Here is a 288,358-nt window from a genome sequence, read left to right as displayed (position 1 = left end):
ATATCTTTGTCTTTTCATATAAACTGTCGTGGTTAATTTTGACCGTGTAGTTTACATTATAATATATCCTAATTCCTAAATATGATAGATCTTTCGAGAATTAGATATGGTGTGAAATCATATCTTAGCTTTTTGTAGGTAACACCCCCCACTCATTCTGATTTTTAAAGGTTTACCCTGTATCCTGAAGTATTTCTGAATTTGTATTATAAAGCATCAGGTAAAAATGTTCCTGGGTTCATTTAATAATAGTAACCTTTGGGGATGGAGTAGTTCATATTTGTCTTTGGCATTCCGAGAATTGTTTGTGAAAGAGAAAAAATAATAATCGTATAATAAAGCAATAAAATAACAGCATAGCACAGGATAAAAACTCCAGTGAATCAAATTCTCTAACTTCCCCAGTAGCAATTCATATGCTTTAAAAGTTCAGTGAAAAGATCTCTTTCAACAACATCAGATGCTGGCATTAGGAAGTCGTATTTCTTTGATATTCAAGTTATTAAGTTCAAAGGGCCAACTCATACTACACAGAACTGGGAAAAGCAAAAGTATGAGAATCCTTGTGAAAAGGGGGCTCTTGGATTTTTATTATGGTGACCTCTGTGGTGACTCTACACATTAGAGCAGAGATGGAAAAGGAGTTGCAAATGCCTTTCACTTCTTTCCCTCCTTAAATGTAATATCAGAACAAGCATTTAGAGGCCCCAGACACTAGCTTTTCAGCCCCCACTCCCCTTTGTCTCTCTTTTGCTGATTGGCTGCAACAATTTCAGGAAGAAACCATCAAGAGAAGGGTGAAAGAGAGCAGACAATCCTACAATAGAAATGTTTCCATAGGAAACAGTGGAAATTGTGGACCCGTTACGCAAACACTCACCTGACAATTGTAAGCAGGACCTGCGTGTATACACATCCATGTTTTGTGTCATGTACGTATAAGACGGAGTTTCATCAACACTGGGAGCTGTGCTAATTAAAAAGCAGAAATTTACTATAAAATCTTAAGTTGATCAGAATGAGGAACAATCTTTTTTGCAGTTGCTAGTGCAACTAGTGTGCACTATAGGAGATGGATAAACATAGATGACTGGGCCTCTCTGTTGAATATCAGTTACTTTAAAACTATCAACCTGCCCTTGAGTTAAGAACTTAGAGGGAAGACCTGTTGAGCCTACTGCAGTTGAATGAGATCTGCTACATAGCCACTAGTGAAAGGGTTTTCTCTCGGTTCGTGCCCTGGTTGTAGAATTCCCTTCCCTCTGAGTTTTCATTGCCAGCTCAAAATATATTTGTTTGCTCAGGCAATTGTCAATTAGGTGGCTATTGTTTGATTCTGTTTTAATTACTGTTTTATCTGTTCAGGGTGGTTTGTCTGTGCTTGCCCTGTGAATTTGGTCTTGATGAAACTATGATGTGTTTTTATGGGTTTTACTGTACCCCAACCTGGGATTTTTTGTTGATGAAGGGTAGGTTTAAAATGTTTTTACTGCCAGCTTTCCCTTGTCTTTACATTTTTATTATGTTGGACCTGTGTTTTATTTGGAGACGGTAGGCCTGTTTCTTTAGGCATATTTACGAACTATTCAACCTCTCAAACATATGGATAAAAAGACATCAGTAAGAAAAAGAGCTGACAGCATTTGTTTATGGTAGTGTTTTAATGCAGGAAAATCTACTGTCAGGCATCATACAGCAGAACCAGAAGTAAGTCCTATTGAATTCAGTGGGGCTTACTTGCAAGTAAGTAGTGTTGGAATTGCAGCCTCAATGACCTTACCGTCCTGCTTTTTATATAAGAACTTAAAAGCCCAATCAAAACATCTGGCTACATTTCTGAACAACAACAAAAGTTTCATACTTGTGGTAGATAGATTGTCAGTTATCAGGAAGTGATATCCTTGCACGTCTATCTGGTAAGATAGAATGACTTCAGAAAATACAGAATTCGCTGCAATCCCTTACATTTCAACTTTATATGTCTCATTGAGTGGGACTTGCTCCCAGATAATTAAGTATTGGATTGCTGCCTAACAGTGTAATACTATACATCCCTACTCATAGATACATGTGTTCAGTATAAAATTGTATGTTGAGGTAGTAGTGTTATTGTCTTTTGTTTTTTTGTTTTTAAACACTCTTGACTGTAAAATTCATCTTTTATTCTCTAAGCTGGAACAGTTCCTGCCTGTTCTCTGTCTTATCAAAGAAATACACCTAAAGTCTCTTGCAAGAAGCATTAAATTCACCAGTTGTAATGAATTTTGGCTGATTTTAGGCTGCTGTTTGCAAACAAATTATTTAACATGGCCTTAGCATAAAATATTTTCATAGCCTTCCTCTTGCATTTAAATATACAGTATACCAGATTTTCAGTTTGTTCAGCTTTTGCTGTGCAGGGTTGAGACTATGTTAAATTTTGTTGTGTCTGGTTCAGGCTTTGGTTGTAAAAAGGTCAAGAACCTTTTCCAGCCTCGTGGTCACGTAGGCAACCTTCCAGGGGCCGCACGCCAGTAGTGGGCAGGGCCAGAGTCAAAAGCGGTAGGCGTAGTCAATGTAAATTTTACTTTTGTATAGCAGGCTTGACTTCTACCCCCAATTGCACTCATCTTTAACCCCCATCCATGCCAACTAAAGTCCTTATCAGAGTTCCCTTTACCCCCCCCCCCAAGAAAAACGTGATGTAAGGCTGATGAAGGATGTGGTCGGAGGAAAGTCCCAACGGTGTTATGCATGATGTTCTGCATGCATATTGGGACACTTCACGGTTTCCTCTTATGGCTGCTGCCCCACAAATGTCTTCTGGAACAGCATTTTATGAAGTGCAAGGGGATAGCGCACCTCAGTGTGTACACTCATCGGCTTTTCTGGATTTTAACCAGAAAATATATTCATAGAACTTGAGAAATCTCTTTGTATTGTGTTTTTAAATGTACAACATTTTTGTACAACATTGTGCAAACACGCAATTTGATTTCAGATTTCTGTTTTAGATTTGTTATTTATGAGTTGGTATTTGTTATCTTTGCTAAAGATAACAATTGTATGTGGTTTTTATCTTCCAGAACTGAGGTTTCTCTGCCAAACTGGGATGTGGATATTAAATTGAACCACTCACATTAGGAAATAGATTGGATCCACCCTATTGGCTTTTGCACTACTTATGCTTCCTTGATGGATTGCTGTCTCTATTTCAGAACTGTGAAAGCTTCTCTGCTAGACCATCACTTTGGGGCACAGAACAGCTTGTGTTTCCATGTTTCCAATTATGAAGAGATTAAATGTAAAGTACATACACATAAATTTCTCTCTCTTTGTGGTTTTATTTATTTTACTAGGTGTTTTGTTACTCAAGCATAATGTGACTTTTCTTTTGAAACACCAGCATAATTTTATGTTTATACAGTATATAAACATAAAGTACTGGCTATTTTACATCCAAGATTAGGTCAGTCTCATTTCTCACGCCGTAAACTGCTTTATGCTTTCTTAGTGGGTATTACTCCATTTCTGGTTCTTGACACCCATTGGAGCCGCCCCCGCTCAAAATAGCTCAATCACAGGTTCTTTGCTATTTTTGAGAGTGTAATTTATAACAACTTTTTTTCTAACGTAGGAGAAATCTAGAAATGCATGCACCTCTGAAACAAAGTGTTCAGTTTGTCTTGGAAATATGTTACAGCACAGCTTAATTTGGCTATTTTGGAAGCATGAGTTTCTGTGTGAAATGAGATATTTAATTACTTTTCCTACTAGAAATAATGGAGAAGCTGGTCATATTAAGGGTGTTAAAACTGTGACAGCCCAGTTAGCATTCTCTTATGCTCTCTCCCAGTCTCAAAGGACTGAAGAGAATGGGTATGTTGCCCACTTGCCTCCTGGCATGCTGTTCAGGAGCCCCCTTGAAATGAAACAGTCCAGGTCTGGGTTGGAAATGGTGCTAACCTTATTGGATGCAGCTATCCCAAGGTTTGGCATGGCATAGGGGAGCCTACTGATTTTGGTCAGCCTGTGTACAGGGTGCCCATTATGCAGTCTGGCCACCTTTGTGTGGGCTTTTCTGGGGGTCCCTGCAGACAATGAGGATGTGTGATGGATGCAGGCTGATAATGGCACTATAATGTAGCTAGGAAGGTGAGTCACACCCTCAAATCCTGCTGGTAGTGTGGGGCTGTGGCTCTGGATGAGAAGGTGCAAGAAGACTCTTTTGGGGCCGCTACTCGATAGATGAATTTGAGGTGACTCGGTGGGACCCGCAGCTGGTGAAATGTACATTTCTTCACCTGCAGAATATTACCATTCAAGCCCTGTAAAGTCACCAACTTAACATGTGCTTGGGCATTTAAAAATTTCAGATATTTTCTAGGCATGCTGTTTAACTTTTTACCCGTGGTGTAAATTTGCTTGCTTCATTTATGTTGTACAATTTGATGGTGGGAATATAGGATCTTGGAGTAAGAAACCGGGCGTTTTTCTATAGAGAGTGCTGTCCTTTGACTTACAGGTTCACCACTCTGACCCCTCTTTCTGCCAGTATGTTCATGATTTAGTTGGCAACCATTGGCATTCTATATGAATTATCATAGTTTGTTTGTTTTTCCTGTGTTAGATGACAGACTTTTTCACTTTTTCACTGCCAGCTGTACTTGTAAAATATCAGGTGTGTCGTTTTGTGAAGAAGCCTCAAATTTTTGATGATCAAATCCAAGAGACTTCTAGACAAAACCCACCTACACATTAAGGGACGGTGCAAGTGTTTGTACTTGAAGTGCCACAGTTTATATAGGCATAAATTTTGGATTTGTCGATTGTTCATTGTCCAGTATATAGCCACATTTGTGTACGTAGTGCTGAGCATCACTGGCCAGTTGATACTTTGCTTGCATTATTTAAATGTTAGAGAACTTTTGGCTGCTGAGCACAAAAACAGTCATGTTGAACAATTCGAACTGTGCAAGTCTGGTGCATGTATTTATAGAGTAAGCAAATGGTGATTAGTATTGTGAAGGGTTCCAGAGTTCTCATTGGTGTTGAACCTGAGGTTTTGAGTTACTTATTGTAAACTGCCCTGCTCTACAGAGTTTCTGAGTCATGTAATCTCTGAAGAATGACTGACCCTGCAGAATGTTTTTGAAAATACTAGCTTAGGTTTGGTGCTGTTTAAACATGTCTGGAGGCTGGTGTGAAAATCTGGTTTCTGATGCAGGTATTTAAGCTTAGCTGCTAACAACAACATGAGCTGTCCTGTTTCTTCTTTTGTTCTGAAGGGAGATTTGTGGTTCCCCTCCATTTTAAGATCTTGCAGTGACTGATGTCATGTCTTGTTCCATTGACCTGTGGTCATCAAAGTGTACAAAGTGGAAGGAAAGGGGGTTAAGAGTGACAAAATACTGAATTTTAGGTAAACAAAAATGCATTTGAGAGAAGGTACTGACAGCTTTTTTTTTTTTATTGAACAAATGGCTCAGAGCAGAAGATAGATAGATAAACTTTATTTGCATTAGCCAATGGCCATAGCAACATAAAACAAGCAATATATGCAATTAAAAAGACAACAATAGGTAAAAAGGACAATCAGATGATCAAGTTTATTGTTCAGATACCGGCCCTTAATCTCATTACACCCTCGATAAGCCTAGCAACCTTTGCTGTTGTTTGATCATTTTGACCTGATAACAGAAAGAACAATGTGGCCGCAGATGGGCGGCCTGGGATGATCTCAATCCTCAGATCTTTATAAAGGGGACAGGACAGGAGAACATGAGCCACTGTTTCCAGATTACCATCTCCACAGGGGCAGAGTCGTTTCTCAGTTGGAATCTTTTGGTACTTGCCCTCAAGTACGGCGGAGGGCATTACATCCAATCTGGCCAGTGTGAAGGCACGTCTGTATTTTGGGATAGTTAATTTATACAAATATGGTGCCAGGGAATCAAACTTGAGAAGAGGGGAAAAAGGCATACCAAGGACAGAGTTTCTTTATAATGGCCAGATTGTTCTGTTGCTCTAAGTCCTTCAGACGCTGTCCAATTAGCCTTTTTGCTTTAATAAAGCCCATCGTGAGAAGCTGATGTGGGTGGAGTCCGCAGGAGAGGAATTTTTGGTGCACAATTTTGGACCACACACTTTTATGGGGGTCTTGTATCACTAAGGGCAGTAGACCGGGAGGATTTAGATTTAGACGGAGCCAATAATTAAGAGTAGAAGGGTTAAACTGCCACCTGTACCTGGTTTAAATGATATGAGAGCCCTTGGAGAAAATACTTGTGCAACTACCTTCCCCCAGATTAAAGTGTGACTGAAAGTGCAATATGAAATGGGGTAAAGTGAATCTATATGTATAACTTGAAAGGCTTTGCAAATACAGTGTTTATAAATTTTAAGTTTGAAAAGTACTATGACTGAAAGTGCAAAGCAAACTTTTAGGCTGGAAACATTGTGGGCTAAAGTGTAATATATGGTATTGTCCTTAATTATAGTTAGTTTGGATGGTTGCATGATCCTTGGTTCATTTAACCCTTTTAGTTATTGTATTAACTATTCCTAGTTTATTGAGATTATCCCTCACCATTGGCCATACTGGCTAGGACTCACAGGAGTTGGCATCCAGCAGCACCTGGAGGGTCACAGAGTTCTCATCTTTGCAAATGTTGAGGGTTTTTGAAGTCCAGTTGTGTAGGATTTCAGAGAATTAAATCAAGTAAGACTATTTTTAATTATTTTGCAGTTGGCATGTCGTAAAAAAATCAGATGAAAGGTAGTTAAACATCCCCAATACAGGAAGCACTACACAGCAAATGGTACATTGATGAATCAGGAGGGGTTGTCATTATCCTAGCGAAGCAAGCTTTCTTTTGTTACAACAATTTAATTTCTGACTTATTTATAGCGGGGGTTTTCCTGTGCGTAGATCCACCCTAAGAGGGAAATCTTGTTTTTTGTTTTTATTCAAGCACATCACAAATGAGGCATTCAGGAAGGAATATCACCACTGGGCACATGTGTGTTGGATAGCCTGCTTTCAGGAAGTTGTGAAAGTAGGACACCCCACTCTAGATCAGAGGTTCTCAAAGGGCATGGCACACCACACTGATGTGACAGGAGAGGATAGCAAGTGCGGTGGGGAGATTCAAGGACAATCAAAGAAACATTTAAACATTTCTGTGTAGTGTAATGTAGTAGAATATAGGAAAAGACAGTACACCACCCAGCACGTTCTGTTTCCTCTGCTCACTACTGCCTCTGTCCCCTTCAGCAGAGAGTCACCTACTACCGCCACATGTCTCTTCCTCTGGTCTCCCTTCGCGCTTCTCCTGAGCCCGCGCTTCCTGTCTTACTCCAATCGCAAGCACAGCCTTGGTCAGCTGATCCATCGACTGCGGGCGGGGCATGCGGGAAAGCTCATCCTTCACAGTTGGGGACAACCCCTCCTCAAACAACATTTGAATGGGCTCAGAGTCCAGATCCCACCCGAGCCGGTGGATCAGCATCGCAAAGCGCAACCAGTAGTCTCTAACTGATTGGCTCCTCTGCTTGCACCCCATCAATTCCCGCCGAGTCACATTTTGCTCCACTTCACTGGAATACATTGCATCCATCCCCTGAAAAAATTTCCTAAGGTCCTTCAAGGCAGCATTTTGCATCGCCATTAGGGGCCTGATCCATTCCCGGGCCCCATCCTGCAGATGCCCGACAATATAGGCCACCCTTTCCCCATCATCAGCAAAGTCATTGTGCTGCAGTTCCAAAGCATACTCTATTTCCGTTAGGAACGCGTTATAGTCCTGGGGCTTCCCCCCAAACTTGTGTACCAGTCCCGGTACCTTCCTTGCGACGGGGGTGGGTCTGACCTGTGCATCCTGAGCCCGCCTTTCGTCCAGCCGCGTCGTCAGCAGAGCCACGTGCTGTTCCAAATCTCGGTTCCTCTCCACCAGATTTTGCACTCCAGCTGCTTGCTCTGTTGCGCCGGCTTCTCCAGTTTTGCTCATTATGCTGCCTGCCTGTCGCTGAGCACAAGCAACGTCAGAGACTGACGGATTGCTGTAATGGTTATAAGGGGTTGCTTGTGCGTAAGTTGCCGCCACTCCTGGCTAGGTTGCCTGGTTAAACCTTTTCTGTCTGGACAGCCCTTCACTTCGTGGCTGTTTCAGTCGCTAGCAGAATCCATCAGTGGGCGTTTCTTGAACTTCTTCCAGCAAAGAAGTTCTTTGACGCCAAGTCTCCGCCTACTCTCCCTGCGCGGAAGTCTTCTGCGCAGGGTGGGTGTGGGCAGCAGAGGACCCGTGCTCTCTCCGCTGGTCTCCGGTGAGGAGTCCTGGAGCCCCCTCGCCGATTCCCCCATCTGCCCCCCTTTATCCCTGGTGTTACGCTGATTTCCTTCCCCAGCCGATGAGCTGCCTCTCTCCCTGCTGGGCCCTTCTCCAGCATCGCTTTGGAGCCTTGCCTCCGCCCCTAGCTCCGATGGCAGTTCCCTGACACTTTCCTTTCAGCTTGACTTCTCCAGAGTTCATTCCCTTTCTCTGATATCATCTCCATGGAAGGTAGCAAGTGGGTTATCAGCATACTTATTCAGGCTCATTAGCCTTGGATCTGAAGGGGTTAGCTCAAGAACGGGAAAAGACTCCTCCAAGTCCATCTCCTCCTGTCTCTTTCTCCTCTGGGGAGTGGCAGGAATCATTCTGTGCACTGTACCTTTCACAGCCACCTTGGTGTCTTCTGAGGTTGGCGACTGCTGTCCTAGCTCCTCTGGCCCAGAATGCTGCTGTTCTGTGTGCCCAAGAGTCTTGCCCTTGCACAGCGTAACCGTCCCACCTGCTCCCTGCAACCCCCCGCACAGCCTCAAAATCTGCTCCAGAGGGTTTGGAGAACAGTGTCCACAGGATCTCCTTCTTGGTCTGTCACTGCCATTGTCAGTTCAGACCCCACCAATATAAGTGAAGTGAGTTTTGTTTGTCCGCCCTAATGTGAATCTCCTTAAACATGCTTAGATTGAGGCACCCCCCCCCATTTCCTCTAAACAAGGAAACTTTGCTTTTTGGTTTTGGAACAAGTCAGTATATTAAACCATAGAGTCTGAAGGTAGTTACCGTAAATATCCTAGCTTGTTCTGAATGTGGCAGCCATAGTTTCCTTGTTTGAATGAAATGGGAAGCTGTTTAATTAGAGATTACTTGCTTTGATTGCTTCATTCCATGAAGGAAGAAACAAAGGGCTGCATACAAATCTCAGCATAATAAGATCAAATTTAATAATATGAATGGGACCAATATCTGATTAAAAATAATTACACAGAAAATCACTATGAAATAGGACCAATATAAGTTTGTTGGGATTTGTTCTCACCACAAGGGGGCAGCAATGCATCAAGTAGAAGGCAGACCAAATATTTTTGTAAATCTGCAGTTATCAAAGTCTTACATTCTCATTTTAAAATGACGTTGGCTAAACAGCAGCATGAATATGCATTCTGTAAACTGATGAAAACAAGCAGCACTCTTAAAATAAACAGCTTAATGCATTAATAGTCTCCGATTAGCTAAGCAATTGGTGATAATCAAGCTAATGTATTCCTTTATTTCGATCTCTTTAAAGCTATTTATTTACATCACAAACTGCTTTCCTGCCAAAGAAAATCCTATTCAAAGCAACAACCAGCATTGTAATGAGACTACAACTTAATATATCATACATGTGCTTCAATACAGTTTAATTGTGCACATAAAATGAGAGTCAGCAGCTGCCAAATGTCTGTCGGAATATATGATTTATTTATTTATTTTACTAATTTCCCCATTTGAGAACAGAAGAAGAAGTTTGGCAGCCATTTTTTGGGAAGGGCCATGCCATAATTGTAGCATTGCAGCCTAAGATACACTGTTTCAAGCAGCAACAAAACATACATAATTTAAGATAGAATCTTATGAAACCTGTGGGCTCCAAGTTTTCTTATTTCAAACAAACCATAGTTAAAATTAACCACAGTCTGTTAGAGGTGAAGCAGTATATAAATGAAGCAGTATATAAATGAAGCAGTATATAAAATTTGTTAAATAATAAAATAAGGCCTCTCTTTGGATGACGGTGTTCCTCATCAGAAATTATGTTATATGGGGAGCACTCAGGTGTTCCCACATCTTCAGACTAAAACGGTAGTCTAGCACAGTGTTTTTCAACCACTGTTCCGCGGCACACTAGTGTGCCGCGAGATGTTGCCGTGGGGAAAATTCAAAAGACATTTTTTTTAAAAAAAAATGTCAAATTTTCGCCAACTAGGCGGGCGCCGGACTGTGTCCACCCTATTTTCCATCTGTCCTGAGTGGGGATCAGATCGGATGGGATCGGATGAGAGCAGACAGGCGGTCTGCTCTCATCCGATTCCCCATAGAGAGCAGCGGGGCTCTAACATCTCCCTCTCCGCACACAGTGCGGAGACGGAGCTGTCATCCGCCGGCTCAGTGGGGATCAGCAGATCGATCCCTGCTGAGCAGAGAACGGTCCGCAACGTTTTTGTTTGCCATTAAAGAAAAAAATATTAAACATTTTCTAATGGTGGTGTGCCTTGGGATTTTTTTCATGAAACAAGTGTGCCTTTGCCCAAAAAAGGTTGAAAAACACTGGTCTAGCAAGAGCTGTATCATGGGAGAATGCTGATTGTGTGTGCATTAAAACGATTATTTTCAACAGTGGTTGGAAACCTGTGACCCCCACAGCTAGTTAGGCATACCAGGCCTCTCCATTTGGCCATGAGACTATTTGGTGGAAAACACACCTACTTGTTCAACACCTAATGTCGTACGACATCAGGCATATGGGATAAGTATAATTGTGGCTTCAAGTGCCAGATTCAAGCTATAGTTGCAAAGGGATGTTGTTGGTTTTTGCAGCCACAAGTTAAATTTGTCACTGTTTGGATTTGGTGTAGTACTGCTTCCAAATTAAAGCTGGTGCTGCAATGGAATAATTTTTGAAACGTCAAAGGAAGAATCAGGAGTGCAGCTGGCTCCTGATTTTTTTTCTTTGAAATTGCAGTCACCTAGTATCATGACCGTTAGGTGGCTGGCTCTGTTCACCTATCAAAGTGATCCACCGAGGATTGGCCATCTCCACTGGTTCACAACCCCTATTTTTCAGAATGTAAACTGGAGACTATATGCATTTAATATAAATCTGGAAAAATAAGACAAAAGCCAACCAGTCCACAGGGTAACCATTCATTCACAGTTGGAATGACATTAGAGTTGCAAGAATTATTTTTGAATCTCTTTCCATAAAACATCCCAAAGCAATTTAAGAATGACAACTTTTATCAAACCAATTTTATAAGCATGTATATGTTATTGAACCTTCAGGTTTTGTTTAATTTAATTCAGGGGTGAGGAACCTTTTTTAGGCCTAAAGGCTGCATTCCCTCTTGGCCAACCCTCTGGCAGCTGCATGCTATCACTGGGCAGAGAATCTCTCTTTTCCATGGATGAGGCAGGAAGGGGAGCAGAAAGACCAAGAAGCAGGGACAAGATCTTACCCCCTTATCCCTTTCTCTGTAGCAATTCTTCTGAACCATCCGAGACTTTTAAGATTTTCTGTCTTAAATTAAAAGCACATGTAGTATTTATACAGATGGAATTCAGGTCCTCGACTATTTTGGCACAAATACTTCACTATTTGATAGTGCACTCAGAATTGAACTTTGTCTCATGAAATAACCAATTACCATATTTTTGGCTCTATAAGACTCACTTTTTCCCTCCTAAAAAATAAGGGGAAATGTGTGTGCGTCTTATGGAGTGAATGCAGGCTGCGCGGCTATCCCAGAAGCCAGAACAGCAAGAGGGATCGCTGTTTTCGCTGCGCAGCGATCCCTCCTGCTATTCTGGCTTTTGGGATTCAGAATATTCAGAATATTTTTTTTCTTGTTTTCTTCCTCCAAAAACTAGGTGCATCTTATGGTCTGCTGCGTCTTATAGAGCGAAAAATACGGTAGTTCTAATTTGCTGTTGTGTATCATCCATATATCTTGCCACAATCTTCTGAAGGGTCAACTGGATTGCAAGGGAATCACAATATCAGTTGCATAATATGGTATATTTACTTGATTGAAGTCTTCTGTAATCCCATAGTTGGCCAAACATCCCTGTCCCATGTTACACTTTGGATGATCTGTCGGACTTTCTTGATTTATTTATGGAACCATGAGCTGCTTTTAAAATTTTCTTTCAGGAGTAATGACTCTGAAGATGAATCAGTAAAGCCATCGCTGCAAATGTAGGGCAGTAAATCAATGGTGTGGACAGTATGGACCTAATGAATGGGCAGCCCAGCAATGTTAATATTGCAGCTACTGCTTCAGAGGTAAGGAGTCAGCAACAGTCACCTCAAAAAAATGCAGGAGCATAATAAAGTAAAGGTAAAGGTACCCCTGCCCGTACGGGCCAGTCTTGACAGACTTTGGGGTTGTGCGCCCATCTCACTTAAGAGGCTAGGGGCCAGCGCTGTCCGGAGACACTTCCGGGTCACGTGGCCAGCGTGACATCGCTGCTCTGGCGAGCCAGAGCTGCACACGGAAACGCCGTTTACCTTCCCGCTAGTAAGCGGTCCCTATTTATCTACTTGCACCCGGGGGTGCTTTCGAACTGCTAGGTTGGCAGGCGCTGGGACCGAAAGACGGGAGCGCACCCCACCGCGGGGATTCGAACCGCCGACCTTTCGATCGGCAAGCCCTAGGCGCTGAGGCTTTAACCCACAGCGCCACCCACGTCCCGCAGGAGCATAATACATGTATACAACAGTGTAGTTTGAAGGAAAAATGTATTTTGATAGGCAATCAGTTCTTGTTCTTTGCTGGGGTGTTTTAGCAGGGACCATGAAACTTTTAAAACTGTTTTTTTTAAACACGGAAAGGGTGCCTCTGAAATTTGGTACAGTCTAGGTAAATGGGATGTTTTAGTGGTGCTCCCCCTTTGTGGAATGCTCTCCCCAGGAAAAAATGCTTGGCGCCATCACTGTCAGTCTTTAGTCACCAGGCTGAGGTGTTTTTATTTACCAAGGCCTCTCTTTCGGCTTTTGAGCAGGTATGCATTCAACATTTTCAATTTTGTATTTTTGTTTTCTCAGAAGAGTAGCAGCTCGGAGTCATTAAGTGACAAAGGTTCTGCTGAACTGAAGAAAAGTTTTGATGCAGTGGTATTTGATGTTCTGAAGGTTACACCCGAGGAATATGCGGTAAGTAATTAATAAGTAAATGTTTTGCTAGTTTAATAGTCTTGCAGTCCAGTCCTTTAAATGTTTCCTCAGAAGCCCCATTAAGCTTAGTAGGAGTCACTCCCAGGTAACTGTAGAAGAGTCCAGCCTTATTTAATTTTCTCTCCGCCTGTCTACACCTACCTTCTCCTCTCCTAATGTTTATTAAATACAGGGCTTTTTTTTTTTAGCTGGAACTTACCTGAACTCAGTTCCGGCACCTCATTTCTTGATAAATAGCATGATTTGCCAGATTCTGCTGGAGGACACGCCTGATAGGAATGATACCTCCTCCTAGATCAGGCATGGGCAAACTTGGCCCTCCAGATGTTTTGGGACTACAGATTTAGAAGGCAATTGGGCCTGATCCAGCCCCAGGGCCTTAGTTTGCCTACCCATGATCTAAGCCTCTGCCACTGTAGATTTTCTCTTTTACAGGAAGCAGAGATGGCTCATTGTAGGGTCGAGGAACAATGGGAGGGCACACCATTTTATGATGGCCATTTTTCTAGTATTTAATAATAAAAAGCTGGCCCAATCTTCAAACATTCATTTCAAAAGGACACAACACTTACTTTCCTTATCACCTTTTTTCAAAGGGCCAGATAACACTAATGGATATTCCTGTATTTAAAGCTATTCAGCCCGAGGTAAGTTTTTCTTATACAACCTTTTGATTTTAAATACTGTAAATCCAAGCCAGATTTCCTTATTATGTCAACCCATGCATGTATTCTGGAACTAAATATGTGTGCCAGTGTGTGTATGCATGTACAAATAATTTGTGTTTCATGTTACATAATTTTTAAATGGTACCTATTGGTGTCATTTGAAGTAATTTGGTTGACCAGTGGTTGGTAGGCAAAGGAAGAAAAGGATACATTGAAGTAAACTTTTGCTATTCAGTTATTGTTCTTATAGATTGTATGGAACTGAACCTCTACGGAGACAGGTAGATTTTTTTTTTTTTTTAGTTTTTGTAGTTTTCCTGAGTGAGTTTGAATGTTGAGGAAATATTTAATTCATGTTCCAAACATTCCGTGATAACAACGTGGAAGATTACAGATACAAGGACACTGAAGTTATTAGCCAGCCATCATTTGTGGTGACCACTAATTATTATGCTCCCCCAAGTCATCTCTGCTTGCAAGAAAGCTCGGAGCAGGGTAGGAAAGTATTGGATATTTGGCCAAACTTTTGATTATGATGGAGTGGGGAGCTTTTTTGGGCTCATGGCTGCATTATCCTGGTGGAAAACTTCTCAGCGGCCACACTCCATTAGCAGGTGGTGCTCAAACAAATGTAGGGATGGTCAGACCCACAATCACACACATTTTCATTGAGAAGAAAGGCATATATTCACTTTGTGGAACTCCACTCAAGTTCCATCTTCCATTTTCTGTGGACTGTTTTTACAGGCACATTTTCTGTCCTGACTGCAAAGTAGCACTGACATGAAGGTAGTTGTTTCTAAATGAGAAATAATTGTGGATCAGAGCAAAGTACAGTCGTCTTGCAAGAATTTCTAAACCATTTTGTTGCATTTCCTAAAATTATAAACTATTTTTTTAAAAAAACTGCATTCACTAGCATGCATGTTTTATTTTAAAATGACTTCTGCTCTCTTTCTCTAATGAAATCATGCACAAGTGGGTTAAATAAATATGTTTTTTTTGGGGTGTTCAGTTTGATAAAGCTAGTCCTGCATGAATAACTATTCTGTTTAGAGATGAAAATACAGTTCTTTCGTAAGCATCCTTTAATGATGGCCTTCAAGCTGCTGTGAAATGAGCAGTTGCTTAACATAACAAGTCCAGCCTAGGCTGTTTTGTTTTCCCTGAATATGTCCTTAACTTGCCTTACTTTAAGGATTTGCAATATTTGTGGTATACTTAATTGTGTGTACCTTTTTAAGCACACTCCAAATCAAATTAACATCATCCAAAAGGAGTTTCTTATAGGAACTAACACTGTACCTCAGTTTGGTAAATACTGCTTTCACACTAGATTACAGAAGGGTTATTGTAACAGCCTGGCAGATATAAAATACATCATAGAGGTGGTTTAAAATAATTGTTAATGTTTTATCATTGAAATTAATGAACACTGCTCCTTTAACAAAATTAGTCCTGAGCAAAATTGTTTATCTTGGAATTATTGTTGCACTCTCTAAATACTTAATCACTTCCTAATTTTAGAACGTACTTATCAAATCAGCAGTATTTGGCATCCAGAGCATTTTTACTAATAAAATCTGCTTTTGCGAAATAAACTTTACATATGTTAAGTTGTGGGTGAACATATCAGACGACACAGAGGTTCTCCAAACAGCTCTTCTTTATTCCGAGGCCAGAACAGAACTGAACTGAAGGGCTTGGTCAGCCTGCTTATATAGATCTCCAGAACAACGTAATTGTTGCAACTTTCTAAAACTATCCAATCACTGAACGTCACTTCCGATCCTTCATTTGCATACAAACTGTCCAATCACTGAACGTCACTTTCGATCCTTCATTTGCATAACTATAGTATCCCCCTGCTGGCTCAGGGTGAGAACTTCAGTACATAACAACATACATATGCATTAACATAGTCTTCCAACTAACACTGGACAATCTGTGAGGTGCTGCAATCCTGTGTTCAGTCTGGCATTGCAGACACAAAAAATGACCAGAGAATGGATAGTGTTAAAAAGCCGTTGTAGGGATATAGAGCAGGAAATGTGGAACAGCAGGTAGGACCTAGAGGGAAGCAGAGTGCACTTGCAGTAACCAGAAAAAGAGTGTATCTTGTCTGAACATCTTGGCTGGAGCTTTCACATAGAAACCCCCCATCTCCCCAAGCTGGTAGTTTCCTTGCAGGTAGTGCCAGCAATTAGATCTTGATGCAGAACTTGCAGTGGCTAGACCAGGCATAGGCAGCCTTTGGCCCTCCAGATGTTTTGGCCTACAACTCCCATGATCCCTAGCTAACAGGACCAGTGGTCAGGGATGATGGGAATTGTAGTCCAAAACATCTGGAGGGCCAGAGGTTGCCTATGCCTGGGCTAGTCCAGTGGCAAGGAGAGTGCTTCGCTTCCCTAGCAAGTATTTTTTTGATACTTAGGAGCTCCTGAGTGAGACCAAGCCTATACTCTTGAGGTGTCTTTACAGGTGAAGTCCACACCCTCTATTCTGTGGGGACATGTTGCATCTTTGACTTGTAAGCCATAATAAGGCGTTGAAGGAATTTAAGCCTGCTAAAGCTAGCATGTTGAAAATTATTAACTTGATGCTGATTTTGAATCACATTCAAAGCTTAGAAGGATTTTTAAAAATAAATGTTAGAAGTGTAAGATATGAAAGAGATTATTAACTTAATGTGCAAGCACTTCATGTCCCTGTTAATATCTTGGGATGGAATATAATTCAGTCAGCTTCACAGTAACAGTGCATGCCAATATCCAGTCTGATAGGTAGCTTTGGGTTTACAACATCAGTGAATTGAAAGACCTACATTGGCTCCCAGTATGTTTCCGAGCACAATTCAAAGTGTTGGTGCTGACCTTGAAAGCCCTAAACGGCCTCGGTCCAGTATACCTGAAGGAGCGTCTCCACCCCCATCATTCTGCCCGGATGCTGAGGTCCAGCGCCGAGGGCCTTCTGGCGGTTCCCTCATTGCGAGAAGCAAAGCTACAGGGAACCAGGCAGAGGGCCTTCTCGGTAGTGGCGCCCACCCTGTGGAACGCCCTCCCAGCAGATGTCAAAGCGATAAACCACTACCTGACATTCAGAAGACATCTTAAGGCAGCCCTGTTCAGGGAAGTTTTTAACGTGTGATATTTTACTGTATTTTTGGTTTTTATGGAAACCGCCCAGAGTGGCTGGGGAGGCCCAGCCAGATGGACGGGGTATAAATGATAAATTATTATTATTATTATTATTATTATTATTATTATTGGGTAGGTCTAGGCAAGTTTTATTTTAATTGTGATTGAAAACATGGCCCATATGACAATTTTCTTTTAAGCACTTTTTGTGCTTTGGGTTAGCTGCCCATTTGTTGAAAATCTGACAGATTAAGAAAATATTGTCATACCAGTATGAAAATACCAAGAATTAGCAGCCATATTTCAGCTTCTGTTAATGTAGCATTCATTCCCAACCATGCTAAGCATTAATAAATTCATGGGGCATCCTTTATTAAATTGATTGGATCTTTTGACTGAAGGGACTTCAGCCATATTCTGTTCACTGCTGAAAAAGCAATGTCTGGGTGTTGTTCTAAAGTAATTTGCAATTAACTTCTTGCTGGTTTTTAAAACTGAGTATGGTGCTGGAGGGAAACAGAAAAGCAGGCTTGATTTAATGCCATAGCAAGAACGACAAGCTCTCCTACAACTGTCCAGGACTTCCACAGACTCCCAGTGGCAATAATGCAGCAAGTTGACCAACCCTGGGAAAAACTAAAAGAAAAACCTTATTTGTAATTTAAATGTTTTGTTTCATAATAAACATTTTGGTGATTAGCATTAGCCTTTTTGATTATTGAAATGCTTAATTATTTAACAATATTTGACCAGTCAGTTTGACTGGTTTGATACCCTGCTGTGGATAACAAATATGGAATATGCAGTTGAGAGTAAAAGTGGGCGTGATTATTCACAGTACTGGCCACTAAGTCTTGTTGTGTGCTAGATCCATCTTCACGGTGATCTTTAGATCATTTCACAGCCTGGAAGGCAGAGAAGTAGATATTGTGATCAGTTTTCTTGGCTTTTCTTGTAGTGTGTTTTAGACACACTTTGCGTTATAGAATATTTTTTCCCCCTCCCCTTTTTTTTTTTGAAACACACATCTCTTCGGGGGGATAGATAGCAAGGAAGTATAAATGATGCCATTGTGATCAAGTGTCCTGTCTTGGTAGTCCATAGGTTGTAGCTCATTGTCTCGATTCACATATAACAGCTCCCCATACTTTGGCCACTTCTACCGAAGCTTTGGGCTTGAATACCTCCCCCTCCCACTTTTGCACGCTTGGATCCTCTCCTTAATTTACTTGTTTGAAGTGGGTTTCTAGTTATGGTCTGTAGACAGCTTGCAAAGACCACAATTGGCACAATCTACAGTAGATGCAACTGAAAAGTATTGTTTGATCAAATCAGGAAGTGAGGGAGGGTTGTGTGATTCTGAGGTTTCAGCACAAACAAAACTTCGCCGTTTTGTATGAATCAAGCTGTTGACAATACTGTTTTCCTGTTATGCATCAACTGGACATAATAGATGCAGTTATCAATTCTGGCATTTCACAGCTGGAAAAATCAGTGGGCAGTGCTGAAGGACACGGACAAATTTAAATATTCATGACCAGGTGACAGCTCAGTAGCTATTCCTGTCCCAGGTGGTCAGCTCTGCACTTAATGGTGCATTTTCCCATTAAATAGTCCATTAAAAAATTGTACGAGAAAGTGTCAAGCCAAACCTTGCTCCATGTTATTTTACCTTGCAAGCTTGAAGGGTCTTATCCTGCCGTTGTAACTTATTAAAAAGTTCAGTTGGAGCTCATAGAATTAAGAGGAAAGAACTCACATTTATATATCAGAATTGCAGTCTTATTGGCAACTGTTAGGGAAAGTGTTTTTTTGTGTTTTATTTGATGTACTGTGTTAACTGAACTGATGATAAAATAAGAAATTCCTACCTTGTTTCAAAATGTGGGTAAATAGTTACATCAGCCTTAAACTATTTCTCACTGTTAACCCAGGAACTGTCAAGCTGCGGTTGGAATAAAAAAGAAAAATACAGTTCTGCACCAAATGCAGTTGCCTTTACAAGAAGATTCAACCATGTAAGTTTTCAGTTTACATGTGGCACCTTTGCTGTGTACGTCAAATCATTCCATTTACATGAAGCTTTAAAAGACGCAACTTATTTCTTTTGTTAAATGTTGCTGTGTATTTGACTGAATAGTGTTTTGGATTTCCTCTCTGGCTGCATGTATGATAATTAGCTTTTTTAAAACTGTTTTGAAACTTTATTCTTATTAAGCTAGCTTGTTGTTTACATCCCTGAATTGACCGTGTTTGGAGAGTGTGCTGAAGGAATGGGCAGAAGATGCATTGGGATCTAGCATTTTATATTAGATCAGCAAGAATTTCTGCCTCCAACTGTTTGACAATATCAGAAACATGAAGGCCTTTTCATTTCTTTTCTCTAAACTAGACTGTTAGGATTCCTGAACAGTAGTCTCGGGTGTAGGTATGGACTTGTATATGTAGGTCACCCCACTGTATGGTTCATGGAGCACCATAGCTTTTCAGCCTGCTATGTTTTGAGCTCTCCAAAATACTGTCCTGTATCCCTGCACTCCCATTGTGAGGTTCTTTAACCCACCCATTTAAATTATCATTATTATTTTTTCATCTTCATCTCCAGTGGTAGGTTTGTTCCAAAACAGACCCTCTTCAGCTCCTGTGTCTCTACCCTTAAAATTAGTTTAGAAGCTGCTCTGCTCCCTTTTTTAATTTTCAGTGCCAACAGTCTGGTTCCAGTCTGGTTCTGTCCCTTTTCTATAAGCCCAGGTTGTTCCAAAATGTTCTGCAGTGCCAAACCCCTCCTCCCTGCTCCGCTGTCTCATCCATGCATTGAGACTACACAGCTTTGCCTGTCAAGCTGGCCTTGTCCATGGAATTGGTAGCATTTTGGAGAAAGCTGCATTGAAGGTCTTTGCTTTCAGCATCCTACCTAGCAACCTGTTTCATTTCCAAGACCTCGCAACTACATTTCCTCATGTCATTCGTGTCAGCGTGCATCATGACCACTGACCCTTCTGCTAGGCTATCTAGATGACAGGCAACACTTGCAACCTTTGCATCAGGCAAGCAATTCACCATTTGGTCTGCATGCCCATTATACACCCAGGGTGTTGATTAAATAGGAAGTGGGCAAAGGATGGTGAGTTAACTGGGGGTTACCTCCCTGGGGTAGATGAGTGGGCTTATCTTTTTAACACTTTCCCAAAGTTGGGGTTTAGTCTAGTTTTCTCATTTACCATGGCCTCTCAAGCTTCCCTATTAGGGTAGAGCTGAGAACGAAGTTCTACAAGTTTACCACCCCTAGGTTTTAGCACCTGATCTATAAGTCATTACAGGATTTAGCTACTAGCACACAGTGCCTTTATTACTCTAGGCTGATGTTTTAATTAACTAACAAAGGGCTCATTTACAGTTTCGTTTATCCCGTGCTTCACTGGCCATGCTTTGGTGGCACAGGAGTCTCTGGGATATGGCAAGTCTCAGCATCCAATTACAGCACAACACTACCTAGAATACAGTGGTGCCCCGCAAAACGAATGCCTCGCAAGACGGAAAACCCGCTAGACGAAAGGGTTTTCCGTTTTGGAGGTGCTTTGCAAAACGAATTTCCTATGGGCTTGCTTTGCAAGACGAAAATGTCTTGCGAGTTCCTGTGGGTTTTTTTTCCTTTCCCCTCCTTTTTCCCAAGCTGCTAAGTCGCTTATCAGCTGATCCGCTAAGCCGCTTAACAGCTGAGCCGCTAAGCCGCTTATCAGCTGATCCGCTAAGGCCGCTAATAGCACTAATCCGCTAAGCTGCTAATGGGCTTGCTTCGCAAGATGAAAAAACCGCAAGACGAAGAGACTAGCGGAACAGATTCTTTTCGTCTTGCGAGGCACCACTGTATAAACGCTCCATGTGCTAACTACAACTTCAGTGACAGTTTGAATGGCACATGTTTGTGCTGCGCACAGCCATACCTTCATACTAGTGTATTCTAGTGATGCTGGACTCACCAAGATGTACCATGGTGGCTACAAACACAAGACATTTTGCAGAAAATATATGGTACTTCATACAAAGTTTCCTTCTACAGCTCGAGGCAGGGCCAGGATCTTTGCTAAAATTGCTGTGGTTTCAAACCCAGTCAAGGAACTATTGGCAGCATATACTATGACGAATACATCAAAGGGGGCCTTGTGGACAGGGCCTCTTCACAAGCTATAGCCGGAGAAGCAAGGACTGTATCCCTCTGTAGCCAGTCCCATAAGGAACTGCATTCTCCGCCTTGCACGGACGGCTCAGAGGGCCACTACTTAATAAGAGTTCCCTAATAATGGCCTGCAGCCTTATTTCAGGTGGTTTGTCTTTTAAGAACAGGAGCAGGGGTTGTGAACAATGGCAGCAGTGACTGTTCTGGGATGGAAGGGACAGGAGGAAGCAACTTGAAAGAGGTGGAGAGAGGATTAGGAGCCAGAAGTGCTCCTAATTTTACTGAATTACAATAAAATATTACAATTATGTTCCTGACTTTAGCAGACAATACCGAATTAGAAAAATATCTGCCGCAGAAGGTGTGTGTGTGTGTGTGTGTGTGTGTGCATTAATTAAAGCCATTCAGAGATATTCTGTGTTACTCATTGTTAACATATCTATTGCAAGAGTGGTCTGACTTTTTTATGTCTATTAGAGCTGATACGTTAGTGCCTTTCATTCTAAGTGCAGTCTATTTTTAATATCTATTTAAAAAATGGTACAGTGGTGCCTCGCAAGACGAAATTAATTCGTTCTGCGAGTCTTTTCGTCTTGCGATGTTTTTCGTCTTGTGAAGCATGGTCCGTCGCAACTGCGCCTCTTCAAGCGGCTTTAGGAAAAAAGCGAACAAACTCGCAAGACGTTTTCGTCTCGCGAAGCAAGCCCATAGGGAAATTTGTCTTGCGAAGCGACGCAAAAACCAAAAAACCCTTTCGTCTTGCGCGTTTTTCGTTTTGCGAGGCATTCGTCTTGCGGGGCACCACTGTATGAACAACTTCTCATAGCTACATCTCACTGCAAAGACAGTCAGGGTCGGGTATTGGAATATGCACATTCCATGAGACATAGATTTTCAGACAAATAATTGACACCACTGTAGCAGCAGTTCTCACACAACATAGTTAATTCCAGACAATGGGGCTTTTCTTCACAAACTGGAGGTGAAAGGTACAATATATGTAGAAACTGCAATTTGCATCACCTACTTCCTCTACTTCAAAATCTGAGTTTAGAGGTTACTCATGCACTTTAGCACAGCTTCTACAGATGTGAAAGTAGTTAACTAATTAGCCATGGAAATACTAGAACCCTCTTGACATACTACAGTCTACTGCACAATACCCCTGCTAGTTTTAAAATTCAGAATGCTCTTACTAAAAGCCATCTGTAAGCCATTTACTACTACCATCCTTGCCAAATGTGAATACTGTTACACTTTTCGGAAGAGTGGAAGAAAATTGGAAGATGGTATTCATTGTACTGTTTATATTCAGAAATAGTCTTGAAGGAGAGTGATTCCAGTAGAAAAAAGTGAACAAAAAGTAGAAAATAAATGATTTTACGCACTAGCAATTGCTGTATATTCAAGTGGATTTCACACCTTTTTACAGAAAGAACAGGTTGCTTACTTAACAGCTATAGTTGGATTCTGTGGCCGCATAGATATTGTTTTAAAACTTTGGAGAGATGGACTAGTGTTCTGGAGTTCTGTCCACCTGGACCCTCCTGCCTTCCTGGATGGTTCTTGAGGGGCTGCACGCAGTGACTATATGAGGAAGTTTCAGAGACGAACAGATTAAACTTTTTATTACAGAATGTTTTCATGATGTACAGGCACTGAAGCAGAGTATACCTTACCTCTGAAAATCAGGTGCACACAGAGGAAGTTTTGATGGAGTGTGGGGGTAATTGGTTTGCTTTCGTTCTTGTTATTATTCTGTATTTTGTGTTTTTTATCTTGAATTTTTATGTTGCGAATTGAGATCTGTGGATGAAGGGTGGTATACAAATTTAATAAATGATAATGATAATAAGTAATACGTATTAGTGGGGACTAACATATAACAGGGCAAGCAAGTCGTTTCCAAGGGAGGGAGGCAGCAGGTCTTGCTTATAGCAGCTGTGCTAGGTGCCGTTTAATTTTTGAATACAATTTGAATTCTGTCGTATAACTACTATTTGGCATTATGGGCAGCAGCATTTATTTGGTTCCTCTCAGTTTTCATGCCATATTGCACAGTTAAGTTTTCAAATCAATGTAGGATGCATAAAACGTACAGGGGCATTATATATATATATATATAAAATCTTTGCTTTAGCGTGATAGCATGCTATGGAGGATATTGCACTGTACTTAACTAATGAGGTACCGGTAAATAGCAAGAGCTACCAAATCCCAATTTTGGTGTCAATAAAAATGGTCCATTTAGGTACAAAGTCAAAATGGCAATCGACGAGTAAAATGGCTTTGCAGCGTAAAATTGTCCAATGCAGTGAGTTAGCTCATTTGCACAGGCTACATATGTTTCCTGGACCAATGGCATATACTTAACTTGTTTGCTTATACTTAATGAGTCGGAGCATTACAGGGCTGGAGGGTGTTATTCCAGGGGAGTGATATTAGGAATCTGGAATCAGCAGAGTTAAGGGGCGGTTCCAGGGGGACCTGGTGTTCTAGATAACAAAATGTTTTCCAGGATATTCATAGATAGCCCAGCAATGTAGTGGGAGCCCCAAAGGCCCACCAAGCTTCATTTGTCACAATTGAGGTCAATTCTGTGTGGTTCCCAAACAAGTAACCTGGGTTTCATAGAACTCAACTCATATGTTGCTGGAATAGAGAATTTTTCTTAAGGGATTGTATTCCCTCAAGATTCCTAATTCCAGCTGTGGGAAATAACACAGGAAATACATAATGACACAAGGGGAAGAAAGCATGGAAACAGGCTATTTAAAGGTGGAGCAGCCTGTCTTGAAGTATCCCATGGAGGTCTAGCAGCAGGCTGAACTATTGACTGGCTGGGTGGAACAGATGGAACCATAGAACAGCTGGATTGAGGAAGGCAGAACAGTGTTGTTTCATGGTGGAAGATAATTAAATATTTGGATTCCAGGGTAGGGGATACCCGAGATGAAAGGTGATTGGACTGAAGATTAGGCTGGATGGAAGGAGTACTCCAAAATAATAGTTTTATGTGTGGTTGTCACTGCACATAAAAAAATATACAAGTTTCCTGTCACTGACTGGACAGTCCTAGGGGGGAAAGGTGATGGTCAATACCTAATCAGGGCAGAGTGTCCCAAGTGCAGACCGTATTTCTGCTTGAGTAGCAGGGAGATGCATTTTTTTTTACTAATTAGATAAGTGTGGACTGCTTAGGGTGGGCTGTGTTGCCCCCTATGATTCTGCTGACAGAAATGGAGCAGGGTTGCTCCGTATGTAAGTACCATTGCCTGACTTCTCACAACACCCTGAATCTCATTTTTTTCCAGGAATTAATGCAGAATTCTGAAATTCTTGACTCTTTATATTAAATCCAAAACCAAAATTGTAGAATACATAGAACATATCTGCTGAGAAAATATGTGTGAGCAGGAGTGTCTATTTGTTCAGGGATTCCAGTGCTCAAAAGGACTTATTCATATAGCGTAAATATCAGCCCTGCTCAGTACTGCCACTGTACTGGCCTGGACATTGAGATTGCCTCTAGAAATTCTCAAGAGTCTGTGCACACCCAGGATGACTCCCACCCACCCAGAACAATGACACATCACCAATTTATTCAGAAAGGCCCTTCAAATCACGTGAAGTGATAGGTGTGCAAGAAGGCAGCAGTTATTGCATGATTGCAAGTTCAGAGTCCCATTGTGCATGTGTGTTTGTTACATTCGTCACTGGAGTCTAGCTGCTGTTCCAAAGCCATAAGAGACATATTTCTCTCTTGTCATTTTTTCCTTTTCAACAGTACATTAAAGCACAAACGCCTCCCTTATATAAATTTTTACGCTTTGGAAAAGCTTTCCAACTTTAAATTATTCTAGTGGTAATCTTTGGGTTTTGGTTTGGAATTCCAGAGTCTCTGTGGCATCAACAGCAATGCAGAACTAAAGAGAGGTGAATTCCATGGCTGTATTATATATAAACAAATGTGAGGCTCTACAACTTCATTATGAGATAAACTAGGTAAACACTTGATTGGAGTGACAAATCCAGCTAAATTTCTCAAGAAACACATTCCTACTTTTATTGGAAACTAAACTTTACAATTCTCTAAAAGTTGCAGACTCCAGTGTCGAGACTATTTCTCACCACATGCTGTGTACCTGAAATATGTGTCCAAATAATTCGCTGTTGCTCAAATCAGCATGTGAGTTTTAGAACCTCCTAGGTTCTTGATTCCTCTTTCTCCCTTAAATTCACAGTGCCGGCAGTAAAGGCTAAAAGTCAATGGCAAATTAGATGTGATGCTCACCATATAGTTTGCCTTTGTGCCATTTTTATTATTAATACCAATACTTTGTTGCAGTGCTTTTTTTCTTAAAAAAAATGTTTAGGGGTACTCATATTGAAATACTGCCCCGCAATGAGACCAAACAGATTCACAAAATGTTTAGGGGTATGTGTTCCCCTGCCCCCCTGAAAAAAGTACTGCTTTATTGAATTGGGGGTGTTGTGTTTGTATAACTAACAATAAAAAGCAAAGTAAAACAAACAAGGGAAAGGGGGGATAATGGATCAGCATTCACAGGTTAGGATCATTTTCAGTTTACAGAGGTGTATTACCTGTACATTCAGTGTAGCCTTGTCAGCCTACTGATTTATATAATATAGCCTACTGATTAATAATACTTATTCCTTTATTTAATCTATTATATGTAGCTAGGTTATGTATGGGATGCGGGTGGCGCTGTGGGTTAAACCACGGAGCCTAGGACTTGTCGATCAGAAGGTTGGTGGTTCGAATCCCCGCGACGGGGACCTAGCAGTTCGAAAGCACAAAGTGCAAGTAGATAAATAGGTACCGCTCCAGCGGGAAGGTAAACGGTGTTTCCATGCACTACTCTGGTTCGCCAGAAGTGGCTTAGTCATGCTGGCCACATGACCCGGAAGCTGTACGCCAGCTCCCTTGGCCATTAAAGCGAGATGAGCGCCGCAACCCCAGAGTCGGTCACGACTGGACCTAATGGTCAGGGGTCCCTTACCTTTACTTTGTAGGTTATGTATGGTGAATAAAGATAGGCCATCTGTTCGTTGTAGGCAGCACAGCAAAGTGGGGTTAGCCCTTTGCTCCTGCCGCAGTCCTGAGGAGAATCGGTCACACCCAACACAGCTGCTATTTCAGAATGCAAAGAGGAGCTTTCCTCCCATTGTTGATGACGGGCATTTGGGGAGTCATTTACTGAAACTGAAATTTGTATTGGGGTTGAAATTGATATAATATCAATTTCATTGATATTGATATTTCATTGATATTGATATTTCATTGATATTGATATTTCATCAATTGATATAATATCAATTTCATGGTATGGTAGTATTAAGTTTGAATTAGTTATAGTAGTTAATATTTTTGAGTATTAGTACTATGTATACATGTTACACGTTTTATCTTCTTAGTAGGTTCACTATGCAATTCTTGTTAAATGTAGCCTGTTAATATAATTAGATTAAACAGCAAAACTTTAGAAATGCTCATAGTAATGAATGAATTTGCATGTTTCTGGTAACTAATTAGGCTGCTAACGAAAATCAATTTTCATAATGTGAAAACACATGAGAATGTCAAAATCCCCAGTCTTATAACAATACCACTTTTTATTTTCTGTTTTTATATGTATTATTACCACTTTCTTTTTTTTAGGTAAGTTTTTGGGTAGTGAGAGAGATTCTTCATGCACAGACATTAAAAATACGAGCTGAAGTTCTGAGCCACTATATTAAAACAGCTAAGGTAAGAATCTTTTGTTCTGGAGCCTTTATCAGGGTTGATGGAGACCTAGGTTTACAAGTACGCTCAGTAAATATTTGGCTCCATTAACATATGACTAAAGGAAATGTGTGGCCTTGTTAGTTATATGAACCTGGAATAGTTGAACAATATTCAGTGATGGTGATTCCTGATTATACTTTGAAACAGCAATCAAAAGGTGTTAAGTGTAATATTGCTAATTCATTTGTTTGGGGTATGGTGTGGCAAGGAGACTTTCTGGGACACGATGCAGATAAATGATTATTTTCCATCCAGTGGCCAGTATATGACTAAGTCAGGAATGCTACATCACTGCCCATGGGTGTTTGGATTGGTGACTTAACTATGGTTTATTGGCCAGTGTTTAGTCTATTTCAGACCAGGGTCACACACAAAGCTTATCTATTAGGTCGTAGTCATGAAGGTATGCTTTTCAATTACACCTTTATCATAATTATTTGGAGAGGTATAATTTTTCTCCGTTTTTCAGTTTTTTGTTCATGATGCTATTTTGTAAAATAGGCTGATAATTTAAGTTGTGGCCACCTCAATACATTACAGTACTAGACACTAAACTTCTGTTTTGTTTTGTTCTCAGAAACTCTATGAGTTGAATAATCTACATGCTCTTATGGCTGTGGTGTCTGGATTACAAAGTGCCCCCATCTTCAGGTTGACCAAAACTTGGGCGGTGAGTGAACTTGGGTGTTAACACTGAGTTAGGGTTTTGTGCAGTGGAAGTAGAATGATTAATAATAATAATAATTATAATATTTTATTTATATCCCACCCTCCTTGGCCAAAGCCAGGTTCAGAGCGACAAACATCATACAAGTAAGACAATGCATAAAAACAAGTGATCAATAAATTAAGATACATCCCACAATTAATTCAAACAAATTAAAAATAAAACTGGACAAGTGGCAATCTTCAGGTTAAAATTGAAGGCAGTTACCAACTGTTTCCACTGATAGTATAAGCACCTGTGAGCGGGCTGGGAACCTCCTTTGTGCTGGTTGTTATACAAGGAGAAAATGAGTCAGACTGAACTCAGACCAAAGGCCTGGCGGAACAGCTCCGTCTTGCAGGCCCTACGGAAAGATGTCAAATCCTGCAGGGTCCTAGTCTCTTGTGAGAGAGTGTTCCACCAGGCCGGGGCCACGGCTGAAAAGGCCCTGGCTCTGATCGATGCCAGTCTGATCTCTCTGGGGCCCGGAATCTTTAGGATGTTGTTATTTGCAGACCGTAAGGTCCTCCGTGGGGCATACCAGGAGAGGCTGTTTACAGCAGCTCCCCATTTACAGGTGTCCAGTATGTGTGCAACTGTGTATACGGGCATGGCACCGAATCTGGAAGGGACCTAGAAACGTCATAAAAATGTCACTGAAATGTCACTAAAAGAGCAGGATGGGGTGTCTGTAGCTTTTTAAGGGGGTTTCAACTATACAGACACATGTCCGGGGCCTTGGAATGTAAACCCCGCATAAATGGGGCCTGCCTATAGTTGATTTCACATAGGGTACTTGTTTCACCATAGGAGCCAACTCCTAGGGGCCGTGGGGACTTCGGCCTCCCCCACAATAAAATATTTGAGGGGGCTGGGCCTCCACAAAGTTGGTGGGCATTCCCATTAAAATGGTGTGTGTGTGTGCGCACACACGGCATCATATGGTCGATTATGTGGGGTGAGGCTTACCTGGGCCCCCACAATATTTTATTCAAGTTGGCGCCCTGGTGTTGCACATAATATAAGCTTACCTAAATCCCTTCAGTTCCCTTTGAAGTCTATCCTTATGAGTGACCGTTCATCTTCACTTATTCCTGACGGTTTGATCTGAAAGCACAGATGTTCTGCTCTCTCAGAAAGCTTAGATTATCAACGCCCTTTCTTCGTGTTTGTCTATTTTGGTTCTCTGTTAAATACAGTGGTGCCCTGCAAGACGAATGCCTCGCAAGACGAAAAACCCGCAAGACGAAAGGGTTTTCCGTTTGCGAGTTGCTTCGCAAGACGAATTTCCCTATGGGCTTGCTTCGCAAGAAGAAAGCCCATAGCGAAATCTCCAGGGACCTCTTTTAAATGCTGGCGGTGGGGAGCAAAGCCTTCCCCCCCCTCCGGCCTTCAGAAGAGGTCCAGGAAGGCCGGCGGGGGCCGAAAGGCTTTGCTTCCCACCGCCAGCATTTTAAAAGCGGTCCGGGATAGCAGGGAAGCGCTTCCCGCTATCCCGGACGGCTTTTGAAGGCAGACGGGGGGGAGCAAAGACTTTCGCCCCCCGCCGGCCTTCAGAAGAGGTCCTGGACCTCTTCTGAAGGCCGGCGGGGGGGCAAAAGTCTTTGCTCCCCCCCCCCGCCTGCCTGCCTTCCCGGGGGCTTTAAAATCGCCCCGGGACAGCGGAGAAGTCCTCCGCTGTCCTGGGGCGATTTTAAAATGCCGCCCGCCAGCATTTTAAAAAACCCCGGGACAGCGGAGAAGTCCTCTGCTGTCCCGGGGTTTTTTAAAATGCTGGGCGTGGGAAGAAAAGCCCTTGTCCCCCCCCCCCCAGCCTTCAGAAGAGGTCGGGGGACAGACTGTCCCCGGACCTGGTCTGAAGGCGGTTTCCATAGGAACGCATTGATTGATTTTCAATGCATTCCTATGGGAAACCGTGCTTCGCAAGATGAAAAACTCGCAAGACGAAAAGACTTGCGGAACGAATTAATTTCGTCTTGCGAGGCACCACTGTAGACTCCTAGAGAGTGATTCAGTGCCCCTTCTGTTAATATTCATTCAACTGTTCTGTAATTTGGCATCCTTCTGTAAACGTTCATTTATCATCCCAGGTGAGAACTATAACTGACTCAGTGGCTGTGTGTACGACATAAGAATTCTTTTTGAGGTGTGTGTGTTACTCTTTCACTCTCATGGAGTCTGTGCTTTCAGGATGGTTTGAAACGGCAATGTTATTGGGTGACGCCCAGTAGTACTGCCTACTGACAGGAGAGGGAAAGGATTTTTGACAATCTTCCATCTCCACTTTTCAGCATTGCCCATGTCAAGGGTCAGGAAACGTTTTCAGCAAGGGGCCGGTTCACTGTCCCTCAGACCTTGTGGGGGGCCAGACTATATTTTTTTTGGGGGGGGGGATGAACGAATTCCTGTGCCCCACAAATAACCCAGAGATGCATTTTAAATAAAAGCACACATTCTATTCATGTAAAAACACCAGGCAGGCCCCACAAATAACCCAGAGATGCATTTTAAATAAAAGGACACATTCTACTCATGTAAAAGCATGCTGATTCCCGGACCATCTGTGGGCCGGATTTAGAAGGCGATTGGGCCGGATCCAGACCTCGGGCCTTAGTTTGCCTACCCATGGTCCATGTCTTCCTAAATCTGCTCTGGTGTGTTCCCCCAAGCCTCTGGTGTGTTCCCCCAAGCCTCTAGTCTGCGGTTGTCAAATACTTTTTCCTTCCTTGTCCTGCTGACAGTTTCCCTTCTAATCTCAGACATTAATACCACTCTGTAAATTGAACTGCATAGTTGTTCCAAAAATTACCATAGGCCCACAAATTGTGACTGGACTTGGTGGTGTTAGCTTTTACTAGCCATCTATGAAGTTCCGCTATGATAGCTCAACAATATATCAATTTATTAATGCATCTATTTTCTGATGATTTTTTTTTTATAACTCACATTGCTTTGACTGTATTGTTAGCTGCTTAGAGCAATTCATATTGAGGCTTGATAATTAATCCTTTAATTAATTCAATTAGCTGAAGGCACAAAACATTCTTTCCCCCACCTCTGGCTACTATTTAGGCTTAAAAGAAACCCTGTATTGTCAAAGTACTAATCTTGCGTCATCAAACTACTATACTAATATACAGTATAGCACGGCTCCGAACTTTTCACAATTAAAATGCTTTCAAATTGTATATGATAAAACAGTTGTAACTTTTCAGTACAGTATTTCCTTATGCATAGTACAAAATAATTGTTAACTTGTTGGGGGGGGGGGAGCCATTGGTTTCATAATAACTATATTTTGGTTTTCCCCCTCTCCCTAAAGCTACTGAGCCGAAAGGACAAAACTACTTTTGAGAAGCTGGAATATGTAATGAGTAAAGAAGAAAATTATAAGAGACTTAGAAACTATATAAACAGCTTGAAGATGACTCCTTGCATTCCTTACTTAGGTAAGATGAACATTTTAACTTTGTTTACTGGTATCATTAGTACCTGTTTGCAGTGGAGAAGGAACCCTCTCCAGCACCTGGGGCGGGACGAACCGCCCAGTGATGCACGCGCTACGTCTGTATGGACTGCGCATGTGCTGCGACCGTATGGGCTGCTGCGTGTGCGCACTCCGTACGGTGTGCCGCACGTGCGCAGTCCGTACGGGATGCCGCACGTGCACAATCCTTACGGGTTGCCACTCGCATGGCGTCCATATGGGCTGCTGCGCAAGCGGCATCCTGTACAGACTGCGCATGTGCGGCATCCTGTACAGAGTGCGCATGCGTGGCACCCATACTGACTGCACGTGCCCTCAGCCACTCTACAGCTGGGGGGGAGGCAGGGGCCATCTTGTCACACACACACCCCAAGTGGCACCTGGGGCAGCCCGCCCCCACTTCGTACGCCCCTGCATGTATGGACCCTACACTAGGGCAACTCCTTCCTTCCTTCCTTCCTTCCTTCCTTCCTTCCTTCCTTCCTTCCTTCCACCAACCATAGGGAAAAGGGGTGGGGGGAAATGATGGGGGCAGCATTTTTAATGGCTTTTAAAGTATACTCTGTTTCAAAGAGCACAGCCAGGAGAAGAGAGAGGAAACCTCCTGAGGGGCTAAATGCAGCTGTCAAGGAAGTCATATACAGATGTGAGAGGGATGTGAATATGACGGAGGGATTTTAAAGTCTCTTCTCATCTTAAAGATTTGTGGTTGTGGCAGCATTATTGATCTAGCAGAGGGTAGTCTGTCCACATTACTATGTTACTGAATGGGGGAAATGCTGGCTTTTCCTTTTTTAAAACAACAACAACCATGCAGAATACAATTATTTATTTGGATTGGGGGTGTGCCTCATTTTGTTGGAATTGCATCCAGTTTACCTTGGCAGCCACATTTGTGGCTTCCTGTTTGTTAAGAGCATAGAACAGAGCAGGAGGGGAGTTTTTTAATGTTTAAATTCATTGACAGTTACCTCAGTGTGGCATGAGATGCTCTTACAAAGCTCCGGCATACAGGAAGTTTTTCCAGTCTTATTGATACTGGGTAAGATGCAGCGTCACACAATGGGACAAGATTTGTTCCCTTCCCTGCAGCTTTGTGTGCAGAGAAGGTCCCCAACCCCCAGATTGTGGTGGGGCTTAAGTAACTGCAGGGGAGGAAAGGGAAGAGAACTCAAATGCATGAACAGGTCGTCATTATTGGATTGCACCCATTTTTTTATCACCATATGCTTTGTTCCACATGCGTATCCTTTAGAACAGAGAAAAATACAACATTGATTTAGAACCCAACAAAAATCACTGCGTGTATTGCTTTCTCATCCTGTTTTGCTCATAAACCATAAGGCAGCACATCTGAAAATCAAGACGCTGTTATAACGAAGAAAAATAATTTCACTTCTAAAATGCTGCATTTTTATTTAGAGCTTAATGTGCATGTTTTTTCCTGGAGCATATAGTATTTGTTTATATGAAAGTCCTACATACTTTTACATCTTCTTGCTGTGCAGTCGCCCACTGAATGTTAATTTTGTAGTAATCTGGCAACTTTCATATTTCTTGCACTGGTCAATATCTAAAGAGGGGGACCGTGTTCATGTAGACAGTTACTCTGTGCATGTAGTGTGCATGTTTTCATGCTGGCTTTCTCCTTCTGGTGGCAGCCCATTATGCTTTATGGAATGCCACCTGAGATGCTACTGGAGTCTTGGCCCACCAATATTGGTTTCACTTGTTAGGCAGTCAAGGTCTTTGATAAGCACTGACCCTTCCTTGGATGGGTATCTTTTGTTCATATCCTTGCACAAACACAAAAACCACCCCTTTTTGCCTCCCCCCAAATTATCCGTGGAGAAGTAAATATACTCTTTGTAGTGCTGAACTGTTTGTGCTAGTCATATCAGAAGGCCAGGGGTTCTTATTTCTGGTAAGCAAACAAGTTATTTTATGGAACTGAGGTGAGAGTACTATGGTTGAAAAGTCCCATTAAATAAGTTATTCGGGTACGTTCCTTCTTTAATTCGAAGAAGTGAACCAAAAGTTTTGATGTTGAGTATAGCTAGGGTCTTGCGCTGTTTCATGAAAACAGTTCTTAAAAAATCATAATATACAGTCGTTTCGCATGCTTGTAGATACAGTTTTAGGAATGTGAGCAGTATCTGTCAACCACTCACATGAGCTTATTGGAATAACTTTTAGCCAAATGTTTAATAGTAACGTATTCCAAAAAGAGATTTAAGTTTTTAAAAAAGAATGAGGTTTTCAGAGTTGAACCAAGCGGAAATTACTGAGGGTATTTCACACTGTGCTCTTGACAACCCAGCTGCTGTTTTTAAAACTAGTTTCTAAAAACTCAGAATGGTATGTGGCACTGTCAAAATAATGCAAAAACAAAATCCACATTCATCTGGCTGCTTGAAATACTTTTCTGCTGCTCCTGATTGCTTGAACTAAGGTTTAATGAGGGGAGAACACCCAAGTTTTAAAAATGTAGTTCAGATACATTTTGGCCTTTTCAGTAACCTGTAACTGTTCAAGCTTCAAAAATTCAGATTAATAGGCTGTGATCTCCAGACCTCTCTCCAGTCCAGCGCCTTCTTGTCTACTCTCTGTTGTGGAGGGGAAAAGCAGCTGTTGGAAGTGTTTCCCTAACACGAAGGAATTAAATGAATAAGAACCACTTCCCAGTCATTTTGGCAACCCTAAAGTACCAAATCCAGTACTATCTAATTATTTTATGGCAGACAGAGCATTTATTAAGAGATTATAGGAAGGAAGGTCCCCACTGTAGCCTGTCCAGTTACCAGTTATAGCTTAAACAGAGTAGGATGTTTAAATAGGGTAAATGTCAGAATTTTAAGAAACCTGACAAATAAAACAGTTGCTGCTCCATGAATTTCACTGGGTGAGATCCAGTGTTACACCAAGAAACACACAATAGCTTCCCCTCCCCCCTCCTCCCTCATACTTCCCAGTCAGCTCCAGAGGTTATGCCAAGATGCTAAATCAGGGGTCAGCTAACTTGTGGGGGCCGGACCCACCGCCTCCCGAAAGCACCCCCCTCCCAAAAGGCACCACAGCCACCAATGCTGCCTCGTCTTCGGCAGCGTCAGCGTCCTCTGTCTCGGCAGGGCACAGAGCCCATGCCGCTGGCCTGGGCAGCGGAAGCAGCCTCCGTGCCACTGCCGCTTCCTCCTGCTCGGCCACCTCAGCGGGAAGGAAGGGGCAGCGCCCAGAGGTGTCCATGGCTTCTGATTGGCTGCAGGAGCTTCCTGCAGCCAATCAGAAGCTGTGCTGTGTTGCAGAAGTCGGTTTCCGTGTGGCGAGGCCTCTGCACCACGCCTGTTTAGCGTGGGGACTGACTGAGCGGGCGGCAGGGTTTACAAGTTTCGCGGGCCAGATTAACGAGCCTGGGGGCCTTAGTTTGACGGCCTCTGTGCTAAATGCATTACTCAGTTAGAAGTACTGCTGGACCACCAAGTTATTTCCAAGTAACATGTTTGGTACACACTATAGAGTTAATAACATGAGCAAATTACCCGTAGTTGGAAAGTCCCTCAGTCAGTTTAGCCTTAAATTCACTGCATGGCTTATCTTTCGGACTGAATCCCAAACTGCAACACAGGCCTGATAATAATATTAGCCTGCCTCAAAGTATCATGAATAGGTTACTCGGAACCTACGTGAAGGATATTGAACACTTAGGGGAAATGCTATATAAATACTTGTTTTATTATTATTTTATCCATATTTTGGAGTAAGGTTTAGGCATGATGCCGTCGTATCCGAAGGGCAGCAAAGTTCACATGTCCTGTAAAAACTATACTTAATGATAGTTACCATTACTGTTTTAAAATAATAATACTTTTATTGATGCAAAATGCGCCTGCAAAACCAGAGTTGCTCTCTAGTTCATTGTCTGTTTTGGGACTTGTGTGCCCACATCTCAAAATTAGATTTCCACTGGAAGTAATTCTTGAAATAAAACTTAAATAGATTTAAATCTATGAAAATGAATTGAGTTGCATGCTTCACACAGCAGCATCATCTTGTACTTCAGTTTCAAAGTTCAACTATTCTGCATCCGTGATGTTTTCTTGTAGCCTGCAAAAATGTTAGGTTTAGTTACTGCCACTAAATCCCATACACCTTGTAGTAACATAAATTTATTTTAAATGCAGAATCCTGCTTCCTTTGTGAGCAATTAGAACTTGCATAATTATCATATACAATATCACAGTAAGAAATGTTTAAAATAATACTTTGTAGGGCTTGCAAACAACTCAAAATGTAACATCAGTTTGAAGTTCAAGAGAATATTTTGGAAATGTTTTTGAGCATCTCAATCAATGGGTCTGATCATCATCTGAACGGCTTTTAGCGAGTATGATCCGCCTCTGTACTCAGCCCAAAAAATCCCATCCTGGTGCTTGCTTCTGTAGTGTCCTCCTCTGTACCATACGCCATTGAGGTTAGAATGAGCACAGGCATTGTACCACCAACCTCCTTTGTGAAAATGGGCACAGTTTCCTGTGTGAAGAAATGAAACGTTAAGTGAAATTTCACAGCAGAAATAACTTACTTTAATAGTCTTTGTATTTTGAACCAATAGCAAGCTTCAGCTTGCAAGCATATTTCTCTCCTAGCTGTGATCTTTGCAACATTCCCCCGACCTCAACCCCAGTTTAGTAGAGTGTGGCATCGCATCGCTGAGCAAGTAGCTTCTTCTCCCATTGGAAATCAGAGTCAGGGCTAATTTTAAAAATGGTCCCATGTCTTTTGGTGAAGAAATGGTTCTGTCTTCATTGGTCAACTTTGCGCTTTCCCTCCCACTCCTCTCAGTCTCTAAAGATAAGACAAGAGAAAGTGGAGATATTTTGTGTGGTTTCCTTAGCTGCAAAGTCTCTAGATCTGGTGGCACTGCCCATACCTCTCACTTTGCAACTTACAGCAGAATAGGACTTGCTGATATAGGGTCCTGTGTTAGCCAAACCTACCATGGTTTTTTGTGCCCACATAGTAATAGTAATTTATTATTTGTACCCCGCCAATCTGGCTGGGTTTCCCCAGCCACTCTGGGCAGCTTCCAACAAAGATTAAAATACATGGTGATTGAGTGGTCCTCCTTCCTAAGGTCTTGGCATTCTGAAGAAGTTGTAGACTTCTAGATGCCCCAAACCATGTCTGTGAGGTTGCTTGAAAGGGCCTTCACCATGCAAATAAAATGTAAGGGTCTTGCTAAGGAATGTAAGGGTCTCTGTTAAGGAAACTGTGCCTCTTGCATGTTGATCTTCTAGAACAAGGTCATTGTCCTAACACCTTCAAGAGACAATTGACTGTTCTGGCAGTCATTCTCAAGACCTAGGAGACGCGTTCCTACCTCAATATTCTCACTTCAGTTTCTAAGAGAATAGTACTGCTGTGTACAAGCTTCCCTAACAGAGCTCCATGATGTGTGTGCTCCTTCTTTGTGGGGCGTAAGTGAGGATCTGTATGTACTTGCTAATATGTCTAGTGTTCATAGAGCTTTTCCTACTTACAATTATTTATGAGTGTTTCAGAACTAAGAACCCTGTCACAATATTTGTGCTTTTGCCCAAAAGCATATTGAGTATGGGGATGTGTTGTACTTGCCTATTGGTCCTTACTCTAGAAGGAATTATATCTCACTCTGAAACTACTCTTGTCTTGAGAATACCTTTCTACCTTTATACCCTTTGCTTCAGAGGAAATTTCATAAAGTCACTTGCAACAGGTTTCTTTGATCCTGTAAAGGTAAAGGTAAAGGGACCCCTGACCGTTAGGTCCAGTTACGGACAACTCAGGGGTTGCGGCGCTCATCTCGCTTTACTGGCCGAGGGAGCCAGCGTTTGTCCGCAGACAGCTTCCGGGTCATGTGGCCAGCATGACTAAGCCGCTTCTGGTGAACCAGAGCAGCGCACGGAAATGCCATTTACCTTCCCGCCGGAGCGGTACCTATTTATCTACTTGCACTTTGACGTGCTTTCAAACTGCTAGGTGGGCAGCAGTAAGGAGGATAGAATCCTGTCTTAACCATTGCCATGCTTTCCTGCTCAAAGGATAAGATACGGAGAGGTTAGATTTCATTTACCCATTTTGTCCCACTGGGTTTTAGCTCTAGTTTGAGTCTTAAGGGATGCGGGTGCCGATGTGGTCCAAACCACTGAGCCACTTGGTCTTGCCGATCAGAAGGCCGGCAGTTCAAATCCCTGTGACAGGGTGAGCTCCCATTGCTCGGTCCCTGCTCCTGTCAACCTAGCAGTTCGAAAGCACACCCAAAAGTGCAAGTAGATAAATAGGTACCGCTCCAGCGGGAAGGTAAACAGCGTTTCCGTGTGCTGCTCTGGTTTCAGTGTTCCATTGCTCCAGAAGCAGCTTAGTCATACTGGCCACATGACCAGGAAAAACTGTCTGCGGACAAACGCTGGCTCCCTTGGCCTGTAAAATGAGATAAGCGCCGCAACCCCAGAATTGCCTGTGACTGGACTTAACTGTCAGGGGTCCTTTACCTTTTTTTTTTTTTTTAGTTTGAGTCTTGGGGAAATCTTTCTTCCTATCTTTACTTTATCCTCTGGTTTTTGCTACCTTAGTTCTTCTTATGCTTTTGTGACCAACGAAAGGATGGAGCTTGGCTGTTACCACTCCTTCCAAGGACAGTTGAAAAATTGACTGAAGTGAAAAAGAATAAGCTGTCGAAACCCAGTGTCTGATTTGTTTTTTTCTGATTAACAGTGTTTTGTTTGGTTTCATTGCATATTTATTGGTGTAATTTGTTTTGGATACATTGAGTATACCTTCCTTATATTCTGTGTCTTGTCACTATTCATTCTTTAGAAGTTACTATGAACCTGTACTTTGCAGTCTTCTTTAAGCCCCAAATCTTTCACTAGATTTGGATAAAGGCAAGTCCCTACATGTTGAATGCATGTAGTTTTATGTATTTCTAGCTTTGAATGCGCCCTTACATAGTATGAATGGGTAATTTCTGATGGCAGAGCAAGGCTTGCTGGCCCCATATTTATTCTGGCATGGTAAATAGTTCTCAGGATATGAAGGTGCGTTTGAACATTTGCTGTGTGAATTAATGTGGTTTTACCATTGCCAAAAGTAACGTTCCAGTTGTGCATGTTTGAGTCATCTTACATGAAGATTCTTTGTGTATGAACTTGAACATTAGATGATAGTTTTGTTTGTTTTCTAAATTTTGCTTCACTTGATCAGAATTATTTCCTCAATTCTTTCTTGTAATAAGAAACAGTAGAGTTATATGCTGTTGTATTTCCTACCTACCTGTGTACATATCTCTGTCTCGGTCCAGTGTTGTAAATTGTTTCCCATTGTGCCATATCATGGAGTCACCAGCATTCCCTTGATAAGTGCCTAGACGCAATCGATAGAATTCATTTTCTGGTTCCAGTCGGAAACTGCTGTATTCTGCATAGACTTTCTTATTACTCCAGTCTTCTAACTCAATCAGAAGTCTGTAATTGTCCTGATTGGAAAGTAAGTAAATATTTTCCAGTCCCAGCCAGTATTCTCCAGCAACATTTCCAAATCCTTTCTGTTAAAACAAAATAATTCTGATTAGATTGCCTTGTAGTTCAATTAGAAAGTTACTTATTTACAGTTAATATATCACATAACTATAAGTGGTGTCTTTAAACACTGGGAGAAATTTCCAATCAATACTGAACCCTAATCGATGGGAGAGTTCAAAGAAAGATGTGTATTGTTCATCTTCTTCCCTTTTGCTTTGTAGTATCTAGCACAATTCATCTCATGTCTTGCTGTAAGTTTCCTTGTACCACCTCCAGCATCTTTGGCTGGTAAGATGCTCACAACATACATTATGTTGTACCAAATACTATGGGGAGAGATGGCTCAACTCACAACATTCATTATATTGTACCAAATACTATGGGGAGAGGTGGCTCAACATGGACTGCCATTTTCAGAAGAGGGTGGTCTTTGTTCTGCCATTAGAGCAGACCTGCCATAGAATTCTACACACCTCCATAGATTTTGGCTATGCTTATTCACTACATCCGATTCCTGAACACCACACATGATTCTAGGCTGAGTTCATAATGGTTCCTTCCCTATGCAGGGATGAAAACAGAAGCTCCTTCTGAACCAGCCAGGGTGTCACATGGGTACAGGTTTGCCCCCCTGCATCTTCATTCTCAGACTGCTTATCTGCTTTCAGATTTTTTTTGTCATGGTAAAGATTGTTACTTATTCATATGGCTGCAATATTTATGGCTGCAGTTTGGTTAATACATTATTATTAATCAACTTAAATGGTACTCCAGTTAATCAGGAAGCAGCTTTTAAACAATTTATTGGAATCCATGTGTTTTTTTAAAACTGCAGATAGCAAATTCCATCTTAGAAGAGTCCTTTCTTACTTTTTTAGAGACTAAGGGGTGAAATACATCCTTTATCGTCTAAAAATATGTGTTTTGATTCAGTATTTCTGCTTTTTGCTAATACACAGATTTAATTTTTTAATGAACTAAGACTTGCAGCTAACTAACAGCACAAGTCTATGCATACTTATTTAGAAATAAGTTTGTTCAGTGGAACTTCTTAGTATGTCTAGGATTGCAGACTAAGAGTTTTTTAATTGGATGACCATCCTATTTGTATAACATTAAAATGCTTAATGAGGAATTAATATATCATAATCTTAAATATTGACAGGACAAAATGGAAAGGAAAGGGATGGACATAAAGTGAGATTATGGCTGCAAACCATACATGGTTATCTCAGAGTATGTCCCTCTGAACTCAGTGAGGCTTAATTATGAGTACACATGTAGAGGATTGCACTAAAAGTAGTCTCTTTGCTCCTTCCTGCTCACTTTTCTATTGCACTGTGCTAAGTCATGTGTCAGGGAACTGCCATCAGTGCCGGAGGGAGAGAGCAAAAGCCAGAGGGATTCCAGAGAGCGTCCAGGGATCGGGAGAAGCAGCCCATCTTCTGGGGAAGAGAATCAGCGTAGCACCAGTGGAGAAGGGGGGCAGGTGGGGGAAGTGGCGAGGCGGTCCCATGACTCCTTGCCTGGGACCAGCGGGGAGAGTAGGGGTCCTCCGTTGCCCACGCCCTCCCTGCGCAGAAGGCTTTCGCGCAGAGAGGGTAAGCGGAGAGTAGGCGTCAAAGAGCTTCTTTGCTGGAAGAAGCTTAAGAAACGCCCACTCACGGATTTTGCCAGCGACTGAGTCAGCCACGGGTGAGTGGCGGTCCGGACAGATAAGGTTTACTTTGGCAGCCCAGCCAGGTGTTTGCACCCAGCCAGGGAGATAGTTGCCTGCTTGTGCACGTGCAACCCCTTAGAAACCATTACACCATGGTTTGGCTTAGCCTGGTGTCCAAACCTGTAGTTCAGCTCTCCTGGGCAAGCCATGAACTGTAAATCATAGGACAAAGCTTAGTTAAAGCATGTAGTTTGTCTGCAGAGAGCTCAGCTACAAGGCTCCCTGGGTTTGGATGACATGCTAAGCTAAACCAAGACTTTTCTCAGCGCAACAGCAAAACTACCAAGGCAGAGCAAAGTGGGAGCCCAAATGCTTGTTCGTTTGCACTAAGCCATGGTGTGGCTTAACATTGCACATAGAGGGGGCCATTGTTAACAGCTTTGACATAAGAATTCTGAAGCAGGTACAGAGATGCCTCCAATGCACACATGCTTTAAATAATTCTGAGGAAGGAACATATAATTTCTGTTTTACAGTGCACCATAACTTGTTGGCTGCCTGAGTCTTTTTAAAAAAAGATTACCTTGTAATTGTCCCAGTTTGTGAAGAAGTTCACAGAACCATCTGTTCTTTTTTGTATAACCGTCCAGCCCCCAGGATCAAGGCTGTTCTCACACCATAATTGCACAGGTCCATGGCTGTTTTCAGGCTTGATCATATAAATCCCGCTGCTGGAGTAGCCAGCTTGTTTTGCTTCTTGACAATCTTTGAATGGACCTTTTGAAAACAATTTGAGAGTTTAAAAATACGTCAGAGTTCTGTAATGGTGCTTACTTACATGGATAGTAAAATATTTCATTCAAGCTATTAAGCTGACATGCATAAAAATGATCCAGCATAAGATACTGTTATGCTTTCACTTTGACAAGAGTAACTACGACTTATTTTTCTTAATGCTCATTTGCCTAAAACTAACAGTTGCAGGACCAAACTTGCAAACTGTTCTAAATCATTACAGATTTTCCTAATCAGAAGGTATCATTTATTTCACATGCCTAGGGTAGAGAGGTAGAGAAGTGCATACTAAAAGTTGCTGTAGCATAGTGGCTTGCAGGTGTGGAAAATCATTGTTTAAACACATGGAAGCTAACTTGTACTGAGATAAGTCACACTAGTCCATCAAGTTCAGTGGTGTCTACTTTGACCAGTAATTGTTTCCATGTTCTAGAATAGCGGTCTTTCTCAGTCCTGGCACTTCATTCCTTTTTCAGCTTGTGTTGCCAGGTGTTGAACCTGCAATTTTTGCATGCAAATTCTTGAACTATTTCAGTCTGGCTTCAGGCCCAGAGGTGATCACTTTGGTTGATGACCTTTAATTGGAGGGAGACGGGGGAGTGCAACCCTATTGAGTTTCTTAGATTTCTTGGTGACTTTTGATACCATTGCCCATGGCGTACTGCTGAAGTGGGGTGGGAGTTGGAGGCACAGTGATGCAATGATTCTGCTGCTTCCTGCCAGTCAAGCTGCAGAGAATGATATTGAGAAGCTCCTGCTTAATCCCTTGGCAGTTGTGCTGTGGGACTCTGCAAGGTTCAGTTCTGCCCCCAATGATAATTATGAAGCTGTTGGAGGTGCTCGTTGTGGTGGGGCTTGGTGTAACCAATATAAATGACACCCATCTCTGTCTCTACATCCTATATATGTCAGATGATGATGTACTGGACTGGATGATCCAAGGATCTTCATTGGCTACCTGTATATTACTAGGCCCAAAGTATGGTTTGACTTGTAAAGTTGGAATGACCCAGGACCAAGGTACCTCTCATTGTTCCTTTCCCTTTACTGAGTGGCCCGGGCCTGTGTTTAGAAGGAAAGTCTATTTAATGCCCCACTGTTGAACAAGACTCACTGTGCAATGACATAGGGCAGGACCTTCTCTATCGTTAATGAGCTTCTGATGTTTGATGAATGCATACCTCTTCTTTTAGGCCTATGAGTGATTTGAGTTGTTTGATTTCAATCTGGTGTTAGGGTCACCAGATTTACTGCTCTTTATTTGTAATAATTTTACATTGGATTTTATCCTATGTGTATTTTGGTATGTTCTATTATAGTTTTATTGGAAACCACCCTGGGAGTTAATAAAGAAAAATAAAGCATGTGCTCCTGCCACTGAGCTATAGACAAGCTTCCCCTTCCCCTTCCCCAATGTTTCCCAGCTTAGGTAGAACATTTTCCATCTTTCAAAGTCGAGGGAAGAGAATGTCTCAAACGAATGCACAAGAAGATTGTTTCACTAGTAGTTTCAGCCTCAAATTTCCCTTCTCCTGCTGCACATGCCTTTCCACTGGGAAATATGAGAGGGGAGAAAGCTAAGCAATGTCTAAAATATTTTCGTGTTGCCTCCTGCCTGTTAAGCTCCCAGTTCATTTGAAGGAAGTTTCCAGATCTTATGAATATAATTCTGTATATTATTTCAGTTATAGACTATTATATTAACAGATTCAAGCAATGAAAACAAAGAAACAAGGAAGTGAGACTTAACTTATTTTCAGTTCTTAGGACTTATTAGCCCATGTCAGATTATTTTGTAGCCAGTTTTTCGTGTTTCAGAATAACTTCATAAAACAATGAGGTGAACAGCTTTGCACAAATGTCTTCCACCTCATTGTAAATTTTCTATATGGGTAAAACTCTGAGGGTATTGAAATTCATCTCTTGTTGAAGGATTTTTTTATTGATCAATTTATGGAGAAGTAAATTATAAATAGTTTTGCAAAAGCTATTCATAGCTTGTAAAGATATCCTTCTAGTCTTAAATAAATGCCTTTGCCAAATTCATTGTGACATATATCATTTACGGTGGTCACACTGGTCTCGTTCCTGTGTTTTCCTCATTCCATTTTTCTGTTTCCAGATAGAAGTAAAGATCTATCTTAAGCTTTAACTCTTTAGGAATTTTGTCTCAGGATGGTGAGGTTCCAGGAAAAGTTTTTGACCCTATATTAGCCCTAATGCTGAACCCCACCAGCAGTGCTGTATGTCAGCTGAAATAGGCTCTTCTTGCCAGCTTAGGCCTCAAAGGTTGCCCTTCTGAGGGAAATACTGAGTGCTAACAAGTTTTTGCTAATGGGCAAATAGATATATACATGCACCACTGGCACACTTTTCTAACAATATTCATTATTAACTGAAATGCCATATTTTTCCGTGTATAAGACTAGGTTCCCCCCCTTAAAAATAATGTCAAAAATTAGGGGGCATATTATACATGGGGGCCATCTCCCCCCATTTCCTTAAATGTGAGTCCCCCAAAATAGGGGGCATCTTATACATGGGGGCATCTTATAAACGGGAAAATATGGTATATATAGTAAGTGTTTGGTATTCCTGCACTGAGTCCCATTTCTTCCCTCTCTCTTCATTTTAGGAGACCTAAAATTGTATTGTTTATTAGATTTCCTTTCCCAACAATGCCAGAGAAATAGGTAGTTGTGTTACTTTGGTTATAGTTCTGCCCACATCAACCTGCAAGTAAGCGATGTAGAATTTAGTGGGCGTTGTTTACAGGACACTGTGCACAGATTCGTTTTTGAGATCTGCCTTTTGGTACCCAGTTTCGTTTATTCACACTTATGCAGCAGCCAGATTCGAAGATGTTTGCCATGTTAAAATGTGAAAGGGCAAGTGTCCTCCAGCACTCTGGGGGCACATGGCAAAAGTGTTACTTTGTTGCTGTATGATTAGGCAACCTTATACCTTGATTAATAATTAGCTCTGTTCCCAATGTGTTACATATTATGCAAATAATTAAGTACTATTTACATCTAGTATTTCATTTGCACTGTATCCCTTTTTGTATCAGCAGCTGTTCATTCAATATTTCATTCAGTATGTGGTTTTTCTTTGAATGCTGGTCAAAATGGCCAGCTGTGACAGAAGACAAAGCTAGGCATTTCTCTGTGGAAGAATATAATATGCAAGAAGAAATGATTTCACAGATAGAAGAATGGGAGATTTTAAAATGTAGAGTTTTGAACCCTGGCTGTTGCAGAAATGAAATTTCTTCCAGATGTATCATAAATCATATCATTCATGGATACTTTCTACAGCTCTTGTAATCCCCAGGTTATTTTTCACAGTTTGCTAGTAAATTATCATCAAGAATGTGCTGAATGAAGCAGATTGTTAGCTAAATATTCTCTTCTTCTACCCTTTCCAGAAATAAATAGTGTGTGTGTGTGTATCTATCAGTATCAAGAGGTGTCATATTATATATATATATATATATATATATATATATATATATATATATATATATGCAGGTTTTGGTGTCCTCGGGTGTCTTCCCGTGTAAAAGTTGGGGTGTCTAGGCGACGTTTCGACGAGGTCTCACTCGTCATCTTCAGGCTGGTGCTTTCGGCTTCTTGTTACTGGAACAGAGCAGGATCTCAGTGTTTGAGTTCCTATAAATACTGTTGAGGGGTGTGGTGTATAGCCTCCAATGTTCTGGGCAGAGAGGAAGTTCCCAGGCTAGTGTGCCTTTTCTTCTTTTGTTCCTTAATTACTTGAGGGATATCTTGAGTGATTTCTTGAGTGATATCCTGAGTACCACTTAGGTGGGTCATTAGGTGTGGATTAGTTGCTAAAGTCTTTGTGTCTTGACCTCTTGAACTTTGTGAAGAGTTTTTCTGAGAAGATGGCTGTACTGCACTTAGTTGTGCTCTGGCTTGGCTTCGTGTATAGGGGCGAGCTGTGGTTTTGTGGCCTGTGTCAGCCAGATCTGTGTAGGGATTGCAGGGGGGTGCAGCATCCGGAGGTGCCACCATGGTTTGGCTACTGGATGGTGTCTGTAATTTATCTGTGGAGAGGGTCTGGGTTTGGGTCTGGTGTGGTTGATTGGTTGATTGGCTACTTACATGCACAATCACACCACCACCCTGCACAAATAAACTCCGTAGCCAAGACTCTCATCTCCAGAACCAAACGCCTGGCTGACAAAGACCACTTGACAACTGAGTTACAGAATCTCTCAAATGTGTTAATTGCCAATGGATACCAGCAAAACAGGGTTACGAAGCTAATCCAAAAAGAAACACCCCCCAAAAACCAAGACACAGAAGAAAACAATGGCATGGCCCTCCTTCCTTATATCAAGGGCACTACAGATAAAATTAGCAAAATCCTCCATAAACACAATATCAAAACAGCCTTTTGCACCAACCAAAAAATAGCCAATATCCTCAGAAACCCCAAGGATAAAATCCAGTTGGAAAACCAAGGGGTCTATGAAATACCCTGCAAAGTCTGCCCAGCCACGTACATTGGACAAACAAACAGACGAATAAATGCACGTATCGCAGAACACAAGAATGCCGTCAAAAAAGAAGAAAAAACTTCCTCTCTTTTCCAACACATGAAAGAAACAGGACACGAAATTAATTTTGCAGATTCCAAATTGCTCTTTAACATGGAACATCACCACAAGAGAATAATCATGGAAGCCATCGAGATAGAGAAACACCCTCACAACATGAACAAGCGTGACGACACATCCCGCTTGCCAGACATCTGGAAATTAGCCCTCCCCACAAAAACTGACACCAGATCCAGAGGCACACAGAACGCCATCACCAATCAACCACACCAGACCCAAACCCAGACCCTCTCCACAGATAAATTACAGACACCATCCAGTAGCCAAACCATGGTGGCACCTCCGGATGCTGCACCCCCCTGCAATCCCTACACAGATCTGGCTGACACAGGCCACAAAACCACAGCTCGCCCCTATACACGAAGCCAAGCCAGAGCACAACTAAGTGCAGTACAGCCATCTTCTCAGAAAAACTCTTCACAAAGTTCAAGAGGTCAAGACACAAAGACTTTAGCAACTAATCCACACCTAATGACCCACCTAAGTGGTACTCAGGATATCACTCAAGAAATCACTCAAGATATCCCTCAAGTAATTAAGGAACAAAAGAAGAAAAGGCACACTAGCCTGGGAACTTCCTCTCTGCCCAGAACATTGGAGGCTATACACCACACCCCTCAACAGTATTTATAGGAACTCAAACACTGAGATCCTGCTCTGTTCCAGTAACAAGAAGCCGAAAGCACCAGCCTGAAGATGACGAGTGAGACCTCGTCGAAACGTCGCCTAGACACCCCAACTTTTACACGGGAAGACACCCGAGGACACCAAAACCTGCATTCCTGTACCCGTGAAAATCTACGAAAGCATATATATATATATATATATATATATGCAGGTTTTGGTGTCCTCGGGTGTCTTCCCGTGTAAAAGTTGGGGTGTCTAGGCGACGTTTCGACGAGGTCTCACTCGTCATCTTCAGGCTGGTGCTTTCGGCTTCTTGTTACTGGAACAGAGCAGGATCTCAGTGTTTGAGTTCCTATAAATACTGTCGAGGGGGTGTGGTGTATAGCCTCCAATGTTCTGGGCAGAGAGGAAGTTCCCAGGCTAGTGTGCCTTTTCTTCTTTTGTTCCTTAATTACTTGAGGGATATCTTGAGTGATTTCTTGAGTGATATCCTGAGTACCACTTAGGTGGGTCATTAGGTGTGGATTAGTTGCTAAAGTCTTTGTGTCTTGACCTCTTGAACTTTGTGAAGAGTTTTTCTGAGAAGATGGCTGTACTGCACTTAGTTGTGCTCTGGCTTGGCTTCGTGTATAGGGGCGAGCTGTGGTTTTGTGGCCTGTGTCAGCCAGATCTGTGTAGGGATTGCAGTTGTATCTCTCTTCACACAAGTGCCCATTAATGAAGCCTTGACAGCCATTCAAAACAAATACAATCCCCCCGAATACATCTTGGACCTGACCAACCACTGCCTAAACAACACGTGCTTCATCCACAATGGTCAAAGATACAAACAGATAGAAGGAGCACCTATGGGATCACCCCTCTCACCGGTCATCGCAAACCTGTACATGGAACACTTTGAAACCAATGCTTTAGACAAGTCAGAACACAAACCCAAACTTTGGCTCAGATATGTTGACGACACCTTTGTAATTTGGCCACACGGGAAGGAAAAACTGGATAGCTTCCTCACACATCTCAACAGCCTACACCCCAAAATACAATTCACTATGGAAATAGAAGCCAACAACCAACTTCCCTTCCTTGACGTCCTAATCTACAAAAAACCTGATGGCTCCCTAGGACACACTATCTACCGGAAAAAAACACACACCAACCGCTACTTACATGCACAATCACACCACCACCCTGCACAAATAAACTCCGTAGCCAAGACTCTCATCTCCAGAACCAAACGCCTGGCTGACAAAGACCACTTGACAACTGAGTTACAGAATCTCTCAAATGTGTTAATTGCCAATGGATACCAGCAAAACAGGGTTACGAAGCTAATCCAAAAAGAAACACCCCCCAAAAACCAAGACACAGAAGAAAACAATGGCATGGCCCTCCTTCCTTATATCAAGGGCACTACAGATAAAATTAGCAAAATCCTCCATAAACACAATATCAAAACAGCCTTTTGCACCAACCAAAAATTAGCCAATATCCTCAGAAACCCCAAGGATAAAATCCAGTTGGAAAACCAAGGGGTCTATGAAATACCCTGCAAAGTCTGCCCAGCCACGTACATTGGACAAACAAACAGACGAATAAATGCACGTATCGCAGAACACAAGAATGCCGTCAAAAAAGAAGAAAAAACTTCCTCTCTTTTCCAACACATGAAAGAAACAGGACACGAAATTAATTTTGCAGATTCCAAATTGCTCTTTAACATGGAACATCACCACAAGAGAATAATCATGGAAGCCATCGAGATAGAGAAACACCCTCACAACATGAACAAGCGTGACGACACATCCCGCTTGCCAGACATCTGGAAATTAGCCCTCCCCACAAAAACTGACACCAGATCCAGAGGCACACAGAACGCCATCACCAATCAACCACACCAGACCCAAACCCAGACCCTCTCCACAGATAAATTACAGACACCATCCAGTAGCCAAACCATGGTGGCACCTCCGGATGCTGCACCCCCCTGCAATCCCTACACAGATCTGGCTGACACAGGCCACAAAACCACAGCTCGCCCCTATACACGAAGCCAAGCCAGAGCACAACTAAGTGCAGTACAGCCATCTTCTCAGAAAAACTCTTCACAAAGTTCAAGAGGTCAAGACACAAAGACTTTAGCAACTAATCCACACCTAATGACCCACCTAAGTGGTACTCAGGATATCACTCAAGAAATCACTCAAGATATCCCTCAAGTAATTAAGGAACAAAAGAAGAAAAGGCACACTAGCCTGGGAACTTCCTCTCTGCCCAGAACATTGGAGGCTATACACCACACCCCCTCAACAGTATTTATAGGAACTCAAACACTGAGATCCTGCTCTGTTCCAGTAACAAGAAGCCGAAAGCACCAGCCTGAAGATGACGAGTGAGACCTCGTCGAAACGTCGCCTAGACACCCCAACTTTTACACTGGAAGACACCCGAGGACACCAAAACCTGCATTCCTGTACCCGTGAAAATCTACGAAAGCATATATATATATATATATATATATATATATATATATATATATATATATATATATATATATATATTGAACCATAATCTTCCAATACCCTTTAAATTATAGCAGCTAGATAGTTACCTTTCGAGAACAGTAATATTGATCTCTGTTTCAAATTCTCTCTTAACTTTGTTGTCCATATAATCTATATCAGTTGCAGAAATGTCAGGCCTCTACAAATGGATGATAGTTTTAGTCCTGTAGTTTACAATTGTCTGAATAATTTGTCAGCATTGAAATAAATTTAGCCTTTTGTTTTTAGAAAAAAATAACTTGAAAGCTTGATTACATAGCACACCCTCAACAATATTTTGTAGATTTTACCAGGGTAGAAACTTGCAGCCATTGCCTGTATACAAAAACATGTTATACAAACAAAGCTTTTGCTGTGAGTAAATGGTCTCAGGCACTGGACTGAGACCTACATTGCGTACAGTGTGCTGCTGGAATGTAACTGCTTAAAGCTGCTAGAAGATATGAAGTAGGTAAAGGGGACGAGAAAATGGCCCATGCTACTTTCTTTAACAAAGAGCATGACAAAACTGCAGTCTCTTAGGTCAGAACACTCTTCATACAGTTCCATAAGTTGGTCGGCACCCTTTTGAAAAGGTTTCATTTGGCCATTCCTAGCTGAAAGAAGCAGGCTTGTGGGACAAAGGCTTTTGGGTGAAAACTGGCCATCTGAGTATAAGAGCATTCTGCAATGATTTTTGTCTTTCGTTTGTGTTTTCTTCACAGTCACCAACCAGAAGTCTTCAGATTGTCTGAGAAGCCCCCACCCCAAAGGTTCATAGATAATAGTTCTAGAAATAGCAGTAAATGTCTTACCTTCATTGATTAAAGTTAACGGTGGGATCCTGAAAGGGCTTTTTGTAGGAGAAGTAGCCGGATCAGGGGGCGGCCTTACATCTCTGTCTCTAGGGTAGCCTGGATCTCTTTGAATTTCATTACTTCCCAGGAGCCCAGGAGTGTATTGTTGACTGTTAGGAATGTGGTGAGGCACCACTTGAACTAGAGGAGGAGAGCCGTGTGTGTCCTGGCGAGAGAATATCCGCAGGCATTGCTCTTCCAGCAGTGAGATGACGACTGACTGATTGTTTACAAGATCGGTTAGTGTTGCATATTTCACTTCCAGTTCTCTGTACCTTGTAGTCATCTTCAGCATTTCAGTTGTGACATTGAGGATTTTGTTTTCCAGCTGGGAAAGCTCAAGTGAATTGTCCCGTTTGCGGATTATCTCATGCAGAAGTTGCATGTACAGCTGAGTTACCCTGGAATTCATGTTGCGGCTCTCTTTTCTCAACAGTTTTACTTCATTCACTATATTCCCATCTACATCCACCACTAGCTGCAAGAGATCAATCTCTCTCTTTTGTTTGGATAATACATCCTTCAGATTCTCAATGTCCATTCTGGTAATTTCATCTTTTTTGTTCTCTGCTCCTGGCCCTTTGGTGTTGACACAAATTGGTCCGGTTATTTTTTGTTCAGGGACAATAAATGTATAGCCACACTTTTTCCCTTCCTCTCCCCCTTCTGCAGAACGTGGGTTTCGTCTGAGAGTGTTTTTGAGTTTCAGCTGTTTTGTGCAGTGTCCATTTGGTAGTAACAGAAGTAACAGCAAACTCAAAGTCCATGAGAATGCCTTCATTTTCAAGTAAGCTAAATGGAAAAAACAAAATTAATCAATTATTGTTAAGGTCCTTTTATTAAAAATACTGTCAAATCCATCAGTCACCAAGGATAGAGAACTAAGATTTCTGTAGGGTGTTATCCCCTCCAAACTGGGTCATACTGTATTCCCAGTAAAAGAAAATAAGGGGGGAAGGAAATCATGTTATATATTTGCACCACAAATAGATCAGTCAACTAAAATATGAGCTATTGGGCAGTAGTAATGCTATAAAACGTGACTTGGAACGGCTTTAAAATGCAGGAGAAATCTAATAGATTGACAACTATTTAGAGATAATACTAGCAATAGGCTTCTAGGATTCTATGAAGGTGAATCTGAAGGTGACCTTGCAGTAACTCCTTCCTGGATTCACCAGCCTCTCCCTCAGTCTAATGGTTGCTATATGGTGGTTCTGTAGATTTTCCCCATTATTCAAAGCACTAAGACCATTTGCATCACTATTTGGCAGTGTTGCATTGGAGCTGCTTCAGCATCAAATAATCTAGTACTTCAGGGCCAAACAGGCAAGTAGCATGATCTTGAGGCACTTCTGTGGGATAGACGAAGACAATTGCTTCCAACCATTTTGCTTCATATTTGAAGCATGTGAAGTAGTTCTGGCTAACATAGGTATGTGTAGATGGGCAGGAAAGTATAATAAATTGTTTGTGGGTTAATCACTTTGGGGGACCTGTTTGCAAGCCCAGCATGACTAGCCACTTCCAAGCAGGGAAGCGGAGATCTCCCAGGATGAGAGGCTTGGAAGAAGAGACAAATGCTGCCAGGTGAGAGATGGGAGGGTTCAGTCTTCTCTGTACGGGATAAAAGTTAGGATATATCTATGAGAGAGGACTCTGTATTCTGATAGCTCTTTTTCTCTTCTACTATTTCTTGTTTAGATTAGGTTTTTTATTGTAATGGCAAAAGTGTGTGTGTGTGTGTGTGTGTGTGTGTGTGTGTGTGTGTAAAAGAACAGTTGGCCATAGAACCATAGCTATAATGCTATCAAATTCAGTTTTCAGTCTTCCCCCAAATGGTGAGATTGGCAAGGGGAAAGGTGAAAGGCAAAGGCAAGAGGGCCAAAATGTAGAATAACTGGGAGTTAGAGCCACAATAGTAGCTCAGCAAGAATGTATACCATGGATCAAGAATGTACCACTTTGCCAAGAGGATGATTGCATGATTAACAAGCAGAGTCAAAAGAAGGTATTAAAGACCAGTTTCCTTTAAAAATGAAAGTCTTGTTGAAATGAGAAGAACAAAACTGAACACAAACTTTGGCAAATAAATATAGGTGGACCATAATGGATACTAAAAAATGAATTTGAGAAGCACATTGCCAACAACAGATCCCTGTTCTGGAACTAATTATCACAGGAAGAGAGCCTGAGGAACTGAGACAGATAGTGCTGACAAGAGACAAAGTTCTAGGCCTTATTACACCTTTTAAAAATGACAAATTCACTGGGTCCAGATGACATCCACCTGAGAGTCCTTAAGCAACTTAAATGTAGAATTGCTGGTCTTCCAGTAAAAATATATAAATAGTACCTCAGACCAGCCTCCATAGCTGAGGTTTGCAAAGTGGCCAATGTAACACCAGTTTTTAAAAAGGGATCCATGGAGTTTCCTGGTAATTACAGGCTGGTTAACTTAACATCTATTCTGGGAAAAGTGGAAAGTACTGTTAAAGATAGAATGACCAAGCATATAATAGAATAAGAAGTCTTGCTAAAGCAGAACCAGCATAGCTTCTGCAAGCAATTCTTAGAGTTCTTTGAGTGTTTCAACAAACATATCTAGTTTGCTTCCAGCTGAGGCTGGCTTCAGTACTTAATGGGTTTATGAGATACTACTACCATAAGTATTTGTTAAGATGTTCCCTTCTGGGTACTTGGAAGAAAATTTCTAGACTTTTCGAAGACTAAGGTTCTGGATCAAGCAAAAACCAGTTTTGGCTACAACCTATCGCTTACAGTAGCAGCTATTGGACAGATCCATTTGCCCATGGGTGTACATTATGCATACAATATTCAGACATGAAAGTACTTTGATGTATGCATCAAATAAGAACCCATGGGGACAGTGCTTAATGTTTTTCATGGCTTTAGGCATTGGTGACTTCAAGGAAGCTATTGCTTATGAACCCCTAAACATTCCATCGTAAGAGAACTCCCTCATTTTCCCCACATAATATCTCTGAAATTTTCCTTATGTTTATTTCCCTTCTCTGTTCTCAGATAAGTGGAACCTGCAGCAAAATGTTGAAGTGCTCCTGTTCAGAATGCTCAGTTCCATTTCCCCTTCCTGACAGATTTTTTCTCCCTTCCAACAGTCAGTCAGTATTCTGTGGCCAATAAAAGATGATCAGTCCTCATTGGAAAGTTGGTTGGAGGGGGGAGTCCTGTGGGATTTCCCCCTCATTATTTTTTTATTCTTTTATAAACCTTGGGGGTTGCCCCATGCCTCCATATGTATGACTGGCACCATTTTGGTTCAACTAGCACTCAAAGAATTAAGATTGCTCTTAGTGATTATATAATGGACACAGCGCTGCTGTGTGACTTGCTTCCTCAAGTGCCTTGTCAGTGTGAGGAAATCCATTCTGTAACCCTGTTTTCTACCGTGTGCTTAATTTATTAGTGTATAATGTATGTTATCATTGTGTGTCCTCCAAAGGTTCTCTGCTCCAATATAGAAAAAAAAACCTGCTGCATCACCCAGCCTCTGCTTAAAAACCTCTACCACCACCTACCAAGGCAACTGAGCCTTTATGTCCTGAAGTTAACCTACCGAATGTGAATTGTTCAGTAACACATTGTATTATTATGGAAACAAAGCAGGCCAGTGTATTTATATTTCTTACTTTCTAACTTTTCTAGATGAGTTCAGATGGGTATTGTGAGCAACACTTTACTTAAAGCAACATAGCTACTTCTTTAAAGGCAATTGAGGAAACTTGCTTTTTCTCACTGAACTTTCTATACATTAGTAACAAGTAAAGTTTTGTTTTTAAAGCAAAGCCAGCCTAGCTGAATTGACATAGTGGAACAAAGGCATCTGCTCAAGATTGATTAATTTTCACAGTACTGTATTGTTGAAACTGTACCTTTCATAAATGGGTTGCAAGGGAATGTTATTTTAGCATATTTTGACATGTGTACAAAAAAGTCATTTGTTACTTGAATGGTGGTTTTCATATTTGCATACAAAAATCTTAGGTGTGGACCCTAAGTTGCAATGTATGTCTCTTATTCAGTCTGCTATACACAGAACCATTTCAATTTCTCATATCTTTGTGCACCACTGAATCTGGCAAACATTTTGAATATGCTGAACATCCCAATCCTTGCCAGAATATTGTAGTCCAAAATAAACTGTAAATTGCAGACATTTAAGTACAGAATCCTAATCTCAGTAGTGCCATGTTAAATTGTGTTAATCACATGTGTGTTGACATCAAAGTTTGGTTAAGAGTGTTGATTTTTAAGTCTTCTTGGGCAGAAATGGTTCATCTCACTTTCAAAGTACTGGAACTAAATTGATCCTAAAATTCATAGGCTGCAATCCATGGACACATGCATTTTGTTCTTGCATTCCTTTTCCAGCAACTGCTGTTCTTAATCCTACACTATCAGGTGGAGTTTAGGAAAGCTGTTCATAGCTATGTGCAGTTTCATGTTCAAGAGGAAATGTTTGGGAAGACCAGTCTATGTCCTACATTGATTATTTGTTTTGTTGTTTTGTGTTGGTTATGCGAAAGTACATTCTGCTGAAATGAACTGGGCTTCTTTCCACATGATGGCAGCTATCCAACAAATGAGTTACCGCAAGTACAAACATAGGTTTCCCATTGTCAGCTATGAAATAGCCAGTACTTGGATTTCTTTATCTTTCAAAGATTACATTGAGGAAAGTCCCTGAATCACAGCCAGTGTCAAAGTTGAAATGAGCATCTACTGCAACTAAATAGCAGTAGCTTCAAGGAAAATAATGTTGAAAGCTCATTTTTACTAACAGCAAAAATGTGTGCTCTTGTATTGGCATATTCCAGACTTAATCGGCATATTTTAAAGAATATATTCTTTTAAATCACCTTTAAAACCACTATTAAAGTACTTAAAAGTTATGGAGTTTAAATAACACAGGAACCCACATTTTAAAGTATGGCTAATAAAAAACTCCTGAAATGACTTCATAGTAATTCTTGGAGTCATTAGTAGTTGCTTAAGGCTCCGAAATTGCTTTTCATACACGAAATGTGGAAATAAACTGTTGTCCATTTATTACCATCAGTGCTGACTGTGTGAATATTGGTGACCCTAGACCCAGAGACAACCTTGTTCCCAAGCTAGATGTCCTAATGAATTTAGGAAGTATGCTGCTTTTGTCTGAATAAACATTTGATACTAATTTGAGCTACTGTCTACTACATGTATTAGTTTTATGTACTATGATTCTAAAATGCAATCATTTTAAGAGCTAGTTATTGAAGCCAGGCTGTTACTTTCATCTGCAAATTGTGTTATTAATCTACTCCACTGTAACATGGAACATCACTGTTACTGTGAATCCAGGGTTCATAGTCAGCTGTTGCTCTTTGTGATGTTCCATGTAGATTACAGCTTTTGGGTAATCTTCAGCTATACACTTTCAAAACTAATACTTGTAGCTGGATCACTAACAACTTACGCTGGGTTTACTTTTTCACATTCAGGGCTGGTCATGCAATTTTTTAGTTTTTCAAGCAGTAAATTCCTTCAGGTTAACACTGTCATAAGACAGTAAAAGCTATTCCATGAATAAGAAAGTGTTAAATGGCAATGGAAAATCCAAGTTTTAATGAGAGCCCCTGATCAAAATGTCCATTTGGGTGTACAGCAGGAATAGTGATTTATCAATAGGAAAAGTGCAAGTTAAGGCTTTAATTGTAGATTCTCCTAGCAATATATTTGGGGAGAAGCCTGTGACACCATTTCAGGGGTACTTCTTGATTAGTTTCATTTTCTTTTAGGAGGACTGTCAATGTTTTAGTAAGGAATGCTAAGAAAATCCTTTTTGTTGTGCTGATCAAGTAGTACAATTGTTTTTCATGATCACCATCAGCCAACTTTTCTGAATGTTGGTGAGTGAGGGATTTCCTTCCCTCTTGTAGAAACATGAAACAATGCAGTCAAGAACATTACACCTTATACTTGTAATGGAGCACCCTAAAAATTTATTGGATTCAATAAAAGAAAAAACTAAACCGTGTGCATTAGCATGTATGAATTTTGGCAGCACAGAAAATGTAGCAGCAGACCCATCCATATGTAATCTACAATCTGAAATAACTACAGAAAAGTTGTGTGCCGTTTGACAACAAAGAAAATGTATAGACACCGACCTTGTAATGGCTTTTTCTTCTGAAGGAGCATAAAAATCCACAGACCCCTTTTGCGTAGATTCTCCTCCTGGTGCCAGAACAATTGTCTGGCAATCTGCGTCGTTCTAGGGAGAACGGCTGCTTTCTCTTGCCATATATTACATCCGAATACGTATCACCCCATTTGGTTTAATAAGAGAACCACATATCAAAATCATTTTCTTCTGCTCCAGGAAAGATGGAGATGTTTTGAAGCTGCTTTGCCTTGCCTTTGCATGCTGAAATGCCCTAGCCAGCAACAGTAGACCTTGCTTCCATATACTGCACACTTGGGTGTGTTTCTTAAACAAACGCATGCCTAGACTTAAAGCAGTCAGCCCATATATGATGTCACTGGAGAACAGGAGGCGGGGGAAGACTCCGAAGGATTTCCTACCCACAACCTTTGGAAAAAGGAGAAAACTGGCAGGGGGGGAGGAGGGGGAGAGGGAGGGGGGGAACCAGAGTATGAACAAGGAGAGATTGTCTGCTGGTTTAAGGGAGGGCAGCAGATGGAGAAACAATAAGAAAAGTTTGGGCAATTGCAAAATATTTCACTGTGCAGACTAAAGATGCTTGTCGAGTTGTTGCAGTAGTAAGCTTAGTTATGACTGGAGATTGTCAGGCTGGTAAACTCACTTTTGTGTTCCCAGAAATGAAAGAAACAGGCTGAGTGAATTTAACAGTAAAATGAAGCAGTTACAGTCCTGAAGAATGCAGACCAGAATGTCACCTTCAGTTCTTTAAGTTTATTTAATAAGAAACAGTTCTTCACTACAGTGGTAATCAATAAAAGAGAAGATAATGTTAATTCTTTTTGCGAATGTTGCATACATGGAGGAATGTTAGAAGGGAGAGGGTTGGACTTTTCATTAGTATATAAGAAAGAGTCACATGCCAGTTAACAGTTTTACAGTATTTTGAGAGGAAAATAAAACACTTAATTTTTATAGCAATTATCTTAGTGTTTTATTCTAAATATCTATGTAGGCAAGGTAAACAATTGCATGAACTTCATGCTAGAAACCTGCAAATCTTACTTGTAATTTAATTTTACCATTGAACTTACCTACATTGGCTGCCATCATTCTGCCAAATCTTTAAACTCAACAACCAGACAGAGATAATGAACAAATTCAAGGCACCCCACCATGTCTCAAAGGTGCCCCCCTTCTGCATCGTTTTCTGTTTAACTACAGTACCTGAATACTTCAAAAGCTTAAAGTTCTGCAAGTACAATTTATGAAGTTCGTGGTTATTTAGAATCAATGCAAATCAGAGCAGTTTTTAATTATCTGTAGCAAGCATTTATTTTTACAGTGTGGCACATAATAACTCTCAGAATGTAGAAGAGCAGAGCAAACCTTATTTTTAAGTACTTTAGTTCCCCAACTTAACTTAGATGTAGGCAAACTCGCCAAGTCACCATAGATGCATTTCTAAGAATAATTACTTTAATTCAGAGACAAAACAAAAAAACTTCCTTCCAGTAGCACCTTAAAGACCAACTAAGTTAGTTCTTGGTATGAGCTTTCGTGTGCATGCACACTTCTTCAGATACATATGTATCTGAAGAAGTGTGCATGCACACGAAAGCTCATACCAAGAACTAACTTAGTTGGTCTTTAAGGTGCTACTGGAAGGAAGTTTTTTTGTTTTGACTATGGCAGACCAACACGGCTACCTATCTGTAACTTTAATTCAGAGAGTAAAACTAAAGCCTGACTTCATGTTGGACTGGCAGTATACAATTGCAGCATTGTAGTCAGTCAGGCAGTGAGGACTGATGACGCTTTGTTTATCCAACCAATCTAGTTTGCAATTTTCCTAGCAGACCTTTTGATATAAGGTTAGCGCTTTGGAAGAACCTTATTGTAACATTGAAGCCTTGGAAGAATATTTCAGGGCAAAGGATCAGTTCAAGAAGATCACTTCTGGCAAGATCAAGCGGCGTTCAAATCTGTCAGTTTTGGTTCTTTCCCTTTCTCATTTTTCCAATCAGTTCTTTACATTTCTGCATCACTTTGTGATTTTTTTAAAGTATTCACAAAACCTCTCAAGCATATAGTGCACAGTTATCCTAATATGCACATTTTTGTTTGCAGTTTTGCCTAATAATACATAGTTTTATAGATATTTTTTCTAATATGCATTTTTTTGTTATTTTCACTAAAATTTGTGTTTTATTTACATTTCCCTAATATACACATCAAGGGACACAGGTGGCACTGTGGGTTAAACCACAGAGCCTAGGTCTTGCCGATCAGAAGGTTGGCTGCTCGAATCCCCGCGACGGGGTGAGCTCCCATTGCTCAGTCCCTGCTCCTGCCAACCTAGCAGTTCGAAATCACCTCAAAGTGCAAGTAGATAAATAGGTACCGCTCCAGCAGGAAGGTAAACGACGTTTCCATGCGCTGCTCTTGTTCGCCAGAAGCAGCTTAGTCATGCTGACCACATGACCTGGAAGCTGTATGCCGGCTCCATCGGCCAATAAAGTGAGATGAGTGCCACAATCCTAGAGTCGGTCACGACTGGACCTAATGGTTAAGGGTCCCCTTTACCTTTAATATACTCATCACATTGTTGTTTGTTTGAGAACTTCATTGTGAAATTCAGAGAAGTGCAAATTAGGTAGCTTTGCTTTAAAATGCAAACCGAACCACATGATCAACCATCAAACCCAGTTCTTTGCTACTTGAAAATCAGGGAAGGAGTAAGTAGAATCATAGAATCATAGAGTTGGAAGAGACCACAAGGGCCATCGAGTCCAACCCCCTGCCAAGCAGGAAACACCATCAGAGCACTCCTTACATATGGTTGTCAAGCCTCTGCTTAAAGACCTCCAAAGAAGGAGACTCCACCACGCTCCTTGGAAGCAAATTCCACTGTCAAACAGCTCTTACTGTCAGGAAGTTCTTCCTAATGTTTAGGTGGAATCTTCTTTCTTGTAGTTTGGATCCATTGCTCCGTGTCCGCTTCTCCGGAGCAGCAGAAAACAACCTTTCTCCCTCCTCTATGTGACATCCTTTTATATATTTGAACATGGCTATCATATCACCCCTTAACCTGGATGTAGCAAATACTATTGATTTAAAAATAAGGTTGAAGGGAAAATAAATGCCCGTTAACCAAATACTTTTAACCTGTTGATTTGTAAACATGCTTTTAAGTATATGAAACCTTATACCCTTGTAACAGCATTCAGTTTTCAGATATGGCAAAGCTACATGTTCCTCATATCTTCAGTGCCTTGCCACTTGTTCTCCATCTTAAAGCACAACTGAAAGGATATGCTTCTGGTTATGGATTATATCCAACACTGGACACACAGAGTTGTGTTTACGCAATGGGACTTTCCCTCTCTTTTCCTTGCACACCCTTAAAATCTGCTCTGGAGGGTCCTCCAGCACAAGCGGAGGAGAAGAGGAAAGTTCCATTGTGCAACGGAAAATTGGCTGTGCCTCTGAAACAGCAGCATTGGATACAATGCTAAACACTTTGGATTTTGTTGACCAAAACAAAAAATCTTTTTTTGTGTGTGATCTTATGTTGTCCAGGTATTTATCTCTCAGATCTGACATACATTGACTCGGCATACCCATCGACAGGGAGTATTTTGGAAAATGAGCAGAGATCAAACTTAATGAATAACATACTCAGAATAATTTCAGACTTACAGCAGTCATGTGAATATGGTAAGTTGCTTTGCATTTATACTGCAGCATTGTAATTAATCACTGAATAAGGTTCTCTGAATATAAAATCCATTGCTCTGGTTATCTCCCGCTTGGACTACTGCAATGCACTCTACGTGGGGCTACCTTTGAAGGTGACTCGGAAACTACAACTAATCCAGAATGCGGCAGCTAGACTGGTGACTGGGAGCGGCCGCCGAGACCATATAACACCGGTCTTGAAAGACCTACATTGGCTCCCAGTATGTTTCCGAGCACAATTCAAAGTGTTGGTGCTGACCTTTAAAGCCCTAAACGGCCTCGGTCCAGTATACCTGAAGGAGCGACTCCACCCCCATCATTCTGCCCGGACGCTGAGGTCCAGCGCCGAGGGTCTTCTGGCGGTTCCCTCATTGCGAGAAGCAAAGCTACAGGGAACCAGGCAGAGAGCCTTCTCGGTAGTGGCGCCCGCCCTGTGGAACGCCCTTCCAGCAGATGTCAAAGCGATAAACAACTGCCTGACATTCTTAAGGCAGCCCTGTTCAGGGAAGTTTTTAACGTGTGATATTTTACTGTATTTTTGGTTTTTATGGAAGCCGCTCAGAGTGGCTGGGGAGGCCCAGCCAGATGGGCGGGGTATAAATAATAAATTATTATTTTTATTATTATTATTAGTATTATTATTATTAATTCTAATCACCTATGTTCTGGGGTCAGCTACCCATCAAATGCAAGAGTTCCCTCCTAATGGAGCATAACACTCACAAGGCAAGTTTTACCCGACTCTGGGGACATTTGGAGTGGCAGAGCCAACACCTCTTCCAAAGCCCTACTGGCTCTGGTTAATTACAGCAGAATGTAGAGAGAGGAATAGTCTTTTTTTCCCTTTCCCGTGGCAGTTCTAGGGTGGTGCAAGAGAAGGACCCAGATCAGGACCCTCACTTGTCCAATGGATCCTTGACTGACCTCGCTCCACCTCACCCTCACAATGTCCCATTTCAAAGCCTTGCACTTGTTTACTGCTGGCGGCACAGTACCTCCAAAATACCTTGAGCCTTCTGTGGGTGGAGCAGGGGCTTCCATGGTAGTGGAGGAAAGTAGAGGCAGGTGAAAGGACACCTAGAGCACAGATCAGGCGTTAGGCATGCTTCCTTAGTTGTAGTAGTAGTTTATCAAGTATATTATTATATACTTAAGTGATGGTTGAAAATCTGTTTGTTTATGCGGACCTTTGGGACAGAATGTTTGAATTCCACCCTTCGTTTTGCTGCAGTAGACTAGACTGGCTACCCCTCTAGGAGTTAGTACCACAACAGAATAACATCCATTGTCCATTATAGTGTGTTTTTCCATACATTAGTGCGGTTAATCGACAGTTCCCTGCTTTTGTTTGCATTTGTTTTATCTTTTTGAAGGATGGCATAATGTATTTTGTTGCCCAGAAATTAATGGGGTGTGAGAAGCATGAGGTGTTAATTGCGTATTTTAAGGAAGTAATAAGATGTAGTACATCTATTGGATGGGATAAGCAATTAAAAAAAATACACGTGCGAAAGTCAGCTCTTGGTAAAGGATGCCAAAGTGCTGATTACATTTTGCTTGCTGTCTAGATATTCCTGTGTTGCCTCATGTTCAAAAATACTTGAATTCTGTTCAGTATATAGAAGAACTTCAGAAGTTTGTGGAAGATGACAATTATAAGTAAGTATAAAATCGAGTACATTAGAATATAACAATTGTTTTTGCTTTTAAAGCTAGGTAATATTTCATAAAGGTAAAGGACCCCTGACAATTAAGTCCAGTCGCAGACGACTCTGGGGTTGCGGCGCTCATCTCGCTTTACAGGCTGAGGGAGCTAGCATTTGTCCGCAGATAGTTTTTCTGGGTCATGTGGCCAACATGACCAAGCCGCTTTTGGTATTTCATAAAGAACAAGAAATGAAGGCAAGAGCAATCCCTTAGTTTCATGACCATTTGGAATTTTTGGGAGCTCCTTGAATTGTAATCTGCTTTGCATCTCCCTTGATTCTAATTTAAAGATAAGCCATAGGTAGCAACCAAAGTCTTCAAATAATTATCCATGGGAAAATGATTTGTTAGTCCTGACTAACTTACATGTTTCAATTGTTTAATAAAAGTATTTCTAACCCATTTTCCCTCTAAATAGACCCCAGGGTGGTGTATAGCATATGAATACATGAAAAAGCATTGTCTACCGGTTCCCACCTATATTGTGTTATAGGCAAAACTTTTTGTGGTTGTTTCTAAATGCAGGCTTTCATTAAAGATAGAACCCGGAACAAGTACCCCACGTTCTGCTGCATCTCGTGAAGATTTAGTAGGTAAATGTTTACCAGACAACAAAAAAGTTTAAATATTTTTTAACATTTCTTTGTTTCTAAACGTGTCTGTTAAAGGTGTAAAAACAGAGAGTCAGTATCAAAGATGTCCTGAAGAATATACACTGGCCCAGTGCTTTTAAAGTCTTGCAACTATTATACAGTGGTAGCTGGTTTCAGCTGTTCAGTGATAACTTAAACACTGGAGGTACTTCTTGTTTCTTAATAAGAATAAAACTTAAAATTGAAACTTACCTGGGATAACTCAGTTGGTAGAGCATGAGACTCTTAATCTCAAGGTTGTGGGTTTGAGCCCCATGTTGGGTAAAACATTTCTGCATTGCAGGGAGTTGGACTAGATGACCATCATGGTCCCTTCCAGCTCTATAATACTATGGTAAAAGGTAAAGGGACCCCTGACCATTAGGTCCAGTCGCGGACGACTCTGGCGTTGCGGCGCTCATCTCGCTTTACTGGCCGAGAGAGCTAGCATACATGTCATGTGGCCAGCATGACTAAGCTGCTTCTGGCGAACCAGAGCAGCACACAGAAACACCATTTACCTTCCCGCCAGAGTGGTACCTATTTATCTACTTGCACTTGACATGCTTTCGAACTGCTAGGTTGGCAGGAGCAGAGACCGAGCAACAACGAGCTCACCCCGTAACAGGGATTCGAACCGCTGACCTTCCAATCAGCAAGCCCAAGGCTCTGTGGTTTAGACCACACGCCACCCGCGTATACTATGAACTGTGATTAAAAACTACATACTAACCAAACACTAAAAACATGTTTTCAACATTTAACAAATGCCAACAAATTACTTGAACGCTGCTATATTAAAGGTGACATCAGTGGCTGCTTTACATTTGTGTGTATTTTGAGAAGGATGTTCTTGTGGACTTCCATTATTTGGTAAAAAGCAATGAGCATCCTAAGGAGCTCTTGCTGTGTTCTTTTTAAAAAACGGAGTTGAGGTAGTCAGGAGACAGATTTAGGGATAGAGAGCTGCTGTGTCTAGAGCTTAGGAGAGAATTTTTCTAGGAATTCATTTCCAACTTTTTACAAATCCCTCCATCTGAATATTCTTTCTCTAGAAGTGAGTCAGTAATAACATAAAATATCTATACCTAATAGTGTGTGCATTTTCTGTGTCTGGAGAACAAGGCATTTAGTACATTTCAGGAGACATTTTCCATATTTGGAGAATCTTCAGATTGCAGGAATATCTCCCAATATTACTATTAAGGATGTCCACAAAGCATACAGACAAATGACATTGGCCAATTACTGAAATATTTCTTACATCTCCATAGTATCAGCTGAAAGAATGTGTTAAGCATGCCAATTTTCACATGCGTTAGTTCTCTAGTTTTCACAAACCTATTTCCTTGTCTGACTTCAGTTTGAGGATGCTAGTTACCAAAGGCTTGCTATGTTCATGCCAGGGCCAAAAGTCTGTTTTGATCTTTCAACAACATTTAGTGTGTTTTTAAAATAAATAAATGAATACCAGTAGGAGCCAGTAGGAGAACACTTTAGTCTCCCAGGACATTCAGTACAGGATCTCAAAGCAGCTGTCTTATTACAAAAGAATCTCAGAAACAGACTTGAAAGAGAAGTTGCTGAATTACAACTTATCACTAAACTGAAAACCATGGAGAGACCTGATCTTAATAGAGATATTGGATTCTTGTCTCATTACATATGCTAAAGCTATTTTTGGTCATCTGTAGGACTGTAGTTTCCTGTAGGACTAATTGCAGTCGTTAACAGTCGCCCACAGGTTTACTATGCCCATTAAATCAATCACCTATCTCCTACCACCCTCCTGAGAAAAACCCCACCCCACCCTCCCACAATATATAAGGGTCTGGTGACTTCTGTTTCAGTGTATCTGAAGAAGTGTGCATGCACACGAAAGCTCATACCAAGAACAAACTTAGTTGGTCTCTAAGGTGCTACTGGACATTTTTAAAATATATTTAAATAAATACTTGTTATTTAAGAATCCATTCATGTATTTTTTAAATTATCAACTCTAGTTTGAAATTGGGGAGTCATAAGTGTGATAAGTATTTGTCGTGTTCACCTAAAATTTGCTCTCTCTTTTTTTCCAGGTCCTGAAGTGGGAGTTTCGCCGCAAAGTGTTCGAAAAAATGCTGCAGCTGAAGGAGCATTGCTACCACCGACTCCTCCATCCCCAAGGAATCTGATGCCACACGGGCATAGAAAATGTCACAGTTTAGGATACAAGTTAGCATTTGATTTGAAATTCAGCTTAGATGCTGTGTGTTGTTGACATAATCCCCATATGTTAGCCCTTTTATCCCATGATCCCCATTCTTATTACTTAAAGAATCATTTGTCTTGGTACCTTTTTGCCGTTTTGTTTTAGCATCTAGTGGCCTGCTTTGCATGTATCATTAAAGCCATGGTGTTAAATAAGCCAGGACACCATGAATGAGCAGTGTGCAGTTGAATTTTTTTCACAGGCCTGTTTTAGGTTCATTAAGGTGGAGCTAGCTTGCCACCAGCCACATATGGAAGGCTACCAGGGATTCATAAAGTCTCCCACTTTTGCAACCTGTGTGGGCCTGCAGAAGCCTGGCAGCCACAGTACATAACTAGTGGCTGTGCTTGGCCAGTTGGACCACAGTTTGTGCATGTTCTCTGTAGGAATCCTGCTGCCATTTGAAATATCCCTTTGTGCCTCCTGAGCTGATCTAATGCAAATTAGCACTTATTTATTAATCACCTCAAAAACTCATGAAGACACCATTAGAAAGTTTAAAACACAGGGAGGGTTTCTTTACATTTACTTTTGAAACTGCTCCCAAATTTTCTAGTGTTAATGGCAAAATCTACACATAGCACCATGAATTGTGAATGGTGCATGTACCAGGGAGTCAATCCTTTATTGCTAGTGTTATTGCAGGGGAAATGCAGTCATTTTAAAAAGAAGGTGTGGTAATCACTGTGTGGCTATTTTGCCACTTAAACATTCATACTTTTTGTGCCCATGTTCAAAATGCGTGAATCCTCTCTGCAATAGATCCCTGTCGTACACACTTGGTGTACTTTTTTGTTTATATGCTTGCCATGCTGTGTGTTGTAGTGCTTAGGAGCGGTAGTTTTGCAATCTGGGGAACCGGGTTCGCGTCTCCGCTCTTCCACATGCAGCTGCTGGGTGACCTTGGACCAGTCACACTTCTCTGAAGTCTCTCAGCCCCACTCACCTCACAGAGTGTTTGTTGTGGGGAGGAAGGGATAGGAGAATGTTAGCAGCTTTGAGACTCCTTTGGGTAGTGATAAAGCAGGATATCAAATCCAAACTCCTCCTCCTTCTTATCGTGGAGAAAATATAAACTTGAGTACTAGAAAATGTATTACCTTGATACGTAAAACTATGTTATGTCTTAAAGTAGTTGTGCATTTTGTTTTTATCTCCTTTGTTCTTTTTGTAGTTTTATTCATAAAACAAACACAGCAGAGTTCAAAAGCGCAACATTCCCCAATGCAGGACCAAGGCATCTGTTAGATGACAGTGTCATGGAGCCACATGCCCCATCCAGGGGACAGGCAGAGAGCTCCACTCTTTCTAGTGGAATTTCAATAGGTAAGATGTTTAAGCCTACTGAGCAGTGAAAGGTATTTCTAGGCTGGTATCCAAAAGTATTAGAGGGGTCATTTTTTATGGTCCTGGAACAGTTCCACATAAGGCTTTTTTTACCCTAAGAAAAGGATAAACTCTGAAAAAACTTCAATATAAAATGTTAATAATGTGTTTCTTACTAATAAATTTTATAATCTGGAGCCTGAGTTCATGGCTCTTTGCAAACCCCCATCAACTGACTCGCCAATATCTGGTCTAGTGACCAACTCCCTCCTGCCCAAAGATGGAAATACCCAAGTGAAAGTGCTCCTGAGAGATTTCTGAATTTTGCTTTGCTCACAAGGCAGCAGCTCTGGCCATGCATGCATCCTGTTTGGTCTTGGTCTTCTCTAGACTGCCCCTCTTATGGGTAGATGGCATGCTTGATGACCCTTGATGAATGCACCCCCAGTTTTACTTTGCAGCCAATTGTTACTTGTCCCATATGTGATGTTACATATGATGTCAGTTGTGGAGCCAATGGTCATGGCTTGGGAAAATGCATTGTGGGCCCAATTCACACCCCTGTTGGGCTTGATTTTGCATATGAGTCAGAGGTCCCCATGGTTGCTGTCACAGGATTTGCAAATTTGCATCTCTTCAGTTCTGTCCATGTAATTAATAACAGCTGGCTCTATAATAGTCATAACATTGTTGTGTGTGTCAGTTGATCTATCCTCAGCGCCAAATTCAGTACGAAGCATTGATACTGCTGCTGGCGCTGTGGTTTAAACCGCTGAGCCTCTTGGGCTTGCCCGTTGGAACTTCGGTGATTCGAATCCCCGTGATGGGGTGAGCTCCCATTGCTCTGTCCCAGCTCCTGCCAACCTAGCAATTCGAAAGCATCCCAGTGTAAGTAGATAAATAGGTACCGCTGCAGCGGGAAGGTAAACGGCGTTTCCATGCGCTCTGGCACTCGTTGCGGTCCTTCGTGCACCAGAAACGGTTTAGTCATGCTGGCTACATGACCCAGAAAACACTGGACAAACGCCGGCTCCCTCGGCCTGAAAGCAAGATGAGCGCCGCAACCCCATAGTCGCTTTTGACTGGACTTAACTGTCCAGGAGTCCCTTACCTTTTATCTCTGTACTGATAAGTTTGACAGTGTCTGTGGTGTTCCATGCTGTTCTCAGGGTTCCATTAGTATCAGGAAAGACCCTGGACATAAGGCTCCAACCAAAGAAAATAAGATCTAAATGGCTGCCTTCATCCTTCCTTGCTGAACTGAAGAAGAGTATAGAATAAGAGACTTAAAATTTTCTTGTCTCCTGAATGCCTCCCTACCCAGCCAGTACCTGCTGTTCTGCCAAGGACCTTCCCTCTTCTGGTTTTAGAGAATATGTGGCAGCTGTTTCAGAATTCTGCTCCAGGTTGCTAATGACACTAATAGCTAGTTACTATTTTTTTATGTTTTTCAAAGGAAAATACAACTGGGGGCTTATTCACACTCCCTTTCGTCCTGCTACTTCCCCCCATGAAAAGCTGCTCTTTAGCGCTCGATTGGAGCAAATAGTAATTTGGGTTTTCCCTGAGAAAGGAGCAGGGCAAGGGTAAAACCACTTGGAACTGTGCCTAGAAAACACAGGTCAAACAGAAGACGACTCGGACTCATGCTTTCTAGGCACGGAACAAACAGAAGTGTGGGCAAGCCCTTATCTGTTGCAGAAGAAGTCCCCTATGTAATATCTCTTTGAGAAAAGCACAGTTGTAACCTAAGTAGGCCTTCTTTTTATTTTAACTTTGCAATTCAGGCTCCACTACAGTGTAGCTCCTTTTGGGGTCATGAACATATCACAGAAATATTTTATGTTTAATTGCTTTGGATATAATTATTTCACCATTTTTTCTATTATCAGAAATCATACGTTGTTTGGCACTAAATAAATGTGGTACTTTGTAAACATTCACAAATAATATGTATGTTGCCTTAAACTAATTGGGGGTTAACCATCATTTATCATAACCATTTCACCCTTTGTTCACATCCTGCCTGTCATCGCATCGCATTTCTATTTCTGTTGTAACCTTGCCCAGACCAATTGACGGCCAAACCACAATCTGCGCTCATATGTACTCTACTGGTCACAATGTTTTTAGAAAAATAATCTGATTTTTTGTTCTCTCTAACTTGAAGCTTTTTAGAAGCGCCATGAGTAAGAATCTGCATGTATCACCATTTTTACCCCTTTGTAACAAAGACTTCATTTATAGTTTTTGAATGCACAAATCCCTGAGATGTATTAGAAATTGCATGAAAAATGCAGGTTCTGTCTGGGCTGAAAGATACTTACGACTTGTTTTGAGTGCAAGCTGAATGATTCAGACAGATTTAGGGGAAACACTTCAATCCACAATTGTAGTGCTATAATGATTTGCCTCTCTCATTGCTCAGAATTATATTCAGTTCCTAAACTGGCTTCATTTCCATTCCCATATGCATCATGGCTCCATTGTCTTAATCTTTAAAGCCTTCAGTGACCATTTATTTCTCTGCCTTTGTATCCCCATATGCCAATGAGCTTCACTCCTCCACCTTAGCTAAACAGGGGCCTCCTGCTCTTTTCAGTGTCCATACTTTCTCCCTTCCTGCTTTTAAGTCTAGGGTTTATGGGAGCAATTCAACCTTGTGTGGTTGCAAACATTCCATCAGTGCAAGCTTATCTGCTTGTCCCAATGGAACAATCTTCCTTTTCCTTTCTCCATGCACTGTTCTTGGGGTCCACCCAACCCCCCCCCCAAGCCAATTTGGAAGGAGGAGGGGAGAGGGAAGCCCTTTTGCATGGACCTCTACTAGTTCAACCACTGAGTTGAATCTAGCCCTGTATGTATCTTTCCTTCACCTTTTCCTTCAAATTCCTCTAGGCTTACCAATACCATCTTTTTAGGAAAGCCTTAACCCCTCAACCCTACCCATTAAACTTAGCTTTTAGCACTCTTGCCGCCACTTCATACTGTTTTCTTGTGTTGTCTCACCCGTTCATTTAACGACAAGATTGCAAATGCGTCAGCCACATCTCAGCATAGGGACTTACCCTTTCGTTACTCCACGAAGTTCAATGCACACTAATAATAGAGTGCATTTCTGTTTTGGTCTTCAGTTGCATGTTCATACATTTATTTTCTACCCTTAAAATATATCTTTTTCTTGGGTGGGCATACAAAGCTTCAGAATAAAATATACCTCCCTCTGAATTCAGAGACACCTGTCTCTTCAGTGAGTGTGTTTAGAATTGTGGCCTTTTGTTTGAAAAGAAGAACCTATATCTCTTTGGCTTTGATGGGCACATAGTAATGTTGCTTTGCTATCTAATTTTTATTTATTTATTTATTGCCACTGTGCAGAACAAACATGAGTTGTTGCATACATTTTTGGAGTAGTTTATGTGCCATAATTCACTGGGATCCAAAAAGACTTCAAAGCCCTTAGTGGGGCCCTTAGTGGGGTTCTGAGTGGTGCAAGTGCAAGATACACATTTATTAAACACACACACACATGTTTTCCTTTCTGTGCAATAGAAATTTGGCTTGGTTTAAATATCATATTAAAATTCTGTAATTGAACTTTTGTGGTATTCACCTGGCATTGGAACCATAGGGCATGTATTTTTAACATGCATGTACCAGAAAGTAAGCCATTTTAATTCTTTTTACTACTATCTCCTCCCCCCTTGTACAAGAATTAAAAGAATCCAAATTTTTCCTCTTTTTTCAAATATAATTTTATTGATTTTCAAATTTTAACAATTGTATAATACTATAACATAACAACCATTATATCATTTGCTCTGCCGAGCATCCAAATTTTTCCTCTGGGAAAGGGCAAGAAGCTTTCGCCATATCTGATGTTTGCCCCCCGCCCCCAAATTGCTGATTTTCAAATAAAATACTTGGTAGGTTTTATTTTAGTAAAGCATAATCAGAATTAATCCAGCAAGGGACACTCACTTTATTTTGCCTTTAGTGCTTCAATTTCTAACAAGATTGACAGCAGCATTTTGTAAAAATGAACTATATTAGAAGAGCAGCAGCAAGAATACACAACTGTACTTCTTTTCCCAAGTGTTATGAACCTGCATCTTCCATTTCCTCTTATAAAAGCTGCTTTATACTATTTATCTTTATCTTCTAACACACAAATCGACTCAAATAATAATTTTAATAATAATTTTAATAGCACTTTATTATGGATGATTCCGTTATGATTGGCAAATATATCATAGAATGAGAGGATTATTTAGTTTAAACTCTTATTCTGATTTTAGGTAGCAGTGATGGTTCTGAGCTGAGTGAAGAGACTTCATGGCCAGCATTCGAAAGGTAAGAGAAGCCACTATATCTCTGTTTTGTTCAAATGCTTCACAGATTACAGTTCTTCTGCATTTCCTTGTAGAAGAATATGTTCAAAATATGCATGGAATGTGTGCTCATCCCTGAGTAGTTGTTTTTTAGTCAGGGAGCTCTTTTGAGGTTCCATGCTTTTCCTACGTGAAATAGAACAGAATAGCATGTGAAGAAATCTTAACTATATCACATGACAATATATTTCAGTGGTATGGTGTCACTGGACTTTTGCTTCAAGAGAATTCTGTCTAACATCTGTGGCTGGTCAGGCTAGCTGCCACTCCCAGTTGGAAAACTGTTAACATCTATTGTGTTATGGTTCAGTGCTGGAACCCATGGGTAAAACAGCAAGGCAAGCTAGTTGAAGGCTACTGGACCACAGACAGCTCCAAGTGAGCAACTTATCCAAGACCCTTTATGTCTCTTATCTGCAGACTGCCACCTCCAAGACCTTTTATGTCTCTTATCTGCAGACTGCCACCTCCAGGTCCCCCCCCCCCTTTGAGAAAACCTTAAAAGGCCAGCCCTCTGGCATGAAAGTGGGCATTCCTTCTTTGTTCCATAGCCTTCTTTTTATGCTGCCAGATTGGTGGTGTGCAGTATGAGGTATCTGGTACTTCTGGCTCAGGGAAGGGTCTCAGCTGAGATCCTGACTCTGGTCCTAATGGCTCTGGTGGTCTGAGAGGTTCCTCTATGAGTTCTTGGCCAATACCTCAGATGAAGTGTTCTTCCTATCTTCTGCAGTCAGCTCTAAACACTCACCCAGACCCAGCTCCCCATCTGGTGCCCCTGCAGCCTCCAATTCTGTGTCTAGATCATTGCTGGATCATGCCAAAAACAACATCCAGAACTGAGGAGAGACAGCTCCCAATTCCTTCATAGCCTGAAGCCTAGAGTCGTCCCCTAGAGCGCTAGCAGCCCTGCAGTGCTTCCTGGAATGGCAAATGGGCTTTCAAGCCCAATATCACATGTTGAGTGTTGTCTGCCCCTTGGATGTACCTTGTCCTCTTCTACAAGAACCTTCTGTAACTCTTCACATTTTATTGCATAGCTTCAACATAACTTAGGCTTGGGAGTTCAGAGAGGTGGTAGTGCTATTCACAAGGAGCCAGTCAATAACTTCTGGCCCCAAAAAACTGTGGCCTGTGCAGTTTGTTGCTTAGGGGCAGACTGAGCTGTTCATAGACTGCTTTTCTCCTCTGAACCACATGACTGCATTCAGGCCACCAACCTTGATAGTTAATATTTCTGCATGGTGACTTACAGGCAACAGTTGATTTATGAGATCCCAGCTAAATATCAGGAAGAGCATTCTGTCAGTAAGAGCTATTTGACAGTGGAACAGACTCCCACAAGAGGTGGTGATGTCTCCTTCCTTGGAGGTTTTGTAAGCAGAGGTTGGATGGCCATCTTATCTATGGTCTAGTTGAGATTTGGACTAGATGATCCAACTCTATGATTCTTTGATCACAATGCTTTGTGCCCTTCACATTTCTCATATTGGAATAAACTCCCTATTTCATGAGAAACATTTTTGCCCAAGTAATACCCTACGTATCTATCTGTTGCCTGGCCATTCTTGCAGCTAAGGGACTTTCTGACCAGTTCTGAAAGTTGCCCTGAAGAATTGGCCTGTATTAAGTCCTTTATTATCAAAAGCAGCTTCTAAGTTGGAAGTGCTTCAAAGGTATCTGCAATTCTTGTCAATGTGATCTTTCCAAAATGTTATGCTCTATTTGCACAATTCTACCTTGCCTATGAAAATGATACAGTATTTATATCATGGTGTTGCAGTCCCACCAAGTGACATCTTAGACAGGAGCAATTGATAGCTCACCCTGTCGCGGGTGGCGCTGTGGTCTAAACCACAGAGCCTAGGGCTTGCTGTCGGCAGTTCGAACCTCTGCAATGGGGTGAGCTCCCGTTTTTTGGTCCCAGCTCCTGCCAACCTAGCAGTTCGAAAGCACGTCAAAGTGCAAGTAGATAAATAGGTACCACTCCAGCAGGAAGGTAAATGGCATTTCCGTGTGCTGCTCTGGTTTCGCCACAAGCAGCTTAGTCATGCCAGCTGTCTGCGGACAAACGCTGGCTCCCTCAGCCACTAAAGTGAGATGAGCGCTGCAACCCAGAGTTGTCCGTGACTGGACCTAATAGTCAGGGGTCCCTATACCTTCACCTTTACCAAGGTGAAAAGAGGTCATTTCCTCTTTTTTGACACTAACCTGTGATTGATGCTTAGTGTAACACACTTAGGCCAGGATGGCTTTTCCCCTGAAGTCACTGAGAGCCTGGCAAAACAAAAAGAGGTTCGAGGAATGGACTTCTTATATCACTGGTCATCAGCATCTCTTCTGAGAGCTAGGAGCCATTGAGAACATCTGCTTAATGAGACCTATGAGACCCATGGGAAAGTGCACATGAAACTAGTGAAACACATGAAACACTTGGAATTTTTTTTGTTGAAAAGCAGTACAAAATATTTGAAATATTTTAAAAATATTTAGATTTGAATAATTGAATTTAAAAATATTTGAAACACAGCACATAACAGTTATTATTTGTGAAATTGTAGTGTGACTAAGGCACATTGCTTTGTTTTAGTGACATTCCCTTGCACTCAACATATATTTTAAAATGTGCAAAAGTGTGAAGTTTGCCCTGTGCTCTGCCACACCCAGGGATATATAAAGCAGGTACCTTGCCAGAGGCACAAGCCCAAGGGCAAAGCCTGTAAAATACCGTATTTTTCGCCCTATAGGACGCACTTTTTTCCCTCCAAAAATGAAGGGGAAATGTGTATGTGTCCTATGGGGCGAATGCAGGCTTTCGCTGAAGCCTGGAGAGCGAGGGGGATCGGTGCGCACCGACCCCTCTCGCTCTCCAGGCTTCAGGAAGCGATCCGCAAGCCGTGGGAGCTCAGCACGCCCCAGGCTTCGGGCTTCACGCAGCTCTCCGCTAGCCGTGGGAGCAGCTCTCCCATGGCTTGCAGAGAGCTTGCCTGCACCCAGAAGCTTGGGGTCAGGGGAAGTTCGGGCTTCCCCTGCCCCAGCCCCACACCGGGGGGGGTTCTTTATTTCCCCCCCCCCAAAAAAAACTAGGTGCGCCCTATGGGTCGGTGCGCCCTATCGGGCGAAAAATACAGTACTACAGATCTTTGTTGTTGTTTAGTCATTTAGTCATGTCCGACTCTACGTGACCCCCTGGACCAGAGCACGCCAGGCACTCCTGTCTTCCACTGCCTCCCGCAGTTTGGTCAAACTCATGCTGGTAGCTTCGAGAACACTATCCAACCATCTCTTCCTCTGTCGTCCCCTTCTCCTTGTGCCCTCCATCTTTCGCAGCATCAGGGTCTTTTCCAGGGAGTCTTCTCTTCTCATGAGGTAGCCAAAGTCTTGGAGTATTGGTATTGGTATACAGATCTAGCAAGAACTAAAGAACCACACAATAGTAGCTCTTTGCTTAAAGAGTGATACTATGTGTGGTTCTTTGCTTTGTGGAAGACATTGGAAGTACAGTATATCTGTGTAAAAACTATTATTGTCGTCCCGTCCTGTCCCGTCCCATCCCCCCCCCCCAGTTTTAATTAAAATAAATAAATAATTTTTTGAATGCTTTGAGAGTAACCAACAGGCAGGCCATATCATGGTGTGGTTGTGAAAGCATATGTGCATTTTTATTTAATTTTACTAAATTTTATTTTGCTAATTAGTAATTTTTATGTTTCTTCCTTTTCCACCACAATGGACATCTGGGACAAATAACCCAGATGTTTTGATAAAGAAACTATTACAGAAAAATCCCATTATAAGCAAAGTAGATCAGACCATCATTCTGAGTTAAAAGCGTGTCCTTTTGAACATGCTTGTTGCATATTTGGATCATATTATGCTGCTGTGGGAATGTCTAAATGAAGAGGTGTTGCAGTTGTGCTAGCTAAGGTATTAAATATTACTCAGAATAGACCCATTTATTTTCAGTGTTCCAAGATTGGAAGAGTCCTTAAAGGTAGATTTATTTTTGTCAGGGGGGTAAACAATTCACACTGGCTTCTGAAACGTGTGAAACAGTGTGTGTGTGTGTGTGTGTGTGTGTGTGTGTGTGTGTGTATAGCCAAAACAGTGTTAGGAACTTTACTCACCAGTTTTCCAAATGTAATCACTTCATTTTAACTTCTGAGGATTTAGCATCCTCTCTGCACCCTCTCTCTGTGGGTTACAAAATTTCTCTCAGAATACTCTCATCTCTTCTTATTAAATAAAATCTCTCCCTAATTTGTATATTGCTCATATTTCTTTGCAAAGTGCTATTACAAAAACTGCTGGCATAATTTAGAATATTTATTTATTTTATTTCATAAAATGTATACACCACTTGATTGTAAAAAAACAAACAAACCTCAAAGTGGTTTACAAAACAGAGCTTTCAGTGTCATCAGCCCAATCCTGTGGAATACTCCACTGGTAGAGATTGAGCAGAAAACCTTTCTATTCTAGCATCCTTACATAGGCAATTAAGAATACATCTTTCCATCATTGTTAGTAGATGGTCTCCAGTTTTATTTTATTTTTATGTGTTTTTATTATCCATAGTTTTTATTGTAAACTGCTTTGATGTTTTTATGATCTAGTGGTATATAAATATTATTAATAAAATATGCTGCCTTATGCTACCATCTCTAGACTCTTGTATTAATTTACAAGACCCTTAGCAACTTGAGTCCACTTGACTCCTAATACACTTGCCCAGTCATTGAAGTATTTTGGGGAGACCCTATTAGTAGTTCCCCAATGGCTCAGATAGATGCATAGCTCATATCAATCAGGAACCAGGCATTCAGAATTGTCGGTCCAATTCTGTGGAAATCTCTCCCCCTCAGATTACCTGCTGAACTCTTCACACTTCGTGAAGACTTTTTATTTATTCATTTAAGCAGGCATTTCAAGTGAGTTTTTCTTATTTTTAAATGATTTTATGCCGTATCCCAATTGTACATCACCTGGAAACTTGAATATTAAGCGATTTATACATTACAGAAATGGATGTGGTGTTAAATCGTCAACAATTTCAGTTGTTGATAAATACTGTTTCTTAACCAAAGGTTGTAAAATAATTAGTGAATATTTAAGATAGCAAGTATTGAAGTTGTATCCAAATGAAATTTATGGATCTGGTTGTATTTTTATCATTTTAATCAGCTGTATTGCTCTTGGGAATTGTGCTTTTCTTTTTAAGCTCTGAAGTTGTTTAAAAGTAAAAGATCTTTCATTACTTGAAACGATGTAAGCGCAGCCTTGCCTTTGATACTCATTGAAAATACTGCATCTTGTGATACAAGCAATTATGTAAATAAGTATAAACGTTTAGGAAATAAACTAATAATTACACATAAAAATAACACAAATTTATCCGGAGGGCTTATCCACACTTGCCTTTTGCTTGCTCTTTGCAGGCACATGTCCATGCTTAAAAGCTCTGAGTGTGTGTGTGTGTGTGTGTGTGTGTGTGTTTGCCCCTGAGGTTTCCCTGCACAAACCCTCAGTTAGCACATACTTTCCTTGCAAGAACTAGGCAAAACGTGAGGTATTATTCTGTTATTTTTCTGCAAAAGTGTAGTAATGGCTTCTCATAATATGTTTTAAGTGTTTAGCAATGTAGAGTTCTGTTCTGCCTTTTTAAAAAGATAAGTTTGAAAGCAGCTTTTCTGATTCTCAAACCGTTCATGGGGATGCCAGGAAAAATGCCAAAATAGAGTGGGTGCTCATATTAAGAACACATGTCCAAATAAGAAGGGGTTTTTTTTCTCAATGAAGTATGCTGTTGGTCACAGAGCGAGATGTAGTAGCAATGTGGCAGAAAGGAAGCCTGTTTGCAGTGTACTGACAAATGATAATGACTGTGAATTTAAAAATGTGTAATACATACAATTTATAATGGAATTCAACAGGAACAGATTATACCATTCTCTTGGTCCGGTGACAAGAATGGCACGAAATGGCTATCGAGGCCACATGAAGGGCAGCAGGTACCAGCCCCTTGTGTTCAGGGGTCAGACTTTTTCCTCTGGTGTTGGTGACTTGGTTGATATTGAAGTGGGTGCAATCTGACACTCCTGATCTTTCTGGCTTCCTTTGGCAAATCATGTCAATGAACTTTCCCTTTAAAAATAGGACTTCCCTCTTTTGTGTCTTAATCATATCTTTATCGAATGTGGCTGGCTTGTTCTGATCTGCAAATTTCATTTCTTAAAGTATTGCACTGTTATCTGGAAAAGCCTAAATGTGCTTATTAAAGTATTATGTTGAAAGTAATTGGGGTGGCAAGAATGATGTTGGTACCTGAGCGCCTTAATATTCAAAATACTTTCTTAAAATTTTTGCATTGGTGCCCTTCCCCCGTCTGAGTCATATATTTTAATAAATTGCATGAACATCAGTTATTGGCTTAAACCCATTCTGAATGGCATTTTATGCAAAACTGCTTGGAAGCTTCCATACACGTCCAGCTGTTTTACATTCCTAATTAAACTTCATTCTCTATAACACTCTGGCCATCCAAGAAACCTAGTTCAAACAACCATAAAAATCCAGCATCACTTGGAGTTAAGATACACACTGGATGCCTTGCCAAAACTGGTGGACTCTTGACAGGTTCAGGTTGTTAGATCTGTCAAGTTTACACTTGACAAACAGATGAAGAGTGAATGGAAGAATTTTTCCAAGATGCTTCAGAAATTCTCAGACTGTCTCTAGAGAGTTGATGGCTGTGCCCACATAAGCTGCTTGGCATGCACTGAGACACACACAGTTGCATCAGTCACATTTGTCCTCTTGAAAGCTGGTCAGCTGTTCACTACAAGCCATGTAGAAACAGATTAAATTAACTGCTCTGGGTCGAGCTTTCTGCTTCCATGCTTCTTCTGTCACTGGTTTCAAACACATTGATGTGGTATTGTGCATGTATTTAGCTCTTGCTTTTTTCAGTTTCTGCAACTCGGAATCTTAACAAATCGTCTTTCTACCAGGTCTGAATAATTAAAAATCACACGTTTGAGATGAGTGGGGTTTGGGTTTTTTAAATGAAATTGAATCTGAACATGTTGCTGTTTGGGATTTATTATAGTTGTATTATGTCTATCTGTAATGTTGAAAGTTATTTTTATTTAAGATTAGTTTGCTGAACTGGAGGGCATGTTACTTGTGCTTCTGGGAGAAACATCCATTGAAGCAGCCAAAAGTCATAGCCAATGACTTTTTCCACAGTGAAATCCAATAAATGACATGGCAACATTAACGCAGATGTTAATTTCAAGTTAAATCATGCTTGGAGAACTGCTATTGGGACATTTTGTGTATTCCCGTCTTTTACTCATTCTTCTTTATAGTTCTGCAGAGTCTGAGGATTTAGCTGTTCATTTGTATCCAGGAGCTGTTACTATTCAAGGCGTTCTCAGAAGGAAGACTGTATTGAAAGAAGGCAAAAAACCGACAGTAAGACATTGAATGAATTGTTTGAAATGTTTCTCAGGTCCTTTTAGCAGTCAGTTGGTTGAAAGACAGGATAGAAATAAATCAAATAAAATTGTGGCATCGCAACTCACAGCCAAGTCAAATGATTCCTGGATCCCCCCTGTAGATGATGCCTTGCCCTTGCCACTGCTGCATTCTTGAAGTAGCGCAGGGGTAGACATCCCATAATGAGCAGTTATGAACTCATTTGCACACATCCTTTGTCTAGGCAAGGAGTTACTGAGCACCGAACAGGGTCTCTTTACTCCATTTTCTTGCTTTGGGCTGCATTCATTTAGAGGTAATCTGTCAGGGATCACATGTGGACATGGCCAAAGTCAAAACTGGGTGAGGTTATGTTATCTCTCCTTTCTTTTTTTCCTCTCTTATTCTCTTGCTCTTTCTCCCTGCCTTAAGAGGGAGGATCCCTCTTCCAAGACTCCTGAGCTGTTCACTTGCAGAGGGGAGAGAGCTTTTGATATGAGGATGAGGGATGCCCACCCCTGTTGTAGTAGCAGTAGAAGACATCTGAAGGCAGCCCTGTTTAGGGAAGCTTTTAATGTTTTCAATGTATCACAGTATTTTAATATTCTTTTGGAAGCCGCCCAGAGTGGCTGGGGAAACCCAGCCAGATGGGTGGGGTATAAATAATAAATTATTATTATTATTATTATTATTATTATTATTATTATTATTATTAGCAGTTACCACCACCCTAGGGACCCCTCATTCCATCAGGTCCGGTTGTTGCATGTTATAGGTCTTAGGAGAAGCCGCTACTATGGAGAAAAACATCTCCGCATTTCTTGAATCAGCTCTCATTACTGAAAACCAAAGCTGGCAATAATAAATATAACTGTTTTAGTCTTTTTAAATAGGGATGCAAAAGCAAAATTCTTAGAATTTCAAACATGTTACCATGGAGGCTACTGTGACAACCTTTGAAATCACCAAAACATTTATATCTATACCTGCTCTAAATTTAGATAAAGAATAGGTTTCTGTTGTGCTTAATGATTCTTGCATACCTTTACCTTTTTTTTCCCCTTCCTTTTTTTACTAACATGGTGGTGCTATCTTGTTTGATTTGGGCGGTCAGTATTTGGTTGCATCTGTGCTTCTCAAACTAAGTAACAATTTTTTAAGGAAATGCATAAGCACATTTTGCCTCCAGGCCAGTTTTCCTTGATTAGAACATTGTATGGATTGTAACGAGACAGTAAAGACAAAAAGGAAGCATGAGGGGACTTGCTGAAAAAGAGCATGGTGGCATGTGTTTCCCTCCATGAATTGTGGTGCTTCTGCCGGGCATTTGTGTGGAAACCCAGCTTTTAGAAAGGAAGTTCTCTTCTTCGTGTGTTTGCCCCACATCACAGTGCTCTCCCTATTTTCCTCATAGTTTTCTCGTTCCTAGACTGAGAAGAAATGTGGATTACCACAAAATGCGGGTTACTTACCAAGGGGTCTGTCTTGCTATGCTGATTTGCCCTCGAGGAGGCTCACTGCAGCACAGTTCGGAAGAGATCAATTTATACGAAGCATTTGTTTTTGCAACAGTTGCCAGACCCATTTCTTTAGTGATCTAGGCTTTAGTGATCTAGGCTGAAAACTTGAACGTCGTTTCAATCTATAAGATACTGTTGTATTTTGTTTTATTTCTTGGAGTGTCTTTGTTTTGAAAGTGTTGCCCTGCTCAAGACCCCTTTGAAATGGGCTGGGGCGAAAAAAATCTGAAGAAATAAAATGAAAATGAAACTGCCTTCGTCTGTTAAAGGTATTAATCTGATGACACTTTGCTTTTGCAGGTAGCATCTTGGACAAAATACTGGGCAGCACTGTCTGGAACTCAGCTTTTCTACTATGCCGCAAAGTCCTTGAAGGCGACAGAAAGAAAACATGTATGCAATGCATTGTACTACATCTCCCATTGATATATGTGATCTTCATCCAGAGGGATAGATAGAATCAAACAGATATTATAGATATTTAATGGGCAACATGCATCCTCTTAATTACCTTTTCCTGCTCTTTATTCACTGCTAAAGATGATAGTTTAGCTACCTTGCTTTTTCCAGGACAGTATTTTGCCTTTTTCCCCCCCAACAGCAGGATTAACATTTTTTCTTCTCTCCTTTCATTGGGATCACTGCAACTGCAAACGTTTTCACTGCTGCTTTCTGGTTAACCATTACTGCTGTCTGGATACTTGCTGCTCTGCCTGCTTTTCTCCATTAGTTCCCTCTCTTAGCCTCTCCATCTTGATTTTCTGCTGCCAACTCAGCTCAACAGCAGTCTTGAAAAACAATTCCAAACTCTGTAAATCTTCCTACTTAAAATGCTCTGGAAGCAGCCTTCTGAGTTCAGCTGGATCTCTCTTAGTATACAAAGCTTGCATACCATGGACAATGTATACTGTAGCTATTAAGCAATGTAAAGCAGCCATTGTGATAATCTCCAGTCTGATGAATCTGCAGTGGTACATTTCCTTGGCATTTAAATTCTTCAGGTCTCTAAAGCATGGGTACTAAAGTCACACTCATCCCAAAATGTGTACACAAACTGATTTCCTTAAATTGAGTCCTGTTCGTCTCTGGTTTCAAATGGCCAGTAGCTTTTATTTGAAGCAGAGCATTGTAAGAAAGAAGTCTTCAATTGATTTCAGACAAATTGAAAAGCCAATTCCTATTGCCAATTCTGGTAGTAGCTGTGTACATCCTTTCTGTCGTCTGCTTTTCACTCATGCAAAATCAGAATTCTACATTATGTTTGGATTGGAGAGGCAAACTTTTTAAATGTAACATGTAACACCTCTGTTCAGCTTTTAACATCTATTTTGCATTAATGATGTAAAAAGCCAGTGCTGTTTGTTCTGTGTTGCAGCATTTAATGCATATCATGTGGTTTGTTTGTTTTTCCCCTCTTTCCATTAACGTGGTCTTGTTTGTTGCTTCCTGCTTTCCTCCAGTTCAAGTCTACACCAAGTAAGACGGTATCTGTTGTGGGATGGATGGTCATGATGGCTGATGACCCAGAACATCCAGATCTCTTCCTGCTCACAGATTCTGAGAAAGGTCAGTGACTGAATATCCTTGGTAGCTTCCCGTGTGATTGTGGACACTGGGTGATCTTGGGACAATGGGATTATTGCCTTTTTGCCACTAATTATGGAAGCAAATGAACCTCAGGAGAATAAAGTGCATACAAACACTGGTCAGCAAAAGAAAATGTGTACTATAGAAATATATTATTGTCTGTTTTGGACACTTTTAGAGGGATTTTTTTTCATATTTTAAAATGTAATATCTAACGTTACAGTCCAAGATTGGATTTTAGGGTGGCTTGCAGATAGTTAAACCATTCAGGAAAAATACTATAGAAGCAGAAACAACCACATTAAATAAATTAGCTCAGAACTGTTCCCAAATATTTGTGTGACTTTTCCAGTCTGCTTTCCAGGGCCTGTTGGCATTGCTATTTTTAAAGTTAAACTTTATATGAAGTATTTCTTCAGGATAGCATTGTAGCTGAAAAGAATTTAAATTCTAATTACTAAAACGATTCATGGCTCTCTTATCTCCTCAAGGAATGTCTCGAGGAATTACCTTATTTGAAGAAAAAAAAATCTGTTCCCCTTGCTTTTGAGAAGTAGCAGGGGAAATTCTGACTGCAAATGATCTGAAAGCTAGAGTTCCTGAGCCTTCCATACTAGTGGTATCAGTGCTGAATCCTGCAACCTTTAACTTGCCTTATATACCAATGTGATTTACACATTAAAGCCTTGGACAGAACTGGGGTTGTGAGTTTGAGTTCTTCATTGTGCAGGACAAGTCAGGGCAGATGTAACAGTTACTGCTTTGCCCATCAAGCTCTCAACCCCATATTGTCATAATCCAGAATGTGCAAAGCTGGACTGGACAGGAATTAACTAATCAGCTCAAGAACTCCTGGTTTGTATGCCAGAAATTTGAGCCTCAGTGGATAGCTTTCCCCTCCTCTTTTGAGCAGAGATCTAACATTTTCAAGGGTTCTATTGCATGAAGTGAAATATTAGACATGTGATTACAGCACCCCTTCCTTGGCAGGTAGATATTTTCATTTTTGTGTTCATATCAATTTAAATAAAAATTTCTGTCCTGCCTTTCAAGTACCATACACCACTCAGGGCCGTGTTTGGTGGGATTCCTTTAAAATATGTGGTATCTTTCAGATTACGATTATACATTAATATCCATTTTTCTATTTCCCATTTCTTGCATTCTTTTATTCATTTTTAAGAGTTTAACTTGAAGTCTGTTATTCATGATAGAAAATTCTCCCTCTTTTTGTAATTTAGGGAACTCATACAAGTTTCAAGCTGGTAACAGAATGAATGCAATGCTGTGGTTTAAGCATCTGAGCGCTGCCTGCCAAAGCGACAGACAACAGGTGAGGGAATTACGGCCTGCTTTGGCAACTAGCAATGAGTGCTAAATATTAAACAATTCTGCACAAAAGTCAGTCTTCAGTCTTGCTCTGAATAACCATTGTTCAGTTCTCACAAAGGTCTCTTCTAATAGCTCCTGGCTTTACTGAAGATAGGTAGCTTCATATATCTCTAATTAGCAGCTTAAAACAATGAGTGCATGTTAAGTGCATGTAAAAATGAGTTCCTGGTCTGCATTTATTTCCCATGGGACACGTTTAAATACACGAGCAATCAAAAATGCAGCATTAGGGCAATGTGTCACATTTCCTCATGCAGTCCAAGAAATAAATGGCTCCCATTGATTGCATTAGAGGAGTTTTTTTAAAAATAAAATAAAAAATAAAGTCTGCTTTGAGTGCCTTGAGCAAGATTATGAAAACAAAGTTAAAGATTTACATGAATCGCCATTTTCCAAGGAAAATTAAGAAGTAATTCATAGGAATGGATAGGTATATAAATATATATCGTTCATAATTGTCAACTTTTTATTCAACTTTTTTCAGATTTTATGCCCTGTGAAACTCTCCCTTCTTACCCACTCTTAATGCCCTCCGTGATTTATCTTTTAAAGCTCACCATTCTATAACTATTTTGCTATTGAATCCTGATTCCGTTCTGTAGCATACAATTCTAGAAATCATGCTTTGCTTTATATATGTTTATGTTGTTTTATTCCCTCAAAATGTGCTCCACTTACATGGTTATTTAATTTTAGTTTTCTTACATTTATATGGTGCCTTTCTTCCACCATGTAACCAAAGCAGCAAACTTTTGACTCCAAGGCAGTCCCCCATCCAAGCCCTAACCATTCCCAGACCTGTTCAGTTTCAGCAAGGTACTGGCCTCATGTGCTTTCATACTATACCCTGGGACCCCCAACCCACTTGTTTCAGATTTTGAGGCTGCAGGGAGGAGGAAATGAGGAAGGGGTCCCATTGCATTTGCACAAGTCTATTCCACTTGCAGACAAACATATTTCTAGACTTAGTACGGCTGAAAAATGTAGTAGTATAGTTATTTACCATGAGCACAATATCAATATTTTTTGCTAGCAGACGTCACTCCTTGCTACATACATATCCAGCACTCAAAGGAATGAGATGTAAACCAAGGCCAAGACATCCAGAGCGGATAACTTTTACCCTTCTGCCCCTATTGTGAAATTTAAAAGTTACTATGCCATGTTAAATGCCTATCCTTTCCCAATATCTGTATAAAATACCTAAGAAGTGGCTCTGCTCAATTTAGAAACAAACTTTCAAAAAATAAACAGACCTACACAAATATTAGGCATTAGATTACATTGTGAGTGGGGAACTAGATCCAGTCAGTGGGCCAGATTCCTAAACCCCCTTCCCCCTCAGGCCAGCTTTGACTGGTAGGTGGGGCCACCCACATGAGTCATCTGCTATCATAGTGATGCTAAACGATTGACATCTGTCAAAGTTTAAAGGAGGTTGCTATAACTGCCAATCAACTGATTTACTACAATCTCCTTGAAGTCATGCATTCAGTACCAGTCAGCTGATTGGCTCTGGGTGCGTCAGAGGCTTGTTATAACTTCTGACCAGACTTCAAACTCTCTGCAGAGGGAAAAATTATTTGAATTCAAAGAAATTAGGAAGGTTGCAACTGGTTGTGCCTCAACTTTGGATCTCACTAGGAAGAGCAATCTAATAATGGATTCCTACAGTGACTTCTGTTTTGACCTTATGGAAATGTGTAGCTCTCCAGTGGTAAAGAAAACAACTTTTTGATTGCCTAGAGAACATCTGTTAGTTCTTCCTTTGTCCAGGACGGTCTATCATTGAATTTATGCTCTTATAGTACATTATAGTTTGGAATATGAAGAGGAGCATCCTTTCATTTTTCATGGTGTGGTGAATGGCTGAGTGATATTCTCAGCAAGGCTAATAAATTGCCTTCTGGATAAGATCACTATTTAACTGCAAAACAACAACACCCAGTCCAATAACATTTATTGTTGCTATCTTATCAAGAGTCATAGGTGCTCTTCAGGGATAGTCATAGATTGACTCCAACTCCAGATTGAGCAAGGGGAGAGACTGCCCCCTTATATTCTGCCTAATTCAGGCCACAAATTCTACTAGCAAGCAAGAAAACAAAATAGACATTTGTTTATGTTTTTCCTCACAATCAAGCCAACTTGTACAGTAGTGGGCAATCTCCAGCTCACAGGCCTTTGGAGATGATACCCAAAATATAAGATACTTTAAGGTTTATTTTCACATCAGGAAGTAGGCATGGAGACGGGGCTGATTCACATTTTAATGCAAACCTACCTAATTTGCTTTTCCCAAAACAATACATGGAGGTTGAAATTTGTACATCTCTGAATTTTGTGATGTGTTTTTAAATATATATATATTGGGGGAAATATAGATTGAAAGGCATCTATTAGTGAAAATAATTTACAGAAATTATATTAGAAGAAATACACACTAAAAATGCTGATGAGTTTTAATGAGAGCTTTTAAAACTAAACACCACATACTGATGTGAAAATGTGAGAAACTGAATTAAGATTTTAAAAGATGAGAAACAGAGCAAAACCAAGATTGACAGATTTCTCCATTCCTCACAGGAAGTCATTGTTTGCTTTTTGCACCAGAGCTGAGCTATAACCTAGAAATCTAATTTTCCTTACAAAACCATTGCATATGTTTTTAGGTTCCTGCCAACTTGATGACTTTTGAGTGACAAACTTCTTCAAAACATGAACGAAGATGACACTTTTGAATGCTGTCTGCCTGTCTCCCAGTTTGAGGATGGAGGTTCTGGCGGAAACATGCCCAGTTATACTTCTGTGCCAGAACAAAGATGGTAAACAGAGTTTCAAATCTCTGAAGTACTGAACAAAAATACTAAGAATTCAGGGGATGGAAGTGCAAGAGGAACTGCCATGGACCATGTTGCTGCTTAATATTTTCTGAACCGACCTGTGGAAACCACTGCCTTAAAGAATGACAGGAAACCCAACATGAAACACCAAATACTCTGTGTGTGTGTGTGTGTGTGTGTGTGTGTGTGTGTGTGTGTGTAAGAAAGAAAGAAACCTCTGGCGGTGCCGTGCTTAGGTTAAATCAGATGTAGCTCATTCGCATTTGTGTTAACTTTGTTATCTTTGAATTTAAAAGTCCACCTTTGTTTCTTTGTAAAAGGAAACCTCGTACTGCTTTAGGGTTGTGTTAATGGGCAGGTTTGCAAGGACACAGCTTGTGTGTTCTTGAAGAATGTGCAGTTACTATGCTTATATCCCTCCATATCAGTTCTTTGGGGGCTCAGATAATTGGCATCACTGTTTTATTTGTTTATGCTTAGAATGTGATAAATGTAATATATGCAAGTTTATTCTCTTTTCTCAAAGCACTGTCTTTGTGGAATCTAGTACTGTATATGGGGATTTTCTTTCCGACAAGTGGCACAACATTAAAACACCACACCCTCCTTTTTCAGAGTTCTTGGTTGTAAATTTCCTGATAGAAATAGTCTGCAGGATTTGGTAAAGCAAGCTCTGGGAAATATCATCAGGTCAGAACTGAGCCTTTATTCCTCAGTGTATTTTCAAATGGGTGACACTCTTTTATTTCCCCAACAATGCATTGTAAAGCTTTTCAACAGGCCTGTTTACCGTTTAAAGCCCCATCTTTTGTTGCATTGATAACATTTTACAAGTGACAGTCTTACTTCACATCTCTTCTTGCAGATTGAGACGCACAATGCCTGTATTTGTAGTTTGGAATTCTGAGTTACACTGAACTCTTCTCTATCAGATATAGAAATCAGATCTCCGTAGCAAAAGCTCACAAAATGCAACTCTCAGCATAACCAAGAAAAGTAAGAACTTGACATGAGAGAAAGCCTTGATTGAATAAAAATTTAAAGAGTGGATTATTTCCTGCATGAAAATTAAATTTGTAACTACACTTTTTGACCACATTTGTGGAAAATAATTGCATTTCAAAGATGCGTCTCTCTTTTCTCTTCTTTTTTTGCATGTGGTTCTTTTCTGAAATGCTTTGAAGCTTCTTCAGAACCTTCCGATGATGGTAATGAAATGAAAACAAGGCAAGTAGGAATATACCACAGCACTGCAGTCCTAGTTAATAAGAGAAAAGGTTGTATTCATTCTGCAGATTATCATGCGTTAGCTCTAAGTTTATTCACAGATGAGTAACAATCTTTTTATTTTTATCTGCTTCAGAGTAGAATTTTGCTGGCTCATACTTCCAGAGCCCAAATTTTCCAAAGAGCTTCCCCCCTAATTAGTTAGAATAGGGCAGAGAGTGGCAGACGTCTGCAAAGGAAAAGAATAATAACGACATGAAAGATGCTCTGAAGCTGCAAATATAAGTTCATATTTCTAAGTGATTGACGTTTGAATCTGCTCCTTTTTTCTTCCCATAATAACATTAACAGGTTTTGAATATTTGCCCCATGAGGAATGAATGTTCAGTTCTGACCTTGTAGTGGTGTTATGTCACTTGCTTGTTCTGTGTCACTTAGTTTACATGTCTCCCACAATAACCCATGTTGGGTGTTTCATTAAAAAAAGAGAGAGAGAGAGACATCTTCATAGCCAGCAGTATTACTGTACAGAATTTGCACAACTTTCCTTTTTAAAATTACTACATGTTTCTTTTCAGAATAAGCTTTTTTTAAAAAAAAATATGAAAAACAACTTCAACACAACACTATAAATGTATGTACTTAGTATTATGGAAGGTAATCCTGTGGAATTTTTATTTTTTTAAGAGAAAGAGAGAAAACAATTGTGTAGATACATTGCAGGCTAACCATATTTGTTCTTCATGTTTTTATGAGTAGAGAGATGCAACTGGGAACCCCTTTATATGATGCAGGTTTGCAAAACTCAGAGGGCCAATTCACATTACATTTCCCCCCCGTGGTACTTCATTAGTTTTTTGGCACACTAAATGGGTCTTTGTGAAATTTTTCAATATTCTGTCTATAGCACAGTACATCCCTCTTCAATTAGTTTTGAAGTCTTTTAAGGATATGGTTAGCTACAATCTAGACAACCTTTTGTAGTGTTCATGAGACCAATTCATCACATCAAAATCTACATTAAATGGAGATTATTGTTTTTGTGACTGCTGCACACACACAGTGGTCCCACAAACTGACTGACTCAAAACCAAACCGGGATAGGAAAGACAGTATTAAAATCTGGCAAAGAGTCCTGACTACCTTTTGCCAATGCTTTTATCCAGCTTCAAATATAATATATTTATAAGAAAGCTTTGATTGAAAATGAAACTGCTTTCTCTGGTTTATGAGAATTAGCAGAGAGAGTTGTGACAATTTCATAGGTTTCAACTTACACGATTGATACATTACATGAACTTAGATTGTCTTAATATTACGCACAACTATTGAGCCATTCCAGTTTTATGAGGTGGTCAAATTGTCAAAAATAAGCTTTTTACATCTTTTTACATATAGCCACATGTTACTACACCCCTCCCCCCGTTTACCAAAAATTTGAGGTAAAAGGAGGCTTGATTTATAATATTTCTTTTATAGTTTCTTTTGTAAATGAATAGTCTTAAATATAATATCAGTAAAAAGAACTATTTAATTACTATAGTATGATTCAAAAGGCATTGTGTTAAATCCTGTGATGTAAAATTTCACACCACAGTGCTATGAATTCCATTAAATTTATTTACTTTGAAACAAATGGCTTTTAAAACAAGGCTCCTATCCAAAAAATATTAAACCAATCTGTGTCTGAATGAGGCATTTTAATCGCTTGTTATCACAAGTAACTTTTAAAAATGTTATGCTACCTGTGTGAATTTTAACAGTAGCAGGAATTCTTTGTCAAATTTATTTGACAGTGATAAATTGAAAACACTTCAGGTTTTTCCTATGACCTCAGATACTGGTTGCTAAATATATATATATATATTTCTATGTTTTTATTATTCCACCTTAAACCAGTCAAGTAGTCTTAGTATCTTGAAATAAGTGATGTTTTGATTTTAACAAAACGATTCACACTATAGTTCACACTCTCTGAGTTATGTGCCGATTTCTGTGAGCACTTTGTAAAAATGAAATTGATTGTGCTACAGTAATTTAGTTTACAATTTGGTGAGATGTTTAATAAGATGTTTTGAAGTTTCCTACAAGGAATGTTTAATTCAAAAGAGTAAAATTCTCCTGTTAAAATCTAAAAAACCACCCTTATTAAGGTTGAAAACATACAGCAAATACAGAATACCTTCCTTCTACTGTGCCTGTTTTTCACACTGCTGTTATCAACACCTTGATTAGAGAATCTCTATAGCACTCCTTAAATGAATTTATCAAGCTTAACTTCAAATATATTAGATGTCTTCACTTTCCATGCAATAAACTTTAGGGATCAGTTCTTTCACAGGGTGTTTCACTTAGTTTTTCACTCATTCTACCATCCCGGATAATTTTGATCTTGTCCTGCTCATTTGCAATTGGGCAGCAGTATGTAAGTTGTTTAATGTCATCAGACTCCTTTCCTGGCATATTTCAGTAAAAAAAATATATTTGCAATGAAACCACAGGTGAGGACAACTTCACATGTGACTTTTTCCTTCATGGAAATTACGTCAATGTACATGGGAAAATCTGTGACTTAAGGGGAAATTGATGCAAGCACTGTACCTGCATCTTGATTCACACATTTTTTCCCTACATGGAGATTGTAAGAAAAATGACCCTGAACGTGCTTGCATAAATAGTTTGCGGGTTACACCTGAACTGCAAATGCCTGTTGCGAATGTTGCTATTAGAGACACACCACCACCAGTTATAAAGACTGGTGTAAAGAATATTGTGAAGCAAAACTCATAGTTTACTTGCTAATTTTGAAACACATTCCTATAACCCTGTGTATTAGTCAGGGATACACAAATCTGTTTCAAATGAAGCTCAGTCATGAGGTGATCTTTCCAGTTGCATCTTTTTTTCTCATTGTTTTGTACATATTTCTCTTTCATTCCTAAGTGTTATTAATCCTGATCTACTTTTCTCACTTGGTATGCTGGCCGCTATGAAAAACACTAAAACTGGTACTAAATAGCCAGTTTTCCTTTCCCTGAAAAATTACCCTTTTTAATAGTTTGCTGTTTGCAAGTTGCTCCCTTTCTTCCATTAAAAATGGCTTGTGTCTAAGGTTAAACGCTGCAATTAAAACGATAAGCAGATACAAAATGTCCCTTCAAAGCAGAATGCCATTTCCTGCCCCATCATTGCATATGATGGGCACAACATATCTGCATAAGATGTTTGCCAGTGCCTTAATTACCTGTTTGAAGACCAACTGGGCTAGCCAACCATCACTATTCCTATGCATTACCCCATTCATGCAAATTGTGTTTTGTTTTGTTTTTTGAAGTAGCCCCATGTAAGCCTCCTTGAAGCTTTGAATAGTCAGTATAACAACTCAGTTGTTCTTGCCTTCCTTTTGCTTTGAAGTTCGGTATTAGTATAGTAGTGGACCCGGTGGTTTTGATTCATTCCATTCTCAAGTTTTTTGAACAATAGTATAGAGCTGATTTGGATGACAATTCAGACCTTTGCTAGGTGGTAAGGTCCTATGGTAAGTTGGGCACTTCAAGGCAGCCAGACCCAACCCAACTCTCATCAGCACCATTGGAGTGAGTGAGCCCTTGAGTCATTTAAAAGAGCAGCTCTGGATATCACACAATATGGACTTTTAAGCCAGTCCAACCTAATTACGAACTGAGCACTCCATGAGGCTGTGTGTTTGAAATGTCTCTGTCATACTAGCAACCTAAGGTTTTAAGGTAGACCAGGTCACATCTGAACTCCCGCTACCTAAATATAAATAATCTCTAAAGCATTTCAATATTTTCATTGGGTTTTTTCAGTCACCTATTGGCACTCATAAAGAAATTGGAACATGCCCCCCCCCATTTGGTTTATTATTTGAACTCACTCATACAGAAAGCATGTTTCCTTTTTAATAAGTATATCAATGTATGGAAGTCATCAGGAAAAAATCCTATGCAAAACTTGGTAAGTAACGTAACACATTTGTTTTTAAGCTTTGATGTACTGGGGTTTTGAGAAACAAAATTAAACTTGAGTAAAATTAACTTAATAAATAAATCTGAAGGCTATGTTCATGAAACAATTGTTATTTCTTCAGATATTGAGGAAACTGCTATATTCCCCCACACCCATGTGAATCATAACCAAATATATTTTTAAGTCTAAACCTCAGATATGATAGTGCAAGCGGTTGACAGCTGCAGGTTGTGAAAAGTAAATGTTCACATCTAGAAATGGATATTGCAATATCATAAGAGACTCATTGTGAAAGGTTGTGTATAGATGAAGGAAGCTACTGTCCATCTTGGGATAGTTCTTGAATCTTGGCCTTGTTGAACAACCAAGAAGCCAAAAATATTTCTTTTGTGCAATGTAGAAATAAGGAGAAAGATGCTTTCCTTCTGGATTGTTCAGCAATGCCCAAATTCAATAACTACTACTATTCCTGGAATCCTGAATTACAAATTAATTTAATTGTTTATGCTGCTCATAACCTACCACAAGTTAATTTATGGGAGGGGGAGAAAGAAAGAGATGCAAAGTCCACATTATGCAAAACACAAGCCATTTTTAATGAATATTCTTCCCTGTTGACCTGAAGCACCATTTTGATTGAGGTTGAATGCACTATGATCTCAATGAGTGATGTGCAGTTTCGCTGTTCCTTGTCCTTTTTCCTCCCGATTTTTAATACGTGTGTGTGTGTGTGCGTGTGTGCATTTTGAACTGCGTGTTTGCATTAGCTATTTCAACATGGCTACAAGTATGGACTTAAAAATAGAATTTTCCTACTGAAATAAATAACTTAAAATTTCAACCACGTGCATTGTCGTTTTACATACTCACACGTCTATTGCAGCAAGTCTTGAGTGTGGAGCCAGCTTTCTCTAAATGGAGTGACACCTTGGATCAACTGAAATTTGGTAGTAACAAGCTGGCTTTCAGAAGAGTTGAGGCAAAATGTGAATATACTATTGCCAATAACTAAAATGAGCAAATTGGTTGGGGTGTTAAACAGCATAGCAGAAAAGCATGTAGCATCTACCGTATTTTTTGCTCTATAAGACTCACTTTTTCCCTCTTAAAAAGTAAGGGGAAATGTGTGTGCGTCTTATGGAGCGAATTCAGGCTGTGCAGCTATCCCAGAAGCCAGAACAGCAAGAGCGATTGCTGCTTTCACTGCACAGCAATCCCTCTTGCTATTCTGGCTTCTGAGATTCAGAATACTTTTTTTCTTGTTTTCCTCCTCCAAAAACTAGGTGCGTCTTGTGGTCTGGTGCGTCTTATAGAGCGAAAAATACAGTAATTAATTTTCTAAAATATTACAAGTACTAAACTCTCAAGTCTCTTCTAGCTTCCTTCATAATCTTGAAGCAAACTTTTAAAAGCATTATTTTGGAGCACTTAATGCAAGATTCCCCAAGTGTTTTGAGTTTCCGGGGCAACAAAGTTGGGAGCAGCTAAGAGCACTTTGCAACAGGGCAATCCTCTTCCCTAGGAGAAGCAGCAGTCTTTCAGGTATTTCCTCCCCAAGCAATGTTGGGCTTTCATTAATCAAAGCCTACCCTCTAAATTGTTCCCAAACAGCACCAGAATATTGTACCCTTGTTGTAATATGGTCAGTGAGTCAAATCAGTGAAAATATGAATGCCGGGTTCTAAGTGACAATTCAACGGACTTGTCACAAACTTTTCACAATGTGAATTTGTTGAAATGAGCTCTTGGAGATATCGCTGTGATTGACTATAAGCAGCGACTGGCATTTTAATCTCTCAATTCATATACCTGAGATATATGACAAGGAAAAATCTCTGGGCCCATCATCTTACCGATGGCACAAAATCCCACAGCCAGTTAAGCGTGTTAAGGACATTGAAATCAATTGTATGATTTCCAGAAAATAAAGATGTTGATCACATTTGTGGCTTCCCTGTTAAAAACAAGGAAAATCACTGCAAAGCAGTACTGGGAATGTTTTTGAGATCCCACAGTTCCCTCATCAACACCTCTTGGTCATGTTGTTCAGTTTATTTGGTCTGCTGACAATAAACGATCAAATACAGGTAGTGTTATCAAGACAAACACAGGAAGAAAATAATATATACATTATATAGGTAAAGGTAAAGGGACCCCTGACCATGAGGTCCCGTCGTGACCGACTCTGGGGTTGCAGTGCTCATCTCGCTTTACTGGCCAAGGGAGCCGGCGTACAGCTTCCGGGTCATGTGGCCAGCATGACTAAGCCGCTTCTGGAGAACCAGAGCAGCGCACGGAAACACCGTTTACCTTCCCACCGGAGCGGTACCTATTTATCTACTTGCACTTTGAGGTGCTTTCAAACTGCTAGGTTGGCAGGAGCAGGGACCGAGCAACGGGAGCTCACCCCATCACAGGGATTTGAACCGCCGACCTTCTGATTGGCAAGTCCTAGGCTCTGTGGTTTAACCCACAGCGCCACCCACGTCCCTATATATATATATGATATACATGCACACAAATTGAACCTTTTAAAATGAGCATAAAACATGGACCATTTTGACTCGGAACTCATCTTCATGACTACAATAAGTTTCTGGAAGTTCTAATATTAGGAATAGGGTGCAATTTGCCAGTGAAGCCTCTTTGGAGGAGTCCTGCTGATGATTTTAGCTAAGGAAAGGAGTGGAGAATCTTTTTGGCCCTGTGGGCCAGATCTTTATCTCCCCACCACACCCATGGCAAACTTTTGACACTTTGGCAGGCCCACTCACTTGTCGGTCATCTGACGTCATGTGTCAAGGAGCCATCAGGCAAGTGGGTCATCCACAGGACAGGAACACCATGAGGCGTGAAATGCAATTAGCTTTTATTCACAAAAAGTAACAACACAGCAGAGTTGCTCAGGCTCGACTCATTCAGCTTGAGATGTTGCTGAAACTGGCCCTGCCCTTCGCCTCTAGCCTCTCACACTGGATCTCTCCCAATCAGACAAAGGCTGTGTCAATCAGGAGGGCTCCTCCTCTGGGACTGTCTGGCCTGTTGCTCAGCAATTTGCAGGACTCTCCTAGAGTGGCGTGTGTCAGAGAAGGAGGAGAGTCAGCAGGTCTGAGACTGTCATGTTGCTGGGTAGCAACGGCAATCTCTGGCTCCTCTCTGAGTCTGTGTTCACACCTGCCTCCTTGATCCGTGCCCATCTTGGCTGATTAGGGAGTGTCCAGATGTTGTGCGGACCCCCCCTGGTTGAAATTATCAATTTGTCCCTTGACACAGGGACATTCCCAGGGGAACTGAAGGAAGCAGTAGTGTGTCCACTCTAAAAGAAAACTTCATTAGATCCCTTAGACCTATCCAATTACCGCCCAGTTTCAAATCTTCCATATCTGGGTAAGGTAATTGAGAGAGCGGTTGCTGAACAGCTTGGTAGGTTTCTGGAGGAAACCTCGGCTTTAGATCCATTTCAGTCCAGTTTCTGTCCTGGTTTCGGGACCGAGACGGCTCTGGTTGCCCTAACAGATGATCTCTGTAGACAACTGGATTGAGGCGGGTCAGGACTGCTGATCCTTTTAGATTTGTCAGCAGCCTTTGACATGGTTGATCATGATCTTCTGGACTACCGCCTCGCAGACGTGGGGATACAGGGCATAGCCTGTAACTGGCTGTGCTCTTTTATCTCTGGTCGGGGACAGAGGGTGGCACTAGGGAGGGAAATGTCATCGCGCCATTCCTTGGTGTGTGGAGTGCCGCAAATCATTTTTATACTGTTTATCTTTACCAATAAATATACAATCATATGCACCTACTGATGGCCAAAAAGTTGAAACTTTTTAAAAAATAATGATATTTTGCTATTTATTCAAAGAGAAGCAGCATTTAAGGTAAGATGAACATATTCTTGAGAACATGACAACACGTGATACTTCATGTCAATCCTTCTGTGCTGTTTCTCTGCATTACACCATTTTAGAGTACATTCATTTAGCTCTTGTTAAGAAATTAGGTGCATTAACGTCTGGCGGGCTGGGTCTAAAGCTCCTTTCTACCTTATTTCCCTGATAGTACCATATACTTCTAGACTCACTGTTGGTTTTTCTTGAGTTTTGGGTGTTCTTTCAATGAGACAGAGCAGAGTTTTCATTATTTCCAAATTATGGAACTTTTTACAATCCTGTAAAGTATTTAATACTGCTAAACAGTAATGTGGAATTAATTTGTCTGGGGGGTTCAGTCCATTTTTTTCCAGGGATTTCATTCCCTCATAAAACCATTCAGTTCAGTTCACCGCAGCAGAATTTGGTTGTCACGTTTTCTGACGAGACCTGCTTCCAAAGGATACACACGGCTTCTGTGCTTGCAGACAGTGTCTGGGGCACACCTGGGTCACCGCAGTTCAGACGGTGTTGCCATGGGAGACTGTAAGTCTTTCCTGAAACGTGTGTTTTTCGAGAATCTCAGGGGAGGTCTTTTTCACCTGTCTTAACTTCTCTGCACATAACAGCCTTGATTATTTAAATTTGGCATGCTGTTCTCCTTTGTGCAATAGATAGATTTATCGCTTGCTTATCCCAGCCTTCTGCTAAAGGAGCTCAAGAACTGTATCTGAAGGTAGGTGATTATTCTCATATTAATCTTGTGAGGACATTTCATGTTTAGTTCAAACGACTTTGTCAAAACCATTCTATGATGTGGAGATTTGAGCCCAGGTTTCCCACACCCAAGTCCAACAATTATTGCACTATACTACACTGACTTAGTTGTCTGCAATAGTAGCCAGGGGGAACTAGCCAGGCATAATAAATTTAGAATAGCCGAGCGATGGGAGTCCACGAACTGAAGTGAACCCCAGCCGAACAAAGCATCAAGGCGAGTTAAACCGCGGAGTGAATTTGACAGCAGGGTGAGGCCAGGGCGCGCTACTCTGCCCCTCCTCTCCTTGATCTAAACAAAACCTCAGCTTCTAATAACTTACGCATTTGGAAAGCCAACAAGGCGTATACGGCTTCCCCAGTGTTTTGCACTGTCTGCCATATAAACAACTGCCTGCCTGTTGGACAAAAGCTATGAGGGTGTCCTCGGTGCACTGAGCTCCTTGCTCTCTGGGAACAAGTTTGTTCCCTTGAGGCCACAATGGCTGGCCTAGAAAGGATCTCAAGGAAGGAAGGTTTCACTCTGAGGAAGAGAGAAACAATCCCTTAGAAGAGACCCCTTCCTTGGAGCATGGGCAGCTGTCCTTTCATGCCAATGGTGCTTCTCTGGAGGGCTGGGAGGAAGAGGGATCCTGGTGGTGGGTGATTCAATCATTTGTTGTTTGGTCGTTTAGTCGTGTCCGACTCTTCGTGACCCCATGGACCAGAGCACGCCAGGCACTCCTGTCTTCCACTGCCTCCCTCAGTTTGGTCAGACTCACGTTTGTAGCTTCGAGAACACTGTCCAACCATCTCATCCTCTGTTGTCCCCTTCTCCTTGTGCCCTCCATCTTTCCCAACATCAGGGTCTTTTCCAGGGAGTCTTCTCTTCTCATGAGGTGGCCAAAGTCTCGGAGCCTCAGCTTCAGGATCTGTCCTTCCAGTGAGCACTCAGGGCTGGTTTCCTTCAGAATGGAGAGGTTTGATCTTCTTGCAGTCCATGGGACTCTCAAGAGTCTCCTCCAGCACCATAATTCAAAAGCATCCATTCTTCGGCGATCAGCCTTCTTTATGGTCCAACTCTCACTTCCATACATCACTACTGGGAAAACCATAGCTTTAACTATATGGACCTTTGTCAGCAAGGTGATGTCTCTGCTTTTTAAGATGCTGTTGGTGCCATTTTTGGTTATGTAAGAATCCACTCTGAACTTCAGGAATATAATATATGCAAATTCTAATCTCCCTTTGCCACTTACTCATCCACCCCCTCATTTTGTGGCAATACTTAGATTGCAGTTCTTTGCAGAAACGTGTCCTTTTAAATTCTTTTTTCTCTCTGTACTATGCAACAATAGGCATTGGAAGAAGGGGAGCATGGGAAAGCTCAAAGAGGTTTCTCTGCTATGGGCCCCAGCAAAAAAAAAAACTTGGATGTAGGTGCTGAGGAAGGAGAGCATACGTTTGTGAATTCTTCAATAGTCCTCCATAAGTCAAATAGCTTCCAGTTTCATTACTACACTGATTCCTTCGGAAAACATCTGGAGTTTTAATGCTTTTTTCCCTATCGCTCTTAAATATTTTTGTTTTGTTTTCCTACCCACCCCTTGCTGTTTGGAAGAATTCATACAAAGTCAGTCAGCTTCGAGGGGAAGGAACCATGAGGTCTGTCAAATGAAGAAGAGGAAAATCTTGCATGTTGGAGCACAGGAGGAAATAATGTAGACGGTTACATAACATAACCAGATATTTCAGCTCTTGGGTAGGAAAAGAGCAGGGTGGGTGCAGTTTCTTCACCCATTGCATAACACCAGAAGGGGGTGCCTGGTTAGATTAATGAATAACAAATGCTTGAAACAGGCATTCTGTACACCACAGGCTATTAATGCAACAAAATAGCAGTTGAGCCCTAAATGAATGCTTAGCTGTTGGCCAATTGATGAATTAAGTCATGTTGATGTACCTTTTTTGATGCCAGCTCAAAGCTCTCTGCACAATAGGAGAGATTAATGTTTATAGCTGAAGCTTTACGCCTCGGGTTGGGGGATCAACAACATTATTTGTGAATAAATATAGACATCGCTGGGTTAGTTATGGATGTCTGGTACCCATTACATGGGAACAAAACAAGCTTGCGACTATGGTATCCAGTAAACATTTCCTAAACAATGCCGTACTTAAATCAAGTTCTTGTGCTGTTTTTCGTCCATCTACCCTGAAGTGTACAAGAACTGTCACAATAAAATAGTTTGCTGGCTACTAATTCAGAACCTGGAGAAGCCACTCCTTACATCCCTGCATGCCAGTAGATTCCCGTCAGCTTGCTGGAGTGGAAACAGACAATAGTTTTGAAGAGAGTAGATGGTTTGAGAGAGGCTTAGCTTCCATCATGTATATGCACATTTTTTGTCCCTTTTGCCAACCAGGTTTTTGAAGCAATGCAAGACCCTGAACGATCTGTAAAAAGGTAAAGTGGCCCCTGACCATTAGGTCCAGTCGTGGCCAACTCCGGGGTTGCAGTGCTCATCTCGCTTTATTGGCCGAGGGAGCCGGCGTACGGCTTCCAGGTCATGTGGCCAGCATGACTAAGCCGCTTCTGGCGAACCAGAGCAGCACACGGAAACACCGTTTACCTTCCCGCCGGAGCGGTACCTATTTATCTACTTGCACTTTGACGTGCTTTCGAACTGCTAGGTTGGCAGGAGCTGGGACCGAGCAACGGGAGCTCACCCTGTCGCGGGGATTCGAACCGCCGACCTTCTGATCAGCAAGTCCTAGGCTCTGTGGTTTAGCGCACAGCGCCACCCACGTCCTGAACGATCTGTAAGCAGGCTTAATTGTGTGAGATAAGCTTTTTCATACATGACCTTTTTTAAAGGGTACAACTAGAAAACGTAAAGTTGAGCATCTGTTTGGGAATGTGTTTACTGTACAATACTGTATTGTACTGTACAAATACACCCATCATAGAGTGGAGATTGGCTGCAGCTCCCTGCAAAGTGTGCATTCGGAACCAAATCCAGGTTTCATCTCAAATAGTTTAGAAAACGCCCCATATTCATATTCACTTCAGCTTTCAAAAACAAACTACAAAATGACTCTCGTGGCCTTTGCAGTTGAAGTGGAGATATCATGCAACACAGTTTTCCTCTTCTCTCAATCATCCTAAGGCACCCACATCTAATTTTTGATATCATAGCGATCTTGTTGATGTCTCCAGGGTTCATAACATGCTTTGTTCCAAAGGAGATGAAGAGTGGCAGAAAAACCACGAAGGCCGGAGACATAGGAGAGTCCTGAGAGGACCCTCCTGAGTGATCACAAGGTGTGCAAGCCTGCTGCTAGTGGTTCCCTTTTTTGCCTTTTGCCCAGGGATTATTGCAGGACAAAAGAAATGTGTGCCTATACCACAGGCAACAATGGCTCTGCAATACCAACATCAACAAAATCTATTATAGACTGTCTCCAGCCTTAGTCATTTCAGTTCTGGATCCTACTGGTTTCAATTAACTGCATGCACATGGTGGCTGGAACCAAATCCTGAAATGTCTTGCCTTGAATTTAGTGTGTGTCTATTTTAAAAAGTATGAATATCTTGGGAGTGGGGGCAAACCACCCACCTCCCAATTCTCCTCTGGCTTAGCAGGAATTCAGCACTGCCAGCTGATTCTTCTTTTCCATCTACAACTCTTCAGCTGTCGCTCCTTTTTAGATGGAAATAACTTTGTTTTGAATAAAATGCTGGTGTTGCTTGTGAATTTTAATCCCTCGGTCCTCAGCCCTAATAGGGAAAAGGTGGTGTTAGGAAGGCTTCATGGCAAGAGAGCCCCGAGAAAGCACTTTCAAAGCAATCCATCCATCTTTAAAGGCAGTTTAGTAACATGGTTAGGTTGACATTTATTTTTAATACTGCTTTTTGACCAAAGACACACACACACATAAACAAGCAAACGATTAGTAAAAAGTAAAGGGATCCCTGACCGTTAGGTCCAGTCGTGACCGACTCTGGGGTTGCGGCGCTCATCTCACTTTATTGGCCGAGGGAGCTGGCGGACAGCTGGCGGTCATGTGGCCAGCATGACTAAGCCGCTTCTGGCAAACCAGAGCAGCGCACGGAAACGCCATTTACCTTCCTGCCAGAGTGGTACCTATTTATCTACTTGCACTTTGACATACTTTCGAACTGCTAGATTGGCAGGAGCAGGGACCTAGCAGTTCGAAAGCACGTCAAAGTGCAAGTAGATAAATTGGTACCTCTCTGGCAGGAAGGACGATTACACAATATTAAAATAAAAATGATGTTGGCACTGTCTGAGAGTAAGCTGCTACTGCATAGCAGAAAGGACAAATCATTTCCACGCCTCTCTATAGCATCCCGCCCACCCCTGCTGCACTGAAATCATTGCAGCCTGTCCAGCTTGCAATTTCCACACAGTACAAAACATAGTAGTACTAAAGGGGATCTGTGTTACCTCATGGCCATCAGTGCGAGAAATTGCAACGAAAGCCTCCCCTCTATTTGTCAACTCCAACCTGCAACTGGAAGCCAACTTGTATCGCGGGGTGGGTGGGGTGGATTGAATGTATAGTGCAATATATTATGCTATAGGATTTTCTTTTCGGGGGGGTGTAGGGTGGTGCATGTGGGTCTCAACCCAACCCTGTGCTTTAGGATCTGAAAGACTGTAGTCTGCAGTAGAAGGAACTGCTGAACTTATCAAACCAGGTTCTTTGTTAAGTCAATGGCCCTAGCTGGACCTGCAAGTACCTTTTTTTTTTTACTTTTGTAAAGGGTTCAACATGTCACTATGGAAACAACTGGCAGGTGGTGCACTTTCAGGAGGGGATAAGCCTCCTCCCTGCTTGCCTGGCTAGATGCCACATCTTCCAAGGGGTGGGAAGACAATAGACCAGGGACCTAGTTTTTTAAAAAAAATCTGGTGTGGATCTGGAAGCTGGAAAGAGATACAGGGGCTGGACTTGGTCTCTGTGCCAAATTCAAAGCTATGAACCTTGGAGTCTCTTGCTGCTCAACAACAAGAGTGCCTGTGACAATAGCATGGGTTTTCTGTCTCGCTCTCTTCTCGGCCCTTTCTTCATACCCTTCTCTCTCAAAAAGAAGGTTGTGTTAGGCATGCACTAGAGGTTGCCCTCTAGGTGCTGTTGGACTGTGTCTTGCTCCAGCCAGCATAGCAGATGCTGAGAGGTTATATAAGCCGTAGTTCAACAACATGTATAGGACACCAAGCTGGCTTCTGCTGCTGTCGGCAATAAGATCTCCAAAGAAGCTACAGCCAGCTTGCTCCCCTTGCTTGGACCAGCATGGTATTCCATTCAGGGCTGCAATCCAGCATGAAATCACCACTCTGTCACCTTCTTTTCCAAGCACACAACTATGATTTGTTTTGTTTTGTGGCTTTCATTCCTACTTGGAATCCTCCACAAAATGGTTGGACAATGCGGTCAACTGATTCCAATGCTTCTCTCTTTTTCTATTTCAGAGAGAGGGAGCAATGGCCCCACTGGGGAGTCCCTGGCCTTCCCCTGTCTGAACAGCCCAGGGCCAGCTTCCAAGAACATTAAATTTCAGCCGCCTTTTCCACTCGGAGCTTGGTTAGTTTTGTATCAGGCCCCCGTCCTCCACCCTCCTTTTTCTTCTCTGGGTCTTTAAAGCAGGAGGCACTCCAGCCAAAATATTCGTCATGTTTCCAAACTTCCCTGCTGCTTGATTTATATACTGAGAGGGCTGAGGGAAAGATTCCAGAGCCATGTGCTGAGTGTGAACGAACTTACCTGCAGATGTGCAGCCAGCCAGGTCTGCTGGTGTGCTATGGCCAGTTCTGTCCAAGTCCAGTCATCCATGCTGGACTCTTGGTTAGAATGCTCTTGGTTAGAATGGATGTGTCACGATTTCGTGCTTGTTGAGCAGAAAACAAGAAAACCCAAGGTCCTCAGCATGCCAGACTCTGCACTAGGCAGCAAGTTACTTCTTTTGACAGGGCTCCTCACTTCCCCAAGCAGTAAGATGTTTTAGGGCAGTGCTCCTTAGGTTTGGCTTCCTTTGGAAGAGAAACATACCATGTCTTTATGTAGACACTGGCTTGCTGATGCATCTTTCTTCACTTTGCTGTCTCATCATTGTATTAGAGAGAACCACCCCCCTTCCGGCCCTGAGTAAGAAAATGTAAGATTAAAATGCTTTGTGAGACTTGATCATTCTTTTTCTGATGAATGGATGGGGGGGCAGGCCTTGGGTGTAGAAAGCTCCCTACTTTGAAGCAGAACTGAGCAGGAGTAAGTGTGAAGGCAGACTAGAAGTTTTGCCTTTACAGTGGTACCTTGGGTTAAGTACTTAATTCGTTCCAGAGATCCGTACTTAACCTGAAACTGTTCTTAACCTGAAGCGCCACTTTAGCTAATTGGACCTCCTGCTGCCGCTGTGCTGCCACCGTGCAATTTCTGTTCTCATCCTGAAGCAAAGTTCTTAACCTGAAGCACTATTTCTGGGTTAGAGGAGTCTGTAACCTGAAGCGTATGTAACCTGAAGCGTATGTAACCCGAGGTAGCACTGTATATCTTCTTCTGTCCCCTGCAGAAAGACATCTTTTCATGTCCTGATTTTCTCAGTTTCATATGATGCATTTTTTTATTAAAAAAAAGAAAGATACAGCAGCTCTTGTATTTTTATCTGTCCTTGTACACAGATCACAGTGCTTAAAGCATGGGTAGGCAAACTAAGGCTATATTTTGGAGAGAGAAAATGAATGAATTCCTATGCCCCACAAATAACCCAGAGATGCATTTTAAATAAAGGCACACATTCTATTCATGTAAAAACACCAGGCAGGCCCCACAAATAACCCAGAGATGCATTTTAAAGAAAAGGACACATTCTACTCATGTAAAAACACACTGATTCCCGGACAGTCCACGAGCTGGATTGAGAAGGCGATTGGGCCGGATCTGGCCCCTGGGCCTTCGTTTGCCTACCCATGGGTTAGAACATTTCGTTTCTGACTCATGCGACATGATTTTTTTAAAAATTCTTTTTTTCTGTTTTCTTCTTGTATAAAGAAACAGATAAAAAGTAATACCATTGTGTATCCTTCCCACTGGATAATGTATAAAATAAGAAGTTGTATGAATCCAAACTGGACATATTGTCCCATTCATACATAGAACAAAATAAACCAAATCGAGACCAAATTAGAGCAAGTGGATAAAAAAATGGATGCTACAGTGAATGAATTAAAAGAGCAGATGAAAGGGATTTCTAAAAGAATGCAGAATCAGGAGGAAGGAATGAAGAGAATGAAATTGGAAATGAGAGAGTCCCGAAAGGAGGAGGAAAAAATAAGAGAGGAGGTATCTGAGGTGAATAAGACGCAAGAGGAGTTGTGGGACGTAGTTTCGATGAATGAACTTCGACAAAGAGAAACGAATTTGAGGTTCAGGTCTGTGCCAGAGGTTCAAGGTGAGAAAATCAAAGAAAAGCTGACAACAGAGATTGCTCAATGGCTAAATTTGAAATTAGAGGATGTGGAAAAAAACAATTCAAAATGCCTTTAGGATTAAAACAAAGACAACCAGAGTGAAGAAATTCCCAGGAGACAGTTTAATTGTCTTCAAGGATAGAGAATTTAGAAATTTAATTTTGCAAAAAAATAGAGAAAAACGTTTAATTATAGATGGGAGATTCATAATCATTTTTAAAGATGTGCCATTAAGACTTCTGAAAAAAGGAGATCAATACAAAGAGATGGTACAAGTTTTGAGAAAGAATGATATAGAATTTAGATGGGAGTTTCCAGAAGGCATTGCATTTACCTATAAAGGAAAGAGGCACAGACTGACAAAACCGGATGAAGTCGACAAATTTCTTAGAAGATACAAGGGGCTGACCAGAGAAGGAACAGAAGTAGAAGCGTCAGGAGCAGAAGGTGGTGAAGGAGAAGCCACGGACCAGGAGGAAGAAGAGCAAAGAAGCAGGAAAGATAAAAGAAAAGATGGGAGAGGAAAAAGGGAAGAAGAAACAGAAGAAGAGCAAGAGGAAGAGGAGAAATAAAAAGTTAATAAAAAAATATTTAATTGATTCACATCATGGCATTGAAATTATGGACTTGGAATGTTAATGGAATGAACGATATAAAAAAAGGAATAAAGTGCAACAATATATAAAGCAAAAGAATTTGGACATAATCTGTTTACAAGAGACTCATGTGAAAAAAGTACACAGGAAAATTTTGGTCAACAAAAAATTAGGAAACGAGTTTATTTCATCAGACAAAAGTAAGAAAAGAGGGGTGGTCTTATATGTTAAAAATAAATTAGAAGCACAACAATTGTTTAAGGATGAAGAGGGTCGAATTATTGCAGTTCAAATCAATTGGCAGGGTGAAAAATTGATAATAGTTGGAATATATGCACCAAATGGAAGCAAAGCAGAATTTTTTAAGGACTTATAAGAGAAACTATTTGAATATATGGATCAAAAAGTTATAATAATGGGTGACTTCAATGGAGTGGTGTCTATGGAAATGGACAGACTAAGAAATAAAGGTAAAACAAAAGAAGGGAAACTACCAATTTTTTTTTTGATATGGTTGAGAATTGCAACTTGATAGACATCTGGAGACTGAGACACCCACTAGAGAAACAATTTACCTTTCATTCAGAAGTAACTCAATCAATGTCAAGAATTGATCAAATTTGGATATCTAATGAATTAATTTCAAGATTTACAAACATTGAGATCCAACCCAAGGTTTTATCTGACCACAACGCCATCCAAGGTATTCTGAAAGGGTATGAAGAAAAATCGTTCAGGTGGAGAATAAATGAGAATATATTCGATGACCAGAAGATTGTGGAAAGAGCACAGAAATGTTTAACTGACTATTTTGTGAACAATATAAATAAGGAAACAAAAATTAATATGGTCTGGGATGCTAGTAAAGCGGTCATGAGAGGTTTCTTTATTCAGCAAAATGCAATAAAAAACAGATTGAGAGAAAGAGGGGGGAAAGAAATCTGAAGACAAATAATGGAGAATGAAAAAAAATTGATTAACAGACCTAAGGATGAAAAAGTTAAGCAAAGTATAAAATTACTTCAGACGCAATTCACTATGATAATCAATAAAGAAGTAGAGTGGAATATAAAAAGAATGAAACAAAAGAATTTTGAATTTCCAAATAAATCCAGAAAATGGCTGGCGTGGCAACTTAAAAAAAGGAAAGAACAAAATATAATTAAAAAGATTAAAGTAGAAGACCAAGACATTGAGAACCCGAAAGGAATAAGGAAAGGATTTGTGGACTTTTATAGAGATCTATATAAAAGAAAAGAGAAATCTAAGATAAAGATGATAGAAGACTATTTAAAGAAGAAAGGGGTGCAAAAGATTCCAGTGACAAATAAAAATAAATTGAATGAACCAATTGGAATAGAAGAAGTTAAAACGGCTATAAAAGAATTAAAAAGTGAGAAGACTCCGGGACCGGATGGATTTGGTGCAAGATATTATAAATAATTCAAAAAGAAATTGTGAATAATGATGTTAAATTTTTATCAAAAAGGTATAAATTATTACTTGAGTGGCATACTAAGGATGAAGAGGTTAAAGTTGCAATGATTCAGTGGGCCAAAGACTTTGGCTATAATATTGAATTTGATGATTGGATAAGATTGTGGAAAGAAGGAATGAAATATACTGCATGTACTACAATAAAAGAAAATGTTATGAAAATGTTATATAGATGGTATGTTACACCAGTAAAACTTGGAAAGATGTATAAAGTGAGTAATAAATGTTGGAAATGTCAGGAGAAAGAAGGAACATTCTATCATATGTGGTGGGAATGTAAAAAAATGAAAGGTTTCTGGGAAATGATTTATAATGAATTGAAAAAAATGCTGAAATACACCTTTGTTAAAAAACCAGAAACTTTTCTGTTAGGAATACTAAGAAATGACGTAAAAAAGAAGGATGAGAAGTTGTTTTTATATGCAGTAACAGTGGCAAGATTTTTGGTGGCACAAAAATGGAAACAGGAAGAAATCCCAATGAAAGAAGAATGGAGAATGAGGTTGATGGAATACGCAGAATTAGACAAGCTAACGGGGAGAATTCAGAACCGGCGAGACCAGAGATTTACCGAGGACTGGAATAAATTTACAGAGTATATTAAGAATATATGTGAAGGTCAATTAACGTTTGTAGGTTTTCAAGAAGCTCTGTGATAATAATGGAAATAAATATTGTTTTATAATAATTGTTAAGATTAATTTGGTTAAAAAAACACACAAAACAATACAGATGCAAGAAATGTGAATAACTGTGAAAACATGAAAATTTCCAGATAGACTGAAGGAAGTCTGAAAGTGGAAAGATTAGAATTGGATGTATAATTCAAATGGAATGTTTTTCTTTTATTGTTAAATTTGAAAATTTTATAAATAAAAAAATTTAAAAAAAGAAGTTGTATGAATCAGACTTCCAACTGCAGCATGAACACAGATTCCTGGTACAGGCTACATACACATTAACTGCTTAAAACACGGGGAGGTAATTCTCACACACACACACACGCACACACACACGCACACACACACGCTGCGTTGCAAGACACATTTTTACTTACCTGCAACCCCCCAAACTCCTGTTAAATGAAGCCACTAGCTGTGCATGTGCAATAGATGTCCAAAATGTACACACCTCCACTTAAGAGCAAAGTGAATGTGACTTCCATTTTCAAATTGGATTGGAGCTGGTTTGTGGGAAACCACATCCAACCGGACTGTTTTCCCCAAGAAGCTACAGGATGCAGATGGTTTGTGGCTAACATTGTGTGATTGGGAGCTCACTGGAGCAATGTTTTTGGAGTCAATGGTAATGTTTATACAGCCTCAACGTGACTTAGCAGTAACTAACCAGGACTGTGATTTGGGCGTTGCGGTGAACAGTTTGGTGAAAATGTTGACCCAGTTATGTGGCAGTTGTGAAAACTGCTAATTCCGCGTTGTGGATTGATAACAAAACTACTTCTGTCACAATGCCTTCTATAGCACAACTGCGCTTGGAGTACTATGAACAATTCCAGTTGCTACACCTCAAAAAGGATATATTTGAGCTGGGGAAGTTTCCGAAAACGGCAATTGAAATGACCAAGGGGATGGAGCCACTCCGTAGGAGGAAAGATGAGTAAGCAATGGCATGACAAGAGATGGATGAAATGATTCATGCCGTAGAAAATGTGGGTAGGCAGATGTTTTTCTGCCTCATAATAGGAGAATCCAGGGCCATTCCACGAAAGAAGAACTTTGCACGTTACATAAACTCTGGCATTTGCTCCCACAAAAGAGGGTTAGACAAATTCATGGAGGATAAAGCCAACGGTGTTGGTTCCCGATGATCACAAGTGGGGAGAGTGCAGAGGCTTGTGGGCTTCTCGCAGGTATCAGCTTGGCCACTGTGAGAACAGGATGTGGGGTGAGGTGGGCCTTTGGCCAGGTCCAGGAAGGTTTTCGTGTATTCTTCCTCGACCCATTCTGTATCTTCCTCACTGCTTGGAGACAGAATGGCAATTTGGTTGTCCACTGCTTTCATTGATTCTTGAGGGTTAGCGTCAGCATTTGTCACTAATGGAAAACGCCGTCTTACAAATAAGCATTGCCACGTACCACCATGTTCAGAAATCATGGGCAGAATTCTTAGCAGCTCAGATCACATTATGCTCAAACATCACATGTTCAAAAGCCTTTTGCTGGCTCTTCCCTTTGCCTCCTCTCTTACTTTTCATCTTTGCTCCCCGGGGGCTACTTTCCCCTTTTATTCCAGCAATGACTTATGTAAGTAACCGAAAAGGAAATTAGGAACAGGCCAAAGCTGGCTCCGTTTTGTTACTGAGAGTGTGTGATCTCAGCTGAAATATTTTTGTTACTACCAAATGCTGACGTTCCCCCTTCCAGAATGGCACTTTAACCGCTCTAAGTTCAGGGGCTGTGTCATAAACCTATTCCTCCAGCACAAAATATTAATCAAAAAACAACATTGTGTAATGAGGCCTGCAAACGGTAATCAGTGAATCAGCTAAAGATTCAGTTGACATACAGGAGGCATATTGCATGCTTTTTCATTCTATTTTGGTTCTAGTCTGTTACTGAAATAAGGAACAATAATAGCATGCATATTAGAGTGCGGTAGAGTGTTCAATATTTCAAATATATTACCTTATTGGAATTCTTACATCAATCCTGCAAAGGTACCTTTTACTAGTATCATCCCCATATTGCAGATCAAGAGCTATTTGTTTCAGATAATTCCCAATTTGTAGCTTTTCTTAGCCCAGGGATGGGGAAACCTATGGCTCAGTCCTTTTCCTTATAGTGTGTTAAAGGCCTTCCTGAATCCCAAAATGGTTTTCGACCTTCAAGGGGGACAGTGGACATGATTTTCACTGCTCGACAGCTTCAAGAAAAATGCAGAGAGCAAACCCAACCCCTGTATATGGCATTTATTGACCTGACTAAAGCCTTCGACACTATAAACCGTAATGCTCTGTAGACAGTCCTTCTGAAAATCAGCTGCCCAGATAAATTTGTGAACATTCTTCGGCTCCTCCATGATAATATGACAGCAACAATCGCAGATAACAGTGGCTCCGAAAGTGAATCATTCACAGTGGGATCAGGTGTTAAACAGGGATGTGTTATCACCCCAACCCCATTTATTATTTTCATTGCCGTGATCCTACACATTGTCAAAGGGAAACTCCCCACCGGGGTAGAAATCATATATCAAACAGATGCAAAGGTCTTTAACTTGAGTAGGCTGAAAGCAAAAAGTAAGGTTACCATAACTTTCGTTACAGAGCTTCAATATACTGATGACAATGTTGTGTGTGCCCACTCACAGGAAGACCTCCAAACCATCCTAAATAGTTTCACAGAAGCTTTTGAAAAGCTTGGCCTATCACTCAACATCCAAAATACCAAAGTACTGCAACAACAAGCACAAAACAAGCCCTCTGCAGCACCATAAATCCAACTCAGTGGTGTAACACTGGAAAATGTCGATCACTTCTACCTCCTTTCCACAAGGGCAGACATTGATGCTGAAATCCAGCATCGCCTGAGCTCTGCGAGTGCAGAAACGTGCTAAGGAGAAGGCACATTTGGCAAACCCTAATCGAGATCAACTCCTGCCCAGAAACCAATGTCCCCACTGTGGAAGGACGCGTGGATCCAGAATTGGCCTCCACAGTTACTTACCGTGTTCATGGAAGACAATCTTACTTGGCTACGAGTGATTGCCAAAGAGGGAGATCATATTTACCATCTCCTCCAAGATCACTAGAGTTGGCAGGTGAGGGTTTTTTTTTCCTTCTTAATTGTGCAATTTCAGATTGTTTAAGAGTAAAAGAGAGTGACTTGATACCGTGAATTGTTGATTGTTAGCCAAAATGATTCCAAGGGAGGGTGGTGGGTTAAAGAAATACTGTCCTGGAACTTTCATATATTTTGCTTTTGTCTATAGTGGCACTTAACTCTTCAAAATCTCTGGCAGGTAATATTTCCTTGTCCTTTCCCCACACAACCTAGGTTAATGTTTGCTCCTGTTTTACAATCAATGAAGGTAGAAGTAGTGATAATTCTTAGCATCTATTTGGTGACTGAGTGTGTTCAGAGCCCTTCCCCAAAATTATCTTAATAATCCTAACTTCTCCCCATAAATGTAGGTCAGTATTATCATCTCCAAATTGCAGTAAGGGCCCTGAGGTGAGGGGCTAAGGTTGACTGAATAATGGCTTGCCTAAGACCACTTAGAAAAATTAGCTGAGATTTTATATAGCTAGCATATAAAACCATTATTTTTTAAAAAATATAACTCATGGTTCATTCAATGCCCTGGTTTGCGTGCAACACTAAGCCAAACTACGGTTTAGTCCTTTTCAGGGTCGCATTGTTGGATATTGTTCCTGTTGGTTTTACGAAAAGATTTGATGTCTTTTTCCTATTCTAACTTTGTGTTTTGTATTTCATGTTTATTTATTTATTGTACACGGCCACAACATTTTAAATGGTGGGTTGTTTACAAACAAACAAACAAGCCCCTTCCTTCTTAAGAGGGCCATATAACTCAGAATCATTTGTGCATCTCATAATTAACTTGCTCTTATGGCACGACTCGGTCTTAACTGAAAAAGTTCATCTCTAAAAAGTGCTTGAACGTGTCTTTGTTTAGCAGCCAATTTTTCTGAGTAACTGAAGCCCAGAGTCTTTTCAGGAATGTAACCCTAAGTGTATAGCTAAGTGATATCTTGGTCCACGTGATGGGTGACTCCAACCTCCGACCTTAATCTTCCAAAACAAGCATTAAAGGGCTCTTGAGACTTGTCACCAAGACTCATTTTTCTGGGCTTGTACATACATCTCAAGGGGCAAATTAATATCTAAACCAGGAATGACTATATTCTATTACTTGGGTCGGCAAACTAATGTCCGCGGGCCGGATCAGGCCCAAATGCCTTCTAGATCTGGCCTGCGGATGGTCTGGGAATCGCCGCATGGAATGCCAGCAAGTGTGTTTTTTCCCTCTGCCTCCTTCTCCCTCACACAATGTCGCTTTTCTCCTCAGGGACGGAGCAACCTTGTCCCACACCAGGCACCATTGACAGTGGGAGTCAGCTCGCCTCAGCCCACCTCACCTGTGACATTTTCCTCCTGCTCCTCCTCCCTCTCTCTTACTCCGCCTTACTTCCTTCCTTCTCCACTCCCGCTTCCTCATGTGCTTTCTTCGTTGCCTCCTGCCTCCCTCCCTCCCTCCTTCATTCCTCCCATGACATTCAGGCAGGTTATTGCGGTGGCTGCGGCCACCGCTTGTGTGTTGGCGGGCAGCTCTGTCTTCTTCTCCGCGGTGCCTCTCAGGAAGCAGTAGGTGCTGGTGCGTAAAAGCTCCAGCGACACCCCGGTTCCCCTACCTCCGTCCACGGCTTCTCCTCCAGGGCTGCTGCTTCTGTCTTCGCCGGTCAACGCAGCCTCCTACCCCTCCACGGCGCCTGGCTGGCTGGAGAAGCCCAGCTATTGGGACAACAACTGGGACAGGTAACGTGAAGCATCTTCAGGCCTCTTTGTGAGCGGGTGAAAATAGTTCATTTCCCCTCAAAAAAAATATAGTTCGGCCCCCCACAAGGTCTGAGGGACAGTGGACCGGCCCCCTGCTGAAACAGTTTGCTGACCCGTGTTCTATTACCCACTTTCAACTCACATAGAACTATGTCAATATTTTGTGGGTGGGATTCGCTCACAATACGACAAACATAGGTTGTGTAATTCAAGTGGGTTTAGTGCTTTTGGTGGGGTTTCTTTCTAATAATTTTTGTGATAAGGAAAGTGGCAGGAAAATGCACTGGAAATAGTGAAAGAACAATTGCATGACACAACGTTGTATAACCTCCCCACAAACAAAACAGAATGAATGTTCGGTGAACAGTTGATGAATTCTAACTCTCCTGCAATGTCTGTGCAAACATTCTCGTGAGCGCTCACTAAATCGGTTGTCTGGAAGCGATTTCACTCCAGCTCAAAAGTGAGAAATGGTATTTCATAACTGATTTCTAAGTATATTGTGAATTGTACTTAAAATTGAGTGGCTTCAGTTGAGGAAAAGGCAGCCTTTGAATCTAGTCACGTTCTGCTGTGAGTTATAGCAGAAGGCTGCGGTATAGCTTTGTGTGGATTCTAGGTCGCTTGTCTCCGGCAATGAACACTTCTTGTGTCTGTTCTTTCTAATTGTTTTAAATTTATACCATGGCGTGCTTGGACTCCCAGTGGTCCACTGCTGCTGCGGCTGCCGCTGCAGCTGCTACCCTTGAGAGCAACTAGGCTATCTCCTCAATCTGACTGCCCTGTACATTTTTTCCTACAGACGCTTCTGAGACTGAAATTTCAGCTCTGATTCTTCACTGAGTGAAGAGGTGGCTTTTTCTGGCATTAAAGCCAAGGCTGCATATTCTTTGTTTGAAAAAGAAAATGGTGATAAGTCATGCTCTGCTTCTGGCGTGTTTACAGGTATACTGTTTCCATACACAAAGGTTCTGTTATAATGGATGGTATTCAGCTATGTCTTACTCAGAGTAGACCCATTGAAATGAACGAGCATGGCTGAGTTGGGTCCATTCATTTCAGTGGGTCTGCTCCAAGCAAAACTGAGTTGAATACCACCCAACGGATGGCAGTTGTTGATCAAACTATTCCGCATTCCTTTGCTCTAGCCCTATGGTGGTAATAAATTTCATAAGTTAATTATGCAACTTCCTCCCTTTTGATTGTCACTGCTAGTTAACTTAACAGAGTGACCGCCAGTATATGGGAAAGAGAATAATTTTCCACTACGCAATCTCACTCTCTCATTCATAAGAACGAGCACCACAGTCTGAGGGTGAAATTGCATCTTACATTAAATACATTTAAAATTGCAAGTGTGTGTTTTATTTCTTTAGTTGGGGAGCCATTCAGTTATGGGTCACTCTAAGCCAGTGTTTCTCAAACTTAGGCCCCCAGCTGTTGTTGCATTACCAACCTCCTAGGGGGACCAGCGGTCAGGGATGATGGGTGTTGTCGTTCAACAACAGCTGGGGACCCAAGTTTGAGAATCACTGAAGTCTAACTCTAAGCCATGTTATGACGGCTCAGGACAGCAGCTGTGCTGGGGGGTTGTGTTGGTGATCCATGGGTGTTCATAACCATTGCTGCCTTTATTGGGTTTGCATTCTCAATAAGGGACCGAGGTTTTCATGTGCACAAAGGTTGTCTTTAGCATTTGCAGGAATGTCCTGTTCATAGAATCATAGAATCATAGAGTTGGAAGAGACCACAAGGGCCATCGAGTCCAACCCCCTGCCAAGCACTTAAATCACTAAATGAAAAGGGTGGTAAAAGGGAAAGGGGAAAAGATACCTCATTGTCAGCGGTGGACCTACATTTTGGGGGCCCTGTTGTGGGGGAGGAGCCTTCACAACCAGCAACGAGATCTGGGTTACAACAATGAGGTTGTTCCATAACAGATCACTTTTTAAAAAATTAACTACAGTGGTACCTCAGGTTATATACGCTTCAGGTTACACACTCTGCTAACCCAGAAATAGTGCTTCAGGTTAAGAACTTTGTTTCAGGATGAGAACAGAAATTGTGCTCTGGCGGCGCGGTGGCAGCAGGAGGCCCCATTAGCTAAAGTGGTGCTTCAGGTTAAGAACAGTTTCAGGTTAGGAACGGACCTCCGGAACAAATTAAGTACTTAACCCAAGGTACCACTGTACTACACCTCTGATTTTGATTGGATTGTATAATATTGCATGAAGCACATTTTACAAAATACTCGTTTTCTGGTTTTTTATAACAGCATATTCACGTGCGGTTGCATCATACGAGATGCATTTTTCTAGAGACAACATGCATAAAGATTTTAAACACTCTTCAACAGAACAGCCGATTTACCTCTTTTGCAACATCTGTGCTACTAACTCTTCAACTTTGGGATTGTTGAAATATATGCACACACAAAATTAACCATTTGAGTCATTTAAGCAATGTGGACCGAAGTTACTTCTGGGGTCCCTCTGGGATTAGCAGTCCTGAATCTGAAGCTCCATTAATTCCGTAATAGATGCCACCCCAGCGCATCGCTTTGAAGTGATTTGTCACCCCTTTCTTTAGAAACTGGAACAACAATGATATTTAAAGAAGCTGGCGTCTGTGTCCTTCCTCTCTCCCCAAGGTGTTGCGCTTCTGCTCAAGTCCATCTTTGACCCTGGAAGAGATCCAGTTTCCCTTTCCAGCGGGGGATTTCATTCAAAGCACTGCCAAAAAGGGGGGGGGGCTTTCAAGCTGACTTTACAAGCCAACGCATTTCCTGTGGATACTTATTCCGTCTTGGAGAAGCTGCTGCTACTTCTGTTTTGCCAATGGAACATCTAATGAGATGTCTGTTTCCACAGCGCAGTCGCTGCTATGATGTTTGGAGGACTTGGTCCACTAATTCTTGCTGAGACACAGTAATTGCTGGGCTCACCGTTTTAAAAAAAGAAAATGTTCCTATTGAAGATTTTCTCGGGTTACAAAAGTACATACATCATCTCCATTTTCAGATCATAATAGTCCTTTCACTGCAGATGGTGACAGCAGTCACAAAATCAAAAGACGCCTGCTTCTTGGGAGAAAAGCAATGGCAAACCTAGACAGGATCTTAAAAAGTAGAGACATCACCTTGCCAATAAAGGTCCGTATAGTTAAAGCTCTGGTTTTCCCAGTAGTGATGTATGGAAGTGAGAGCTGGACCATAAAGAAGGCTGATCGCCGAAGAATTGATGCTTTTGAACTATGGTGCTGGAGGAGACTCTTGAGAGTCCCATGGACTGCAAGAAGATCAAACCTCCCCATTCTGAAGGAAATCAGCCCTGAGTGCTCACTGGAAGGACAGATCCTGAAGCTGAGGCTCCAGTACTTTGGCCAACTCATGAGAAGAGAAGACTCCCTGGAAAAGACCCTGATGTTGGGAAAGATGGAGGACACAAGGAGAAGGGGATGACAGAGGACGAGATGGTAGGACAGTGTTCTCGAAGCTACCAGCATGAGTTTGACCAAACTGCGGGAGGCAGTGGAAGACAGGAGTACCTAGCGTGCTCTGGTCCATGGGGTCACGAAGAGTCGGACACGACCAAACGACTAAACAACAACAGATCAGTTATATTCAATGTGAGACGACAGCTATCTTGTCCCCCTGCCCGCCCCTGGTGTGGAGGAGGTGATGGGGCAGAAAAAGAAGGGGCGTCTGTCTCAGCAGGCAGGATGGGATCACCTGACAAAGGCGAAAACTCTTTGGACCTATGGGAGTGGCTGGGCAGCCCAGGCTCATCATGGATTGGCTGGCAGGCTGGGAGCGTCAATGGCTCCCTCTGGAGGCTTCGCCCGGAGCAAAATTCCTGGCTAAACACCCTTGGTTTGGGCGCTGGGCGCTTGCTCTAGTAGCTGCTATGCACCTCGCTTTTTCTCGGGGTGCCAGGGCCAGTAAACGGAAGCCACAGCTAATGTTAGAAGACTTTGTGTGCCCAAGGGCCCAGGCCACGGGCTTGACCATCACCACTGAAAGGGTCATGGGTCAGCAGGGCTGGGGAAGATCCCTCAGAGGTGATCCCCAGGAGCCATTGATCTAACTCCGTTTCAGGCATCTGGGAACCAGCTTCACTCTCATCTATGCCGCAGTAAAGGTGCATGGAAACTATTTCGCAAAGGCCCTGACTATCATGGACTGAAGCCCAGTCTCTGCACTTGGTAGGTTTGTCCAGAGCTCTCTGCCTTATCACATGGAAGCACCTCATAGAAGGAATATTTTCCTCCTGTTTTCTGGTGAGCTGGATTTTTTTGCCATCCCATCAAAGACAAAACCCTCAGAACTTTACTTCGATGACAAGACTCACAGGCCTTTTTGGTAATTAATAGCTGCTGGCAGAGACAAGAAACATGCCTTGCTTTCTGTTTCATTTTTTTACAAAAATGATTTAAGTTTCTCTCTTATCTCTAATGAAGACCTGAATTTTTTGTCTTCTTCGCCTTCCTTTGCTTATGCAATGAAAGGGGAAATGGGAATACTTGTTTTTTACATCAGAAAGTGTGTGTGTGTGTGTGTGTGTGCGCGCGCGCGCGCATTTAACAGTCCATTTTTCCTGGCAGTCTCTGGATTTCTATACGAATTACAGAAAGCATAACAGGGAGAGGTTGTCCCTTCTAGGTTTTTCAGATTTAACAATTTGCTTGCAAAAGAATTTAGAGCCTCTCTCAAGGCCTGTCCTTAATTTCCTTCCGAGCACATGTTCAGTTGCAGTATTCAGTCCCCCCCCCCACACCACCCCCAGTCATGGAACATTTATCAGGGGCTAATTCACATATTTGTGTTCCTTGCTTGCAAAGTGCGTGGCAAGCTGATACCACCTTATGCAAAGGAGGTGAAAGAAAACAGGGCTTGTGTGTGCTATAGATGCTTGCAAAGAGGCTGCAATGGCAGGAGTCGGCCTTGTTGCAAAGGTCACCCTGGGATGCTTGGATGTTTTCCAAGATGTTACAGCTACTCATCATGGGCAAGAAAAAGGGAAACAGGAAGCGGGGCAACTACTGATTAAAGATGCTGGGGAGATGAAATATTTCATGGATTTCATGCTCATTATTCAACTCATAGTGGTGAGGAGGAATGGAAGTTCCCCCAGAATGTCTGCTTTCTATACATTATTTACACAATGTGCCTCATGTGATTGGCTAATTCCGGGATTCACCTGTAGGCCAATCAGGTTGCGGATTCATTTCCACCTGGAGCTGGATTGGGTGGCGCCTGTGGAGCAATCAGACTGCTGCATTCTGGACCCTATTGTTCTAGGACCAATCAGACTGCTGCATTCTGAATCCTATTGTTCTAGGACCAATCAGACTCCTGCATTCTGAATCCTATGTTCTAGGACCAATCAGACTCCTGCATTCTGAATCCTAGTGTTCTAGGACCAATCAGACTGCTGCCTTTTGGATCCTATTCAACTCAGTACATAACAGGAGCCAATGCATAGTCTCCAACTGCCCCAGAAATGCTCACGAAAACTCTTAAGCCATCACAGCTTCTCACTTTGTCACACAGAGACCCAAATTCCCAAGGGGCCTTTCCTTCAGTGCAGTGATTCAACGTATTACTGGAACTTCAGATGCATGCATCCCTCCAACACATTTCTTAGATCTATGCCTCCCGGCTCCCATCCAATATGGCGTCACTTCCTGTTTTTATGAAAACAAGATCTGGGTCACTTGAATGCCCCTAATAAAGTCTTTCACCTTTTCCCCGTTCCTCAGTCGGTCAGGTGCTGAGCCTGCATCCCTGCCCTGGCCTCTGAGGAGGAGGAAACTGAAGGATGGCCACAGCCCCGGGACCTACGGAAGCTGGGGTGGTGATCCTGTGGGAGAAAGTGGCTGTGCTGGTGACAGGGCTGGGCACCTTCCAGAGCCTTCTGGAGTGGAAGAAAAAGCTGCAATTCAAAGCCCAGGCTAGCATCCCTATTTTCATCTGAGGAATGCTGGAGACTATGCCAATGCTGAAGCCACAGGGAGAGAACTGAAGAAGGAGGAGCAGGCGCCATCTCCTCCTGGCTCCTGTCAGTGTGGTGTAGTGGTTCAGAGCGGCGGACTCGTAATCTGGTGAACTGGGTTTGCTTCCCCGCTCCTCCACATGCAGCTGCTGGGTGACCTTGGGCCAGTCACACTTCTCGGAAGTCTCTCAGCCCCACTCACCTCACAGAGTGTTTGTTGTGGGGGAGGAAGGGAAAGGAGAATGTTAGCCACTTTGAGACTCCTTAGGATAGTGATAAAGCAGGATATCAAATCCAAACTCCTCCTCTTCTTCCCCTTGCAATGACATCTCCATGCAACGTGAAGGGTCATCCAGACCGAACTTCCTAATATTTTCATGTCACGTTCAAAGCCCAACGCTTTTCCAGTGAAGTTGCTTCGCGCATTTGGCTGGCAGCCCTGAAGTGGGAGGAACTGAGCACTGGACCTGCCTGAAATTTATAACATTATTATTATTATTAATTCAACTTATACACCGCCCTATACTCGGAGGTCTCAGGGCGGTTCACAACATGAGCTTCTATTTTGCCTTTGCCAAACAACAAGACTTTAAAAAGAAAGAAAAGTAATTAATGAATGTCAGTCAGTCAGTCAAGTTTATTGCTTATAGCCAAAGGCTGCTGCAATGTATACAATGCCATTCAGTAAAATATATACTAGTTTGATAGAAAAAATGAAAACATTTACATTGTCAAAACATGACCTAATCTGCACAAAACTATAGAAACTCCTTAATATACAAAATGAAACATTAGACAATAAAATTTATCAGCTAAAATCACCGCAGGGCCACTAATATATTAAAAGTAATATTAAATAGTACAATAGACAATTATGTACAAAGTTTAGTGAGAAAGATACAGCGTGGTGTAGATGGGGTCAAATAAATTCATCTCCTTTACAGTTGATAGCTATCTCGGCTATATAATTTTTTCTAATTTTCCTGGCGGCAGTTCCAAAAAGTGCTACACGCCAGGTCACATACTTACCAATGTCTGCAAGGAAATATAGAATTGTTAAATTGTGGGTGAACATATCAGACGACACAGCGGTTCTTCAGTCAGCTCTTGTTTATTCACAAGCCAGAACAGAACTGAACTGAGGGGTTCAGCCAACCTGCTTATATAGAGCTCAACTACAAAGCAACAGTAACAACTTTCTGTAACTATCCAATCACTGAACGTCACTTTCAATTCCTTATTTGCATATGCAGACCTGAGTGAAAACTATCTACAGTATCCCCCCGCTGGCCCAGGGTGAGAACTTCAGCACATAACAAGAATCATGTCAGGAGGATTCTGGCCAGGGGACCTCATAATTATAGGTAATTAATGAATGTGCCACCTGCAAGATTTAAGGGCACACAGTGCAGCATTTTAAATTAAATTTCTACATTGCTGCTTGCTCTCAGGAAGAGTCTTTCTGGGATTATATAATGGTCTACCCAACCTAGCATCTTCTCAAGAATTGCAGCTAGGATTAAGTGGCCAGTCGGAATCTGAGCCAGCCGTCTTCTCACTGATGGGCTGTAGTCTACTTCCGCCTGCCCTTAAGACAACATACATCAAAGCTTAACAAGACATCATTCATACAGTTAGCAACTGTGTGCATAACTTTTAAAAGTAAAACTGTTTCTTTTCATGCAAATGGTGGCTTCAGAGGAGCACCCCGTAGGGGTGCAACAGGAAGTGAAGGGTTAAAGGCCATTGCCTCCAGCCTCTGATTCAGGCTACGGCAAATGCTTTTTTCCTCTAAAAAGCCATTGAGTCAATTACTAAGAATTTGGCTCCAAGTCCCAGGCAGATTCCACTGTGCAAGAGGCAGGAAAGTTGATCCTCTTCCATTTGTGGCTCTTGAACTGAGTATAAACATTTCCTGGGCAATGGATGGGTTTCCATCCTTTTAACCTGAGGGGAAATGTTTTCTGTACATTGGAACTCCCACAACTGGGGGAGAAAACCGATGTGATAACATCGCTTTAATTAAGAACAGAAGCAAGGGAAGGCTTGGCGGGGTTTTCTGGCTCATCCATGCAGCAGTTTACGGCAGAACCCTTCGTGAATTCAGTATGGACAGAAAAACCTGATCAGACACCAAACTTGGTCTGGCTCCCAAAACGCACCCTGGCCCAGCCTTTCCAAGATCTCCTGATGGTCCAACTCTTGGACAGATTTCGCAGCTGCTGTTAGAGCACAGACATATTAGAACCAACACTGCAGAGATGGTGACCGTGACGAAGCCAAGAAGCTGAGTGCGCACACATGCGACAGTTGTGTGGGTGAACTGTAGACACATCTGGAGTCTTTGAAGTTTCCACAGCGGCGGCAGCAGAGAGGGAAGGAGGGAGAGAAGGAGCAGCAGCAGCAGCTTGTGTCTGGCTGTCAGAGCTGCTCCAAGCAAATAAAACTTCAAAGGGAACTCCGGCTGGGGCATTTGGCATGTCTGAATGCTCCCCCATATGGGGAAACAAAACTCTTGGAGAGGCCTAGTAAACAAAGAGGACGGGTCTCCTCCTGGACATGTTGCTTTTTTAAGCCCAGGGAATTTTTGTTTTGTTTTTCCCTTAGGAGAGCATTTAAAACTTGCAAACCACCCAGCCCTACCCTTTGTGATTCCTGATGCGGTGTAGGCCAGGAAAAGCTTTCCCACTTAACCGAGCTAAGTCTACAAACTGGCCCTGATTCAGCATTCCACTGCCTGCTCTCCTCCTGTCCTGACTAGCAATTCCGAAGCATCTCCCTTGAGGGGCGGCTTATTTCCTGTTTAGATTTTTGTTGCTAGGCAGCACGTTCAATCCCACCCCCCTCACCACCACACATTAAATTTACAGCGTTTGAACGATCCCTTCTGCTCTTTTCCTTCCAGCCTCACATCTGTAACGGGTTTTTGATCTGCCAGGATTCCCAGGTCGCTCCATCCATCCTCAGCTTTGCAGAAGGAAAAGCAACCTGAGAACTTTTGCGGTTTGCACGGTTCTTTTTGCTTTTCTTCTCCCCCAGCTCCTCCTCCCCCACCCCTACCACGACCACTTTCCATCTGTAATTCATTCTCTCTCAAAGCCACATCTGTTTGTTAGGGAAAGGGTGGTGGTGGTTAAAATGAAGTCACCCTTCTCGCTCTCCCACCGCCCAGTAAATAGAGGGGGGGGAGTACAGGTGGGAAGCAAATAACTGTTGCAGCGCCGGCTAGGCTGGACACCCCCCCAACATTGCAAAAACATGGCTTCCCCCATAGAACCCTCAGAACTGGAGCGGCAATTGCCAGCACCTTTAAGCCACAGTTCCCAGGATTCTCTGGGACAAGTCATGTGCTTCAAATGTGTGCAGCCATCCCTCCGGCCATATAAACACGAAGCCCCAGAGCTGCTCTAATGTAAGGCTTTCTTAACTTGGGGGTGGGGAGAGCAGAGCCTCTCTAGGGAGGCAAGCCCCATGGGCACTGTTAGGTACATAAAGGACCCAGAGCACAGGCTTGTAGATGACATAAATTTGCATCAGCGCATAGGCTGCCTCTGGGCAAACAAAGATGGCAGGTAGCTGAGTCCAGCTGGGCAGTGCCCTGTAAACAAAGTTTTTTAAGGTGAGGGGAGAGGCTAGAGATCTGGGCCTGGTACAGAAGACCTTGAACCACCCCAACAATGCCTCTGGCACATTCTTCTGTGATGCTTCTTAGTACGTGTCTTGAGTTTCTGACACCAAGTGTCTAATATTTACTAAATGTTAACTTATGTACTAAGCTTGGATCCTAGAACAATAGGCAAGTAGGATCCTAGACAGCATCCTAAAAAGCAGAGACATCACCTTGCCAACAAAGGTCCGTATAGTTAAAGCTATGGTTTTCCCAGTAGTGATGTATGGAAGTGAGAGCTGGACCATAAAGAACGCTGATTGCCGAAGAATGGATGCTTTTGAATTATGGTGCTGGAGGAGACTCTTGAGAGTCCCATGGACTGCAAGAAGATCAAACCTCTCCATTCTGAAGGCAATCAGCCCTGAGTGCTCACTGGAAGGACGGGTCCTGAAGCTGAGGCTCCAGTACTTTGGCCACCTCATGAGAAGAGAAGACTCCCTGGAAAGGACCCTGATGTTGGGAAAGATGGAGGGCACAAGGAGAAGGGGACAACAGAGGACGAGATGGTTGGACGGTGTTCTCGAAGCTACCAATATGAGTTTGACCAAACTGCAGGAGGCAGTGGAAGACAGGAGTGCCTGGCGTGCTCTGGTCCATGGGGTCACGAAGAGTCAGACACGACGAAACGACTAAACAACAACAACTGTTATGTACTAAGCTTGCATCCTAGAACAATAGGCAAGTAGGATCCTAGAATGCAACAACTGATTGGCTTGCAGGAAAAGACCAATCAGGTTCTAGGAGGGAAGCAGAATTAGCCAATTAGATGGGACTCATTGTGTAAATAATGTACTGTATATAAAAGCCTGAAGTTTGGGGGCAATTCAATCACTGTTTTACAAGCTGCAATAAAGAGCATGAAATCACTACAGGACTCCGAGTATATTTCATTAACAATCTCAGATGAATTCTGTGAACAGCATCATTCCGTGATGGATGTCCCCAATTGCCAGACATACTGATGTAGCACAGAGCATCACACAGGGAGCAACAAAGGAGGATATTCAAATCTCACCTCTGTTATTAACTCACCATCTGGCCTTAGGCATCGCAGAAGATGGACTATGAGGGATAGTAATATTGAACCACCTTATAGAGATGTTGTAATGATACAGTACCATATGTGAAGTGCTTTGAACTTGCTATCGTGTTTAAGTTATTGCATTTCTTGCTTTTTTGGATGTTAAGGAAAGCAGCACTCATCAGTCGCACTCTAAAGTTGACTTTCATCTGCTGTATCCAGACTGGGGACATTTCGGCTGCAAAAGATCCACGGCAAGTAAGGAGAGTTGTTGAAAAGCACTACCCTCTATTCATTTCAATGGGGCTTACGCAGAATTTCCTAATTTACAATATTTATATACCCCCTACCACCCATTCCCCCAAATAAGAGAGGTTCTTTTAATAGCTAAGTAAAACTTAAACCGTAAAATAAAAAAGCAGGACATAATACTTGGAATATGAAACAAAATAAAACCCACAGCAGGATGCAGAGCAAAACTGCCATCTGAAGAACGGTGCAAAAAAATCTAAAAAGCACCAAAAGTTGTTGTTTTAACTAAGAATTGAAAGCCTGCGGGAGCAAAAAAGGCCTTTACCTTGAACCATAACTTAGATGCCAGACGAGCAATGGAGTTTACATGGTGGGGGGGTCCAGAAGTCTCATCGTGTTTTTCTAAAACATTCTGTAAAAAGATAAAGGGACCCCTGACCATTAGGTCCAGTAGTGGCCGACTCTGGGGTTGCAGCGCTCATCTTGCTTTATTGACCGAGGGAGCAGGCGTACAGCTTCCAAGTCATGTGGCCAGCATGACTAAGCCACTTCTGGTGAATCAGAGCAGTGCACAGAAATGCCGTTTACCTTCCCGCTGGAGTGGTACCTATTTATCTACTTGCACTTTGACGTGCTTTCGAACTGCTAGGTTGGTAGGAGCTGGGACCGAGCAACCGGAGCTCACCCCGTCAAGGGGATTTGAACCGCTGACCTTCTGATCAGCAAGTCCTAGGCTCTGTGGTTTAACCCACAGCGCCACCTGCGTCCCAAAACATTCTGTACCTGCCCATTATTCTTGTTCATCCCACTAACTGGGCAAAATGGAAGGCTGCTCCACTTTTTTATATGGATTATTATAGCCTAGATACCTTAGAAGGTGTGCCTACTACCTTCCAGCTGCAAATTAATAGCTGGGGGTTGGACTAGATGACACTCGCAGTCCCAGCCTTACAATTCAATGATTCTATGATTCTAAGTGAGAATATTGCTGCAACCTGCTGAATAGAGTTGTGTTCACGTTTGGAGTAACAGAAGGTGCCTGTCTGTGTAGTTGTGGGTGATACTGTTCTTAACCACTCGTAAAAATTATTTTGGCAAGCGGCACCTTTTCCAAGGGCCGTAGGAATGCTGTGGATCCACGTAGACCTTGTCCATCGCGGATGTCATGGGCCATCGTTTACAGAGCAATTGCAACAGTGCAAAACCATGTCCTTGGGGAGAAGATGCAGCCAGTACATTCCTTAACATAATAAGATTATTAATATGCCCCTGCAGGAGTAGAGATGCCAGAGGTGGCCTGGAGATTGCGCTCTCCTTTTGAAAGAGCCCTTTCCAGTGACATCTCCCATCATCCCTGACGGTTGCTGGCCAGAGCTGACCAGAGTTGTAGTCCAAAACATTGGGGTGGGGGGGACAGGTTGGGGAAACCTGTCTCGCATGGAGGGAGACCCAGCAGCTTGTTGCACAGAAACCTTTTGTCTGTCACCCTCTCCGTTTTTTCCATTGGAGAAAACATCTCCCCCCTGGTATGTTTTGAAATTGTTCCTTCCTCGCCCCCTTTTCCTGCTGGTCTGTTACCCTGTGGAATTTGGGCTTCTGAAAACTTTGGCTTGAGAGGTGGGGGGCAGAGAGAGCACATATGCAGAGTCCCTTCTAACAGTTGGGAAAACTGTAGGCAACGTTTTGCAGCAGGGAGGGAGTCTATTCTTCAAGGAGATCACTCTATGCTCTCCAAACCGATCTCTGTATAGTATGTATACCTTCCTGCTAACCCTCATGTTACGGGTGCTCCTTTTACCACATTATTCCTGATTTACTGACACAATTTTTGCCCACCTGGTGCCCCGGGTCTAAGGAGTGTTGTAAATCCACAGTGCAAGCTGGCAGGGTGGGTGAAGCATGCCGTTTAAGCAAGTTAATGCAAATAGGGATGCGGGTGGCGCTGTGGTCTAAACCACTGAGCCTCTTGGGCTTGCCGATCAGAAGGTCAGCGGTTCGAATCCCTGCGAGCCGTTGCCTGGTCCCTGCTGCTGCCAGCATAGCAGTTTGAAAGCACACCGGTGCAAGTAGATAAATAGGTACTGCTCCAGTGGGAAGGTAAACAGCATTTCCATTGTGCTGCTCTGGTTCGCCAGAAGCAGCTTAGTCATGCTGACCACATGACCCGGAAAAACTGCGGACAAACACCAGCTCCCTTGCCTGTAAAGTGAGAAGAGCACCGCAACCCCAGAGTTGTCTGCGACTGGACTTAACTGTCAGGGGTCCTTTACCTTTTTTTTAAATGTAAAAGATAAAAAAAAGTTTGCATAAATATTTCTTCAGCAACAAGGAACAGCAGATTTTCATGCAACACCTTCAGTCCACTTGAGTACTTTTGGAGTGATTGCATGTGCAGAAAGACACAGGAAAGTGACCTCTGAGTGAGTATCTTTCCCACAGTGGATTCTAAGGGATCCGACCAAACTTGTCCTGCCTTTCACATCACCGTCCCTCCTTAAAGGATGGCGCCACCTGGTGGAAGGAGTAGCAACAGAGCTTTTCGATCTACTGCATTCTTTCATTAGGATGTGTGTTACACAGATGCAGGAAAATTCACTTTTTATTTTCTATATGTAAAACTTCCAGGGCCTGTTTCCCTCATCTCTCCTCCCCACACACCTCATTTTATGCATCTCTCGCAGATTTATGTACCTCCCAATCTAGCTCCAGTGGTGAGAAAGCATGAATGGAAGCGCACGCCATCCCTTTGAAAGCACTTCCAAGCGGAAAGGCTGAATTTTCACCCCAGTCAAAAGCACACTGGCATGCATATCTGATCTGTTTGCCTAAGCTTCCCAAGTCAGCAAGTAATCAGTATATGTAAGAGACAGACAGACAAGGGCCACAGATGCTGAGCTTTCATTTTTATTTTTTAGAGCAATTCTCCCTTGAAAGCGAGCTAAGAAGCAAAATGTGCAGGTGCCCTTCTAAGTGATTTCTGTGAGATGAGTCAAACGTTTCAGTGTTTGTTTGCTTTTACAGTGGGTGAAAATCAGCTTGCCCTTCCTTTTTTGCTCAGCAGTCAGGATGCATCTTTCCTGGGGCAGGTTCATCTTAATTCTCTCACTTCCTAGAAGTTATTTACTGGAAATACTAATACACAGACAGTGCAGGTAGATGTTAATGAGTCAATTAGTTAGGTCTGCCAGAGGAGGTCTTCTAAAGAGGAGGTCATCATCTGTAAGATATAATAATTAGGGTGTTTGTTTGTTTTTGTTTGAAAACTGTAGTAGCAATGTGTATTTTGGCACTCCCTCCCTTGTATATGAGGCAGGCAATATATTTCCTGCCTTTCTGGTGCTGACTGAAGACTTTCTCTTCCATTAAGCCCTTTAGGTGGAGATTTCTTATTCTAGTCCATGAAAAAATTGTATATGGATATGTTCTGTTGTTCTATTGCCAAAATGCTTCAGGATCTTTTATGGGAAGCAACTGATAGATTAAATAATACTTATACAGTGGTACCTCAGGTTACATACGCTTCAGGTTACAGACTCCGCTAACCCAGAAATAGTGCTTCAGGTTAAGAACTTTGCTTCAGGATAAGAACAGAAATCGGGCTCCGGCAGCGTGGCAGCAGCGGGAGGCCCCATTAGCTAAAGTGGTGCTTCAGGTTAAGAACAGTTTCAGGTTAAGAATGGACCTCCGGAATGAATTAAGTACTTAACCTGAGGTACCACTATATTGCAAATAATCACGTATGTGGCATTTCAAAATTATTCCGTCTGCATTTTAATTTTACCCTCACAATGTCATTGCGAGTTTAAAGTTTTTTGTTAGTTTCTGAGGAGAAACTTGATATCTAGGGGCCACCCTGGCTTTTGTGTAAAAAAGAAGAAAGGAAGATTTGGGTTAACCAGTGTGTGTCCGCGCGCAGCAGCCAGTCCATTTAAAAAGAAAAACACAAAAATTGCACCTTTCGGCTGCCTGAGAGGGAAGGGACAGTAGGAGAATCCAGCCCCCCCCCCATGAACAGCTGATTGGCAAGACTTCAGCTTTTTTTAATGGGCTTCCAGGTGGGACAGGATAATTCTGGGTATTCTGTTAATTTTGAGGGAGAGGGATAAAATGTTGGCCTTGTTCCCATTGCCCTCAGATCTTTTTTAAAAGTATAGGCTAGCCAAATTCAATGCTCTTTTCTTCCGGTTGTTGTTGAGAAGGGATAAAACTGATGGGAGTATGAACCCATCTCTGAATAGCGGGTTGGGTGAGGGTTGGAAGAGAAAGCCAGGCTGAGGGAGTTTGGGGGGGGCACATTTTAAAAATGTTTATAACATGCACATAAATTTGTGTTTTATTTTTGTTCCAGCTAAACTTGCCAGCTGGAGTTGCGTTCTCCCTGATTTCAGCCTTGGAGTATGATGCGTTTTTAATGATTCCCTTTTTCTGTCTTTCAGTCTCTCGGTCTCTTTCCTTCCCTTCTTTTTCTTTTCAAAACTGACTTAGCCGGCCTCCACTTGGAGGTACTGACAGATTCCAGAACTGGTGGTTGTTCCATCCATGGGAAATCAACCTGAACCTTACACACATCTGGGTTTCATGAAAACCGTCACCAGTTTTCCTGCATGTAATTACTGAATCCCCTTGTTAGGTCTGGAAGTAGTTTCTGTGGATGATTTTTTTAACCCCTTCTAACGGGGAGAAAAGAACTCATTCTCTCTCTCTCTCTCCAAAAAAGTTTGAGCTATCCAATTCTTTGGTCACTTGGCTGTTTCCCCGTCTGAATGATCAGCTGGAATATCTGATAACTGATATAGAATCATAGAATTGTAGAGCTGTGAGGGACCTCAAGGATAATCTAGTCCAACCCGCTGAAATGCAGGAATCTTTTGCCCAACGTGGGACTTGAACCATGACCTTTAGATTAAGAGTCTCACTACTGATTGAGCTATCTGAAGTGTCAGACAGGGTGTGGGGAGACCAAACCAGAAGTACCATTGTGGTCTGTGGTCATTTTGAGGACAGAATCAGGGCCGGATTTAGGTTTGATGAGGCCCTAATCTACTGAAGGTAATGGGGCCTTTTCTATGTCCAGCTGTCCTTTGTCAACAACAAATTGTCACTGTTTTTTGTGTTGAATATGTGCTGTATGGTAATTTATGGACCTAATAGGTACCTAAAGCCACTTGCACATAACAAAATATGTACACCATAGAAGCCTACACAACACAAAATACTGTTGCTGTTTGTAGGTTTTATTTTATTTGTTTTTATCTTATATTTTGGAAATGTACACCAAGGGTTTTTTTCCCTTTAATTTTTTTGGGGGCCCCAAGAGAGTGGGGCCCTAAACTATAGCTTGTTTAGCTTATACGTAAATCCAGCACTGGACAGGATGATAACATTTTTTCTATTGCAGTGCCAGTCAGGGGTAGGGGTGTGTGTGTGTGTGTGTGTGTGTGTGTGTGTGAGAGAGAGAGAGAGAGAGAGAGAGAGAGAGAGAGAGAGAGAGAGAATTACTAGAAAACACAAGGTAAATTTACATGATCTTTACCAAATCTGCTACAGAAATGGCTGAAAAGTGCTGCGAGACATTTTGCTCTTAGCTTAGATTTATTGATGCAACACAAATCCATGTTGATTGTGGGAAGAGCCCAGCTCTTCAAAGAGAGCCACCTAATAATAGATCAGGGAAAGCAGGTTGGGTGGATGAGAAACCCTTTGAATACAAGTTTTGTGTGTGTCCAGTTGATGTGCAACCGCCGACAGGTGCACTGCTTTCTGCCCTGGAAGGGGCAGGGAAGGGCGGAACAGAACTAGCTGATATGCACTCTTATGTATTGCGGTTCTCACCCTGGCCACCAGGGGTATCATGTATATACCGCATTTTTCGCACCATAGGGCGCACCGGACCATAGGGCGCACCTAGTTTTTAGAAGGGGGAATCTATAAAAAAAAATCTCCCCCAGCCCCAAAGAGCAGCGTACAGGCTGCGCACAACCTCTCCCTGCCGGAGGGGTTGTGCGCGGCTATGGAACAAGGCAAGGCAGCGAGCGGGATGGATCCCACTGGCTGCTTTGGCTTCCTCTTTAGCCCCGCGCAATCCCTCCCTGCCGGGAGAGGCTGCGTGGAGCTAAAGAAGCCATAGCCCCGTGCAGCCTCTCCCTACTGGAGGGGTTGCGCGCGGCTATGACACAAGCCTGCATGCGCTCCATAGGACGCACACACATTTCCCCTCAATTTTTGGAAGGCAAAAACTGCGTCCAATGGAGCGAAAAATACGGTAGTTTTCACTGAGGTCCACGTCAGTTAATTTAGGCGGGGAACCCTGGGTTGTTGTTGTTACAGTGTTGACAGCCGGCTGCCTATAAAAGCAGGCCAGCTGAGCCTGTTCTGTTCCATCTTACTTATAAAGAGCTACCTGGAGAAATCTCTGTGTCGTCTGCTATGTCCACCCACTATTTAATACTGTACTAACGCGCCACAGTCCTTTATTCCGGGGAATCAGGTTTTTGCCCGGAACTTTGTGGGGGACATTCCTTGGGTGCCGGCCACGGTAATGGGAGTCAAGGGGCCCTGTTCGTACCAGGTGGCACTCGAAGATGGATGCTTGTGGTGCCGGCACATAGACCAGCTAAGGCGCAGGGTTGGGGATTTGGACACTACCGCTGTGCTCCAACTGTGGCCCCAGCTCCGGAGGGGTCGCTAATCGAAGGCGAGGCTCCACTTACATGTTCCTCACAAACTGAGGGCATGGAGCCAAGCCAAGCCGTTTCGGTGGGTCTGCCTGGCTCTCCAGAGACTCGGACCACTGCCGTGCCTGACCGTCCGCCAAGTCCGCTCGCAGCGGTACCTTCGACAGCAGCGGAGCCAGGGATCTCGGGCTCAACGCCACATTTGGTCGCACCACAGTCGCAGCCAGAATCAGGCAGCCACTCTGGTATTGGCCCTCGGTGATCCAGCAGGGTTTCCAAGAGCCCAGCTTATTTAAAAGACTATGTTCACCACTATGATTGTAACTAACACCTTATCTTGGTTGGGAGGGGTGTTATGTATTGAGGTTCTCACGCTGGCCACTAGGGGTAGTGTGTATATAGTTTTCACTCAGGTCCACGTCAGTTAATTTAGGCGGGGAACCCTGGGTTGTTGTTGCTACAATGTTGACAGCCGGCTGCCTATAAAAGCAGGCCGGCTGAGCTGTTTGCTGTTCAGTTCAGTTCCAGCTTACTTATAAAGAACTACCGTATTTTTTGCTCTATAAGACTCACTTTTTCCTTCCTAAAAAATAAGGGGAAATGTGTGTGTGTCTTATGGAGCGAATGCAGGCTGCCAGCTATCCCAGAAGCCAGAACAGCAAGAGGGATTGCTGTTTTCGCTGCGCAGCGATCCCTCCTGCTATTCTGGCTTCTGGGATTCAGAATATTTTTTTTCTTGTTTTCTTCCTCCAAAAACTAGGTGCGTCTTATGGTCTGGTGCGTCTTATAGAGCAAAAAATACGGTACTTGGAGAAATCTCTGTGTCGTCTGCCATGTCCACCCGCTATTTAATATGCACAATGACCTGGAACGCAACTTCCGCACAAACGGGGAGTTGCCTGTATTAAAAAACTGCAGAAAGCACTAAGTAACTAAAAGTTGGGGTGGGGGAGAAATTTGATTCCATTCACATTTAAAGATGAACCTCCTTAGTTCCCTTTCCAAAACAATAAAAGACTAAAAAACAGTGACCCACCCTTCAAAATTTGCACTTTTTTCAGTTTTGCAATGCAGTTTTCCAGCCAAGTAACGTGTACAAAAATGATGCACTGCGATACTACAATAACATGCATATATTTGTGAATACAGCACACAAAAATGCCCTTTGATAGGAGAAATTGCATTGCAGAAATGTGTTTATTAGGCAACATGTAGACAGGCATGTGCATGGTTGGAGAAATCATTAAGATTAAGACTGGGAGTTGGAGGAAATGAGAGAAACCCGAATTGACAGATTAGCTCATCCCTAAGTAGAAGCTGCCTGAATAATTAAATGTGTCAAATTATGTTTTCCAGGAAGATTAAACTTTCACAGCTTCTGCAATCGCCGCTACTGGGAGAATAAGTTGCTCTCTTGCTGATTGTGGTATTTGAGTATTTATTATGTTTTGTATCACTTTTACAGCCCAGGCTTGTACACAGTTCCTGGTAATACTTTTCTATAAAAAGGTGGCATGATAGGGTCAGATATGGCCAGTGGCTTTAGCTGAAAAGCTGGCACAACAAGCTAGCCAGAGGGCAAATCAAACATGGAAAGTGTTTCTACATATGTTATCCTTTTCTTCCATCAACGCCCATTAGAGAGAAGTCTTGGAGAATTTTTTCAGGGGAGGTTCACTTATCCAGGGTTCCGCTTCTTACTTTTAAAGCCTGACAAATGGATTGAAGTTAATGAAATTGCAGTATTTTTGAGAATGTCAAAGAACTCCATACAGACGCTGTACATTGAATGGAAGTAAACATATTTTATACAGTAGTACCTCGGGTTAAGAACTTAATTCGTTCCCGAGGTCCGTTCTTAACCTGAAACAGTTCTTAACCTGAGGTACCACTGAAATATACTCGGAGTCGAGAGTGGATTTAATGCTCTTTATTCAGCTCATAGTGGTGAGGAGGAATGGAAGTTCCCCCAGAATGTCTGCTTTATATACATTATTTACACAATGGGCCCCACGTGATTGGCTAATTCTGGGATTCTAGTGTAGGCCAATCAGGTTGCGGATTCACTTCCACCTGGAGCTGGATTGGATGGCTCCCGTGGACCAATCAGACTGCTACATTCTGGATCCTATTCAACTCAGTACATAACAACCACTTTAGCTAATGGGGCCTCCTGCCGCTGCCGTTTGATTTCTGTTCTCATCCTGCAGCAAAGTTCTTAACCCAAGGTACTATTCCTGGATTAGCGGAGTCTGTAACCTGAAGCGTATGTAACCCGAGGTACCACTGTATCGAATAGAATTAAATATATTATTTGCGTTTTTATTATTAATTTTAAAAACAGCAGATATAGGGAGAAAAAAAAATACAGAAATAATACCAACCAAACAGGTAAGTCTTGCAACTGAAAAGCAATATCCCAAATTCCATGGACTGCCCACCCCAAGCAATCCATATATACTAAAACATCAGAGTTAAAGCACAAAGGAAGCTATCGGTGTGACATCAGTGAAGACAAATCTGAAACAGAAAATGAATGGGAGATAAAATAAAAGGAGGCAACTATCAACAGTCGTTTATGGGTGGAAAGTTATAAGCAAAGAGCAATCAGACTTGATGGAACATAAAATCCTAAAACTAAGTATTCCAAATATTTGTGTAATGTAAAGGAGGATACTGACTGTTCTTTTCATTATCAATAAAATTGATTTGTCAGATTTAAAAATGCTACGGGGAGCTCTCATTTTCTGGGCCAACTTCTCCCTGAAGGCAACATGCCACACTTTGTGGTACCAATAGGCTGAAGAGGCACCACAAAAATCTCTCTTGGGTTTGACTATAGTTAATGAGGCCATCAGCAAGAGACTAATCAGATGCTGTTCTTTAAGACAGGTGGGGAAATAATTCAATCTGCGATGTTCTCATAAGCACACCATAAAGGTGTCATAAAAGCAAAGATCACCTCTGCTGTAGACTGTGGGGCACAGTGGGGTTAGGAATCTCATAGGTGTGATTGCATAGATAAAGTGCTGGTTTGTACAGATGAGGAATCGAGTTAAAATGGTATGGGCTTGTCTAGGACGTTTTGTTAATCTGGAATTTGTACCCAGAACTCCCAAATCTCCCCAAATAATCATGGGCTTGGAATTGTAGCTCTTTGAGGGGTAAGTTACAGCTCCTGGCAGAGGCGCCATCTTGTCATAGCTGTCAACTTACAGATTTGAAAATAAGGGACCAGCGGCCTCGAAAATAAGGGATCAGCAGCCAAAATAAGGGATCAACAATTACTTTGATAAAATACATATTTTGTTGTGTACAAATGGCTTTAGATACCTATTAGGTCCATAAATTACCATATAGCATATATTCAACACACAAAAAACGGCAACAATTTGTTGTTGACAAAGGACAGCTGGACATAGAAAGGGCCCCATTACCTTCAGTAGCTTATTTAAGGGACATCATCAATAAGGGACAGCAGCAGGACATGGCGCTGGGATAAGGGACTGTCCCGCCAAATAAGGGACGCTTGACAGCTATGCGTCTTGTGCCTAAGATTGAGGGGGCAGCACATGTTTTGTGTGTGTGTAATGTCATGCGCCCTCTTGCCAGTCCTACTGTGGGGCTGGAAGACACCTCCGCCCCTAGGAGTTGGTGTGCCAGGTCCCTGGGATTGTTTCAGTTAGTGCTGCTTGAAATGGATGGTGTGTATTGTTGCAGGTATTTATGTATAGGTTGGGGGGGTTTGCCCCTCCAGCAGATATCATGCACATGCAGCCTACTACCAAAACCAGCACAATTACTTTTGTGACTTTTGCGATTTGTCCCCACAAAACACTTCATCACAGTTTCTTCCTATCTATTCAAAGGGCCTTTGCTGCATGATACCAAATGTAAGGATTCACCGATCAATGTATCTATGTACTGGCTCACTGGGAAAATGAAATATACTCAGAGTCGAGAGTGGATTTCATGTTCTTTATTCAGCTCATAGTGGTGAGGAGGAATGAAAGTCCCCTCAAAGTATCTGCTTTATATACATTATTTATACAATGGGCTGCACATGATTGGCTAATTCCGGAATTCTCCTGTAGGCCAATCAGGTTGTGGATTCACTTCCATCTGGAGCCGGATTGGGTGGCTCCTGCAGACCAATCATACTGCTGCATTGTTCTAGGACCAATCAGACTGCTCCATTCTGAATCCTATTGTTCTAGGACCAATCAGACCGCTGCATTTTGGATCCTATTCAACTCAGTACATAACAGAAAACTTCAGAAATTCATACAGACATGTGAGCTCAGCTACTCAGCAGCCCCTCTGCCTGAGTGATAATCCCTGGCATCCTGATACCTGACTGCCAGACAGGTAGCCATTCCAGAAATAACAAACCCAGATGAAGACAAAAGGGTGTGATTAATTTGGCTGGAAAACAGGGACATGTAAATATCTTTTTTGTTATACTTGATGGGTGTTTGGTGGAGGACAAGGGAAAGCATGGGGCAGGGTCCAGGATGCTTAGATTACTGCCACCAGACCTCCCCTTTCATGATGTAACCGTGATGTATTACTGATTTAGTTTGGGGGGGTGTAACATGGGGATTAACAGCTAATAGAAGTTTGGGGCTCTTTTGTTCGGGGCTTCCATCTTGTTCCACCTTGTGGCAGGTGGGAGTCCTGTCGCGACAGTCTTCAATAAAGACCAAGCCTTCTGGCTGCTGCTTTGCTCTGGTATTCCTGGCTGGTGTCCTTGTTTTTTGTCCAAGGGAGCCCTCAGATTTCTCCGTTAACAGTATACAGCCATAGAAACAGTAATTTAATCTAGTTGTTTCCAAGACGTGAGCGGCAGGGCCTTTAACCGTATTTTTTATTTGATGAACAGATCTGTTTATTCAGCCACGCGAAGGCTGGTGTCTTTTTATCTGGATACAATCAGATTTTAAACTTCAGAAGACTAAATCTAAAGATTGTAGCCTTTAAGGGTGTAGATTTGTAATTTGGCAGGGGTTTTGCTTAGTCTGCCGCCACATCACTGCTTTTGTCTAAAGCCATGTATATATCCTGTTTAGATTTGCATAGAACCTGTTGTGGCGCAATTTCACCATGTCTGGGCTTAATGAAAATATACAGAGCGGGGATCCATTTCAATAAGATGCCAACTGTTTTCAATTCCCCATTTAAGTTTTGGTGACTTGGCTAGGTGGAAGGTACCTTGGGGAACATCTCCTCCTACAAGAGTCCTTTAGATAAAGGCAAGGGAGCACATGGGCAAGAATAGGTAAAGGTAAAGGGACCCCTGACCATTAGGTCCAGTCATGGCTAACTCTGGGGTTGCGGTGCTCATCTCGCTTTATTGGCTGAGGGAGCCAGCGTACAGCTTCCGGATCATGTGGCCAGCATGACTAAGCCGCTTCTGGCGAACCAGAGCAGTGCACAGAAACGCCGTTTACCTTCCCGCCGGAGCGGTACCTATTTATCTACTTGCACTTTGACGTGCTTTCGAACTGCTAGGTTGGCAGGAGCTGGGACCGAGCAACGGGAGCTCACCGCATCGTGGGGATTCGAACCGCCGACCTGATCGGCAAGTCCTAGGCTCTGTGGTTTAACCTACAGCGCCAGCCACGTCCCTCTATGGACAGGAACAAATGACCACAAAAACCATGAAACACCAGAGTGATAGAAAATAAATGCTGACACACTGAATAATGGAGAGCTTCAAAAGCGTCAGGTGAGATGTTGCGTTAAAAGCATCACCTAATTAATGTAAATGAATATTAAGGAGAGCTCTGCAGGATCAAACCAATGCTGCCATCCCCTAAATTTCCTCTAAATTTTAGAATTCAGTCTGTTGTAAATAGCTGTTTGGTCAATAGCTAAAAGCGGGTTGGGGTGGGCGTGCTCTAGCAATTATAGTTTTCCTTAAAATGTACTTCAAATTTAGCTGAAAACTGCACTTCCAGAGAGAGACTGACCATGTTCCCTGTTGCCTGACAAGATTATGACATCACCATGGAACAATCCAATATCAGTCTTCAGTGATTCAATTGTTTTTGCTCTCCTTCTTGCTTTTAACTTCATAGCTCAGCTGTCACCTGGTAAACCCCAAAATCCTGTCAAGCCCTTAAGCTGAGCAAGCTGACGTTTTTCATATGAGAGGAAGATGGGGGCTCTGTTTCTCTGACTTTTGTTGATCATCTGGACATAACCTGAGTTTCTCTTACCTTGCTTAGTGATTGTGACAGAATTTAGGAAGATGCTTCATCTATCTCAATACGGTTTACACTGGCTGGCAGCAACACTCCCAGGTTCTGGGCAGGGGACATTCCTAGCCCTAGCTAGAGGTGCCAAGGACATTCTACGTGCAAAGCAAATGCTCCACCATGGTATCTCTCCCAAAACCCTGCCTGTCAGTGCAGAGATTATTGAAATAGATGGTCCGACTCACTATACAGTAATGCAGCTTCCTGTGCGGGTGGCGCCGTGGTCTAAACCACAGAGCCTAGGACTTGCCGATCAGAAGGTCGGTGGTTCGAATCCCCACAACGGGGTGAGCTCCTGTTGATCGGTCCCTGCTCCTGCCAACCTAGCAGCTCGAAAGCACGTCAAAGTGCAAGAAGATAAATAGGTACCGCTCTGGCAGGAAGGTAAATGGCGTTTCCGTGCACTGCTCTTATTCGCCAGAAGCAGTTTAGTCCTGCTGGCCTAACAGTCAGGGGTCCCTTTACCTTTACTGTCACTTTCTAGGCCATAGAAATATTGCTTTAACTTTGAGAGCATCTCTGGGTTATTTGTGGGGCATAGGAATTTGTTCATTTCCCCCCCAAAAATATAGTCTGCCCCCCCCCCAAGGTTCAGTCTGCCCACAGCTGAAAAAGGTTGCTGAGTCCTGGACTAGAGAGACCTTCAGATTAAGGTATTCATTCAAGAACAAAAGGCACTAATGCACACAAGGTTTGTCCTTTTTAAAGCTGGGAGCGGGCTTTTGGGTTGCAAAATTAAACTTCAGACTTGCTGCTGAGTCAGGCTGATGTTTATCTAGTTGCAGAGGTTTACTGGCCACTGTTGTAGGCATGGCGATAAGGCGAGGCTGCATGCAATTATGACAGACTTGTGTCCTGTGTGATGTCACAAGCAGGATACGCCTAAAGTCTTGGCAAACAGAGAGACAGTTAGCAGTCAGACCAGAGTTTCATGCTGTCAAGTTGAATCACGGCGACAAGTGATGAAGAAGTTTATTTTAGGTCTATACTGTATTAACTTTTAGGTAAAGGTAAAGGTACCCCTGCCCCTGTACGGGCCAGTCTTGCCAGACTCTAGGGTTGTGCGCCCATCTCACTTAAGAGGCCGGAGGCCAGCGCTGTCCAGAGACACTTCCGGGTCACGTGGCCAGCGTGACAAAGCTGCATCTGGCGAGCCAGCGCAGCACACGGAAACGCCGTTTACCTTCCCGCCAGTAAGCGGTCCCTATTTATCTACTTGCACCCGGGGGTGCTTTCGAACTGCTAGGTTGGCAGGCGCTGGGACCGAGCAGCGGGAGCGCACCCCGCCGCGGGGATTCGAACCGCAGACCTTTCGATCGGCAAGTCCTAGGCACTGAGGTTTTACCCACAGGGCCACCTGCGCCCCGTATTAACTTTTACCAGAGGACAAATGTCTTGGAATGGTTTGTAGTCATTTCTTATGCTATGTTCTGCTGTTGTGGTTTTGTAACTGGATAGCTGTAGGAGCAGAAAACGAAATGTAAAAAGCAACACTTTTTTGCAGGGTTTGAAAGGGAGCTGCTTTGCTGTACCCACTTAATTGGGATAGAATAGTCAGGTGCAAAAGAAGAGGGCTCCTTCATCTTCGATAGTTGCGTAGAAAACGAAATTTCAGCAGCAGCAGCTTTCAATCCCTCTGACGTCTTCTGCACAACTATTGAAGGTTCAGGAACCCTGCCCTCTTTTGCACCTGACTCCCCTACTCGGGAGTAAGTTCTACTGAACCCTGTTGGATTTACTAAAGAACACCGAGAGGGAGAGAGGCGCAAGATGATACATGCCTTGGCAAAGCTCTCTTCTACCTGTTCAACCTGGAATGACAACTGGAAGTCAAGAGTGACCCTACAGAGCCATCTGCAGAGGGAAACTGATACTGCAACAATAACTTAAAAATGCAAGGCCAGTGTTCTCTAGAACCCACCTCTTCCCTGGAAAAAAAGATTTTCATTCATGCGTTTAATTATTTGTTTGCTTGTTCGTTCATTTCTAGTGCTGAAGGGGAATGGCAGACTCTTCACTGCCTGTGGTAAAGGTAAAGGGACCCCTGACCATGAGGTCCAGTTGTGGCCGACTCTGGGGTTGCGGCGCTCATCTCGCTTTATTGGCCGAGGGAGCCGGCGTACAGCTTCTGGGTCATGTGGCCAGCATGACTAAGCCGCTTCTGGCGAACCAGAGCAGCGCACGGAAACGATGTTTACCTTCCCGCCGGAGCGGTACCTATTTATCTACTTGCACTTTGACGTGCTTTCGAACTGCTAGGTTGGCAGGAGCAGGGACCGAGCAACGGGAGCTCACCCCGTCGTGGGGATTCGAACCGCCGACCTTCTGATTAGCAAGTCCTAGGCTCTGTGGTTTAACCCACAGCGCCACCCGCGTCCCTTTACTGCCTGTAGTACTTACACCTTTTCTTTCTTTTTTTGGTGCCCAGACACTGGTTCTTGTTTTGAAGCAAGCTTGTTTTTCTCTTGCTCTGGAAGGTAAGACCCAAACCAATGGATTCAAGTTACAAGAAAGGAGATCCTGCCTAAACATCAGGAAGAACTGTTAACAGTGGAACAGACTCCCCCAGAAGGCAGTGGGGTCTCCTTCATTGCAGGTGGTGGTGTTTTTTTTTGCCAGAGATTGGATGGCCATCTGTCATGGATCCTGTAGTTGAGATTCCCGCATTGCAGACGGTTGGGATAGAGGACCCTCAGGGTCCCTTCCAACTCTAACAGAACCCAAACAGTCTTACTATAAACTGGACTCTGGCAAGTTTGTTGGGGGAAAGTCCGTAACTTATAGGGAGTTGTTGTCTGGGTCTTAATCTGTGCTCAGACCTACTGGCGCTTTGCATTGAATACTGCTTTCAGTTTTGGGTTTTAGTCTCGGGGCATGTGTTCTTATTAATTCTTTGCATCTACAGTGGTACCTTGGGTTACATATGCTTCAGGTTACATACGCTTCAGGTTATAGACTCCGCTAACCCAGAAATAGTGCTTCAGGTTAAGAACTTTGCTTCAGGATGAGAACAGAAATCATGCTCTGGTGGCGCGGCAGCAGTGGGAGGCCCCATTAGCTAAAGTGGTGCTTCAGGTTAAGAACAGTTTCAGGTTAAGAACGGGCCTCCAGAACGAATTAAGTACTTAACCCGAGGTACCACTGTATATGCCGCCTTTCTGCCTAGGCACCAAAGGTGCTTTATAATTTTAAAGTAGTAAGGTGAATGGAATAATATGCTCTTCAGTGCTCTTCAGAGAATGTAAAAAAAAAAAAAGGTAAAGGACCCTGGATGGTTAAGTCCAGTCAAAGGTGACTATGGGGTTGCGGCGCTCATCTTGTTTTAGGTCGAAGAAGCTGGCGTTTGTGCACAGACAGCTTTCCGGGTCATGTGGCCAGCAGGACTAAACCCTGCAACGGGACACTGTGACGGAAGCCGGAGTGCACAGAAGCGCCATTTACCTTCCCACCACAGCAGAACCTATTTATCTGGCTTGCTTTCAAACTGCTAGGTTGGCAGGAGCTGGGACAGACCAACGGGAGCTCACTCTGTTGCGGGGATTTGAACCGCTGACCTTCTGATTGTCAAGCCCAAGAGGCTCCGTGATTTAGACCACAGCGCCACCCACGTATGTATGGAGTTAATTTCATTCTAAAGTGAGCATCGTAAAGCCTCCAGGGTACACATGCAAATCAGAGGTTGGCTCATTAGGGCAAGGTATTGGTGGTTACAAAACCACAACAAGAATACCTTCATCACAACCAGCAAAAATGTCAAAAACCTGTGAGCAAGCTTTCTGAGCTGTCCAGAATTCTTCAAACTAGATGATAATGAAACAAGTGGGGTCACGGGATAAGAAAGCTGGGAATGAAGTCTGCAGCTTATTAAAATGATCAAATGCAAGAGGAGTTGTGTACAGGAATAAGTTTAGACTCTGCAAAGCGCTAAAAACCAATTTCAGGTTGCGGCATAGATTGCTGAGTCGAAGGAACAGTAATGGCTACCCCCCATTCAAAAAATCTAACAGTTACAGAGTGTGACTTCGAAGACGACCAGACCCATAATGTTTCCTCTCGCTCTATTACTATTATTAATAAAAAAATTGTTAAGATCTCCAGACCTTAACCTTAGGGATTTCTCACTGAGAAGATTGGAAAAGTTTGCCTTAAAAGCTGCCCAGGATCAGTCCTTCCCTGCAATGTGCTGTTGTAGTGGGCTGCTTCATGAGGTCTAGTAGGCTGAGGGAGCAACCCAGATAAACTTGAATACAGTTGGAGTTATGAGTTGGAGTTATGAATGTGTGTGAGTTTACGTTTATCACACAGGCCCAGCAAGACTGGTCTACTTTGCCTATGAACTGAGTGTGTGCCTTACAACACTCTCCTGGAGCCAACACACAGCAATTCTGCAGCAGGAATGTTGATGTAGAAAGGTTGTTGTTTTTTACCAAAAATTATATTAAAAGTTGGAAAATAGAAAATTGGAAAAGCACTGTGCTATACTGTCCTGTAAACAGATAGTTGTGGGATTCTCGTCTAGTCTGTTTCTGTACCCGGTTCCCAGTTAAGTTTTAAGCAATCCTGAATTTTAAGTACTGCATTAACTTTTACTCACACTTGTAATTCTTTTTATTATTTCCTCATATAAAAATGGGATGAAAATAACAGAGACAGCAGTGCAATCGTGTACATGTCTACTCAGAAGTAAGCCTCGTTGAGTTCAATGGTATTCGCCCTCAGGTAAGTGTGTATAGGATAATATCAACTGCAAATTTATATGAGTACAGTGTAGCTGAAAATAAACTTGGCTTAACTAAATTAAGTCAATTAAGGAAAGTACATGACAGTTCTTTACAACAGTCTGTTTATGATCCCTAGATTTATGGCTTTTATTTTAACAGTATCCTCCCCACCCCCTCTGTCTCCCATTGTGCAGTTAAACCTGTTTGCATATGCAATGTTAACTTTTAGCCCTTTCTCTTCCTAGTGTGTACTTTGTAGAGACACTTGTTCAGCCCCAGTTCACATTACTATTTGTTTAAGTAGGTGTGTTGTATTCTTGCATTATAGCATTTCCTGAAGTTGATTAGAACTGCCGTTGCCTCTGTTTGGAGTGATTCAGATCCACCCTGTCACTGCTCTTTTAACCTCAATGAATGGGCAGATAAAAGGTAAGCACTCCATGCAAGAACAGGAGGCACCCAACTTGAATCCTGAGCTACGTATGGGTTTAGTGAGAACTAAATGCAGCTGTTTTCAATGGGGCATATTTCCTGGGAACTTGCAGTTTTCATAGGCCAACTATGCAGCCACCCAGGGCGCAGACTTCAGAGGGGCACAGTACTGACTTTTGAGCGACACAGTTTTATACAGATTCGTTTTGTTGTTTGATAAGATATAACATTTATATTTTGAATAATGTTATCTTTTTTTGAAGTAATTAATGCATTAGAAATATTAGAACTTTTTTTGAAGTAGTTAATGCATTAAAAAAGGTAAAGGGAACCCTAACCATTAGGTCCAGTCATGACCGACTCTGGGGTTGCAGCGTTCATCTCGCTTTAGTGGCCGAGGGAGCCGGCGTTTGTCCGCAGACAGCTTCCGGGTCATGTGGCCAGCATGACTAAGCCGCTTCTGGTGAACCAGAGCAGCGCATGGAAACGCCGTTTACCTTCCCGCCAGAGTGGTACCTATTTATCTACTTGCACTTTGACGTGCTTTCAAACTGCTAGGTTGGCATAGAACTATTTTAAAATGTATATGTGAATTGTGAATCACAATTCACAAGGTTGTTGCAAACGATCTGTGTGCTGAAACGTTTCTCTTTTGTGTTTGTGAAAGATAATCAAAAGTTTGTTGCGTTACTTACTCTTGCAATCTAAAATAAATGTTTGTTGCGTTACTTTTGCAATCTAAAATAAATCCAGCAGTTTCAAGTTTGGTGCTTTTCATTTTTTTTCCTACAAGACACCTGTTTTTGAAAATTGAAGTTGGCAATTTTGGGGGGAATGGTAGTGAGGGACGTAGGTAGCCTTGATTAGGGCGCAGAATAGTCTGGCAGCGGTATTACTTATGAATACAGGCACTGCCAGAAGATGAGCTTGGGATAACTCCGTTGGTATTATTGCATGAGCCTCTTAACCTCAGGGAGCCTTGTTCTTATCCGGGCAGGAGAGAGTTAAAGAGCAAGTCGGCGACATCCCCGCCCCCTTGCCAACGCACAAGTACGTGCAGAAGGGAGGGGCGGGGGCAAAAAAAAAGGAACGTCACATAGCGCAGCTTTCTATTGGTTGAACGGAAGCGACTCGTACGCTGACTCGTCCGCGTTAAACAGGCGACGCCGCGGCTTCTTTAAGAGACCTTACGAGCGTGCGATTGGTCTTGGTCCGGGGAAAAGGCGTGGTCTCTCCCGGACGCTTCCATTGGCCGGCGCCTGCGCGCGGGGGCGGGGTTGGAGGGAGGGCGAGCTGGGCGAGACCATGTTGTGCGTGCGTACGGGGGGGGGCGCGCCTCCGAAAAAGGGTCGTTGGCGGCGCCGGCAGCAGCAGCGCCGGCCGGCCCAGTGAGCGGGAATGGCGCGCGGGCGCCCGTGGGCGGGTGAGTAGGAGAGCGGGCGGCGGGAAGGGCGCGCGCGGCGGAGGGGAGCCGGGCCCGGCGCCCTCCCCCCCCCTCTTCTTCCCCTCAGCTCCCTTCGCGCCCTCCTTCCCTAGAGGGACCCATAGACGGACCCATCCATGTGGCAGGAATGGGGGGGGCGGCGGAAAGGGCTGGAAGGTCTCAAGCGCCTCGTAGGTGGAGGGGCTCAGCTCGCCCCCGCTGCCATAATTGGGGGGGGGACCTTTGGGGGGGCGTCGGTTGGCAGGGTGTGGAACGAAAAAAGGAGGGGGGAAACATGCCCCCTGAGCATGTGCCGAGCGCATGTCTCCTCAGAGCGCGCGCAGCAACGTGGGGGGGGGCGTGAGAGAGAGTCTATGGTTTTAAAGTGTGTCAACTGGAAAGCGTTTGCTTTGAGAAAGAATTGGGCTGTGGGAGCCGGTTTTTTTTTGTTTTTCTTCTCTTTTTTTAAAAAAAGATTTTTATTAAAGTTTCAAAAATTATATCAAAACAAAACAATAATACAAACAGACCAAAAAAAACAAGTATAATTTCAATCCCTTTTTTTCTTATAACTTACTTCCCCGACTTCCTCATACCTCCCCTCTCTGTATTCCAATTTCTCATTTATTACCTCAGCAAATTCTTTCCCTTTAATTTTTGGCCTTCCTTTTCTTTTTACTTATCCATTACAGCTGGAAATCACGTAATTTCTTCTCAGAAACGGAGCAGAGAGGGCTTAAAATACGCTTGCGCGCCAGAGAGGAAGATTTGTAGTTGTAAAACTGAACAACAGAAAAGTTAAAAGAGTATCTCTCAATAAAATGTTAAAACGGTGAAAACTTAATAAACTGGAAACAGAAATTAAAGCGTCCACCTGCTCACAGAAATAATATTAATAATAATATATATTATAATAATCACTTAAGGGATAATAACATAAATGTCACTTAAGCTTCTCAGGCATGTACCTCAGCTGAGAAGGTCCTCTGGTTGCTGCCCACCTGCACCTGCTGAAGCAAATTTTAAATACATGGGCATAAGACATAGATGTGGGACGTTTTTGAATGCTCAAAAACCAGTTTTGAAAATGCTGTTCTAATTGGCAGAAGCTTTTTGGCACCGATATTTCTGGGTCAAGTGTAATGAGGTGTGATGTCTGTACATTACCGGAAGCAGCCTATTGTTAATTCCTTTTTCTAATCCCACAGAGTTCCTGCTGGTCTAGAAGGGATGGCGTATATGTGCTAGGGAGCAAGATTAAATATTTTGGCATGAACTGCTGTAAAGCTGTGAGAATGGTACGGAGAAATTTTAGAAATCTTTGCACCATTGAAACAGGAACGACTAATTTTGGGCCCACAATATATTTTCCAATAGAAACATTTCTGTCCACATATTCTCCTAATTGCAGTTCCAGTCACACATCTGGCCTCCTTCAGTCGCTGTTTTATACAGGGTTATCAAGAAGTACATGTCACGTAGAGAGTTCAGGTGTACAGAAGCACTGAAGACTGACTGAAAAGCCTATCCATTTCCACACAGCGACATCTGTTTTTATTCAATTTTTATTCTTCCCTCTTGGATTTCAGTCTCATCAGATCCAGCATTCTTCCTTTTCCCCTGGCTTTAATGGCAGAATTTCCAGTGTGCCACCCCCCAAATGATTATGAGAGCATACAGTTTTGCTGTAATTTTAAAAGCAGCCTTTTTGTACTGAAAGTTTAGTGCAGATTGTTTGAAATCAATGTGGATTTCCCCTCCTCTCTAAATTTTAGCATAGATCTCATCTATACAAGCCTTGTTCTTTTTAGCAGCTATTAATATTAGATCCTTCAGTAACTTATCTAGAAATTAGATAGGTTTAGAAATAAGAGAGCAGTGCTAGGTAACATCCCCACGCCCCCCTTTTGTATTGTACTCATTCATTCTTTTGGAAGAGTTACTTTTGTTCATGGTTGCTGAACCATGGGAGAGAGAATTTTATCTCTTCCTAAACTTAGGAGACTGGGCTATGCTATTGCAGCCATTTCACCTGTATGGGAAAATGGCATATCTTGTATTATCATCCTGGTGAGTGGTAAAAGTCTGCACAGTTTGAATCTCTTTAATGTGTATGAGATTAACTGAGAAGAACCTGCCCAAAACTGAATATGGTTTTATTTAAAAGAGGGGGGATTTTAGTTGAAAGATGCCACAGAACCAATTCATTATAAAATGCCCTTGGGAGCCCTACAAAAAAAATGTGATGCTTGTACAGTGGTATTCAACTTGAAAAGGTCTAGCAATTTTCCTTTTCCTGTTTCAAACAAGAGATCCTTGTTTCCCATTCCTGTACCTCTTAGTTGTCCATTGCATCTTATTTTGCCCTCAGACATTGGTAGTTTAAATGTAATTATCTAACCTTATCAGTTGCCTGTGGTCTGAAGTGTAAGAAATAAGCAAGGCGGTGCTCTAAGGAGTTTACAATCTGAATTTTGCCATTAGTTGCGGTGGGGAGGGAAGAGACTCTGAGGGAACGGTGAGTACAAATGTATGTAGTTTAGTTTACTATGAGTCATTAGAGGTTGAAGACTTTGAAATAGAAAACTCTACTAATTGGGTGAATTAAGCTGGCAAAAGATGGCACAATCATATTCCTGCACAGCAGTTGACTGCCAGCTCTTGTCTGCAATGTCTACAAAGATGTTTTGTAGGAAAGCCGTGTAGCCTGTTCTTAGATCGACAAACTGTGCAATGTTTCTTCTCAAGGTTCATTTTGGAATGACTAATGTCACCACCTCCCTTGGTCTTTGGACACGTTGCATATAATTCCTGAAACTGCTGTGTTTGTTCATAGATGCACAATCATTTTTTTCATCTGACTGGCTTAGTTTTCAAATTAAGTGTTAATAAGAAGTAGGAGTACCCTTCAGTCTGTATAATGACAAGTGGAAGTGTATCTTTGCTTAGTAATAACACTCAGCTGAAAATATCTGTTCAGCTTTGTTCATTTGGGCTTTCAAGCTTATGGGTGAGCTCTGGGACAGCACAGCTGCCTAGATCTTTATTCTTATTCTTATTTCAATGTAGCAGCCCTTCAGAGCTTTCTCTCCAGCTTCCTGTGAACAGTGCTTTGTGTCCAGAACTTGGTTGAAAAATAGAGACAGTCCTGATATTCACACGATTTGCTCCAATGTTGAGCAAAACATATCCTGCCTAACATTCAAATTTCAATCTGAAAATTTAGGGGGAAAACAATTCTACTGTTCTCTAGATTAAGTTGTCTTGCTTATTGTGTGGAAGAGCTCCATTAAACTATGAACAGCTTTGTGGGTTGATGGTGGGAGTGTTTTAGTACCGCAAATGTAAAATGCTGGATCAGTAGTTTAAAAGTTCTTTCTCTACAGCTCTCCTCCCAGAGAAGGAGCCTTTGGAGCCAAATAATCTTTCTTGTGTCCTCAAGTCTTTCCCTTTTGCTTTAGTGGCTAAAAGACATTCCCTTGTGTTGTTTGGGAAAGCCTTAATGTCCTAGGGATCTTTGACAGTGGGCAGGGTAGTATTTCCATAGTTCAGAAACATCCCACACCTTCTTGGTTGGGCAGAATGTCCTGGGAATCTAGGCAGATAAGATCATAGCTTGGATTGTTCAACCAAGTAAAATAGTAATATTTCACCAGTCTTCCCTAAGTAAATTGGATATCTTGTTTCCCCTCATTTAGAATGCTACATACTTTTCTATTTGCCCCATCCCAAAATGACGGGGAGATTAATTTTCCTCACACTTTCACATCACTGTTAGTAGTTTCTGAATTCTAAAAACCAACAGAAGAATTCATGTGTCATTCAGTTCTCCATGTTGCATAGCAAGTAGTGTTCTGGCAAGTTGTTACCTGAAAATCTGAAGAAGTCAACCTTTTAGTAGATGCTGGATTTAAAAACTGGCTGTTTCTGCTGATGTACACAGTGAAAAGTACTAGAAATCAGCAGCATATGTTCTGCAGGTATAGGAGATCATGCCTAAGGATGTGAAATTCAACTGTCTTTAATAACTCACAGGTGTACCAGAAGCTGCAACATTTGGTCAACTGAAGCAAAGATGGTACTTGTGCACTGCCTCTCGACTTGCTTTGTGAGAGACTTCCTGTAGCCTTTGGAAGAACACATCAGGAGGGGACTGCTTATCATCATGAAGTTGAAACAACGGGTGGTGCTTCTGGCAATCCTCCTTGTCATCTTTATTTTTGCCAAGGTTTTCCTCATAGACAACCTGGACACTTCAGCAGCTAACCGCGAGGACCAGCGTGCCTTTCACCGTATGATGGCGAGCCTGCGGGTGGAGCTGGACCCACGACTTGACCACACTCTGCAGTCTCCCTGGGAGATTGCCGCCCAGTGGGTGGTGCCACGGGAAGTGTACCCAGAGGAGACGCCAGAACTGGGGGCAGTGATGCATGCTATGGCTACAAAAAAGATCATCAAAGCAGACGTAGGCTATAAGGGAACCCAGCTGAAGGCATTGCTCATACTGGAAGGTGGGCAGAAAGTGGTCTTCAAACCCAAGAGGTAAAAAGGTCATACAGTGACTGGATGAAATATATTTAGTGTTCCCCTTGCCCCAACTCCATGACTTGCTTTGGGGTTTCCTAAATTGGGAGTACTGGTTATCATTTTCCAATGGATGGGTAAAGACAGATCAGGGAAATAGATAATAATAATAATAATAATAATAATAATAATAATAATAATAATAATTTATTTATACCCCGCCCATCTGGCTGGGCTTCCCCAGCCACTCTGGGTGGCTTCCAAAAAAAATATTAAAATACTGTAATACATCAAACATTAAAAGCTTCCCTAAACAGGGCTGCCTTCAGATGTTTTCAAAAAGTCTGGTAGTTGTTGTTCTCTTTGACATCTGGTGGGAGGGCATTCCACAGGGAGGGCGCCACTACCGAGAAGGCCCTCTGCCTGGTTCCCTGTAACTTGGCTTCTCGCAGTGAGGGAACCGCCAGAAGGCCCTTGGTGCTGGACCTTATCAAACTTTTCACCACATAGCACATGTATGCGAAAAGTGGGATTTGAGGTGACCATGCTAGTGTCACCTTTCCTTTTCCAGCCTCCTATTGTCTATGCCCAATATTGTTCCAGTGTTACAGAGCTAAGTAAGAAGAAGCTGCAAGGAAGTGCCTATCCTATTGCCTGTGAGAATCGGCTCTTATCTTCCTGGCCTGGAATGTGGACCATACAGCAAGTCCACTGTCAATCAGTAACAGCTCTAGTTAAAAGCTTCCTTGCATGTGTGGCCATGTGATCAGCTGCAAGGGAACATGTCTCAAGTAATGTGCCATCTTGATTCAGAAACTCAATCTGCTTGGATTTTGCTTCTGTAGCTTAAAGGGAAAATCTAGCATTATGACCCAAATTGTCTGCTTGCAATTTTTAGATATGCCAGAGACTATGTGGTAGAAGGAGAGCCGTATGCTGGGTATGACAGACACAACGCAGAGGTGGCAGCCTTTCACCTGGACAGGTATATAAATGTTGAATTAGAATTCACTCTTCTTGGAAATGGATAATAAACTTATAAACACCTTCTTTAAGCTCTGAACAGAAATTTTGTTTTTAATTGAAAAATTGTGAGGAAATAATGGTTTCCTGTTCTGTACCTAGTTTAGTTATATTGTCATATGAGTGCAACAGGCCGTCATGGTTTTCTTATGTAATTACATTTCTAATGTGAGGTTCAAGCTGTTTCTCTGAGTAGGGCCAAATTGCTGCAAATGAGGCATGCCTGTGGAAAGTAAACATTGCTTCCAGGTGACTCAGGCATGGAAACTGAAGGTTGAGATGACTGATGTAGGTATATTCAAGCAAGCAGGTGGTTTTTGTGTGTGTGTTCCTTTAAAGTAGACTGGTAACGTTTGTAGACTTGCTTGTAAAGCGGCACTGAAGCAGTAAAATTGCAGAGCATGTTCTGAGGGCACATGATGCAGCCAGTGGCGTGGCGTGGGGGGTGCAGGGGGGTGCCAGCCGCACCGGGCGCAACATCTGGGGGTTAGGGGGCGCAAATCCATGGGTTAGGGGGCGCAAATCCATGGGTTAGGAGGCACAAATTACTTGCCTTGCCCCGGGTGCTGACAACCCACTCTACGCCACTGGATGCAGCCATTTCTCTGAAGTGAAGCACACTCACTTATTGATCAGTGCCTGAATGGAATACCACTTGGGAACCTTAAATATGCCAGCTTGACTTCCGTTATGGATGAAGGATGGGATACAAATGTACTAAACAAACCTTTGTGGAGGAAAAGTATTTTTTTCTAAAGAAAGATCCCCCCCCCCCAGTCCTTCTCACAAATGTCAAATGAATCCAAGCATTATTTACTTGAGGACTTTATTTAAAGCAGTATTTGGGGGCAGAACACTGTACAGCCGCTTCAGGCCTGGTCCCAACAGCTAAACAGCTTAATTACTTTTTATAATGTTTTTATAATGTTGTACTGTTTTAGTGTTGTTAGCCGCCCTGAGCCCGGCTTCGGCTGGGGAGGGCGGGATATAAATAAAATTTATTATTATTATTATTAAACAATTTGTTTTGAAGCTCAAACCATTTTTACAGCCTAAGAGCAAATCCACTATTGTTCTGCTCTAACCCTGCTTTTCGTACTGAGCACCACCCGCCTGTGAAGTGTGGATGGTGACCCTGCGTGTGCAATTTTGGAAGTTTCAATGCAGCTGAGACATTATCTTGAAATTGCCAGCCACTTTCATAAAGTTTTTTAATTTGTGGAATTTTCTTCCTTAGATATTTGAGAGGCGACTGGATTGTTCCACATTGTCTCACTTAATTTTTACTTTTCTTCTCCAAACAGAATCTTAGGTTTCCGACGAGCCCCTCTAGTGGTTGGTAGGTTTGTGAATCTCCGCACAGAGATCAAACCTGTTGCCACAGAACAACTGCTAAGTACATTCTTGACATTAGGTAGGTGACAAAGTAAATTTCGTTAAGACCTTTAAAATAAAATTGGGGAAAAAAACCAGCAAGGGGCTTGTGGAATTTAATTGCTGTTGCGAAAGCAGGCCTAATGTTCTGCAAGCCCCTTAGGCTCAGTCAGATACAGTATTCCTGATTTCTTGTGTTTAGGAGATTGTGAGTGTGTAGTGGGTTTCCTTCCCCTCATATATACAAATTCTTCCCCTTCCAGTTTGCATTGATATTAATACTATGATAATGTATTAAAGTTACCTCTGGTTGTAAATTCTGGTTTGACACCAACACTATGATTACTATGAACATGGGTAGAATCTAATACTTGGTGCTAAAAAGAGAACTCCTGGTCTCCTAACCACAGGGGATTGGACCAGCTTTTTCTGGACTTAAGTCACAGATGGTTCAGTGTGAAGGATTGTCTGAGAGAATATTCTGTTGAGGAGCAGTCTTTGCTATTGCACTTCTTTCTCTGTTAATTGGGTTAGTAGTGTTCAATGGTAATGTCAACAGATAATTTAGAAGCAGCAATTCATTCTTCAAAAACCCCCTCATTTTAAAAGCAATGAAACTGCTATAACAAGTATCAGGAGGGGCGTCGCACAATTTGAGATCCCTGGCTTTGTTTATGGAAATATGTCAGAAAAATACATTAATTTACATACTTCAAAGAAAGTATCTGCTTTTTCATTCAGCTGGGCCTTTAGTTAATCATGAGTGGAAAGATGGCTTGCTGTTTGCCTGAAGACTTTTTTCAGCACATTGGGGTGAGGGAGGAGAGAGAAGTGGAGTTTTCTCTTGAGCAAATGAAATGGGTTAAATTTAAAACTTAAGAGATTTAGGTATTTCCTAGAAAGCTTCTGAAACATCTATAAACATTTTAATATTATTATATCAACTTGACAAGAGATGGGTTTTTGCTTTCTTCTAAGGAAATAATACTTGCTTCTATGGAAAGTGCTACTATTGCCGAGAAACAGAGCCAGCCTGTGCTGAAGGGGACACCATGGAGGGGTCGGTCACGCTATGGCTGCCAGACGTTTGGCCACTTCAGAAGCATCGACACCCATGGGGCAGAACGTACAGGGAAGGCAAGCTGGCCAGGTATAGAGCAAAACACTGTTTTTTTTCTTTGCCATGTCTCTTGGTCAGTCCAGGGAATGGGCAATATTTGTAGATGGAAAGGAGGGTATTGGCCAGTTTTCCTGAAAAACTGTTACAGCTGAGGCTCTCAAGAATGGTATATTTTCTATATGGATTATATTGTTATAGCCCCTAAACTTATCTGGTGGAGAAAGGATTCTGAGAGTGTTGTGCAATGGACGAAGGGTGCTGGAAGTACAGGTGTGAAGGATTTTAAGAGATGATGGGAAGAAACAATCCATTTTGTTCTCTTTGTTTTCCTTCCCAAAGAATAAGTAGAGTTTAAGTTCTTATAACTTAAATTAAGTGGGAGAGCCAGTGTGGTGTAGTGGTTAAGAGCGGTAGTCTCTAATCTGGTGAATCGGGTTCGCTTCCCCGCTCCTCCACCTGCAGCTGCTGGGTGACCTTGGGCCAGTCACACTTCTGTGAAGTCTCTCAGCCCCACTCACCTCACAGAGTGTTTGTTGTGGGGGAGGAAGGGAAAGGAGAATGTTAGCCGCTTTGAGACTCCTTAAAGGGAGTGAAAGGCGGGATATCAAATCCAAACTCTTCTTCTTCTTCTTCTTGTCTGTGTATATGTGCATAGTGTACAATCTAATGTTTTTAAACCTGTTTCATTTGCAACAGTTAGGCTCATTTCTGCATGTGAAGTGAACTGTGTTTACAAGAGCACATTTTGTTGTTCCCTACTAGGCAAAGACAAATCAGCCTTGCCATGTTTGTACATTTTCATATATAATTCTGTTCCATCCCATTTTAGCATTGATCTGTGGTAATTCTTAATTTGCATTTGAATATGTGTTTCTTAATGTATTTTCTCTCAAAATAATGCATTTCTAAACCTATTTTTTACCAAAATACAGTTTAAATATGTTGGGAAATTCAGGAAGTGTGAAAGATGGTGGTTATCCAACTTCCACTTTAGCCTGAAATATGTAAATCAGGTTAGTGTGCATCAGAATTTGCAAAGCTTGAATTTGTCAAGCATCCCTATTCCACATCCCTTTCTCAGACTCCTCTTTTGACTATGATTGGTTTTGTTCATCTTTAGTGATTACATCAGTACTTTAATTTGGATTCCTGATACTCTTGTTTCCATTAAAAATAAATAAATCCACTTCTGCCTGCCCCTCGTGCTTGGATTATGGCTGAAAACCATATCAACAGCATCTGCTGTTCACTGTAACGTTACAGATTTCAAGTTCTCCTTTGTGATGTTCTCTCACGTTAATGTTCTCTCTGTAATGTAATGTTCTCTCACTTTCCTTACTGTTTTCCTCAAATATTACTGCACCTTGCAGAAACAACCAAATATTGGTATGCACTAAGCCTTGGGCAAAATAAGGCAATTTGTCCTCTTTTTCTGAATTTGCCTTGAATTATTAAATGAGAACAGAATTGTCAGAGGTGAAGGTGGATGGAATTAAGAGCCTAGGTTAAAAGAGGAGATATAGTAAGAACCTGTGAGGAAAAGGCAAGCTGGTAATTAAAGGCAATTTTCTCACACGCCATAGTGGGAGAATATTGGCTTGAAAGCTAACTGGACATTCACCAGGTAGGCACTGAGCCAGTTTGACTAGCTTGGCAGTTATATCAGTCTGGACCCTATTTTTCAGATTATGGAAGTTTCTCTTTAATGCCTCTGACAATGCATGGTTATATTTTAAATGAACCATAAAGCTTTCTCCATGTCTGATTGCAGGTGGGAATATGATGAGAGCTACTGTGATGCTGTAAAGAAGACCTCGCCCTACGACTCAGGCCCGCGGCTCCTCGATATCATAGATACAGCCATCTTCGATTATTTGATTGGGAATGCTGATCGACACCATTATGAAAGCTTTCAGGATGATGAAGGGGCCAGTATGCTAATTCTACTTGACAATGCCAAAAGGTGGGAAATGTGTCAACATCTGTGAAATTTCTCCAAGCTAAAATGACAGCCCTAAGGTTAGGAAAGTTTTGCATAAATTACCATTGTACTATGGGCTCTCCCTAATGCAGCTTTGTCCAGCCTAGTTCCCTCCAGAGGTTTGGGGCCACATCTCTCACTTTCCCTGACCATTAGCTATGCTGGCTGAGGCTGTTGAGAGTCCAAAATGTATGGAGGGCAACAGGTTGGGCAAGGCTTTTAAGGTAGGGAACCAAAAGTGAAATTTTGTAAGCCTGCTATTGCTAATGCATCTGATTCCCTTTAAGTTTGTGGGTTAATTGAAATGTCAGGGACTGCTGAAGTCCTTAACTCTGTGGTGTGGAGTAGGGTAGAATTTTCCAGCAACTTCACTGAATTTGTATCCATTTGTTTTTCAGCTTTGGGAACCCTGCCTTGGATGAGAGAAGCATTTTAGCACCTCTTTATCAATGCTGCATGTAAGTAAAGGACAAATAAGTTATTGATCTTTTATACTGTATGCACCTTGCAATCCCCGCCCCAAACATCCTGGGAGTGCTCAAGTCTGGCAATCCAGCGCTGCCTCAGTGCATTAAGAGAATGGTTAGGATAATGAATAAAAATGCACATGCTTTGCAGACTCTTACTACAGTGTCTTGATGATCTGCAACTTTTGTTTGAGATTCAGATGCTGGTTGCACGTTAAACTTGTCACATCAAAAGAAGCTATTCCTCTGAACCCCTAGGATCAACGAGCTGCTAACGGAGAGATAAGACAGGATGGAGCAGCTCTATGATCTCCCTCCAGCTTTTTCTTCCTGTCACTGAGGGAGTCTTCAGAATTGTTTGCAGTCAGAGCCTGGCTTACATGTAGCTGCTTTTCATGTGACAAGAGTCACATGTTGTCAAGCTCTGTGGTTCCATCTGAGCCATCCACATTACATGTAACTTAAGCTTTTGATGAGAGAAGTGAAGATGTAACTGCAGGGAGGAAAGAGAGGCAAGAAGTGCAGTAATTAGTAGGCTGAGCGGGCTCCAAGCTTAGGAACTTTAAACAGGCGTGTCTGAGGTTTTTTTGCCGTGGGGGAAATCAATTTCTGAGAAGTGCTTTAGTATGCAGTATCATTATCATTATTTTATTTGTATTCTGCCTTTCCAGAGTGAAAGCTATAGACTGCTCACAACATAAAAAGATTTACATAATTAGAAGCCAAAGTAGTAGTAATAAGCAATAAATAAAACGCGCCCAAAAAGTACAACCGCAAATTGAACAATTTTCACAAAAATATTAAGGTGTAAAAATATCCTATCTTTAAAAGACATCTGAAGGGAAGTTTTTAATATTTAATGCTGTTTTGTTTTTAACACTTGATTGGAAGCCGCCCAGAGTGGCTGGGGAAACTCAGCCAGGTGGGCGGGGTATAGATAATAAATTATTATTATTATTAAATAAAGATACAGAAAAAATGTATTCACAATAGCAACAAAGCCCTCTAAACAATACCCTAACCCAAGAGTGCACACATCATTCCTAGATTGCTTTTATTTTTATTTTTATATTTTACATAGCCTCCAGTCTGAGCCGCAGCAGGAGAGGCTTGCAGTACAGTTTTAACTTACCACCTCCTTCATGCCCTACACCACTCCTTATTAAATGTCCACATTATGCAATTATGAAATTCAGAATAAAGCTTTCAAATTGAACAACTTTATATAAAATAAATATTTATGTAGATTATTTGCACAACTCATTTTCTGAGTAGGTCTTCTGTATTTATCGCATTGGTATTTTGCCTTTTCTCCAAGGAGGATTTTATCATCTTGTTCCTGTGAGGTTAGGCGGAAAAATAGTGACTGGCCCAAGATCATCCAGTAAGCTTTATGGCTGAACCCAAATTTCCCCATTCCTACCGCCCCCGCCCTCCCACTACACACTACTTTGTTCGGAGTGCTTTGTGCAAAATATGAACTATCTGTGTTACCATCTTGTGATAGGCGCGTGTGGACAGGCCCAAGTAGACTGTGTCCCTCATCCTGAAGTCTGCAATCAAAACTTAGGTTTGCCATACATTCTCTCATTTCTTTTGCAGTATTCGAGTCTCCACATGGAACAGACTGAACTACCTGAAGAATGGGGTGCTGAAGTCTGCCTTAAAAACTGCCATGTCTCACGATCCTATCTCACCAGTTCTGTCTTCCCCTCATATGGATGCCCTGGACCAGCGACTCCTGAATATCTTGGCTACAGTAAAGCAATGTACAGACCAGTTTGGACCAGACATTGTACTGGTAGAAGATAGGATGACACTTTCCCATTTGTAGCTTCAACAGGTGTTGGAGCAGATTCTCTCTATTTTTAAGAAAACAATACGAAAACAGCACAATTGGTTTTGCATGGCTGTGGGCAGGGATGGGCTGGAACTGAAATCCCAGACTTCCTGAATTGAAGGAGAAAGCAGTGGCATGATGGTTTTGCTGAAGACAAGGAACTTGCCTTCAGGTAGTCCCATATCATGTTTTGAATGTCCATTGCTGGCAGTGGATGTTACACTGAGAGCACTCCTAGATTTCTTAAATAAGAAATTGGAAGTAGGCATTAAGACAGACTGATTCCAGAGAAGAGCCACAGTCCCCTCATCTAATCCAAATATGGTTTCAAGATTATAGCCCAATTCATAGTCGTAAAGAATGGGTTGCCTGTGCTTCCTTGCTGGCTACCTAAAAAGAGAGCATGAAGACAAGATCAGTTGTTGAAGGGATCCCTTATTGCTTCTCCTGAGCCTCATGCATCTCATGCATTTTTGGCTGGGATTTTCTCAAGAGCTCCAGGAAGGATTGTGTTATTGTTAGCAGCATTAAGCAAAATCCTTTAATTCCAAAATGCTAAGAAGAGAGACTATTTTAGATTGCTAATTTAAATCTATACTCCATCCACAAGGCTGAAAGGATTCAGGACTGCACGATGCTGCAAAGACTCAACCAGCCATGAAGATCAAAGATTATTGTGCAAACCATTGTTTTGTTACCACACAAGGATTCTTGCCAGTATTCTACTGATACGGAATAAGCCTTGTGGTTTTTTTAAAGGAGCAGATACAATTGAACCAAATAATTATTCTAAAAAGTAGGAATGATTGAGATTCATTGTGTTCTCTCTGTATTGACACCCACCCCTTCATGAGACGAGACCAATGGGGTTTGTTGCTAAAGTTTGCAGTTAATTTAAAAGATGGATACCACCAGAGACTGAGCAATGGAATATTTTCTGACTGGTGTGTCACTGCTTTTGTAAGTGGTTGCAGGTTCTGTGCCAGACGGTATACTTAACAGTATCCTGTCATTTTTCATGGCTGAACTTAAAAGCATTTCCAGTAGGCCTTTTCCAAGTGGCAGAAAGCTGCTTCTTCTGAACTATCTACTGGCTTTTTGACTATTAGCCTGGAATTGTACAGTGCTTCAGGAAATTTTAGGTGACTTTTTAGCCCGATTTTTCTGGAAGTGATACCCATCCACCATAATTTGTAGAAGTTTATCCCATGTGTCAGCTTTGACATGTAGCATTCTTATGCATTATTCAGCAGACTTTATCAGAGACTTTATCAGATTAAAGTTCCTGGATTGGATGCTTTGGAAGCCATGTAAAACTAATTTAAAGGCGAGGTCTGACTTTTTCAGTTAGCCTTAGGGGGTTTTTTGGCAAAAGCTTCAACTTCCTGCTTCCAGAGTAACAAATGGCAGGGGGGTGCATTTTTTTCTTCTAAAGTATTTTAAATCTTTTGTTAGTCCGTGTCAGTAACTGTCTGAAGGCAGTTGCCTAAACTGCAACCTGGCCTAAAATGCAGTGGCAATCCCTATCTTTTGCAAGCTATCTACTTCAACAAAGAAAACATTGACAAATACAATGGTTTCTGTCAAGCTGGCTCAGCTAATCATCTTGAGTTTCTACAGGTGATGTCGATTTCTACCATGAGGGTCAAAAATCTTTTTGAAACATGGCATGAAGGTGTGATCAGGTCAGGTACTAAGGTTAAATTCCCTGGACACTTCCAACATCAGCTGTTGCAATTATGTTGTGTGCAGAAAAAAAAAAATGGAGTAGTACAATTAGTGTAGTACATCCTCTTGCAGCTTGGCTGTCTCCGTATTTATCTTTACACAAGCAGCAGCATACCAGTATGAAATTAAACAACTTTTCAAGCTGATGAAGACTCATTTCTGTGCAACCAGTAACAGAGACAGAATTAGCTTTGAAGCACCAAAATATCTGAAGGAAGTACTACAGTCCTCTATCTTTGCCTGATTTGGCAAGTGGTGTAGAAGAAACCCACACATTTGTATTTTGGAATCTGATGAACTGGAAATGTCACTTAAGAGATTAAAAAAAGAAACTAATTTATTAAGAAGTTAACTTATTTATGTAGCAGCTGGAGCAGAGTGCACACACCTCTTGGACCTGCCAGAAGGTTGCCTTTGGGAGTGGCTGCAAATGGAAACTATTGGAAGAAAAGAACTCAATATAATCTTGATTCTGTTATGTGTTTTCCCAGGTTCAGACTGCATAAATAAGTATTATGTGAATAAATTTTTTAATAAAACTCTGGGTTGGGGTTTTTTTGCTTCTCACACCATGCTAGTTTCAATGGCAACTTACCTAGCTCTTTTTAGATAGGAGTTGCCAACATAGGATAGCGTGCAGTCTTGATGTGCTCCTTCGGATGTTGCCTTTTTGTGGTGCAGGAGGTATGGCAATGTGACTCCACACACTAGTATTGATCCAATTTCTGCCAGGAGTGGCAGAGGCACTCTGTAGCTTGAATTAGAAACTGCAGTTTCTGTGGTCAGGATCTACCTTAAAGAGCTAAGAGTGTGCCATGTGTGCAACATCAGCGCCTACAGACCTAGTGAGAACTAGAAGTTTTTACTTCTGCCTATGTACCGCCAGAGCATTCCTTAGGCTTCCTGTGCTTTAGGCTTCAATTACCATCTAAACTACTGCCTCCAGAGACTCGGAACTGGTGATGGAGTTCCACTGTTATCAAGTAACGCAAGGACTCATTCTTCAGTCGCTTTCATGCTACCTTGTACTGTTGGACGGATTCATCAGTTCATGAATTATGTTCGGAGAACTGTCCAACAGTGGCCTGGCTAGAAACTAAATGAAATATGGCAACCAGAAAAAGGGGCATATCTCTTGGCAGTGACTCCCTGTGACCATGCAAATGACAGAATTTAATTCTGCAATCTTGAAAAGTCTGCCCCATGCAGACCTTGGCCTGAACTAGTTCTCCATTAGTTGATGATGAGGGTAGAAAGAGTTGCGCTTATATTGCATTTTCTGAAAATGAGTAGAATCAAATGACTGCTAATGAGGAGACATGGTAGATATAGGAAGCTGTCTCAAAAAGTAATTATTGACTTGTCAATAGGCCATATTCTGCTGCAGAGCCAATACCCGATAGTTATTTTAAAACGTTTACTGTCAGTATAGACTTCCTTGTTGGCTTTAACTGAGGTTAGTTAAATGCTTTTATTTTCTGAGCCTTTAGGGTACTTTAGGCTGTAGTCCTATATGCATTTACTTGAGAGTAAGTCCAGTTAAACTCAGTGGGACTTACTTTTGAGTAGACATGTATGGGATTGCACTGCCAATACAATTTTGTGTTTATGCGGGCTGACAGGATAAAATATATGGAGAGTCATCATTGCCTGGAGAGATTTCATACGCTTCAAATCTTATGAGCTTAGTTTATGGCTTAGCCGGTGTATGGTTCCAGGGGCTTGTAACCATATTTTGCTGAGATGGCCTCCTGCACTATGTGCACGATATTAACAAATAAAAACTCATATTTGTTGTAAGTTTTACTGTCTCTTGACAAGTGCACAATAGCCATGTGCGGATCTGCCACCACACTTTATCAACTCTCCCATGCACACAAATCGCCCCTATTTCCATGTATTAGTCTCTCCCCTATTGTGCAGCCCCCTTTGCACACATACTCCAAGCTGATCTATGTTATCGTATCTTTAAGGTAGGTAGGATCTGAAGAGCAAGTATGTTAGCGAAAATTGAAATTCAGTTGATGGATGTTGTACATATATGGGTGTTTGCTTGTTAATAAAATACCTGTTCTAAATTATTGCATTGAATCTGGGGCTTCATGTTGAAGATAACACATAATACCAGGCGTTAAATACATGATTGTAGGAAGATACTATGGAATATTTGAGGACTTTGCATCCTTCATCTCTCTCACATAAGGCAGCTGAGGAATGGAAGAGAGAAGTTTAAAAACAGCCTCCCCACCATTTTCAGTGCCTCTCCTTTCTTGCTGTGCTCCAACAATGGCAGAGATTTAGGTAGAGCAGGGATGGTGTGACACTGAGTATTTTTGAATTATAAAAACCCAGTTTTAACAAGGAGAAATAACAGAATGAGTACAACACAAAAAGCTGACACTGAAGTCTTTTTGAATGCCGTTCTCACTGTCCTGAAATATTGTTTTAAACAGCCCCTTCCCTGTGTTCCCTTGCTCACTCATGCCTCTGCCATCGTCTGAAAACATTTTCCTCTCTAAATCTGTTTTATTTAGACCTCTGCCACTCAAAACAACCACTTTTTCCTTTTCAGTTTTCCTTCCTTTGCAACTTTCCCCTCTTTCATTCCTCAGCTGCCTTGTGAGAGAAAGAAAGGACGTGGAGCCAACAAATATTTCATAAATTGTAAAGGGACCCCTGACCGTAAGGTCCAGTTGTGGCCGACTCTGGGGTTGCGGTGCTCATCTTGCTTTACTGGCCGAGGGAGCCGGCGTACAGCTTCCGGGTCATGTGGCCAGCAGGACTAAGCCGCTTCTGGCGAACGAGAGCAGCGCATGGAAACGGCGTATACCTTCCTGCCGGAGCGGTACCTATTTATCTACTTGCACATTGACGTGCTTCTGAACTGCTAGATTGGCAGGAGCAGGGACCCAGCAATGGGAGCTCACCCTGTTCTGGGGATTCGAACCGCCAACCAGTCCTTTTCTAAAACTTCTGCCATTGTTTAAAGCTGTCATTTCCCTCAGTTTCCTCCATCCCTGCTTTATTGAAACTTCTGCCATTGTTTTAATAGCACTTCCCCATCATCTCTCATTTGTTGGAAATATATCTCAGCCTTTCACTAGTTTCCAGAAGATCTAGTTTGTATTGTTATTACACAATGCAGCAATGCATTTTCCTCTCCAAATACTCATGGCTATTTTCAATACCTGGAATTTAGTTGGTATAACAGGTCTCTCTGCCTCCTACAGTTTCATAAGGCCACAGTGATACCATTTGCCTTGAATTGAAGCCTTGAATAAGTCCCAACCCATTCCCAAGGTAACTCTACAGTATATTTTTGAAATATCCTGTTGTTTCCATCAAAATCAGTCACAACCCTATTCAGCACCAGATCAATTAAGCTTTCAGTCAGCCCTTCTATATCTTACTCTGAAGTAGCGAAATTGGCATATCACCCATGATTCCATTGTGGAAGGGCCGTAAATCAGTGGTATTATGAGTTTATTTAGATTTGTCATTCACTATCTTGCCCATAGCAACTTACAACCAAACAAACAGATGATAAACCCCACATAGATGCACTGTGGTAGAGCATCTGTCTGCATGCAGAAGATCCCAGGTCCAATTCTGATAGGGCTAGGAAATCCTGGCCTGAAACCCCAAAGAGTCGCTGCCAGTTAGGGATGGGGGACTTTTTTCATCCTGAGGGCCATATTTCCTAGTAGATAACCTTCCAGGAGTTACATGCCAAGGGTGGGGTAACATGCAACTCTATAGCCCTGTCACACACAAGTCAAAGTTTTCTACACACACATCTCTTCAGCAAGGACACCTTCCATCTAGCCAAAAAATAAAGTGTGAGCCAGTGATGGTGTGGTTTGGGGAGGTGTCACCTGAGAAGAGATCAGCAGGCCAGACAGAGACTTGAGAGGTTCCCCACCACTGATAGACCAATGTTCATCAAGGGGTTTGGACCTGGGTGCTATCAATACATCAATCACATTCTATGTCTCTAACACTGAAATGAGGCGAGTCCATTTAGGCTCCACTGGTGCCTGCATGCTGCAGTGAGCTGAGGTCTGAGAGACTGAATCCCAACAAGACTTCAGCCTCGGTCCAATATACCTGAAGGAGCGTTTCCACCCCCATCATTCTGCCCAGACACTGAGGTCCAGCTCCGAGGGCCTTCTGGCGGTTCCCTCGCTGTGAGAACCAGGCAGAAGGCCTTCTCGGTAGTGGCACCCGCCCTGTGGAACGCCCTCCCACCAGATGTCAAAGAGAAAAACAAGTACCAGACTTTTAGAAGACATCTGAAAGCAGCCCTGTTTAGGGAAGCTTTTAATGTTTAATAGACTATTGTATTTTAATATTTTGTTGGAAGCCACCCAGAGTGGCTGGGGAAACTCAGCCAGATGGGCGGGGTATAAATAATAAATTATGATGGTGATGATGGTGATGTCTTTGTGGGTGGGTAGATGCTTGAGTTAGGACGTTAGGTAGAAATCCTGTTCTCAATGGAGGTCATACTCCACTTGAAAAAGCACGTTCATAGTCTCTGAAAACTCATAGCTCCATCACTCATTGAAGGCGTAAGTTGTCTCTGTGGCTAACAACACCTCTGATGAACTTCACCCATTCCTGGACAGGGATATAATCAACCTGCCAAGTAGCAGCAGAGCCACCCAAGCACACTCCTAAGAGCCAAACCAGGTGGATATTGTGGCCAATGTGATCAAAAGCAGCTGAAAGGACTGCATGAATGAGCAATATTGCCCTTCCCCTAGAATAAGTCATATTTTGAGGTGACCAATGTATTTTCTCAACCAAAATCACTCTTGAAATCAGATTTAAATGGGGCCAGAAAATCAGTGTCATCCAAGAGTTCATGCAGTTGCTTAACCACCAATTGTTGAGCACCACATTCCCCAAGAAAGAGCTACGTGTTACCAGCTGACATAGTCCTTGGGGTCAAGGAATGAATATTAATAAGAGAAACCAAGACAAAATCCAGTAAAGGTAAGTTGCAAGAAGACTTTTGAGACAACTTGTGGCAAAACATTTCCTGGACTGTCTGCTGGTAAGGGAAACATATAAATGAATCCTCAGCTATATGAAGGAATAAACCCTCCCTGCAGATAGAAAACTAGATGCAAGGGGGAAGACTCTGGACACCTTTTCCCTCCACCATGCCCATTTTTTTTGTAAGATTCACACCCCCAAATGTGGCAGTATGTGGTACAATCCAGAAAGACTTTTCTATTTGAGCAGCTCTTGTTGGGAGACTCAGTGGAATTTGGGCTAGTTGTGATTTATGTTTTGCTGGATTATGCGCAAAATCTTCAGTTCCCAGCAGCACTGATTTGGGTGCATAAACAAAAGGCTAACACATCATATCAGTCAAGAGCTAAGCATGGTCATAGCTGAAGTCAGCCAGACAAAATGATTATGTTCAAAACATAACTTGTCACCTGTGAGTATGCTTTTCTCCAAGTGCTTTCTCCACCTTCTCTCCCACACTGATCTCGCGCAGTGAAATCTTCAACATGCCCTCTGGTGTCAATGCAGCTGCTTTGAAAGCTGAGCAAACACCAAAAAAATTACATTTACATTCTGCTTGATGAAGTGTGCCATGTAGCTCCTGAGGTCTTGGGCTGGGGTCCTGCTGAGCTGGGTTTGCTGTGGGGTCTTGTTGCTGTTATTGATACTACTTTTTTGTATCTTTATTTTTAGATGTTCTTATGATTTATGTGCTAGGACGTGGGTGGCGCTGTGGGTTAAACCACTGAGACTAGGGCCTGCCGATCAGAAGGTCGATGGTTTAAATCCCCCCCGCGCGACGGGGTGAGCTCCTGTTGCTCGGTCCCTGCTCCTGCCAACCTAGCAGTTCAAAAGCACGTCAAAGTGCAAGTAGATAAACAGGTACCGCTCCGGCGGGAAGGTAAACGGCATTTCTGTGTGCTGCTCTGGTTCGCCAGAAGTGGCTTAGTCATGCTGGCCACATGACCTGGAAGCTGTACGCCGGCTCCCTCGGCCAATAAAGGGAGATGAGCGCCGCAACCCCAGAGTCGGTCACGACTGGACCTAATGGTCAGGGGTCCCTTTACTTTAATTAATCTTAAAATGTGTTTTTAAAAATATGGCATAATGAGAATACTCCCCCCCCCTCAATATTATTAGGAATAATAATGATCAAATGTATTTGGCTCTTCATCCCGGCTATCCTAGGGATAGGTTCGGTTCTACTGGCGAAGCGGAGGCGCGCCTGTGCGCGTGCGCGGGACGGGGCGGGGCCGCGGACGGGAGGCGGAGCCATCGCCGCCCCTGGAGGACCGGAGGTGGGAAGGGTGGGCGAGACGGAGCCGCTCTGCCCCTGGCCCCCTCAGCTCTGTGGTCAAGATGGCGGCGGCGGGGGTTGAGGGGGCGAGTCCGTGAGGGCCTGTCCGGAGCGCGGTGGCGAGGAGGAGGAGGAAGAGGCGGCGGCGGCGGCAGGGCAGCCCTGTGGGGAAGCGGGCCTGGGCGGGCGCGGCTGGAGGAGCGTGGCAGGCGGCGGCATGTGAGCGCGAGGCGGCGGCCGAGGGCTGTGGCGGGGGCCCGAGACGGGCGGGGGACGGGGATGGGCCAGCAGGTGGGCCGCGTCGGGGAGCCGGGCGCCTCCTCCGCGCTCCAGCAGCCGGCGGCGGCGGCGACGCAGCAGCAGCAACAGCCGCCGCCTCTTTCCCAGCCCCAGCCGAGGGGGCTCCGGGGCAGCGCAGCCAGGCCCGCCGGCCGGAGGCGAGAGGCGGCCGCCCCGCGAGGGGCCGAGAGCGGCTTCAATATCTTCACCCAGCACGGTAAGGTGGGAAGGGAACGGCGGGGGGGGGCGAGGAGGCTGCCGCAGATGCTGGGAGCGGGTGGGTGTGGCGCTGAGGCGAGGGCTGGGGCGGGGAGCGAAGCCTCCTCCTCCTTTCCGGGGGGGGGGGGAGACGACGGGCAGGCCTACCCGCCCCCGCTCAAAAAAAAAACACAACAGGAAGAATTGCTCTCTTGCATTAGACAAAGGTCTTCCTGGTCCAGCATGTTGTTCCCAGCAGTGGCCTGTTAGATGCTGCCTGGAGGGGAGGGACCGGCCAAGCAGGAAGGCGGCAGCAGCCCTTCCCTGTTGGATGCTCCCCCCCCCCCAAAGCACCTTGTCCTTGACAGGTATACTGCTCTGAACCAAGATTGTGGCTCCAGGTGAACTGTTTCAGGGCATATTGGTAGGTAACCTCTGCGCACCTAGCTCATGCTTGGCTTTAGGGTTTCTTGAGCTTGTGAGCCGTCCCTCCCATGGCTGCAAACCGACCTGGCGAAAGCTTATTCCCACAGTAAATGTATTCCTCTTCTAGGTGTTCTTTTTTGTTTTTGCTGCAGCACACAACAAGGCTGCCTCTCTGGAATACATAGCAGTTTTCGTTATTCCCCTGGAATATCTGTATATATGGTCGGCTTTCATGTTTGCTACACACTTGAGTGATTTGGTTGTTTAAGGCCATCTAAATGTTCTGGTGCTACAGATGTAGGTCAGAGGCGTGCATCCCTTTAGAACGGCCTGTGTTAGTAATGTTGCTATAGTTGCGTGATGTGTTTTAGAAATTGCAACAAAATGCTTTGCTTTATCTGTAGTTGGGCTGTTTTCCACAGCAGGCTTTAGATCCGTTTTGATTTTGTGTGTGTGTGTGCTTCCTGCCAACATCTGTTTGTCTCTTGATAGATCTTCTGGTTCACCTTCACCCTTGCTCTGTCAATTGCTGCCTTTTCTTTCCCCATCTCCTGATTGTCTTGATAAAGTTAATTTTGGTAAGGATGAACCTCATCCTAAGGTGCCTGGCACAAGTTGTGGCAACTGACATATGTGTTGCATTGCCTAGAAGGTGCCAAAGACATTACATTATTTTAGAACCTTATGGTCACTGCTTATCAGGGTTCCTTTCTACATTCTTTGGTGACATTGTGATGGCAGCTCTGCTCTTAGGGTAACAGTCTGCACTGTGATGACCTTTACCAGCAGAGATGAGGGCAGAAGAGAACTGTGTGTGTCCTCTCTTGAGGAAAAAGTCAGCATCTGTAGCTGGGAGGCTGTGGGTATGTCTGTGAGAGATGTAACGCTATTAAGAAACACATTGCATATCAAGGTGAAAAAGCAGTATTGACTACTTATATTGTTATTGTTCTTTCATTATCTCCTGACAAACTTAATGTAGCATGGTAGCAACTTTGCAGTATAATGAGTGGTATTCAACTGAGTTTTACTCAAAATAGACACATTAAAATTAATCAGCATGTCTAAATTGGGTCCATTAATAGCAATGGGTTTACTCTGAGTAAAACTTGGTTACATACCACTCATGACAAGCTGGAGTTAGTCTAAAACAGAAAGCCTCTGAACCCCTCCTCAGGATGATTTCCAATTTATCTTAATTTCAGTAATTTGTAATACTACTTGTGATTTTTACCACATTTGACTATAATTTCTTTTAAGTTCAAGCGGTCTTTGTTGTAAATAGATTGATTGAGATCCATATGTATGATGCTTCATGAACTACTTTAGCTGGATGGCAAGTACCTGACCAAGGAGAGTTGTATTTGGTTATGTTTATGGTTATGTAGGCAGAATACAGCAGGTTCCCTAGCTTATTTTAAAAGTTTCTATGTTAAAAAAATAAATAAATCCATGTGGAATTGACACGTGTGGACATCTGTGCTTTACACATTATTCTGGGATATGCCCTAAAGTTGTGTTGAGTGCTGGCCAGATCTGCTCAGCTCCTCAACCATTCTCTTCCGCATGAAATGGAGTAGACTACACCAAATGCTCTGATCGTGTGTGTACATTTCAGGGGAAAGTGAGCATTGGTGGAAAAGTCACTTTAAAAAAACTTGCCCAAGGTTCATTGAGGAACCATTTCATAATTTCTTGGGTTCTCTGGAACACACTTTGAAAACTGCTAGGAAAGGAGGATGTAGCCGGTACAGGATTTGCAGAGCCACTTCCATACGGCAAATATGCTTTGCGTCGAAGGGGAGATGCTGGTGCAACAACTGCTGTATCATATACCCACTTAATGCAGAGTGGGGGCGGGAAAATGTACCACTTGGAAAATCCCCCAAACAGTGCAAAAATAGCAGGAGCACAAACAAGGCGCACCAATTGGGGAAATGTGCCAGCAATGCCGCCTACACAAAGAGGGAGTGAATGAACTCGCAGTGATGAGGACATTTTCCGGAACACCTCCCTGTAACGCACACAATGATGCCACAGTGCCCCTGCTCCATGATCCCCAATGGAACAGACAAAAATATCCCTGCTGCTCCCAGTCCCCAGGCATATGTACCAATAGGGATTTGAATCTTAGGCTGCTCCAGCACTGTTTTTGAGCACTGAACGTAAAGAGAAGCCATGCAACACATCAGCAACATAGCTTCCTGGGCTACTAATCATGAGCCCATCATACCTTCTCACCTGCTGAGGCCAGCCAAATTCAGCTCTTCCTAGCATGTTGGGGGGGAAAGATCCCCATCCAGCATGTGGCAAAATCATAGCCTTTATTCCACACTATCTAGGGTGTAATGGATTCTGAAAAGATATGTGTAGGGTTGTTAACCAGCAGGGCATCTGTGTCTTGGGCCTTCAGACAGCAGAGTAGCAGGCACCAGTTCTTTGCTGCCTGTTGCATACCTATCTGTCTTAAAGCTTTCCAAGGTGCTGGTTCCTGTTTAGAGTCAATAAGGTTGTCATTGTCCATGGCAGAACAGGCAGGAGGCATTCTGGTCACTGCTGATCATGGGGTGGGCCTTCCTTGTGATCTATGTGGAGCTGGGTGTGGCCTGTGGAGAGTAAAGGGAAGAGATTGAAAGGGTATAAATAGACCTTGAACCCAGTGCCCGAAACTCCCATGGTTCTAGGCGCATTTTGCGACAGGGAATTTCATTAGCGCAAGCAGTTTCTGAGCTCTGGGAGCAGTACTGTGCCTATGATTTCAGATTAAAACTGCAGGGTGGAAGGAAAGAGGGACCTTTTTCTGCCTCCCTACTTCTAGCTATTGTCTGAAGACTGGAAAAGAGACTAGACCATGTGAAAAATGAACACTATATTTTAGCTGCAACTCATTCACTTGTTGGTTTTCTTTTGTTATAAAAAGCACGCCTAGACATTCTGTTGTTGCACCCATAACCTAGGTTTAAGGTGCCATTTAGCTCCTAGCCTTCATATCTCAGTTTCTAACACTGCTGAACCTGCATGCACAGGTATAAGAGAGAGAGTAGTAAGTGATGCTTGGCCAGTGGTCATGCCTTAGCCATCCCCACCCACCCACTGCCCCCCCCACATGGGGGAAGTGGAGAGTGCACTGACTTCTGAGTTGGTGGTTGCAATTGAACTCTGGCTGTTCAGAAACAACTGATATAGCTGCATACTACACACTGGGGCTATGATTCCTAAATAGTTCCTCCAACACTGGCAGTAATGCAAGGCACCAGGGCTGTGAACTTGCAAAGCAAAAGTACTCCAAAGTGTTTGACCAGCTACAGTTGGATTGGAGGGCTTGGCCTTTGCCAACAGAGATCTTACCTGCATGTGGAGATGATTGTTTCTTCTGTGTGGGATACTCTTCTCCCTATTATTTGAGGTAAAGTATTAAAACCATAAAGCAGGTGGAGGCAGACAGCCACAGCAGCTATATTTTGCATTGTCTATGTTGCCTTTCTTTTCTTACTTACTTGAATGGGGTTCTCTGTCTGTGCACCCCGACTGTCAGATTAGAGGGTGTTTGTGGCTGGAGTTCCAAGGCACTTCTCTTGGCAGAGAAGTGTTAGTAATGTAGTCAGGTTTTCACATATGTTTTGGACATGCTCCACCTGCAAAGTCATGGTTTTTGCTTGTACTCGCAATAAAATGTTGTTCACATGGATTGTTGTACACAAGCTATGTAGGGGTATAGGCTGAATACTGGGTAGGATGCTGTCCTTTAAACTTCAACCAGAGTTGTGGGTTCAATTCAGCACTAGCTAATATTGTCTTCGTGGTCAAAGAGTAAGTTCTGAAGTTTCATTTTCATTTCACATTTGTACCCTGCTTTTCCTTCCAGAAAGAAGCCCAAAGTAACTGGCAATTGCCGCAGCACAATCAGTGCAAAAATATCAAAATTACCAGTTGTATGAACACAACAAAACAGATAACTAAACTATAAAGCTGCCTAATACTGTGCCGAAGTCATATTGATAAATCAGCCAGTACCGTATTTTTCGCCCTATAGGACGCACTTTTCCCCCTCCAAAAATGAAGGGGAAATGTGTGTGCGTCCTATGGGGCGAATGCGCACCGACCCCTCTTGCTCTCCAGGCTTGCAGACCTCTCCGCAAGCAGCGGGAGCGCTCCCGCTCCTTGCGGAGAGTTGCCTGCATGCAGAAGCCTGCACACACTGAGCTCAGCGCGTCCAGGCTTCGCGGACCTCTCCGCAAGCAGCGGGAGCCAGCGCTGGGCTCCCACGGCTTGCAGAGAGCTGCCTGTTTGGGGGCTGGGGGCTGGGGGAAGCTCAGGCCTCCCCCGCCCCAGCCCCGCGCCTGGGGGGGGAAAATAATTTCCCCCCCTTTATTTCCTCCCAAAAAAACTAGGTGCGCCTTATGGGACGGTGCGTCCTATAGGGCGAAAAATACGGTAAGTTCCAAAGGAGCCTGTCAATGACCTTAGTTTGGGCCAATATCACTGCAGTACTTAACAGCAACCGCTGATGTCTTGTATATATGATGAAACAACTTGCAGAACAGAGGATGTGATGTAGTGGATGCCTTTTAAAGATTCTGAGATGGTACCTACTTCACTCTAGTCTTAAATTTAACTCATTTCAGGTTTCCAGTAGAGTAGCTGTGTTTATTGCAGCAAGATCAATAAAAAGTTTTGTGGCACCTTAAAAGATTAGCAATTTTTGTTATGGTGCAATGCTTTATCAGATGCATGAACTGGATTATAGTTCATAATAAAACGTTATTCTTCAAGGTGTGGCACACAAGGCTTATTTATTATGCATATTTATGGCCTGGCCTTCATAATTGTAGATCTCAGGGTTGGACATAATACAAATTGCATATCCCAAATTACTTAACTCAAACTAAAAATAATCAAAATCACCCATCATCAATAAAAAATAAAAGAGCAAGTAAAATAAATGTTAAAACTGTAAAGCTCCTGAGAACTCCAGGTTGTTAACACATAAAATTTAAAACTAGTTACTTGTGAGGAACAGAAGATACCTGGATGCTTCTCCTTCATGCAAGTTCATCTTGCACACTATATTTTTAGATGAACATCTACAAATGTAAAGTGTAAATTCATAAAGTATGTATTTAGAAAACATCCATGATACAGACACAAATTTAAGGGAGCTGTGCAGTTCTCTTGAGTATATAATTGAATATATATACTTAACTGCAAACCTGTTTGTGATCTGTCTGAAGGATGGAATCCATTTACGGGATTCAACTGCTGAGTCACGTCAGCGGAAGCCCTGCTTACATGACAGGATTCCCCTGCTCTCCTCCTCCCCCACCATGTCCCTGAATTTGGCCCTGGGGTGATCGGAAGGGGGGAGGAGAGGAGGGATTGTTTCATAGGACAAACTGATGCTTGCACAGAAGGAAATACTGTAATAGTGCAACGTTCAATGTATTGCTACCCTGCTATTCTGCTTGTAATGTATGCAGGAGACGGTGGCTTCCTTCCACTCTGCTCAGAAGGGTTGTCTTCAGCATGTACCGTATTTTTTGCTCTATAAGACTCACTTTTTCCCTCCTAAAATGTAAGGGGAAATGTGTGTGCGTCTTATGGAGCGAGTGCAGGCTGTGCAGCTATCCCAGAAGCCAGAACAGCAAGAGGGATTGCTGCTTTCACTGCACAGCGATCCCTCTTGCCGTTCTGGCTTCTGAGATTCAGAATTTTTTTCTCTTGTTTTCCTCCTCCCAAAACTAGGTGCATCTTATAGAGCGAAAAATACGGTATATCATCCTGGGGTTACTCTGTGGTCTCTTTATGTACTGTGATCCACTGCTTGGCTCTGCTGTAGTATTCCCAGAGTACCGTATTTTCCCATGTATAAGACGCCCCCTATTTTTTTGAACCCAAAATTAAGAAAAGGAAACCCTAAAATAGAAGTGAAAATCTGGATGATTGGCGGTGGCAAGTTGTTGATCTTTTTCGAGGCGATCGCCCTCAGAGTTTCCAGCTTGAGGTGCATGCAGTGCACCGTGGTGCAGAAGCAAAGGCAGCGACTGGGGCATCACACACTCCCCCTCGGTGGCAGCTGCTCCCTGCTCCCAAGCAGGATGCCAAGGAAGGGCCAGGGGAAGGCAGTGGCCGCTTTGCGTCGGGCCATGCCATCGAGAGCAAACTGAGCTGGGGGCAAGGTGGGAGGGGAAGAGGAGAAAAAGGAAAGAAGGGCAAGGAGAGGTAGCTGAGGCAGCTCTCAGCAGCGGTGGTGGCAGCTGCTCTTGATCCATTGGTCGAGCCAGTGGAGGCGTCAGCATGCAGCCCGGAGGAGGGACAAAGGGGGGACCGCAGCAGGAGGGACCGCCTCAGCCCGCCCAATCCAAAATCCCAGACATATGCTTAAATATTTTAAAAATTCCCCCACATGCCCATGTTCCGTGTACCAGCTGACCCCCAATTTTTTACTTATTTTTTAAAGCAAAAAACCTCATCTTATACATGGGGAAATACGGTATTTCACAGGTAGGAATGTAGAGCATTTCATCTTTTCCACTACTGTATTGGGGATGTCATGCATCTTCTTCTGTTCACCTGCTGGGTTTTTAGCTCCTATCCTTTCATCTTGGAGCTTGTTGATATTAGCTGGAGAAAGTAGCTGATAAGATTGCTTCCCAACACCTTTCCCTTAGCTTTACAGTGGTGCCCCGCAAGACGAATGCCTCGCAAGACGGAAAACTCGCTAGACGAAAGGGTTTTCCGTTTTATGAGCTGCTTCGCAAGACGAATTTCCCTATGGGCTTGCTTCGCAAGACGAAAACTTCTTGCAAGTTTGTTTCCTTTTTCTTAACACTGTTAATACAGTTGCAACTTGACTTCGAGGAGCAACTCATAGAACGCAGTGTACATAGTAGCCTTTTTTGAGGTTTTTAAAGACTCTGGTGATTTTTGAAGCTTTTCCAAAACTTCTTTTGCAGCCATTTGGTAAGTTAAGCTTTGAAAACTTTTTTTTGGGGGGTGTTGGATTTTGGGTTGGGGTGTTTGGAATTCAAGGACTTGGTGTTGGGGAGGGGTTTGCAAGAATCTGGAAGCTTGTGGTTTTTTTCTGCATTTTTATGATTTTCTGTGACCATTGGGCCACTCTGCTGTTTTTTAAAAAAATTTCTGGGTTTGAATTTTGAAATGCTCTTTACAGTATGTGTGACTTTAAAGAGCACTTAATAAACTCTTGTTGTACCAAATCTGGCTTTGTTTGGACTTTTTTTGACCATAAGAACGCATTAATTGATTTTCAATGCATTCCTATGGGATTTCGTGCTTCGCAAGACGAAAAATTCGCTAGACGAAAAAATTCGCAGAACGAATTAATTTCGTCTTGCGAGGCACCACTGTATAGGTGGGGCATAGAGCCTACAAATACACAGGCACCGAAACCTTAAATGGAAAGTGTGTTAGAGTGCCTTTATTGGGCCCAACTAAAAATCTCTATATTATGCTTTTTGTTAGTATGTCTTTCTATAGCTATTATGCATCGTTTAAGCACTTCTGTCACATAGAGCCAGGCACAATTGACTGCATGTTGGAACAAAATAGCTTGCTTCCCATTCCACCTTACCTGTCTGCAGCCGAATTCTTGTGGGCCTGCTCAGCAGCTATTAAAGCACTTTATATAAGCAGTAGCATATGGTTCTGTTTACCAAAGTGTTTTCTCCTACTTTGTACTATTTCCCTCATTGATTTGTCTTGTTGGAAACTAGTTTTACATGAAAGGTATTGGTTATGATGGCAAGAGTTTTGATGGAACTCAGTTATTTTTGCTGGAAGTTGTATAATAATTTAAAGATGCTGCTTCTAAGCAGTAGGACTAGATTTACAGCTTCACTTTAGAGAAATCCTGGCTCTTCTGGATTTGGCTGTTGAGCATGGTTCTATCTTAACTAAAGCTAATTAATGCCTCAGACGGAAACTTTGTCAGCTGGGAGAAAATCTATTATGTTGAATGCTGTTCATGCTGTGTTCTTGCATTTAAACAGTTTTAATTGTCCTGGGCACCAATCCAAACCTTGGGTACATTCAGAGAGCCAGAAAATCACTTTCAGTGGCCGGAGAATTTCTCTTCCCCCAGTTACAATCTAGGTCTGCACCCCTTCTTTCTCTCTTATTGCACCTGCAACTTCTTTTGGTTCTAGTGGCCTGATCCGCACTACCCAAAAATTCATGTTTTAGATGGCAGCACAATTAATTCATGCTCCCACCTTTTCTCTCAAAGAGGAACCACCCTTCTGAGGGATAGTTTGTCTTTTTTGCTGGAGTAGGAATGTTCTGGAATACATCACTAACAGATAGTACAGACAAGTTAAGGCCCAAGCACTCTCATTGCTTGGCAGTCCAGTAATCAATTTTCTATAATTGAAAAACAATGTGCATCCGTATTATATAAACACTGAAGTCTCTTATCTTCCCCCCACCCCGGCGACATTCAACCATAGAAGGAGAATAGCCTAGATGTCAGGTCAGAATTTATATACCTCAGTCTAGAATAGAGCAGGGTGTTCTGTTCAATCTGTAAGTTTCATATTGTCTGCTAATTGCTAATGAATTTTGCAAACCACCATTCCCTGAACCTGAAGAAGGTTCTGAGACCTGATTACTTACAGATAATGGTAACTTGCTAGGCTTGATCCCAGCATAAGACCCAGAGCTTCTCAGTTCACTACTTTGTGTATGCTCTTACGTAGACCCCAAAACCTATGGAGCACTGATACTCCAGGCTGTATTCTCAAAACTTAAACATAATTATTTCAGTTTCTTTTTAAACAGTAGTGGGGAAATAAGCATTACTGGACAGTTTAACTTGTTGACTTTTTGTGAAAACTGTGTTTATCCATCCAACTGTGTGTATCCATTTACTCAAATGTATTATTCCCAAAACAAGGTTGTGGTGCAAGCAATAGATAAACCTTTTATGTGACTTTTTGCCACTTGTTTAATAAAGATACTTTGCTGTGTGCTTAATGCAGTGGTACCTCGAGTTACAGATGCTTCAGGTTACAGACTCCGCTAACCCAGAAATAGTACCTCGGGTTAAGAACTTTGCTTCAGGATGAGAACAGAAATCGTGCGGCGGCAGCGGGAGGCCCCATTAGCTAAAGTGGTACCTCAGGTTAAGAACAGTTTCAGGTTAAGAATGGACCTCCAGAACGAATTAGGTTCTTAACCCGAGGTACCACTGTACTTGTAATCCATTTTGAATGAAATGCATGGCAATTGTAAGATACTAAATAGGATATGGCTGAGAAAAAGGAGCTCTGATGTGGTTGGCCCAGCAGAAGCTCCTTGGTAATAATGCTGGGTGTACATCAAGGTTTCCTTCCTGGACTTGAGGCTTGGTGTTTGTACAAGCTTTTCATACAGCAGGAATTGACAGTTTCATGCCTTTTGCGGGCACGGGGATTTTAGTAGTATTTGTATATGTGAAAGTTAAACAAGATAACTTGAAGGGTAGGTTTAATAAGTCTATTGTTGAGAGACACAGTTAAATCATGCCTATGGACTAAAGTAGCTAAAAACAAATAGACACATACACCAGTGTGCATATTATTACAACCTTTAATATGGGATCCTTTCATTCTTTATTTTATTTTTTCTGACATTGGTATGGAAAAATATGCTGTCAATAGGTTTTGGGGCTTCCCGCCACTTGCTAGTGCAGCATGATAAAACTTTTAACAGTAAGACATACTGATGAGATTGGCAGGGCATGCATTTGGTTATCTGATTGTGGGTGTACACACCCAGGTAGTAAAGCTCATTGACCTCAGTGGACCTTGCCTTTAACATGTGTAGAATTTTGCTTTTAGGGTAGGAAATAAAGCTGTTTTTAAGTTACTTACTTACTTATCAAACCTTTATTAGGCATTATGCGAATAAAACCATAGAAGAAAAAATAGCATATAAAGGCCTTGAATATATGTAAAAGGGCAGCAGTTGGCTACATACATATATATATATATACATATAGAGTCAATGGTTTTCTTTGTTAACCTGCTCCTTGGAGGACTGCTACCAAAAACTCGGCTACCCCCGCCGTTACCCTTTGGTCAACGTCGGATAGGTAGAGTCCCACACATTCACCTTGCTGGGGTTCCAGACCACCCAAGAGAGGGGACAGCACGCGTTGACGGAGCGTACTGTACAATGGGCAATGAAAGAGAATATGCTCTACAGTGTCCGGGACATTCATAGAACATCTGCAGAATCTCTTGTTTCTAGGAATGTTTTGATATCTTCCCCTGACAAATGCTGAGGGAAAAACATTCAAACGGGCCAGCATAAAGGCCCTACGTTGGGCTGGGATTATTAATTTAGTGACGTAATTGGCTCTGCTATCTAGGATATTTAAATCATAGAATATGGGGGGGTGTTCTTAAGTTAATTCTTGCTAGTTAGCTTTGACTGTTGAACAGTTTTCTTAGGAAGGATTGATTTTCCCATTTTTTAGCTATGCAGCCTGATCTGATGTACACGATGCATTCTTGGAAATAAGTGCTGATAAGCTCCTGCCCACCTAGCGGTTCAAAAGCACGTCAGGTGCAAGTAGATAAATAGGTACCACTGTGGCGGGAAGGTAAACAGTGTTTCCGTGCGCTGCTCTGGTTTGCCAGAAGCGGCTTAGTCATGCGGGCCACATGACCCAGAAGCTGTCTGTGGACAAACGCTGGCTCCCTTGGCCAGTAAAGCGAGATGAGCGCCGCAACCCCAGAGTCGTCTGTGACTGGACCTAATGGTCAGGGGTCCTTTACCTTTACCTTTAAGTTCAATAAAAGTCTTTATAAAGGCCTTTAATGTGTTCAAACCACTTCACATACACAGTAGGTGAATATTATTGGGAGCTGAGACTGGTGGCTAGCTTAGTCCATGGCTGATGTGATTTTTTTAAAAAATGGAACTTCTTATATTGTTACACAGCCTCTAACCAACTTCTTTTGCCTTGTAAGTATAGGCTGTAATAGGAATTGTACAGCTTATCCCGTACTCCAAAAGAGCCCTGCTAGATCAGACCAAAAGTTCCATCCAGTCCCCAGTGTTCTGTTTCTCTCAGTATCCCACCAAATGCTTCTGGAAAACACATCACAGGCTTGAAGGGCAATAGTCCTCCCATGCTATACTGGCCCCCTCTCAACATCTGTTTTTCAGTAGCATGCAACCTTTGAAAATGATAGCTATTTGGTTGCCAGCTTCTACGCTTTTTCTAGCTCTGTGGCACCCTTTTGAGATGAGATGACAAGAACAGTAAGCTTTATTTCAAATCTAGCTGCATTGTAGAGTCATATAAAGGGAATTATGATCCTGGCAGTTTTATTTTCAGCCTCTTTTCTAATAATTTCTACCTTTTTCATTGCCACCACACGCTGTCAACGTATTCAAATTCTTGATCCATCTTAGTCAGACCCTAATGTGTATTACCACATAACTACTTAACAGGAACCTTGCATGCCATTTTGTTGCTTGCAAATCTTGTTTGGATATATCATTTATTGGTGTCGTCCAATTTGGAGTTATCAGCAAACTGGACCATTTCACTGCTCATCCTGACACTGATCACTTCTTATTTTATATTTGTACAATTAAAATATTTTTAAAGGAAATAACTGTCTATATAGAGTCACCTTTCCATGGGAACACAAACTGAAACTACCAGCTCTGTGTGAATTCACAACTCCCATCTTAACACAGCTCACATAGGTAGTCTGTTTATTTGAGCAGTTTAACACAAACCAGTGAACAGTACATTATCAGGACTCTCATTTTGCCCATCACTCTGGTATGCGATCAGGCTGCAGACAAGCTATAGATGCTTTCAATCCACTCCCAGATGACAATGGTGGTCTGACAGATTCAAGGCAGCAAGAAATTTTGTGGTAAGTGTGTCTATTGATAAAGTTTGTCCAAAGAGCTTCTCTCACCCAGACTGTTAATGAGGACAGGCCTGTTCAGGCTTTGGAAAGTCTCAAAGAAAATTCCATAATATTTTTATTTGTTGTCAAATGCAAGGGTCCACAAATCTGTGCACCAGAACCTGTGGTGTGCATGATACCACTTCTCCCTTCAGATCCATGTTCACATTCTTTGTTGTGCACCTCCCGTTTTCACCTTGTTTTCCAGTTTGTTTGCTGCTGATATATACTCATATATCAGTTGCTTCCACCACCACCTCTTTCTAGCACCTCTTTGTGCTAGCCAGTGCTTCGTGTGTGAGCAGCTTCTCTCTCAACACATCTCCTACACCTTCCAGTCATACCCAATTGGAGAAGAGATATCTGCAAGATAGGCACTGATAGTTGTTGCACAGAGCATCAGCTTGTGATGGAAAGAGAGGAGGTAGTGGCTCACCTGATCAATGCACTTGTTGGGAAGAGGAGGTAGCTACAGCTGCAGCTGCGCAGGCAGAAGGGTAAAGAGGCAGGGCTGGAGATTTCCCATGAGCTCTGGAGAGAATTTCCCAAGTGTAGCATGACATGGACTGTCCTCAGCACTCTCCTGGTGAGCGGGGGGGGGGGGGAGAAAAGGGTTGCCTTTGATTTTAGCATTGTGCTTCAGAGACTCCTTTGAAATTCAATGTTGTGTCAAAGACACCCCTGTGGGCATGATCCTATCAAGGCCAGCCAATTTTTTTGCATCTCTGTGAAATGTTACTCATTACTTTTTCTAACTGAACTGTTACAGGCACAGTACAGTGGTACCTCGGGTTAAGAACCTAGCTCGTTCTGGAGGTCCGTTCTTAACCTGAAACTGTTCTTAACCTAAGGTACCACTTTAGCTAATGGGGCCTCCCACTGCCGCTGTGCTGCTGCTGCACGATTTCTGTTCTCATCCTGAAGCAAAGTTCTTAACCCGAGATACTATTTCTGGGTTGGCAGAGTCTGTAACCTGAAGCATCTGTAACCTGAAGCGTCTGTTACCCGAGGTAGCACTGTAGTTCTATAGTACTACTACTTTAGCATGGCCATGAAGAGGAGTTTGGAAGGTGATCTTCCATTTTAGATTAGCTGGAGTTTGTCATGATGTTTGAACCCAGGGGAGTGCATGACCACAAGGCTTGCTGTGGTTCCTTCTCATAAAGCTAAGCCATGATTTAGTGTTGTGTATAAACACAGCCATTGTGATGGTTATGGGGTCACCCACTTCTTTTCTGGTAATAGTAAATCTGTATGGAAGCAGATAGTTGCTGACCTCATGGTTTGACTTTTAGCTGCAGCTCATTGTTCCCACTGTTGGGCAAAGGCCCACTAGTTGAATAATTTATAGAGCTTTGAATCTTTCTGTTATACCTTATTGGAAAAAGTAAAACATAAAAACAAGACTATTGGAAATGTGCTTAATTCAGAATTTTATATTAGCAGCATAAGGCCCTATAAGGAGTCATGCATCTTTAAAAGTCATAAGGAGACTCCACCACCACTTGATGGCCCTTAGGCAACCCAACTTCAAAAGGCAGAACTGGGAGTGCATTTTGAGTACGTTCCTGATTCTTTCCTTTCTTTCTTTGCAGCCTGCCTTGAACTTAAGCTGGGCTTGAAAAGCAGATTCCTATCAACTACAAACCCTGCTTTTGACAGGGATTGGTTGCACGTAGCAGTTCCCAATTGAGGCCTTCTGCAGTGGTGGTTCCCTGTTGGTGGAATGGCCCTCCTTGTGAGGTGCCTCTGTCTCTCATTATTGACTTTCATTTGGCGGGTTAAAGATACTTGACTATGGCTACCTTGAAATTAGTAACTGAAATATGTCATTGCATTTAAATGTTCTGAAAGTTTTTTTTGATGGTTTTTAATCATTTTTCAGTGCTTCAAATACATTTTTTATTTAAATGATATGGCATCCGGTTTGCAGCAGGTGGAAAGTGGGTGGGAATTAGGACATCTGACAGGTGTAGTTTGACCTATGCGCCAGAGGTTACCCACACCTGCTTGTTAACAAATATCATATGTAGCCTGCACTACTATGCTGGGATAAGCACAGTCGAACTTGTTTATACTCCATTCCAGGAAATAATATAGCCTTGATAATAGTAAAGGTAAAGGTACCCCTGCCCGTACGGGCCAGTCGTGTCCGACTCTAGGGTTGCGCGCTCATCTCGCTCTAGAGGCCGGGAGCTGGCGCCATCCGAAGACACTTCCGGGTCACGTGGCCAGCGTGACGAAGCTGCTCTGGCGAGCCAGCACCAGCGCAGCACATGGAAACGCCGTTTACCTTCCCGCTATAAAGCGGTACCTATTTATCTACTTGCACCTGGGGGTGCTTTCGAACTGCTAGGTTGGCTGGCGCTGGGACCGAGCAACGGGAGCTCACCCCGTCGCGGGGATTCGAACCGCGGACCATGCGACCAACAAGTCCTAGGCGCTGAGGTTTTACCCAGCAATATCTGGAGGGCACCACAAATGCCAGCAACCACGTTGACTATGTATAATGTTTTCTCAAGTATATAGGGGACATTTTACTAAGTTCTTCTTCTGACCTTGACATCAGAACAGTGATTGTTCAAAACCACGCCTGTGTCCTTTGTTTATACAAATTCTCCTGTTCAGCTTCTGCATTACTGTGAAATAACTAATGGTTATTCACTTCATTTCGGTGTATGCTGTACCTACCTTTAGCCGGCCACCCAGTTATTACCTTAATGAATATAACCATACAGATCAAGTTGTAATTAGTTGTGGGTTGTTGTTTTTTGTATGGTCTGAGGGCACATGAGGCCACCAACTTGCTAAAGCTAAGCAGGCCCGAGTCTGGTCAATTCCATAGTGGGAGACCTCCAGTTCCATGATAAAAGATGGATTTTAAATGTAAACAAACAAGTAAATAAAATACACCATCATTTAAACTGAGAGTTGAAACTGGGAGTATTTAGATATGTAAGCGTTTACTTCGTGTCATAGACAGGTGAGAGATATTTCAGAAGTCAGCAAGGAGTTGCCACTAGCTTACAATGGCACTCGTCACAATAAGTGTTTATCTTTTGATCTGTAGTGTCTGGCCTTGTGGTTACACAATGGCTCAATTTATTTGCAAAGCTAATGCTATTATGGTCTCTAAAGATATTTCATTTAGAATAAATGAGAAGCCAGCTACATTACAGATCCCTTGAGGTTTGTTTCTGGCAGTACTGGTAAACCACTACACACAGCTTTGTTGCATTGGCCGTCTCTGTTGTGGAAATCTCATAGTTTCTGAAGTTTTAAGTTTATCAGAGCTTCCTCAAAATATAGTATCTCTAATTATAAATAATTATAATGGCTTTTTTTAATCAGCCCAACTGGCAAAGTTTAATCCAAACTTGTTTTTTATAAGGTGTCTTCTGATTCTAAAGATGTGGAATCAGAACCCACAGTTTTCTTTCTAAGAATAGAGTTGCTTTTATTAGATTTAATTCAATTGATTTTGGGCACTACACATTATGCTTGTTTCTTCTTTTCAGGAAGTTTTATTCTGGTAAATCTCCAGAATACTGCATGCAGATTACCTTGATTCTAAATATGTTTTAACTTCAGTGTGGTAATAATAGTTTATTGGTGTTTTACTGGTACAGCAGTGATATGGTCTACTCCGGTTTCCTTATTGGCTGTTTTGGCACATTTTAGATTGGGTTGCAATTTTTCATCTGACAGCTTTAATTTAAGCCACATCATCATATTAAAATTGTTTGCCAAGTTTGAAACAGAGGGTGGAATTTACACATCACACTGTGGTAAACATCCCATCAGCACAAGCATTGCAGCTTGTCCGACTGAACAGGCCCCCCCACTCCAACGCACTGTTCTGGGGATTTTCTCAGTCCCCCACACCAAACTAGTTCCAGGGGGAGAGGGGAACCTTGTTGTGCTAGCAGAAACTCTCCCATAGGGCTTGTGCTGACAGGACCTATAAGAAGCAGAACAAAGACTGCATATGAGAATTTGAACATTTGGGACAGGATTCACCTAATGAGCAAAGGAGCCAGGAGAAAAAGTTGCAGTCCTCTATTCACCCTTCATGACCTATCTCTGTAATTTCACAAGATGAAGCAAGCTGTTTTCTTGTGCACTGTGGACTCTTCTCCATTGTATTCCAGGCACTCCCTCCATATCAAAGTCTTCAAATAGGTGTTGTCAGTTTCTCCATTTGCTTTGGTAAACACTTTTTATCTGGTCTGTGCCAGTATAATAAAAGTTGCATTTGATATTAGTATTTGTTAAACACCATAGAACTAAGGAGACTTCCCCTATAACTCTTGCAGTTCAGAAACTTGAGGGTCTCGCTGAAACTGACTGGAATCACATTTCTGTTTTTATACTGCTGCTTGAGAAACCTGTGAACAGCAGTAACAGCAGGCAGGGTCATTCTGGCGTATGGTTGCTACTGCAGGTGGACGGACACAATTTCATGAGTCTTTGCTTGGATCGATAAGGCTAAGAGCAGAATCCAAACACCATGGAAGCAGCAAGGTTAAAAGGAGTGGTTCAGGTAGCACTTCATTTAAAGATCTAGTGCGGGCATCCCCCAGCTCGGCCCTCCAGATGTTTTGGGACTACAACTCCCATAATCCCTAGCTAGCAGGACCAGTGGTCAGGGATGTGGGAATTGTAGTCCCAAAACATCTGGAGGGCTGAGTTTGGGGGTGGCTGATCTAGTGCTTGTGCCAGTCAGGATGGAAGGGGAAGGGCAGTGATTACACCTATTTTTCCTGCACCATCTCTAGTCTGAGTCAGCGGAAAGGCCTATACAGTGGTACCTCGGGTTAAGTACTTAATTCGTTCCAGAGGTCCGTTCTTAACCTGAAACTGTTCTTAACCTGAAGCACCACTTTAACTAATGGGGCCTCCTGCTGCCGCCGCGCTGCCGGAGCACGATTTCTGTTCTCATCCTGAAGCAAAGTTCTTAACCCGAGGTACTATTTCTGGCTTCGCGTAGTCTGTAACCTGAAGCGTATGTAACCCGAGGTACCACTGTATCAACAGAAGCTAGATCAGCTTAGAATCCAGCAGTTCCTTGGCTGGCCCAGCTCCACCTCCTGTCTCCAAAACAGTGAAGGGAATTCTCTGGAGCAGTACAGAACGTGGCCTAAGACATTAGCAAAATTCAGGAACCCTTCCACACAGAAACATAAAGTGCAGGATATCTTTTGATCCACTTGTATAAAGATTTCTGTGGAGAACCAGCTAGGAAATCAGCTGGGCAGATAGTCTTCTTCCACCCATCCCTTACCTAGGGAACATTATATTTTGACTTGCAGAAAAGACATATTAATTTGCATATTTGAGAGAGCTGTAGAAGTAATGGCTACATGATTGTAAAACTACTGAAATACAATGTATTGGTAATTGCTCCCTTTTTCCACTAGGGGATGCTGCAGACTTTAAATAACATGCCAATGTGCCATTTATAGAAGCCTCTTCACATGTGCATAGGAAATTAATGATATCTGTAGTCAGGACCTCAGAGTGGTACTTGGTCTTCTATACAGGTAGGTAGATAAATAAAAATTGGGAGGCGGGGGTTAGAATTGTTTGGCTCGTGTGTCCCTATCCTGGTGTCGAGAGAGAAAACACTGGCAAAACCCCAGAGTTGTGATTTTAAAGCTGCTATGGGAATGACCTTTTAACAGTGTTCAATAGAAAATACTTTGGGCATATTTTGAAACAAAGCCCTCTTTATTATACCAGATAGTTCTGTGCTTGGTTAACTTTTTGCTTTAGGCAGATGTGTCTGTGCTATAATGCGGCCTTAGCAATTCTAGACTATCAGACAGCATGTTGTAAGCCGGTGATGGGGGGTTATTTGAGACCCCCACCAAAGTGACAGAATATAATTTCAACTACAAATCAAAACGATTGCAGGTGTTTCCTTTGCGCCATTTGCCACAGTGTTTAAAGTTTGGAGTCCCTTTCAGGTTGCATTAAATAACTTGGAGGAATATGTGGCCCCAGGAGATTTTGGGGTTCTAATTACTAAAGGAAGCTGCCTGATAACATGCAAGTTGCTGTGATGTATGTCTATCTTTTTACAGTCTTTGCCCTTGGCGTGGCTAATCTGTGGCCCTCTAGATGGTGTTGGAAGCAGTCCTAGATCAGCCTAGCCAGTGATTAGGGATTATGGGAGTTGTAGTCTAACAGCATCTGGAAGCCCATCCTTGGCCTGGCACAAGAGATATTTAAGGGAGATGTTCAGAGAGCAGAACTATGGGATACCAGTGGAAGAGATACACACAAATTCAGCAGACTTTTGAGGGGAAATCATTGGGCTCCATAGCTATTACCAGAGATGTTCTGAAATGAATCAAGCTTCAACAGGAAGAGGCAGACGCTGTGCACGGTGATGCTAATCATCTCCATGGCCAGCAACAGCCTTCTTGCCTTCTTTCTGACATCATAATATACTGCCATATTGCAAAGTTTATCTGGTATTACATTATGATGTTGGAAAGCAGATATTGCGCAGATCCATACTTGCAGTTTAAAATAACGTGGTACAAGGTTTTCAATTATAAACTAAGTGCATCTGTGGAAGCGACTATTTGCATGTTTTGAACCTGCAACCGACTGGGAAAGGAAGGGGGCTCCCTTTCTCCTTATTTAGTGGAGACACAATGAGGCCTCTCCTCTGCCTTATGCAATTTTAGTTGCCTTACGTTTACCTTCCTATTGTGAGATCTCGGGTGCATCCCTGGGAAGCGCTGCGAGGCAGGTTCTTGTCTGATTTGTATGCATTTGGAGATTAGCATGCCTAATTGTGTTCTCTGATTCTCTGAAGTCCCTGTATGGGTCACGTATCACCAGCCAAAAATACTTGGCCTGCTAAACTGTTTTATAATAAATATTTGCTTATCAGAAGAGAAACAATAATTAGAATTGGGGGAATTTCAGAAACTTTAGAAGTCTCCAGAGCACAGCTTAAGGCAGCATAATGACAGATCTCTTGAAAACCCACTTTCCCCACATTTCCAGAGCATTTCCAGTGAACTCTGTTGGAAGTGTAACTCTTGGGCACTTGGTGCTTGTGCTGCTGTGATGATGGCTTGCAAGTGTTTGTTTTCTGCTTTCTGACCCTGTATTCCTTGTTTGATTCATAAATACCTGCAGATATTGCATATAGCCAGTAGATGATGTTCGACTATGTGATTTGCTTGAAAGAAGAGAGAGGGCATACTTTAATAGGAGAGAGTTGCAGGACAGAGCGTCCCTGCTCCTAAATTAGTGGTGGTTGTGGTGAGATGCACGTGTCATTCCAGTGGGGCTGGGGATCAAGGGACCCTCACTCCTACTTTCGTTAACGTTAGATAATTTATAGCAATTTTAAAAAGCAGGCGGTCAGTTTCACAACTTGGTTCTCTATGGAATATTTGACTGCTACCAGGTGATTATGTTGTCAGTTTGACTGACCAGAAAAAGTCCCTGCTACCAGGGCAGAGAAGAAGTGATGTCTTTGGGCAAGAGAGAGATTACTGTGTATTGAGGGATAAGAACACATTCTGCTCTTGATGGCAACGGAAAGGCGATCTTCCTTACTAACTGTGTTGAATTTCTTCAAGTTGTAGGGCAGGAGCAAAGGAGGACATAAACATTTAAATTGAATTCCTTTCATTGCTTTTTTACTAGGAGAAGGATGTTTCTTAGTGTATTGACAAGCGCATCTCTTAGAGAGACTTTTCTTCCCTGGGAAACCAAGGAAGGTATGATGTCATTGACTTTAAGTGGATGTGAGCCTTTATATAGAAACCTAGTAAACCTTGCCTTTGCTCTTTATTAATGATAGGTTTTCCCCTTCTTGCTCAACTGAGCTATATAGACATCTGAAACTTAGGACTGTCAACTCAGAAAGACAGATGTAGTGGAGACAAATGTTAGTGGGGCCTCCTAGGACAAACAGCTGATGCTGTCCTGACCACTCCTTTATGGCATTCCTCCTACCACTGTAGCAACAGGAAGGAATGATGTAATAAGCAGCCATGTTCATCTCTGTGGGGGAGAAAGCCTCTTAAAATAACATTAAGTGGGCTCTTTCCTCTAACTTGGTATCCACTTCAATTGTTTCTTCCACTTGACTTGGGAAAGAAGCTGGTTGAGTGCTTAATGTTTCGCCTTACTGAGAAGTAGGCCACAATTTCAAGTCCTGGTCAGTGCTCCTTGACCTGTAGGAAGGCCAGGAAGAGCCCAAGTGTTTTTGTTTTGTTTTGTTTTGTTTTGTTTTGTTTTAAATTAATTTTTATTCAAATTTCCAATAACCAATCCATTTATAATTAAACATCCAATTTAACTTATACATTCTTTTAGACTTCCATCAGCCCATCTGACAATTTTCGTATTTATCACAACTTCTCACATTTCATACATTTATGTTGCACTTTGACAATCCCTATTTTATCTTCTCTTTTAAGCGACATTCCAGTTTATTTTTTTCACAGAGCTTCTTGAAATCCAACAAGCGTTAATTCCTGATCACACACAGTTTTCATATACTCTGTAAATTTATTCCAGTCCTCGGTGAGGAAGAGCCCAAGTGTTTAACAGATATTGAGAACCACGATGGTTAAGTTAAATCGAGACTGCTCTGAGTAACTTTCCCATTTTGCAATTTATATATTTCCCAAGCAAGCTTGCATATTAATAAGTTGCCATAACAAATAGTATATGTTGCTTTACAGCCAAGCCTTTACACAGTCTAGTTGTATACTTATTTGTGCAGAACACTTGTCTGTAAACAGACATGATTATGCTGTACAGAAAGACAAGACAGATTCCTGTCTGGCTCTCTGGTCACATGCAAGGATACTAAGCAAGGTCATTTATTTGCAGACTAAAGCTACAATCATGTGGATTCTAGCTTTATTTTACATAGTTCCTTTGTTTCTTCCTGCTGGTTCAATGTTTTGTCTTTTCATTGATTTTTGTTTGTTTGTTTGACTTGAAATTGATTCCAGTGTGTATGCAAGCAGCACTTCTAAGTTCCTGTGAACCATCACCACCATTTTGTTTTGGGAAAATCAAATAGTAGTGATGTCTGCATTGACTTGCATGGGGGAAAAGAGGCTGCGCCCCTGGAAGGTTTTGGGTGGGGAAAACCCACTCCTGCCAAGAGGGTTCTTGCCAGGGGGTTGACCAGAAAATTTGCATTTATAGAAAGCCCTTGACCATAGACATTGATATTAGGGCAGGGCGATGTATCAATATATCGTCCAAAATCAGTTTGAATTCCACATCATGGTAAAGGTTTCATAATATGAACATGGAAATATATTGCAAATTATGATGTATGCATGTAAAAAATGTAAAAAATGGTGATGTGGGAAACACCATAAAGCCAGTCATCACTTCTCTTGTGATTTCTGCCTCCCCTGTTGCTCTGTGCAATATAAAATAATAGTTGTAAAATAATATGTTAAAGGTAAGAAAAATATATCTGCTTTAGACCCCTAAATAGAAGCGGTTGCCAGGACATTACCCCATTCGCCTCTACATAGTTCCATCCATATTTCAGACATTGTGATATATTGGCATATCACAATGTTTAGCTGATAGAAAACCATGTCTGCTCAGCCCTAATCAGTTTGTTTTACTGAGTGCTTTCTTTTACATTGTTTGGAGCAGACATGTTTGTAGGGTAGCAATTCACTCTAAACTCAACTTCAGCTAATGCTATTCTAGGTTGCATCAACAGAAATATAGTGTCCCAGGGGAAGTAATAGTCCCACTCTATTCTGTCTTGGTCAGACCACACCTGGAGTAATGTGTCCAGTTCTGGGCCCCACAATTTAAGGATATTGACAGGTTGGAACATGTGCAGAAGAGGGCAACCAAGATGATCAAGGGGCTGGAAACCAAGCCTTACAAAGAACGGTTGAGGAAATTTGGTATGTTTACCCTGGAAAATAGGAGACTGAGAGGGAGATGTGATAGCCATCTTCAAGTATCTAAAGGGCTGTCACATAGAGGATGGAGGAAGCTTGTTTTCTCCTGCTCTGGGGACTTGAACCCAAACTAATGGCTTCAAATTACAAGAAAGGGTTGTGCGACTAGAACTTTCTGACTGTCAGAGCTGTTTGACAGTGATACATGCTCCCATGAGAGGTGGTGGATACTCCTTCCTTGGAGATTTTAAGCAGAGGCTGGATGGCCATCTGTTATGCATGATCTAGTTGAGATTCCTGCATTGCAGGGGGTTGGAGTAGATGGCCCTCAGGGTCTGTAATGGTTATATGGGGTTGCTCGTGCGTAAGTTGCCGCCACTCCTGGCTAGGTAGCCTGGTTAAACCTTTCCTGGCTGGACAGCCCTTCACTTCGTGGCTGTCTCAGTCACTAGCAGAATCCGTCAGTGGGCGTTTCTTGGACTTCTTCCAGCAAAGAAGTTCTTTGATGCCCAGTCTACGCCTACTTTTCCTGCGCGGAAGTCTTCTGCGCAGGGTGGGTGTGGGCAGCGGAGGACCCGTGCTCTCCCCGCTGGTCTCCAGCGAAGAGTCCTGGAGCCCCCTCCCCGATTCCCCCATCCGCCCCCCTTTACCCCTGGTGTTACGCTGATTTCCTTCCCCCGCTGATGAGTTGCCTCTCTCCCTGCTTGGCCCTTCTCCAGCATCGCTTGGGAGCCCTGCCTCCACTTCTGGCTCTGATGTCAGTTCCCTGACAGGGTCCCTCCAACTTTACAAATTATTATTTTATTTTATTCTTAAATTACTTTGTGATTTTTCATGAATGAAATAAATCAATAAATTCTAATGTTGAAGAACTGCCATGCTTCCTAGTCGTGAAAGTGGATTAGAATTATCACCATCCCTAAGCATACTCTGAAATGGGGGGAAATATATGAGATTCCAGAGTTGGAAGACTTGCCAGTTCCTAGATTGCCTCCCTTCCCCATATGACTAGCTATGAAAAATATGTTTTTCCTGAATCCTTGTGACTTCATTGTGTGCATTGCTGCCCCACCTCTGTTATGAGTCAAAGCAGTTGTGCATGAATGCCATCTTTGTTACCAGAGTAGATTGTCAGAAATGAATAAGGGGGGGGGGTGTTTCCAATATTCTTCTGTTTTGCAGTCTGTGAGGTTTTATGTTACCTTGGACACGTGGCAGCTGCTAGTATCATGCTTGTGAATAGAGTCCCTTGTCCTTAGCTGAGTAGCAACCCTGTAGCTACTACCCAAGCAGAGTGTGTCTCTGTATTTATCAATCTGAGACACAGCTAGCTTAACCTCATTGCAACTCCCCACCCCAGAAGTGTTCATTGCTGGTTGTGAACATCTGGGGAGTCTAGCTAACTAAGCTAAGGCTAAATTCTCAATGCTTTTGCTTATCATTGTCCCTACAGGTGCTTTAAAAAAGAATTATTCACATTTAGTGTTTCTTGGGCACAAAAGAAAAACAAAAAACCCAGAATCCATTCATGCTATTTTTTTTAAGCATATTAATACTTTGTTCAAACAGAAGGGGGGAAAGGTTGAGTTGAACTTGGAAACTAAAAGGTAATGGACTGGTGGGTGTTCTAAGCACAATTCTATCAGTTTTGTGATCGGTCGAGTGATCCTGCCTAGAAATGGAGACTGCCTCTATGTTTTGATATTGGGCTAAAACTGAGCAGCCCACCTGTCTAAGTGCACAACTTTGCAAGTCTCCCCTCGTCCCCTTTTAAATTCTTGGGAGCACAGGGAGATTTGCAAATGTGTATGTGGAGGTTGCCTTAAAGTGCTTCTCAAAAGGGTTAATCTTAAAAAACAGAATAATTTAAGCCCTCAGTACTTACGGAGAAGATGAAGTACATTGTACACAACAACAAAGTAAGAGTTATATGCAGAATTTAACCCTGTTCTCCCACCCATCCACACCTGTGACATCTGATGAGTGGGTGGGTGTAGTTTAGGGGAATTGACCTCTAATAATAATAATAGTACTAATAATGTATTATTTATACCCCGCCCATCTGGCTGAGTTTCCCCAGCCACTCTGGGCGGCTCCCAATCAAGTATTAAAAACAATACAGTGTTTTTAAGGCCAAAGTGAACCCCCGACAGGTCAAGATTGTCTCGCAGGCCAGAGATTCTCCACCTTTAGTTTAGCATGATGTGAATAAGCCTAGGTAAGTCCCGGGTTTGTATGTTTCTCCCCAAGTGTAGCCAGAAGGTAGAGTTTGAAAGCTTCCACTTAACCATAGTTTGTTCTGTTGTCTAAAGTGGGCTTATTTCAAACAAAACATACTTAATGCCAGTTCTAACCACAGTTTATGAGTTCAAGCAATGTAGAAACTGCATCAGAGGAGGACAGGGTTGTGTTGATCCCTAGACTCGCTTACGCTTTTGCCACAAAACCTTGGTTTTATCTTTTCTTGATAAACCTTTCTGTCTTCTGAATATTGGTATAAAGAATGGACATCATAGAATCATAGATTTGGAAGGGATCCCAAGGGTCGTCTAGTCCAGTGTTTTTCAACCTTTTTTGGGCAAAGGCACACTTGTTTCATGAAAAAAATCATGAGGCACACCACCATTAGAAAATGTTAAAAAAATTAACTCTGTGCCTATATTGACTATATATAAAGTAATTCTCTTGAATAGGAATCAAATAAACACAAAGAAAGTATTTTATAATTACTTTATTATGAAATAGTAAGTAAACAGAAATATGAAAAATTACAAAATACTTTATTTTCAAATCTTTTGAATTTTTCAATTTTTCCCACGGCACACCAGGCAACATCTTGCGGCACACTAGTGTGCCGCGGAACAGTGGTTGAAAAACACTGGTCTAGTCCAACCCCCTGCAATAACTTAGTTATTCTCAGTTTCACATAAAGGAGTGTGGTTTCCATCTGTGACTCTGGGGAGTTTTCATGTTGTGTTATGGTAGCGGAGGGTGGGGGAGCTCTTGTGCACAGCCACTAACTCTTCATGGTTCACCCTGACAGTGGCAGGTGCTTTTACAGCACACACATTTTTTCCTTCAGCTCCAAGTTACAGAAGAGGCTTTCTTCCTGCTGCTGTCAGCTGTTCAATTCTGCTATCTGAGTGTCTTCAACAGCTTACCACTGTGATTCTGCACATCGTCTATTTTGCATGGGCAAGAGTCAATGTCCAGTCTTGTCATCACTTGGCATTATTATTATTTTTTAATACAGAGATGTAATTAAGAAAAAACAAATCTGCTTGGGTGATCTGGGATGGAGGTAGCTGAACCTCAGAAATGCATCCTTTCCAGGCCTCTTGGCTAATAAAAGTAACTGACTCTTTTCCTGACACTGATATAATTAATGCACTAGCTTTTTCTTTTGAGCCTGAAGAAGAGCCAGGAAGTAGAGGAGAAAGTGAGTTTGGTGTGCAGGTGGAAAATAATTCCCTTTTGCAATGAATGATTTATTCCTTTTTTTTCTTTTTTTAAAATAATATTTATTAAAGTTTCAAAAAAGTTACAAAAATGAGAAAAGAAAAAAGAAAGAAAAGAAAGAAAAAATACAAAATACAGAAAAGTAAAAACAATTAAAAACAAGTCAATCTTTCCATGTTTTGTCTTTCATTTACTTGTTTCCCTGACCTCCTCACACCTCCCTTTTTTGTATTCTAGTTCAATTAGTTATTTCAGCAAATCCTTTCCATTTTTGCTTTTATCTTAATAATTTATCTTAATATATTCTAATTTTACATTCTCACCTGTTAACAATCCATTTTTACATACTCTTTTGTAACATTACTGCTAAAACCACATAACTTCATTCCAGCATCCTTCTAGCATTCCTTAATTTTACAGTGTTTCTGTAAATGGTCTTTAAATTTCTTCCAATCTTCTTCTACCGACTCTTCTCCCTGGTCTCGGATTCTGCCAGTCATTTCCGCCACTTCCATGTGCTCCATCACCTTCATCTGCCATTCTTCCCGGGTGGGTAGATCTTGTGTCTTCCAATACTTTGCGATAAGTATTCTTGCTGCTGTTGTGGCATACATAAAGAAAGTTCTATCCTTCTTTAGCAATGAATGATTTATTCCTTTGCCTATTCTGCTAGTTGAATGAGACACTTCTATACACCACCAGATTTAAGGGGTACTTAACCACCCACTGTTGACTGCCAAATCCCATTATCAATAAAATGAGATTCTTTGCATCCATTGTGAAAGCCAAGTGGATGGGATAGCTGGGCCAGGAGTCTGTCCTTTGCAAAGGCAAAAAAATATCACCTGGTTCCTTGCTTGGACTCATCGCCATCAGTAAATAAACTTTTTTGCAACAGAATTGATCTAGGAATATAACTTGAGGCTAAATCTTGGCTCTTCAAGGATAGTTGTCAAGCATGCTGACGTAGTTGTCCACGTGTTGGAAAAAGTGTGTGTGTGTGTTAATACGCATTGCTCAACTATGCTGTGGAAAACATTCCTTCCCATCAAGCAATCTTAACTATCATCCAAGAATGAATAAGCTTTCATTGTTACAGCCTGTCGGTTCCAGACACGTTTCAATTTGCGGTTTGTTCCCTGCCTTCTAACTGTTGGAAAGCATCACATTTCTTGAGGCTTCCAGTTGCTGAAAAGAGGAATGCTTTGCTCACTTGCGTCGCCTCCCACGCCAACAGTCCTGCTTACTCCTGTTGGCCCTTATCCTCTTTAGTAGGAGTCACGTGTAGCATGCCGTGTCCCGGGGAAAAGCATTCTGATTTGTGCTAGGCAGTTGTGTGTTGGCTTTTGGTAAGAAGCAACATGATCCTGGGGACAGTTCTTCTTCACTCAAGCAGTTTTGGCAAAGAGAATGCTGAGCCACTGTGTTCCTTTTCTGAGGAGGCTTCTAAACCAACTTTATCTGATTTGAGAGGTATGTTTGGAAGGCAGTAACTGTACTTCACCTCCGTAAGAACTGGGGACTTAAGTTGCTCTGGTTCTTAGAATTAACACTGTGTGGGGTTTGATTTTTAGAGTCCCGTATTTGGGGGTGCTAACAGGCTGCTTTTGCTTGATGTTTGTGTTAGGGTGAGAAGTAATCTCCAGCCGATTGGAGACTCATATTGGAGGATGCATAAAGAATGAGGAGAATGAAGAGCATGGGGAAAGCACAGCCTGTTCACAATAAAAAACGATGTAACTTGGCGATGCAACTGATGACGGAGTTGCATTTCCCCCCACTGTGATATGCTGTTGTAAGCACACAGCTGGTTTTTATCGCTAATCTTTTGTGGGAGTTGGATTTCTTCATTGCCTTACTGTAGCTGATGAAAGCAATGTGGGCATGCCCTCTTGCTAACATTATCATTAATGCAGGGGAGCAGCTTAGCTCCTCATATGCGGATAGCATGAACATTCCTGAAAGTAATACCTAAAAATCAGCTATAAGAATGCTGCTCTTACGAATGCATTCAAATGGTAGCTTTGAGCGCTTCTATTCCCTCAAATTCTTGATCATGACGCTGCATAGGATTAGAAATGGCTTTTTGTGAGGAGTGTTGCTTCAGACTCTGAAACAAGCAGCAGCAGGTGGCATGTTGTTGCCCCAGCTTCCTTTGGGGCTTCATACCTTGCTTTCATGTGTTCTTCTATGGCAGAGCTGAACATGACTAGGCTATAAGAGGCTTGCCGGTGCTGGTTTGCTCTAGTCCAGAGCTAGTTCTTGATACTGGGAGCTCTGAATGGAGATTGGCTCTGTGCCTCTTTTGCATCAGTGCTGATGCTTCCTTCCTTCATCCATCACATCCCTCCACTGTTTCTTGCTGCTACCACCATCAGAGGAATTGAAGTGTAGCACCTTGGGTGTAGCAGCTGTTTGCTGCGCAATCTTTCCATTAGGTTCATCTTCAACAAATGTCATGTTCAACTCGCGAATGAGCTTCCTGACCTTGGTTGTGTGTGTCTGCCTTTATGTTCTGCTCTTACTTGAGGGCGGTGGTTTTCAACCAGTGTGCCGTGACACCATGGGGTGCCTTGAATGATGGTCAGGGGTGCCACGGGCAACACTGGCCTCTGTCCCTCTTTCCTTCCCTCCCGCCTCTGATGCCCTCTCACATCTCTCCCTCCCAAGGCTTGCACAGCTGTTTGTTGCAGCAGCCCTGGCCACAAGCTGTGCAGACAAATGGTGCCTCTGGGGCTGGTCAGAGGGTGCTGGTTTCCAGGAGTTGAGACAGTCTCTGAGTAAGCAAGCAAGTAGGCGAGGGAGACCAGCTGACCAGTCTGTCAGCCCTTGCTGTTGGGAATGGACAGACAAGTCCCAGGCCCCTGTGGGGCAGTTTGAGGAAGCACCTCTCTTTGAGGTGGGCAGCTCAGAGATCAGGGGTGGCAGCAGCGGCTGCCCAAAGGACTCCCAAGGAGAGGGGAGAGGAGGCTGAGGGAACACTCCGCATGGGAGGGTGTTCAAAAAAGGGCGAGAGGCCACCAGCTCTGCAGGCAAGGGGTGACATCACTGGGCTCCTGAGCCCCACGGGGGTGCCACAGAAAGAATGTAGTTGGTCAACGAAGCCGTGGACTCAAAAAGGTTGAAAATCTCTGCTTTAGAGTGTTTTCACTTACATGGCAATTCAACATTTTTGCTGCGGTGCCTGATTTAGCCATACAGTTGTACCTTGGTTTTTGAACAGCTTAGTTCTCGAACGTTTAGGCTCCTGAATGCCACAAACCTGGAAGTGAGTGTTCCGGTTTGCGAATTATTTTTGTAAGCCAAACATGCGACTAGGCTTCACAGTTTCCAATTGGCTGCAGGAGCTTCCTACAGCCAATCAGAAGCCGCACTTTGGTTTCTGAACATTTTGGAAGTTGAACAGACTTTTGGAATGGATTCCATTTGACTTCCGAGGTATGATGTATATCAAATGGGGCTGCTTGTTTACTTATTTTTATTTTTATTATTTTAGCCCCACCAATGTACATGGGGCTTTAGCATACTGTACAGTATGACAGATCCCTACTTAAAGGATTTGCAACATTTTTATTTTGGTCAAATTGACAAAGATCAACTGTTGCTATTGGGGGTGAAATCTGTGTCTAATCTGGTTCAAAGCTGTACTTCCCTTTGAACTTGAAATTTAATTTGTTGGTTTAAGAGGTTCAGGCCTTAAAGCAAAGCTGAAGCTTGCTTTGCCCAGCAAGAAATTTGGGGAGCTTGGCATATCAGTAATGAAACAGTTCCGAGGTTGTGTTTATGGTCTCATCAACCAGTGCGTTGGCTTAGATTATTGCCTTTTAAAGTATACAGTCACGGAGAGTATTTCTTGAAATATAAATAGGTCGTCCCCCCAATTTCTTCTTGACCTGTTTGAATTAAATCCCTTTCCGTATGCTGTAAATGCTTGCTGTTGGCATCCGTTTGTCTCCAAAGACAATGGAGTGCACATCTGGGAGCAAAGCCAAGCCGTGGGAGAATCACAGCACTTTTGGGGGCTATAGAGACTGGTAACGCATAACTGTTGCATACTGTGTTGTTTTTGCTGCATTAGCAGCAGCAAAGTGAGCTCTCTGGGGTGCAAGCCTGGGCAGTATCTACGGAGGTCCTGGGCTGCCTCGCTGATGTGGTCCAAATAGAAGCAGAGCAATACATTTGGCACCAGCTAGGCTGCATGCTGTAAATGACACTTTTGTTACCGTCTTACCTGGACTTGTGGTCATGTGACCTCAGGAGACGTAATAGGTAAGATTGTGGCTACTTTGCCAATTGCCTGAAGCTCTGCTCAGTTAGCTCTTTGGTGCCAGCTTTGTTATTTGGCAAACGCAGCTTATCCAGCTGGCAAAGAAGGCAAGTGCCCCAGGCAGGGGATTTTAAGTGCTACTAAGAGCAGCAACGCAGGAGAAATGTGATCCATGGGCCCCAACTCTTATCCATTTCCCTGGGGCTTGTGCACGATAATTTTCTACCAAGTCATGCTTCTTATTAGTGAGCAGAGGAGGTGTCCTTTACATTCTTTTGCTTCAAGCACCAAAATCCCTTGCATTGCTATTGTTGCTGAGTTACACTTAAAAATATTTGTTTCCATTTGCTGATCAAGACCAAATTCGGTGTGTCATTGGATTTTAAATATGAATACTAAACAAACATATTCTTTCTTTTTCCTCAGAGGCTCTGCACCGTCCCTATGGTTGTGACACAGAACCCCAGGCACTGAATGAAGCCATCAGGTGGAGCTCCAAGGAGAACCTCTTAGGAACCACTGAGAGCGACCCCAATCTTTTTGTTGCACTTTATGATTTTGTAGCAAGTGGTGACAACACACTGAGCATCACCAAAGGTAAGCCAAACCATCTTCTGGGAAGGGGATGCATTGCAAAGATGCATGATCTTGTTCTGACTCTGGGGCAGCAGTACAGTGGTGCTCCTATGGAGACTGAGATGATGCTGTTGCTGTCCAATAAGAGAGAGGAGTCTGTAGCACTAGGAACAATATACAAGGTGGCTTCACTACACTTCTTCTGGCACACTTACAAACCACACGCAAACACGCTCCTTTCTCTCACACCTCTCCCTCTCTGTCCAAGTGTATTTCTGCCTGTCTCTCGCAGATCACACATACAGAAACAAGCCTCCCCACCCCCACCCCACAGACCGCACATACATCTGTCTCTCCCTCTCTGCACAGTGCATTCCTGTCCATTACACACACATAAAGCATACTTGAACAACCCCACACACAATTCAGAGAAGCCCCTCCATGGGCAAAGTAGGTGCCTGCTTCCAGTTCCGTGTGGCCAGCAGACATCAGAGGCAAGTGGGGAAGCTGACCTGCCTCTCCCATCCACCCTAAACATCCTTGCAAACTAACCAGAGTACAAAAGCACCAGCTCTCCCAGCTCAAGCAACTGCTCTGCACTGCTGTCTCATTTCCAGAGCAAATGCATAACTGGAAGCATAACTGGAAAGCAATGGTGCCAAACAGAACTAAGGGTGTGAGACTGCCACCTGGTTTTCCCAGTCAAGGCTCCTGTGCCTTCGATAGCTGCATGCAGAAATTCAGAATTCCATATCAGGAAAATAGCTAGGGAGAAAAACTGACACTCCCTATTTTTGTATTTATCTGTATTTGTAATTTTTAACTTCCATACTTTGTAATGTTTTATTTGATGCTTAGAATTGGGGGGGGGGGTTTGGGGGGGATATAAAGAGGTAGAGTTTTTTTATGGAAATGTAAAGTGGTATAGAAATGATGGGGGGGGGGGGGAATTACTTGAGGATTCCTGTGCCTGCAGGAACCACAGATGACCTTCGCATGTGCCAGACTGGTGATCACCAAATTTCTGCCCACAACCAGTTATATAAAGGACAAATATGTATGAGGTCTTCAGTCATGTTTAAACCACAAGGACAGATTTGTTTCTTAGTTAGGGTAAAAAAAAAATTGTCAGAAAGGATTCAGCTGCCCCGTCCCCTGAGAAGACAGGAAATTGTTAATAATCTTTTCGCTCCTCCCACAGCCGTGCTGGACAGACTCCAGTTTATTTCCTGTCTCTAGCCTGAGCAGGTGGCCTTTCTTGAGTACTTTGTTCTGTCATTCCTCATTTTTTGGCAGGGCAGATGAAATATGATCAATCTCACTTGACCCTCTTGGAATTTTCTCCTCTTGTGCTTCAGGTGAGAAGCTACGCGTACTGGGCTACAACCAGAATGGTGAATGGAGTGAAGTACGGTCCAAGAATGGTCAAGGTTGGGTTCCAAGTAACTACATCACCCCAGTGAACAGCCTGGAGAAGCATTCCTGGTATCATGGGCCAGTGTCACGCAGTGCAGCTGAGTATCTGCTGAGCAGCCTCATTAATGGCAGCTTCCTAGTTCGGGAAAGTGAGAGCAGCCCGGGGCAACTGTCCATCTCACTCAGGTACGAGGGCCGTGTTTACCACTACAGGATCAATACCACCGCGGATGGCAAGGTAAATCCTCAAGGGAAACCCATTCTTTTTATAAAAAAGGTTCTGCCTTCATTGCTGTTTGAAGTAAAGACACCTGGAAACAGCCGGTTGCCATTGCTTTAAGTGAAAGATTTGCATAGATACATTGCACTGTAATGCCAGACCTTACCCAGTAAGTGCTGTGTTGATAGGTCTCTGCTTGCCCCCTTACTCCATGCTAGGAACAGCAGGCGCCATGCATGGGTCCCGGGAATGTCTGTGTTAAGCCACAGCTCAGCGTTAGGTATGAATGAGAACGCTCATGGTTCCTCAGATCATGCCCTGGAGCATAGAAGGAGCAGGAAACCTTCAGCACATAGGCCTGAATAGGCCCACCACACGTCCCCATTGGGCCTGTGAGGCTGTTTCATCTAGTCCAACTCACCTGCCCTACACCCAACATTATAGATGATGTCGTCAAACATGGCTTGGGTGAAAGGGGCTTTATCAGCAGTGCCTGCATTCATCCATGCGCAGCACTTTCCGTACTATAGCACATCCTTTCTGCCTAGGCATTTCAAACCATGTGGGCAAAAGCTGGTCACCTGATGTCATTGTGGTGTCAGGTGATGGAGAGGAGGGGCACACCTGTCATACTTGTCCCATGGAGGGTGTGTGTGTGGAGATAAGGATCTGGCCGCTGGACAGGTCCAATGCTCCACAAGGGACGTGGGTGGCGCTCTGGTCTAAACCACTGAGCCTCTTGGGCTTGCCAATCGGCAGTTCAGCAGTTCGAATCTGCATGACGGTGGTGAGCTCCTGTTGGCCTGTCCCATCTTCTGCCAGCCTAGCAGTTCGAAAGCACACCAATGCAAGTAGATAAATAGGTACCGCTGCAGCGGGAAGGTAAACGGCGTTACCGTGTACTCTGGCACTTGTCACAGTGTCCTCTTGCACCAGAAGCAGTTTAGTCCTGCTGGCCACATGATCCAGAATGCTGTCTGTGGACAAACGCCTTACCAGTTCCCCACTCCTGCTCTGGAGGATGCTCAAGCAGTGTGTAGATGGGGGTAGCCATTATAGTTTCTGTGGACAAACTCTGGCTCCCTCGGCCTGAAAGTGAGATGAGCGCTGCAACCCCATAGTCGCCTTTGGCTGGGCTTAAACGCCCAGGGGTCCTTTACCTTTATCTTTTTACCTCCAAGTATCTTTGGACCACATCTCCCATTAGAACCAGCCAACATTGCCAATGGTCAGGAATGATGGGGTTTTTAACACAGCAATATCTGTGTTAGCCACCCCTGCTAAAAGGTAACTAAAGAATTACAGCGCAGTTGGATATTAAGCTGAATGTTGATCTGCTTGTTAACAAATGTCATATGTAGCCTGCACTACTATGCTGGGATAAGCACAGTCGAACTTGTTTATACTCCATTCCAGGAAATAATATAGCCTTGATAATAGTAAAGGTAAAGGTACCCCTGCCCGTACGGGCCAGTCGTGTCCGACTCTAGGGTTGCGTGCTCATCTCGCTCTAGAGGCCGGGAGCTGGCGCCATCCGAAGACACTTCCGGGTCACGTGGCCAGCGTGACGAAGCTGCTCTGGCGAGCCAGCACCAGCGCAGCACACGGAAATGCCGTTTACCTTCCCGCTAGAAAGCGGTACCTATTTATCTACTTGCACTTTGGCGTGCTTTCGAACTGCTAGGTGGGCAGGAGCTGGGACCGAACAACGGGAGCTCACCCTGCCGTGGGGATTCGAACCACCGACCTTATGATCAGCAAGTCCTAGGCACTGAGGTTTTGCCCACAGCGCCACCTGTGTCCCCTTGATAATAGTAGAATGACTCTAATTTATTTCTATAATGTTGTCTCAAGAAGCCATAGCGAAGCTCACTGGGTGGTGGCCTTGGGCCTAACCTACCTGACAGGGTTGTTGTGAGCATGAAATAGAGGGGAGGAGAACAATATACACCACCTTGAGCTCCTTGGGAGAAAAAGATGGCATATAAATGCAATAAATTTTTTAAAATAGATTTTTTTTAAAAAAACATAATTTTATTAATCTAGATTTCCAAGAGAGACTACAAAAGAGAACCATAAAACAAATCAAAAACATCAGAAACGAAAGCAGTTATTGTAGCAACAGTAAAAATACAAAAAGCTGTAGATATAAAATCCTGGGCAATTTTTTTTTTTAATATCTAAAACGTGGCTCTCTGGGCAACTCAGTCCGATGGCGGCGTATAAATAACAGTAATTCTTATTAAGAAAATAGATCTTAGGAAATGGAAGGTTTTTTTTTAGTCTTTCACATGTTAGTTTACTGCTTGATTTTATGAATTTTTGCATCATTCTTTCATTTGGTGTTGAAGACAGTGAAATCTGAAGCAAGTGAGAACAAAGACATCCGAGGCTGTGATTCTGAAGACTTTCCCACCGTATTACTGGAGCAATATATTTGGCAGACTCTTACATTGCATATTTGGACCAAATACTTAAAAGATGCTCTTTATGCTGCAACTTTTAAGAGTACTTTTCCAGGGTCAAATCCTCAGCGTATTGGTTTTTTTAGTAATCCAGCAAGACACAGTAGCAGACATCATTGCTTACCGAACTGCCTTTGAAGCGTGTATTTGAGAGATTTGCAGTGGAGTGATGTGACTATAACAATCTTACAGTAAAACATTTTAAAGGACATTTCTTTGATCATTCTTAAATGAGAAAATATTTCATAAGAGGATTTTTGTGTTTCTTACCTTCCCATTTTTCTATTTCACGCTTCTGGGGAAACCCAAGTTTTCCCCAGCCCCTTTCTGGACATTCACATCTTCTTCCTTCTTGTCCGGTTCATAGCAGCTCTTCATTCCCTCTTTAACAGGTGTATGTGACAGCCGAAAGCCGTTTCAATACTCTGGCGGAGCTAGTTCACCATCACTCGACAGTAGCTGATGGCCTGGTGACAACCTTGCACTACCCAGCACCAAAGTGCAATAAGCCCACAGTCTATGGAGTCTCTCCCATCCATGATAAGTGGGAGATGGAACGGACTGATATCACTATGAAGCACAAACTTGGTGGAGGACAGTATGGAGAAGTGTATGTTGGGGTGTGGAAGAAATACAATCTCACAGTTGCTGTGAAAACACTCAAGGTATGTTGCTAAGGAATTGTATTTATATTTTAATGCTCATTTGATTGGTTTTTATACTTGTAAATCACTTATAAGCCAATTTTGGCATCAAGCAGCTGTTGGCATCTGTCTGTCTCAAGAGACAATGGAGTGCCCCTCCAGGGGTGAAATCAAACCGTGTTGTTTTTTCTGCATCAGCCGCACCAAAGTGACCTCCCCAAGGCACAAGACTGGGCAGTGTGCCTGGAGGTCCCAGGCTGCCCAGATGACAAGACCCCCCTCTCAGCCTCACTGATGTGGTCCAAAGGAAATCAGAGCAACACGTTTGGTACCAGCTTGGTTGCAGGAGTTGCCAGAAGGAGACATAACAAGGCACCATCCAATTGCTTAGAGAGACCACTCCGGATTTTTGTAGGGTCCTTAGCCTTTTCTTCTCCCAGAGATACCTTGCAAGACAACGGATGTTTAGGCTCAGAGTTTTCCTTCTCCTAGACGGGCTACCTTCCCAGGTTGACGAGCACCATCAGCCCATCACTTCTGCAGAAACCACCCTTTTGACTGCTGGACCCACTCTTGATCTCATTCACTCAATCTGGCAGAGCCTGTTAGGTGAAGTCCCTAACCCACCGAGGGTTTGGGACACATGGGCTACCCTCATCTGGTTTAGTGACTAGTCAAAGCTGTTCCTGGGGTGTGGCCTGTTGTTGCATGCTGAAAGCTTCTTGGAGCCACAGTTGAGCTGAATGCAGGGTGGGGACCAAAGGTGCATAAACTTCCCTACGTGTTCCCCACCAGAGGTACTGCCCATCTCCTAACACCCCATACCCGCCTGCAGTATATTAAATAAATAGAGAGATGGTGTTATTTGCAGGTCTGCCTGCACCCACATGAGATAACTTATAGAGGCTCACAGTTGGTGGGTACGAGACAGGACCTTCTCAGTGGTGGTGCTATCATGAAACTCCCTTCCATGGGAAATATACTTGCTTCCTAGTTAAACAAACTGTAAGATATTAGCTGTTTACACCTGCTTTTAGCGGATTAATTTCAGGCTGGTCTAGGCTTTCAGGTATAATTTAATCAGATTAATATTTTTGGTTAGGGTTTGCTTTCTGTTTTACTGCTGGTTTTTAGATTGAATTGTTGTATTTTTGAGTCTGTGTGTTCTTTTTAATTTGTTTTGTGATGTTTTGTACAAATACCTGCATTACTAATCCTACCTCAAAGCTTTGTGTGACAAGTTAGTAACTTGAATCATTCCTTTTAAGTTGCATTCCCTTTTAATTGTTGTTTACTCTTCTACAGTTGTGTTCCTTTTTTTGGCAAATGCCATTGAAGTCTATTCCATAATTTCTATTTAAATTAATTGCAGTTGTTTTCACTTTCAGGAAGATACAATGGAAGTGGAGGAATTCTTGAAAGAAGCTTCTGTTATGAAGGAAATCAAGCATCCAAATTTGGTGCAGTTATTAGGTAAATGCACTAATATGACCATACAGTAATGTGTTTTGCTTTCCGTTTTAATTCATTCATAATAATACTGTTGTGCTAAACAAACCTGCCCTTCAAGAACAGTTGGAGTGTGCCTTCCAAATTCTGTTTACTTTGGCAAGTTTGAACAAAGCTCTAAGTGTGTAAAACCTACATTTTGTAAGATTGTACCTGTCTTACCCATTGGGTATAATTACCCTGTCTCTGGACTGCTGTACACTGGACATAATATTGCTATTCTGGCTATGCACCTAAAGCAAAAAACACATGGGTCCAAACATTGTAGTTGTATTTTATGTGAGCTAATAGGGGTAGGGGGAGAATGGAGCAACTTGGTGTCCCCCCCTTTTCTTTTCTTTTTTACTTCCTGAGAACATTTAAATGTTTCCAGTGGAAAAATTGGAAACCTGGAAGGGCACTAGAAAAAAAATCCTGTGCCTTATTTTCTTTTCTGGAATGAGTGAAATGCTTTGTAGTGCAAAGCTCTACACATTTTGAGTGAGTGATATGACCATTTTTTTTTATGTTAGGCAATTTTCAGAATTACTGTTAGCCTGTTTCAGAGGAAGCAGAATCCACATTGAAAAGGCGCAAGTGAAATAAGATTGGGAGCTTGACAGTCCCTTGCCCCCACTTTATTGTTGTTTGGTTTTAGTTTTTGGCATGCATAGTCTAGTGACTGCTCCTACATAATCTGAATTCTTCTCATGTTCTGAGCCATTAAGTTCTACACTTCCAGTTTTGTATGTTGATATTTCTCACGGTTCTTGTGATTTACATTGCCATAGTAAGGCAAAATGCAGAAATGCTGGGAATGCAAAGAACTTCAACAATCAGTACTGCACCCCTTATGAAACAGATGCTTGTGTGGTAGGGCTTGTATGTCACATTCCACTTTTGGGCCAAGGAATCTTGTCTCCACTGAGACACAATGATCCATTCTAGAGCTGAGTTTTTGAATGGCTTGTATAGTGTTGCAAAGTACTTTATAGTCTTATTTACCATAGAACAACTGGAGAGATCACGATTGTTCCCACTTTATATAAGGAGAACTGGGGCGAGGTTATAGTGATGTATTCATGGTCTCAGACAACCAGTGATCATCCGTCCTAAGACCTTGAAGTTGTGTATAGCTTCTTGCAGGGTGAAGTGTCAGACTAAATGGATACCAGGTGGTGGCAATATGGGCAACTGAAGTTATTCGAACAATGAAACTGGTCAGATCCATACTTCACCTAGCCCAATATTGTCTCTTCTGACTTCAGTAAATCTCCAGGGTCTTGGGGCAGAGGTTTTCCCCAGTGCTCCATGTAGTGTGAGATGATGAGCATTGAACTTGGGACATGTTCTCTGTCACTGGCCTATGTCTTTATTGAATCCCTTCCTCTCCAGCTCAGTTTCAGAGTTTTCACTGTTAGGGTGAATGTGATATCTGGTTGCGCATACTAGCTTACTGCACAGGAATGAGTTCACTGTGTCCCCACTTCAAATGGTGTTTATCTTCATCTAGGTCCTTAGCTGCTGTGATAAAGTTTAGTTAGTTTTTGAGTTGGATATCATTTTTATTCCATTAGCAATAGAGAAGATGCATCTTAATGTGTCTGTGGGATTTAGTGGATCATGCTAGATGTGACCTTGATGCAACCAGTTGTGGCGACTTCTTTGTAGATGAAAATGGCAGGACATTCCTGCAGCGGAAGGAAGGAAGGAAGGAAGGAAGGAAGGAAGGAAGGAAGGAAGGAAGGAAGGAAGGAAGGGGAAGGAAGAAGCCTGTTTGTTTTCCCCTTTACTGCAGTCCCAATTCTGAACTAGAGGCACTGTATAGTCACTGCATAGGAACAGCCGTCAGCATAATATCCATTCCCTGAGTGAGGAAGCTTTTAATTCTGGAAAAATCCTCCATGTTTGCCTCCTCTGTCAAGCTTAGTGCCACTTTAACCATGTTTCTTTTTATTTCCTTGGCTAATCTAATGTTCTGTTTATCCAAATCCTATTGTGTGGAAATCCTTCCCTATGACACTGTGGAAATAGGAAAATCAGTGCTTACCTTGGAAACTTGAACATAACCACACACACACACACCCCACCTTATCTTAATACTACCTGCTGTTCCAGCATTTTGGGGACTCTCTGCTTGAATCGCATTGGAAGATTGTACCTACAATAAGAGATAAACCTTACCAGACTCTACCATCCTCCTGCCAGGTGTGTGTACTCTGGAACCCCCGTTTTATATAGTGACAGAATACATGCCGTATGGGAACCTGCTGGATTACTTGCGGGAGTGCAATCGGGAGGAAGTAACTGCTGTTGTCCTGCTGTATATGGCTACCCAGATATCCTCTGCCATGGAATACCTGGAGAAGAAAAACTTCATCCACAGGTTAGCAGAATGTCTTGACTTTTGTAAAAGGAGGGTGAGAGCGTGGGTCTGGGTGACCTTCCATGAGGAACTTTGATAAGATCTGATTATATGCTTTTAAGGAGAACTCTTGCAAGTTCTAGTCACGAGGCAATTGCCTCCTTAACAGAATAGCTTTGTGCCAGCTATTCTCCCTAGACAGAGCTTAACATATTTCAGGTTTTCTAAACAATCCTGAGCTTCTAGCTTTCACGTGAGGGGAAACATAGCAAGTTTCCTCTGAGAAAAAAAGTTTAAAATGTTAAATATCTTGATTAAATATTTGAAGCCTCAGACAAGTTAGGAGAACACTTTGGGCAGCAGCGGTGAATAATTTGTTCATCGAGGACTGGGGAAAGTTAGTTGAGTATTGGGAATGTATAAGTGATAATGAAATAACGTTAGTGGCATTTAAAGAAGCTCTGTGACAACATAAGAAATATTGTAAAAAGGGAAAATAGAAATGGGGGTAGGCATAAAGGCAATAGTAAAATTTGGAAATGTGTAATTAAAGAAGTTATAATTCGGATGATTGGCAGAGAGGCTGAAGGAAGTCAAAAAATGGAAAAATTAATAGAAGTTGTAATGTGGTGTGATTGTATGCTTTTTGATGGAAAAATAATAAAATATAATTATTTAAAAAAGAATAATTTGTTACCTACACAGCTCAGTGTCTCTCCTGTGATCATACCCCCCCCCAAAAAAGAATTCTCCACGTCCCCCATTTTCTCTGCTCCTGTATCTTTCGTCACTTAAGTCCTTGCATGGAAATGTAAATCCTGGTGTTTACTCTAGAGTAAAATCAAGGAAATTTACTGTACTTAAAGTAGCACGTAGAACTCATATTTTCTTGTTGTGTTTCAGTGCAGGACGACCCTGCCAGAATGTTTTGCCTCCCCTATGAATTGATTTGCATATGCTTCTGTGCAATAGCTGTATCTCAACTGTTCTTGCCTTGATGTTTTAAGAATTTCATGAGTCCCTCAGAGAATAGCGACTACAGTTTGTATTCTGAAAGGGCCTTTGTTTTGGGGTACATTCTTCTACTGCAGTAGACTGTCGTCTGTTTGGCATGTTCAAGAGGCATGAATTTGGAAACTAAGCCTCTTTAGACCAGAATCAAATAGTATTCAAGCACCTTTCTATTTCCCTGTTCTCTGATTTGAATTTCAAAGGTTCACATAAGATGATTGCTCAGCATGATAGCATAGTAAGATTTACTGCGCTCAGCGGAGACTGGCACTGGCTGTTTAATAGCAACCGGAAGCTGATTTACTGTAGCCCATTTTCATGCTTGCAGTGTACTTAATTAAAAGTCTTCCATGTCAAAGGAGGGAGTGCCATTTATCTTGGCAGAAGCTTTGGCCTTGTTGCAAAGAGTACAACTTGGTTACAGTGCTTCAGACCTTTGTTCTAAAGAAGCGAAATAATGAGGCACAAATACAGACTTTCTCCAGCTCACATTCTTTACCACCTGTCCCCAGTTGCGGATTCTGCACTCAAAATAAACTATGCAAATTTATAGCATGCAATTTGCACAGCATCCTTGTCTTCATTTTGATTGCTTGAGAGACCACAGTGAATATGTTAGCGATGCATCCCTGGGTGTTATAAAACATGGAGGCGAACAGAGAACAAGTATGCCAGGCACCAAAGCTGTACCTTTCAAACGCTGAAGCATTGATCAAGCTCCACATGTTAGTAAGCAGACCTCTAGAACCACAAAGGCTAAATATGTTCCTGTGCACCCAGTTTTGAGCTGTAAAATCATATTCACTTATCTGTGCCAGAAGGTTTAGGGTGAATCTTGATGGCACCAGAGGTCGTCATTCTTCAGTGTCTTTGTTTACACAGGGATCTAGCAGCTCGCAACTGTCTGGTTGGAGAAAACCACGTGGTGAAAGTGGCTGACTTTGGATTAAGCAGATTGATGACTGGAGACACTTACACAGCTCACGCTGGAGCAAAGTTTCCTATCAAATGGACAGCCCCAGAGAGTCTGGCCTACAACACATTCTCAATCAAATCAGATGTTTGGGGTAAGAAGGGAGAACATTGCTGTTACGCATGGAGTCCCTGTGTACATTTAAAAGTGGGCTGCTCTGGTATTCTTAGAATGAGCTCTAATCTAATACAGCTAGAAATGTATTTTGCCCGAAACCTCATAGTCAGGTTGTAGAGAACTGTTGACACCACCTAAAGGTAAGACCTTTTCGCTTATGGAGCACAAGCCAGTGGGGTAGCTGGGGCTCTCAAAAAGAACATTGTAACATTGAAGTACCTCTTATCTCTTAAAAATCATAAACCTAATTTTTCTTATGGGTGAGAAACCTTTCTACCATATTTTGATTAAAATCTGTCTGCCAGTGGGTAGTTAAAATTACTTTGTGGTTGTCCCTGCAGTATAATCTGAATTTGAGGCTTAAGAACCTACTCTGATTAATTTAGATTGCCACATCAAAGAACAACAGCCCCAAATCCTACAAACTTTCCTCGGCGTGCAATTTTCCTCTACAGTGGTGCCTCGCAAGACGAAATTAATTCGTTCCGCAATTTTTTTCTTCTTGTGAGTTTTTCGTCTTGCGAAGCACGGTTTCCCATAGGAATGCATTGAAAATCAATCAATGCGTTCCTCTGTCCCCGGACCTGTTTTAAAGCAAGGGGCAGCGGGGAGAAGATTGCTTCTCCCCGTTGCCTGCCCCACAATCTCCGGGGACAGAGGGGAAGGCGCGCGCGCCTTCCCCTCTGTCCCCTCTTTTGAAGCAAGGGGCGGAGGGGAGAAGATCGCGGGGCTGGCAACGGGGAGAAGCGATCTTCTCCCCGCCGCCCCTTGCTTCAAAAGAGGTCTGGGGACAGCGGGGAAGGCGCGCTGCGCTTCCCCGCTATCCCCGGAGCTTGTGGGGCAAGCTTCGTTTTGCGAAGCAAGCCCATAGGGAAATGCGTCTTGCGAAGCGGCTAAGAAAATGAAAAACTCCTTCGTCTAGCGAGTTTTTCGTCTTCCGAGGCGTTCGTCTTGCGGGGTACCACTGTACTTTATTAGTTCTAAAGAAGCTGCCTTCCGCCACAGTTTAGGAAATACTGGTTAATGGTTGTGAACTGTCCTTCCTTGGAGGTGATTTAGCGGAGGTTGGATGGCCACCTGTCATGGATGCTTTAGTTGAGATTCCTGCATTGCAGGGGGTTGGACTAGATGACCACTGGGATCCCTTCCAAATCTACAACTCTGTGATTCTATGAAATGAAAGGAATATCAGGTTAAAAATTACTTTGTTTAACTTGCAGCCTTTGGAGTCTTGTTGTGGGAGATTGCCACCTATGGAATGTCACCTTACCCTGGCATTGACCTCTCTCAGGTTTATGATCTACTGGAGAAAGGCTACCGGATGGAACAGCCTGAAGGTTGCCCCCCAAAAGTCTACGAACTCATGAGAGCATGTGAGTATTGCGTTCTCGTCTTTACTTTTAGTAACAAAACGTAGATTGAGACATCGTGAGAACATGCAGGAGGACGGGCAGTCCTGCTGACTTGCCATAACAGACAGGTTGCATATAGAGCTGGGAGTAAGTCTGTTAGCATGCAACCAGACTCTTGTCCAAAATGCAAGAGAATCGTTACCAGCTGACATCTTATGTAAAAAATCAACAGAAGCAAAAGACGGGTCCATTGACAGAAACCTCCGCTTAGGGGTTTGTGGAGACTCCATGTCACGTAATACAACAGCATCAGTGTTGTATGAAACAGAATCTAGGGGATTTCCATTAATTTATTTGCCTCATGGTGACACAGGGGAAAACTCTTGGGGAGGGGGGAATTCTGACAAAAACCATGGGGTTTGGATCCAAAGTTGCTTGCGTAAAAGGCCATAGAAGCGGAGAGCCCTCCTTCTCCTCACTGCAACTTCCTGAGCCCTCCAAAAAGTGTCTCTGAAGAATTTGGAGCCCCTTCACAGCAAGGACTGTAGTAAGATGTGAGGAATTGCCAAAAAACGCACCAGGCATTCCTCAATATTCTTTTCAACTCTCATAAAATTAAACACAAACAACAAATGAAATTTCTTTGTAACCAAGCCTGCAGACCTCTGTATATTTTTCAACTTGCAGAACACCAAGACTCTGGCGACTGCTCTAAATTCCGAGGCACCAGTAACTTGCCTTTTAGGTGTACAGTACTGTGCCCAGGGCAGCAGGTGGCACTGTGGGTTAAACCACAGAGCCTAGGGCTTGCCGATTGGAAGGTCAGCGGTTCAAATCCCCGCGACGGTCCCAGCTCCTGCCAACCTAGCAGTTCGAAAGCATGTCAAAGTGCAAGTAGATAAATAGGTATCGCTCTGGCGGGAAGGTAAACAGCGTTTCCGTGCGCTGCTCTGGTTCGCCAGAAGCGGCTTAGTCATGCTGGCCACATGACCCGGAAGTTGTACACCGGCTCCCTCGGCCAATAAAGCGAGATGAGTGCCGCAACTCCAGAGTCGTCCGCGACTGGACCTAATGGTCAGGGGTCCCTTTACCTTACAGTGTCCAGTGGGGTGCAGTATTATGTCTGGTATTACTTACCAAGCAGGAGACAACATTTCAGAAGCAAATGGAAACGCTGTTTGATGCCGATATAATTAAGACGTTAAGTCAAGCAAATCATAGGGAGGTTGGAGCCTGTTTTGATCAAATATTCTTCCATTGCCAAGAGATATATTGAATTCAGGGTGGTTCGTCACTTTTTAACAAGTACAATCCAGTTTTCATAATACAGTGGTACCTCGGGTTAAGTACTTAATTTGTTCCGGAGGTCCGTTCTTAACCTGAAACTGTTCTTAACCTGAAGTACCACGTTAGCTAATGGGGCCTCCTGCTGCTGCTGTGCCGCCGGAGCACGATTTCTGTTCTCATCCTGAAGCAAAGTTCTTAACCCGAGATACTATTTCTGGGTTAGTGGAGTCTGTAACCTGAAGCGTCTAACCCGAGGTACCACTGTACCAATTTGGATTAGGATTCAGGGGTTTAGGGCTTGCAGAAGTCACCAAACATAGGATCGTAAAATCCTGTACAGTAATACCTCGAGATAAATACGCTTCAGGATAAGTATTTTCGGGTTGCGCTCCGCGGCGACCTGGAAGTAACAGAGCGCGTTACTTCTAGGTTTCCCCGCTCACTCATGCGCAGACGGTCAAAATGACGTCACACACATGCGCAGACGTGGCGAGATGCGCAGTCACGTCTTACGTTCTGTTGAGGATGCGAATGGGGCTCCGGAACGGATTCCGTTCTCATCCCGAGGTACCCCTGTATTATAGAACATGGTTTTATTTGCATGTCATGCTAAACCATAATTTATTGCAACATAGTAAACCTTGGGATATGGCCAGGAGGAGTAATTTAGAAGTTTTTCCTTCTGCTTTGCTTGCCATGTTGCCAAGACATAGAGCTTTTTTCTGCTTCTATCGTGCTTTAGGCTGGAAATGGAATCCCTTAGACAGGCCTTCATTTGCTGAGACTCATCAAGCCTTTGAAACCATGTTCCATGATTCTAGCATCAATGAAGGTGAGAATCCTTTTTCCTTATCTTTTAACTTTCTATAAATGTTTACTTCTAAAACACACAATGTTTCCCTTCACCTTTCTAGCAGTTGAGAACTTATGGGGGCGTTTCTTCAAATTGACCCCTGGATTTTTACTGGAAAATTGATTTTTAAGTTGTGGTTTGGCGTTGTGAAGGATGAGCAGCTGTAAGCCTCAGGATCACACCTCTGTGTGCGTGAGGGGAGAAGCTTTAAAACATCTCACATTTGTGAACAAATCATTATCCTGTAAACAGCTGAATATGGGAAACACTGGTTTATTTAAACTACTTAGTTCATAAACCAGAATATTAAGTTACAGTCCTGATGCTGGTTTGATAGAACTAGCTATGATTCAAATAAGCCAAAACAAAAAAACATTCCTTCCAGTAGCACCTTAAAGACCAACTAAGTTAGTTCTTGGTATGAGCTTTCGTGTGCATGCACACTTCTTCAGATACACATCTGTATCTGAAGAAGTGTGCATGCACACGAAAGCTCATACCAAGAACTAACTTAGTTGGTCTTTAAGGTGCTACTGGAAGGAATTTTTTTTGTTTTGACTATGGCAGACCAACACGGCTACCTATCTGTAACTCAAATAAGCCAGTTTCCTATAATGTGGAGACAGCCCACAGCCAGAAATGGAAAATTTTAAAACTTCATCCTTCATGCACAAAGAAGAGGAAAGCACACACACAGCAACTCATTCTTTTAACACAGAATCACGGTTTATGATTAAATCTGCTGGGCCAAAGTAAAAAATCTTGGGGCTGGAAGTCGGTGAAGGGAAGTGTTGTGCCACAAATAAGCCCTTTTCTGTTTCTTGTGTATCATGACTTTCTGTAAAATTCAATTTCCTGGTTGCTTCAGCCTAGCTTTTCTATCTAAAATTCTAGTATTCATGTTTGCAGAGATGTGTTTAAACATGTAGCCAGAAGCTGTGAACAGCTCCACTTTAAGATCCCAAATGGATGTGACATGTGATAAGATCTCCTATTGTATTTAGTTTTGCTTAAGATGAGTCATAAGCAGGGAGCTAAAATTGAACCTGCTCAGATTGCTATTACACATGGAAAGGTATGTGATATGTGCAGGGAACTCTGCAGGAGGAAATGCAGTTTCCACTGGTACTGCTCCTCTGTTTTGTGCTTTTGCAAACCTCTCCACTCCCCTAGCCCAAGCCTCCTGTGCACACTGCACACCCAGGGGAAGGGGGGAATCCCCTTGCATTAGTGCTGATCCTTGTGCTAGCACAAAAATTTAGTTGAATACTGCCATTCACTGAGTAGCTCCTCAGTTTTCCCCTTGCAGGCCTGGGCCACCACTCTGGGTGAGCTGACCATGGTTTTGTAGAAAACCTAGAAGCAACACTGGAAGAAAGCTTGAGGTTACTTGTACTGCTTCTTCCCACACTTCTGAGTCCTGTGCACGTATCTCTGGGGTGATGCAGGTTTTCTTTTCTGTGACAGAATGTGCATCAAGCCAGAGGGAATATTCATATCTCTTCTTACCTTCCCTGCGTTGCACAGGGCGACCCAGAGTAGTCCACCCTTTTTTCCACTGCTGCTTCCATCCTCTGTTCATTCTCTCCTCTGATTTCTGTGTACCAGGCAAGATAGAAAACTTGAGTACTAGGCACTGTTTGCTTCTTGGTGAAAGCTTACCTCTTGTTTCCTGCAACAGTCTACGTTGCTGTTGTGGCATTTTGAGACCCTTAGAACTGACCCCTCTCTATACTTGAATTCAGTCTCTTCCTAGAATCTCTCAGTGATGTTTCTTTTTCCCTTGTCCAGTGCCTCTCGTTAGCACCCAGGTCTGCTTTCCTCTTCCTTTGCTGCTCTCTGTTCCAACTATTCCCCTGACGTTTCTTACAGAAGTGGCAGAAGAGCTTGGAAGGACAGCATCTTCTTCATCCATAGTTCCATATTTGCCTCGTTTGCCCATGCTTCCTTCCAAGACCAGGACCTTGAAAAAACAGGCTGAAAACAAAGAGAACATCGAAGGAGCTCAGGAGGTTGTAGAGCATTCTGCTTCCAGCTCTGCACCAGGTATGCTTGGTAAGCAAAAAGCTTTGAGTGCTGTGACTTCATAAGTGATTTCTCTAATATTCAGACTTGGGCTCCTGTAGGGCAGTGTCTCAAAGAAAGGTCTGGCCCTGGGCTGGAGGCACTTTGCTCTTCTTCTCAGAATCAATTCTTTCTCCTGCCTTTGTGGTAGAAGGAGTAGCTTTCTACAGGAGTGGCTGGTTTGAGCCAGCTTCATAGCTGTGTCTCCCCGCCCCCGCCCCCCAAATAATCCATACCAGAGTGAGCAAAATGGGTGGACGTTCAGTCGACGCTCCATGGCTGCAGTCCCTTATATTTGTCAGAAAACATACGTGGGATTAGCACGGGCAAAATAGGATGCAGGCCATTGCAAGCTAACTTTGCAGCGTGAATTTGCAAATGTAATGCAGGAAGAAGTTCTTCCTTTTCCTACATAACAAAATTGAAAAGGCTGTAACACTCTGTTTTGAAAACTTTCTCCGAATGAGGGCAACTAAGAATAAGTCGCTTTGTAGGTTTAGCTGCAATTCATTACTAAATGTAAGGGTTTTAGCAGCATAAATGTGTAAAGTTTTCTTATTTAGAGAGCCTACCACAAAATAGGTGAAATGAATGTTTCTCAGTACACACAGCTAGGAAGTGCTTATCTAAGAAATGGATTCTAAGAAAGAACTATGCGAAAAGGGACTGATTCTGCTCCATAGATGTCTTGCATTGTCTGAGAACAAAGCAAATTTAATACCTTCCTAGTCTCACTGAAGCTCTTAAATCAGAAGTAGAGAATCTCTAACACTCCATATGCTGTTGAACTCTCACCAGCTTCAATCAGCATCCTAATGGTCATATTATGGAAGTTGTAATCTGGGAACACCTGGAGAAACATCCTTGCAGTCTCAGATGCAGTTTGATGGGGTGAGGCTGCCCTGCATTCAGCAGATGGACCACTGATACAGATCCCATACTGCTAAGGAGATATTACAGGTGTCTTACAGACATTGTAAGCTTTTCTCTCCTGAAGGGCAAATAGCTTGCAGACATGATTCTAATTGGGAAAGTTAGCGTGGGGGGTGAGGCCTAAAAATCCTCCTCTTGCACCGTGATTTGTTTCAGGGGGCTGAAGCTGTTAATATATATGGGGTTTTTTTAATTCTAGGAGAGCCCAATCATCTCTAGTTGCAGCTAGTAAGCAACCATTTGCAATAAGCCCACACATGGGTGATATAGTACATTGCATAACTTTGTGTAGTCAGAATCCCAACCTTCATGAATACCTGGCAGCCTGGTGGAAAGTGACTTCTCTCTCTCCTTCTCTTTAGGTTTTATCAGAAGCACACAGCAGACCAGCGGATCCCCAGCACTACCTCGCAAGCAGAGAGACAAGTCGCCCAGCGGCCTGTTGGAAGACACCCGGGAGACCACCTTCACCCGAGACAGGAAGGGGGGCTTTTTTAGCTCTTTCATGAAGAAGAAAAACGCCCCCACACCCCCAAAGCGCAGCAGCTCTTTCCGCGAGATGGAGAACCAGCCTCACAAGAAGTATGAGCTGACGGGTAACCTTTCGGCCGTTGGTCCTCTGCAGCACATCGATGGGTTTTCTTTTACCCCCTCCCAGCAGGATGGAAACCTTTGCTCATCTAAGTGCTATGTTGGGGGCTTCACGCAGCGGAACTTCTATGGGGATGACGGCGGTGGCGGTGGCAGCATGAGCAGCGGTGGGGGCACAAGTACTGGTAGCGGGTGGTCCGGCATCACGGGCTTCTTCACGCCACGGCTGATTAAAAAGACCCTGGGTTTAAGAGCCGGGAGGCCCACCGGTGGGGAGGAAGCATCAAAGCCTTTCCCCCGGTCCAACTCGACATCTTCCATGTCCTCGGGTCTCCCTGAGCAGGAGAGAATGGCCATGACCCTTCCCCGAAATTGCCACAGGTCCAAAGTCCAGCTGGAAAGGACAGTCTCCACCTCCTCTCAGCCCGAGGAGAACACTAGCAAGTCCAGCGACCTGCTCTCTAAAAGGTGCGAAGAGGTTCCCACTCTGACCAGAGACAGACCAAAAGCCAAACTTCTGCCCAGAGGTGCCACGGCTGTTCCCCTCAGGACCCCTTCTGCGGATGCGGCTGTTTCTGAAAAGGACACTCAGGGGCCAACAGCCACAGCGAGCCTGAAGAGCAAAGAGAAGAACAGCGGGACGCGGCAAGGGTCCCTAGAAGGCGAGGAGAAGTCAGGCTGGCCTTCTCCACCCAAGGCTGCCGGAGTCCTTCCTGTCACCCACAACCACAAAGTGCCCGTTCTCATCTCACCCACTCTGAAGCATACGCCAGCAGACGTCCAGCTGATTGGCACAGACTCTCAGGGGAATCGCTTCAAGCTCTTATCTGAGCACCAGGGCACGGCTTCCAGCGACAGGCCCAGGCGGATAAAACCAAAGTGCGCTCCACCTCCACCGCCAGTCACGAGGCTCCTAAACCAGCCACCCACTTGTTCAGATGTGACAGAGGAGTTGAATAACGGGGCGTTGGTACAGCCTGGGCAGGAAGCCAGCGAGGGCAGCAAAAAGGTGGTGGTGGCGGCGGCGGCACCTGCCGGTGGAAAATCCGGAAGGCCTGTAATTCCCCCACCTCAAGTGCCTCTGTCATTGTCTTCCACCTCCCCTGCCAAAATGGCCAATGGTACAGCGGGAGCCAAAGTAGCACTGAGAAAGACCAAACAGACAGCTGAGAGAATCTCCGCCGACAAAATCAGCAAAGAGGCTCTGCTGGAGTGCGCGGACCTCCTCTCGAGTGCCATTGCCGAGCCCACCACAAACAGCCACTTGGTGGACACAGGGCACCAGCTGTTGGATTACTGCTCAGGCTACGTGGACTGCATCCCGCAAACACGCAACAAGTTTGCCTTCCGGGAAGCTGTGAGCAAACTGGAACTCAGCCTGCAGGAGCTGCAGGTGTCCTCTGCAGCTGCTAGCGTGCCCGGAGCAAACCCTGTACTTAATAACTTATTGTCTTGTGTTCAAGAAATCAGTGATGTTGTCCAGAGGTAGCTACTGTTTATAATCACCCAGTTAGGAGGAAAGAAGTCTACACACCCAGTGGAGGGAGAAGGGTCAGGATGACTACCTTCTGGTGTTTTTTCCCCTACCTTGATACTTTTGAAAGGAAAGACTGATACTTGAGTGAGTTTTATGTGAAGTACCTCAAATCACTGAGCTCTCATGTTTACAGGTTCATCTCAGTACATGGGGCAGATGGGGAGGGGGAAGCCAAGCTTCATTTGGGGGGTGGGGTGGGGGTCAGACGGTTTGCAGCTGAGTGAGGAGGGCAGAATGTCAAGAACTTGCCCTAGCCAGAAAATGGGGAGCTTATTCTCCGATTCCCCTTCCAGTAGGTAGGAGAACCAAGAACAGGGCCTTGATTTTGGGAAGAGCCTGCCGATCTCCACAATGTTGTTCAGATGACCAGAATTATTGGAGAGGGGGTGGGGTGGGATCCTTTTCTGCACTACTGCATGTTTTGACCTTCTGGGATTGTGAGAGAAAGGTTCAGAGGCTCCATTGGAACAGAAGTGGACTGATCTTCCCAAGAGGGAGAGGATTTATTTTGGGGGAAGGTCTGTGGAGCTGCTGGAAGTCGTGCATTCGCCCATCAGGCATAACTTCCACAGTGCATTTTGCTGCTGTAGTAAGAGTTGCAAAAAAAAAACCCTATCCAATATAAGAAACACATCCCTTTTTTTGTCATCCTTCTCACATATTTTACTATCCACACATCCAGTCCTTCACAGCTTCTTCCATGATGGTTGAGCTGACTTGCCACTGGATCAATCTCTCTCACTCCCACTCACTCACTCACTCACTCTCACTTGCACGCACACTCAGACTGGCTGTCATCACCCTGGTAGTGTAGCATGGGTATCTAACCTGGCACTCACTTGAGTAGTTTGGGCTGTAGCACAAATTTGCCAGCATGTGTCCAAAAGCTGTAATGTCTGTTTTTAAATGTTGATACAACATTGGCCCCCTCTCCTTTGATAAACCTTGAGGGGCCACCCTGGATTAAAGTCACTGCAGAATGCTGCTGTTGCTCTCTACATTCCTTTTTTTACATATATATAAAAATGCTTACCCTAATCTAGCTACTTTTTTGAGGGAACCAGAAACCTGAGCTCATAATGTCTCCCGTTAGAATTACAGTTGGGCTCCTTTGGCAGTACCCAGTCAGAGTAATTACTTTACCATCCGTATTTTATAATAGGACCTTTGCCCTGTTCAGAATTACGAGATACTGTTTGGTTTTCCTAGAAATTCCCTGAATGTGTAGCGTAATGGGGCGAAGGTATCCAAGAGGGTAAAATTGAGTTTGGTGTCTGGGAGGAGGGGAAGAAGGAGCCCTAAAGAAAGAATGGTCCTCATCACACTCTTAAGCGTGAAAGATCTTAGCAAATTTGGGGTTCAGCTGAGATCAGGGTGAGGATGGTGGAGGAGTTTGCATGCCGTTGTCCTTCCTGGAGATAGCATCACAAGCTTGCGATTGCCTTTTTCCGGCTATCCCTTTTTTTGAGCAGGAAGCATTGGACATCCATATGGATTGGACACTACTGGTATGGTTGGGTTGGAGCAATGCCCGTGCCATCGATGCCACGTAATGTAAAGCAGGCCTTGGTTTCTGTCTTCAGCTGTTCTTTCCTGTCCTAGAAAATTCCCAGATTATCTTGATATGCAGGTGTTCTCCACCTGCTGGACTTAGCCGTTGTAGTATGGTTAAGGTCTGCTGTATGCTGCTATTCCTGTGACATCTCTCTTATAAACACAAGAACATGAAACCTGTTACCTGATATAACACATAGAAATGCTTCTCTCACACAGCTATAGTTCTGTCGTTGCTGAACTGAGGCTTTGAGAAAAGTTGAATTGCCCTGACAAGGTGTATATCTCTTAGGCATGGAAAGAATTCTGGCTCTCAGAAATCCAGCAAATGAGTGCAGCACTTCCTGGTGCCCCCAGAAGGTATTTGGCAAAGGAGGGAAGGCATGTAGTTCTTGCTGGGGACTTGTACGCCCTTTCTGCCCCACAAGAAAATTCAGGATCTTCCCATCATTGGTTAGCAGCATTGGTCATAAATAAAATAAAATAAAAATCAGGGTCTGGTTTGTTTTGCACCTTAATCTTTTTAAAATGTGGCAGTTTTCCTTTTACAGGCTTGAGAGTTGGAATTGTATTGCTATGCTGTTTGCTTTATATTGAACCTCCAGTGATGGTGGAAGGGTGCAAACTTGCCGCTCGTTGGGTCTTTCTCTCCAAAACTCTGATTTTGACTCCTTTTCCATTGGCTGCACTAACTCAACCACCACAGCATAAAAAGCAACTTCTCCCATGGTTTAGTCTAGAACTAGATTGGCAATGAACTCGTGACAAGTGGCCCTTGCTGCTCCAAAGAGTGCATGGCAATGGAAATTTGAAGGGAACCAGTTTGCTTCATAGCCTGGACTGAATAAATCAAAAGTGGGCAAATAGAGGCAAAGAGCCTGGCCAGACATTACATTCATCAAATGTAAAGTTGCCGTGAATAAACCAGGTTCTGATTTGCTGAGAATATTGAGGGATTCTGCAGATGCAGGCAGAGAAAGACAAGCACACAGGAAAGCAGAAGACTCTAGGCAGGCTTCTCTCCCTTGATTCTCTGCTGATCTCTCTCCACTTGGGAAGGAGACGCTAGCACTAAGCAGAGATGGGTGACCAAAGGGGAAAGGAGTGGTTCATTGCATCATAAGATTTGGAGGAAGCCTTGTGTACCACCTGGTCCAACCCTGCTCAATGCAGGAGGCCCAGGGCAAGAGCATGCCAATGTAATGACTGTCCAGCCTCTGCTTAGAAACCTCCAGGGCCTGAGAGTCTACCGTCCCCCTAGGTAACTGGTCCCATTGTCAGCCTTTCCTATTAAAGGAGCGTCTTCTGACATTCAACCTAAGTCTCCCCTTCTGTAACTAAGCCTTGCCCTCTTGGGTAACAGACAGCAAGTCTTTGTCCTCTTCTGTGTGACAGCCCTTGAGGCAGGGCTCTGTTTTCCCCCAGCTGGAGCTCACTGGCTCCTCTCAAGTGGGCACCATTGCCACTCTTAAGAGAACAAAGGAGAAGTTCATGGTGAACTCTGGCACCTCTTTTTCTAGAAAAATAGCATAGCCATTAGGTATTTGCAGAGTGATGCAATATCCCACCATAGCCTTCTCTTTGTCAGGCTAAATGCACCTGTTTCCTTAACCTTTCCTCATAGGACATCTTTTCCATACCCCAGCCATCTTCACTGCCATCCTCTGAACCTATTCCAGTTTGTCTCTATTTTGCCAAAACTAGCCGGCAACCCATTGCCCGGGGGCCTACTGTTAATGCCTGCTCTGGTCGCCTTTTTGTAGCATTTCTCAGAGGTCCAGTGGTCTTTCCCCCCCCCCTTTGTCATAGGCACAGCTGTCAATACCCATCACCTGCTCCAAGCTCCTTTCCATTCATTGCTGCTGTCCATGGTGACTACTCGGCCACAGGTATCACCTGCTTCCATCCGGCCATAATGACCCGCCAATGCTGCATCAGAACCAGGGACATGGGGAAGCCAGAATGTTGAGCAGAGTGGTGAAACCTTTTCATTCTAAGCCGCTGGACTGTGCAAGCCTGGGTATCCATCCCTAGTGGTACAGCATTTTGTAGAAGAGAGCCCTGAAGGGACCTTAGCAAGGGCTCCTCCAGTCTAGACATCCTCAGCTCCCAAAATCAATCAATCTCCATTGAATTTCTTGGAGAAAACACTACCTAGTCTGTCTGTCTTGAGGAGCTTCAGGATTCTTAGCAGCCAGGGCTTGGCTTAAATGTGACAGTTTTTTAGTTGATGAGTAATGCATAGCCTGGTTTTCAGATACCTCTGTGTTGAAGTAGGGACAACCTAGCAAAATTTTATTCCGGGTGTTGTTTAACCTTTGCATAGACAATTTTTGAAGGGGGTGGACCCAAAATGTTCTCCTCCAAACAAAACCGCAGTCAGTATGTGTTAAGTTTAGAGAGTCAGATAACAGAAAGTAGGAGCACTGTTGCAACTCCCCCCACTTCTTGTTGGCAGGGTTGTCTGCAGGCCCAGGCCAAACTCTTGAGTAGAGAATGCAGCCATCATCTCAGCATCTTGGTCCTGTGTAAATATATGTTAAAGGCACACTGTTGTTGTGTTCCCTATCTCAGGTACCTTCTGAAGTGGGGAAACTTGGAAAGAAATGCATTTTGGATTGCACTACTAACCCCACGAGCAGCAATGCAGGAACAGGGAAGCTCTGAGGCTTTAGCATAAGGTTAGAAATGGCCATCTTTAAGCTTTCTTGAGAGGTTCCCTGGCTGCTTTCCCCAGCCAGATTGATGCATGTTGATCATGTTGAGGATGATCCGAGTTGCAGCACAAAACATCTGGAGGCTGAGGGAGGCTGTTCTGCAGCAAAGCAAGAGGAGGCCAGAAGCTGCCATTCCTTGACAGTCACAAGGAGCTCTAGCAGTGCACCATTTTGAACTTCTCACTCTACCTAGAAGTTGTGCTCTTGGGAAAGCCATAGCTGAATCATAGGGAAATGGACTATGTTTCAACTACAGTACAAGCTTCCAAAATTTATTTTGATTTATTGGGCATGCTTTTAGCCTGCCGTTCATCTAAGTAGATCACAGAGTGTGCAGTACACAAACTACATGCAATTACAGTGGTGCCTCGCAAGACGAAATTAATCCGTTCCGTGAGGCTCTTCGTATAGCGGTTTTTTCGTCTTGCGAAGCAAGCCCATTGACAGCTTAGCGGATTAGCGCTACAGCTGTCAAGCGGCTTCCAGCGATCAGCTGTTAAGCGGCTTATCAGCGGAACAGCTGATAAGCGTCTTAGTGGCTTAAAAAAAGGAAGAAAAAAGCGAAAAAAACCCGCAGGGGGATGCAAGATTTTTTTTGTCTTGCGAAGCAACCCCATAGGGGAATTCGTTTTACGAAGCGCCTCCAAAACGGAAAACCCTTTCGTCTAGCGGGTTTTTCGTCTTGCGAGGCGTTCGTCTTGCGGGGCACCACTGTATGTTCTATGATATTACATCAAATCAGGGTGGTGGTTATAAACCAGTTAAATAAGCATCAGGTTACGAGTAAGAGCAGCAGAGATTCAAAAGTACACTGATCAGCGGGTGTCTCACAAATGAACTTGGAATCTAGATGGCTGAGGGATTTTCTGGATCAGGTTTGGGGGATACAGTGGGAGGACAGGAAGGAGAAATCCCGTTGCATGAGAAGAATCCTGTTAAACTTGTAGATGGCTGCAATTGGATGTTGCCCACAGTTCATGTGCAAACAATAGCACAGGGACTCCAACCTTGTCTTAACTTTCTTTGGGGGTTGGCTTGTTTTAAAATCATCCTTAATGCCTGATTCTTCATTCTGATTGTTTTCTTTCCTCCTCTGTCAGTTTTGTTGCTGCTGCAGGAGTTGGGAGGACAAGAGCTCTTGAAGAGCTCCGAGTGGCTCCTGTCCATTTTGAGTGAAAACACCACACACGTCCGATTGCTACTTCAGCTTTCCAGAACTAAACTTGTCCTGAAGTGGCCCTGGGGTTAGCTGCTACAGTTATTTTCCTCCCAGCCACAAACTTTTTTGGTGGGTGCAGGTGGGGGCTGACCTGTGGTGTTGAATCCCTCTGAATAATCCACATCAGAGCAATTCAGTGTAGAAAAAGATTAGGGTTAAACATTCGCCTCCATACATTTTTTTTTCGTCAAGCCTTTTTCAAAAACTAGTTGCGTCTTCTCTTCCCACCTCTTTGAACTTTGCTTGGGTTGGTTCTTGGTTATCTTTCAGTTGTGGTTTGGGTAGTTGGGTGCATCATAATTTAATGACTCAAATACTGTGAGGACGGTTGGGAAGGAAAGATGGCGCATGCAGCATGAATGACCCTGCTAAAAGCACATGAAGAAGTATGAGGCCCTTGTTGGAGAAAGGGAATAGTGACCTGTTCTTTGCTCCTTCTGCCCTCGGGGAGAGAAAATCACAGCATAGCATTTCTGGGATCCCTCTTTTGAGAAAACTGCTCCTGGTCACTGTAACACTACAACATGTGGGTGTCTTGTATACATGGACTACTTCCTTATTGACTTCAGAGTTTGCAAATGTAGGGCAGTGATGCTAATCGCAGCATTCACAGATTACTGTTTTGTTTTTAATTATAACTTCTTACAACGATCCCGGGGGCCAGTTTCCCTTGGAATTGTAAGGAGTGAATCGGTATCCAAATTCAAGTAGTTTCTTGCACAATTTGTATCCGGTTGAAAATAGACTTTGCTGCACTTTTGACGACAGTAATTGAAGAGGGAGGCTGCTGCACCCACGTGGCTTTTTTTAAAAAAATTGAATTGTGGCACTGAGCTTTGGTCCGTAAATCAAACTCCCTGTACCCACAAAACACAACGCAAGATTGTAACATGAAAACCAACCAACCCATGGCTGGTGTCTAAGGAGGCAACTTAAGCACAGTGCACAGGGGGCCCCAGCCAAGCAGGGAAGATTCTTGAGCCTGTGGACTTGTAGAATAGGGAGGACCATATTCCTCCTTGCCAACTAAGGACTGGAGCTTGCAGGAGTACTTTGCCTGATGTTGCTGGTTTTATAGCAAGATTGTAGATACTGTACATGTTCTCTAAGAAGGTTTCCATGTGCACCGGCATGTTATGACATATGCGCTCTTCCTGTGGACTGTTTCATAAGTGTTGAGTTCAGAGATTTCTAAAACCTCCTGTCTGTAGTAGGTTGTCAAGCACTAAGCTTGCAAAGCATTCCAAACAGGTGATTTCCTGGCAAGCAGGCAGGGTTTGCGCAGTCTTCAAGGCTGGCTGAACAGTGGCATCAGTGGTGGTGAAATCCTTGCTCCCCTTTTCACAATTCTTACTGCGTGTTTGCCAAAAAACAAAAAAGGCCTTAATTATATACCCTTAGCTCCTTCACCCAGTTTGAAAAAGCAAGTTGCTGCTGCAGTAACGTGGACCATTTCACACAAATAATAGACTCTGACGGTAATTCTACTCCAATTCTATACCACTTCAGGATTCATGTGGGGGGGTCACAGATTAATAACTTTCTAAACAGACAGAACTAGTATTTTGGAGAAATGGGTTCATGCTGTCCTTTCTGGCATGCCATTTTCCTTTTATATGGAAGAGTGTGCGGAGCTCCCCCTCCCCGTGATCCCAGTGGTACAGTCCTGGAGATGCTTTCTCCACTTGGTTTTGCAGAGTACAGTGGTACCGCTAGTTACGGACTTAATTCATTCCGGAGGTCCATTCTTAACCTGAAACTGTTCTTAACTAGAGGTGCTTTCGCCGATGGGGCCTCTTGCTGCCGCTGCGCCACCGGCACATGATTTCCGTTTTCATCCTGGGGCAAAGTTCTCAACTCGAGGTAACTCTTCCAGGTTAGCGGAGCTTGTAACCTGAAGCGTTTGTAACTCGAGGTACCACTGTAGTATAAAGTGGCCCTTAGCAGTAGTCGGACTGACCAAATAGACCCCTTATGGCTCCACCTGGGAGCACAGAGGCCCAGAGCAGCTAGCAGCCGCCTCTTCCTACATGGTTTTTGAAAGCTGGGCTTCAGAAATGTCCACGGCAACTTAAGCATCGAGCATTCTCAGAAACGACCACTTTCTGCCACCCATTCACAATTCAGTTCTGTACGCAATGGACTCTGCACAGCTCGTTTTTAAGTAATACTCGTGGGATGGAACGGTGGCCTTTTCCATATTCCAGAACGAATGCCTAATTTCTCTGCAGTTGCCTAAGGAAAACGGACCCGTATGTGTGTTGTGCAAGAGTCAGGCTTCCAGGGTGGGAGGGAAGGGATTGGGGGGGGGGGGAAGATGGTTAAGGATTCTACTCAACTCGAGCACTCTGTTAGTTGGATTAATAGTTGAAGTCACTGAGGAGAGAAATGGATGAAATTGAAAATATGCTGATCACACGCAAACCCACGCTACTAGTGTTGTTAATTGTTGTTTTTGTTTTTTTTTATTGTTGTAATATATTTGGGTTTTTTTTTCTAATTTAAATTTTCACTATTGCCTGACTGTGAACTGCAAACAGTGTTAACTTGATGTAAATAGGGGCCTTTGGAGGAGGTGCCTCTGCCTGTCGTTCCACAAAGATTTTTGCCAATTTGCATTTTGTTTTGAATAAAAGTTGCAATATTTTATTGGCAAATAAAGGTTGACACATGGTTATTATTTTTAAAGTGTGTGGCTTTTAAGAGAATAAAGATGGAGAATGTGATGAAGACCCCAGTCACAGACACATAAGTTTGGAAGGGGGGGGATTTATTGGCAACAACATTGCTTAAATCTGCTTGTAGAGGTCAGAGTAGATGTCAAATTGAAAAACAGGTTGACATTGTATAACCAATATAACCAATATTAAAGACTGAGGAAACAGTGTTGTTCTTGGCTAAGCTGCTCCTAGTGCAGGCATCTCCAACCTTCGGCCCTACAATTCCCATCATCCCTGACCACTGGTCCTGTTAGCTGGGGATCATGGGAGTTGTAGGCCAAAACATCTGGAGGGCTGCAGGTTAGGGGTGCCTGTCTTAGTGTCTTGACAGCATCAGGGTGAGCAGTGTGGCACAGCTGCGGAGGAGGTGGCAGGGCTCACAACTCATCATGGAGATGGATGAGACAAGGAAGCAGGTTGAGGGGACCCCCCCCCCAACCTGATCCTCACTATCAGCCTGTCCCAATCCTAGCAGAGCCCCCCACGTCCTGCTGGAACCCTCCCTCCTGTCTGCATTATCCTGACGCAGCCAGCCCATGGCACTTACGTTGGTGTGGTAAGAATCGGGAAATTCCTTGAAGATAGTACAGAGATGGTACTTGTCTCCATAGGTCTTGAGAATGGTGTGCAGCTCAGTAAACCTCCAATGTCTGAGTGGCTGTGCAGAGAGGTATATTCTTCCACATGTGATAGAGGTGCCTAGCCAAACGAAGACTAAAAGGTTAAGGTAAAGGGACCCCTGACCATTAGGTCCGGTTGTGGCCGACTCTGGGGTTGCGGTGCTCTTCTTGCTTTATTGGCCGAGGAAGCCGGTGTACAGCTTCCGGGTCATGTGGCCAGCATGACTAAGCCGCTTCTGGTGAAGCAGAACAGCGCACGGAAACGCTGTTTACCTTCCCACCAGAGTGGTACCTATTTATCTACTTCCACTTTGACGTGCTTTCGAACTGGTAGGTGGGCAGGAGCAGGGACCGAGCAACGGGAGCTCACCCCATCACGGGGATTCGAACCGCTGACCTTCTGATCGGCAAGCACTAGGATCTGTGGTTTAACCCACAGTGCCCCAACTTGAAAACTACTACTAACCAAAAAGAAACCAGCACAATGGCAGGTGTGACTGTTGTTCTCTTTTGTTTGTCACAGAAAATCCTCTGCGCAAAGAATCATATTTTGAGTAGTGAAAGCACATCATAGGTTCTACAAATAATATGCCAAGTCCACAATTGACCTTTGGTATTTTCAGATATTGAATCTATATCCTTTTTTAAAAAGAAAAAAGAAATAAGACAAAGTAACTGAGGACATGCATTAGAGACACAGAAATGATCTGTGTTCTTTTATAATATGACATTCCTTTATTTCATATGTTGTAAACCCCCCCCAAAAAAGCTAAGCAACCAAATGGGCAACTGGCAAAGGACACATCAAGTTGCAGAATAGAGGTAGGGATTGCATATCCATATGATTGGCCATTGGGCTTATATTCACACTGTATGGTGATCACAAATATTGTTCTCTGTCTATATTTTAGTGTTATCTAGAAAAACAATACTGTACAAGCAAGTTCTTAAAACAGCAGTATGGGGCCCTGATCCAGTTCAGAGGAGTGAGCACTTTTCTTCCCCCACCGCAGCACTGCTGTTTGCGCTGATTTAAAAATCAAAACAAAAAACAAGTGGGGAGTTTGAAGCACAAGATTTAAAAAAGTGTTGCCATATCTAACTAGTCCTCAAGCTTTCAAAATAAATGTGGGGTGTCAATATCTTTTATGGGCCACCTGAGTCTGCAAATGATGTCACCTGCAGTTGATTAGGGCTGCTCTTCCTTAAAGACTTTTTGTTCATCCTCTCCAAAATCCTGTGCTTTATTTTTTTCCAGAGGGGAGCTTTTCTCAAAAAGCAATGCTGGTATTTATCTTATCTATCATGCTTGTATCTTGCTGTTCCTTAAGGGAGTTCAAGACAGCATAAATAGCATTCCGTGTTACCCTTGCAAAGTGTGGTAAGTAAACCTGAGGCCTCCCTGTGAGTTTCCTGACCGGAAATCCCAGTTTCCATGACCCAGGTCTGGCCAAATCATCACACTGGAAGACCTCTGCCCAGCATTGGCACATGGGACATTGGAACACAAACTCTGCATCAGTCTCAGACATTTCCGATTTGCCAAGTCACCCTTCTCTGAACAGTATGGAAGTTGTGTGCTTATTTTCCATTTGAGGTTTTCAACCATGAAACTGTGCCAAAGGTCCATAAGTCCAGTGGCCACCCTTCTGTGTGTAGTATTGCAAATCCTCTTCACAAGGATGACAACGTTGGAAGGTATCTTTGACCCTATAGACCAGAGTGTGGTTACTCTGCATGTTGTGTCATATTGCCTTGGTTGCACGTGCTTTTTGATCTTTTGGCAAGCAAGCCTAGACAGCAAACATAACCTTACTGTTTTCTGTGTGCAGCAGTCTACAAGCAAATAGTGCTGCTGTAGTTTACCTGGAGGACATTCTTTCCACAGCTGGGGGCGGGAGGACAGCAGGAGGCAGGCAGAGACAATGACCCATCTGCCCACCCTTTCCAGTCCCCCAAGCTCCAGAAAGAGACCAAGAAGGCCAGCTCAGCATGACTACAAGAGGGGGGTGTCTTAGGGCCCAGTGGCTCCTCTCCTTTTCCCATCTCTGGTCCCATATAGCAACAGAGAGGTGAGTGATAGAGACGGTATCCAAAGGTTATGCCATACAATATGACCTCAAGATTGGTTTGTCCCAACCCCTCATTCCAGAAATCCAGTAAAACATCAGGCTTACTGATGGACCACTCAACACTTGTTGGACATCAGAGCCCTAGGGTCTGCTCCTCTTCTGGGAGATCTGGAATATCTTCAGTCGCGCCCTTGGTGCCAAACAGCATGGAGACACTTGCACAATTCTAGACTTCAAATAACTAAACAAATGGGTAAAAAAACACACAATATGGTCAACCATAGAGGCACTAAAAGAGGGTGATTGGATGGTATGTGTAGACCTCTCAGAAGCTTGTCTCCACATTGTTCATATCATGACGAGAGCGTGGAGGAGACCTGCTCTGCAGGTTCCCCGAGGATCTGATGTTTCTGGCTCATCTGCAAGGCCTTTTGGTGAGTGTCTACAATCTAATGCCATGTGTAAGACTTCACTCCAGGTTGCTGCAGCAACTGCTCCCCTTTCAGAACTAGATCATCCAGAAAGAACGGATATTGCTCTCTATACCTGCTACGTTGAAGGAAGTGCTAACTGCACCCCCATCATTTTTCAGGAGTAAGTCTTCAGAAGCCACAGAAGCTGGTTCTTATGACAGATGCCAGTCTCATTACCTGAGGAGCACACCTGGAGGAGTCAGTGATCCAGGGCCTCTGTTCGGATGTTCTAGGATCAGCACCTGCTGGTGTGGACCTACAAAACTGCTGCCCATGCCTATGTCAACAAGGAGGCCAGGACCTGGTCAGAAAAGCAGAATTTAGAGGCAGAAAAACCATGTGGGCAGAAAAGCATCTAGCGTCTTTGACAGCAGAGTATTTGGCCATAGTCAACAATGTGGTAGCAGACTAGCTCTGCCATTCAGTGGTGCCAGAGGTGAATCGGCAATTGAACCCACAGGTTTTCGGCCAAATTGTGGCGCATCGGGACATGTCAGTGCTAGATCTGTTTGCCACATCTCAGAGTCTATGTTGTCCCATTGCAAGCTCTGTAGGAGCCACATGCCAAAGTGACCATGGCTGAAGAACCAGAAATGGGTAAGCCCAAAGCCAAGCGGCAGTTCTTGTGACAAACATTTTTAGAACGAATTTGAGTTAACAGAAACGATGACCCTGGAATTATTTTCACAATTCAAATAATTTAATGGTGTTTATAATAATTCATAATTAGAAACTAGTAGTAGTGTGGGTTTTTTCACCTTTTACTTCCGTATAAGGGATAAACATGGATTTGTTGCTTTTACAATGATAAGTTGTCTGAACATGTTAATTCTGCCCCCTCCCCGCGTTTTCCACAAGTACCTCCTGTAGCAGAATGCCTGACCACCTCTTCATCTTGGGGGCTATCTCACTGTGCTTTCCAGCTGTTGTACTTTAAGGCTTTTAAAGCTTCTCTGTCAAGTCATTGTTGGCCCCCACTCCTGCTGTGGCTCTCGCACTTCGCCTGTGCTCAGGAAAGCAGTGGGATTTTCCAGCCCTATGAGAAGTAAAATGCACATTTCTGTTCTAATAAGCTTGAACCATGATGTGCTGGTAAAGCAAGGAGACTAACTAATGACAAGCTATTTTCCCTGCCAAGAGAGAGAGAAGAACCAGAGTGATGGAAGAGGACTTGGACGATTGTTTTCATCTTGTAGCAACCAGCGCTTGGGCAGGAGTGTGTTTTTCTGTTCATTTCCCAAGTATGTGTGAAGTGCTGACCCAATGAGCAAGCTTGCATGCCTGGGCTTTCCATAGCCATGTCTCAACTTTAATTGTGGTGAGCCCTCTCTCTCCGTCTCACTCAACCTTGCAGCATTAAGACAGCCTTCTTAGAGCACTGCAGTGATTCTACAGCTCTGCTTCGCCATGAGAGCAAGAGGGACTTTTCCAGTGCAGAAGAAAGGGTGATTTGGGTGGTTCCTGCTCTTTTATTTTTAGCAAGTGCTTCAGATGCAAGTTTTCAAGAATGAGGAAGCTGCACACCACAGCAGACTATGGCACAGAGCAGAACAGTTTGGGGGGGAAAAACCTAATAAAAAGTTGGCACCAAATTATTGAGGGTCTTGAGGGCACTAAAATAGATCAAGAGGAGTTAGATTCGGGGCACAAACCATGGGTTAGCCTCTCCTGCTGACCACCCTAAACCAGAGGAATAGTTTGGATTAATTTACAAGTTTGTATTGTGAGGAAATGAAATTGTACCAGCCTCACCCACCAGGCATGCTTAAGCTGCCTCTAGGACTGGTTGATGTCCATGCATGGGTTAATGTTTGCCCAGGGCTTATGTGTGGAGGCATGAAATGTTAGCTCATTACTAAATTCCTGTATCATTCTGGCCTGTGTTCCTCCCTGCTAAGCAAGCACTGCATCTCTTTCTGGTGGGCTATGCAGTAGGATACACCTGGCCAATGTGAGGCGGCACTCTCTAAAGTATGTCCAAAGTGGGCCAGAACAAGCACCAGGATGCCAAGCTTGACCACTCTGTGCTTTGTATTGTAGCAGAAATGGGTAACGGTGCCAAGTTTTAATTCATAAAGATGCAGGTTTGCAAAACCAGTGGTTCATGCAAACAGTGTTTGCTTTTTATCTCACAGTGACTAAGCTTTATTGCTCAACTTCCGCGCTGAGCTGGAAGTGCACCGCAATTTTGGCACTTGTCGCTGCCTCCCATCCCACACCCATCCAAGACGAACACAGACTTTGAGTTGAGTACACCCTGATGGTGTCCTGGATTTAAGTCCCTTAGCAGGTTAAAAATCAAAAATTGCATTCTTCATAGTGTACATATATACAAGGAGGCACATTAGCCAAAACTTTTCAGCAGATTACTTGCTGCAGTATCCCCGCATCCTTTAAAAGCCGATTATTAAGTACTGTGAAGGTAAGTGCTACCTCTCCAAGTTCAGGGCAAGTCCCCTCATTCATGCAATAACTCGTTCTGGAAGAAGGCGGCATTCCTTGCATTGTAAGCAAATATTCCAGCTCCTTGTTAGTCACACCCTTAAAGGGGCAGAGGAGGAAGTCATGTCTCCTTTCAGACAACCGCGAAAAGAAATCTCAGTCTTCAAGATAAAAAGGAAGCAGCCTTCAACTCTACTTGCTGCTGTAGTTTCTCTGCCTCGGGACCTGCCTAAATGACCACCATTTATTCCAAAGCAGCACATGAAAATGTCCTTTTTAACAGCACCATTGATGTTGATTCCAGCTGCATAGTGTCTACTCATTGGCAATGTCTTCACTTGCTGATGCATGTTCCTCCACAGACTTCGGAATTATTGCTTTTCCCCAGTCCAGCAGCCCCCACATTGTAGGGGATCTAATGCCCGGTGTCAGTGAAGTAAACATCTCTCGCTCCCTGTGCAAGAGGAAGCAGAGCAGGTTGCATTGCAGCCCTTTGTGCAGCCCAACTCCGACAACATCAGGGAAGGAAGTAGTTTATACGCTGAGAGACTGACTTGCAACCCTGGGCTGAGAAAAGTTTCTCCTCCTTGGGGACGAACACCATCATCCTTGCAACCTCATCCAGTGCCTCTTCGGTGAACTGAAGGCCCCGGGCAAGGAAAGCATCTCTAGCACACAGCTTCACGTGGCGGAACTCCAAGGGCAGGAAGGGTACCAGGAAGTCTATGAGATTCTCTTCCAGAAGGCGGTTGTGGGCATAACCCTCATCTGGAGGAAAAGAAGTGGAAGGGGTGCATAAGACAATTTTCCTCTCTTTCCTCCAAGGTACCGTGTCTCCGGGTTGCCACAGAAGCCGGCTAGGAAAGAAGGCTGCTTTCCTAGCTGAGTTTGGCATGGGTTGTTTGTACAGGAACGTCAGCGTATGTGGCCTTTAGTGGAGTAACAAAACAGATAGAATGCTGTCCCAAGGATCTTAACAGTCTAAATTTTGGCAGCATTAGGAGATAAGGGAAGGGAAAGAGCAGGAGAGACATTGGGAAGGAAGCATAAAAAGTAAAGGTAAAGGGACCCCTGCCCATTAGGTCCAGTCGTGACCAACTGGGGTTGCGGCGCTCATCTCGCTTTATTGGCTGAGGGAGCCGGCGTACAGCTTCCGGGTCATGTGGCCAGCATGACTGAACCAGAGCAGCGCACGGAAACACTGTTTATCTTCCCGCTGAAGCAGTACCTATTTATCTACTTGCACTTTGATGTGCTTTCAAACTGCTAGGTTGGCAGGAGCGGAGACTGAGCAATGGGAGCTCACCCTGTTGCAGGGATTCGAACTGCCGACCTTCTGATTGGCAAGCCCTAGGCTCTGGTTTAACCCACAACGCCACCCGTGGGGAAGGAAGCATGGATGTTAGCAAATGCAGTTAACATTTCCAGTGAATTTATAGCTGCTCCAGCAAGTGCTGCTTTATGCAAAGGAGCTCTTGACGTTATGTGTCAGTAAAGGTAAAAAAAAAGGTAAAGGTAAAAAAAAAGGTAAAGGACCCCTGGATGGTTAAGTCCAGTCAAAGGTGACTATGGGGTTCCAGCATTCAACTCGTTTTCAGGCCAAGGGAGCAGGGCCGTCTTTAGCATATGTGGTGCCGGGGTGCAAAGATCTGCCCAGCGCCCCCAAATTTGGGGCGGCCTGGAGGGAAGCCTGCACCGTGGTGGGCGGCAGGTTCCCCAGGCAGGAAAGGAGCGCGCGCATCTGGTGGAGCTGACCCCCCTGGCGCCAGGGGAGGGGTTACAGCACAGCCCTTTGTCGGCCTGAAGGGTCCATCTATTGGACGGGCAGGCAAAGGAGCCGCCCCATCCCAGCAGGCAGGGAGGGGAGAGGCTGAGATGGGACTCGCCTTGCTGCCTCCTCTGCCTCCCGCTCCTCCAGGCACAGCTTCTCCCAAGGTATCTGCTGCGCCAGCAGCTGCTGCTTCGCCGCCAAGCCCTACTCGGACTTGGCCTGAGGCACTGCTGCTGCTGCGAGATGTGGCGATGGCCCCCGCTGCTGCCGCCGCCCCTTGTCCTTCTCTACGGGAGCCACAGCTTTCCCCAGCGCTCCTTCCTTGTCCTCCTGCCTTGGCAGGGGCTCTGGGCAGTAGTGGCAGCAGCTGTTGCTCGGTCTCAGAGGTGGTGGTGGCACTGGAGATGGAGTCACCGAAAAGCGGGCACCTGTCACCCCCCCAGAATTTGGTGCCCTGGTGCCCTGCACCCCCAAGTAAAGATGGCCCTGCAAGGGAGCAGGTGTTTGTCCACAGACAGCTTTCTGGGTCATGTGGCCAGCATGACTAAGCTGCTTCTGGCCAAACAGAACACCATGACGTAAGCCAGAACACACGAAAACACCGTTTACCTTCCCGCCACAGAGGTACCTATTTATCTACTTGCACTGGCATGCTTCTGAACAGCTAGGTTGGCAGGAGCTGGGACAGAGCAACAGGAGCTCACCCTGTCAGTAGACACCGGCTGACCACAGCATGTGTCCTTGACAGGATACGCCATCTCCTTGCATTTTCAGATGCACACAAACCAGGGATGGGGGAGTGCAGCTCCCATCAGCCCCATCTCGACAAATTTCGCAACCTTGGAGCTTCCCCACCCTTGATGTAAGCCATCATCACACATGAAGCATGTGTTTTTACAACAAATGCTTTGATACAGGTTCACAATGCAGTGTCTACAGGAAAATGTTGATTCTTTGGTGATGCGTGAAGCAGTCCCTTAGAACACGACGGGGAAAGAGAGCTTCGCAAATCCTGCCTACTGTGTCAGGATCAAAGGGCGTCTCACCTGTAGACTCCAGCAGCTCCGTCCGTAGGTACTGTTCTAAGGAATCCATGGTTATTTCCTCTCTGGCTCGACCGGCGCGCCAGAAGTCAAGAGCCACCTCATTAATGATGTTGCTGCCGGTGTTACTGAGAGGGAAGAGAGAGAATTATTTTTGAGTTGGACCGACAGAATGCGGAGGCCACAGCTAGGGAAAATAACTTTGCCACACAACCTGTTCTGCGTTCAACCATTGTGAAAAAGGTCCCAAACCAGGGATCAGCAACTTTGGGAAAGTCCTAGTTAACTTCCATGCACAGATGCAAGAATAGAAGGTGCTGTAGCAGGTTGCATGGAGGGGCTACATCTCTTTAAAAAATTGCCAGCAGCTTTCTGTGTAATACTTTATGTTGGAAATGGTTGCTCCTGGCTTATAGTTGGGGTAGGAGGCATGTCCTGTTCCCTGGCTTCAGTAGACCCCTTCGCTACCCTGAGGGTCATGGAAAATCTTGCATGGAGCACATAGTGTGCAAAGGTGGAGCTAGGCTCCCTTGCGAGCCTTGGCAAGGAGAGCGCATGAGCAGGCAGGCAGGCTCTTAGCCACTCTTGAGCCAGAGCGGAGAGGTGCAATTTCCCCCTGCCAGGCCTGTGCCCTTGGTGGTGGCCAACCTGACCATCCCCTGTGCAGAGGAAAAGAAAACCAGCCTACACAATGGTACAGCTAGCTTAGCCTGTGTTGAGAGCTCTTAACGTAGCCTGCAGGTGAGAAAATGAAGGCTGAAGGGAGATTTAAACCAGCAATACCTTGTTTGCACCTTCAGCCATTGCAATACATCCCCCTTTTGTATTGGGGATGCAGCCAGGAGGACACAGGACATGGCAGTGATATGGTTCCACTGCCCCGGCTGGAGGTTGACTTAGTCCTGGGCAGCTGCATGCCAGCTGTGTTTGCAGGAGATGCTGAACAGCATGCAACTCTTGGCCCTCCTCCAATCTACCCCCCAAAAGTCAGAAAAAAGTTGGCACAAATCCCAACAGTTTCAAAGTACCAGACATCAAGGGACAACAAGCTATCAAAACAGACATTTCCACCTTCTTTTTCGTAGATAAGGATGAGTACCAAGAGCAATTCAGATTTCAGCGAGAGTAGGTAAAGTTCTCAATGAGATTCAAAGGCCTCGTCTTGGATATGGATTTAGAAAAGCAGTTTCTTTTGAGACTGATACAACTCTTCCCCCACCCACCCCAAACAGAGAAATGCATGTCCTTTCCCTTGCATATTTTGGGATGGAACCCACTGGATATTTTACTGCAGATATTGCTTATTGCATCGAACTGCTAAGCTGGCCAGCACTGGAGGTTTTCCTGAGCATCTGCAGCATGTCGCCTGCGGCAGGGAGAGGACCTGCTTGTGACAGATGGATGCATCCCAAGGCTTTCACCTGCATAAGCTTAGAAACTCCTCTTCAAACTCACATATACCTTTCAAGAGCCTCTGGAAAAAGAGACCCCTCTTCGGTACATCAACTACAAAAAAAGAGGGGAGGTAATCACCTAAGGAATAAGAAGATGGATCTCCGGTAATCCACTGTATCAATGCTGTCGTAGTGATCCATGTAGGGTTTTAAGCCATCTAGGAGGTCATCGTGAAGCTTCTCTGCCTCATCAAAGATGAACAGTGACTGCTCACACTCTTGGACCGTCTCACTGATCTGTTTTGCGAGCTGAACCTGAGCGGCCAAAGGAGACAGGCATGAGTCTCACAGGAGGAAATGAATTTAAGAGGATTTATTCCCCACCTTTTAGGGCAGGGCGAGGAGGGCCTTTGGTTCTCCGGATTTTGCTACACTCCAGTTCCTATCGACCCCCGTCAATTGTCGGGGAAGGAAGTAGTGGTTGTCCAGCAAAATCTAAAGGACTGCAGGATCCCCTCCTCCTCTGTTTTAAGAAATAAACCTTGCATGGCCAGTTATTGCAGTAAAAGGTAAAGGGACCCCTGACCATTAGGTCCAGTCGTGGCCGACTCTGGGGTTGCGGTGCTCTTCTCGCTTTATTGGTTGAGGGAGCCAGCGTACAGCTTCCAGGTCATGTGGCCAGCACGACTAAGCCACTTCTGGAGAACCAGAGCAGCGCATGGAAACACCGTTTACCTTCCCACCGGAGTGGTACCTATTTATCTACTTGCACTTTGGTGTGCTTTCGAACTGCTAGGTTGGCAGGAGCTGGGACCAAACAACAGGAGCTCACCCCGTTGCGGGGATTCAAACACCAACCTTCCGATCGGCAAGCCCGAGGTTCAGTGGTTTAACCCACAGCGCCACCCGCGTCCCTGTTATTGCAGTACAAGCTATCAAACAATAAAAACTTGAAGCCAATAAATTGAGCAAAGAAAGACTAAAAAGAAAGACAGTCATGTCATGAAGCCAGTGGCACAAAATGGTTTTACTTACAAGCCACATCACCTTGGGGGTGGGGGGAGGCTGCATTGTAAGGTTAGAATTCTGCCACAGTTCTATGATGGCACTTTACAAAATTTAAGAATTGAGGAGCAAAGAGGGACACTCATTCAACACTGAATCATCAAAACAATCAGTACACTCGTTAATTATCTTCTGAGAAAAATTCCCCTCACCTTGTAAATATCCACATACTTGGAATGAGGGAAGTGAAATGGTGAAATGAAGACTTTGACACAGTCGCTTTTCAAGCCATCCTGGTAAAGGTGTTCTGCCATTATCCGGGCCACAAAGTTCTTGCCTGTGCCAGACCAGCCGTGGAAGGAAAGGGCCAAGGCTTTCTCTGGCTGAGGGGTTTCCAGGAAGCCTTGAACAGCTTTCAGGACAACATCTTTTGCTAAGTGTTGCCCGTGGAGTCGCCTGCCCAGCTCCAGCTCCAACCCTGGTGGTGAATAAAAGGGCAGGAAATCCTTTGCATATCATTTTTTGGTTGAGAGAAAAGGCACAATGGAAGGAGGGTGGTATTGCTAGAAATTCATGCCTTAAGAGGAGGTCTCTGGCGCAAGTGTGTGATGATTCCATAGAACTGTAGAGAAGTCACAAACTCCACCTTTCAAAGACCTTCATCTTCCTTCCTTAAACAAGTTACACCATTATGGCTGGGCAGCGAGGCAAGGGCAGGTGAGCAGAAAACAGGTTTCCAGTGGTTAGTAATGGTGTTTCTCTGAGTTTTGTAATCTCTTGAGTTTACCAGTGATTAGCAGCAGGATAAATGTAAAATTGTTAAAAGAACAGCAGCAGACTAATTCATGCAAAATAAGAGGAGATCTGGCAAATTTGTATAATTCCCCCAGCCTTCTTTGTCACAGAATCATTTGTATTGCTAGACAACTTGAGATATTCAAAGGGGTATCTGTTCAGTCCTAAAAAGATGAAAGACCACAACAGGCTTCATTTGAGAATCTCCACTTTGGGTTTTTTAAAATGCAATTGAATTAGGGCCCATTGCTCCCAGTGGGACAAAGTTAATAATGAAAACCTTGTCCATTTATTTCCTTGGGATTTAATTATAGTGATTTCAGCTGAATTGGAGCCTTTGTGTTTTACAAGGGTTATTTGTAGCCACAGAAAGCTCTGAGGAAACTACTCACTTGTTGGCCGAAACCTCAACCGCAAGTTCACTGCCATTCCCAGGCTGTTAGGATGTAGGAGGCAAATGGTAAACCAGGTGTGCTTTCCCAACCTGATTGGCAATCCAGCCAATCAGGGTACAGGAATTAACATGCAACACAATTAGCATTACCAAATCAACTGGGCTTTGTCTTTGAAGCCCAGTCACAGCCATAGGCTCTTCCCTCCACTGCTGCAAGCCCTGTTGAGTTAAACCAAAAGCAGCCTTGCTGCTTTCATAACATCAACTGGTTGACGTTCCTGAGTGTGTGAGAGACCAAGAGTACATCAGCCCACATGAATATGTGGCGCAGAAGGCAAGGAGACAAATGAGTGTGGAAACAACTTGTTTTGTGAGTCAATAGAATATTATTTTGGGGGTGGGAGGAGGGAAAGATTTCATGGGGAGGAGGCAGAAAGGATGGACATGGTTTTAATTCACCCCTCAATGACTTGGCAGTCTTTGGGCATGGGGTGGGGGCTTTTTCTAAGTCCCACCTTGCATTGTGATGGATGAGGAGAAGAGAATGTTTGTGAGTGCTGGCTAGCTAGCCATTATCATGTTTTATTTTATTTGGGTGACATGATAAAATGTGCCAGCTACATACAGGCAGAGACATGATACTTATTTCATTATCTATGGTGTTTTTTTTTGCGGGGAGGGGAAATAAGGGGCTTAAAGGTAAAGAGACCCCTGACTATTAGGTCCAGTCGCAGACAACTCTGGGGTTGCAGAGCTCATCTCGCTTTATTGGCCGAGGGAGCCGGTGTACAGCTTCCAGGTCATGTGGCCAGCATGACTAAGCCGCTTCTGGCAAACCAGAACGTCGTTTACCTTCCCGCTGGAGTACCTATTTATCTACTTGCACTTCATGCTTTCGAACTGCTAGGTTGGCAGGAGCAGGGACCGAGCAACGGGAGCTCACCCTGTCGCAGGGATTCGAACTGCTGACCTTCTGATGGGCAAGTCCTAGGCTCTGTGGTTTAACCCACAGCACCACCCACGTCCCTAATAAGGGGCTTAGAGGGAGAGAAACGGAATCATAGAATTGTAGAGATGGAAGGGATTCTGAGGATCTTCTAGTGTCTAGTCCAACCCCTGCAATGCATGAATTTGCAGCTGTTCCATACAGGGATCAAACCTGCAACCTTGGCGTTATCAGCACCACACACTAACCAACTGAGGTAGGGAGGCTTGGTTGGCAGGGTGAGGAAACAGTTTGCAAAAAAAGGCAGGCCTCTCATTCAATCCCTTCTTATCACGAGAGGAGGATTCCCTTTGTATTTGCTCAATATCGGGAGAGAGAGATGGCAGGGCTTGTAGTGTGTTTGATTCTGAGGTCAAGGGCTTCTGGAGGAAGCACCTCCCAAAATCTATTTAGCTGGGAATTGGCAGGGCAGGTTATTTTGCATGTGGTCAGTCCTAGGCAAATGCTTCTTACTCGCCCACCCTCCAGTTTGTCATGGAATGAGCAGAAACCTCTACTGGAGCAAGGGAATCCCTGATTTTGCACAATGAGAGCAGTGGTCTCTTCTTGCAGGCAGGAAGTATGGCAAAAGGTTTCAGGTCTGGAATCTGCCTGCCCCAAATATATGCTGGTGCTTCCTCACAACAGAGTTCTGTCTTCCTGTGCAACTCTATAACATGTCTGCGCAGAAGTGACCCCCACTGAATTTAGTGGGACTTACTTCCATGTAAATGGGACGCGGGTGGCGCTGTGGGTAAAAGCCTCAGCGCCTAGGGCTTGCCGATCGAAAGGTCGGCGGTTTGAATCCCCGCGGCGGGGTGCGCTCCCGTTACTCGGTCCCAGCGCCTGCCAACCTAGCAGTTCGAAAGCAACCTCGGGTGCAAGTAGATAAATAGGGACCGCTTTCTAGCGGGAAGGTAAACGGCGTTTCCGTGTGCAGCTCTGGCTCGCCAGAGCAGCAATGTCACGCTGGCCACGTGACCCGGAAGTGTCTTCGGACAGCGCTGGCCCCTGGCCTCTTGAGTGAGATGGGCGCACAACCCCAGAGTCTGTCAAGACTGGCCTGTACGGGCAGGGGTACCTTTACCTTTACCTTTTTACTTCCATGTAACTGGGTATGGGATTTTGAATATTTCCTATTTTATCCCGAAAATGATAGTCATAATTTAATATTTTTTTATATAATCCACAGGTTTTAGTGAGAGAGGCTGGGTTGTGCTTAATTCTTTCATTGTGAGACTCAAAATAGAGGTGGGTCTCCTATGAAACAGCCACCCATATGTAGCTGAACTACAACTCCCATCATTCCTGATCACTGACCCCACTGGCTGGGGCTCGGGTTCAGCAACATCTGGAGCACATCTGCATTTCTGAAAAATGTAGTTTTTCTTCACCTCTAAGAGGCTGAACAGGGACACTGCAGCCGAACATTTCCAGGGTGCCTTTTATCTGCTAGGCTTCTTTCTATCTGAGAGTTATTTTGGGGACTTAGAACTTCTTACTCACCAGCGCTCACAGGATTAAACAGAGAAAATTAGAGTTGCAGTTTATGCTGCTATCCTAAGCCCCACTTCCTTGGCACTTTCTTCTGAGTAGACATGACTTTTGTGGCATAAAAACCCGCTCTAGCCAGAACACAATAAATGTGTTCATTATTTTTGTTGGGAGCAAATGTTTTTCTATTTACACTCTTCATTAATGATGATGATTACCATTACTATTACCTTAACATGATTTATTCTCAGACAAGTGAAATAAACCAGCTCTTGCTTTGTGGTGTTTTCAGCTATTTTACAGGAAAGACATAGCTGTGTTTACTAATGGGATTGTCTGCATCTTATTCTGAGATGAGCTCCACTTGTACTGTGGCTCTTACCCTCATTTTTATGTTGACATAGGTGTTAAGTATTAGTACAACTGCAATGCTTCAGTGTTCAGACTGTCCTTGCAAGGCAGGATGGGAAGGAAATCTGACCTCCTTGGCCTTGCAACTATGGCCTTGCCCCTGCCCACCCCAACCCCACATGACCTCCTTAGCAGCTCTGATGGGCACCAGGTGCCAGTGTCCCAAAGGCAGTTCATGCAGGGCGTATGTGAAATACGCAGGGTGCCAGGTGAAACACAGTCCTCACCTGTGATGTTGTTGGTCACTCTGCAGTCTCCCGTTGTGCAGCACTTGCCAAAGCTGCAGTACCAGCTGGAGACGATCTCCCTCAGCATGGGCAAGCTCCACCCTAGAAGAAAGCCAAGCCAGTTTTGGGAAAGAAAGCCGGGAGCTACCGCAGTGCCCACAACTCAAGCAGGTCACGTCTCTCCACCACCCCCGCCCTGCATTCATCCTCACAACTATTTTGTGTAGTTGGCCGTTCTTGATGGAAGAAGTGTGTCCGAAATGGGCTTGCCCAAAGCAACCTCTGCCGCTGGTGCACTCTCCCCACCCACTTCCATTGACGCTACCAGAAATGGCAAGGGTTTGTAGGGCAGGCGCGAGAGACACTTGTCTGCTCTTGCCTTTTTTTCAAAAACTTTCAGCTCCACTCCTCGGACGTCCTTGCTAGCACTTCTGTTGGATGCCACACTGTGTGCTAATAAAAGGCATCTAAAGGTAAAGGTACCCCTGACCGTTAGGTCCAGTCGCGGACAACTCACTTTATCAGCCAAGGGAGCCAGCATTTGTCCGCAGAGAGCTTCCAGGTCATGTGGCCAGCATGACTAAGCCACTTCTGGCGAACCAGAGCAGCGCATGGAAACACCGTTTACCTTCCCGCCGGAGCGATACCTATTTATCTACTTGCACTTTGACGTGCTTTCGAACTGCTAGGTTGGCAGGAGCTGGGACTGAGCAACGGGAGCTCACCCCGTTGCAGGGATCCAAACCACTGACCTTCTGATCGGCAAGCCCCAGTGGCGTAGCGTGGGGGTGCAGGGGGGGCTGGCCGCACCGGGCGCAGCATCAGGGGGTTAGGGTTAGGGGGCGCAAATCCACGGGTTAGGGGGCACAAATCCACGGGTTAGGGGGTCAAATTACTTGCCTTGCCCCGGGTGCTGACAACCCACGCTACGCCACTGGCAAGCCCTAGGCTCTGTGGTTTAGACCACAGCGCCACCCGCGTCCCTACAAAAGCCTTCTAGGGCTTTCTGTAGTTTTCCATATCTGTGGGTGGCCTCTCCCCACCATCCAATTATTTATCATCACAGGTGTCTGAGAAGTATGAGAAAGTCAACAGCAAGGGATAACTAATAATGGCCTGCTCTGGCATGCAGCCGGAGGAGATGGGAATGCCCTGCCAAGGACTTTTACCACTTCCGGCTATAGATGAGGGAACATACTTTATTTTTACACCTGCTGCCTGAAGTAGTAAGACCCAGTCTACACAGGATTTTGACACTTTACTCTCCAACTTGTCAGCCTACCTCAACTGAGGAGACTGCAGTGCAGAGCCCAAGGTAAGGTGAGATTTGGATGGTTCAGGATTCTATATAAACTTTCTTGGTCAGATTTATTTCTGTAATCCTTGCATTCAAGGGAGCCTACAAACCACTACAAAAATCATAAACCTGTGTAATAAAAGGCATACATTAACAGAAAAGGAAAACTATATACTAAAACTTGCCTTTTCATATGCTCTTTTAAATTTCTGCTAGCCACTTTTTGGAGGCAGGAGTGATATTATCCAGAGACAAATTAGGTCACTGTTTGCTTTACAGTAATCACTGCTCCCCTTATAAAGTGTGCATTGCAATTTACAATATATGTAAAACAACATCAGGATGAACATATGTAAATGATTAAAAGTCAGCAACGAACCCCTAACCTCAATCATAATTAATACACAGCTCTGAAACACAATACTCACAGGGAGACTAGCACGCAGTGCAATGCTAGAAGCAAGTCCCACTAGGTTAAAACGGGAATCACTACAGAGAAGTGAGTATAGGATTGCAGTCTTAATATGTGGCCCAAAACTAAGAATTGAGAGACCGCTCCGACCATCCACTACATGCACACATATTTGTCCTTGCTCAGTGAGCTAAATTCTATGAAGCAGTAGCTGCCTCTTTAATCTGTGCAAAAGCAACTGTCAGGAAGAAGAGGAAAGGCTGTGACATCTCTTTACCTTGGTGTTCCACGATGACCGTGCCTCCTCTTTCTTCCTCTTCCTCCTCCTCCTCCTCCATCATCACCGTCCTCATTCTCTCATTCTTCTCTGCCACTTCTTCTTCGCAGTCCTCCTGCCACAGCCGGCAGGCCAGGAGCTGCCAATATCTCCGGGACAGGGCCCTCATGGTTCCCAAGTGATTCCTCAGCCGCTCATAGTGTTCACTGCCCTGCAAGGCTGAGCTCTGAGCTGCGTCTCTGCGCTCCCAAGGCTTGCTTTGCCTCGCCTGCCCCTGTGCTCCTGTCAGCAAAAAGCAGAGACAGAAACACAGCAAAGGGCTGTAATGCAAAGCCCTGCAGACCATGGCACTGGGAAGGAGGGTGACAGGAGCACATTAGCCACAAAGCCGGTTCCCTTCGCCTTGTTCTGGCAGCTGCTGTGACCAAACCTAGCCCTGCAGCTACTTAACTTCCTAATCTGCTTGCCGGGAACAGTGACCTCACTTCCTATCTGCTTCCCATTGGGGTTTCCTTGGGTACAGCCTGTTTACTTGTGACGACACCGAGGAAGGACTTGCCTATGCAAACACAGTTGCAACATGCTTTCTAGCTAGACCACTGGGAGAGACACACAGCAAAGCTTAAGTCAGAGAGGAAATGCTCCTGTAATCCGTTTCCCACAGGGCAACGACAGAGACATGTGACAGGTTTATTGTATTTCTTCGGAGAATCAGCCGGGAAGGATGAATTGAAGCCATCATCGTTGCCCAAGGTATGCACACTCCTTTATTTTGCCTAGCATCTCTATTCAAAACCCTGAACAAAAATCAATGAGCACACACAAAGTGAAAGCGAAGAGGACTGAGGTCCATGAAAATCCTGCCAAAATCAGTTTTAGGCTACCAGAAGATTTCTTGTTGGTTTTGCCAAGGTGTTTTGTACTGCTATGGGTTAGCGAGGGAACAGGGACTCTTCCCCCCCCCCCCAAACCCCAGGTGCAAGGTTTTCCCCTCTAGATTTTTGGGTGCTGGAGTTTTAATCAGAGATTTTGATAATCATGGTGAGCAAACAGGCTAAGTTTGTTTTTCTGTAAGGCAGAGGGAGATGGTGGCTCTGCCACTAACACATTAATGAAAACCCCCATCAGGGCAAGAACTTATTCAGATGCAAATGCTGTAAAAACCAGGCATAGGCAAACTCGGCCCTCCAGATGTTTTGGGACTACAACTCCCATCATCCCTGACCACTGGTCCTGTTAGCTAGGGATGATGGGAGTTGTAGTCCCAAAACATCCTCTGCTGTGCCTTGATTTTCTCAAAGGAAACACAACCCTGGGTGAGTGCCTGGGACCCCTTGGAATCTTCCTACTGCTTGGCAGAAATTTGGGGTGGTGCACCACCTTTGTAACAGCACCATAACTCTCATCATTTCCCTGACCCCTGGGAGTGCTTGAGGTCCACCCTCTGGAAGATTCAATCTTCAGGCTGTTTTCTACAGATCAGTTATATTTATTGTGAGATAATTAAGTGCTGTGTGCAGCATAAGGTTGGAAAGAAAAGGGGTGGGTGGGATGCGGTAGCTAATATTCTTCTACTTAGTGTTTGTGTGTGAGGGGGGGTTGTGTCAGCATCACTTGGGTAGGTTCTCTTTCTATCCGCTTCTTATATTTCCTTGGTGGTGAGAGAAGTGGGGGGTGGCCCAGGGGGTGGTTGGTTGTCTTTGGTTGGCTGCAGTGAGATTTGTTTGTGTGTATGGGTCACATTAGCCATATAGATTCACATACTGTTGGTGGATTTTTGTTGTCTTGTTGGGCTGTGTATGTACTAAAGGGGTGATGGCGTCCTCTTCTATCTGTCCCTGTGTCAGCTTCATTTTATTGGTTAGCGTTTTTAGTAAGACCGTTGCCCATACAATTTGATACAAAATAAAAAATAGCCTTCCAGTACCACCTTAGAGACCAACTAAGTTAGTTACTGATATGAGCTTTCGTGTGTGCATGCACACGAAAGCTCATACCAATAACTAACTTAGTTGGTCTCTAAGGTGCTACTGGAAGGAATATTTATTTATTTATTTATTGTTTTGACTACGGCAGACCAACACAGCTACCTACCTGTAATTTGATACCAGTGGTCCATGTTTACCCCTGACAGGTCTCCCAATGTCCAGCTATGATGCTTCATGTTGCTGAGCGTAGGTATGTTATGAGCTCTTTATATTGTGAGTGGGCATTATTATCTTGTAAGATGTTCAGTAGGGCCAATTCTGAGGTGACTTCTAATATCCGTTTTGTTATTTTGCATATTTATTGTATGACTTGTTATCCAGAACGGTTGGATTTTGGGGCATTCCCACCACATGTGGAGGTGCAGCCTCTCCAGCATTTTGGTGAGGTTCCTGGGCATATCAGCGCTAGTTTCTGTGGTGTTAGGTACCATCTGTGAGTGAGTTTCAGAGTAAGTTCTTAACTTCTGGCTGAGATAATGTAAATGGCAGCACTGGAGCGAGTCCTTTGTTTGCAGACATGCCGAAATGTTGATTTTGGCTGGCTTGCTCACTGACTCACAGATTGTAGGCTGCTGCATATATCTGGAAGGGATATATAACCCACATGGATAGACTGTATGACTGTGATGGACGTGATTCGATTTCAGCCTTGGTTTAAGAAGGTATGTTAGCCTGGGGGAAAGGATATAAATTGCAGGAGGCACACACTGTGTTCCTACATTTCTGCTTGCGCTGCAAGCTGCTCCATCTGTGGCTGTTAACCCATTTACAAGGAAGAAGTTGGACTCCTGCAGTAGAGAGTCACTTGCCGTCAAGATATACTCTGTTTCAGACCTTTTCCCTGTAAAACTGAGTAGAGAGAGGCATGAATACTGTCTTAAGATACATGTATCTGTTTTGAAATGGTCAGTAGATTGGGGGAAAGAGCAGGACGAGGGAGCACTGAAGAATAGGGAATAGTGTGAGGACATTTGGTGGGACCGTTTTGTTTCTATTTTAGTGCTCTGTGTTTTGCTTTTGAAATACAACCGAGTAGAACCCGCAGAGCCCCGTTTCCCCAGACGGCACCTTTCCTTCTGCCAGGGCTGGGGAGGTTTTGGGGGCTGCCTCTCCCCTCATCCCTGGCCAGGGCTGAGCGGAGTGGGGAGTCTGCCCCCCCCCGCCCCTGGCTCTGCACTCCCGACCCAGGCGGGCTGGTCTGCTGCCTTCCGACGTGCTCCGGTCCTGATCCCCGGTCTGCGCTCTCACCTGGGCAGAAGCTTCGCGGCCTCGGGGCTGCCGGAGGGTCAGTCCGCCCGCTGCTGCATGGCGACCCCGCTGTCCTGAGGGGGAAGCGCGCACGTGTGAATGGCCTCCCGGGGGCAGCTCCCCTTCTCCCTCCCCTCGCCCCCCCCGCCCCGCCCGGCAGCATCTCGGGGGGAGAAGCGGAGGCGAAGCGGCGCCTCCCTTTACCTCTCTGCGCGCGCTTCCCGTCGGCGTCCGTTGCCATGGGAACCGCGCGCGCCTCCGACAGGCGTCCCTCGCCGCGCCTGACAGGGCAGAGGCCGCTTCCGCCCAGAACTTGCGCCAGGCGCTCCCGGCTTTCGTCCCCGCTGCCCGCCCGCTTCTCTCTCACGCGCCCCATTTTAGAAAGGTGGTTTTGTTTTAAGGCACCGAGTTAGACGCCTTGGCAACGGCGGTGGGAGCCGGGAAGGGTCCTTGCCCTAAGAAGCGACGGAGCATGCGCGCCAGAGAAGGCCGGTCCGCCGCGCTTGCGCCCAAAGAGAGAGGAGGAAGGAGGGAGGGGGCCGTGACGTGTCCGCCTCCCCTCCAGGCCAAGGACATGCGCACAGAGGGAGGGAGGAAGGGGTCCCTTTTAGATTCAAAGCAGAGCTGCCAGCTTTTCCCTTTCCTTGCGAGGAATCCTATTCGGAATAAGGGGATTTCCCTTAAAATAAAGGGGAAAGTGGACAGCCATGGCACGAATAGTAAAACCCAATTGAGAAAGTGCTTTGTGTCCCCCCCTTGCCGAGCCCGTGGCTGTGAATGCAGCTGAGAGCCGAGGGGCGACTTGGGGAAGGCGGGTCGGAGGGGCTGGAGATCGCCTTACCCTCCTCCAGGTCACAACCCCACACTCGCCTGCGGCCCCCTAATTTATGGGGGGGTGATGCCATAACTGCAGCATGCAGTGGGAAATCTTCCCTGAGACCTGCCTGTTGAGCAGTTGTGGTTGCTTTTACTAAGAGCGAACAGATGCCAGTCTTGATGTCTGCCACTTGTAATAATGTGAGTCTTGCCCAGGGATATTTTTCTGGAAAGAGAGGTGCCGGAACTGGCCAGGATCGCCTTCTTCGTTCCCTTAGAATTGGCCATGGTGCCCCTTGGAGCATAGCTGCCAACGTTTCCCGTTTTTTAAGGGAAATTCCCTTATTCCGAATAGGATTCCTCGCAAGAAAAGGGAAAAGTTGACAGCTATGCCTTGGAGAGGTGCCAGAACTGAGTTCTGGGGAATTCCAGCAGGAAAAAGGCCCGGTCTTGCCCCCTTCCTTCATTTGACAAGGCAGAGAGCATGACCCGGGTTGCTTGTGGGCCCCTCCTGCCCTCCAAGCACAATAGGGATAAAACACAGGGTATCGCTGGGTCCTCCAGGGCTCTGCCCCACCCCGTCCCCCAAACTGCAGTGTAGGGATAGCAACCCTGGAGGACACGCCAGGGTTTTGCCCTGATCTTTCCACTGCTATTCATCTCACCCTTGAAACCTGCAAAAATTATCAGCTGGTTATCTTTAACCCTTTTCACCATAGCCCACCCCCAACCTCCCATTTAGGAATAATAGGTGACTGGTTTATAAAGGCCTACTCTTCATGCTAGGTTCTGCTAGGAATCCAGATGGCCCCTTAGATGGGTGACATATAAAAGCATCTACCACTTCTGCCTGGAAAAGGGGAATCATAGTAGGGCAAACTCAGCCTGTTCAGTGGGCATCATAGGAGCCTATGCCTAAGGGCAAAGGTCCCTTCACTACCCCCAGTATTTGAGGTGGCCACCCTCCACCTGTTGATGGGCATTCAAATAGTGTGCGTGCACCACATCATGTGATCAGTTTTGAAGCATGGGGCTTACCTGCCCCCCCATATTTTATTCAAGGCAGCACCCCTTGAATAATGCAGAGTGTCTGGGGAGGGGAGCAGAGAAAGAGAAAACTGAAGGGGAGACTAAATGTTAATGGCTGAAGCCCTGCTGGACTAGCACACTGAACAGACACACTCCATGTCTCAATGCACACCATAGATGCGCATAGATGATGATGATTTAAATTTGTAGCTCACCCTTAATCCCAAAATCCCAGGGTGGTTCACAGCAGAAAAATACAAAATGAGAATACAAAATACACCATAAAACAAAAACATAGAAGGGAGAATACAGTGGTACCTCTGGTTATGTACTTAATTCGTTCCAGAGGTCCATTCTTAAGCTGAAACTGTTCTTCACCTGACACCACTTTAGCTAATGGGGCCTCCCACTGCTGCCGCGCCGTCGCCACACAATTTCTGTTCTCATCCTGAAGCAAAAGTTCTTAACCCAAGCTACGATTTCTGGGTCAGCGGAGTCTGTAACCTGAAGTGTCTGTAACCTGAAGCGTATGTAACCCGAGTTACCACTGTACCACACTTTCAACCAGTTCGTTGTCTAGGTGCAGTACATCAAGGCTGGAATGAATGCAGGCAGACAAGTGTCATGGATAGCAAAATATATTTCAATTTCTGTAGTACAGTATAGATCACATAATCCCTTGCAAGTAACAGAATAGGTCACAACAGACAGTTCGATACATTTTGGAATCGGTTCACAATTCTATATCCCACCATCAACAACCTTCCCTGACCCACAATGTTCTCCATATAACAAAAGATGCAAGTGAGGCTTGGTAAGGCCATTCCAGGGTCAGGTACAGTTTGTCCTCTTCTCACCGCCATCTGTGCAAGAAAATTTTTCCATTGCTCACTCTGAGAAAGAGGAAAACTACAGCCTTGCAATCCAGCACCTTCCAGGTTAACAGGATGTCTTGTCACAGAGGTACAAAGGTTACAATCAGTTGTGTAGATCATTCGCAAGAGATTTGCAACCATGTTGTGCCCATTCAGTTTACATTCACAGATTCAGTCCCAAAGCATGAGGTTGATTACAATTAGTATACTGATCTTCCCACACGTCCCCCTTAGATAAAAGTACACGTATTTCCCAAAGACAACAGGGTTTATTTGATAAAATTCTCAAATTATATTCTGAAGATGGAGGTTTGTGGGGAGGGGGGGTTCTCTTTAAACAAGCAGCAGAAAAGGACACAATGCAATGAAAATTCTTTGGGTGGATTCCGGCCATCTTATAATGACAATTACAGTGCCATCATAGACAATTTAAAAACAAAAGCAAAAAGCTTTTTGGAATGGATGAGTCTACCATGTTAACACTGATTTAGCAATACTACAGTCTGCACATATAGTTTGTAATGTTCTAGGAACAGAAATCTCCCTCGCACTCCTATCTAGAACCTGCAAGTGAGTAGCCTCTACAAGCAGTGTGTTTGTTAATGGTACTTATCAGACTCCTTCAGAGTTTACACAGGGTGTTGATCCAAATTCAGATGCTCACATTTCCTCATCTTTCTCCAAAAGTGGATACTGTTTCAGTGAATTTTTAAAGTTTTGAACTAGATTAAATACTGTTCTTGACGTTTGGCATCTTGAAACTACTGTTCATAATATTCAATCCAGGTGGCACTTCCCCCAAAATCCACAAAAATTATCAATGGCACACCCACCATAGTCAAATAAACCTGGAACACATGGCTTAGCTAAATGGCAATACACTTGGGTCATATCAAATACTGATTAAAATTAGCACACTTATCACGTAAACTGTTTTCTGCAGTATAAATCAGAATTAATTTTCATTTTTTGCTGCAGTTAGATGACATGAGAAAAGCCGCCAGCACCTAGAATTTACTAGGGCACCAAATTTAGGACAATACAAAGGACAGCAGCTCAAGAACACAAAAAACTGCATTTCCCCTATGTGCCTACGCTAGTATATAGCCCCCCCCCCCACTCCTTTGCACTCTTAGAACATGTCAGAAATGCACTTTGGGGCGGCTGAGAGAAAAGCTCCAGATTATAGACTACACAGTGAGCAGTCAGCAATATAAGGGTATTGTTTTTCACAATGACACAGTCCCTCCTTCTGTAGCTCTAAGCACACCACCCACCCAAGCCTGTCTCACAAAGTAAACCAGCGTTTTCAGTGGAGCAGCATGATCATTGCAAGCCAACACACTCTCTAGGTTCTTCAACACAAACTGCATTTGCCCTCCAAATCGTTGCTGTAATCCTCAGTGAGGAATGCAAAAAACGTAAAACTGGACATGTAGCAAAGGGCAGCATTTCGCTGCTTATAAAAGTTTAATCCACATAGCACTGTGGGGATCCCCCTGATCAAAACTGGGAGCCTATTGTTAAAGCTCCTCAGCCCTATGCCTCAATTCCAATCCACATTGGGGCTCGACAGATGCTATTTATTTTCAAAAGAACTAATTGCATAAACAGCATCAGGTCCACTTGAGTCCTTAGCTAGAGAGCAGGAACCCCTGAAGACACTGGTTCTGGTTAAAATGGGAATGATACAGCCCTTAGCAGCAGACAGCACCCACTTTTGGTACAGAAAACAGTCCCACGTGTGCACCAAGTCTTCTGGACCATGAGCTACTGTGTGCATTGTGGTGTTGCCAACAAGAAAGCAGCAAATAGCCATCCTTGGCAGAGAGGATGCAAGTTACTCACAGTGCAACATGTCTGCAATTTAAGTTGCACCTTAATTGTGGTACTTAATTTAATGCTGCCTGTTTTACTGGATCAGAAGCCAAAGGGCAAAGTGAGCCTGGTAAGGAAAAGACCAACCTCTACTGCTCATATTATGAAGAGGCTAAGTATCCAAAGGAAGATCCTACACCTAAATGGTACACTTCAGCCAGTGAAAATTTATTCAAAAGGGGGGCAGGAAACAAAGCTTGAAAACAAGGCAAAAATTATGACGTACCTTTCAGGACACATAAGAATAATATTATCCTTCAAAGCAGAAGTTAACAGATTCCTTATATCCTAGGCCAATTTACATTTCAACAGCTATTTAAAGGTTGTGGGTGAATCAAAACTCATATGCTTCCATTGTGGCTACTTCCACGGAAAAGGGTGTAAAACATCTTACTGCTTCTCCAACCAGGTATCCACAAAGTCACATACAAGTGGCAAGTGAACTTGGCCCTCCAACAAGAAGGGTGTCCAGTAACACACATCTCCAGACTCAAGCCCCCCTCGCTTTGGCCGTGGTTTGGGAAAGGTAAGAAACCCCAAGTCTCTCTCCCATTCTCCTTACCTTTTCCACACCCCAATGCAAATAGCCCTGTACCTCCCTATACTTGGGATTGGGGAGGAAATGAGGTTGGCTGGTGACAGTAAATAAAAAGCAACGCCAGTGTTTGTGGGCCACTGGCTCCATCACATATTGTGCCGTAGCAACAAGCAAAAGAATGCATACAAATACTGAGCAAGTGTCCCGTTTCAAAAGGCAATTCGGAAGGATGGTTACGGTCAGACAGGCAAGCCTAACCCCAATCACAATACTGCCAATTTCAGACAGTTAAGAGAGAAAAGTAGTAACACATAAAAGTACTGTTTGCAATAGGCAAAAAACTTCACCGGAAATTCCTTCACCAACCTTTCAGTAGGTTTCATTCATGGAAATGGCTCAGGTTGGAGCTGCCGAAGGAAAAAGAACCATCTGCCAAGCCACCTGCAGTCCTAGCTGCCTTGAGTGACAAAATGCCATCATTTGCCATCACTAAAGACAGTTTCCCTTTAAAAAGTCTGCAGTCGTTTTAACACACTAGCCCAACTTGTTGTCACTGTTTAAAAGACAAGCATCTTCTGGCCTTGACGCGGAGGGATATCCCAAAGGGTGTCAGAACTTAAGATGGCAAGTCCAGGAACGCGGTTTCACATAGTCAAGGAAAGTGGGCTATAAAACACAAGAGGAACAGTAATGTTAGGCAGGAAATGCTGGGCACTTTCACTTCTGTAGAGCTATCCCTTAGCCATGTGAACAAATGCCAGTGATGAAACCAAAGTGTTTTACTTTGCTGTCTCTCAAGCCTGGGCGGCCACCCAACTTGCAACAGCCAATCTAGGCAATTAGAAGTGGTGTGTGTGTGTGTGTGTGTGTGAAGGCTTGCCCTTCCCAGTAAGACCCCTCTTCAGGGCAGCTTCTTTAACTCTTTAACTCTCTGAATAGCAGGTCTTCCAGGTCAAGCAGAACTGCTGTCTGCAATCCTGAAACTACAATCCTACTTGGCTCCAGCTACTATGAGTCCACTGGGGACGCAGGTGGCGCTGTGGGTTAAAGCCTCAGCGCCTAGGACTTGCCGATCGAAAGGTCGGCGGTTCGAATCCCTGCGGCGGGGTGCGCTCCCGCTGCTCGGTCCCAGCGCCTGCCAACCTAGCAGTTCGAAAGCACCTCCGGGTGCAAGTAGATAAATAGGGACCGCTTACCAGCGGGAAGGTAAACGGCGTTTCCGTGTGCGGCTCTGGCTCGCCAGATGCAGCTTTGTCACGCTGGCCACGTGACCTGGAAGTGTCTCCGGACAGCGCTGGCCCCTGGCCTCTTAACAACCCCAGAGTCTGTCAAGACTGGCCCGTACGGGCAGGGGTACCTTTACCTTTTACCTTTACTATGAGTCCAAGAACCAGCCCCAGGGGGCTATGCATATGCATGTGGGCTGATTTGGCACTACATATTAAATAGGGAAAGGTAGTGGGCACTGCATATTAAATGCGGCAAAGATGTAGTGAATTCTCTTTGTTTGAACCCAGGAGATCCAAAGGTGGCAGTTGAATAACAGAACACAGCAAGTAGAATGAAGAAACCACTGTGCTCCACTAAGGCCTCTCACTCTTTTCCATTACCTTCCTCTCCCTCCCTTCTTTACTGCCCCCTTCCATCCTCTAAGAACCTTTGGCTTTCATCTCTCCAGAAGGGCAGAAACTCACTCAGAGCTTTACATTATTCATATAAAAAGACATGGAGGAAGTTTCAAAGGTGTTTTTTTTCTGACCCTGCTGCTTGTTATTCTTGTTAGAAAGAAACCTCTACGGTAGCTATTCTGGGCAGAAGGCAACCTTCTAAAAATCTGGTTTTCGAATTTTACTTTCACATCTTAGGCCTTGAATAAATAGTCCAGAATAGCAGCTCAGCTCTGTTCCTCTTATTTCCAATGACAAGTGGGATACTCACATTTTTCAAAGGGCAGTGCTTATAAGCATACCATTCCAGGCTGTAGAGGTAATGTATCAAAGTTATACCAAGTGCAAGCGTAAGCCACAGGAGCACATTCCAAATGGGGCCTTTCCGACGGTCGCTGAGAATGAAGTTGAAAAACGCTGACGGAAGAAAATTAAAATGCACTCAAAATTCATGTTAAGGACACCAGCAGCATTCTTTCCTTGATCCCCAGTTAGCAAAGTGTCCGTATGACACATTTATCTCTTTCCATGGAAATAAATGGCTCTCAACTGTTTTTTGGAGTTACAGTGGAAAAGAGACAGGGCTTTCCCTTTAAATCACACAGAAAAATCAGTGGGCCACCTGCTCATATGAAACAAAGTTGGCTATATGATAGGAGAAATACTTGTCCACCATGACAGATGGTTGATACTGCCATTGTCAAGCAGGGGGAAAGGGCACCTCTTTTCAGGTTGCTAGCTGAAGACCTCCAAAACAAGGATCATCTCCCAAGTCTTTGAGAAAGCCGCTGTCAGGGGCTCAGGAGCAGAGGCACAGGGGAGAGAGGAAATGGAGAGCGAAGGGGAAGAATCTGAGGGCTGCGTAGGGGAGTATGACAGTGACCCGAGAGATTCCATGAGCTTCTCCAGCGAATCAGAAGATTCCCAGAGGGGGGCGCCGATGGCCAGGGCAAGGGAGGTCCCAGGGGGGACGCACCAGAAGCAAGGGGCCAGCGGGGACTCCCAAAGCAGCAGCGGGAGATCAGGACCAGCTTCCCCACCAGAGCGTAGTGGGGGGAAGAGTCCCATGTATCAGGGCCAGCGTCTCCTCCAGCAGGGAGAGAAGATGAGTCAGGGCTGACCACGCCTCTATCGGAGAGTGGGGGAACGGAGGGGAAGTCAGGTCCAGCTAGCCTCCCCGAAGGGGGAAGCAGTGACAGGAGCAGTGTAACGGTCAGGAGGAAGGTTGCCGGCTGGAAAACCCGGATTGGGAACCAGGTCCTAAAGCCCACCAGAGGGGGCTCAGGGGACTCAGCGTCAGAAGAGTCTAGAAAGGGCAAGACCCCAGCGGACAGGCGGAACCAGAGGAGGAAAGAGCAAAGGAAGAGGTGGAGCAAGGCTAGAGTCTTAAACTGGTGTCTGGGGGGAGGAGATTCAGACGGAGCTTTAGCGGTCTAGAGTTTGAGATGTAGAGCTGCGCACTGCGGCTTAGAAAGCGAAACTGAACTTCAATAAAGACTTTTGTATATAACAACGAACTGGCGTTGGTCCTTTGTGAGCTGGGACCTCGGGCAGCTCTGACAGCCGCATATTAGAGTTTGGAGCATTATCAAAACTTATTACTCAGCCAAGCCAAGGAAGTCCTCCCTCCTATTCTGGCCATGATCAGTCTCAAAGAATGGAGATTTAACTAGGGTCAGGAGAGGCTTTTAGGTTTAGAGGGAGCAAATGGTAAGCCCCTTGCATCTTAGAACATTAAGTACAGATGGCAACTAAAAGCTAATCCTCAGAATTTACAGAAACTGCAGCTTGCCGGAAGGTATATTTGGTAAGGTAAACTAAAGGGACTCCTGACTGTTAGGTCCAGTCACAGACGACTCTGGGGTTGCGCGCTCATCCTGCTCTATAGGCCGAGGGAGCTGGCATACAGCTTCCGGGTCATGTGGCCAGCTTGACTAAGCCGCTTCTAGCGAACCAGAGCAGCGCACAGAAACGCTGTTTACCTTACCTATTTATCTCCTTGCACTTTGATGTGCTTTCGAATGGCTAGGTTGGCAGGAGCAGGGACCGAGCAACGGGAGCTCACCCCGTCGCGGGGATTCGAACTGCCGACCTTCTGATCAGCAAGCCCTAGGCTGTGTGATTTAGACCACAGCGCCACCCGCATCCCCTGTTATATTTGGTAAAGATAAAGGTAAAGGTACCCCTGCCCGTACGGGCCAGTCTTGACAGACTCTGGGGTTGTGCGCCCATCTCACTTAAGAGGCCAGGGGCCAGCGCTGTCCGGAGACACTTCCGGGTCACATGGCCAGTGTGACATCGCTGCTCTGGCGAGCCAGAGCTGCACACGGAAACGCCGTTTACCTTCCCGCTGGTAAGCGGTCCCTATTTATCTACTTGCACCCGGAGGTGCTTTCGAACTGCTAGGTTGGCAGGCGCTGGGACAGAGCAGCGGGAGCGCACCCCGCAGCAGGGATTCGAACCGCCGACCTTTTGATCGCAAGTCCTAGGCGCTGAGGCTTTAACCCACAGCGCCACCTGTGTCCCACAGCGCCACCTGGTACTTACTTCCAAAACACATGTAGACGGACAATAATACTGGATAGAAGAAACCAAAGGTCATCGCCAGGATGTATTCGTGCACAATAGCAGAAAGAGTGAAGACCGACAGCATAGCGACTGCTTTGAATTTCTTCCCAAATAACTGGTGGTGAGAGAGAGAAGGGTGACACTCTGATAGGTGAATGTATCAGAGGAGATTCAATTTTCAAAAACAACAGTGAACAGCTTGTGATAACCACCCTTAAATTGCCCATTCACATTTATTGCACAGGGAGGGTTGTCTCCAGTGGTGGCCTTGCTCTGTCAAAAGGACTTCTACTTGCACAAGGCAGGGCAGCTCATTTTTGCTGATCCCTCCTACTCAATGCAGCCCCACAAACACTTAGCGTCAGAGCTGGAACTGTGTGGGATATGGCATGGAGGGGTGAAATTGGTGGTAGACTGGTAAAAAAAGAAGTGACTTCCCAAATACTGGATACAAACCAGACTGCCTAAGTACAAGCTTCTCTCTTTCCACCTTCTGTCAGATCTCTGTATGGGTAAAGTGACTTAGGTATTTTGCATGTTGTGTAATTCACCTTTACATTAAAACTTTAATAAAATCATTTTGTGGGGGAAATGTAAAGATCTCTGCCATTCCTTTTAAAAAATGACTTTCTATTAGAGCTGAAGCAAGGGGGTGCATTAAAAGATAGTTGCTTACCCAAAGGACATCTCTGTATGCATAGTAATATAGCCAGTCATGCACCACCACATTCATGGTTCGGTAATACTTTGCATAAGATGTAGAATTCCACCAGTCCTGCAAGAGAGGATCAGGGAAGTAAAAAGCGCAGAGACCTTAGAGACAGTGTTTAAAGCTGCAGGATCAAAGTGCCAAGTGCATTCCTGCTATTCAAGTGTTTTAGAGCAATTGGCAATACAATCTCTGTGAACATCTGGTGTACTGTTGCAATGTATAACTGAAATTCCCCAAGAGCTCATTTGCAGGCATTAAATCCTAACCTCCTCCTTCCCAAACAGCCACCCTGAGAATAAGTCACTGGTGTCCCAGTATTTGTAGCTACACTAGGTCTCCAAGGCTCGGATCCAAAATGATCAGAGCTAAATCAAATGTGACATTTTCTCTACATGAACAGTAATTCAATGTGTGGGGGGGGGGGCAACCTGCAAACCACATTCAGAAAAGAGAAATATAGAAGGTAGCTGAAATTCAGAGGCCTTTTCTATCACTGTCCTCTAAACTGCTCAAACTAATCATTAATGGCCCCAAGTGGAAGCAGGAGCAGGATCAGAACACACATTTGTATGATTTCATTTATTTAACAACATGTCTATATATACTGCTTGACTACAAATAGAACCTCTGAGCACTATACATAAGGCATTAAAATTGCCAATAAAAGTTTAAAAAGATTATATGAAGAAAATAATAAAAATTTATCTGGAAAAAAAATCTGTCTAAAATGTATAAGTTGGCACGCCTACTTATGGTTGGAGAAGAAGAAAACTCATAAGGGTTTTGATAATCATATTTTCAGGTGCTCCATATTAGAAATATGGGAGAGGTACAAAAATATACTGGAACCTAAAGTTCCGCAGAGGTTGTCACCATTAGAGATATTGAGTGTAAAGAAAATTAATATGAGAGGAAATTGGATACCTTATGGTGAGTTAGTAATGAAAGAGGGGGGGGGGGAATGGAAAATGAAGCCATATGAACAAGTTAAAGACTATGTGTATGATTGGTTGCATTATCTTCAGGTAAATGAAAGGTTCAAAATGGACCTCAAAGAGAGGGGATATACAGAGAAAGAATCGAAATTTCAAACGGAGATAATTGATAATGATGTTAAGATATTGTCAAAAATGTACAAAATACTTTTGGAATGGCAAACAAAAGATGAGGAGATAAAGTCGGTCATGATTCAATGGGCCAGAGATTTTGGTTATAATATACAATTGGATGATTGGGAAAAGGTATGGAATGATAATATGAAATTCACTGCATGTACGGCGTTAAAGGAAAATATTATGAAAATGGTTTACAGATGGTATATTACACCCGTAAAGTTAGCAAGAATGTATAAAACATGTAATGAGTGTTGGAAATGTAAAGAAAAAGAAGGTTCATTTTTTCATATGTGGTGGGAATGTAAGAAGGTAAAGGGTTTCTGGGAAATGATATACAACGAATTGAAAAAGATGTTTAAATATACGTTTGTTAAAAAACCAGAAGCCTTTTTGTTAGGAATAACAGGAAGAGAGATAAAAAGATGTGATTATACACTGTTTCAATATGCAGTTACAGCGGCAAGAATACTAATAGCCCAAAAATGGAAACAAGAGGAACTACCGACCTTGACTGAGTGGAGAATGAAACTTATGGATTATGCAGAATTGGATAAAATGACTGGAAAAATTAGATATCAGAAAGATCACAAATTCATTAAGGACTGGGGAAAGTTTACGGAATATCTGAAAACTGTATGTGATGAACAGACAACGCTAGTGGGTTTTAAAGAGGCTTTGTGATAAACCAAGGTATATTGTAAGAAAGAAACTGAGATGGAAGGTTATTATCAAATCGGCAATACTACATAGAAAATGTGTAAAGATATGTAAAATGGATGATTGAAGGAGGTACTGGTGGAAGTTCAAAAACTGTAAATTGGTAAACATGGTTGTCAAAATTATTTGTTAAAGAAAAACTTAATAAAAATTTATATATAAATAAAAATAAAATAAAATGTATAAGTTACTGTTGGAGTGGCATACAACGGATGAACAAGTTAAATCAGTAATGATAGATTGGGCAAGAGATGTAGGACATAACATAATGTTTGAGGATTGGGAAAGATTGTGGAAGAAAGGGGTTAAGTTCACTGCATGTACAATGTTAAAGGAGAATATAATGAAAATGATGTATAGATGGTATTTGACCCCTGTTAAATTAGCAAAGATATATCATATTTGTGATAATTTATGCTGGAGATGTAAAGAAAAAGAAGGAACTTTTTATCACATGTGGTGGACCTGTCCCAAGGTGAAAGACTTATGGGAAAAGATTTATAATGAATTGAAAAAAATAAGGTTGAAATATACATTTATAAAGAAACCAGAGGCCTTTCTTCTTGGAATAACAGGTTTGGAATTGCCCAAGAAAGATGTTAAATTATTTTTGTATGCCACAACTGCCACTCGAATTTTATTAGCAAAAAAGTGGAAAACGCAATAATTTCCTACGGTGGAAGAATGGCAGATGAAGGTGATGGAGTTTTCGGAGCTGGCCGACCTAACTGGAAGAGTCCGCGACCAGAAGGAGGAGGAGTATCAGGAAGAATGGACAAAATTTAATGATTATTTAGTTAAATATGTAAAATTAAATTAATTGGAAATAGCTTGCAGATATTTAATTGGCTTAGGATTTCATATAAGTTAAGTGATGAATCAATATGTTTAATTTTAAAATTAAAAGATATAAGGATGTTAATGTTTTAGTTAAATTTCATACGAACTTTGATTTGGAAAACCGTTAAAAGGAAGTGCATGAAAATTCAACCAAGGGGAAGCGAGGAAGTCACTTAGCCATGTTAATAAGTGTAATTTTAATAAGATTATGATCCATGTTTGTTTATTTGTTTTGTTTAAAATTTTGTGAAAATCAACAAAAAAATTATAAAATAAATAAAATAAAGGTGCCAGTATATGACAACACGAAAAGGAGGCTGCAGGTGAGATCTACTATTTATAGAGTGGACATACTTTTCTTCCATGACGCCATACCCAAAACTATTTACATTTGTTTAAAAGTCACAGCAAGGTTAAAATTCTATCCAAAAAGCCCAGTAACACAACACATAGCAACAAATGCTTTTGAATCAGGAATGTCAACAGAAAAAAAGGCACAGGTTCCCTTTTTCACCAGAGGTAAAGGAATGTATTAACAGGTTGTGCAGAAAACTGATGGTATCTGATCGGCCTCTCTAGGCAGGAGGAACCTCATCAATGGCAAAATCACACACACACACACACACACACACAACATTTCTATCAAATGGAGCGTTCCACAAACCAAGGTACACTCTAAAACTGATAGCAAATACTTCTTTGTGTGTTGTGTTTTGTGCATGTGTGTGTGTGTGTGTGTGTGAGAGAGAGAGAGAGAGATATCATGAGCCTTGCACATCAATTACCTTGTAGAACATTCTGTCAGCAAAGCGCAGCATCTCAGCAAAAGCATTCTGCCAGCAGTGAAGGAGTAAATAATATAAGATTAATGTCACCAATGCACCTGTGGAGCAATGAAGAAAACATGTATTTCAGGCTAATTTATTTCATTCATGTGGAGGGGGAAATGGCTTGCCCTCCCCCCTCTGTATTGCTCCCCAAGTTTCCATAAAGGCTCTAGAATAGCAAACACTTGAAATAGAAGCAATGAAAGTATTGATTGACCTTGCTTAGGACAATATCTGAGGATGTTTGCTCTTGGCCATTTGCTAATACAGTGTTGGGCAAAGGTTTGTTGATCTTATGCCACATATACTGTACTGCAAAAGCTCTGTGAGGGGCAAATGGCAGCAAATAAGCTAGCAAGGATAAGAAATGGGCCTAGCAATAAAGATCATTAAAGATTGTTAATGTGTAAATGTAAAGCTATGTATTTTAGTTGCTTTGTCATATTTGCTAAAGTATTAGTTAGCTTGAACCTTTATATATATAAATAGAAGACATATAATGTTGTGCTTCTGTTTTCAGGCCACAAACTGAGCAAGCAGACTTTCCCATCTCTCGGGGGGGGGGCAGGGGGGACTCCATGAGGAATTTAAAAGATAAAAAAGGAGTTTACCAAAAACAAACAAGCAAACAAACACTGGAGCCTTTCTGTCAGGGGTTATATGGTTAGAAATTCCAAAAAAGGATGGTTAAGTTGTTTATGTATGTAGCTACAGCTAGGTTTTCAGCTAAGAGCAACAGAAAAAATTAGAGCCTATTGTGTTATGATTATGATAAATAAGTGACAATAGGCTGCAGCAACAAGACTAAAAAGCAGAGTTGGATGAAGCAGGATCGCACCTTCTCCAGTCTACCAGGTCTGATGTTACTAAGGAACAGACTGCAAAAGGTGTTCAGAGAGAAGAGCAGTAGCTCAGTGGTAGTGAGTGCATGCAAAAGGTCAATCTGCAGCATCTCCAGGTAGAGCCAGGAAATGTTCCCTGTCTGGAAACCCTGGAGATCCACTCCTGGTCAGTGTGGACGACCCCGAGCTAGATGGACCAATGGTCTGATCAGGGTAAGGCAACTTCCCATGTTCTCTCTCAGAACAGTGAGATTCACGCTCAGCTTCAGCTGTTGCCCCAGTAACAGGTTTTCAGGAACCCTACAAGTCAGGGAACCCCAAAGCTAAGATCATATAGCCAACAGGCCATACACTGCCAGTTGTTGCCAATATCACCACTGTATCTGATTATTTATTTGTTGCTTAGAAAAATTCCAGAATTAAAAGGGGCCAGGGTTATACGCAAAAGCACTCACATGGAAGCATGCTGTGCAAGATGCAAAGGGCCAGCCCTCGTACATTAAAGGGCTCTCGACTATATTTCCGAAATGCAGGAAAGATGTATATTTCACTTATATAGTGCAAATAGAAGAGTGACGCAAGGACCTAGAGAGGAGTAAAAACAAAAGCCCCTGATTATAAAAGTAGCACAGGAGGAATCCGTAAGAGAGAAAGCTGATCCCAGTTACCAATATGCACAGATCTAAGCTGAGTAAAGATGATACATTTAACGCACATGACATTCCCCAAAGAATCCTTAGACATGCATTTTAATCCCCCCCCCGAGCTCTAATTCCCAGCACCCTTAATAAACTGCAGTCCCCAAGATTCTTTGTGGGGGGAGCCAGGTGCTTTGAATGTCCGGTGTGTATGCAGCCATAGGCAACAGCTGACCAAAGGTTTCAGTGCCACTACGATAATCCGTGCTTCTTTCAGATAAACGGCATTCTACGTGGGCTCCACCATGTGCAGAATTACTATGCCAGCAGTTGGGAGGCCTGGGTAGGTGCGCTGTTGGCATGTGTATATGTGGAGGGGCCCAAGTGGAACACCTGCTTTACCGACAGCAGCTGCCGTGGGAGCGGTTTCATTGTCCTGCAAGGAGCAGGTCCCACGAGTAGAGTAGAGTAGAGTAGTCTTTTTATCCAAGATTGTCCTTTGAACTTTTAGGATATGTGACACTGCATGGCTAGCCCAGCCCAGGGGAGGACTACGTCTCCATTTGAGAAATACGACCGTGCTTGAAATTAGCTGATCTGCTCCACTCGGCAAAATAAAAATACACTATACAGATTGCTGCGCTGTTCATAATTTCCTAAACTCTGGAAAATGTTTACAGGTGATAAGAGGACTAGCACACAGGCATCGGTTAAAAGTCGGTTTAGGAAGGCTTGTCATTTAGTACTATTGTATCCTGAGAAGTGAAACTGTTTTATTTATCTTACAATGGGAAGGTGTGTTTGTCATTAGTTTAGGGGTAATTATTCATTCAGTGATCCAAATCTAAGGGAATAGGATGCAATTCCAGGTGAACAGGCATGGAAGCTTCAGAAAGCATTGTGTCTATTTTTTTAATGCCAAAATAAAAATAACTAATACAGGCTTGTGCAGTCTGGTAGGCTAGTACATATTTTTATGAACCAGTCACTCTTATGAGCTTTCAAGGCTGTATAATTATCTGCAGAAACACAGAAATCTCCAAAGGAACAGAAATATCTAACCTCTGCAAACATGGTAGCTACATAGCTCCATCTTATTGTAGGAGTTCTGAAAAGAAAAGGAAATCACAGTCATTACACCTAAATCAAGATAAGAACTTGCTTGGCATCAACTGAAACCCAATTTGCGAGAATTTTACAAACAACTGCTAGACAGCAAATCACTTTGAGTTACTTTCCATAATAAAAGCAACTAATAAGTGCAAAAGAAGCAAATATTTAAAGTAAGAAAGTCTGTTTGCTAGTTATGATTTTGCTCAAATGGCATGTTTTACTAAATGTGCAGCTGCACTACCATTTTTTAAATCAGTTTGTTATTTTGCATAAAGAAGGAAAGGAGTAGTTGAGGGCAATAGGATATACAGATTGGAGAATGTGGAATACCATGGAAAATAGAAAGACAACCCTGTATAACACAGCAACTTCTACAAGGGAATTCTAGAACCTTATATATAAAAAAAACCCATCAAAACCCATGAAGTGTAGAATATCTTAAAGCCAAAATGGCCAGATTCTGCACCTGTCATTGGAACCAGAAACAAAAAGTACTAGTGTGCTCAAAAAAGATATGCATTGAACCAATGCATTTTGGATCCTACTAGGCCTGCTCCGGGAAAATTCAGAGAAACAAATGGTTGTCTTCAACTAACCTTTACTCAGAGAAGACCCACTGAAATTCAGGACCATGAGTTAAGTTAGAGACCCAGCAGTGGGTAGGGTCAGAGGCAAAAGTGGGTAGTGCAATAGATAGAGGGGCTCAGAGGCCAGTGGTGTAGCGTGGGCTGCCAGGGGCCGTGCGGAGAGGTTGGGTGGGAGGGAGGGAAACACATTCAACTGCCTAATACTATCCACATCGCCCACGAGACATAAGAAGAGTCGTTCTATGGTTTGGAGAGATCCCTCCTGGTTCGCATGGAGAAGCTGTTTTCAATGGATCCCAGCGACAGAATGTGCAGTTACATTGAGGCTGCCCCGAGTGTTAAACTTTTTTATCTATAACAATTTTGCGCCCAAGGCAACCATGCCTGTGAACCCACCATGCTACGCCACTGCAGACGACTGCACCTGCCCCCTGGGCCTGAGGTCCCCAACCCGTGTGTTATGCCCTCCGTTATGAAGCATGCATCCAGTCCAACCTCACCATCACAATGGCTATAAGAATTGCCAAGTCACAATGGAGCAACTATATTGACATTACCGGGGATAGGCATCTCTGTAAATAAGGGTGGGAGCAAAGAGGAAATACAGGTACTGGGAAACTTTAGGAACTTGGACGGTGTCTGAAAAAGCAGAAGGGAGAGAGTCGTTTAGTACCAGATAATGCCACACAGTAAAAAATAAACCCACAGGATTCCATCCTATTTTCTATGGGTCTCAAACTGTTCATTAATGCTTGAGTTTAGCAGTAATAAATTTATACGATTTCTCAGTCCAAGGAGATTGTTTGTATGCCATTCTTATTCTATTTATTTTTTTTACAATGAGTAAGGCAAGTCTGTGACAAGCCCCTCATCTCTAGTCCACCCCAGGTTTAACGCCCTCCCACCCCAAATAAGCCCCCTATTGTCAGAGCACTTCCCCCGTTCCACTAAACCCAGGATTCTCTTATATCCTTTGCAAGATGTGTACTCCTATTCCAATAAGCATTAGAAGACTGACAAGTTGCATGGTATTGGTAATCTTGCAAAACATGGGGAGGCACATACACACATTCTTCTAAACTAGAACAGGTCTTTGAATTGTCTCCATGTCACAGAACCCAACTCTCAGAACAGGAAGAAGGGAGGGTGCATTCATCACCACAGCTGTACAATTATTGTAGGAAACAGTCACTCACTTGTCTTCTGTGGCGTAAAGGAAAGTATTCGAGAAGTATTCTCCCTAATGAAAGAGTAGCCTTTCATCAGCAGGCGCACCTAAAGGAGTGGAATAACAGATAAAATGTATTTGACATCTTGCAATTAAGTGAGAGATGGTCCAGCAGGATACCATGGTCAATAGCATCAAAAGCTCCTCTGCCCCTCTTTTGATGAAGGTGAGACCAAAGCAGATTCAGTCACAAGCCAGGTCTGCACCCAGAATGCAAGAAGTTGAGAGAATCAGTATCCTTCAAGAATGCTTCCATTCTCTCTCCATCACCGTGCTCAAAAAGAGGGTGTTTGCAGCTAGTTATTAGTGGTTTAAACCATCAGCGTATCTGAAAACAGAAGTACCTACTAGATCTTAACAATTATGGTGCGTTTCTTTTTGCATCTGACCATTTCTAACACCCTCAGGCTCAATCTCTTGGAAAAAAATGAAAACTTGTCACCATTAATATTACCCCAAGTCAGGCAGAAGCAAAAGTAGAATGTGTGCACAAAATTACAGGTTAGCTAAGGACTCAGATCATGGCATAAAGCAGCATTTTGCTAATTCAAGCTTTGTGAAATGACCTTTAGCTACATCCAGAAGAAACTAGCTCTCCACATGAAAAACTCACCTGCTCAAAGATCACTATGGCAGCGGAAGCTGGTGGTAAACGGTAGGCAACGACAATGTAAGTTGGAACCACTCCAAGCGCAAATATCTGGAAGATCATGAGGAGACCCCCAAAGAAAGCGGAGCGGATTGTCTTGTGGGGGGAACTGTGGCAGCCCTGGGCCCACAGGAGGAAGAGCCCATAGGGCACAGTCAGGGTAGACAGGAACATGTAAAGCCAAGTGGAAGCAGCGACAGAAGATTTGCCAAAAGCGTAGACCAGGAGATCAAACTTCACCACCAACCTTCAAAAGAGATTCAAACAACACAGAAAGTTAAAATCATATACCTGGGTTAAAATATATATTCCATCAGATTAAATCAGTAACAGCTAAGGAATTCTATAACGAAAGTTGAGGTACTTTTAATCTTTTTTAGTATTCTAAGTTTTGTATGTTTTAGAGTATGGTTGTGATTTTTTCATGATTTTCTTGTTTTATCTTTCATAAACCGCTTTGAGGTTCCTTTTAGAATCAGGCAGTGTATAAATCTTATGAAACGAATACTGAACTTAAGTATACACCCTAAGGTTTTATACTGCACAGAACACTCTAAAGCAAGAAAGCAAACACAGAGATACAGACAAATACAACCCCTACAGAGATCCAGGACCCCTTGGATAAGCACACACATGTGGGAAAACTTGTAGTTATTGTGGCATAGCCTGCAGCCCTTCAGTTAGTACTGGGAGGGCTCCACATCTTCCAAGACTTTGCATGCAGATACATTTTCATTGGTTCAGGTATGAAATGACTCAAGTCCAACACTAAAACAAAACAAAAAGAAACAAACCTCCAGCTGATCCCTTCAATATTTTCCTACCTTCCTTCATCAATGGAGTCTACCATGAGGGTGCTGAGACTGATCATGATGAAGAAAACAATGAACACATGATGTATGGTCCGGATGTCTTTCACTTCAAATAGCTCACTGAGGAAAATAATTATAAGAAGTACATTAGAACATTTCGGGGGGTGGGGACAAACTCCAGGACTTCCAGTGATTAAACTTAAGAGCTGAAAGCAACAGGAATATGGTCAGAAGATTCGGAGGATATGGCCATGGCTTCCCTGGGCCATTTGCTTTTTCTCCTTCAAATGTAACATGCGATCACTCTTTTCCAGTGCAATTTCTCTGCATATGTTCTGCAAAATTCATCTGCCAACAAATATAAGACCTTCACCACTTTTTAGAGGGGGTAGTATGGAAAGAAGTGCCGCTGTACAAGAGAAAGAGATTGTTTCCAACCAGCAGGCAGTGGCGGAGCTTCATGCTCCGGCACCGGGGGGCGGAGAACAGGTGGGGGCGTAGCTGGTGTGTGTCCTGGGGGGGCGTGGCACGCATCCCAGGGGCGTGATGCGCTGCCCGCAGGGGCGTGGTGCATGTCCTGGGGGCATGGCACACCGTTTGTGGGGGTGCAGCCGCGATGACACCCCATCGGGATCGCTCTGCCTTTTAGTCAAATTACCTGTATATGGCTTACATCTTTGACTTCCAAAAGCCCCAATCGCTGGTTCAATAGTATTAGCTGCCATTTTATTAAAATTAGGAGGATACGGCCTGATTCGTATTTCATCCATATTAAACCCCTACCCACCTACCCTCATATTCCCGGTCATAATTTTAGCTCTATGAGGTATTGTAATAACTAGCTCAATTTGCCTACGACAAGCAGACCTGAAGGCTCTCATCGCCTACTCATCCCTAAGTCATATGGGCCTAGTAACCTCTGCTATTATTATACAAACACCATGAGGCTTGACCGGAGCCATAACCCTAATATTTGCACATGGCCTAACTTCCTCAGCCCTCTTTGCTCTAGCAAACACTAATTATGAGCGTGCGCACACCCAAACGTTACTTCTTGTACGAGGTCTACAACTTGCCTTCCCATTAATATCAACGATGATTATTCATTAACTTAACCAATACAGCCATGCCCCCCTCAACCAACCTACTGCCCTATTTAACTGATCACCCCACACCATCATCATCACTGGGGTTGAAACCCTCATTACGGCCACTTATTCCCAATACATATTCTTAATAACCCAACAAGGAGCCATTTCAAATCAATTTCGCCTTCTCCCTCCCACCCATGCTCGAGAACATCCTTATCCTACATTTGCTACCCCTAGGACTTCTAATTCTAAAACCCACCCTAATTTCAGGATTATTCACTTGTAAATATAGCTTACCAAAAAGACTAGACTGTGACTGAGATAGAAGGTTCTACCTTCTTGTTTACCAAGAGCTGTATAAACAATTAGAACTGCTAACTCACATAACTAAGGATGAAGTCCTTAGACCTCTTACTTCTATAGGAAAGTAGTAATCCATTGGTTTTAGGTACCAAAAATCTTGGTGCAACTCCAAGTAAAAGTAAAAATCCACAACCTCCTCCTACACTCAACCATGCTAACAGTCCTATTTATCATAACACACCCTGTTCTCACAACTATAAACCCAATTCCTTTCATAATAGGATGAGGCACGCTTTACGCAAAAGCCACTGTACAATTGGCATTCAAAGTCAGCCTAATCCCCCTAGCTATTTTGATAAACTATGGTACAGAAGCCTCCACAACCAATTTTACATGAACTAACATTGCCGATAGAGATATTAATATTAACCTTGTCTTAGACATGCACCCCCTCACATTTATCCCAATTAGTTTATTCGTTACATGATCTATCCTTGAATTTGCTGATATATATCACCAGACCCCCACATATCCCGATTCTTCAAATACCTCTTAGTATTTTTACTAGCCATATCAATGCTCGTCACAGCCAATAATATATTTCAACTTTTCGTTGGTTGAGAAAGTGTGGGAATTATGATTTGCCCGCCCTGATGCTAATACAGCAGCCCTTTAGGCTATTATCTTCAACCACGTAGGAGATATTGGACTTATATGGTATTATTGTCTTAATGCTTGGTGGACATATTTTTCAACAAATATAATAATAATAATGATACTAATGAGAATGATGATGATGATAATAATAATAATAATAATAATAATATATTTATTTTTTATACCCCACCCATCTGGTGTCAGCTTCGTTCCGGAGCTGACAGAGGCTGGGAATCTTCATTCCAGAGCTGACAGGGGCGGAGTTTAAACTCAGCAACTGCTAACTTGGAGTCAGACACGGAGTGAAGGAGCTCCAGAGTGATTTATGTGTTTACCATACACATTAAAATTTAACTAAAATAAAATATACTTTTTTATGGCAAACCCCCCCTACCAATAATTTTTCTTGTTTAATCAAAAAAAATTTCTCGCCAAACCCCTAAAACGAGAGTCAACTAAACTGATCAATTATTGGTTAATCGCCGTCAACAATACACTTTATGAAGAATGTGTACAACTACAATTTTTTGTTTAAACCCTTGTTAAAATTTGATAATATGAACTCCAATACCAATACCATGTTACGATACGGATGCAATGCTGCTGCAAAGTGCTAGCTTGAAAAGTAAACATGATGGGAATGTTGGGACTGCCCGTGGGAAACAGAGGGACAGTCAATTCGCAGTGCGAAGCACCGGAATTAGCTCAGAGTGTAATATGAGCTCTTCCGCTTGTTCCTGTCCAGGAAGTACAGGAAGTGTGTGTCACTGTACTGCTGGAGTTTGAAGAGAGCAGTCATGTTTTTTGTAATGCTGCAAAAACAGAAATAAAGGCATGTAAATACATTTCTGTCTATCTCTTTCCCCTGCCAGGGGGCAGGAAAGAGGGCGTGTATTCTTCTCATGTTTGAGAAGAATCGCCGATCGAGACCTAGCCTGCGCTTGCTGAGGAATGCAGCCAGGGAGGTCAACAGGGAATCAAGCCGGCTGCCTAGGATTGTTGCCAGTTTCTCCTAATATGGGCTTCAATTCCCGACATACCACACCCCCTAGCAGACATAAACTTAGACTTTCTATTTCTTCTTGCCCTCTTAAGCATAATAGTCTACCCAATCTTATGGTCCAGATGAGCATCTAACTCAAAATACGCCCCAATAGGGGCCCTATGAGCCATTGCACAAACAATCTCATATGAAGTTACCCTGGGCATTATTCCACTTTCAATTATTAGACTGACTGGCACCTTCTCAATACACACTCTTATCATTACGCAAGAACACATTTGACTAATCCTACCCACATAACCCCTCGCAATTATATGATTCGTATCAACCCTAGCAGAAACAAATCGCGCACCATTTGATTTAACTGAGGGGGAATCTGAACTTGTCTCAGGGTTTAATGTCAAATATGCAGCAGGACCGTTTGCACTGTTCTTCCTAGCTGAATACATAAACATTTTGATGATAAACACACTCTCAGGTATTTTATTCTTTAGCCCTACCATAACCACAGGGACTCAGGTGGCGCTGTGGGTTAAACCACAGAGCCTAGGACTTGCTGATCAGAAGGTCAGCAGTTCGAATCCCCACAACGGGGTGAGCTCCCGTTGCTCAGTCCCTGCTCCTGCCAACCTAGCAGTTTGAAAGCACCTCAAAGTGCAAGTAGATAAATAGGTACCACTCTGGCGGGAAGGTAAACGGCATTTCCGTGTGCTGCTCTGGTTCGCCAGAAGCGGCTTAGTCATGCTGGCCACATGACCCGGAAGCTGTACGCCGGCTCCCTTGGCCAGTAAAGCGAGATGAGGGCCGCAACCCCAGAGTCAGCCACGACAGGACCTAATGGTCAGGGGTCCCTTTACCTTTACTTACCCTAACCACACAAACAGAATTATTTACATTTAACCTAATAGCAAAAACTACCCTACTGACCACTGGATTCTTATGGGCTCGAGCCTCTTACCCACGATTTCGTTATGATCAATTAATACACCTCCTATGAAAACAATTTCTCCCTGCCACACTAGCACTATACTTGTGGTATATCTCACTTCCAATCTCACTATCAGGGTTCCCGCCACTAAATTAATAACTGTTACCAAAATGTGTGCCCGAGAAATTAGGGATTACATTGATAGAGTAAATCACAGGGATTTATAATCCCTCACCTCCTCTAGAAGAATGGGATTCGAACCCACACCTGAGACTCCAAAACCCTCTGCTCCCACTATACTACCTTCTAGTAAAGTCAGCTAACAAAGCTCTTGGGCCCATACCCCAAAAATGGTGGTTAAACCCTTCCTTTACTAATGAGCCCCTACATCTTATCCATTTTAATTTCCAGCTTGGCCCTCGGAGCTACCATTGATTTCTAGCCTGAACTGGACTAGAATTAAACACCCTAGCCATTATCCCAATCCTGGCCAAACAACATCATCCACGAGCCACTGGAGCCGCAACAAAATATTTTATCATTCAAGCAATGGCCTCATCCATCATTTTATTTTCAAGCATTCTTAATGCAGCACACTGGAATTTGAGATATTACTCAACTCACCACGCAGCCAACCCCCACTATATTAACAATTGCCCTAGCCATAAAATTGGGCCTGGTTCCCATACACTTCTGACTCCCAAATGTCATACAAGGCATAATAACTGCTCTAATTATTGCAACATGACAAAAATTACCACCAATATCTCTACTATATATAACTTCTAATCAACTCCCAACAACAATTTTATTACTACTAGCTATTTCCTCTACCTTAACTGGAGGATGATCTGCACTAAATCAAACCCAACTACGAAAAATCATAGCATTTTCATCCACCGGACGCCTAGGCTGAATAGCTGCCATCTCCCCTATCTGCCAGAAACTTCTTCTTCTAACCTTAATAATTTATCCATTAATAACTACCTCCATGTTCCTAATTTTCATCACTTCAACTGCAAAAACCGCCAAAGATTTAGGAACAATATGAGTAATCTCTCCAGCACTCTCCACCATCACAGTAATTACCCTTATAGCATTAGGGGGACTCCCCCCATTAACTGGCTTCTTACCTAAATGATTAATTCTTGAAGAATTAACTACCAGCCACCTCATCCCACTAGCAACTGCCCTCGCCTTAACCACTTTACTAAGCCTAAAATTTTACATGCACTTAACTTATACTAAGCTTCCCGTCTTGGCCGCAGGAATTACAATGCTACTAACAGATCAAAACCTAAACACATCATTTTTTGACCCAGCAGGAGGAGGATACCCAATTCTCTACCAACACCTATTTTGATTTTTTGGTCATCCAGAAGTATGCATCCGCATTCTCCCTGGCTTTGGCATAATTTCCCATATCGCCACATACTATGCAGGGAAAAAAGAACCATTCGGCTACATAGGTATAGTGTGAGCCATAATATCAATTGGCTTTCTAGGCTTCATTCTGTGGGCCCACCACGTATTTACCGTAGGTGTGGACATTGACACCCGAGCCTATTTTACCTCAGCCACAATAATTATTGCCATTCCTACTGGAGTAAAAGTTTTTAGTTGACTCGCAACCCTTCACGGCGGAACAATTAAATGGGATGCTGCTATATTTTGGGCCCTGGGATTCATTTTTTTGTTTACGGTAGGCGGCCTTACAGGTATTATTTTAGCCAACTCCTCATTAGATGTTATTCTTCATGATGCCTACTATGTAGTTGCCCATTTCCATTATGTCCTATCAATAGGAGCTGCATTTGCAATTATATGTGGATTTGCCCACTGATTTCTGCTCTTTACAGGTTATACTTTGCATTCCTCATGAACAAAAATTCAATTTGGCATAATATTTACTGAGGTCAACATGACATTCTTTCCACAACATTTCCTCGGATTAGCGGGCATGCCCCGACGTTACTCCGACTATCCAGAGGCATACACCTTCTGCGATACTATTTCATCAGTTGGCTCCTTAATTTCACTGACAGCAGTAATTATAATAATATTTATTATCTGCGAAGCTCTGGCAGCTAAACATTAAGTACTTACCCTTGAATTAACAAACACAAACTTGGAATGACTTCTCGGCTGCCCGCCCCCATATCATACCTACAAAGAAACAACCTATGTACAAACCTCAAGGGAGGGGGAACGTGAACCAGCTCTAACCACTTTCAAGCCAGTCACACAGCCTCTTAAGTTTCTCTCCTTATGAGGTCCTAGTAAATAAATTGCATAGCTCTGTCAGCGCTAAATTATAGATCAATCAAGCCTATGTGGCACACCCAGCACAACTAGGCTTCCAAAATGCAGCCTCCCCCATTATATAAGAACTTCTTCACTTCCCTGACCATGTATTAATAATTGTTGTTTTAATCAGTGCCTTGGTACTACATATTATTAGTCTAATATTATCAACAAAACTCACACTAATACTATAGATGCCCAAGAAGTGGAAATAATCTGAATTATCCTCCCCACAATCATTTTACTCCTAATTGCACTCCCCTCCCTCCAAATCCTTTATTTAATAGATGAAATTAACAACCCTCTTTTAACTATTAAAGCCATTGGCCACCAGTGATAACGAAGCTACGACTATACAGACTATGAAAATCTGCTGTTTGACTCCTACATAGTCCCAACATGTGACCTACATCCCGGAAATTTCCGCCTACTAGAAGTTGATCATCGAGTTGTAGTCCCAAGAGAATCCCCCATCTGAGTTTTAATCTCAGCAGAAGATATCCTGCACTCATGGGCAATTCTAGCACTCGGCATTAAAACAGATGCAGTCCCAGGTCAATTAAATCAAACAACCTTAATTACATCTCACCCGGGCCTATTTTATGGCCAATGTTCAGAAATTTGCGGATCAAACCACAGCTTTCTACCTATTGTAGTAGAATCTACACCCCTCAAATACTTCGAAGCATGATCTAAAATAACAATCTCCTCATCACTAAGAAGCTAACTTACAGCACTAGCCTTTTAAGCTAGAGAGGGAAATCTGCTTCCCTTAGTGACGTGCCTCAACTTAACCCAGACCCCTGATTCCTAATTTTCATGCTAGCCTGAGCAACCCTTATTGGTATAATAATGACATCAGGGCAAGTCCTTTGCCCATGCAGTTTGAAATCAAAACTGGGACAAGGCATTGCAGGCACCAATGGTCAACTGTGCCAGCAAACCCAGTTTCCTGTGCCTGCGTGGTTTGAAATCAAACCACGTAAGCAAAGGCACAGGACTTCGTTGGCACTGCCAATCAGCTGATTGGTGGTGCCAGCAAACCTGCTTTCAGTAGGGAACTGCATCTTTACCTATCCCACAGGTGTACCTGGTTTGGGGAAGGTGGCTTTGCAGGTCAAATTAGGATGCCTGAGCAGGCCAGAAACTCCACAGAGCTGCTGTAGACCACATTTCACTTGGACACTCTCCCATTTTGCACCAACTGAAGCCTTTTGTAATCCCCACTCCATGCTATGTAAATATTTGGGTCTCACAGGCTTAGAGTGCTTATTATTCATTTATTATTAAATTGATAATCCCACCTGGCCTCCAAAGGAGCCCTGGAGAACACAGAACTGTATCATATCCAAGTCTGAACCTACATGGGCCAAGGTACCATTCCGTTATGGGTTCTCCTAGGCAGTATATAAAAGAAGTTAGGGACAAACTTTATTGGAGAACCAGACCACCCATGAGGAGTTTGGATTACCCAGCAATAGACATTCTATTCCAGGCATCCCCAAACTCGGCCCTCCAGATGTTTTGGGACTACAATTCCCATCATCCCTGACCACTGGTCCTGTTAGGTAGGGATGATGGGAGTTGTAGTCCCCAAAGAGTTGGAGAGCTGAGTTTGGGGATGCCTATTCTATTCTGTTGACCAGTTTCTACAGAACAGCCTCTGTGAATCCAGAATCCAGCCACATCCAAGTTAGAATTTGGGATGTACAATAGCCAATTGGCTAGAACACTTATAAAGGTTAGGAATACCAACTTTCAGTCTACACAGTATAAAAATGAATGGGATCTACTGGGAGGGAGAAGCGAGATATGCAGAGAAGCCACCCACTGGATCAAGGCAACTTTAACTTTAGCAAGGGCTCTAGTAAAATATAAAATCTAATTAATATACTCACTCCAAGACAGACTTTCTAGCAACAAAAACTTTTCCGTGTTCTGGAGGTGCTCTTAATTCCCTGTGAAAAGAACAAATATTCAGCAACAAATCAACATATCAACTCTGCTTCAGGCTCAGCCAAGAACCAACATACTTGCTTTTGAAGCCACCATTTTTCTCTGAGCACACGGCTGAGAAGGCAGGGGGCGAAGTCTCAAGCTGCACAGACTTTGCAATCAAGCCATTTATGAATTCTGTAAAGTGGCTGTCGATCCGCTGCATGAAAGCTGGCTTCATTTGCTGATAAAATTTGGAGGAAGGAAGGAATAAAAAAGAGAGCACCTTAAGTATACAGTGGTACCTTGGGTTACATACGCTTCAGGTTACACACTCCGCTAACCCAGAAATAGTGCTTCAGGTTAAGAACTTTGCTTCAGGATAAGAACAGAAATCGGGCTAAGTATTGCCTGGAATTTGCCTGCTAAAATGGCATGTTACTCTTTACCTTCAAATGCAAGGCTGACTTCCTAACACCATGCTAACAACAAATCATGAACGTGTCTCATTTCCTGACAACTGACGACATATTCTTGGACCCCAGTCAAAGTCACAGCCAGTGGGGACAATGGTCAGCGCTGATAGGACTTCCTAGTCCAGCAACATCTGGTTCCCCATTCCTGGTTTAAGCCACCTATCAGCAGCTCCCCAAGAATGAGGAAGCAAAGTCGCCAACTGCAGAGCCTTTCTAAGAAAATCATAGTTAGCCTAGCTGCCTCCCATCTTGCTTACACTCAACATATCTGACAGAAATCTGACCAGAAAACTGACTTGTTCTGCAAGAGCTTTTTGTTTTGTTTTTGTTTTACTAGTCAAATACCAACCATATGCAAAACACGTTCTATTACTCTATTAAATTTAAGGAAAGTTGACAAGTCCGAGAATAGGATATAAGAAGGCACCATGGTCACTCACAAAATGCTCAGTTCTGGTTAACTCGCCACCATACACACAAAGATTATTTAAAAATGAACAGCTAACAGTTTAATGAAGTTGCTTCAGAGGTGGTGCCCTGGCCAGCAGAACCCAACAAAAAGGTCTCTCACAACTCTTCCCAATGGAGGGAAGAATGTCTAAAGAAATTAAACAGGGAAACACATTTCACTTAGGATTTCCCATGCATTTTTTGAAGTTTAGCACTAAGATTGCTTTGATGTGGCATTTTATTTGGGCGGCAGGGGCAAGGGCAGCAACAGCAGAGAGGAATATTCTTGTACTTCCAGAGTTATTAAAAAACAGAAGCTGTGATGGCTGACATTAAGAAGAGCAAACAAGTGTGATAGGAAGTTTCTTGGCTGCTTTGCTGAGCGCAGGGTGTTCACAAAGCACAGGGTGTTTTGTTTGTTTGTTTACAAATTAAAGGGCTGATTGATCTGCCATTGCCAAGCTCCACACAGTCAACAAAGAATGATGCCAAGAGAGAGTGAAAAATACCGTATTTTTCACTCTATAAGACGCACCAGACCACAAGACGCACCTAGTTTTTGGAGGAGGAAAACAAGAAAAAAAATATTCTGAATCTCAGAAGCCAGAACAGCAAGAGGGATTGCTGTGCAGTGAAAGCAGCAATCCTTCTTGCTGTTCTGGCTTCTGGGATAGCTGCGCAGCCTGCATTCGCTCCATAAGACGCACACATATTTCCCCTTACTTTTTAGGAGGGAAAAAGTGAGTCTTATAGAGCAAAAAATACAGTAAACAAAGAGAAAGAACCAAGAGAAGGGAAAGCAAGCTACAGGGTTTCTGCTGCACAGGGCAAACAGCACCTGAACAACAACAGAGTTCTTGCTTTCAATGTAGCCCTGGGAATTAGCCTGGGGAAAGAGGTCACCTGCTGTTATCCATGCACATATTGCAGACACGGCACCAAAAGGAAAGGACTTTGCGGCTCCTTTTCCCTGAGGCAGTTGATATGCTGGCAAGACCTGTTGGGCTTCGCTGCTGCCCCACCTGAAACTAGGAAGATGTATCCTGCTCTTCTCTATCTGCTCACTACCAGGAAAAAGTCGGTAGGTGGATAAGCCGATTCCCAGGGAAGCTTCTCCACCATCTTCCCACTATTTAATTCCTGATAAGTTCAAAGACTCAAAAGGGTACCCAGCAATAGTTTCAGAGCCACTTGCGAATCCTCCCTACAGTCCAAAGCAGTAGCATGCCGGAACAGCCTAATCCCACAGCCTTCCAGTCCCACTTTACCAAAACATGGATATGCAGCTCTTGCGGTTCTAGCTGCACTAAATATGAGCAGCAATGCTTTGGCTAGTGATGGATAGCCAGTCTGTGAGACTTCCTTCTTCTTAAAATAAAAGACTTTTATTTTTCACACGCAACAGCAAATATCTGAGAACTTATCTGCTTTCTCATGCACTCACAATTCTCTTTTGTCCTGCTTTTTCTTTTAATGCAATTAAACACACATTTCTCTCTCAATATTTCTAAATGCATTTTGATATGCTTTCTTAGCGAAGAACTGGAATATTTGAGAAAGGTGGAAGTGGGTGAATGGTTTAAGTTTCAATCTGGCCAGGAGGGGCAGATCAGGTTGTTATTGTTGGCATCCATCTGTCTCAAGAGACAATGGAGTGTGCCTCCGGGGATCAAACCAAATCAGGTTATTCATACTGGAATTCACAAAGAATGAATTCCTTAAGCATCCCACTTGCTAACAGACTAGAGGAGGAAAGCAGCCCAGCCGCCATCTGTGCCCTACAACAGCAGCTGAAGGTTTCTAAGGCATCAGACAAAAGCATGAACATTTGAAGGGCTGGGGATAATAATAGTACAAAGGACTGTAATGGTTCAAATAAAATAAAATGTCAGAAGCCCTAGTTTTGATTTTCTGAGGAAGCATGATTAGATAGTTCTCCAGTTTATAAGAGCTCACAGGAAAGTGAGCATTGTTTATAATTTTTGCATTTGAGGAAATCTTTCAGCAGTCCCAGTTTCAGTGACTCCCAATTTACAGGATTTAGGATTTCTAACAGACCCTTACTATGCATAGATCTGTCACAAATGGGAGGTTTCTTTTGCTGTCTAGGGATTCCTCCTTGTCAACTCATATTAACTACAATTCAGATAGGTTTACCTCAGCCTCCACCAAAAGCTGCATCTTTCGAGTGACCGAATGGTCAACGTCAACATGACCTAAGAGGGAAAAAACAAACCGTTGCTGTATTTTCAATGATAAATACAATAAATAAATAAATAAATATAAGTTGTCCGCAAGTCTGAAAGGCAAAACAGGAAAAGCAAGCAAACTGGAAATTTAAAGTATTTTAATATCAGTGCTGCAAATAAGTCCACAAATGTTACTAGCCCTCAAAATTTCACTTATTCCCCTCCCCAGAGGTACCTGTATTAGTTGTCCGCTACTGACCAAAAGGAAAAACAACCTATTCCAATTTCGCTTCCTAGAGTGCATTAAAACCATAGTTAATTGAAAACTGTTTGAAAACTGTTTCATTTCTTTCAAAAACTTCCAGATTTTGGAGGTTCAAAGGGTAGCACTGAGTTGTTTGAATGCCCTTCCTTTCAGTAATGTTCCAATGCCAACCATCCAATGCCAATGCCAACCATCTCCTAAATCAGGAGGGGGTCAGAAAAAGCTCAATATGGAGGCCAAATGGCCAAAATATTGGGAGATTCTGGAACAAGAAGGTGACAAATTGAAATTGCAGAGTTTTGAGAAACTAAAAGATAAAGTGCAAGACTGGCTTCATAATTATCAAATAAGGGAGGCTTATAATATGGATAAAAAAATTGGTTTCCAGGTGGAAAAATCAAAATTGGAAACAGAACTGTTAGATCCCAAAACTAAGATACTTTCAAGAATGTATAATTTGCTGTTGAAATGGAATACACAGGATGAAACGGTTAAATCTGTTATGATAAAATGGGCACAAGATGTTGGACATAACATAATGTTTGCTGACTGGGAGCAGTTGTGGACCACAGGTATGAAATTTACGGCATGTAATACCCTAAGAGAGAATATTATGAAAATGATATACAGGTGGTACATGACACCAGTCAAGCTTGCAAAAATATATCACTTGCCCGATAATAAGTGTTGGAAATGTAAGGAAAATGAAGGTACATTCTTTCACCTTTGGTGGATGTGCCCAAAGATTAAGGCTTTCTGGGAAATGATCTACAATGAAATGAAAAAGGTATTTAAATATACCTTCCTGAAGAAACCAGAAGCCTTTCTCCTGGGCATGGTCGGCCAATTGGTGCCAAAGAAGGACAGAACTTTTTTAATGTATGCTACAACAGCAGCAAGAATACTCATCGCGAAGTATTGGAAGACACAAGATCTACCCACCTTGGAAGAATGGCAGATGAAAGTGATAGAATATATGGAACTGGCAGAATCCACGACCAGGGAGAAGAGTTGGTGGAAGAAAATTGGAAGAAATTTAAATACTATCTGCAGAAACACTGTAAAATTAATGAATGTTAAAATGATGCAGGATTGAAATGAGATGGTTTTAGTAACAAAGTTAAAAGAATATGCAAAAAAGGATTGATAATTAGATGAAAATATTATGTTAAGATTTATAATTAAGATAAAAACAAAGAGGGAAAGGATTTGCTGAATTAACTATGTGAACTGGAATACAAAAAAGGGAGGTGTGAGGAGGTCAGGAAACGAGTAATTGAAATATAAGACACGAAAAGATTGATTTGTTTTTAATTGTTTTTTTATTTTTCACATATTTTTTACCTTTTTTGTATCTTTTTTCTTTTTCTTTTTTCTTTTTCTTTTCTTATATTGTAATTTTCTTTGTTTGTAAAATCTCAATAAATATCTTCTAAATCAGGAAGGGGTTTGCATTGGAATCGCTTGCTAAAACAAAGCAGGGAGTTTTCATGCAAAGCCCTTCCTGAATCCTGAAATGGCCTTGCAAGCCACATTGGACCCCTAATGGGCAAATCTTATTCTACAGGCTGAAAAGATAGAGGCAGTTTTGCCCTCCCAGACTTTAAATTATATTATGAAGCTGTATGTTTGGTATGGATTAGGGACTGGATGAAGTTGGAAAAGCAAGAAGCATTAGAACTGGAAGGGCATGACAATAGATTTGGTTGGCATGCATATCTATGGTATGGGAAAGGGAAAGTACATAAAAGTTTTTATAAGCACATAATTAGGAAATCACTAATGAGAGTATGGGAGAGATATAAAGATTTATTAGAACAGAAGACTCCTTGGTGGCTTTCACCACACGAAGCTTTACTGCTCAAATCACTTGGAAAGAAAGGAAAGTGGCTTACATATGCTGACTTGTTAAAGGATCAAGAAGGAAAATGGAAATTAAGAGATCATTTTCAGAGTTGGTTACATTATTGGCAACTACACGAGATATACAGAGAAGATAACAAGAAAGGATTCAGTTATACGACATCTAGATTTCAGAAGGAAGTTGTGGAAGGGAAAGTAAAGTTGCTGAAAGGCGCATATAGTATTCTGCTAGAATGGGAAACAAAAGATGAGGAGGTGAAACCCGTCATGATTAAATGGGCACAAGATATAGGCTATAACATAATGTTTGAAGATTGGGAAAGATTGTGGAAAATTGATTTAAAATTTACAGACTGTTCTTTACTGAAAGAAAGCTACAGTGGTACCTCGGGTTACATACGCTTCAGGTTACATACGCTTCAGGTTACAGACTCCGCTAACCCAGAAATAGTACATCAGGTTAAGAACTTTGCTTCAGGATGAGAACAGAAAGCATGCTCCGGCGGCGCAGCAGCAGCAGGAGGCCCCATTAGCTAAAGTGGTGCTTCAGGTTAAGAACAGTTTCAAGTTAAGAACAGTCCTCCAGTACGAATTAGGTACTTTGTCACGGCTAAAATGGCCGCTGTTTCTTTAATGCGAATAAAGCTGGGTCAGCATGACTCAGCGGTCTGCACCAAGTTGTATATATAAGTGAGAAATGTTAGTTTGTTGCTGAGGCTGGTGTTTGGGTTGGTTGGTGCTGGTGTGTGGAGTTATTCAGTCGTGTTTTTGCACAAAGACTTTTAAGAATAAAACTCTGCAAGGATATTCTCGTGGACTCTTTTTGTGCCGACAAGGGTCCGAGGACCAGGCTGAAGAGGCAAAGGGAGGTCAGAACCTTTTCCTCCTTTTTTTTTTGCTTTTTACAAACACTGACAGGTTATGGGCCCAGTGTTTCTGAGCATGTGCAGAGTGCAAAACGACTGACAGCATCTCAGCAGGGAGCTGGTGAGTCCTGGTGGTGTATGGAGCCGGTGGCTGTGCATTGGAGCAGTTGGTGGCAAGCTGTAACTGTCTGCAGCGACGCTGGAGCAGCTAGGATCTGAGGACCAGAAAAGCACTCAGCGTCGGCTACTGGAACAGTTTGAACTGCTAGAGGACCACAGTAGGCGACTCACAGAGCGGCTACACCAGTTGCAGAGTCAGGCGGGACCTGAGGGTCAACAGAGGCAGCAGCTAGAAGCCGGTGAGTGCCAGCCAGGACCATCTAGTGGGACTCTAAAGAGAGAGTCTGGAGAGTTTGCTGGAGGCCCCACAGAAGGGGCTCAGCAAGCACCAGCAGAGATGGCAGATTTCCAGTCTTCCCAAGTTGTAAATATTGGGGGGGGCATCCCTTTTGAACTTCTCTCAGAAAGCAACTGGCTGAGTTGGTCAATTAAAATGCAGCAGTTGTTAAGGAGAGATGGACTATGGGACTGTGTTGAAACTGAGGTTTTGAGGACTGACTCTGCTGAGAAAAAACGGCTAGATGAAAGGGCTCGTGCCCAAATTATGCTGTTTTTGAGCAACTCTCTGTTATTGCATGTAGCAAATGCCAGCACAGCGTTTGAGTGCTGGAATTTATTAAGGGCAATGCATGTCAGAGAAACTGCTGGAACTATAATTTCTCTGACCAGAAGGCTGTTCAGGACTGTTATGAAAGAAGGTGAGAGTTTGGCAACTCATCTTCAAACGCTGAAATCTCTGTTTCTTCAACTACAGCAGAGAGGTAAGCGTTATGATGAGACTGACCAAACCTACATTATTCTTTCAAGTTTGCCTGAAAGCTGGTTGCCCGTGATTAACAGCATGGAGAGTATGCGTCCCCGAGATCTGACCCTTGAGTATGTGGTTGGAAGATTGACCGAAGAAGCAGAAAGAAGGTCAGATAAACAAGCTGAACTCCAAGAGCGGAGGAGTTACAGTCGAGGGGGCCAGCAGCAGAATCTGCCAATGGAGCAACGCCAAGGTTTGGACTTGGCCATGGCAGTGAGGAGATGCTATAGATGCAACCAACCCGGGCATCGCCAACGTCAATGCAGGGCAAGACTTCCAGGAGACGACGTGGAGCAGAGACAGCAATCAACGCAGAAACGTAAGCAGAAGGGGTTCTCTTCAGAGAAGAAGAACACGCGTTCTGCTCAGTTTGTTTCAGCATTTTCTCGAGAGGAGAGGAAGATACCTCGAGGAACATGGTTGCTGGACTCTGGGAGCAGCAGGATTATCTGCAACAGTCGGGAGGACTTTAAGACCCTGGGGAAGCCAGCTGATGGAAAAGACTCAATTTATCTTGCTGATGGTCGTAGAAGCAAGATTGATGGCCAGGGAACATGTTTCCTGCAGTGCTTGAACACTACTCTACCAGAGACTCTGTTTGTCAGCAGTTTGGACTATTGTTTGCTGTCTGTAAGCTGTTTGATTAATGCAGGGTATAGTGTTAACTTCACACGGGATGGCTGTCTGATAAAGAATGGAACTCAGGTATGTGGCCATGCAAAGTTGGAAAATGGGCTATATGTAATGCAGGACAAGCCTGTTAAAGCAGCCCAGGTGGTTCAGGATAATTTGCCAGTTCATAAGGGGTGTGTACATGAACTGCACAGAAAACTGGGTCACGCCAATTTCTGTGTGCTTTCAGAGATGCAAAAGGTGTGCAAGAACCTAAAAGTAAACAGCTGTAACTGTTTCCTAGATTGCAATGTATGTAAAATGGCCAAATCTAAGAGGAAGCCTGTGGCTTCTAAAAGTGACAGAGTATCTAAAGAGGTTTTAGAACTTGTCCATTGTGACGTGATAGGCCCTTTTCCACAGAAGACTGAAGGAGGCGCCAGATATGCTTTTCTGGTAATTGATGATAAATCACGTTTTAGTTGGTTGTTTTTGTTAAAGCAGAAATCTGAGTGTTTCCCCACATTCAGAGAATGGGTTGCCCAAGCTGAAAAGCTCTTCGCTCGCCCTGTTGTGCAGTTGCAAACAGATGGGGGTGGAGAATTTCTGAACAAACAATTTGGGACATGGTTGCGACGTAAGGGGATCACTCATCGTTTGACTAACCCTTATAGCCCTGCTGAAAATGGTCTGTGTGAAAGACGTGGGGCTGTAATACAGTCAGTAAAGGACTGCCTGCTAGTGGATGCAGGATTGGGTCACAACCATAGGCTGTGGGGCGAGGCTTTTCTGACAGCGAACTTTTTGATTAATAGAACCTGGTCTAGCTCTATAAAAGATATTCCTTATCGTGTGTTGTTTGGGAAAGAACCAGAGTGGACAATGCTCCATAACTGGGGTGCTTGGGCACATGTAAACATCCCCAAAGCTCAGCGCCAGAAAGGGGGTGCTAGAGCGCAGAGACTGCGGTTTGTGGGATATCAGTCCTATGGCAAAGGGTGGCGTTTCAATTTACGCCCAGGACGAGTGGTTCTGTCACGAAGTGCAGACTTCGCTGACCAGGACAGATGGACTGTGATCCATGCCAACCCAGATTGCCTACTGCCCCTGCAAGTAAGAGAAGAGGCTTCTTCTCAGCCATTGGCAACGCAGGAGCAGGAGGAGGAGGAGGCACAGATTTCCCCAAAAGATGTGGCAAAAGATAATACTTCTCTAGAGGAAGAGGAAGAAGAGCCAGAGATAAGGGGGGAAGAAGAAGTAATAGTGCCTAGGCGCTCCCAGCGTTCAAACAAGGGTGTACCTCCTCAGTGTTTAACCCTAGGAGGAGTGAGAGTATGCAATGTGAGTTGTGTGGAACCACAAAGTTATAATGAAGTCTTAGACTTACCCCCTGGGGAACGTGCTTTGTGGGAACAAGCTATGAAAGAAGAAATGGACTCTTTTAAACGTAACAAAGTGTTTGAGGTCATAATGCCGCCACCTGGTGGCAGAGTGGTGTCATGCAAGTGGGTTTACAAAAGGAAAACCCTTGCATCTGGGGAACCACGTTTTCGAGCCAGATTAGTAGCCAGAGGGTTCACTCAGATTAAAGGGGAGAGTTATGACGAAGTGTTTTCTCCCACTGTAAAGAGTGAAACTTTTCGCTTAATGCTTTCCATTGCTGCTGTAAGACAACTAGCAGTGCACCATTTTGATGTTGATGCTGCATATCTGCATGCAAATTTAGACCATGAAGTATTAATGAGACAACCCCCTGGGTTTGAAGAGGAGAATGGTGCAGTCTGGCGTTTGAGAAAGGCTGTTTATGGTCTCAAACAAAGTGGAAGGTGTTGGAACCAGTGTTTAAATGAAGCCCTTGTAAAACTTGGTTTTAAAAGGAGTGTGGCTGATCCATGCCTGTACACCAAGGGATCAGGCAACAAATATCTAATGCTCTTAGTCTTTGTTGATGATTTGCTTGTGGCAGGGAGTTCCACAGATGAGATCCAGAAGCTCACAAGTCAACTGGAAAAGAGGTTTAAGCTTAAAGCCTTGGGGCCTGTAAGCAATTACTTGGGAGTAGAAGTAAGGCAGGAAGCTGATGGAAGCTTCCTATTGAGTCAGAAAGAGAAAATTCTTCGTTTGATAGAGCAGTTTGGCATGGAAAACTGCAAGCCAGTTCAGACTCCCATGACACCAGATTTCCCAAAGACAGTGTGTGATGATAAATTTGGTCAGCCTGAGTTGTATCACTCAAAAATAGGATCACTGTTATATTTAAGCCAGTGGTCAAGGCCAGACATTGCATGTGCTACAAATGTTCTGAGTCAACGTGTATCTAAACCCAGTACTGCTGATTGGTGTGCTTTGAAAAGGCTTATCAGATATCTAAAGGGGACATTAAATGTATGTTTGAAGATATCTAGTACACAAGACGAAAAACTAGAAGTATTTGTTGATGCGGACTGGGGAAGCTGTGTAGCTACCAGAAAATCTACAAGTGGAATGGTTATGATGTTTGCCAATTCCATAATTGGATGGAGGTCAAAGAAACAAGGATTTGTTGCAACCTCATCCTGTGAGGCAGAATATGGGAGCCTGTCGCTAGCATGCAATGAAATCATGTGGTTTATACAGATACTAAAAGATCTAGATTGTAAAGTTGATTTGCCTATCCAAGTGTATGAAGATAGCCAATCGTGCATTGCATTAGCGGGCTCAGAAATAATGAAATCCGCATCAAAACATATTGCTATCCGTCATGCGAATGTTAGAGATTGTGTACAGAATGGGGTAATCAAACTGGAGTATTGTCAATCACAAGATAATATTGCTGATTTGTTCACCAAGCCTTTGCCAGCAACATGCCATAATGAACTGATGACAAAACTGGGTTTATGTATGTAATGTATGTATGTATTGTTTCTGTTGGGGTTTTTCGCATTTAAAGAAACAGAAGGGGTGTCACGGCTAAAATGGCCGCTGTTTCTTTAATGCGAATAAAGCTGGGTCAGCATGACTCAGCGGTCTGCACCAAGTTGTATATATAAGTGAGAAATGTTAGTTTGTTGCTGAGGCTGGTGTTTGGGTTGGCTGGTGCTGGTGTGTGGAGTTATTCAGTCGTGTTTTTGCACAAAGACTTTTAAGAATAAAACTCTGCAAGGATATTCTCGTGGACTCTTTTTGTGCCGACAAGGGTCCGAGGACCAGGCTGAAGAGGCAAAGGGAGGTCAGAACCTTTTCCTCCTTTTTTTTTGCTTTTTACAAACACTGACATACTTAACCCGAGATACCACTGTATATGAAAATGATGTATAGATGGTATATAATACCAGTACAGATAGCAAGAATGTACAAAACTGGCTCAAATATATGTTGGAAATGTAAGAAAAAAGAAGAGACTTTTTATCATATGTGGTGGGATTGTAGTGAAATTTTAAAACATTGGGAAATGATATACAATGAATTGAAGAAAATGTTCCAATTAACATTTGTAAAAAAGCCTGAAGCATTTTTGTTAGGGATTGTAGGAAAAGACCTGCCAAGGAAATTGAAGAACATATTCATGTATGCAACAATGGCGGCAAGAGTCTTAATAGCACAAGGATGGAAGAATGAAGAAATCCTGACAAAAGAACTGTGGCAAGGGAAATTGATGGACTATGTGGAACTGGCGGAATTGACGCACAAACTGCATGATAAGGCCAACTGTGACTTTAAAGAAGAATGGGAACCTTTTACAAAGTACTTAAAGAAACAACAAAATGAACTGGACTCCTTGGCAGGTTTTAAATAAACAAACACAAATTTATTATTGGTAGCTTATAGACAGATATGTATTATTGGTAACATATAGACAGATAATGTTAAGTTGTGGGTTGACATAGCAGCCGGCATAGCGATTTCTTCAAGTAGCTCTTTATTTTGTAAGCTGGAATAGAACTGACTGCAAACAGCTCAGCGGGCCTGCTTTTATAGGCAGCCGGCTGTCAACATTGTAACAACAACAGCCCAGAGTTCCCGCCTAAAATAACTGCCGCGGACCTGAGTGAAAACTATCTACAGACCTGAGTGAAAACTATATACAGTATCCCCCTGTTGGCCCAGGGTGAAACTACACTACATAACAGATAAGTTAAGGATCTTTACAATTTTATAATATGCAGAGAATAATATGTGCTGAAAAACCAGAGAGAGGACCTGAGGGAAGTCCGGGCGGGGGTGGGTGGGAGGGTGGGTATGTCTTTGCTAAATTGTTATCCTGAAATTCTTAATAAAAAGTATTCAAAAAAAAAAAAAGATTATTCCACAGGCTGGAGCTTCACCACCCCCACATACCCTGTAAGGGAAAAGGTGTTTTTCCCCTCCTAAAATTAAAAATTTTAGTTGGTGAAAAGCATTTGAATTATACTTTTCTTTATACAGAGTGATAGGTAAAATAAACCTATCAAGGCAATAAGCAACTATTTTACTTTTAAAAGACAACTGAAGGCAGCCCTCTTTAGGGAAGTTTTTAATGTCTGATGCTGTGTTGTTTTTAATATTCAGTTGGAAGCCGCCCAGAGTGGCTGGGAAAACCCAGCCAGATGGGCAGGGTAAAAATAAATTATTATTATTATTATTATTATTATTATTAAATAGCACCAAGTTTAGCACTTGTTTTTTGTGCAGTTTTATACAAGAGTGTAAATCTCAATTTTAGTTTTCTTTGCTGTTCTTTCCTCATCTTCCTCTACCTCTGGGTATTGAAGGTTGCCTTTCACAACAGTCAGGAATCCAGTGGCCTCAGTAATTAGCACCAAGTCCTCCACAAAATGTACTGGATCATTGGCACTGTGACAAACATCTTTGAACATCATTTATTGCTACATCACATACATTGCCAAAGGTAGGTCTTAATTACTGCAACAAATATTAATTAATTGTTGCAACAAGCTCTGCAGACATGTGCAAGCAGGATGGTTAGCCACTGTTAACACACTTGTAACAGGGAAGACGTGCCAGAAATGTGCACACATGATGCCTCCCTCTTCAGTAGTTTCTGATGGGCATAGTTCCAAGAGGCAGGAGGAAAGAGGCTGCTTATTTATGTTGCACTGTGCATACACACTCCAAGCACCATACGCCTATGAAAGCTCATTTCTACATATCCCTCTTTATCTCCAAGCTCAAGAGGGCTGCATCAGGGACACTCACCTGGAACAATGATGCAAGTTGTCCTTGCTGTAGGCATGGAATACAGTGGTACCTCAGGTTACAAACACTTTGGGTTACAGACTCTGCTAACCCGGAAGTAGTACCTCAGGTTAAGAACTTTGCCCCAGGATGAGAACAGAAATGGCACGGCAGCGGTGCAGCAGCAGCAGGAGGCCCCATTAGTAAAAGTGGTACCTCAGGTTAAGAACGGTTTCAAGTTTCTTGGAGTTTTATGAAGAAGAATCTACAGGGGATGGGGGTAGGTCAAGGTTTTGAAAATGGTATAGGTGCAATTTATTCGGAACAAAAGGCGAAATTAATTGTGAATAACGTATCAGAAGAGTTTAAGATTGAGAAAGGAACACGACAAGGCTGCCCAATTTCTCCATTGCTCTTCATATTGGTCCTTGAGGTTTTGTTAAATATTATTAGAAAGGACCAAGAGATTAAAGGTATACAAGTGGGAGCTAAACAGTACAAACTGAAAGCATTTGCTGATGATTTCATATTGACTTTACAGGAGCCAGAACTTAGTACTAAAAGGGTACTGGAACTGATTCAAGAATTCGGACAGGTAGCAGGTTTTAAGTTGAACAAGATGAAAACTAAAGTTTTAGAGAAAAAATTAACTGTGAATGAGAGAGAGATGTTTCAGGAGGAGACAGGACTAACGTTGGTTAAGAAAGTTAAATATTTAGGGGTTAACATGACTGCTAAGAATGTGAACGTATTTAAGGATAATTATGAAAAATGTTGGATTGAAGTGAAAAAGGACTTAGAAATATGGTCAAATTTGAAGTTATCATTGCTAGGCCGAATTGCTGTGATAAAAATGAATGTATTGCCAAGGATGTTGTTTTTGTTTCAAACATTGCAAATCTTGGACAAGATGGATTGTTTCAAGAAGTGGCAGAGAGACATTTCCAGATTTGTCTGGCAGGGCAAGAAGCCCCGAATAAAATTTAAGATATTAACTGATGCTAAAGAAAGAGGTGGATTTGCCCTGCCAGACCTTAAACTTTATTATGAATCAGCTGCTTTTGCTGGCTGAGAGAATGGCTGCTTCTTGAAAACACTGATGTGCTGGATTTAGAAGGTTTCAATAATGCATTTGGTTGGCATGCATATTTGTGGTATGATAAGGTAAAAGTACATAAAGCGTTCAAAAACCATATTGTTAGAAAAGCATTCTTTAATGTTTGGATAAGATATAAGGATTTGTTAGAAAAGAAAACCCCAAGATGGTTGTCACCAATGGAAGCGAAGGCACAGAAAAAGCTCAATATGGAGGCCAAATGGCCGAAATATTGGGAAATTCTGGAACAAGATGGAGACAGAATAAAATTGCAGAGCTTTGAAAAATTGAAGAACAAAGTGCGAGATTGGCTCCATTATTATCATTATTACAATTTGGACAAAAAAGTTGGTTTCCAGGTGGAAAAATAAAAATTGGAAACAGAATTGTTAGATTCAAAAATTAAGGACTTGTCAAGAATGTATAACTTGCTGTTGAAATGGAACACTCAGGATGAAATGGTGAAATCAGCTATGATAAAATGGGCACAGGACGTTGGACATAACATAATGATGGCTGACTGAGAACAGTTATGGACCACAGGTATGAAATTTACGGCATGTAATGCTCTAAGAGAGAATTTAATGAAAATGATTTACAGGTGGTACATGACACCAGTCAAGCTTGCAAAAATTTATAATTTGCCCGAAAATAAATGTTGGAAAAGTAATGAGACTGAAGGTACATTCTTTGGTGGACATGCCCAAGGATTAAGACATTCTGGGAGATGATTTATAACGAAATGAAAAAGGCATTTAAATATACCTTCCTGAAGAAACCAGAGGCCTTTCTCCTGGGCATGGTTGGCCAATTGGTGCCAAAGAAGGACAGAACTTTTTTTATGTATGCAACAACAGCAGCAAGAATACTCATCGCGAAGTATTGGAAGACACAAGATTTACCCACCCGGGAAGAATGGCAGATGAAGTTGATGGACTATATGGAACTGGTGGAAATGACTGGCAGAATCCGAGACCAGGGAGAAGAGTCGGTGGAAGAAGACTGGAAAAAGTTTAAAGACTATTTACAGAAATACTGTAAAATCAATGAATGTTAGAAAAATGTTGGAATGAAGTTATATGGCTTTAGTAGAAATGTTACAAGGAATTAAGTACAAATAGATTATTAATGTATTAAAGGGGAAAAATAAGCTTAGAATATGTTAAGATAATTACAGGACAGAAAACAGAGGAAGATGGAAAGGAATTGCTGAAACAGTTAACTGAAGTGGAACACAAAAAGGGAGGTGTGAGGAGGTCGTTGAAACAAGTGAATGAAAGATATTGAAATTGTTTAATGTGTCTTAAATTGTTTTTGTTTTGTTTTGTTAGTTTAGTGTTTTAGTGTTAGTGTTATGTAGTGTCTTTGTTTTTGTATTGTATTGTTTTATTTAATTTTCTTTTTTCCTTTGTAGTGTTTAAATTGTTGGAAAGTAATAAATATATATATATATTTTAAAAAGAACAGTTTCAAGTTAAGAACGGACCTCCAGAACAAATGAAGTTCGTAACCAGAGGTACCACTGTACCTAGATATCTTTTTGTATCATCACCTACTTTTGAGAGGCGTCTTCCATGAATACGGTCTTAAGAGTTAAAAGTAGGATTCCGTTCTGGTTGCTGTTGCCAATTCCTTCTTTCCCAATAGTTCCAGGCCACAGATCAAAATCTCACCCAACTCTTGCATTAAAATCACCCAGGAGGATGATTTTATCTTTCCTGGGCATCTCTGTTAAGATGGTATCCAGCTCCCTGACCACTAGCCATCCTGGGAGTTGGGAGTCCAACAATATGAGGACAAGTGGTTCTGCATCCCTGCCAGCTATGCCTCTCACCCTCGGAGCCCTCTGCAGCGATTTTAATCCATACAAACAAGATGGGAGCAACTACACGTCATCCTTCTGTGACAGAAGGATCTAAAAAGTCACGTACCTTGGCAAGAACCTTTGGGCAGGCATTGCCAGCAAGGGCTTCCCCTCTCCAACAGCTAATTGCCCAGTTGAAAGGTATCATGCAGAGACATCAACACACACAAACACAAACACACTCTGCAAGCCCTTTAGCCCTTGTAGAATGAAAGCTTTAAAGCGAAGCACACAGACACCATTCAAAGAAATTGTTTTGGGAGATTTGAGCCTGCTCCTACATTTAAGTGATTTTAGCCAATGAGTGAAGTCAGAGCTGTAACTGGCAAGTGCTGGAAAGAAATTCATCACACAAGCAATATCCATGTTGCAGAGGGAGTACTGTGCCTGAGGATGCATGGGCTGCTACCGCCCTGCAATGTAGCCTATTGTTGCTATACAGTGCTAAAATTACAGGGGAATCATAGAATTGTAGAGTTGGAAGGGACCACGAGGGTTATCTAGTCCAGGCTCTTACAATGCAGGCAGGAATCTTTTGCTCAGCGTGGGGCTCAAACCCACAACCCTGAGATTAAGAGTCTCGTGCGTTACCAACTGAGGAGAAGGCAGAGAAGGAGGCAGAAGTGCACGACAACCCTCCAGACTCTTGTGGGAAGGAATTTTAGGAAAACCAAGCAGGGAGCTGTTAAACAGATTGCAACAGCAACATGGGGTGGGGGGGTGATTAATTGCTTTCCCACCCATGGAGGGAAGCTGGAGGGTGGTTACTGCTGGTGTGAACACTTAAACGGGTATATTCACATCAAAGGCACAAAGGCCTTTTTTTTACTCGAAGAAAAGAGTGGCCATGTGACCTGAGTTAATAACATTGCCAATGTTTTTAAGACTTCATAACCAACAAGAAATCCTGATGGAAGGCACTGGTTGCTTTTTACCAATTTAATCCTGAGTTTATCCAAGCGTACAGAGGAGGGCAACCAAGATGATTAAGGGTCTGGAAACCAAGCCTTATGAGGAACGGTTGAGGGAGCTGAGTATGTTTAGCCTGGAGAAGAGGAGATGTGAAAAACCTTTTAAAATGTGGGCAGTTCCAGAATTTACATCATGCAAATGCCAGGGAAAACCATTTTAAGTTGTAACCAAAAGGAAAGGACTATATGTGTCCCACTGTTACTACACAATGCGCTGTTCCTGGCTGTGGAACCTCAAGAAGCACCTCTCCTAATTATCTTTACAATTGGAGATAAGATAATTGGAGATAAGAAGATTCATTATGCATGACAAACTGAATATGTCCCAAAATGGGATTCCATAAACAATTATTTTGGAATTTGCATTGATGGGTATTCCCCGCCCCCCTTTACACTGCCTTTCAAGACCTAACCTGGAGTCTTTCAAGTCTATTTTGTTTAGGACATCAAGTCAAGGAATTTGTGAACGAAGTAGTAATGATACAAAGGAGGACTTAAGAGAAAAGTCTATGAGGAATGATATCAATTTTCTGAACAAGGTGTCAAGCTGCTGCCAGTGACTTCCAGCTGCTTGCCCAGGAACGTATAAAGACAAGGGAATATTTCTTACTGTCCGCTTTTTATTCAGTATTTACAGAGAGAGGCTATAGAACCCAGCCTCTTGGATAATGGCATTGTCCCGAATCAATCTCCACCACACTCCCATCTCTCCCACTTCCTCATTCGCCATTCTCATCATCTCTCTTACAGGTGCTGCTATGTGCCCTCTGTCTTTGAGCTCTTTGCTCTCCTACTTTTAAGGCTCGCCGGGTTCTGGGAGATGGAAGGTCTGGGATGCTTTCTAATAACAACCTGTCAGCCGAGTGTTGTTCCGGCTCCCCCATGATTTCCCAGCTTTCCCCCTCATCTGCCTCTGAGCTGTGACCAAACCCCTGTTGTAAATCTATACTGTATTCCTCCTCCCCGGAAGGGTCAAGCTAGGGAGGCAGTCTCCAACATCCTCCTCTGACCAGTCTCTGACACAAAGTTGGTGGAACATGATGCTGGGGAGATGATAAAAGATGTAAGAAATCATATCTGTGATTGAAGATGGGAATGAACTGTATGAGATGTATGTAGGGCACTGGTTAAATTGTGGAGTAGGCACATGTTTCTTCCTCCTGTGGTTTCAGCATCCCATCGCTGGCAACATTGCCTTCTGATGCTACAGCCTTTGCCAACCTGGTTCCATGACATGTTTTGGACCACAACCCCCCATCCAAGCACCTTCACAAGGTTAGTGAAGGCTGTCCTAGTGCAACAATGCACATCTGTACACATAGCCCACCAGAAGTAGAACCCTGCGCAGGCTTCACATGCAGCACAGAAATTTGTAGGAGCAAAAGCAGTCCAGAGAATGAAGTATGGAGATGAAGAGGAGTCAGCTGGGGAAGCCTGGGATGAGAATCAACATCCTATACCCCTTTGAAATGTGTTTTATTTTCAAATTGACAGACCACAATTACGGCCATCGCTCAGCCTCCCAAAGGTCCTGTTCCCTGGAGACAGGGTCTGAGCTTTCAAACAGGACTGAGTTTACAATGTTGAGTGCTGTGAGGACAGAAAACAGGAGCAGCTTGAAAATACAATTTGCCAGCTATGCAAATTCATAATAACTCAATTCATCATTTCAGTTCTCAGCTATGGTTAGAATCCAGTGGTCATTGATATGACAGGTCCAGAAAGATTGGAAAGCCAAAATACATGTAACAAAGTTTTACTCATAGTAGACCCATTGGACATGGTGAACACTGGAAACAATCCATTATTTAAGAACTGAGGAAGAATTCGTATTTACTGTACTTCAGAACTTTTGTTCATTTGCAGATTCAAAATAAATCCACTGATAAATTATTATATTTATTCAGATAGGATTTCTGCAGTTACTGATGAAGAAATCTCATAAATGCATCTACACCAGGGATTGGCAACCTAAGGCCCGCGGGCAGGGAAAGGCTGGTTGGGCGAGTGGACCTCATTCTGCGCACACAAAGACTTGGTGGAACCCTACCTGACCACAATAACATGGTCTGAAGAGCAACTGCCTGTCAGAGTAAGCGGTACTGGGTCAGATGAACTGCTGGTGCAAGTCAGTAGAAGGCAGTTTCACACCAGCTTGAATTTGAATAAACAAGCTTAGCAATGAATGCCAGTATTCATATTTTGAGGCAAATATCTGGTAGCTGTTGAAACAAAAACTAAAACACGAATAATTTAGGTATAGATATGTTTCCTAGTCAGGTCATAAAAGTTCTCTAGAAGAATCCCCTCTGCTGGCTTCACAAATTTGGCACACAGCTAAAAGAAAACAAGTCAGGGAACAAATACAGTGCTAAGGTCAAGTTATTAGCACAAAGCAAACACGCTCAGAACTGGCTGAGTACCACGTTGAACTACACCACCAAGATACATGCACTGGATTGTAGTCAACAAAGTTTGATTCAGAATAAACCCACTGAACACGGTGAACACTGGAAACAATTGAATTCATATTTGCTTCAGATCTTTTGTTCACATGCAGATTTAAAATCATTTCACAGTTTATCATTTCATCTGCTAAATCAGATAAGATCTCTGCAGTTACTGATGAAGAAATCTCACCATTGCTTGATTGTGGGAAAGACCTGTCTGCTTCATGCCTCTTTGACAAGTCTTCTTTCTCTTCTGCAGTCTCATAAGTTGATCGGCGATTCCTTACGGAGGTATTTTCTTCACCCACCATTGTGTCAGGCTAACGCACTGTAGAGGAGAAAACTTACTCTTATGAAGTACCTCAGCTTTTTATGACCATGCACTTATCATTCTTTATTATATGATGTATAATTACAATCATTCTAAGAACCTCAGTGCTCTCTCAATCTTTCTTTTACAAAACAAGTCCCTAGGCCTCCTGGCTGCCAGAAAACATTTCTAAATACACCACTTCAGGCTGATGAAAGTTGTGAAAGTAGAGGATAGGGTTTGTTCAAAACCACAAATTGTTCCCTTCACTCTCTGAACCAGCTTTACTCAATCTTGGTTGGGTCCCCAGATGTTGTTGAACTACAATTCCCATCATCTTTGACCACAGGTCTTCCTAGCTAGGAAGGATGGGACTTGTATACATCTCAGGATGTATGGTTAAAAAGGCTGCCTTAAACTTATATCTTTCAAAATATTTGTTTTGGTTGATTATTAATGGAAGTTAAAATTGCAGGAAATGTTATCTGACCCGATCTTTGTTTCTTTAAAATCTTCCATAGGGATAAGATTTCGCCATTTGCAGCCCTTGTGTTTAAGGTGATATCTCAGTTTAGTGGGATAAATCACACATACACAGCACTTTTTTGCTGCCAGTTCTGATGATCCTTAACAAACCTTTTGCCCAACTACACAGCCCTTTCCCCAAGCTCTAAATAAACCAGAAATCGTACAAATAACCATAGTTTTCCATTTCATCCAAGTTAGAAAACTATGCTTCTCACTTCCCAGCTTGGAACCCGGTGGGCTCAGCCTTTACGCACGGAAAGGAGAGGAGGAAAAGGGGACCAGCAGGCTTCCTTCGCTCCTTCTCCTCTCGAAGGCGACCGGGAGATTCAGGAAGGGTACCTGCGCCCCCTCTCCAGCCTTTGACCACCTCTCGCCCCAGCCCGAGTCCCATCACCACCGTCCCCGGAGCGCCTACCTGAGTCTCCGTGTCTCTCTCCTCCTTGCGTCTTTTGCAGCTCCGCAATCGGAGGGGAGCGCTATATGGCTTGGCTCCTCCTCTGCCTTCGTCAGGGCATGTAGGCGAAAGAGGAGGCGAAGCCGGAGGAGGAGATGGGAACAAGATACGTCGCTGCCCCCTTTGGAAACAGAATGGGGGAGTAAATCACGCGGGGGGGGGCGGACCTTTGGTCCTCCAGATGTTGCCAAAGGACAACTCCCAGCATCCTTGGACATTGGCTATGCTTGCTAGAGCTGATGGGAGGTTGGGAGCTTTGAGGATGGGAGGTTGTTCAGCAACATCTGGAAGGACAATGGTTCAGCACACCTGGGCTAGTTAGCTAATCCAGCAGTGCTTATGTTTCAGTCGAACAGTGCCACCTAAAGGCACCTTGCAGAAAACTGTACAGTTAGGAGATAACGGTAATGATTCAAGGCAAGCTGACGCAGGAAACTGTCCCACGGCGTTTAATCCAGCTTGTGCCAAGGGAAGTGTTCGGAGTATGGCAGCCAACCTCATGAGATTTTTTGTGGGACTAGAATATGGCAACCCC

General features: G+C 43.1%; 6 protein-coding genes across 16 annotated transcripts in view; 3 read left to right on the top strand and 3 right to left on the bottom strand.

Annotated features, from left to right (window-relative positions):
• The window catches only part of RALGPS2 (Ral GEF with PH domain and SH3 binding motif 2), a 101,354-nt gene extending 10,343 nt beyond the window's left edge, over positions 1–91,011 (top strand). The window contains exons 2-20 of one of the 2 annotated variants that reach the window (XM_081915109.1): positions 12,217–12,348; positions 13,111–13,218; positions 13,836–13,886; positions 18,979–19,062; positions 26,905–26,994; positions 27,611–27,703; positions 31,062–31,188; positions 59,670–59,807; positions 61,397–61,487; positions 62,061–62,128; positions 64,246–64,381; positions 65,593–65,744; positions 70,043–70,097; positions 76,066–76,143; positions 77,503–77,608; positions 79,432–79,524; positions 80,592–80,697; positions 81,960–82,051; positions 84,783–91,011. In XM_081915109.1, the coding sequence (XP_081771235.1) occupies positions 12,292–12,348; positions 13,111–13,218; positions 13,836–13,886; positions 18,979–19,062; positions 26,905–26,994; positions 27,611–27,703; positions 31,062–31,188; positions 59,670–59,807; positions 61,397–61,487; positions 62,061–62,128; positions 64,246–64,381; positions 65,593–65,744; positions 70,043–70,097; positions 76,066–76,143; positions 77,503–77,608; positions 79,432–79,524; positions 80,592–80,697; positions 81,960–82,051; positions 84,783–84,812 (1,755 nt within the window). In that variant the 5' untranslated portion in view covers positions 12,217–12,291 and the 3' untranslated portion in view covers positions 84,813–91,011. The remainder of the gene's footprint in view (positions 1–12,216; positions 12,349–13,110; positions 13,219–13,835; positions 13,887–18,978; positions 19,063–26,904; positions 26,995–27,610; positions 27,704–31,061; positions 31,189–59,669; positions 59,808–61,396; positions 61,488–62,060; positions 62,129–64,245; positions 64,382–65,592; positions 65,745–70,042; positions 70,098–76,065; positions 76,144–77,502; positions 77,609–79,431; positions 79,525–80,591; positions 80,698–81,959; positions 82,052–84,782) is intronic. The other variant, XM_081915110.1, reaches the window with a different exon arrangement.
• ANGPTL1 (angiopoietin like 1) lies at positions 34,935–56,447 on the bottom strand. The gene is made up of 5 exons (XM_081916113.1): positions 56,095–56,447; positions 49,862–50,695; positions 41,026–41,219; positions 38,535–38,805; positions 34,935–35,753 (listed from the first exon to the last, which is right to left on the bottom strand). The coding sequence occupies exons 1-5, from the start codon at positions 56,123–56,125 to the stop codon at positions 35,566–35,568; spliced, it is 1,518 nt and encodes a 505-aa protein (XP_081772239.1). The 5' UTR covers positions 56,126–56,447; the 3' UTR covers positions 34,935–35,565.
• A 49,224-nt stretch (positions 91,012–140,235) lies between the features above and the next one.
• Positions 140,236–155,830, top strand: FAM20B (FAM20B glycosaminoglycan xylosylkinase). 2 transcript variants are annotated; one of them, XM_081915144.1, is made up of 8 exons: positions 140,236–140,367; positions 144,403–144,909; positions 145,790–145,876; positions 147,219–147,328; positions 148,267–148,438; positions 150,180–150,371; positions 150,788–150,847; positions 152,459–155,830. In XM_081915144.1, exons 2-8 carry the CDS (start codon positions 144,533–144,535, stop codon positions 152,688–152,690), a joined length of 1,230 nt encoding a protein of 409 aa, XP_081771270.1. In that variant the 5' UTR covers positions 140,236–140,367; positions 144,403–144,532; the 3' UTR covers positions 152,691–155,830. The 2 variants fall into 2 exon arrangements, with proteins under 2 accessions (XP_081771270.1, XP_081771271.1); XM_081915145.1 differs by lacking the exon at positions 140,236–140,367 and adding an exon at positions 141,285–142,885.
• Positions 155,831–161,019: 5,189 nt separating this feature from the next.
• ABL2 (ABL proto-oncogene 2, non-receptor tyrosine kinase) lies at positions 161,020–244,910 on the top strand (the record flags this gene model as incomplete). Of its 7 annotated transcripts, none has more annotated exons than XR_014169351.1 (12): positions 161,020–161,236; positions 191,652–191,822; positions 193,160–193,455; positions 196,295–196,567; positions 197,935–198,019; positions 200,243–200,420; positions 202,293–202,477; positions 203,721–203,873; positions 205,882–205,971; positions 207,784–208,047; positions 209,352–211,201; positions 244,683–244,910. XR_014169351.1 is itself a non-coding variant. In XM_081915040.1 (11 exons), the coding sequence occupies 11 exons, from the start codon at positions 161,020–161,022 to the stop codon at positions 211,067–211,069; spliced, it is 3,540 nt and encodes a 1,179-aa protein (XP_081771166.1). In that variant the 3' UTR covers positions 211,070–212,101. The 7 variants fall into 7 exon arrangements, 5 of the variants coding, with proteins under 5 accessions (XP_081771166.1, XP_081771165.1, XP_081771164.1 ...); XR_014169352.1 differs by lacking the exon at positions 244,683–244,910 and adding an exon at positions 219,297–219,315; XM_081915040.1 differs by lacking the exon at positions 244,683–244,910 and having other exon boundaries at positions 207,865–208,038; positions 209,352–212,101.
• On the bottom strand, positions 223,171–239,870 carry TOR3A (torsin family 3 member A). Of its 3 annotated transcripts, XM_081915138.1 has the most exons (8): positions 239,676–239,743; positions 238,534–238,607; positions 236,440–236,721; positions 234,454–234,555; positions 230,360–230,625; positions 229,282–229,457; positions 227,752–227,876; positions 223,171–225,702 (listed from the first exon to the last, which is right to left on the bottom strand). In XM_081915138.1, the coding sequence occupies exons 2-8, from the start codon at positions 238,601–238,603 to the stop codon at positions 225,452–225,454; spliced, it is 1,272 nt and encodes a 423-aa protein (XP_081771264.1). In that variant the 5' UTR covers positions 238,604–238,607; positions 239,676–239,743; the 3' UTR covers positions 223,171–225,451. The 3 variants fall into 3 exon arrangements, with proteins under 3 accessions (XP_081771264.1, XP_081771263.1, XP_081771265.1); XM_081915137.1 differs by lacking the exon at positions 238,534–238,607 and having other exon boundaries at positions 239,676–239,870; XM_081915139.1 differs by lacking the exons at positions 238,534–238,607; positions 239,676–239,743 and having other exon boundaries at positions 236,440–237,192.
• LOC309371959 (sterol O-acyltransferase 1-like) lies at positions 242,143–287,942 on the bottom strand. The gene is made up of 16 exons (XM_081915111.1): positions 287,785–287,942; positions 286,722–286,859; positions 270,431–270,489; positions 267,446–267,591; positions 267,311–267,370; positions 259,139–259,246; positions 258,279–258,561; positions 257,634–257,712; positions 256,995–257,076; positions 255,800–255,845; positions 254,555–254,684; positions 253,216–253,313; positions 249,723–249,821; positions 249,026–249,161; positions 246,750–246,895; positions 242,143–245,477 (listed from the first exon to the last, which is right to left on the bottom strand). The coding sequence occupies exons 2-16, from the start codon at positions 286,840–286,842 to the stop codon at positions 245,421–245,423; spliced, it is 1,650 nt and encodes a 549-aa protein (XP_081771237.1). The 5' UTR covers positions 286,843–286,859; positions 287,785–287,942; the 3' UTR covers positions 242,143–245,420.
• Between the last annotated feature and the right edge of the window lie 416 nt (positions 287,943–288,358).

The sequence above is a fragment of the Podarcis melisellensis genome, assembly GCF_964234715.1.
Source record: "Podarcis melisellensis genome assembly, chromosome: 6".
NCBI classification, from domain to species: Eukaryota; Metazoa; Chordata; class Lepidosauria; order Squamata; family Lacertidae; genus Podarcis; species Podarcis melisellensis.
Note: the sequence above shows the minus strand (reverse complement) of the source record. Positions and strands in the feature narration are given on the sequence as shown.

Excerpts from the sequence above, each read along its gene's own strand:
- FAM20B (XM_081915144.1), top strand. The coding sequence starts at position 144,533 with ATGAAGTTGAAACAACGGGTGGTGCTTCTGGCAATCCTCCTTGTCATC. Across the intron at positions 147,329-148,266 it reads AAGTACATTCTTGACATTAG|GAAATAATACTTGCTTCTAT; the intron begins GTAGGTGACAAA and ends CTTTCTTCTAAG. Across the intron at positions 148,439-150,179 it reads AGGGAAGGCAAGCTGGCCAG|GTGGGAATATGATGAGAGCT; the intron begins GTATAGAGCAAA and ends GTCTGATTGCAG.
- LOC309371959 (XM_081915111.1), bottom strand. The coding sequence starts at position 286,842 with ATGGTGGGTGAAGAAAATACCTCCGTAAGGAATCGCCGATCAACTTAT. Across the intron at positions 258,562-259,138 it reads GACTCCATTGATGAAGGAAG|GTTGGTGGTGAAGTTTGATC; the intron begins GTAGGAAAATAT and ends TCTCTTTTGAAG. Across the intron at positions 257,077-257,633 it reads CTTTACGCCACAGAAGACAA|ACACCGTCCAAGTTCCTAAA; the intron begins GTGAGTGACTGT and ends CTGCTTTTTCAG.
- ANGPTL1 (XM_081916113.1), bottom strand. The coding sequence starts at position 56,125 with ATGCTCCTTCAGAAGAAAAAGCCATTACAAG. Across the intron at positions 41,220-49,861 it reads GTTAACTTTAATCAATGAAG|GTCCATTCAAAGATTGTCAA; the intron begins GTAAGACATTTA and ends TGTTTTCAAAAG. Across the intron at positions 35,754-38,534 it reads AGACAGAGATATGTACACAG|GAAACTGTGCCCATTTTCAC; the intron begins GTAGGTAGGAAA and ends TTCTTCACACAG.
- TOR3A (XM_081915137.1), bottom strand. The coding sequence starts at position 239,838 with ATGCTGCCGGGCGGGGCGGGGGGGGCGAGGGGAGGGAGAAGGGGAGCT. Across the intron at positions 234,556-236,439 it reads GGTCATCGTGGAACACCAAG|GGTGGAGCTTGCCCATGCTG; the intron begins GTAAAGAGATGT and ends GCTTTCTTCTAG. Across the intron at positions 229,458-230,359 it reads AGTATGTGGATATTTACAAG|GTTCAGCTCGCAAAACAGAT; the intron begins GTGAGGGGAATT and ends TTGGCCGCTCAG.